This window comes from Vulpes vulpes, chromosome 1 (assembly GCF_048418805.1).
Source record: "Vulpes vulpes isolate BD-2025 chromosome 1, VulVul3, whole genome shotgun sequence".
Taxonomy (NCBI): Eukaryota; Metazoa; Chordata; class Mammalia; order Carnivora; family Canidae; genus Vulpes; species Vulpes vulpes.
The window spans coordinates 90,393,219-90,681,576 of NC_132780.1; the positions used below are offsets into that span (position 1 = coordinate 90,393,219).

The 288,358-nt window shown below is 38.7% G+C and overlaps 4 protein-coding genes, 1 long non-coding RNA gene and 1 pseudogene across 16 annotated transcripts; 2 read left to right on the forward strand and 4 right to left on the reverse strand.

The window, feature by feature from the left end:
* Nucleotides 1–13,368: 13,368 nt before the first annotated feature.
* On the reverse strand, nucleotides 13,369–26,334 carry ABRACL (ABRA C-terminal like). Of its 3 annotated transcripts, none has more exons than XM_072719806.1 (4): nucleotides 26,112–26,334; nucleotides 25,510–25,628; nucleotides 19,309–19,375; nucleotides 13,369–13,944 (listed from the first exon to the last, which is right to left on the reverse strand). In XM_072719806.1, the coding sequence occupies exons 3-4, from the start codon at nucleotides 19,367–19,369 to the stop codon at nucleotides 13,760–13,762; spliced, it is 246 nt and encodes an 81-aa protein (XP_072575907.1). In that variant the 5' UTR covers nucleotides 19,370–19,375; nucleotides 25,510–25,628; nucleotides 26,112–26,334; the 3' UTR covers nucleotides 13,369–13,759. The 3 variants fall into 3 exon arrangements, with proteins under 3 accessions (XP_072575907.1, XP_025853704.1, XP_072575911.1); XM_025997919.2 differs by having other exon boundaries at nucleotides 25,510–25,663; XM_072719810.1 differs by lacking the exons at nucleotides 25,510–25,628; nucleotides 26,112–26,334 and adding an exon at nucleotides 24,695–24,849.
* Nucleotides 26,335–57,103: 30,769 nt separating this feature from the next.
* REPS1 (RALBP1 associated Eps domain containing 1) lies at nucleotides 57,104–139,110 on the forward strand. Of its 9 annotated transcripts, none has more exons than XM_072719903.1 (20): nucleotides 57,104–57,412; nucleotides 99,426–99,549; nucleotides 101,175–101,371; nucleotides 101,516–101,669; nucleotides 102,174–102,298; nucleotides 102,810–102,972; nucleotides 103,255–103,318; nucleotides 104,259–104,413; nucleotides 115,533–115,654; nucleotides 119,033–119,113; nucleotides 125,162–125,249; nucleotides 126,453–126,554; nucleotides 128,373–128,445; nucleotides 129,771–129,889; nucleotides 131,096–131,160; nucleotides 132,807–132,992; nucleotides 133,846–133,941; nucleotides 135,764–135,912; nucleotides 136,702–136,807; nucleotides 138,842–139,110. In XM_072719903.1, the coding sequence occupies exons 1-20, from the start codon at nucleotides 57,260–57,262 to the stop codon at nucleotides 138,908–138,910; spliced, it is 2,391 nt and encodes a 796-aa protein (XP_072576004.1). In that variant the 5' UTR covers nucleotides 57,104–57,259; the 3' UTR covers nucleotides 138,911–139,110. The 9 variants fall into 9 exon arrangements, with proteins under 9 accessions (XP_072576004.1, XP_072576018.1, XP_072576012.1 ...); XM_072719917.1 differs by having other exon boundaries at nucleotides 128,376–128,445; XM_072719911.1 differs by having other exon boundaries at nucleotides 119,036–119,113.
* A 1,897-nt stretch (nucleotides 139,111–141,007) lies between these two features.
* On the reverse strand, nucleotides 141,008–205,966 carry ECT2L (epithelial cell transforming 2 like). The gene is given in 21 exon segments (XM_072748219.1): nucleotides 141,008–141,230; nucleotides 142,619–142,791; nucleotides 151,567–151,655; nucleotides 153,044–153,109; nucleotides 153,796–153,952; nucleotides 154,051–154,119; nucleotides 155,586–155,750; nucleotides 157,844–157,974; nucleotides 163,568–163,626; nucleotides 163,629–163,655; nucleotides 165,437–165,615; nucleotides 167,203–167,299; nucleotides 173,846–173,974; nucleotides 177,982–178,150; nucleotides 180,245–180,383; nucleotides 181,129–181,306; nucleotides 182,207–182,459; nucleotides 185,812–185,974; nucleotides 204,681–204,709; nucleotides 204,711–204,794; nucleotides 205,851–205,966. Coding segments are annotated over 21 exon segments (2,586 nt in total). The 5' UTR covers nucleotides 205,953–205,966; the 3' UTR covers nucleotides 141,008–141,102.
* An 11,447-nt stretch (nucleotides 205,967–217,413) lies between these two features.
* Nucleotides 217,414–231,263, reverse strand: CCDC28A (coiled-coil domain containing 28A). Of its 2 annotated transcripts, none has more exons than XM_025997906.2 (6): nucleotides 231,009–231,263; nucleotides 226,713–226,912; nucleotides 226,039–226,202; nucleotides 223,107–223,261; nucleotides 221,052–221,074; nucleotides 217,414–217,983 (listed from the first exon to the last, which is right to left on the reverse strand). In XM_025997906.2, exons 1-6 carry the CDS (start codon nucleotides 231,261–231,263, stop codon nucleotides 217,926–217,928), a joined length of 855 nt encoding a protein of 284 aa, XP_025853691.1. In that variant the 3' UTR covers nucleotides 217,414–217,925. The 2 variants fall into 2 exon arrangements, with proteins under 2 accessions (XP_025853691.1, XP_072576064.1); XM_072719963.1 differs by having other exon boundaries at nucleotides 217,414–220,195.
* Nucleotides 228,443–230,258, reverse strand: LOC112919371 (BAG family molecular chaperone regulator 2 pseudogene; annotated as a pseudogene).
* A 129-nt stretch (nucleotides 231,264–231,392) lies between the features above and the next one.
* On the forward strand, nucleotides 231,393–263,074 carry LOC140593883 (uncharacterized). The gene is made up of 2 exons (XR_011994243.1): nucleotides 231,393–231,551; nucleotides 262,857–263,074. It is a non-coding gene; the product is annotated as an uncharacterized lncRNA (long non-coding RNA).
* Nucleotides 263,075–288,358: the final 25,284 nt, after the last annotated feature.

Consider the following 288,358-nt stretch of genomic DNA (forward strand, 5'->3'; position numbering starts at 1 on the left):
TCCCAGCTCACTGTCTCTTGGTGTTCTTCAGTTTTTGTCCTCTTGTACGCTAGAAGAAACCCATAGTCTATCTCAAAATAGAGAGTCATTTTGGATTTTGGCAGATCCTAATAGAGAGTCTAGTGACTTGCTTTCGGAAGGGTTTTTTTTTTTTTTCCATTCTATTCTTTCTCTTTCTTTCTCTTCTACTACATGAGTCATTGAATAAAAAGCCACCGAAAGCACCTGAACTTGTTCAGAAAATTATCCTGAGCCTCAGACCTTCATTCTCAGCCTTCTAGAGCTCCCTCCCCATGTTGTCCATTTATTGTTGGGTTGAGTTGAGACTTGGAGATACTCCTAACACAGTAGGGAGTAGTCAGGCTTGGAATATAACTAATCCAGAGGCTTTCATGCTTTTGCCTAATTAAAGATTTAAGATTGTGGGCTAGAATTCAGGATTTGAGTAGCTCCCAGTGTCAGCATCTCTGAGTTATGGGGATTGATACCTTCAACCCAACTGGGTCAGCTCGGAGTTGCCCACATACCCAGATATCATGACCACTTCTTAGAAACCCAGTGCTGTAGTGGTGTTTGCTTCCTCAGCCCCAGGCTTACCAGCTCTTTGCTTGCTCCTCTTTCTGTCTGCCTGACTCCACTCTATCATGCTTTGCAATCAACTCTTGCTGAATCATGAAACCCATTACTTCCTAGTATTTGATAACAGAAGTGAAATTAAGACCCTTATCATAATGTTAATAATTTTCATGGGAATTTTAGCTTTTAGGATATTTTCCTTCATGTCATCAACATACAACAAGTAGCTGCCCTTTGTTAAAAGTTTTATCAAGCCATAGGGGCACCTGGGTGGTTCAGTCAGTTAAGTGTCTGCCTTTGGCTCAGGTCACAATCTCAGAGTCTCTGGGACCGAGCCCCATGTAGGGCTCCCTGCTCAGCGGGGAGTCTGCTTCTCCCTCTCCCTTTGACTAGCCCTCATCTGCTCATGTGCCCTTTCTCTCTCAAATAAATAAATAAAACCCTAAAAAAAAGTTTTATCAATGTTTAAACATTGTAGCTCAAACTTTTTGAACCATAGTATATTTAAATCAGGATAATGGGGATCCCTGGGTGGCGCAGTGGTTTGGCGCCTGCCTTTGGCCCAGGGCGTGATCCTGGAGACCCGAGATTGAATCCCACATCAGGCTCCCGGTGCATGGAGCCTGCTTCTCCCTCTGCCTGTGTCTCTGCCTCTCGCTCTCTCTCTCTGTGTGTGACTATCATAAATATAAATAAATAAATAAATAAATAAATAAATAAATAAATATAATGCCCCAAGCACTATCAAATAGTCTCATTTTCCAATAGGAGAAAAAATAAATGATAAAAATAAATTATTTTGCAAGCACATATTATAGGTTTTTTAAAAAAATATTTTATTTATTTATTCATGAGAGATCCAGAGAGAAAGAGGCAGAGACACAGGCAGAGGGAGAAGCAGGCTCCATGCAGGGAGCCCGACGTGGGACTCGGTCCCGGGACTCCAAGATCATGCCCTGGGCCAAAGGCAAGCGCTAAACCGCTGAGCCACCCAGGCTGCCCCATATTATAGGTTTTATGTACACATCTTCTCTAGCAATAGATTGTTCATATGTCAAAGCCCAGCTTTAGGGAAAATTGTCAGCCACAAATACCATTGCCTCAAATATGTGTCCCCATTTACAAACGTTCTAATTGTTAGAAGTTGATAAATAACAGAAGTAAAACAAATCACCGAAGTAGTAATTAGTAAAAGTTCACTGTGCATACACGAAAAAAGGTCGCAAACAGGGAGCATTCAAACCAAAACATGGAATGAGACTCAGGAATATATTGCTACAAGACTGCTAATATAAGAAAGCAATGGTTGTTTATTTTTCACAGTGATTGGTTATAATATCAGAATTAGATTAAAATAATATTAGGATTTTCTTTTTTCTTTTCTTTTTCTTTTTTTTTTTTTTAAGGGAGAGAACACATGTGCAAGCAGAGCAGAGGAGGGGCAGAGGGAGAAGGAGAGAGAATCTTTTTTTTTTAAGATTTTATTTATTTATTTGACAGAGAGAGAGAATGAGAGAGCAGCACAGCAGGGGAAGAGGCAGAGGGAGAAGCAGACTCCCCGCTGAGTAGGAAGCCTGATGCCGGGCAGGATCTCAGGACCCTGGGATCATGACTTGAGCAGAAAGCAGATACTTAACCAACTGAGCCACCCGTCCAGGTGCCCCAGGACTTTTTTAAATGATAGGGAACTGGCTAGTGGTTACCCCCAATCAATTTTGAAAAACAGTGTAAGTTGTGTTTGTGATTTCCAGAGGCAGAAGTTAAGGAACAACCCAGCTCAGGTTAGTCTTGCAAAATAAGCTAAATTAAGCTTTGTTTGTATGACTAAACTGGTTTTCATCTGCTCAATGAATATTCAAGACTAGTCTCAGTTTATTTTTTTATTTTAACATAATCCAAAAAAACCCCACCAAAAAACAAATCAAACAAAACATTTTAACATAAACAACAAACAAATTTATAATAATGAGGCTAAATTCGCAGTTTATCGTTAAGTAGCCAAAATGGAAGCATTTGGAAATAATAATCAATGCAATAAAACACTGCTGATACACCATTAAACAAAATACCCCTCCAAACCAGTGTGGGAATTCTGACCATGATTATGCATGTGCAATACGAGCTCAATAGCATGGGCACTACTGGGTGCCAACTAGACTTGTCAGTAGGCTCCTGAGTTAGATGCTTTGTCAACTCCAATGTGCATTACGCTTGGCTTACAAATAAGTAAGTTTAGCAACCCTTGGCTTTCTTAGTAGGTTACTATACCAGTCAGCATCTCTTAGCCCTATGTAAAATGAAAGTCACTCGCCCTGAAGCACCAAAAAAAGACCTGGCATTTTTAGATCTGTTTGAGGCTCTTAAAAGAAGACCCAGCAATGGGCCCCATTTTGAAAATTATGGTCCTAACCTAGAAGATGCAAACAACTGTTCCTTTAGGCCACATGCTGCTCATTGGCATTGGTTCTATTGGTACCTCTGCCCTACATCCCCTGCCAAAGCCCCCCTTTCTTATTCTACTGTCTACTCTGACCTTTGTCATTCTTTCTCTCTCTCCCCAGAGATTGAGATCCCTCCAAACGTCCAAAGTTATTATTATCCCAAAATCAAGGTTCTCCAAACTTCTATCTAAATCTACCACTCCCTACCCTTGTTCTTTGATCAGCTTGGGGATATTTTACTCAGCAACAGCCTCTTGAGCCAGGCCCGTTTATAGAGCCATAGCTCTCTGGGAAGATAGTGACCATCCTGTCTGCATCCTCCACCCCCACCCCTTAACATCACAAGCTCCTGTGTATTTAGGGCTCTAAATGTGCACAAACCTAAGACTAGATTGTTCTGGATTCATTCTGAAACTTTTCAATTTTGGCTTAGCCTTGCAAAGTCTCATTTTTATTTCTCCAATTATGAAACATATTCTAAAAATCCAGCAATGAAATGAAGGGTTTGTTATTTCATAAAATGCAGGAGCCATGTGTTACCTTTCTGTGGGAAAGTACTCATTTATCATCCAAACACTGTATAATAAAAGCTGCCAAAATGCTGATTTAAAAAAACTATAGCGCACTGCCAAATCAAAAAACTGTAACTGCCAGCCCATATTCTTTCTTATTATTTTAAGCTGTAAGTGACCATGATACATGAGCATTCTCCTGATGCTCCGAACAATAACCAAGTTCTTCTGCTAAATTCATTATCCAGCCAGCCTTTCACTCATCCATTCATTCAACAACTATTTATTAAGCACTATTATGAGCTAACACTGTTCTAAGTACTAGAGATTCATCAGTGAACAAAAAGACAAAGTCACAATAGGATGGACAAAAAGGTATGATATGTGATAGGAGGTGGAGATGTGTAGCCTTCAACCAAGAAGAAAATTATCATTTGTAAATTGGCCTCTGGATTTAGTCCTCTGACTTTCAGTAAGCCTTTGTCCCTCCCATTGAAGTCTGATGCAGTGAGACCTTGACCTTGACCACTTCCCCTGTTTGCATCCTTGATGTTCAGGTTACTTTAATTACAGCATGGAAAGAAATAATGATAATGATTACAACTCCAATAACAATGTTTCTGCCAAGAAAAATAATTGCAACATTTATTGAACAATTACTATATTTTAGACACTGAATTCTCACAATAATCCTAAGAGTTAGGTATTATTATTATCATTATTTCTCCAATTTTACAGATGAAAAGAGACGGAGGCTTGGATTTGCCCACCACTTCAAGCCAAGGATTGATTTGCTGAATGCCTCCTGGTTGCAATGGTAGAGTCCTGATCTCTGTCTCTGGAGTCTCTGTTGACTCCAGCTCCAAAAATACCTCACCTTTATCATGTGTTCTTGGCGCTAATACTCTTTGCCTTTCTGCAGCCAGCTGTCAGCAAGCTCCTTCTCTGCTGATTACAACATCAACAAACAATAAATATTGAATATATGTGTAGACTGCTTACTATTCTAATCAAATAGTGCATTCCACAAAGTTAATTTGGCACCTATTTAATGAGACACATAATTGTTATTGAATTGCTTGACAATTAGATAAAGTTGTTCCAACAAATTTTGTAATCAGTCCCTAAATAATTATCTTTAAAAAATTATCTTATGTTTTCTACTCCCATTTCTTAATTTCAAGATCCACCATTTCTTAATATGATGTGCTATTTCTTTGCCTTTTCTTCTTACACCTCCTCTTCTGTTTCTCAGAACACACTCACATGAAATAAAATAAGTGTAGATTGTATTCGCAGTGTCCTAAATCGCAGATTTTTCAGGGATGAGCTCTTTTTGAGCTTCTCCTGTTACTCCACACCTCCTTTCCTGATCATCTCTGCCTGGATGATCTGGAGGCTGAAGGATTCAGACACAGCAAAAACCAAGCAAAGCTTGCCTTGGGAAGGCTATAGATGTATTATACTCTGGAAATTTGGCATGGCAATGACCTCCAAAGCAGCTGATGAACTAAAAATGAACATTTTAGATCTGAGAGTCTTAGAGCAAAAAATATTAGAGAAAAAAGTTTAGGAGTAAGAAAAAGGGAGAGGTTTCCAGCTAAATATGGCAAATTGATCAGTTTTTAAATATTCTCTTATTTTTGAACCTGTTCTTAACTGCAACAAATAAGTGAAAAAAGCCACAAATTCACAAGGACAAAGAGAATGTGAGAAGATACAATAGCTGATAAGCAACATTAATGATCTTTGGAGGTTGGAGAGCAAATGGAAGAATGGAAAATAGATTTGAGAAAGCTGCCACCTAAGCACCTATGGATAGGGATACTAGCAGGAATTGAGCCAAGCCACCCCAACAGAGCCCCAGAGGGAGCTCTGAACAAGGGTTCCTGAGAACCCTTAAGGCAGAAATAAAATACGTAACTGAAATTAGGGAGAGTAATTGATCACCTATACATTAAGCTGGTAGGTCTTCTCCATGAAACAGACAATTATCCTTCACCCCCTCCCCCATATACAGAGACCAAGGCTTTTGGAAAATAAAGAGGAAGTAGCTGCATACCAGAGAACCTCAAGTTTGGTAGAGAGCAGAGTTGAAAACAGAAGAATAAATAAAGTTTGCTGATTAAAGAGTTGGGCCTTCAGCCTGTTCCCTTACTCTACTTCCAGAATGCTGGTGCCCATAAGATGCATCCAGGCAGAAAACAGCTGAATTCTTCTCAGGAGAAACCAAATGGCTTCAGGTCGGGGAAACCCTACAATGTTGATGTGTGGGGTTTTTACAACAAAAAGCTTGCTTACTATCTGATTACCATATAGCAAAGATCACTAGTATAAGTTGGCAAAGACGACCCATCATTCCAAAGCCTCCTATAATGTTTTTAGTGACTATTGCATATTAATTTGAGAGCCAAAGATTTCTAGGCTATTTGAGGAAATACCCCAGCAAAAACATACAAAATAGAGATACAAACAAATTGAAATAGGACTTCAGTTGAAAGAGAAGTAAGTAGAAAACATCAATGAAACCACAATTAATTGGGGATCCCTGGGTGGCTCAGCAGTTTAGTGCTTGCCTTCGGCCCAGGATGTGATCCTGGAGACCCGAGATTGAGTCTCACATCAGGCTCCCTGCATGGAGCCTGCTTCTCTCTCTCTGCCTCTCTCTGTGTATCTCTCATGAATAAATAGATAAAATCTTTAGAAAAGTTTTTTTTTTTAATTGGAAATTAAAATATCAAAATATAATTTTAACTTTCAATTTTAAACAAAAAAGTGAAGTAAAAAAAGAGAATGAAAAGTCATTTGAAGGAGATCATTAGAAAACTAAAAAATTAGTGTATCAATTCAGAAGTACCCAACATTTGCGGTATCTGGGTGGCTCAGTGGGTTAAGTGTCTGACTCTTGATTTTGGCTCAGTCATGATCTCAGGGTTGTGGGATCAAGTCCTACCTACATCAGGCTCCATGCTCAGTGGAGAGTCTGCTTGAGAGTGTCTTCCTCTGCACTTTCCCCACAGACTTGCTTGTTCACAGTCTCTCTCACAAATAAATAAATCTTAAAAGAAAAAGTGCCCAATATTCAACTGAAAAGAGTTCCAAAAAGAAATAAAACAGTAGAAATGAAGGGAAAGGAATTGTCAAAGAAATAACACAAGATAACTTCCTCAAGCCAAAAAAAACCTGTTTCCAGATAGAAAGTGTCCATGCATGCCCAAAATAAAAGGTAAAAAAAAAAATAATCCATACCAAGGTACAACCCAGCAAAACCTTACAATACTAGAAATAAAAAGAACATAAAAGCTTCCACAATAAGGAAAGTCAAATAAAAATGATGAGGAATTAGGATGCTACCTGACTTTACAACAACGACACTGGAAGCTATAATCTACTGATGCTACTTTTTGAGCTTGAAGCTCCATTCTCTTCCTTTATCTCTCTGTCTCTCTGTCTCTCTCTCTCTCTCTCTCACCAAAGGGCCATGTCACCTCAGGAATTGTTGGCACTTATTTTTTGACCAGGAAGAAAGACTTAGAATGAAATCAATGAAACTGATAGCACAGAAGTCAGAATGGAGAAACAGAAACAAAACACAATAGGATCTTGAGGACATCATTGATACACTTGATCAAGCCATCTCTGAAACCCTGCCTCCCTCTGAACATTGTGTCACATGTGCCAAGTAGTTGCTCTTTGGCCATCTATGACCTACCCTCAGAAATCATTAACATTACTTCCCCTGCATTCTACTTGTTGAAGTAGTTACAAGCCTACCCAGGTTCAAGGGGAGGAAATGTAGAACCACCACTGACTCTGAGAAAAGAAGTTAGTGAATAGTAAACCCTGAGGCTGAAATGTAGACTTTCCTGATTTGGGATATGTGCTTATCGTACCACAAAATCATTCCTAACCTGCAGGCAGAGAACCCATAAGAAGACACGGAGTTAGTTCAAGGAGTCCAAGAAATCATACTACCACCAAGCATTTTCTGTAGATAAATGATATTCCTTGTATACATAATAAATGTACTATTATCTTTAAAGTATAAGCACTACTCCCTGATTAATAACATACACAGTCTTAAAGCTTTCACTAAAGTCATAGTAGCATTTTGTATTTTGTATGTTTTGTATTATGTTTTCTTAAATCATGGACTCTAAAAGTACAACTAATGTATGGAGGAATTATTTTTATGCTTCAAAGGGGTGGCCATCTGCTCCAAATTGAAAAGTACTGTCTTCATATTCTACCATTTATCACAGAGGGGCACCCGGGTAGCTCAATGGTAGAGCGTCTGCCTTTGGCTCAGGTCGTGATCCGGAAGTCCCAGGATCAAGTCCTGCATTGGGCTCCTCACCAGGAGCCTGCTTCTCCCTCTGCCTGTGTCTCTGCCTCACTCTGTGTGTCTCTCATGAATAAATAAATCAAATCTTTTAAATCAACCAGTCAATCCATCCAGAGAATCTCTGAGTTAATTGTTAGAATGGGATCACAATGCCTGCCAGATCCACAGACACATCTCAGGAAGCTCAAAGCACAAACCTTGTTTTGAACAAGGCTGAACTTTCCGCCTGCCCACCCCTGCCCACCTATCCACCTAGTCCTAACTGATTGGACCAGGGAAGTGCAGCTGACCAAATCAACTTTGGAGCTGGCCAATGACCTGTGGGGTAGCCTGGCACAGAAAGTTCTGACAGCTAAGGGCAAACTGAGCTAGGCAAACTCAGCCTATTAAGCATTTCAATTTACACATGCAGACATGGAGCACATGGGACAGTCAGTGGCAAGAACGGACACTAACAAATCGAAGTCATGAGGGAGCAAAGTAAAACTTCAGTAGAAGCTATGAATTAGGGAAAAGACAGAGGATGAGGATGAGGAAGCTAATTGGAAGCAGGAGGAGAAGCAAATGGAAAGTGGCTCCATGAACACAGCTGAGTGGTATTAACAGAAGAGCTGGAATGCAGCCAGGAGGCCTTCTTCCTGAGAGCTGCCCATCAGTCTGGGAGAGGCTCCCTTGTGGAAATGGTTGGGCCTTTCCAGACCTACTGAATCAAAATCTCTGGAGCACAGAGATGTTCAAAAACTACAGAAGCTATTCTGTTGCTCTGTGGTTAGGAGCTCCTCATCCCCAGAAGCCCCCGCCATGGCACATTTCACTTTCTTGGATTTCAGTGAGTGACTTTATCTTTGTAATTGCCCTGTATGCATCCTGATAGTTAATCCCTGTTGACTAGCTAAATTTGTCTCCATTCCTTCCAACCAAAAAACTTCTCACTGAAGCACTCACTAAATTCTCCCTAATTCTCACGAAAAAAGGAGAACTATAGAAACAAATATTTTTATTTAAAGGAACCTTTTTCTTGAGGCTGTAGAGATAAACAAAAACCACAGGAAAGGGGTTGTCCTATGAAATAATCTTCCGGAAAAACATGGTCATTTTTGATATCTCATCATAAAAGTCTTCTGAGGAGCAAGTTTTCTTTGAAGAGTTATTTATATCTTTCGTTAAGAAAGAGGACACTTCAAGACTATTTGACTATTAATAAATGGAAGGTGCATGCCTGTCCCTTGACTTTTTCTAGATATATGAGGCTATAAATTAATGAGTCTAATACCACATACCACACAGAAAAGTAGGCTTGTTCCTTTACCATCACATATGTTTGTATTTTGTCTGTCAGTCCATAGGCTCTTCTCTTCTTATTGTCTGGAGCTATAGGAAGCAGCTCAGACACCAGGGAAATCTGGGATGTTGGTGTTCGATTATGACAAATTCCTCAAGTCAACAGTTCTGTGACTTATTTTTAAGCCATGTCTCCAGGACACAGGGGTGCTTGGATTTCTTATGATGGGAAATTAAGGAAATTTGAGTTTGCAAAAGTGGTCAGTTTCATCAATTTTTCAATTAACAGTCATTCTCTGTGAGGATGATAAACTATAATTATAGGTTGCCTTGTATAATCACAATATACAAAACAGCACTGTTAGGGAACTTAGAGATTAAAGTCACTTCATCATTAGTGGTACTTGTCATGTTATTTTATGTAAGTTGTTTTTATTTTATTTTTATTTTTTAAGAGAGAGTGCACAAGCAGAGGGAGGGGCAGAGAGAGAGGGAGAAGCAGACTCCCCCTGAGCAGGGAGTCTGACGTGGAGCTTGATCCCAGTTCCCCGTGATTATGACTCCAACCAAAGGCAGCCACCCAGGTGCCCCCCCCTTTTTTAAACAATTCTTTATAATTCATCATTTTTAAGACATAGAATTGTTTCTTCTATCTTAAGAGTTCAAAAATAATGCCTCAACCTTTTCATCTCAGCTCCTAACGTTCCTTTCCTTCCTTACCTTAAGCTACTTGTCTTTCTCTCCTTTTGTAACTGCTCTACTAGGAAAGCTCTTCTCAATCATTCTGATACTTTAAGACAAACTTCACTTCATCCCAGTTTCCCCCTGGAACAATTTATCATTAATGTACCTGTCTCTTCTATCATCTACCCAAAGCTTCTTCTATATTTAATATATATGGTACAAATCATTTGTTTCTCTTTGAAGACTGGAATCAAATTTTGTTTATCCTTTTTTTTAAAGATTTTATTTATATATTCATGAGAGACACAAAGAGAGGCAGGGACATAGGCAGAGAGAGAAGCAGGCTCCACGCAGGGAGCCTGATATGGGACTCCATCCCGGGACTCCAGGATCACACCCTGGGCCAAAGGCAGACACTCAACTCCTGAGTCACCCAGGGTCCCAAATTTTATTTATTCTTATTTTACTTTGCTTTATTAATCCCTAATGCCTAGCATAGTGACTTGGAAAAAGTAAATGCTATACATTTTTGTTGCATGAGGAAATATTCATGCACCACTGCTCATAATTTTGAATTCTCACCTACCTATAGCCAATGACACTCGTTACTGAAACGATTAACTGGGATTTAGTTTATGGTCAAGAAAGATGATTTTCACTGTGAAACTGGCCCCAAAGAAATCAAATTTATGATTTTGAATTTTTAAGGCCATGATTCAAGTACAAGAGAAGTATCCAAATATGAAGTCATTACAAAGAAGTGATCATCTCAAATCTAAAGGAAAATATGTAAAACTACAGCAGGGATGTCAGTAGTAGGTTAAGAATGCTATAGTATCGATTTTCTCAAAATGACAAAACAATCATTCAGAGATCTCTTTTCTGGGAGATTTATCAAATTCTAGATCATTATGGTTTGAAACTTCGAAACTTCCTTTGATACTCATGAGAAGACACTAAACAAAATGACAGAGTGACTATTCAACTTACTTCTGCAGATTTTTTAAAGGAAATCTTTGATGAGATGAAGTCAGCCTCCTCTCTCAAAATGCTCTGTCGGACAGGAATTTCCCAAATTGCTTTCCTCTAAAGCTTGCTTTCACTTTCTAGCCTAGGCTTTTACAAATTCTGTAGATTATAGGTCTTTTGTGTTTTCTAAGCACCTGATAATAAAAATGTCAACTTAACGATAATAATAAAGGCAGAATTACACTTATCTGTACATAGCAAAATTGAGATGAAATAAATCTTGAACCAGAAGTCTCAAGCCTGTCTCTGCCAAGTTCCAGAACCAAATCCTCACCTGCTTACTACACAAGTTCATCATGCCCAAATAAAATTCTAAGATCAGCCCTCCTGCTCCATCCAACTTTTTTTTAAAGATTTTATTTATTTGTTCATGAGAGACACACAGAGAGAGGCAGAGACATAGGCAGAGGGAGAAGCAGACTCCCTAGGGGAGGCCAATGCAGGACTTGATCCCGGGACCTCGGGATCACAATCTGAGCCAAAGGCAGACACTTAACCACTGAGCCACCCAAGTGCCCTGTTCCATCCAATCTGTCTCTGTTCACAAGTTATCCTCAGTTACTGATCCCACAGCTGGTGTGTCTTCTAACCAGACCTTCTCCTTTATCTTTTACTTTCTGCCATGCAGTTCTAAGGATTCATCCTTCAAAAGATCTCTTGTATGTATAGTGAACTTATGTTATTCCTATATGCTCAGTACCCTTTTTCCCCCCCAGGGAATTACCCCTGTTTATTGAGGTGAGGCTGTGAAGCACAGTACCTACCCCATCCTCAGTTGAAAACACACATGTGACCCAGGCCTGTCAATTCACCCTACTTTATTCCTATGGCAAATGCTATTATTGGTCAAAGGGGTAGGTTTTTGCTGCAAGTGCAGCCAGAGTTGCTCTGCTAGGATTCATAATTAGGTATAAGAAATTCTTTTTTTTTTTTTTAATTTTTATTTATTTATGATAGAGAGAGAGAGGCAGAGACACAGGCGGAGGGAGAAGCAGGCTCCATGCACCGGGAGCCTGATGTGGGATTCGATCCCGGGTCTCCAGGATCGCGCCCTGGGCCAAAGGCAGGCGCCAAACCGCTGCACCACCCAGGGATCCCAGAAATTCTCTTTCTTATACCAACTAGGGTTGCTCATCTAGGAGTATGTGAATTTGCAACCACGTGACTAAATGCACAAAGCCTATTTAAAGTTAGAAAAAGGGGCACCTGGGTGGCTCAGTTGGTTAAGTGTCTGCCTTAGGCTCAGGTCATGCTCTCAGGGCCCTGGGATCACCTGCATCAGGCTCCCTGCTCAGCAGAGAGCCTGCTTCTCCCTCTCCCTTTCTCAAATAAATAAATAAAATCTTTTAAAAAATTAAGCAGAATGAGATTGAACCGAAGAAGGCATCAGTACCAATATGGAAAGTCAGAGGGTTTTGACATTGTTTGAATCCCTAGAGCCAGCCATGCCTGCAGTCCATCCCATCCCAGTACTTGCCTGTTAGTTGATTCTGACTTGCCCATTTCTAGCTAAACTTGGACAAGCTATTTAACTTCTCTGTGCATCTCTTGCCTCATCTATAAAATGGGAGATGATATTAATATCTACCTCACAGGGTTATATGAGAATCAGCATAACAAATGCTCAATAAATGTTAGCAACGACTAGGAAGTGTCAGTGAATACTATTGTTGTTTAATCTACTTTGAATTGTCACACTGGAAAGGACATTGATGAGAGTTTTATCTTCTTTCAAAATGTGCTTGGAGTCCATTCTTCCTCTGCTTTTCCGTTATCATCGCCCCCATGTATTCTTGAGCAATGTTTTAGCTGGCGTCTGACTGCATCTTTGCTCTCTACAATCCGCCCTGGTTATCAGTGCCAGAGCTACCTTTATGGAGCATCATTATCATCATGTAACTTCTCTGCTCCAATTTCTGTTGTTTCCCTAGTTTCCCAGGTTCAACCTTATTTATACAATCTGAATCACCTTTCTCCCAACATTCCACTCAATCTGACATCCAAGCTTTCATAAGAGCAAGCCTTGCTTATCATGTGCCCCTGCCTTACCTTGTCCATCTCTTCTTTTTCCTTGCTGGATAATCCGTTCCAATCATGCAAATTCTAACTCTTCTATGATACTTTTTCCAACTATCATGGTTTTCATGGATCTTATCCTTCTTGAAATTCTGTATCATTTTCAATTCTGTACCATAGGCTGCAACATGCATTTATAGACATTTCTATATTATTTCAGGTGGACCTAACTAATCCAATTAGATAGTGAAATCTTAGGTTTCATTTCTTTTGGCATTGGCACATCCCCTAACTCAGTGGTAAGTACTAAAGCCAATGTTTTCTATAGGGCCCAATCATGACATATCCCTACTTTTAAAATTCTGTAGTTTTAAGGAAATTTTCTTCAGATTATGATAACTTTTATTGCAGTTAGTTAATCTTGATGCAAAGACTTCTGAGAGGCACATAAATCTTAAATGAAAAAAATAAGGCAATAAGACAATTGTGACATAGTTACATGTTTTTATTACATAAACATTATAATATTGCTTGTGGGAGCTGGTCTTCAGTTTGGCCTCTTTTATGGAATGTCAACTATCTGTAAAGATTGTCTAAGAATTATTTATGATCACTCTTGCACCCTCACCAAAAAAGCCTCCATGCCTACATTTTTCCAGTCAGATTCCTGAGAAAAATAATAGGTTTTGTTTATTTTACAGTGTAATTCATAAGTTCTCTTTCAAGGTATAAAAAGGGACAGACTTTTAAAATAAGAGTCTCCTTTTGTTTACAAAGTTCTATAAAAATACATTAAGTATGCTCATGTTTGTCCTATGACTTAATATTCCAGTTGACCAGAAACAAAAAATAATAATAAAGTTAGGTAAACCACATTAATCTTGCAGCAATATAATGTCCACATCATCATGAACACCTTGCAAAAGCAACTCTCCTGTGTACGTAACAATCTTCCTTCGTTTTGCAGCTTTGAGAGTTCCCACCAATGCTTCAAAGAGGTTGGCACACTTGTCATCTCGGAAGAGGACCCCAAATTTCACGCTTAACTTCCCATCAGCATCTAAGTTGAGAAAATACAATGTTAGTCAAATGCAAAGTCCGTTTCTTGCCCCATATTTAGAAGATTTATGTAATCTTTAAAAAAACATCTAACTATGGGTTAGCCAAGATGACAAACAGTTCACACTCATAAATTCAATGTCATCTCTTGCCAGACCCAAAGACTGACAAAATAAATACAATGTGTTTTATGCCTCCTAGCCTTAGGATCATCTGAGCAAAGACTAGAAGGGAACCAAAACCCATTTACAAAAAGTGAATGTGTTACAATGTTACTACTATGTCCCCTCTGTCTACATTTTGATTTTTTTCAAAGATTTATTTATTTATTTGGGGATCCCTGGGTGGCTCAGCAGTTTAGGGCCTGCCTTTGGCCCAGGGCGTGATCCTGGAGTCCCGGGATCGAGTCCCAAGTCAGGCTCCTGGCATGGAGCCTGCTTCTCCCTCCTCCGGTCTCTGCCCCTGTCTCTCTCTCTCTATGTCTATCGTAAATAAATAAATAAATCTCTAAAAAAAAAAAAGATTTTTTTTTTGAATAAGAGAGAAAGGGGATGCGTGCACATACAGTGCACATGTATGAGTGCAGGGAGAGGGAAAAGGAGAGAGAGAATCCTTGAGCACTCCCCAGTAGCAGGAAGCCTGAGACAGGGCACCATCCCAGGACCCTGACTGAGACCATGACCTGAGCTGAAACCAACAGTCAGACTCTTAAATCAACTGAACCACCCAGGCGCCCCTACATTTTGATTTTTTAATTGTCATGTTGTTGAATCAATAAAAAATAACAAATAGAAGAGAAAGTTTGGGTCAGGAGCAGTGTTTCTCTAAGTGTGTTCTAAACAGACTCAGAGCCCCAGGCAGGGACTGGTGACCTTAAAAATAAAGAAATCTGTATTTACCAGATCCCTAGATTATCGTTTGGAGACCAGTGTTTACTAGATGTTAAAAATTAAGGTAAACCCTAAAAAGAAATGAACCACGAAGCGACGAAAAGACATGGTGGAACCCTTAAATATATTTTACTTTACTAAGACAAAGAAGGCCATCTAAAAAGGGCCATATGATTCCAACTATAGGACATTATACCACCAACAGTGAACCATAGAGTAAAACTATGAATGGTGGCTGATGATGTGTCCATGTAGATGATCAATTGTAACTGTGCAATTCTGCTGGGGGGGGGGTAGTTAGTAATGAGGGAGGCTATGCATGTGTGGGGATAGCAAGTATACAGGAAATCTTTGTACTTTTCTCCAAATTTTACTGTATTCTAAAACTGTTCTAAAAAAATTATGTCTTTTTTTTTTTTTTTAATAAGGTAGTGAAAGGTGGACCTTTGATTAAAAATCAATCAACTGGAAACTTGGAGATAAGAGTAATATGAAACACCCGCCCCCCCCAATCGCTGGTTGATTCCTTTGATCTCCCTGGCTAAACTTCTGACTCCCTTCCTTCAGCACTGCCCCACTAGCCATGCCTGCTGTGAAGAACACGGTCATCAAAGTGAGGGAGATTAGTTCTTTGGCCAAGGGTTCTTGAGTTCCCGTGCTCCAGTGCTAGAATTTCTAACCTGACGCTTAGCACATTCCTACTGTAAATGCAGCATGGTGGTGGCCACTGGAGGCAAGAGAAGGAAATACACAATCATGTTCTAGCACTTTCTAGCTTTCAAAGAAACGGCTTCAGTTCCCACAAGGAAATGAGACATATACACATAATAAGTAAAGCAACAGTACAAAGCCAAGTATATCCTACACTTTGGAGAAGGGCAAGATGCCTCAAATGGGCTAGAATGGGAAAGGAAGACTTCCTGAAGGAGGCAACCCCAGTGCTGGCTTTTAGGGAGGGTGTAACATGGAGCTTTTTTTTTTTTTTTTTTTAAGACTTGTTTTTATTTGAGAGACAGAGAGTGAGGGGAGGGGCAGAGGGAACGACTCTCAAGAAGACTCCCCCGGAGTGCGAAGCCCGACTCTGGGCTGCATCCTACTACCCATGAGATCATGACCTGAGCTGAACCAGAGTCGGATGTCAAGTGACTGACTCACCCTGGTACCCCCAGGTTTTACTTTTTAAAGGTGCCAAAGGCAGAAATCTTGGAGTTCTGTCCACTGATTCCTCACTCTCACAAGTGATTCTACTTCCTTTGTATCTTCTGTTGCTCTCTCCTCTTCTCCATGCACAATCAATGTTTTGGTTCAGGCTGGAATTGATCCTCATGCAGATCACTGCATGACCCCTCACCAGCCTCCCTTTCAGCATTTTGTCCCTGGTATGTCCTCCATATTGGTGCAAAATAAAATCCGTGACAGAAACTTTAAAGATACAAATCTGATTGATAATCTTTTTATTTTTAAAAAATTTTATTTATTAATTCATGAGAGACACAGAGAAGCAGAGACACAGGCAGAGGCAGAAGCAGGCTCCATGCAGGAACCCAATGCGGGACTCGATCCCAGGACCACAGGATCATGCCCTGGGCCAAAGGCAGATGCTTAACCGCTGAGCCACCCAGGTGTTCTGATTATATATATATATATATATATATATATATATATATATATATATATATTTTAGGTAAACTCTACCCCCAAGGTGGGGTTTGAACCCATGACTCTGAGATCAAGAGTCACATGCTCCATGGACTAAGCCAGCCAGGCACCCCTGACTGATTGATTCTCTTCTACTTTAATCTTTCAGTGGCTCCCTACCACCTTCTAATAGGGATGCCCATGGCGTCAGAGATAAGACCCTTCATCCTCTGGCCTTTGCACTCCTCTCTCACCTAGTCTCCTGCCATATTGTTATATGTACCTTTTGATCCAGTCAATAATCATGACTTATTCTTACCTAAAGTTAAAATGAGAGATCCTGCCCTGGCAGTTTTGCCCATGTTTAGCCATTTGCCCAGCATCCCAGATCCCTTTTTCTAGCTAATTCTTTTTCTTCAAGAATGGGCTCAAATGGCACTTTTTCTGAGAAGTCCTCTGTGATTCCCTCAGTTGAGTTAATCACTTCTTATAAAATTAGGTATATATCAAAGTACTCACCATCAATTTAGTAATAATAGCTAATATTTGTTGAATATTTGCTATGCTCCTAGAAATGTTCAATGCATTTTGTAGTAATTAAAACTCCCTTAATCCCTATTTCATGGAAGGTAAGGCACAATTCATTGCAAGAACCACCATTATTTTATATTCCAATTAAACTGCCAATTTAACTATAGCATAACATGTATGGTAAGATGCATTCTTGGGGCACCTGGGTGGCTCAGTGGTTGAGCATCTGCCTTTGGCTCAGGTCGTGATCCTGGGGTCTGGGATTGAGTCTAACAAGAGGCTCCCTTCAGGGAGTCTGCTTCTCCCTCTGCCTATGTCTCTGTCTTTCTCTGTGTGTCTCATGAATAAATAAGTAAAATCTTAAAAAAAAAATGCATTCTTATTTTAGAGATTTTAAAGTTTAGGGAAAAATGTCTTTGAATCATTGAAATAGAATATTATTTCCAAATAAGGAAACCAAGGCATAAAAATGTTTAGTAATGTGTCCAGGGTCACACAGTAAGTTGTAGGGTAGCTGGGATTCACTCTTAAGAGAGTCTGACTCCAGAGCATATGCAAATAACCACTTCCAGATCCACACCTCCAATCCATTTGTCTGTCTTCCTGCTACCTAAAAAGGGCCACAGGGGCTGAGATAGAATTTTGTTTATTTTCACATGTCTAGCATTTGAGCACAAAGACGGCACTCAAGAAATATTTGTTGAATGAAAGAATTTAAATCTCCAAATAATCTTTATCCACTTAATTTTTTTTCCACCGGATGAAAAATGAGACTTTAAAGAATTTAATGTTAAAAGAAATAGATAAATATGTTAACTAACGAGACTTTAAGTAAAAATTTGAAGACAAAAATAAAAGAAGTAGATAAAACTAAATTCATCAATACAAACTTCACCTAAAACATCATATTTAGATTAGTCTAAAAAGGATCAGTCTAAATCATAATTTAGTCAAAATTATCCCCGACACAACTTACATAATTAACCATAACCTGTCCATAGATAACATATCTCCATAGACACTTTCCAACTCAGGAAGTAAACTATTTCCAGGAATAGGTAAGTGAAGGAGGCCTGGTGAAGCTGCAAAGTTCAAAATGTTTTATCCTTACAGAAATTATGATAATTACCTTATGGTCTTCTAGTTTGTAAAGCTGCTAATTTTGAAGTGCAGATTCAATTTCCCTTAGTAGAATAATAACTGTTCTAGGGTAAAGGTCAGAAATGTAAATGCAATTGAATCCAACCAATAAACACTAGGCTAACATGGAGACAGATCTAAGAGAGAAGAAAATCCCCAAGTTATTTAAAATACATCCTTAATATATCTTTAACAATCTAAATAGTACTACTCCCAAGAGCAACAGGACCTCACAGAACTCCAAAGAAATTGGAAAGGTAGAAATGAGGAACTCAGGTAGAGCAATCACTATTGAAAATAAGATTTATGGGGTGCCTGGGTGGCTCAGTTGCTTGGGCATCTGCCTTTGGCTTGGGTCATGATCCTGAGGTCCTGGGATTGAGCCCTGCCTCGGGCTCCCTGCTCAGTGGGGAGTCTACTTCTCCCTTTGCCTCCCCACCCCTGCTTGTGCTTGTGCTCTCTCTCTCAAATAAATAAATATTTTTTTTAAAAAAAGAAAAAAAGAAAAGAAAAGATTCAGAACAACAGTGGAGAACTAGTACAAGGGACATTTGATATACTAACGGCTCAATGGCATTTTCCAACTATGTCTTATTTCAAGTGATTTGTTATTTAAAAGCAGACAGAGCCCTGAGTCCAGGGCTGAGCTCAGCAGGGAATCTGCTTGAGATTCTCTCCCTTTCCTTCTCCCTCTGCCCCTCCTTCAGTTTTTCCATTCTCTCTCTAAAATAAGTCTTTTAAAAAACCCAACTGTGTAAAGGATATGGTTTCTTTTAGTTACATGTACATAAATACCTGACAAAATTCAAGAATTTGGAGAAAATAGAGACAATATGGTGTAATTTTAATTCGAGTCCCTAGTCATTTAGAAGTTTGTAAGATGGTGTTAAGATAAAACAAATTAATTTTAATAGTGTGACAAATAAAAATATGAATACGATTCAATCACCAGATTTCAATGCAGCCAGATTAAAGAAACACAGCAATTTTCTTTGCACTAAATTGCATCAAATTCACAATATCCCAAAGGCTTTGTCTCCAGAAACCACTTCATGGCTGAGGGCAGAGCTGCTATAACTATGTCCTGAAGTCCTAGGTTACCAAAAAAGTTGGTCCTACTTCTCTGAGATAAATTCAGAATACTATGACCTTATTATAATACTTACTTTTTGAACCTAGACGATGGATTTCCTCCACTAAAAGGTTAACTTCGTGATCTACATTCATTGCTGCCTGAGAGAGAAAAGAATGCCTATATTATTACCATTTCTATATCCTATTAAGCACATCTTGCCAAATCCAAGGGTCATCTTTTTTTTTTTTCCATGTTTCAATTGTCACTGTTAATTTACCAGGTTCCGCTTCCTAAAAATACTTGTGTAACCTGCATGACACCGGAGTACTTCCATTTCTCCTCTCTTCATCATTGCCCCTTTGTGCTGACCCCACTCTTATTCTACACAGGATGTTGGCAAGAATGCAGCACCCACTATAAAACTCTAACCCCATCCTCATGGTGCTCTGCACCAAAACCACAAAGGTGACGTAGGACCTGCCCTCAGGGAATTCATGGTCTAGAAGCAGAGAAAGACCTGCAATGAGTAATAGCAATGCGACAGTGGGTTTTTTTTTTTTCACTGTATTTTTTAATTGATCAGATGTTTTAGCTTAGTTTCATCATTTTTTTAATTTAATTCATTTGCCAACATACAGTATAACACCCAGTGTTCATCTTATCATGTGCCTTCTTCAATGCCCATCACCCAGTTACCCCATTCCACCCCCCCACCTCCCTTTGTGTAACCCATTGTTTACTTCCCAGAGTTAGGAGTCTCTCATGGTTTGTCTTCCTCTCTAATTTTTCCCCACTGGGTTTCCCCTCCTTCATGATCCTCTGCACTATTTCTTATATTCCACATGAGTGAAACCATATAATTGTCTTTCTCCAACTGACTTATTTCATTCAGCATAATACCCTCCAGTTCCATCCACATTGAAGTAAATGGGAGGTATTTACCCTTTCTGATGGCTGAGTAATATTCCAGTGTGTGTGTGTGTGTGTGTGTGTGTGTATACAAATCTTCTTTATCCATTCATTGACAAAGGTGGAAGCCACGGAAGACTTTGTGGAGGTCACTGAAGAGATGTGGGCCAGGTAGACAGTTGGCAAAGGGAGCCCTATGAGTGGGGAAGAGTGCATGCAAAAGCCCAGAAGCAAAGGAGGAAGCGCATAGCACATTTGAGGCAAGCCCTAAGATAGAAGCTGGAGTTCCCGAGATAAAGGAAGACACTTCCAACCCTTCCGGAGCCTGCGGTCTAGTGGGGAAAGCAGATCAATACAGGGCAGCTTTAATACTGTCAGGACAGGGTGATGATGCCTCTGGGTCACCTGCAGGGCGTCGTGGCCTTCCCGGGGCAGTGCCCAGTACACCCGACTGCAGTGGAGAGCTGGTGGTGAGCATCGTTGGTCTCAGATAAGGAGGAGTCCAGGACTAAGAGCAGCTGAGAGACCCGCCTCGGTTCACTAGGTGTTCTCCCGCCGGGGGCTTCACACCATCATAGCCTCCTCCACCCTAGCCCCCCGAACCCTGGGCTGCAGCTATATGGAGCTTCTTTCTATTCCTCAAATTGTCTGGCTCTATCACCTCCAACCTTCACACATACTGTGTCTCTACCCGGACTACTGCTATTCCTCTTTGTTGCAGCTAACTCCCACACATCCAGCCCCAGCTTAGAGAAGACTTCCTCCAGGAAGCCTTCCCTGAAGCCCTGGTGGAGGAGCGCTCCCCCACAGCATTGGGCACCCTCTCCATTCCACTTCCCTGGAATTATGTTTCTCCGCTTTTTTTTTTTTTTTTATTCATGAGAGACACACAGAGAGGCAGAGACACAGGCAGAGGGAGAAGCAGGCTTCATGCAGGGAGCCCGAAGTGGGACTCAACCCCAGATCTCCAGGATCACGGCCTGAGCCAAAGACAGACGCTCAACCGCGGAGCCACCCAGGCGTCCCTGGAAAAGGCTCTTGATGCAGGAATACGACCAATATCTATCCGGAGACAGAAAAGGGAGGTAAAGAGGCATAGCAAACACCTTCAAAAAGGGAGAAGAGAGCAAGAAATAGGGAAAGAGGAGGTGGATGTGGGGGAGAGAACTCCAACCATCAAGGGTCAAAGAAGTAAGGGCAGTAAAGAGTTTCCTGTTTTTATTATTTTTTTTAAGATTTTATTCACTTACTTGAGAGAGAAAGACAGAGATAGCGAGAGGGGGCACGAGCAGGGAGGAGAGGGAGAAGCAGACTCCCCGCTGAGCAGGGAGCCCATCATGGGGCTCCATCCCAGCCCCCACGCCCCCCCCCACCCCCCTGGGATCATGACCTGAGCCAGGCACCCCTGAAAAGTTTCCCTACAAAGGCAGTAACTCACCGAAAGCACAACATGAGAGTCAGAAAGTATGAGCAATTGGCAGAACATGCATCAATTCAGTCTATTTTCAAATATTTTTTTTCTTTATTTATTTATGATAGTCACACAGAGAGAGAGAGAGAGAGGCAGAGACACAGGCAGAGGGAGAAGCAGGCTCCATGCACCGGGAGCCCGATGTGGGACTCGATCCTGGGTCTCCAGGATTGCGCCCTGGGCCAAAGGCAGGCGCTAAACCGCTGCGCCACCCAGAGATCCCCAATTCAGTCTATTTTCAAATCAAATAAGGAACTAAAAAGTAGGGTTGTATGAGTGGTGTGCTTAGGAGTGATAATTTAGAAGAAACCGTTATATCTAGACACATTATGACTAATTCCTGGTAACTTTTAAAAACAAGGATGATTAAAGTGATAGTGATTGGTGCCTCCGGTTTCTATCAGCTCATAATGAAATGCACCACTACTATCTGCTACAATATTTGTGTGGATATTATAATTTAACAAGTGTTTATTGCAATAAAATGCAACATCTTGGGTTAATGTGTCTACATAAAACTCAATACCAAAAATTATAGTGTCCAAATATTGAGAACTTCCTGTTGGTGAAACTATAACATTGTATTCAGTTTGAGATCATTTGAGAGATGCTAAAAAGTTTATACAGAAGATACAACAGAAAGATACGTCATGAAAACAATGGTAGAAAAACCCTACAGATGTTAGTGAGGTGGACAGTTGTCACTTTATCTGCTCGGCACCCATTCTGCATTCTGCTCCAGCAGTGTAATTTTTGGTTGGGTCCAGTCTTTTCTTCCTTACTCTAAATCCAAGGATGTCAGTAGAGCCTCACTCGAAATTCCAGGAGTAGGGTTAGAGCCAGAGTAATTGATTTGGGACCCAAGGTCAGTGATCCCATCCTGAACAATTAGATTCAGTCCAGGAATTTTGCCAGAATGATCAGTAAAACACACTCTCCTACTAGGTTTGAAGATGTCACTTTAGGGCCCCTAATGGAAACTGTTACCACGTGAAAACAGCCCATCAGGAATAAAGTTAGCACTAAGAAAAGTCCAGCCACATTACAATGACTGAGCCTATATATGACTGCAGACTTTCCAGTTGCATGAAACAATCTTTCCTGGTTTTGCCTGTGCTGGTTTGATGAGCTTCTGTCACTTGTACTCTAAAGAATGTTGACCCATAAAGTCAATCTAGAGAAGACCTGCGACCATTTCTTAAAGTTAAAGCTTTTATGGGACGCCTGGGTGGCTCAGCGGTTGAGTGCCTGCCTTCAATTCAGCCCTGGGTGTGATTCTGGAGACCCGGGATGGAGTCCCACGTTGTGCTCCCTGCATGGAGCCTGCTTCTCCCTCTGCCTATGTCTCTGCCTGTCTCATGAATAAGTAAATAAAATCTTTAAAATAAAATAAAGCTCCTTTTATGTATTTATGTAATAGTGTTGTTTCGTGCTGCTCTATTGGGTAGGATGGGCAGATGTAATAGACTTGAGAGCCATATAAGAAAAAAATTTCCTTATAATCAAAACTGTTGTCTAACAATGAAGCTCGCAGCTGTTACTGGTAACACTGATGCAGCAGTATGGATGTGCCAGTTAGTGAGGAAATTAGCCTGAGGCAGAAGACAATATGCAAGGGGATTGCAGTCCTCTCCAATTCTCAGATTTCCTGACTTCTCCCACACATGTACCTCTTTAACATTGTCCCCCCCACACACACACACATACACAATCAGCAGCACACTTCAGACCTAGCTCTCCTTTAGTAACGAGACTTAAAGAGGAAATCCCACTATAAAGTAGTGTGAATACCTGTATCATATTAAGCAGATGTATGCAGATCCAATTTAAAGAAAGGCAACCGGCATTTCTTTATAATTAATTGCACACGAGACTCCTTATCTATGTGAATTCATGTAATCCTAAGAAACCTTGCAAGGAATGTATTACTTAAACCCATTTTACCTACTCCAGAACTGGCTGAGAGGGACTCCCTACAATTAAATGCTGTTGCTACACCATCATTCTGTTTTTTCTCTTCCGCTTCTTCATCTTCTTCCTGGTCATTATGCAAAGTGTGCTAAATACAATAGTGAGTGGTGTTTTATGGAATATTACATGCTGAGTATACACTAAGGCAGAACACTGACAAAGCCAGAAAAGCTCCCCGCCCAGACCCCTGCAAGTAGGAAAACAACACGTTTAGGAACTTTTGCTAGCACATACAATTTGGTAGGATTCATTTCTTTATTACTTAGCGGGGACACAGTGGGGGAGTACTCATTGTTGTTCCACAATCCTTGAGGCCCCCGACATTAGATAAGGACAGAAGGCTGGGCTGGAGTGAGCTGCAAGATCAAGAACAGTGGGGAGAGGCCGGCAGCAGAGCAAGCCCAGTGGAAGAAAGAGATCCTCAGTGGGAGCTCAAGGGAAGGCGGTGGCAGATGCTAGCCGGGACCTCTAACTGTGTCAGAATCTAATTAGGCTTTGTGCGTGGGAATCACAAAGAAAGGACTGGGCCGCAGGCCGGAAAGCTCCACCCTCGGCATACACTCGAGGATGTACTTAAGGACCTTCTCACAGTTTTTAAGTTTGGAAGCAATACAAGGAGGTTTTCTGAGGCTCGAGGAATACCGCCTGCTGGAGTGGGGCGCCCGGGAAGCCGCCGCCGCTGCACGTCCACCCGTGGGGCCGGCCACCACCCCTGGGGCCCGCCACCACCCCCCGCTGGGGCCCGGCCACCCCGCCCCCGGGCCCGCCACCCCCTCCCCGGGCCCGGCCACCCCCCCCCCGGGCCCGCCACCCCCCTCCGGGCCCCGCCACCACCCCCCCCCCCGGCCCGGCCACCCCCCCCCGGGGCCCGCCACCACCCCCCCCCCCGGGCCCGCCACCCCCTCCCCGGGGCCCGGCCAACCCCCCCCGGGCCCGGCCACCCCCCCCCCGGGCCCGGCCACCCCCCTCCGGGCCCGCCACCCCCCTCCGGGCCCCGCCACCACCCCCCCCGGGGCCCGCCACCACCTCCCCGGGGCCCGGCCAACCCCCCCCCGGGGCCCGGCCACCCCCCCCCCCCCCCGGGGCCCGCCGCCTTTTCCGGCCGAGCCTCGCACGCGCTGCCTACCGCCGGCGGCCCCCCGGGTCACGGAGGACCCGGCTCCTTCCTGCCCGCCCGCGGGCGCGCACACGCTCCATATTCGGTCATCCCCGCTCCAGGTTTGGGAGCGCCCGGAAGGGGTCCGCAGCCCCGTCCCCGCAGGCCGCCCCCGGCCACCCCCGCACCGGCGGGGGCGGGGGCGGGGGCGGCGGGCTCCGGGGCAGCCCCGGGAGGGCCGCGCGTCCCGGAAGCCTTTGTCTCCGCCGGCGCCGCCCGTCCGCGCCCGTGCGCCCCGCCCAAGCCAGCGCCCCTGCGGGGCCACCGAGACGCCCGGCCCGGGGCTCCCCGAAGCCCCCGGGGCGCTCATCACCCCCGCGACCCGCAGTCCCCGGCCCTCGCCCGCCCCGCGCTGCACACCGCCGCCCGCGCCCCCGCAAGTGCAAAGCGGACCGCCCGCACCGCGGAGGAAGCCTCGCCGCGCTGGAGGCTTCCCGGGCCCGGCCGGCGCGACGTCACGTGAGCCGAGGCGGGGGGCGCGGGGGAGCGGAGGAGCGGGGGAGCGGGGGGCGCGGGGGAGCGGAGGAGCGGGGCGCGGGGGAGCGGGGGGCGCGGGGGAGCGGAGGAGCGGGGGGCGCGGAGGAGCGGAGGAGCGGGGCGTGGGGCGCGGGGCGCGGGGGGCGTGGGGCGCGCCCTCGGGTCCCCGCGCGGGGTCTCAGCCCAGCGCCGGTCCGACCCCCTCGCGCCGCCGCACCTCCCGATGCCCGCTCCGCACCGCGGCGCCTGCACCGGCCGCCCCGTCCATCCCTGACACCCGCCCGTCACCTTCCCGGAGGCCCACTCACCTTTCCCCTCCTCTGACTTTCCGAGGAAGAGCTGGTGCAGCGTCGGCGCGGGCCGGGTCGTCTTCTTCAACACAGCGCGGAGGAGGAGGAGGAGGAGGAGGAGGAGGAGGAGGAGGAGGCTGAGGAAGGAAGTGACTGATGCAGAAGAGAAAGGCTGGTGTGGAGGAGGGGGTGGGAGGTAAGAGTTTAAGCGCTCGAGAAAGGGGCCGCCCACACTCCCAGGGACAAGCCTATGGGGAGGAAACTGCGGAGCAGACGCCTGGGAAGGGGCCGACTCCAGGCAGGTGGCAGGCGCCGAGGCCTCCAGGAATGCGGACTCCAGCTGCGGTGACCGGTGACCGCCACCCTCCCCTGCGCCGCTCGGGGCCGGTGATCCCCACCCCCCCCCCACCCCCATCCGATCCTGGGCATCGATTTCCTGCCAGTATCTCCCTCCTAACGTCAGAAATAAAGTGCCACCAATGTGATGACTGCTGGGATCTAGAAGGAACATGACTTTGGTTCTGGAGGCCAGCAGCAGGGGTCTCCAGGAAACTACAACAAGGCAGGAGGATAGTCCGATTGGGGGGGGGGGGGGGGGCGGTGCATTCTTAAAAACCAACCTGTTCTCTTGCAAAGAAAGTTTGCTCGGGCAACGCCAGTTCTTGATCCTGAGTAAATATAACTTTCGTCTCTTCTTCATTCAGTATTTCCTACATTTAACTACCTAGCTCAATCGGTCTATTTATACTTTTATTTTAGTCACCGTTGTTTTATTCACTGTTCTTTACTTGCACGCCAAAGAGAGAGAGAGAGACAGAGAGATGCTTGCTGTACCCAGAATCCCCTTAAAAAGGAAACTGAAATAACCCAAACTATTCCTAAGGCAAAGGTTGCACAAATAACCAAAAAAAACTACCCTCCCCATAGCTGATTGGAGTAAGGGTGATCATGTGACCCAAGAGCACACAATCCATAAACTGGCCATCGTCCTAGAAGGTGACTTGGAACAAACAATCCTTACCCAACAGGGACTCTAATAATTGAGTAAGCCAATCAGATTCTCCCTTGGAAATTGAAAGGGAAGAGCAAAGAATGAGCCGATCCATAGAAAGAGTAAAGCTGAAAGAGGGCTTGAGGCTGGAGCAGAAAAATGGGCCTCCAGAAAGCAAAACAGTGGAGTAAGCAGAAAACCCTTGGGATGAAGTAGAAGGTGTGTGTGGGCAGAAATGGTAGAAGCAAACCCTAAGAGAAGCTGAGACCCAGTGATAGAATAAAAGCAACAAACACCTGCTCCCCAGGGGGATATGAGTATCCAGGTCTCTAAGGCTTCACTGGATCCCTCCACTTTGCAAGCTGTATACTGGTTTCCCTTTTATAGTAAACACCTATCCTTTGGGCACAACTTTGAATGAGTCTCTGTTCACCACCAAAAGATTCTGATTCAGTGTAGGTTTCCCATGTCAGATGAAGTATAAAGTGACTCTGAGATCCTTGGAGGCCTATCTTTTTCTCACTAAAACAAAGCTGAGAAGTTACCTTTTATATCTTTCAAAGTCTACATAATGCAAAATCATAATTCAAGAAATTACCATGTTTAGCAATTCTCTAACCTGGGTAGTTGGCCTGTGGCTGTGATCACAGTCCTTGGATAATATCCAGTGAAATGATTAATCAACCCGTAGTGTGCTACGACTATTAAGTAATTAGTGTTTCACTGTACTCTACCAATGGGCAGAAAAAGAAACAGATTACCTAAACAAGGAAAAGTCCCTATTAATATAAAATATATATATAAATGGATTCAGTCTTTGAAAATACTTTGCTTATATACATATGCTACACTAAGCATAACAACTTCATGTGAATCTATAAAGAATTACAATTCAAGAAAGTTTTTTGATGAAAAATATTAAATTTTTTGCCATTTAATATTTTTCTTTCTTTTTAAAAAAAATTTTTTTTTTGGAGATATTTTTCATACCCAATTTCTACACTTTCAGTTTTTTTTTTTAAGATTTTATTTATTTATTCATGAGAGACACACAGAGGCAGAGACAAAGGCAGAGGGAGAAGCAGGCTCCTTGTGGGGAGCCTGATGCAGGACTCCGTCCCAGGACCCAGGGATCATGACCTAAGCTGAAGGCAGATGTTCAGCCACTGAGCCACCCAGACCCTCTTTCAGTTCCTATACAGACTTTTGCCATCTTTTCTTGTTCTCTTAGGAATATTATCATCATGTAGCTAAACAATGTGGAATTTTAACTTACAAGCAAAAAATAAAGTTTATTAAACAGTTAAGAAGTATTTATTAAATATTGAGGATGTGCCAGCAATGGTGTGCCAGGATTGGAGGGTACAAAGTAGCCTACAGTATGATCTCTGTCAAGAAGAATGTTCAGAAAGGTATATATGAAATATTAAGACAATCTTTATCCATTTACTTAATTGCAAAGTATAGACCAGCACTGTCCAATAAAAATATAATCATGAGCCACATTATGTAATTTAAAATTTTCTATTAGCCACATTAAAAAATGTGAAATTAATTTTAATAATATGTTCTAACCCAGTATATCCAAAATACTATCATTACCACCTATAAAACTTATCAATGAGATATTATTATACATTCTTTGTTTTGTACTAAGCCTTTGAAATCTATGGTATATTTTAAACTTATAGCACATTTCAGGTGCTCAATAGCCTTATGTGGCTAGTGGCTACTGCATTAGTCAGTGTAGCTACAGACAACTCCAGAATAAAGTATGACATACATGCTAATAATTTTACTTAAGAAATTACATGTTCCTGGAATGAGAAAAATTACAGCATTGTATTTAAAGGTTCATGACAAATTGAGGTATTCATTTTAAAAACATAATTGTCTCCCTTATAATGAATAGAAAGTAATATTTGTAAGAAACCTGAGGATAGTAATTCTATCCTGAGTATATACCCAAGAGAAAAGGCACATTCATCAAAAGACATGACAGAAATAGTCACATAGTCACAATAGCACTATTCATAATATTTCTAAACTAAAGCTACCCAAATGCCCAGTAATATTCGAATGGTTAAAAATTGTGGCATAGTCATAAGCCAGAAAGTTATCCACCAAGGAAAAGACACAACAAATAACTACATGCAACAATATAGATGAACCTCACAAACACAGTGCTGAGTGGAATGATCCTGATGACACTTTTTATATGAAGCCTTAAAAACAGGCAAAACCCATCAGAAGTGTTAAAAGTTAGGATAGTGGTTATCTTTGGTGGGTGGTGGGGTGACTAAAATGGGCATGACAGGGGCTCTATGCAGGTGGTGATTAGCTTCTGCCTCTTGATCTAGTCACTAAACAGATATTTTGATTTGAAAATTCACTAAACTGGACACTTAATTTTCTTTTCTTGTGGCTATATTCTTTTTTTTTTTTTAATTTTTTTTTATTTATTTATGATAGAGAGAAAGAGAGAGAGAGAGAGGCAGAGATACAGGCAGAGGGAGAAGCAGGCTCCATGCACCGGGAGCCCGATGTGGGATTCGATCCCAGGTCTCCAGGATCGCGCCCTGGGCCAAAGGCAGGCGCCAAACCACTGCGCCACCCAGGGATCCCTCTTGTGGCTATATTCTTAATAAAACATTAAAAAATATAAAGAATAGGGGATCCCTGGGTGGCGCAGTGGTTTGGCGCCTGCCTTTGGCCCAGGGCGCGATCCTGGAGACCCGGGATCGAATCCCACGTCAGGCTCCCGGTGCATGGAGCCTGCTTCTCCCTCTGCCTGTATCTCTGCCTCTCTCTCTCTCTCTCTGTGACTATCATAAATAAATAAAAATTAAAAAAAATATATAAAGAATAGAGAATCTTGACCAAACAAGGCCTATTCCAGGAATGTAAGGATTATTCAGCGACATTAGAAAATTTAAAAGTCCCCTGTGGCTAGGGGTCTTTAGGTTTTATCTTATTCTGTAAAGTGAGATTTCTCAGTTGGACCTGTCATTGTAGTTCAAACTATCATCCCCCTGTACTCATGTTAGTGTTAAAGATGATAGTACTATTATGATGATTGCATGTCTTGGCATTAATTTTGGATTCAATTGCAGTACTGTTTGAGTGCTTTGGGGGACACAAAGAAGTAAAAGTAAAATTTTTGCCCTCAAGAAATAATGGAAAAGGATTATATATCATAAGCAAGTAAAATTTATTCCAGGAATGCAAAATTGCTTCAACAAATGGAAAATAATCAGTGTAATGCAATATATTAATAAAATAAAGGGGAAATCCACATAATTATCTCAGTAGATGAAAAAAAGCATTTGATAAAACACTGTTCTTTTATAGTATTACAGTAAAAGCCTTCAATAAACTAGGGGAAAAAAGGGAATTTCCTCAACCTAATAATAACAAGGGCAACTACAAAACCCCATAGATAGCATCATACTTAATCATGAAAAACTGAAAGCATGTCCCCTAAGATCAGGAATGTGACAAGAAAGTCTGCTAAAGAATTCACAAAAATACTATTAGAGATAATGAGCCAGTTCAATATATAAAAATCAATTGTATTTCTTTTTTTTTAAAGACACTTTTCCTTTTTTTCAAAAAGATTTTATTTACTTATTTGAGATGGAGAGAGAGGACACAAGCCAGGAGGAGAGGAAGGAGGAGGGGCAGAGAGAGGAGAAGAGGGGAAAAGCAGATTCCCCACTGAGCAGGGCTCCATTAATGGGCTTGATCCCAGGACCCTGAGATCATGACCTGAGCCAAAGGCAGACACTAAACCAACTGAGGCACCCAGATGCCCCAATCAGTTGTATTTCTCATCTGAAAATGAAGCTAAGAAATAAATTCTGTTTATAATAACATGAAAATAATAAAATACTTAGGAATAAGTCTAAAGAAGTACAACACTTGTACAAAATATTGTTGAAAGAAACAAATTTTTAAATCCAAGTAAATGGAAAAACATCCTGTGTTCATAGAGTGGAAGGCTTAATATTGTGAAGATGATAATATTTCCCCAAATGATCTACAGATTGAAGGCAATCCCTATCAAAATTCTAACTTTTGGGACGCCTGGGTGGTCCCAGTGGTTGAGTGTCTGCCTGTGGCCCAGAGCATGATCCTGGAGTCCTGGGATGGAGTCCCAGATCAGGCTTCCTGCATGGAGCCTGCTTCTCCCTCTGCCTATGTCTCTGCCTCTCTCTGTGTCTCTCATGAATAAATAAATAAAAAATTTTTAAAGTTCTGTTTTTTGACAAGCTTATCCCAAAATTCATACAGAAATGAAAGGGATCCAGAAGAGCCAAAAGAATCTTGAAAACAAAGTTGGAAAAAAATAAAATAAAATAAAATAAAATAAAATAATAAAAATTAAAAAAAATAAAAAATAAAACAAAGTTGGAGAACTCATATACCTTGATTTTAAAGCTTATTAAAGCTATAGTAAGTAATGTAAAACTTACTACGAAGGTAGGGTAAGTGGTACCATAGACATATAGAAAATGGGATACAATTTACAGTCCAGTAATAAACTCATTCATTTATGATCAATTGATCTTTTTATAAGGGTGCCAAGACCATTCAATGGGGAAAGAATGGTATTTTCAACAAATGGTGCTGGGACACTGGATATCCTTAAGGAAAATAATAATTGAATCCCATTTCATATAAAATGCAAAAACTTAAAATGGATCAAAGATGTAAACATAGATGTGGAAACTATAAATCTCTTAGAAGATGAATAGGTGTAAATTGTCATGACCCTGGATTAAGCAACATTTTCTTAGATATGACACCAAAAGCACAAGCAATCAAAGGGGAAATAGATAACCTGAATTTCATAAAAAATTTAAAATGTCTATGCATCAAAGGCAGCACCAGAAATAAAATCTGGAACAATTCCAGCCCTAGTCAATTTAGGACAACTGGTCACCCTATCCATAGTTCTCCCTTCTCTTCCATAGATTTGTTTCATTTGGTTTTCAGTTCTTCCACTTTCTTTTTCCTAAGTCTTTGTTGCAATTTCAGTAAGGGAGAGGCTAAGGCTACATTATCCTTTATTGAGCTTGGGCCAAATGGTCTGTGTTGCCTGCTGAGAGTCAAATTTTCAAGATCATTGAACTTAGTCACAAGAGGTTATATGCTATGTGCAGAGAAGAGCCAGACTGGCATCTACAGTGAAGGTGGTAAGGTGGGCACTAAGAAATATAATTTCTAGGGATCCCTGGGTGGCGCAGCGGTTTGGCACCTGCCTTTGGCCCAGGGCACGATCCTGGAGACCCAGGATCAAATCCCACGTTAGGCTCTTTGCATGGAGCCTGCTTCTCCCTCTTTCTGTGTCTCTGCCTCTCTGTCTCTCTCTCTGTAACTATCATGAATAAATAAATAAAATCTTTAAAAAAAAAAAAAGAAATATAATTTCTAGACCAAATGTCCAGGCTGTTGTCTGAGGGTTACAAAGACCTGAAATGGAAGGGGTTAATGTCACAAAGCATGACAGTGGTATTTAATCTGGCTATACATTAGAATCACTTTCCAGTCTTTAAGAAGTAGTGCCCAGGACCTCCCTAAATTAATTATAATTATAATTATAAGATTATACTTTTAATCTTTGAGACATCTGTGTTTTAAGGTCCCAAAACAATTCTGGTGTGCAGTCAAGGTTGAGAACTACTGGTCTAGTCAAGCCCGTGAAGCCAGAGAAATCTTGTGGCAGCAGTTGCTCCAAGGTATTCCAAGGGTCTTCTGCTTTTTAGCTGTTGCAGTTCCTAATGTCTTTTTAGTCAATCTCACAGAATGTAAAGGGTCTGTTCTAGTTTCTGCCCAGGCCCCCTCATTCCTGTTGTCTCTGGTAGGGTAGGTGCACTTTCCTAGGATGAGCAGAGGAAAATCTGATACCAAGGCAAGGTAGGGATTCAGCAACAATATAAGATCTGAGGGATGCTCAGGAGGTCTCTTTTTCCCAAAGTGTCTCCTTTACCACCATAATTTATGCCTGGAATTCCAATCTGTATAGATTGCCATAAAACAGAAGTTGCAAATTCAAATGCCTCTAGAGACAGGCAAATGAACGCAGTCTTTCAGTATCTCAATTCCAGATTCTTGAAAAAGTACCTAACGGACCCAGTTTAGATCGATTATTATTATTATTACCCACAGTTAGATCCTGTATGTCCAGTCGTTATGACTGCTCATTACAAAAACTATAAATGAGATAGTTTCTCTACCAAGGAGACATTGGAGAGGAATCATACCAAAATATGTCTACCACAGACAACAGTAACTCTGTACATCTGCCTTGTACAATAACTAACCACTAGCCCCATGTGGATATTTTCATTTACATTTAAATTAATTGAAATGAAATAGCATTAAAAATTCAGATTTTTAGTCACAGTAGCCTCATTTCAAGTGTTCAATTGCCACAAATGGTTCATGGCTACTATATAGTATAGCACAGCATATTTCTATTTTCACAAAAAGTTCTATCAGAGGTGTTATAGATGGCAAAAAAAAAAAAAATCAACAAAATCTGGAAATTGCTAAGAACCTTAATGAGATAACCAATAGTTAGCTTTTGTAACTTCTCCCCCACTCCCAAACCACCAACCAAAAGAAAATGTGCAAATTACTTGTTCTAGGCCTCCTACTTTTCTGACAAAAAACCTAAATTCTTACCCTAAAATGATTAATCCTGTAGTTTACTCTCAATTCCTTCCCTCAATCCTTAATCCTGCTACTTGCTTAAGCTTTTGTTTACTTTTTATCTTAACAAACTTCTTCAAGGAACTGCTTTAAACTTGTCAATGCTATGCTGAGCCATCCACCATTTATTTTACTGCTTGTAATCTGGCTTCTGCCTTCAATTTTTTACTAAAGCTACTCTCTCTAGTCTAAGGTCAGTAATGACTCCCAGCTGGCAAACACAATAACCTATTCCCAGTTCTCACTGTCATGCAGCTCTCTGTAGCACTTGGCATTGTCACCCATCCCCTTGGTCATGATTATTACCCAATAAGGGAAAGTAAGTGGCTCACGTGCACCACCTGCTTGAAGTCTAGGCTTCTGAAGATCACCAAGAAGCGAGCAGAAGGCAGGGAATGCAGGAAACAGAGTCAACCAAGGTCTCTTGGGAAGGAAGAGATATTCTAAGGCTGAGTCCAAAGGAAGCACAACTAAAGTGGTTTGGAATTGGAGTTCTGGTCCAGAGGCTTCAACCAAGAGAGAAGAAGATACACAGTTGTGTGCCTAGCACAGAGAACACTAAATAAACATTTACAGAGTAGTTTATCCCCACCCCCTCACTATACACTGGACTAGATGCAGGAACAGAAGTAGATCTTGCCACCAGGTCCAGGACTGGTGATGGAGGGAAGGAATCAGAGAAGGAAAGTCAGGGCTGAGGAAAAGGAGATCATGGGTCAGAACCCCAATCTGCACATCCAAAATCTTTCAATGGGATGTCAGCAAATAGTGCCAAGCTGATGGGCACTCTCCCCCTCTGAGAGGACTCCAGGAGAGGCTGGAGTAGACAGCCTCAATTTCCTTTAATCAGCGATGGGAGAGAAGAAGCAAACACTTACATGCAGGTAAGCACAGAAAGGCTGGAGAAGGAAGAGCAGCTCACCAGCTCAGACACTTGCCATCCTCAAGACTTGGTCAAAGAGCCATCTCAATGCTCCTCTTGTCACCATTTCTTCCTTCTCTAACCCCTTCACCGGCCCCCTTTTACTGCCCTGGGGCTCTGAACTAAGAAGTCCTCACAGGCAAGTCTACACTTGTCTTCTCATTTCCCCCAACCCCAGCCTAGCACACACCACTCTGATATTTCTCTGTGTGGAGGTCTGAGATCCCCCAGCCCAACCAGCCTCTCTGTGTCAGAATCTCTAAGGGAGGGAGCTTGTTAAATATACAGAATCTCAGACTTACTGACATGGCATTATGTTCAAGTCTGGGATGCCCTGCTGTGGTCCACTCTTCGCCTTCCTGCCAGGTTAACTTTCTGAAAGTGCAGCTTTCCTCTGTTACTTAAATTCTTCTTAGTCTCCTGATGGTCTATTAAATCGAGTCTACACTTTTCATCACACCCTTTAAAACCTTCCACAATTTGGCCTCTACTACCTTCCAGATTTCTGACCACTCCAAACCATCTGTGAAAACCGTGAATCAGTCAATTGAATTCCATCCTTTTCCTGCACCTGGTCCAGAGTATAGTGTGGGGATGAGATGCAGATCAGTTTTGTTCTATAAATGTGTAGTTCGTACTTCTTGTGTGCTTGGCATACAACCTTGTGCCTCTTCTCTCTCCAGCCTGAAACCACCAAATCCCCTCTTTTTTCCCTTTGCTCACCTGGTGCCCTTTGCCTGATGAGTCTCTCCTCCTGGTCCCCCATGATATCTTTGCCTACTGAACTTCAAGATCGAACTTGAATACCTGCTCTTGAACAAAATTCTATGTTGTATAAGGCAGAGGTGACCCAGTCACCAGTTTAACTCCAGTCCCGACTATGTGCATCCTTGGGAATGGAACTATGTTCTATGTGCCTCAGTTTCCTAATCTAAAAATTAGTGAGACTAAAACCAACCGCTGGATTGTTGTAATGATTAAATAAAACTGTGTCTCTTCTAAGCATCCCTCTTCATTGCAAAAGGATTTGAGGGAAAATGAACTAATATAGGAAACAGGCCTAGCCCTGTTCTCTCCCTTCATTCTAATCCTCTCTGCCCCGAATGTGTCATATCCCCCTTTGAGAGTCCTCTAGCACCTTGTGCATCTTTTAGGACATCTTTTATCTCATCCCACCTCATGAAATGCCAATATCACCATCATCTCTGAAATTTAATGAAATCAACTCAGATTCACTACTCTAATCCAATGCTCTACCTTATATTTTTGCAAATTCTTAGAATGTACATTCTTCTTCTGCTTTCTGCTGGTTCTGAGTTCTCTAATCCCAATTACATCTCACATTTCATGGATGTTCAAAAAAGACATGGAAGGGATCCCTGGGTGGCGCAGCAGTTTGGCGCTTGCCTTTGGCCCAGGGCGCGATCCTGGAGACCCGGGATCGAGTCCCACGTCGGGCTTCCGGTGCATGGAGCCTGCTTCTCCCTCTGCCTGTGTCTCTGCCTCTCTCTCTCTCTCTCTCTCTCTCTGTGACTATCATAAATAAAAAAAATAAAAAAAAAAAAAAGACATGGAAGAGTTCCATTCCTTTAATTCACCCCAATTGCTTCCCAAATTCCTCAACCCACATTTGGCATTAGGTGAAGAATGTCAGGGCAGCCATAATTTACAACATCATGTGAATTTTTAAAAAGTACATACAGGGGTGCCTGGGTGGCTCAGTGGTTGAGCATCTGCCTTCCATTCAGGTCATGATCCCGGGGTCTTGGGATCAAGTCCCACATCAGGCTCCCTGTAGGGAGCCTGCTTCTCCCTCTGCCTATGTTTCTGCCTTTCTGTCTTTCATGAATAAATAAATAAAATCTTTTAAAAAATACAAAGTTTATTAAAAATAGATTGCAAATGAATGGTAGGAATGGAATGGTAGGAATGGAACACTACACCAGTTTTGATGTTTTGTCCATAGTAATACACAATTGTGAAAAGCACTTTTACCTGGTTGTCCAAGGATGGCCAAATACACTTATTTAAGGATTTTACAACTAGACATAAAAATATCCCTGCGTGTACATATTTGCATGTATTTGCATGCATTTATGTGTATTTATTATTTTCTGTATATTATTTTCTGTATATATATTTTGTATATTATTTTATGTATATTTACAGAATAGCAATTCATCTCCATCTTTTCCATTAAAGAAAATGTGGGTTGGGTCACCTGGCTAGCTCAGTCAGGAGAGCATGGGACTCTTGACCTCAAGGTCATGAGTTCAAGCCCCACACTGGGCATGGAGCCTACTTACAAAAAAAAAAAAAAAGAAGAAGAAGAAGAAGAAGTGTGAGTTTAGGCCCTATAAGGCTGCCAATATTCTCAAGATAAAGTTTAAGGATACAGGCAATGTATAATAAAGCAAAGCAGGCAATTTATAATGGAATATGAGGTATAGTGTTTAAAAGTTCCTTCACTGCTCTCTCTCTGGACTTGCTCACTGTCCCCTCTCCCTGCAGCTCCAGCCTTCTACCTGCTGCCAGGACTGTCCTCACATCTCCCTGTCTGTTTGCCAAGGTCTCGCTCACTTCTCAGGCTCCAGAACCTCCAGTTCCTTCATTCCTTCCTTTAGTATGCAGAGCAGTTTAGCTTTCTAGTCCAAACTCCAAAGTCTCCTTAATGTGCTCTGCTGAAAAAAGCTGCTCGACTCTTGAGCAGCTTGAAAGACCTGGCAAGGCTTTAGAATTTGTCTGTTTTTCTTTTTTCTTTCTTTCTTTTTTTTTTTTCTTTCTTTCTGTGGGGCGATCTTTCTCTACCATGAATCTCCATGCATGAAACTAAGCCCATAGCAATTTCTTTTCTGTGATGTGAATTATGACAAAGGCTTCCTAAGAAGACAAAAGATACTATAGTCTATTGTTTTAAAAATGACATTTATTGAAATTTGTATTGGAACTTGTACCATAGTCATTCCCCTTTGGTGGACTGACTATAAAGTTCTTGGGGGTGGACAGCGTCTTATTCACTTTGTATCCTTTGCAATGCTTGGCACCATGCCTGGCAAGGGGTGGGCACTCAACAATTGTTTAGTTGAACGGACTGGAGGGTTGACTAACCTCTTGACTCCTCTCAGGACTATTTAAAATGAAAGAGTAGATGTATAAACCAGTCATCTTAGCCATTGTAGTCTAGATCTTTCTCAATTTCTCCAAAATTTAAACAAACCTCTAGGGAAAAGGTAATAAAAAAAATAAATAAATAAGGAGCACCTGGGGCGGCTCAGTCAGTTAAGCATCTGCTTTCAGCTCAGGTCATGATCCCATGTCAGATTGAGTCCTGCATCATAGGGCTTCCTGCTCAGCAGGGAATTGGCTTCTTCTTCTACCCCTCCCCCCAGTTCATGCTCTTTCTCTCTCTCAAATAAATAAATAAAATCTTTTCTTAAAAATTGAGTATGTATTTTTTATTTTATTTATTTATTTTATTTTTTTTTTATGATAGTCACAGAGAGAGAGAGAGAGGCAGAGACACAGGCAGAGGGAGAAGCAGGCTCCATGCACCGGGAGCCCGACGTGGGATTCGATCCCGGGTCTCCAGGACCGCGCCCTGGGCCAAACACAGGCGCCAAACCGCTGCGCCACCCAGGGATCCCAAAAATTGAGTATGTATTGAGTGCATACAGTTATCAGCATATATATATATATAAATATATATATATATACACACATATATATACATATTTCTTTTTCTTTTTTCTTTTTTTTTAAGTAGGCTCCACATACAGCATGGGGCTTGAACTCACTACCTTGAGATCAAGAGTCAGATTCTCTACTGACCAGCCTGGAACCCCTCAGCCTTGACATTCTATTTCCACTGTCCTTTTATTATGAGATTAATGTCTAGTCTCTACCCTCAGGATCAATGCCTCTGGATCATGTGCAATTGAAATAATCTACGAAAACGTAAAAATTATTTTTTGAATACATTTTTAATGGGGTAAAAGGAAAGTTTCATTAACACTAGTTTACAGCATCATGTGAACCTTCCATGTTATCAATTACATGAAAAATTCTTTATATTTGCCTTTTTGCTGTCAGTTACTAGCAAGTATTTGTCATACACATTTATTAAATCTTCCTGAGAAAAATTTCAGAGAACTGTGATTTGATGTTTTGTCAGTATAAATTGAAAAGATCTATCTACGAGCAAACTTTAAAAGTCTCTTTGGCAGTTATTCTGTGTATTTAATTAAGGGATGAAACAATAAAAATGGGTGGGGATGGCACATATACCACATTTGCTCCTTTCTTCTCTCAGCAGTGTTGATAAAACTGATGTTCTAAACAAAAGAATTATTTGATAAACAGAGATATCTTTCCAGGATTAATTTCAATCTCTTCATTGATTTCTTAGGAACTCAGAACGTGGTTTTCATTGCCACAGATTTCCTTTAAAAAGCTAATTACTTCTTTGGGCTTATAAAGTCTGATGGAGTTTGACAGGTAATGTCACTCAAGCATTTAGATTTCAATTTAAAAATTCAAACATCCAGATGTTTCTAGATAGTGTTCTCTTCTAAGTAGTTAAGTGGCTTCGTGGTGCTCCTCAAGTTTGACACATGTCAGGAAGACTGGCTAATGTTAACCAAGTGCTGTATATAGAAGATTGTCTTTGAAATATCAATATTAGTATGTAATAGGCACTCTAACTGTAAGAAAGTAAGATTAGTTACCCACCTAGCGGCATCGATAATTTGCAAACAGATTCCCATATTTTCAACATCAGATTGTTTTTTGTAAACTGTTTTTTATAAGCACAGAAATAAAGATAAAACAAGATGGATTATCCTAGAGGCTACTAAATTCCTGGAACAGTGTTAGGAATTCAAAGCTTATAAGAGAAAAGAAAGAAAAGTATGTTACAGTAATGAAGACCTTAGTATTAATATTTTGTTAGTTCAATGGTATTTGCCATTGATAATTGTAACCATTAAGCAAATATTTATTCAGTACCTACGATGAGTTTGATAGATCACTCTTATCCCTTACAGGGATTTGGGGTCTGCTATGTAGGACTATTTCCTCTGGGAAAGAAATATCTACTACATAGCACTTAAGTTGAGATAATGTAAGTCTCTTAAACTCTCCCTTTTCGGTATTCTACAATGGTTTTCAGAAGCTTCTGTTTGTAGTTGTTAAATTATTATTCTGTTCCCCATGAGTAGGGAGTCTCTGATAGCTAGCTAAATCCAGGCTTATTTTCAAAGGAATTAAGAGCAGAGAGGCCTTCTGAACGTGCAAGGTAGCAGCCATCAGTGTGGCAAGATCTGAGATCAGAAAGAGCCACTACTAAGAAGACTGGTTGCCAACCCTTGTCCAATCATTTATTTTCAGTTCTACCAGCAAAGGGTGGAAAGGTGGCTGTATCAGGAAGGTCACTTTGTTATAAGCGAAACATTGACATTATTTTGTGATCATTCTTGTTTTCACTTAATGTTATTTGGCTTTTTAATGATCACAAATGTTAAGTAGACATATGATTAATTATAAGGACTTTTAATTAAGCATAGCATTATTAATTTAGTTGTATCATTATATATTTACATTGACTTAATTTTAGGCTCCATAATTTTCTAATAAGCTATTGCGAAATGACATATGCTTTTGAAAACCCCTCAAATTTACTGAATGGTAGCGTTTACTTAATTATATGCTCCCAATGCATCTCTCCTGTTCATGTTGGGTGGTATTAGGTGCAGACAGGGAGAATGGCTATTTGGTCCCTGAGCCTAGGCAAGAGGCTTCCCGGGGAAGTCAGGGGTTCTGAGACTTGTGACTATTGTGGCCTTAAACATTGTCCCTCTTGGTAGTCCTTTCTAAGCTTTGCTCACTTTGCTTTGCTTGACACCAAGCCTTCTAGGTTGCTTCTTTAGGATCAACTCCCAGGCTCCGAAGGAGCCCTCCGATGAGCTCCTCTCATTTGAAAATCCCTCCTCCCCTGCTGTTTCCCTCCAGAGCATTGTCTTCCTTCATGTCACAGACTTCTCCAGTGGCATTTTGACAATAGGCTTGATCATTAAGAAATTGATATGTTAATTAAAAAATGAAAATTTAGCTCTCCTGGAGAAGAGAAAGCTTAACTTCAAACCTTCCAAGGAGGTGAGCTGAAATATTTGCAATTCATTTTCCCAGGGCAGACAAGGAAGGGAAACAAGGCTCTCATAGTAAGCAGCCTAAAAGTTCACCAACTACTGCAAAATGTTCACATAAAAGGGGATCAAAGGCCATTAGAGGAGAAGCAGACACCCTCAAACTGGGAACACAGCCAACTCGAGCCTGAGAGGTAGAGTGTGGGGGTGGGAGTTATACAGTTCAACACAGGCACAGGAAAATTGTTAAGAAGTGTGTATTTGTGTCTTCCGCTAGACTATACATGTCTCAATGACAACATTCTGTTCTCAGTGTCTAGTACAATTATTAACACATAGTAGATGCTCAATAAATGTTGGCTTGAAGTGAACAGAACTTACCAAATGTTTTTATGACAGGCATTTATAGGTATGTGCAAAGCCCCCAGGTTGTTTTACACACCCCAGACAATTCTTGAATCTTTAGAGGGTTAGAGACATATTGAATCCTTAAATAAATGCATGTCAGAATAGAATGGGAAAGTATGGAAAGGCTCAGATAAAGGAGCTGAGTGAGATGCCTATGGAACGTGGTGCATAACAACTATAATTTGAAGAGTAACTGCAAAAAGAAAAATTGGCAAACTTAGATTACAAATGTATGAACACGGAACAAAGAGATCTTAGAGAACTGCTATTTCGTTAGCACCACACAGTTATAATAGTGAAACCTGTACTCAAAATATAAGCAGCTACAAATTGACTTCACTAATCTTAAAATTTGACCACAAGTATCATATATATGCAGATCTGATATGAAACCAGAACTTGAACTGCATAGTTAAAATTACTTATGCATAACATTGACGTGTGTGAATTAAATATGCTTCCACAGTGGAGTCTGAATGACTGCTGTCTCATCAATTTGTGATTGAAAGCTGCTTTTCTATTCATTTTGAGTCTTGTACATATAAATTTTTTCTTATGAACTACAAAATAAAACTATTTTATTTTTAGAGATCTTATCTATTCATTTGAGAAAGAGCATGAGTGAGAAAGCAGAAGAGCAGCAGAGGGAGCAGGAGAAGGAGACTCCCTGTGGAGCAGGGAGCCCGATGTGGGGCTCCATCCCAGGACCATGAGATCATGACCTGACCCGAAGGCAGACGCTTAACTGACTGAGCCACTCAGGTGCCCCATAAAATAAAACATTTAATTTACTTATTTTTAAGTAATCTCTATACCCAATGTGGGGTGTAAACTCACGACCCCAAGATCAAGAGTCACATGCTCTTCTGACGGAGCCAGCCAGCTGCCCCTTGAAATAAAACATTTTAAAACTGAGAAGGGGAAAAAAAAGGAATACATGTCAATGAAGGTCCTAGAAAAATGGTAAGAAAGACAAATATAAAGGATACAGGGAGAAAATACCTGGCTGTAAAAAATAGAGTAAGTGGTGACTGTTTTTAAGCTAGTCACAATCAAGCAATTCCTTTAATTTAACTCTAGTTGGTCTAAGTGGAGCAGTTGAAGAAACATCAGACACTAGTCTTATTTCCAAAAAACCCCAACTTATTCTTAAAATGATGAAGGCAATGGGGTAGGGATTATAAATGTCAAGAGATTCTGGAGACTGACTGGTATGAAGAATCAGGCATCACTCTCAGCTAAGCTCAGCCTGGTCAACACAAGGATCTATGGCAACACTGTTGTTTTTCAGTCACTGTGGTAAGGACACTTAACATGAGTTCTACTCACTTAAACTTTTAAGTGCACAATATAGTGTTGTTACCTGCACGTGTGTGTTGTACAATGGGTTGCTAGAACTAATTCATCCTGTGTAACTCTCTTCAACCCTTCTCCTTCTTTTTCTTACTATCTTTCACTTACCTTGCCTTCAACCTCATCTCCAGTTCCAGCTTCCATTGTCCCATCTCCAATGACCTAATTTGAAATGTCATCACTTTTTTTAAAAAAAGATTTATCCATTTATATTCCTGAGAGAGAGAGAGAGAGAGAGAAACACAGAATGGGAGGGGGGCAGAGGGAGAGGGAGAGAATCTCAAGCAGACTCCCCACCGAGTGCAGAGCTGGACTGAGGGCTCCAACCCACCACCCCCAATACCACAATGGTAGCTGAAACCAAGAGTCAGACACTTAACTGACTGAGCCACCCAGGTGCCCTGAAATGTCATCACCTTTATCTCACTGGTCCTATTCTATCTGTCACAGAACTGATAATTACCCCCAAATTCCTCCTAAAGGAGAGGCCCAGAGCATCTAAGACTAACTTGACCTTACTTTTCAGCACTCCAGGTCTGTATAGGGCCGTTGTTCTGTATAGCCTAAGAATACTCTATTTCTGTCTCCTGGACAGTGACTACATCGTATTAAGTGTTGACTTCTAGTGCATGTCTCCCTCACTAGCTTCTTACCTCTTTAAAGGAAAGAAACATTTCCTTCAAAGCCTCAAACTTAACATGCTGCCTGGCATAGAGTAAATATTTAATAATTGATGAATGACAGGGAAGGAGGAGGGAGAAAAAGAAAGCAAAGGGAAAAGTAAAGGAAGGAAGAAGAAAGGGGTTAGTTAATTAGTTGGGGAATTCTGTTCATAAAAGAGGAGAATGTAATATTGAATTTGTGGAAACCAATTATTCATAGGCACTGTGACAACAAAAAAAATTTTTTTAAAGATTTATTTATTCATGAGAGACAGAGAGAGAGAGAGAGGCAGAGACACAGGCAGAGGGAGAAGCAGGCTCCCTGCAGGGAGCCCCATGTGGGACTCCATCCCAGGGCCTTGAGATCACATCCTGAGCCAAAGGCAGATGCTAAACCACTGAGCCACCCAGGTGTCCCTGACAACAAAATTGTTAACAGCTCCTTGGCCGGGTCCTTCAAAATGAGCTGGCTCGTTAAGGTACACATCTTGAATGAGGTAGGAGAATCCAACTTTCACAGGAGCGAGGCATGTCCCAGGCTGCCAAGCAAGGAAGAAAACTAAAACAACTGTTTTTTTAAGGTTTCCAAATTTTACAAATATGATCACCAACAATAAACACTAGACCAGACTGAGCAAATGAACAACAAATTTCATTTTGGTGATCAGGCAATTTCAGGGAAACATTTGGTTTTGACTCCTTAGCTGAATTTCTCTGTTTGCTTATTTCTTTTTCTACATACAATGGTTATTTTAATGACTGCCTTCCTCATAAATAACCCTTTGAAAATTATTGTCTTTGAGTGAATGAACTGGTTTATTGAGTTACTTTGGTAAAATAGCTTTCTGTCTTTAAATCAAAGTATTGTTCTAGAAAACACACTAGAACAAAACATTGTTCTGAATCGTGGAACCCCAAGACTGAATCTTGGTGTACCTATTGACTTATTGTTGCATTGACCCTTGGTGGGTTTCTTTATCAAATGCTGCAGAAAGTAGCATACAGTTAATTTTATAGTTCTTAGTTTATTTCAACTTATTTTGGTAAAATCAGCTTCGCTACCAACCAAGTAGTACATTTCATGGTGAGAATTTTTTTAAGTTTTTTAAAGACACTGTAAATCTACTTTTAAAATACCAAGGAAACCAGTTAAACTTACCTTTTATCCTAAAGCTTAATTATGTTCTGTCTTTAAAATATTTTGTCACAAAAGACACATTAAAAAGATCAATATCAATTGTAAAATCTCAATGCAATGGATAAATTTCTGAGAAAAAAAATTTACTTAACAAGAAAAAGAAGATCTCAATAGGCTAGTAATCCACGAAGAAACTAATAAATTGGCAAAGAAACCACCACACAAAAATATCAAATGGTTTTATAGGTGATCTTTCCATGGTAAAGAGAAAGACTGTCCAGTTAATTTGGAGACAAATATAATCTTAACAGAAGTGACAATATGGTATAGTGCCAACAACAGGAAGAAGTAAGACTGAGTGAAAGAGAGGAATTCAATCTAAAGTAAATCCACTGGTTAGTTGTGTTCATTTTTTGTCAGTTACGGTATATATGGTTTTCAAAGACAAATATTTTACATGGCTCATTCATTACAATGAAAAACACTGGGCCCTTCCATCAACAGGTGGGATATATATAATTTTCATTAAATCTGGGCTGGCCTTCATGACTCACCTATGATCAACAGAATGCATTGAAACTATGCTGAATAATTTCTGCCATGATCTCTTGGAACACTTGCTCTTTAGACGCTCTCCTAAAACCCAGCCATCATGCTGTAAGAAGCCATGCAAATGGAGTGGCCATAAGATACTCCAAGAGATAGCCCTTGATGAGCTCCCAGGCAATAGGCAGCATTAACCACAACCCATAGGGGAGAGTCATCTTGGACATTTAGCCCAGTCAAGACTTCAGATGACGATATATATATCACAAACACTAACTGCTTAGTCAAGCCCTCCCTCAATCCCTGACCCACAAAATCATGTTTTGTGTCACTCAAATTGGGGGCAATATATTATGCAACAATAGATAATCAAGCCATTTGCCTAAGACCAAAGTCTCAGTTCTTTTTTTTTTTTTTTTAAGATTTTATTTATTCATGAAAGACACACAGAGAGAGGCAGAGACACAGGCAGAGGGAGAAGCAGGCTCCACGCAGGGAGCCCGACGTGGGACTCGATCCCAGGTCTCCAGGATCAGCCCTGGGCCAAAGGCAGGTGCTAAACCGCTGAGCCACCAGGGCTGCCCCAAAGTCTCAGTTTCTTTTTTTTTTTTAAATTAATTTATTTATTTATGATAGTCACAGAGAGAGAGAGAGAGAGAGGCAGAGACACAGGCAGAGGGAGAAGCAGGCTCCACGCAGGGAGCCTGACGTGGGATTCCATCCAGGTCTCCAGGATCGCGCCCTGGGCCAAAGGCAGGCGCTAAACCACTGCGCCACCCAGGGATCCCCAAAGTCTCAGTTCTAAGAAACAATCCATCTATCCCCCCCCCCCCCCCGCCCTGCCACACCCCCACCAAGTTTCTATATGGATAAGTGGAACTACCAGTGGGAGGACTGGTGAATGGCAGAGGCCACCAATAGAGACTTAACAATGAGAATTAAAGGCTACAAGTGATTTTGTGATCCCGATCTGATGCCCTAAAAGGCCAGACTGGATCAGCTAACTCTGAAGATACCTCAACATAGACTTGGGGACCAGGCCACACCAGCCACCTAGCTGGGGAACCAGAGGACAACACAGGGACTCAGGCTTGCTGATTCAGGCTCTTTCTCTCTCACGGTCAAAAAAAATCACATGAGTGATTTGCACCCCTACCCTCATATACCACTAATGACTTCTGGGAGAGGAGCAGAGAAAAGAGGAAGAAATATGAAGGGCTGAACATTTAAGTGAAATACTGAACTACTTAAATGATTATACAGTAACAGAAAGATCCAGAGATATGATAACTGGTGAAATTAAGTTAAACTCTGCTGCTATTGAGGAAGATGATAGTTCATTAGAAGAAATTTAAAAAGCCACTTGTAGTGTTTAAAATGTTTGATCCCACTATTCTTAGGTACCTCTATAGAAATAATTATATTTTTAAGAAAAGACAAGTAGATTTTAAGCACTAAATGCTTACTGATTATAACACTTATTGAATGTACTCAAATCACTAGATATGGGTCAGGTTCTCTTTATCTAGAGGGTTTACAGGATAGTAACAACTTAAAGACTAATAAGAAATGAATATGATAGCTGTGAATAATGTTTTAAATAATTATTTATGTCTATAAAAGAGATGCCCCCTGGTTGTTTGAATTATTTTAACAAAGAACAAAAACAAAATTTAAAACAATCCAGGTTTTGTTTTTTTAAAGATTGTATTCGTTTATTTGAGGGGGGGGGGGAGCAGGGGGCAGGGATACAGGGTAAATTAGACTTCCTGCTAAGTAGGGAGTCCAGGATCATGATCTGACCTCTAAGGCTGAGGTTTAACAGACAGAGCCACCCAGGCACCCCCAAAACAATCCAGATTTTAATTGATCATGTTTGATAATAGCTGCTAGTTGTGAAACACCAGTTGGATAACAACTTTTTATATTCTTTCTCTCTTATTCTTACACTGGCCAATTAAATCATCCCATTTTACAAAAGAAGACTGAGGCTCAGAGAAATTAAAACTGCGGAAGAGAATCAGGTTTCAAACCCATGTGTGTGTGACCTCAAATGAGGACCCTTGGGTTTCTTTTTTTTTTTTTTAATTTTTATTTATTTATGATAGTCACACAGAAAGAAAGAGAGAGAGGCAGAGACACAGGCAGAGGGAGAAGTAGGCTCCATGCATCGGGAGCCCAACATGGGACTCGATCCCGGGTCTCCAGGATCATGCCCTGAGCTGAAGGCTGCGCTAAACCGCTGAGCCACCTGGGCTACCCAACTTAATACCTTCGTACTGCTGCAACCATTAAGGTTTGTACTCATGGGGGATCCCTGGGTAGCTCAGCGGTTTAGCACCTGCCTTTGGCCCAGGGCATGATCCTGGAGTCCTGTGATCGAGTCCCATATCAGGCTCCCTGCAGGGAGCCTGCTTCTCCCTCTGCTTGTATCTCTGCCTCTCTCTGTCTCTCTCATGAATAAATAAATAAAACCTTAAAAAAAAAAAAAAAGATTTGTACTCACGGGACACCTGGGTGGCTCAATGATTGAGCATCTGCCTTTGGCTCAGGGCGTGATCCTAGAATCCAGGATCGAGTCCCACATCCGGCTCCCTGTGGGGAGCCTGCTTCTCCCTCTGTCTATCTCCTGCCTCTCTCTCTCTCTGTGTGTCTCTCATGAATAAATAAATAAAATTAAAAAAAATATTTATACTCATTTTACACATTCTAAGTTTTTAAGATTGCACAGAGATGACCTCTAAGCATCCTCAGAAAAATGAAATATTGACAACAGCAAAGCATGACATAAGGCTAAAATGGAAAAAGAAACACTATAGCTCTTAAGCACCATGAACAGTCATGGAATCCATAACACTGTAAAATATTTCCATGGCAGGGTGATGGAAATGAACAGAAACTAATACATGCTGTGGAAGTAAAATAAAAGGCATTTTTTAAACAATTTTAACAAAAAATTATTTTTTTACTTTTGTTAAATTAATAGTTTAAAAAGTTGATGTGTTTGAAGACAACTCTACCCACATGCAGAGTTTTTGCTTTAGAAAATGCTACTCATGGGAGCGCCTGGGTGGCTCAGTCCATTAAGATTGTGACTCTTGATTTCTGCTCTGGTCATGATCTCAGGGTCCTTGGATCCAGCCCCATGTCAGGCTCTGTGCTCAGCACAGAGTCTGCTTAAGATTCTCCCTTCCTTCCACTCAGCTGACTTAAATAAATAAACAAATCTTAAAAAAAAAAAAAAAGAAAAGAAAAGAAAAGAAAAGAAAAGAAAAGAAAAGAAAGAAAAGAAAAGAAAAGAAAAGAAAAAAGAAAATGCTACTAGTGGCAAACAACATGTGTTTAGTATTTTTCACAACTACCTCTACAGTCTTCAGTATTACAAAGAATAAGAAAAACCATTTTGATTTTTCCATATTAAAAATTCATAGTATTGAGAAAATACTAAATTGAGAATGTTTACAAAGGAAACTTAGAAGGAAAAACTGCCCTCCATAGAGTAAGTAATAAATATTCGTTTGGTTGATTTTTATTTGGATAAAAGTGCTTTTTCATTTTTTGGCTAATCTCTTCTGAGAATTCTATTTATATAAAGAATTGATTTATTTCTGCTGTGCCAACAATTTTGTATAGATTTCTATCCCTTTGCTCCTGATGAATGAACCTCATGCTAATATGAAATCTTAAATTTATTTGGCATTTTCTGTCTCATTATGGGAACACTGATTTACAGCTGCAACATCCAAAAAAATAATCATTTTGTGATTCCCTCCTAGTTAGGTAATGAAAATAGATCCCACTGGTAATAAAATACAAGATTGCCTTAAATGGTTTCTGGAGGATACAGTTGTGTTTTTCCAATTTGTTAATCTGATTATATCATTTATATTGCTGACTCCAAAAAAGGAAAAGAAATAAGATTCAAATTAAGTTAAGAGAAAAGGACAACTCTTTTTACAAATATAATCTTGAGTGAAAAACACTTGCTGCATATGTTGGCAAAGTGAATTTAAATTAAAAAAATGTTTTAATTAAAAAAAAAAGAAAAAGACTTGCTGCAAAGGAGTAGAAAGATATAGGCATACCACAGCAAATAAAGGGATGGATCATACATATAGACATATATAATATGTAGTAAAAATATGTAGTAATATATAATACATCTATTCAATTGTTATGTTTCAGAATATAAGGAGTAATGTATACATATGATGTACATCTATATATACATATAATCCATCCCTTTATTTGATATTGCATGCTTGTATGCCTATCATTTTGTGTGTATTTTATTTTATTTTTAAAAAGATTATTTATTTTAGATGGAAAGAGAATGAATGGGAGGGGCGGGCATAGGGGGAAGGAGAGAGAATCCCAAGCAGATTCCCCACCAAGTGCGGAGCCCAAAGCAGGGCCCAATCTCACAATCCTACAATCATGACCCTGCAATCATGACCTGAGCCGAAACCAAGGATGGCTTAACCAACTGCACCACCCAGGTGCCCCCATTTTGTGTCTATTTTAAACAAATAATGTCAGGAATATTTACCCAAATGTTAATAGAAGTTGCCTGCAGATGGCAGGATTCCAAGTAATTTCTTTTTCTTCATTCTTTTCTGAGTTATTTTGTTTTCACGCTAAGTGTGTATATTTTTACAAAAACAATACAAGATTTTTCAAAAACAAAAAAACCCAGAAATTCTGATTAGAGATAGGAAACTACCAACCATTCCAAACTCTAGATCAATCAATTAAACAAGAAGCACATACTGAATCTGCTGTGTGCCCAACACATAGTTACAGTAGTACCATCTTTGCTTTCAACTCCTGGTCTTTCTTCATGAGTTCTACAGCCAATTCAACAGTAGCATCTTAGCAACTTACTATCGTCAACTTTTCCCAAAACACTATTTTGGGTTTTTATAAAAACAAAATCGTCTTCCTGTTTTCATAATTAATTTGTTTATGTAACATTTAATCCAATTGTAACAATTAACAATAATAAGTATAACAGGTTGGTAAACACTAATTAACTCAATTTACTTAATAGGAGCAGAAGTGTGTGGGTGGCTTAAGTTGGTTTCCCCAGGAAACACATTGGAATGAAGATTTGGGTACAGGAAGTTCATTGATAATTATTGTCAAGAACAGCACACATACAGAAGTGAAGCGGAAAAAAGCCCATAATTGGACCAAGGGAGATGGGCAATGTGGTAACAACAGAGGCACCAGCCAATTCCTGGAGGAGCTCTGGAGCTGAGGTGGCTCTTCAAATGGTCTCAAAGTAACGTAAGGACCTTTAGGCTTCTATATCCTCTGACTAGTGTGCTGCCCCCAGGACACAAGTGTGACCTTAGGTGAGGAATCTTTTGTCTCCCAAGGGAAATTCCTGGCGTGGGATTCAGCTGTGAGCCCCTGACATTCCAACATCCCTAACAGTTGAAAGAACGGTGTCTCCATCCTGAGGGGTGGTAGCATACCACAGTCCATACTGACACCACTCAGGTCCATTTGCTTCATGAAATGTATTTACCCATATGGGAACAACTCCCCCAGGATTCTGACGGGTCGTTGTTTCCTGGAAATTTTTACGGAGAGGAAAGTTAGTGAAGCAAACTATATCTGCCACCATTGCAGCTCATTTCAAGGCCACATCTGATATTCATTGTTCCTCCCTACTTCTCATTCTAGATTCCTCTTGACCTCAGCTAACACCTCTGCAACTCCAGGTGCAGTGTAAAGTGATGCAGAGCTTCATCCCGAAGTGGCCTGAGTCCCTTGTCACCACACTCTTCTCAGATCGTGTTAGTTACACTTGCCCATTCACATTAAAACTGAACAGGGGAATACGAAGAGACACCTCAGTGGTCTTCTGGGTGTGAAACACATTCTTTCCTACTTCAGTCGTGTAAAATAAGCACCGTTTTCTTCTGATTAGTGGGTTCAATTAACTTCTCATATGTTGATTATTTTCTTTTCTACTAGTATATTAGCAGGAGGTGCCTTAAGTGACTGGACAGCATTTGTAGCTTAAAGTTTAGAGGGATTAATAATAAACCTCCTAGTAGAGGCATTCCCCTTTGAGAACCCGGACCTCCAGGTGCCCAAAACCCACAATTGAGAGGATGGGAAGTGCAAACTCCCCAAGTAGGTTGCTGAGGGCAAAGGCAAATGGGACCACTTTGACTTCTACCCCTTGGTTTCATGTCCCATATACTGTGGTACTATAGCAGGCCATTAATTTACTGTGCATACCATATCCTGGAGTATGGGGTTCCATATTTACAGAATATCATCTCCAAGCTGACATATCAATTGCACTTCAAAAGGCCATATCATATTCTCTGAAGTCAGCAGCTTCTGGATGATGTGGTACGTGAGAAGTCCAGTGGATTCTACATTAATGCACTTGTATTGCTGTAAAGTGAATCTCTCAGCCTGAAGTGATGTTACATAGATTCTATGTTGGTGATAAAAATGCTTAGACCCACAGATAGTATTGATGGCTGAGGCTCTGAAGACAGAAAAACAAATTTATGTCTAGAATACATTTGATTCCAGTAAAGATAAATCAACTTGTCACCAAGTATCTGATGGGTCTCGCCTGAAGTATGATGCTGCATCAGAAGCTCAACCTGGTATTAAGCTGACACCAAGCTGAGCTGAGCTGAACTCAACTCTTGCTGGTAGGTTAACATTTGACCTTGGTAGGTGGAAACCCATAATGTGGGGCCCATGTATGCCTTCCATTGCTCCCATAGTAGCTATTCAGTTCCCAAGGCAGTGCACCAACACTGGGGTGGCTGCTTGCAGAGGCTACCTGGCAATAGCTAGCCAGGCTGTTTAGTCTACTTGGTTGTCATGTGCCTCCTCCATAGCGGATGCTTTCCAGTGGGTGTCAGCACAAAATACAGAAATATTCACATTTCATGCCCCTGGTTCAGCCACCTGCTTTTCCCTTAGACCGTCTTCTCCCTGATCTTCCAAACTACTTTCTCTCACATCTCTGCCCAATCAGCCCAACCATTTGCCACTCTGCATGAGTTTAATGTATATTCTTATCCTGGGCAATCTCTCTTATACAAAGTTAATGACCAGGTGCACTAAAAAAACTCTCCTCGGTGGGTTTCCCCTCATTAATGTCTTTTATGATCTCCCCTGAGTCGGACTAACAATTCTATTCTGCAAAAAATAAAAAGGCAAGCCATGGGCTGTAGAAAATACTGGCAAATCATATATCTGACAAAAGCTTGTATCAAAAATGTACAAAGAATTTTCAAAACTCAACAATAAGAAAACAACCCAATAAAAAAAAAATGGGAAAAGTCTTGACACTTGACCAGAGAAAATACTCAGGTGGCAAATATGCACGTGAAAAGATGCTCAATATCATTTGTCCCTGGGGAAATGCAAATTCAAATCACAGTGAGAAACCACTACACACTCATTAGAATGATGTTAGAATAGTTTATGAGGATACAGAGAAATTAAAATTCTATACATTGCTGGTGGGAATGCAAAGTGGCACAGACATTTTGGAAAAGAGTCTGGCATTTTAATTTTTTAAATTTTTAAAAAATATTTTATTTATTTATTTGACAGAGAGATAGAGCCAGAGAAAGCAAGTTGGGGGGAATGGCAGAGGGAGAGGCAGAAGCAGACTCCTGGTGAGCAGGGAGCCCAACACAGGGCTGGCTCCTAGGACCCTGGGATCATGACCTGAGCTGAAGGTAGATGCTTAACTGATTGAGCCACTAGGCACCTCTAGAGTCTGGCATTTTTTAAAAGTTAAACATATGACCCAACGATTCCAATCCCAGATATTTACCTAAGCAAAAAAATGAAGACTTAAGTTTGCACAGAAAACTTACATATGGGGCAGCCCAGGTGGCTCAGTGGTTTAGCGCCGCCTTCAGCCCAGGGCCTGATCCTGGAGACTGGGGATCGAGTCTTCCTGTGTCTCTGCCTCTCTCTCTCTCTGTCTGTCTCTAATAAATAAAAAATCTTTAAAAACAAAACAGAAAAACCCCTTACATATGTGTTTATAGTATCTTTTTTTTTTTTAAGATTTTATTTATTCATGAGAGAGAGGCGGAGGGAGAAGCAGTCTCCATGCAGGGAGCCCAATGTGGGACTCGATCCTGGTTCTCCAGGATCACACCCTGGGCTGCAGGCAGACGCCCAACCACTTGAGCCACCCAGGTGCCTCTGTGTTTACAGTATCTTTATTAATAATCACCTAAAATGGGAAAGAACCCAAATGTCCTCCAATTAGTGAACAGATGAACAACCTATAATCATTCCTATCACATAATACTTAGCAATTTAAAAAAATGAGCTACTATAGAAGCGAGAACATGAAAGAATCTCAGATGCATTATGCTATATGAAAAAAATCCAGATTCAAAAGGCTACCCACCACATAATTCCATTTATAAGACATTCTGGAAGAGGCAAAAGTATAGAAGCAGAAAACAAATCAGTGGTTGCCAGGGGCTGAGGGTGGAGACAGAGGTGAGTAAAAAGCGATGGCACAAAGTTCTTTGGGACCACAGAATGGTTCTGCATCTTGACTTCAGTGGTGAGTACATAACTATATGCATTTGTCAAAACTCATACAACTGTATACCAGAAACAATGAATTTTACTGTATACAGTTTACTTTAAAAGCCTAGAGATTTCCAGTTAAATAACAGTTGATGCATTTGCTGGCAGTAACTATTTGATCTTTCCTTGAAAACCAGCGTGCTTACATTTGTAGCTATATAATCTAGACCATCTGTTTTAAAATAGCTTTCTCATGATGTCACCTTTTAAAATTGATAGGTCTAGAAATGTATACTAGGAAAAAAAAATCAAACTTGACCTCAAAGAGCATGTGTTAAATTGTATTTTTTTTTCCCTTTCATACCTGGAAATACACATTTAAGTGACAGATATAGATAAAAATCTCTTTCATTTGTGAAACTGTCAAACTCTACAGTACCAAGCCCACCCAGAATACCGCAGGGAGCTGAGAAGGCAGGCTCCCCCAGAGCAGGCCTCTCTGTCTTTGTAAGAGCCTGACTCTGGTGGCGTATATGCTTGTTTGGAGGGGGTCTCAAACCACCATGCTCCTTATAAGCGGAGTGATGTTCAGGACTCCTTCATGAGCCTGGGGAGTGGGTCTGGGGCTGAGGCAGTAGTTGCTGGTAGTAGGGCCCATTGAGTCACTTCTTAGTAAACCCTTACGGGCTGGGGTGTGACTTTGTTGTTTTGCTTTGAATCATGTGGTACAGGTGGCTTTTTGCCCTCCGCTTGGTCTTGCTCATCAGGAAAAAACCCACTATGTATCCTATTATAATTAGGAAGGCCTCATGGAGCAATGGGACCACAGAAAGAGTCCTCCTCAACATCCCATAACTCACATGTGGAGGCCAATTCAGTTTTAGCATTTGGCAAGGGGTAGGGGGGAAGGGCAATGTATGAAGGAATCCAGGGTGCCAGCTGGGTGTCTTTGGCATGACTGATTAGGAGGTCTCTAGACAGATGATTTCTGAGGATGAAGCCATGAAATTTGTTTTAAACTGGTATGAGATGCTCAAAGTACACTGTGAATGCATGATAGATGTGTTGGGATTGGAAGAGAAGAAACTGCAGGTTTAAGGACCAAGTTTTTTCAAGGAAAAGGAGGCAAGAGTAAATGGACAGAACATTATGGACGGAGAAGGAAATCTCAGAATCCCAGAACTTAGAAGGAAAACAATCCTATAAGTATTTTAGGTTGCTAAAGCGGAGTAGGGTTGGAGGTTGCTGGAGTTAAGGGAGCCAAATTAGGAGATTAGGATTCTGACTGGCTCCTCATGTCATTAGTTCATTTGTTCATTCATTCATACAACAAATGGTTCTTGATGAGCTTTATGTGCCAGGTATTAGGTGTTGGAGTCACAGCAATGAGCAAATATTTTCTGGTAAATACAGGGATGGTGTTTGGGGAGATTTAATATTATTACAAGAAAGTCTCTATAAAACAGCAATTTCAGAGTTAAGATTTCCTGGATTTTGAATCCTAGATCTAGGCATTTAATAACAATGTGATTTATAAGTAACTAACTCATTTGTGCCTCAGTTTCCTCATTTGTCCAATAAAAATACTAAGTGCCTTCTTCATAGCATTGTTGTGATTAATGCGGTAATTAGGGTCAAGTTTTAGAGCAGTGCCTGAAACATAGTAAGCACTCAATAACTATTATCTATTAAATATGTAAACAGATGTATACTTTAATGTCAGGTAGTGAAAAAAACTATAAAGAAAAATAATTCAGAGAGGGGATAGAGTGTGGTGGTAGGGTTCTTATGGATCAGGTGTAGAGAGGAAGTTCTCTCTGGGGAAATGACATATGAACAAGGACCTGAATGATGTGAAAGAACAAGTCATGCAAAGGTCTGTGGGAAGAGTATTTCAGGTAGCAGGAACAAAGGCCCAGGGGCAGAAAGACCTTAAAGGCCTAGGAAAGGTCGTGGAGAAAAAGATGCTGAAGGCAACTGTGATCCAATCCCTACCCCATTGTGCTCCTCTTATCTACACCTTTGGAAGACAAGCCATCTGTAGGGCTCTGGTTACCTACAGCAGGTCCCCTGTACAGGTGTGAGATGTCTATGTGGCAAATTGAAAGTTTTAGAGCTAGGGCAGGTCGAGCCTAATGGCATAATATATATATATATATATATATATATATATATATATATATATATACATACCTAAAATGCTACTGGTCAAGTTAGAAAGTATTTACAGTTCCATAGTCATATATGTGTGTGTACATTTATTTTTAAAAAAATTTTTATTTGCCTATTCATGAGAGACACACAGAGAAAGGCAGAGACACAGGCAGAGGGAGAAGCAGGCTCCATGCAGGGAGCCCGATGTGGGACTTGATCCTGGATCTCCAGGATCATGACCTGAGCCAAAAGTAGCCCTCATATACAGGCAGCCCTGTATATGTATATATACATATATATATATATATATATATTTTAAAGAAAGATAATAAAATGCTTGTAACTATGTATATATCAACATCCCATCAAGGCCTGGAGTAAAATAAGTAAAGATTGACACTAAGTGGCACAAATAAAACTATGAATAGCTTCATGTGAATTAAGTTTTTGCCTCCAAATGAAGACAGGGCATGTTTTGCTGCCAAAGTGCTGAAAAAACAAAACAAAAAACAAAACAACAAAAACAAAAAACCCCCAAACCAAAACAAACAAACAAACAAGCAAAAAAATCAAACCAAACCAAACAACAAAAACAATCCACAACAACTTTGTAGATTTTCCGTGCTTTTTGTTCTGGAATTATAGGGAAAGGACTGGGAACCTGTCCTGATTTCCTCCCATGGGCCATCTATAGGATCAGAATACTCTGGGGAGCAACGTAGAGAAGACAAAAATCAAAAAAAAAAAAAAAAAAAAAAAAAAAAGGAAGAATCTGTGTCACAAACAGCCTTAGCTGTTGTTTTTGAAATATTTCATATTTGCTAAGCATAAAGTCTTGGGGTATTCTACGAGCCATCTTAGGATCTCCTCCCCGGTAGGAGCCGATGAGCGCGGCGGCTATTAGGGGGCAAGGGGCCCTGGGGTCGGCCGAGGCCGCACCAGCGAGGTTGCCGGGCTGACGGGATGCGTGCCCGGTCACCAGGTGGGCCTCGTGCGTGGAACAGAACCTGCCAGCTTTCCCCTCTATTCCGCAAATTCTGTTTCTCAGGTAAGCACGGTCTGGAGCAAGCGCGGCAGCTGGAGCTCAGTGTTCTCGCCCATCCCAGGGACACGGACTCTTCCTCGCTCTTTGGAGCGCACAGGATACTGCGTTCAGCCTCAGTGACACCCGCCCTGTGGGACGCACAAACAGACACAATTACCCCCTGAGCACTGAGCGCTGAGCAGTGAGCACTGAGCGCTGAGCGCTGAGCACTGAGCGCTGAGCAGTGAGCGCTGAGCACTGAGCGCTGAGCAGTGAGCGCTGAGCAGTGAGCGCTGAGCACTGAGCGCTGAGCAGTGAGCGCTGAGCACTGAGCGCTGAGCACTGAGCGCTGTTCCTCTTTCCGTCAACGCTCTTTCGGCCTTCGGTGCCAGAGCTCCGAGGCTGGGCGCCCCTAGCGCTGCCGCCTGGGGCTGCGGTCGGCGCGGGCGTCCGCCGCGGGGCTCCGGCCGCCAGGGGGCGCTGCGGCCCCCTCTCCCGGGAGCGGCCGAGCCCGCCCGGTGGGTGTTTCTCTCCCTCTCGCGCTCTCTCCTCCCGGCCTCACATCCGGGTCTGGAGCGCGGCGGCCGCTGTCAGTGTCGGTGCGGGCGCGTCGGGGGCCGGGCCGGGGCGCAGTAAATGGCGGCGGAGGGAGGCGGAGCGGCGGCCACGCTCCGCTCGCAGCCCCCGAAACTTTAGCCGCGAGGCCCCACAACTTTCCGGGAAGCGCCGGCGCTCCGGGGGCGCGGACGGAAGGGGAAGCCGAGGCGGGAAGCCTGGGGGGAGGCGGCGCGGAGCCGGGGAGCCTCGAACCCGCGGCGGGGGCGGGGGCGGGGGCGGAGTCCGCCCGAGCCTCGCGCCGCCGCGGCCCCCGCGGCCCCCGCCTCCTCCTGCCCCGCGCGCTCCCCTCGGCCGCGGAGCCGGAGCCGCAGCCGCAGCCGCAGCCGCAGCCGCAGCCGCAGCCGCAGCCGCAGCCGAGCCCGGGGCCGCGCGGGGCCTCGCAGGCGGCCGCGCGCCGAGCGACCTCGGGGCCCTGTTGCTCGCGCGTCCCCCGCGCGCCGGAGGCCGGGGCTGCGCGCGGCTCCGCGGGGCGAGGAGGAAGCCGGGGCGCGCGCGGCCCCGGGTCTTGCATGCGGGGCGGGGCGGGGCGGCCGTGACCGGGGGCGACGATGGAAGGCTTGACGCTGAGCGACGCGGAGCAGAAGTACTACTCGGATCTCTTCTCCTACTGCGACATCGAGAGCACCAAGAAGGTGGCGGCCAACGGGCGGGTGCTGGAGCTGTTCCGGGCCGCGCAGCTGCCCAACGACGTGGTCCTCCAGGTACCGCGGCCGCCCGGGGCGGGGCGGGGCGGGGCGGGGGGGCGGGGGGGCCGCAGGTGCCGGGGCGGCCCGCGCTCGCGCCGCGGCCGAGGGGAGGGGTCGCTGTTGGAGGACAAAAGTCGCGCCGGGATCCGGAGCGGGCGGGGTGGGGGCGGGGGCCTGGGTGTTCTCTCCCAAGAGCCCAGTCCGGGGTCTCGCGGCTGCCCCTCGGACCCTGCTTTTCGACGCTGGAAGAGCGGCTTGAGATGAAGGATCTTGGATCGCTGCCGTGTCTTTGAGTCCCGGATCCTGCAGAGTAGTGAAGTTATCGGTGTAGATAAAAAAAAAAAAAATTTTTTTTTTTTTTTTTTTTTTTTGGATTCTTGAATGAGCCAGCAGATGGGACAAAGTGGGGTTTTGTAGGAATCGAAGAAGCAGCTTTCTTAAGGAAGCTGAATTCCCTCTTGGGGAGATCAGAAATTTGAATTTGTAGCTAGTAGTTTGCAAATAGATGTGGAAAGGACTTGCAGTTAACTATAGAACATGTGACTGATGTACACTGGACAGTTTTCCGATTGGCATTCGGTAACATTTGGTGGGACTTCTTGTGGGTTTGGGCTGGGAGATGAGTATTGAGCCAGCTGTTAAGTCAAACGTGCATATTTGTTTGCTTCCATCCGATGTGTAGCACTAGAAAAGCAGGCAGTAAATGTTAAGCTTTCTCTGTCATATCTGTTTTTAAAATAGGAGGTTTCCTAGAAGGGCTTATCTAATGTATGTGGTGAACATTATTGTTACTGTTTAATGATTCATAGCTGCTAGTCTGTCTAAACAGCATATCTGGAGCAGGTTTTAAGCTTTCATCTTTATCGTCATCCAAGCCACTTACCCACATCTCCAAAACTTAAAGCCATATGCATAGGTATGATGTAAATGTAGTATACTGCGGAGGGCACTGAATCAGGGTTTTTGAGGCCTGGGTCTTTGACCCCATTCTGTTGTTAACCAGCAGTGGGACTTTGGGCCAGGTACTTTCACTCTTTAAGCATAAATCTGCTCATCTAATGAATGAGAGGTTCCTTCTAACAAAAATTTTGTAAGTATGAAAATGCCCACGAAGGTCTCTGTTTTAGAAATTACCTGTGTGTTAACTATGACTAAGTTGAATGCGTTCTTTTTGCATAATCTTGTATGTCTTACATTGCTTTTTAAAAAGTTTTGGGAGGAAAAGTTGGATGTCTTAGATACCAACAGCTAGGAATCTAAAATTTGTGCTGCTGTAAAGGGACAAAAATAAAATATTTTAGGCTTTGCTGGCCACATACAGTCTCTCTCTCGAATATTCTTTGTTTTTGTTTTTGCAACCCGTTTTTTTTTGTTGTTTGTTTTTTTTTTTTTTTTAAGATTTTATTTATTCACAAGAGAGGCAGAGACATAGGCAGAGAGAGAAGCAGGCTCCACGCAGGGAGCCAGATGTGGGAATCCATCCAGGGACTCTGGAATCACACCCTGAGCCAAAGGCAGACACTCAACCACTGAGCCACCCAGGTGTCCCTGAGACCCTTTAAAAACGTAAAAAATATTCTTAGCTCAGGGGCATACAAAACAGGGTTGGGAGGGTCTACAGTCTGCTGATTCTGGCTAAAAAATGGTGGGAGCTTTGGGATACCATACTCTCACCTCTTTCTTATGCCCTTGGAGTTAGACTTTTAGAAAGACGTCTGGTCAGAACATGCTCCTTAATGCTATTGCCCTTCTTTGTAGCAATAGCAAAACACACTTTCAAGTCATTTAGGAACTAAACGAGAAACTTTCTGAGTTCTGTTTTGGTTTATGTTTTGGGGTGGAGGGAGCTAAAATAAACAGACTTTCATGTTTTTAATGGTGCCAGAAAACTTTAGGACTTTTAGTGTATTATTTAAGATAGACACATTAGTGTTAGTTAACCTTTGCTTGAAATCTGTTTAATCAAGTTATTTTCACGTTTTGCTCAGTTTTATTAACATTCAAAAGTATACTTCTGTTGCTTTTCAGTATAAAGAAAGGACTTACATAGCATAAATATTCAGGATTCAGTTACAAGCTGGAAGCTGTAGGAGCTCGCTGAAGCAGAACTCTTTTACTAATATATACTAAGTATTTTGGGTATATTTGAAAGCAGTTTACTTAAAGACCGGCCTAAGACATAAAATGTGAGACGAAAGGGGAATATGGATTTGGTTCTCTTGAGAATTTGGGATTGTCTGAAAAACAGCCTCCTGTTGCTAAGCGGGAGACATTTGAGTCAACTCAAATACATTAAGTTAGCTACTTAACTGGGGTAGGCATCACAGGGCATCGAAAGAGGAGTAAGAATCTCTCAAGGACCTTGTAAACTACAGGAATACACATATGTGACATAAAGTACCATGTGAATGCCATAGGAGAGGTGCAAAGGAGGTGTGATCAGGAAAGTCTCTTTAACTTAATTGGGATGGGCTTTAAATTAGTATGGAGGTAGGGCAGTGGGATGAAGGACTTGCAGGCAGAAGAAAACATGGTAAAAGGTGGAAAGTGTAGGAGCCTTTTCAAGGGGTAGCAGATAGTTAGGTTTTGCTGAAGCTGGAGTGTGCCTTGGGGACAAAGGAACATACAGTTGAAAGAGACCATATTAAGAAAGACTAAGGAATATGCAGAAGATTTCGTATTTCAATAGGCAATAGGAGACTCATTGCTGGTTATTGACCTCGAGTAAGAAGAGAGTCGAGTCGGGGGAAGGAGGCTCGTGCAGTGGTCTGGAATGTATGCTGGGTAATGGGCATCCAAACTAGGGTGACAGCTGTAGAATAGGAAACATCTGGACGAACAGGTCTGAGTTACTGAAGCGTTGCTGGGTAGACACTATGTGAGGTGCTTTGTTGGATAATGTTTAATTGAGGCCAGATTATCCAGGCTGGGTGGAGAGCTTTGAACTAATTGTAAAGGTAACAGGGAGGTGTAGTTTAAGAGAAATGATTCATAAAAGCCGAGCTTTACAAGACCTGTAGGAGATCAGTGCAACAGGAATTAGAGGGAAGAAGCTGGAGATGAATTTGGGGAACCATTCTCTGTTGCATGTATGAGGTGATGAGGAACTGGGCCATGGTGCTCAGATGCAGGAGTGGGGGACATCCTGGGGAGGATGATTTTGTCTCCCAAGGGGCATTTGATACTGTCTGGAGACATTTTTGCTTGTCCCTACTTGCAGGGAAGGAGCAGTTGTACCGGCATCTGGCAGATAGAGGCCAGTAATGCCGCTAAACATACTACAATGCTCAGGACAGTGCCCACAACAAAGATTGATAGGGGCCCAAATGTCAGTCAGTGGTGCTGAGATTGAGAAATCCTCACCTGGACTCTGGTGGTAACAGTGGAATGGAAAATGAGGCTCGAAATTATGAAGGTAGACTTGACGGGCCTGAGTTACCTGGTGATATTTAGATGAGGGAAGATTAGTGCGAGGATTATTCCCTGTTGGACACCACTCACCACGTGGGCAGGAAGAGAGCCTGGTTTTAAAAAAGATACTGGTGGGTTTGATTTCTGGCATTTTGAGAGGGCAGTGCAGTCTCTGGAGATAGTTGGAAACTCCTGGACATTTGTCCACACCAAGTGCTTGTTCTTACAGTGAAATTTAGATATTCAAGTCTCTTCCTCTGCCTTTCTCACCTAAGTATCTCAGGGGTAGGGGACGGACAGCTTCTTAAACTGTGAGCATGCATGTACACATCAGGACTTTGATTGATGTAGTAGTTTTCAGCATTTGTTAATAAAAGTCATGAGAAGGCTGAGTCATCTGGGGGAATGAATGTGGAGAACAAAGAACAGAGGGCCCAGAACTGAAGGAGGAAGGAGCTGGCATTTATTGAGTGCATGTTATGTTCCTTTTACTGGGCATGTCGTTTTCATGCAGGAACTCATTTGATCCTTACAACACCCTGTGAAGTGGGTGTTATTTTTATTTATTAACTAGGAACACGATAGGTAGAGAAGTTAACTTGTTAGTGAATAAAGCATCTCTCCTTTCCCATTATTCCTTGCTACCTTTCAGCTTTTTCTTACTTTCACTGTTCATGTGATTGATTTGCCCAGAGTTCTTTTCAAGAGTAGAGATTTAAGATTGATTTTGAGTTATGTATGGATTTCCTTCTTTGCATAGTGAATGGTTTTATGTATGATGCTGTCTTGAGACACGGCCACTTAAGAGAAATAAGATTCTTGTGGTTGTTATCTTGTACACACAGAGACACAATTTACATTATTACTACAATTGTCAGATATTTTAAAGGCAATTCAGTACACTAGTTTTGAAATAGAGTAAGACTTGTATCGAGTTTAATGGTTTGTTTTTGGAGACGTGTATTAGTAGATAAAATGAATGAGCTAAAAGCTTTGTAGAATTATGCTCCACAACAGAGAGGAACAGGACTGGGTGGAGAAAAATTTGGTTCATAGGATTTAATCAGGAGGAACTTTGCTTTTTGCTGAACAAAATAACAAACATTTATTGGCTTAAAAATCAGAAGTAATTTATTTTTTTAAAGATTAGGCAAAGTATGCTACTATACTGATGAGTATGTTTTCTTAGCTTTTATTGAAAGCTTCTGTTTTGGGAAATATATATATTTTTTAAGATTTTTATTTATTTGAGAGAGAGCGTGTGAGAGAGAGAGAGAGTGTTGAGCAGGGGGGCAGGGTAGAGGGAAAGGGAGAAACAGATTCCCCTTTGAGCAGGGAGTCTGATGTGGTACTCAATCCCAGCACCCTAGGATCATGATCTGGGATGAAGACAGACATTTGCCAGACTGAGCCACCCAAGCACCCCCCCCCCCCCCATTTTGGGGAATGTTTTAAAACTTCATAGAGACCTTGAGTGCATAAAAGCTTGATAAAAGGTTCTAGTACTAACAGTTCTTTCATTGAGGGTTATAACCAGTGTACCCCTATTCATGAAACTCAAGAAATCTTTTAAGTTATTTTTTTGAACAACATCTCAGTAGAATATTTGAATAACACATTAATTTAATGGATGAAAAATGAAATGAAATATGAACCATTTCGTTTTTCTCTTGAAATTTGTTGAATTACAAGATCTGCTCGTCAGTGATAATATTAAAATAGAGAAGTAGAGCTTCATTTGTTCATTGAAAGTTATAAATTTAATGTAAAGGACAGATTTGTTATTCTGGAGTAGTGATTTCTTTATCTGTAATTTCTGAATCACTAATTACAACAAATTACAAATATGATCTTGCCTTAATTAGACACTTCCTATACACAGTTGAAAAACATACTGTTTGTGAGAGAAGTCATACTTAATGACTTTCTGTAGTGTCATATTTACCTCTTAAATTTCTTTTTCCTGTATCATATCATGCTAGCTTTTTTTTTTTTTTTTAATTTATGATAGTCACACAGAGAGAGAGACAGAGAGAGAGAGAGGCAGGCAGAGACACAGGCAGAGGGAGAAGCAGGCTCCATGCACCGGGAGCCCAACGTGGGATTCGATCCCGGGTCCCCAGGATCGCGCCCTGGGCCAAAGACAGGAGCCAAACCGCTGCGCCACCCAGGGATCCCATATCATGCTAGCTTTAATCTTTTTTTTTTTCTTTATAGATTAATAGCCCAGAGTTAGAGTCGTAGTATTTGGGGAACTCATGCTAAGCATTTTGATGGAGCTATAAAAGAGAAGTTGTTAATAAGGAACACTAAACATGGGAGGCAAGTTCCAGTCCAGTCTTTAGCTAGCCTTGTGACCTTGAACAGATCACTTAGTATCTTGGATTCTTGTTTTCATAGCCTGAAGTGATTGGATTGGATTTTTCTTTTTCTTTTTTTTTTTTTTTTTTTGATAGTCACAGAGAGAGAGAGAGAGGCAGAGACACAGGCAGAGGGAGAAGCAGGCTCCATGCACCGGGAGCCTGATGTGGGATTCGATTCCGGGTCTCCAGGATCGCGCCCTGGGCCAAAGGCCGGCGCCAAACTGCTGCGCCACCCAGGGATCCCGGATTGGATTTTTCAAATAAAATTGTTACAGTGTCAAAATGGCCCCCTAGCCAGCCAGCCACACCCTTGAGAACATAGTGTACAGTCTTGAAATTAGTTGCTCCACAATTTTAACACATTGGTTTCTTTCACATTCTTTTGGAGATTTGAAGAGAATATCAGCCTGGAATGCTGAAGTGACTACATACATGAGCAGGAACTAATAATGAAAAGGTTGTAAGGTCTGTGGTTTCCTAATTCTTCAAGATATTTGGCCAGTGAAAATTTGGAAAGGATGATAAGACTTGGCATTTCGCATCTTTTCCTTCATAGATGTTTCATTTTCTGTAGCTTTTTCTGTGATAGATGCATTTTCATTCTTTTCCCTCCTTTACATCTATATAAAGAATTTATGTCTGCTGGATTGCACATATAGGCATGACATAAAAACCAGGACATGATAACCTTGTCTCAGAAATCTTTTTTTAAGTTCATACCATACACTAAATTCCATTGAGATTTAGTAAATTATAGGACTTAGGCCTTTAAAAAAATACTGCTTTTTAAAAAAGATTTTATTTATTTATTTCAGAGAGAAAGAGAGTAAGCTGGAGAGAGAGAGACACACACACATACAACAGGAGCGGGGGGCGGGGGGGGGGCGGGGGGGGGCGGGGAGAAGCAGACTCCCCACCGAGCAGCAAGCCTGATATGGGGTTCCCTCTCAGTTCTCTAGGATCATGACCTGAGCTGAAGGCAGACACAACCAACTGAGCCACCCAGGCACCCCCTAAAAAATACTGTATCTTCTTTTCATTTTATTTCATGAATTGATTTTATGTTCAATTTGAGTCTATCTTGTTAAATGATGAAGTTAGAATTTATTAGATTACATATATCTTCTAACTCTTGGATTACAGTTTCCTTTGAAATTCTGTTGCATGTACTAGACATCTATTTAGAAAACACAGTTTATAAAGTTGTGCATATAATTTGAGGTTGCTAGCCTTCCTCCAATTTAGCCAAGCTCATCCCATGGACCTCTACATAAAGTTTTGAAGAAGAGCAGACATACCTCTGAAGTGCTAAACATAATGTTTTAAGTTAGTTTTGTATATTTTCATGAATACTTTTTGATGGTATTATTTACATTAGGGGTATATATTTAGCAGTAGTAAAAAATCAGAAATCCTTACTGCCTTTATGGATTATGTTAATGTTAAGGAAAAGAACGTGTACAGTTAATAGAGAATGATTGCAGACTCCAGGGCCCTACTTAGTTGTAGGAGGATGGTTCCTCTGAGGACGTATGGACACAGGTAAGGGAGCAAGAATGAGATGTTTCACATAAGAGAAAGCACATGAAGGGCCTGAAGCTTAAAGAACTTAATGTGTTTGAGGAAATGAAAAGCTGGAGCACTATAGGGGAGGGGAGATGGACATGGCAGGGACCACATACTACAGGTCCTTTGTACACAGCAACAAGCAGTTTAGATTTGAAAATACGAAAAAGGTTTTTAGTAAGGGAGTACCATCTTAATTATGTTTTGAAAGCTTACCCTGCTGTATAGAGAAGAGAATATTGGGCAAACAGAAAGATTGGCCAGTGGATATGCAGTAGCTCAAATAGGAGATGATGACTTAGAATAGTGAGGTGTCAGTGGGATGGAGAGGAGTGGATATATTTGAGATATTTTGAGGCGGCAAAAATAGGACGACATGACAATGGATTGGATATGGAGCATAAGTTAGAACTCAGATGTTGCTGGAAGTCAACATTATTGGATGGCTGGGAGAGGATATTTTTGTTTGTGTTTGTTTTCTGTGGAGGAGTAATGGTAAATTCAGGAGGGTTTTTGTTTGTTTGTTTGTTTGTTTGTTTTTGGTCAATCATAAGTTCTTAGAATCATGTAGATTGTCAGGTCTCTACCAGAGAGGATCAAAGATATTTGGCTTGGAGATGTCAATTTGAAGATTATCAGTGTGTCACTAGTGATACTTAAAAGCCATGAAAATAGATGAAATCAGGGAAGAAAAGAAGGAAGAGACTATAGAGAGGAAAGACGGATTGGCTAGAAATGGAACCCTGAGGAATTCACATTTTTAAGTTGGGTAAACTGGGAGAAGGCCTTTAGGAAGGAGGCTAATAAGAAAGAGTGGTTGTAGGGAAATTGAAGAGTGTATATTGGATTATATCATAGATGCCAAGAAATATGAGTATTTCAAGAAAAGAATACTTAACTGTGTTGAGTTTGGCCAAGAGGTTTGGAAGATATGGGCAGAAATATGCCCATTGGATTTGGTGGTCTGGAGGTCATCAGTAACTTTGATGAGCCAGTTTCATGGAATGGTAGAGGTGGCAGCCAGATTTGAGTGACTTGAGGGATACTTGATGGCCCAGGAACTAGACATAAGGTATATAGATAGCTTTTTATAGAAGTTTGCTGATGAAATGAAATAGATATGAGGTAGAAACTGGAGGTATTCGAGGATATAAAGGAAGTCTTTTCTGATTTATTTTTTGAGTATAAAAGTGTACTGCAGCATGATTTTAGTTGTTACGCTTAACAAGGGAAGAAAGGAAGACAAGAAGAGAAAGGGTGTTGACAAAGCAATATTGTTCAGAATCCTGGCTGCATAGGATGGTCTTAACAGAAAAGGGATCTCTTCCTCAATTTTGAAAGGGGAAAACAATGAAGAACATGGATATGGAACCAAGTAGGTACATAGTGGAGGAAAATAAGGATATTCTAGCCTAATGGTTTCTACTTCTACTTTTTTTTTTTTTTTTACACAACTGAGGCAATATTAACAATTTAGTAGTAGGAACAATCTGAATATGAAAGCAACAAAAAAAAAATCTATGGTAGCATCAAAAAGAGTAAATATTTAGGAATATATTTAACAAAAGATGAGCTACCTAGCTGGCTCAGTTGGTAAAGCTGGCAACTCTCGATCTTAGTGTTGTAAGTTCGAGCCCTACAATTGATGCAGAGTGGACTTAAAAATAAAATCTTTAACGAAAAGCACCAAAATTTCTATACTGCAAAACATTACTAAGAGATATTAAAGATTTAGATAAATGGAAAGGGGTGCCTGGGTGGCACCCTTGGTTAAGGGTCCAACTTGTGGTTTTGGCATGATTCCTGATCTCAGGGTCATGAGATCATGCTCCGATCATGAGATCAAGCCCTGTGTCATGCTCTATGATGATCTCAGAATCTGCTTGAGATTCCCTCTCTGCACTCCTTCTCTTTCCCTCTCTCTTTAATATATAAATAAATCTATAAATAAATAGTCTGTATTCATAGATTGGAAGATTGATGTTAAAATGGCAGTTGTCCCCAAACTTCTCTCTAGATTCAAGCAAAATCCCTATCAAAATCCTACTAGGCATTTTTGTAGAAATTGTAAAACAGAGCCTAAAATTTATAAGGAAATGCGAAGGATCTAGAATAGCCAAAACAATTTTGAAAACAAAATAGAAGCTTTGCCCTAATTTTAAAATTTACTATAATCTACAGTAGTCAAGATGGTGTGATTTGCTAAGACTAAGCAAAAACATTAATAGAATAGAGATGAGAGTCTAGAAATGAACAGGTTATTGAAAAAGTGCCAGGACGACAATATTCAATGGGGGAAAGATAGTCTTTTCAACAAATGGTGCTGGGACAATTAGATATACGTATGTTTAAAAAAAAAAAATGGACTTGGATACCTTTGACTGTCCGGTTCCCGTAATCACAGTGCTGGCAAAAGAACATCTCATTCTCGGCGGGACAGCCGTCTCTCTCAGAGCTGCTTCGGGTCAGCTGCTGCATGGGGCCGGGTGGCCGAGGGGAGCCCTGGGGCCCCTCGGACCCCCTCATCATTGCAGCTGTGGGAGGAGCCTGCTTGATATATTTGGCAGTGACCTTTATCTCTGGGTGTCTTTTCTGGTAGTGGACAAGCACTCCCACAACTGACCGATTACTGTAGGAACAGTGTTTGCAGTAGTAAAGCTCAGTACTGAGGTCTGGTGGCTGGGTGGGGGACCCCATGTTGGACATTTTGGGAGACATTGGAGCACCCACCTCAAAAAAAAAACAAAACAAAACAACTTCACACCATACACAAAAATCTCAAAATAGATCATAGATTTAATTATAAAATCTAAAACTATAAAAATTTTAGGAGACATTAGAGAAAATCTTTATGACCTTATGTTAGGCAAAGTTCTTAAATGATACCAAAAGCATGAATTACAAAAGAAAAGACTGACAAATCAGACTTCATTCAAATGCTTAAAAAGTTTAGCACTTCAGAGAATACTTAAGGAAGTAAAAAGACAAGCCATAGATTGGCAGAAAATAGATATTACAAACACAGTAAAGGTTTTTAATCTAGAATATATAAGGAAATTTTACAACTCAGTTATAAAGAAAAAAAATAAAAAATGAACTAAAGATTTAAATAGATACTTCACCAAGGGAGATAGTATAAATGGCCAATACACATATGAAAAGATGTTCAACAGTATAAATGGCCAATAAACATATAAAAAGATGTTCAGTGTTGTTAGTCATTAAGAAATGCAGATTAAACAATGATGCTGTCACACACCCACCGGAATGATTATAATTAGAATGATATTACATGGTATTGTGGAGAAACAGGAACGTATACACTGCTCTTGGAAATGTAAATGGTACAGCCATTTTGGAAAACAGTTTGGCTGTTTCTTAAAAAGTTTTACACAGAAGCTTATATGAATAAGCAATTCCACTCGTAGGGACCTATCCAAAAGAAATGAAAATGTGCACATGAAGAATTGTAAATGTCTGTTAGCATCATTATTCACAGCAGTCAAGAATTGGAAAGCGGTCCAGCTGTCCATCAAATGGTGGAATGGATAAACAAAATATGGTATATCCATACAGTGAAACATAATTCTGTAACATAAAGGGACAAATTACAAAATACTACAACAAAGATGAATGTCAGAAACATGGTAAGTGGGGGGCCTGGGTGGCTTAATTGATTGTCTGCTTTTGGCTCAGGTCATGATTCTAGGGTCCTGGGATTGAGTACTGTGTGGGGCTCCCTGCTCTGTGGGGAGCCTGCGTCTCCCTTTCCCGCTCCCCATGCTTGTGCACAAGCGCGCTTGCTCTCTCTCTCCCCCTGTGAAATTAAAAAAAAATCTTAAAAAAAAAAAAAAAAGCATGGTAAGTAACAGAAGCCAGATACAAAAGTGCATATTGTGTACTCATAAGAAAGGCAAAGCTATACAGAAAGAACAGTGGTTACCTGAGACCAGGTTAGGATGGAAACACTGGAGGAAAACATTTGGGGTGATGGTAGAGTTCTAATATTGGAATGTGGTGATGATGCACAACTCCATAAATTTTCTTAAAATTTAATGAATCATATATTTACCATCGTTGGATTTTATGGTATATGAATTATACCTCAAAACAATACATTTTTTTTTTAAAACGGTTTTGCAGGGTGGGGGGAATGTATGAAACAGTCATCTTGGAGGATGTGAAGGTAAGTATGGTAGAGAATAAAGGATCCTCTACTATCTGTATAATGTATTTTTATTTACAAAACCTCAATATCAATATTACATAATTGACATTTGTTAAGCGTCTTATGTTCTGAATATCATATGAAAGGTGATACATTGATAATTATGTGTAGAGGAGATTGCCACTTGAAGATTCATTACAACCAGGTATATTTACATGGAGCACTAGTACTGGAATAATAATTCTGGCTTTAACATTTATTCATTGCTTTCTGTGTTACATGCCTTATATGTACTAGATTTTTTTTTTTTTAAGATTTTATTTATTTATTTATGAGAGACAGAGAGAGAGAGAGAGAGAGAGAGAGGGGCAGACACACAGGCAGGAGAAGCAGGCTCCATGGAGGGAGCTGATGTGGGACTTGATCCCCGGTCTCCAGGATCAGGCCCTGGGCTGAAGGCGGTGCTAAACCACTGAGCCACCCGGGCTACCCTGTACTAGATTTTTTTATGTGTACATTATTTAATAGCTTTAGAAGGGCTGAAAAAGTTGTGATTTAGAAAGAATTGACACCAGTTTCTGTTGACTTTGGGTCGTATACTGAATTTATATACACTTAATTCAGATATCTTAATTTTTTGGAAAATTATACATAGTGCCTCAAAAATAATCTGACTTTGAAATAATTATGCCTGATAAGTAGTAATTTAATAAAATAGTAGTTTTAATCTACAGGAAGGACTACTTCTGGTTATCTTCTATTAAAATAATCACTGTCGGGATTCTTGGTTTCCACTCAGGTCATGATCTCAGGATCCTGAGAATAGAGTCCTGCCTCAGGCTGATATTCAGCATGGAGTGTGCTTAAGATTATCTTTTCCTGTCCCTCTGCCCCTCACACACACCCTGCACATGTGAGCATGCTCTCTCTCTCACTCTCTCTCTCACAAATCTTTAAAAAAATAATCACCATCACCATCATGAATCTTTTTTTAGGCTAAAAGCTTCTAATGTTACTTTGAAGCATTGATTTGGTGGCTTTGTATTTCTGAATTGTTGTATCCAGTCCAAATTTGCATAAGTGATAGATCTGGGACCCAGTCCTCACAATCATGTAAATATGCTGCGTTGGATAAAGAGTAGCCAACAGCCTTGATCTAAGAGTGATTATTGTTTCTTGTCCATGGAATATGTCAGATGTATGTGGAAATAGAAATCTCTATCCTTGAAAAAAAATCATTGTCTAGAAACTATTAAGAATTATTGATTTTTCTTTGTGTCTCATTTAGGACTAGAAGGAACAGAGGTTTGTTTATTTTTTTAAATATTTATTTGTTTATTTTTTTAAGATTTATTTATTCATTCAGAGAGAGAGACAGGCAGAGACACAGGCAGAGGGAGAAGCGGGCTCCATGTAGGAAGTCCGATGCGGGACTCGATCCGGGGTCTCCAGGATCACGCCCTGGGCTGCAGGCGGCGCTAAACTGCTGCACCACCGGGGCTGCCCCAGAAGTTTGTTTAAACACAAGTGTTTAAGGTCATGATCTCAGGGTTGTGAGGTGGAACCCCTGATTCAGGCTCTGTGCTAGATGCCTGCTTAAGATTCTCTCTCCCTCTCCTGCCCACCCCCAGAAAAAGAATTCATATTTTTTAGAGCACTTAATAATGTTCCATAGAAAAATATTTAATTATAGCACCCTTATTCTGTGCCAGCAAGTATTGAGTATTTGAATGTGACAGTTAGATTTGAATCTCCACTTGGGTGCCAGGATGGTTCCATTGGTTAAGTGTCTGCCTTTGGCTCAGGTCCTGATCTCAGGTCGGAGCCCCATGTCAGGTTCTTGCTTAGTGGGGAATCTACTTGTTCCTCTGCCCCTCCCCTGTGCTCTCTCTCCCTCTCACATAAATAAATGAATCTCCACTTTGTATTTAATAACTCTTGCCCTGAACAAGTAACTTAACCTCTCTTGAAGACTCCCATTTCCTCATTTGTAGACTGAGGATAATATCAGATAATATCAGTAATACCAGAAGTTTTCATAATACCAAAGTGAAATAAAGTGTAAACATAGAGCAAAGTACCCAGTTCTAAGAGGGTGATCAAATAAGTGTCATTCAGTCAAGCTCTGCTTATTTGAGAAAACTTGTAATTTATAGCATCTTGGCTTTCATAGTAAAAATCTCTCTCCACACTTCTAAACCTAGATACATATACCTTTTATTTTATTTTTTGCTTGAAATTAACAATAACTGCCCCCCAATCCTTTGATCTTATCAGTAATGCTATTTGTTTCATCCTTTTACTATGGAATTAGAGGATTTGTCCTCTTGAAATGAAGTGTACCCACCAAAAGGCTATATAATGAAGGATGATTTTAAGGTTTTGATCTTATGTGGCTTACAGAGTGGTGATAACCATTAACAGAAAGAAGTGAGGAGGGTTGTATAGTTTTTTTGGGATACCTTGTGCTGAATTTTGGATGTGCTGAGTGAGATGTCATGTTCAGTTCATCTGTGTTAGCAAGATTCAGTGGGCATTTCAGGGCTTGAGAGTAGCAGCTGGGTGGCCTTAAAGCTTGTGCAGACTTGATGGTTGTTTCTGAAATAAGGCTGTTGACTAAAAAAATGAAGATTTCATACTTCATTATATTTGAAATATTCTTTCACAGTAAATGGCAAATTGCACTTTTGCTGTAGAGTTTTAGGTATTCTCACTTAAGATTTCAGAGGTTTTCTGAAATAGTCTTGAGACCCCTAGCAAGGCGAGGTGGATGTAGAAGTATAATATTTGCCTAAAATTAGTGTAGCCTCCAAAAAGTTGAACCTTGGATGTTAAACCCAGAAGTATTTGCATATTTTTTGACATTTGCATAGTTAATGTAAGAGCCTCTTAGCCATTTGCAAGCAATACCCAAGTCATTCACACATAGTATGATTGCATTTTGGCTGAGGAATGCGCCTTGGAGCTATAGAATAGTCTAGCCTACTCTTTTCCACTAGCATCTCATTGCAGCTTTGTGGTTCTTATTTAACACAAGGTCTCATTTAATCGTTATTCCCATTTTATTAATAAGAAAATGTATGCTTTTATGATACTCTAAAATTAGTGGATTCTTGAAGATTTGTGAACAAATTCCTTGAAGATCAGTTACCTTGTAGCTGTAGCATTGCTATACTATTTTATTTAGGAGATGGTTCTATTGAATTCTGTTCTCTGTATATTCAAAATATGTTTTTCCTATTTAATATTCTATAATAACATTATTCATTAAGTCAGCAATCACTATCAGACACCTTTTATGCACCAATGTATGCATCCAGGTACTGAATATATAGAGATGAGTAAAAGAGACATAGTTCCTGCTCTTCAGGTAAACGTAAATCTTTTCTCCTAAGCTCCAGCAATTTACCAGGGTAACTGTTACTATCAGGATCATGACCATATCCCAGACATTTTTTGGTGGTTAATATTTGTTGAATATTGAATGAGTGAGCACAAATTTATCTTTTTTTCCCAGAAGTATGTTTGCTGATCACTAACTTTAATGCTGTAATAATAATAAAATAATAATAGATGCTGTTGTGTAGTGCCTACTATATGCCAGCTACTGTTTTTGCCCCTTTACTAGTATTAATTCATTTAATTCTCAATGTGGGTACAGTTTATTTTACCTGTTTTTAAAATAAAGACATGGAGAGGATAAATATCTTAACAGTAGCTGGCATATAGTAGGCACTACACAACTGTTAAGATTCTAAAAGGACTCAGGCCACTAGAGGCAGACCGCAAGCAAGTAGGGGCCTCTCGACATAGTTTCAAAGAAGAAATTTGGGGATTTAGAGTATTTTAGATAGAGGACAAAGAGATGAGCATAGAAGTGGGATAATAAGTATTAATCATATAATACTTAGGAAGTAGAACACTGTGGTTACAAACAGGACTACTTAACTCCCAACTCTACCATTTACTAGCTGTGTAATCTTGACAGTTACAAGTCCTCTTTACCTCTGTCTTTCAGGCATGTGTCTTCGAACATTCTGTAAATAAAACTTAAAAATAGGTTCTTCTACATTTATTTAGATACACTGATTATTTTCAGTTTGCTAATAAGTATATTAATAACTTTATTAAAATAAAGGGATATGATCCAAAACTATTTTTATATAAAGACAAAGAACATTCTAATAGATTGTTAAACCAAACACTTTTATTTGCTAAAGCAAAGTTAGTCAAGATCTCCTCTAGGAAATCTAGGTAATATTCATTCATCTGACTTTTTTGAGAGCCTGCTTATTATAAGCTCAAGAGGACTGAAACTTGGGAGAAAGTTTACAGAAACATGGTTTGGATCTCCTGAACAGAGGTGACAGCATATGCCACAGAGATGAATAAGGTCAGGCAAGATGACTTTGTTAAGTAAAAGAAAGAGCATAAGAGAAAGCCTGAAGTAGCTGCTTGGGGCTTTGGAGGGAGATGAGCAGAGAAGCAAGGAAAGAAAGCATGTCTTGGAAAAGCATAGTCTGTTACATGCTGCAAAACTCAATATTGAGTTTCACAGAAGTATAAGAATGGAAATCAGGGGGAGCCCAGGTGCCTCAGCAGTTTAGCGCCGCCTTCAGCCTAGGGCCTGATCCTGGAGACTCAGGATCAAGTCCCACGTCAGACTCCCTGCATGGAGCCTGCTTCTCCTTCTGCCTGTGTTTCTGCCTCTCTCTGTCTCTCTGTCTCTCTGTGTGTCTCTCATGAATTTAAAAAAAAAAAAAAAAAAGAATGGAAAGATTGCTTGCTGCCAAGTTTGTATATTACTTTCAAAACATTTTTTAATTAAGACTTTCGGTTAACTCATTCTAGATTTTTCTCTTAAATTCTCCAAATTGTTACTGAGGTTTTACATATTCTTCGTTGGTATCTAGAACAAATCCTTCTCATGATGAGTTCATTTCTATATACTGAGGTATATGCAGACTAACTCATTTTTAAAAGTCCTTTGTTTCCTTTATAATTTTTATCCCAGACATAATATTTATCTAAATTATCTGAGTCATCAAGAATATCTCTGTAATATTATTTTGTTGCCCATGAAATAAGAAAACTATTTGAAATAATAATTCAAAATCTTTATATCATTCATGCTTTGTTTTGTTCTGCTTTAATTTGACATCCTTCTTACTTTTCCCTAATCATTTGAATGAGATATCCCTCCTTCTGTAATTTTCCCACACTGTTCTGTATGTTTGCACTTGTATACAACTTGGACTTTTAGCTTCCTGCTCACGTGTCTATGTTTTCCTTGATAGGTGGCAAGCAACTTGAAGGCAAGTATTTACTTATCATTATTTGTTTCCTTCATATCATTGTTCATGATAGGCACCCCAAACCTATTGGACTGGTTAATTAGCACATCAGGCCTTCATTCCTTATCAGTACATTGGTGGATCCTAACCTGACCTTTTCATTTTATCATACTACTTTAAAATTTCTGAATAACAGGGCAGCCCTGGTGGCGTAGCGGTTTAGCGCCGCCTGCAGCCCGGGGTCTGATCCTGGAGACCCAGGATCGAGTGCCACGTCGGGCTCCCTGCGTGGAGCCTGCTTCTCCCTCCGCCTCTCTCTCACTCGCTCTGTATCTCTCATGAGTAAATAAAATCTTTAAAAAAAAAAAATTCTGAATAACAGTGTATGAACCTCTTGGAACAATATGAAGCCTTTGAGACAAGATTGTATAGATCTTCAATTAGACTGAGTATGCTAGTTAATACTTCTGAAGTTGTTCAGGTGGCTCTAATCAGATATAGTGAGCATGCATACTAACAACTATTCTGTAAGGTACTGTGCCTAAAGGCTGTTCTCTTAATTTTTAAAGATAATTATGGTTCACTTTAGTCATAAACTCACGAGTTCCTCTGCCCTTTAGAAGTATAATTTCTAATTTTTGAACTTGACAATAAGCAGGAAGTGGTAGAGAATCTAAATAAGGGAAGAAAAAATCTAAATAAGGAAATAGGTCAGTAGTTTCTAATTTAATTTGATTGACACTTTGGGAGGAAAAGCATAGCATTCTCATGAAATGCCGGGCCCTGACACTAGAGCTATCAGATCTGAATAGTCCTGTCTACCAGCCTTAAAATTACCTACCACTCACCCCCACATCTCACAATCTTGTTTCTGATTATTGTCTTAACATGGACTGTGTGTTCCCACCCACCAAATCTGTTTTCTGTTTCTCACAGTTACTTGTTCTTTATCAGCTTCTTTTCATCATGCTACTTTGTTTATCTGCAGTAACCTCCCCCACCTACCATCCTCCCCTTTTTTCAGAACATGAGTTAGCTTTGGTATCTATGGAAATCCAATTTGAACAACCTCACTCTCACTCTGAGACTTTGTCTTCTACCCATAATTTTGTATGTGTTTTGTACTAGGTTGCTTTTTGTTCATTTATGTCATTGTTTAGCTGCTCTTCCAGTAGATTTACCTCTCAACAATATTTAAGCAAACTGAATAAAATTCAGGTTTCATTTCTTTCATGACCTTGTGATATCTAGAGCAGCAAAAGCACATAGTAGATGTTTAGAGAACATAGCCAGCTTTTAAGGGTAAGGAAGTTGCTTAGCTCTGCTTATTGCTGTGCACTCATAGACGTGTTTGGGATGATGAATTAAGACAAGTCTGGGCTCTTCACCCAGGGAAGTAAAAAGTGGGGGTGGTAAAGCTTGCAGCCTTGGATGTTCCTCTGCCAGCACTATGGGTACTCTCTCTGCCCACCCCAGTCAACGTTCTGGGCACGAGAAGAGAAGAGGAGGAGGTGGCAAGAACGGGAACAAATAGCACAGAATTCTCTGAGATCTGACTTTGGTGCTTTGCTGACTGATGTTGCCAGTTCCCCCTGCCTCCCTTTCAAAGCCTACCCCCCCACCCCCAATTTCTTTTTTTTTTTTTTATAGCAGAGTGACTGTAAGAAGTTTAATGAGAAACAAAACTAGGAATTTGTGGGCAGGTAAAGAAATAAATTCTGGTCGAGTCTGGATATCCTAGCACTATAGCATATACCTTCTTTAATAAAATGGAATAAAGCACAACTTCTGTCCAGTTCTATTGTACCTGGCTGGAAATGGAAGATCACAGACAGACCCACTTAAAGATGAGGGTGTGAGGCACACTTCACATGACATCACACACAGCCTATTCCCTAGCACAGGCCATTGAAACTTGTATCACAACAGAATGACAGGTTATAGCATTTGTCATGGTCTGTATGAATCTAACAGGAATAATAGAAATTGCTGATGTGAAACCTTTGAGACATAAGAGCCTACTGTATTCTCTGCCTCCCTGCAAAAAGCTAAGGATTTAATAGCCAGAGGAAGGGAGTTTGTGGTTGGCTTTTCTGTTACTGCCCACAGTTTTAAACCCCTAGAATTAGAAATCTTTTACTTTCTTCATCATATTTCTGCAAATTCCCCCTAAGACTAGATTCTAGAGTGAATCTAAACTTTGTGTTCCTCATTTGCATGTAACAAATGGCCAAAATAGCATTGTCATAGTTACTAATTGTACTGTATCATGGCTATTTTCTACATACTGCTCTTTTTTTGCTTCCTCTTTTCATTTGACCCTGCACACCCATGGAGCTGCCTTCCCTATTTTTCTTTTTCCTTTTACTGCCAAATAACATATGACCCAGATTTCTTCTTCACTGCCTGTATACTCTCCTCAACCACTAGTAATCTAACTTTTGTACTACTTCCACTCTCCTTTCCTTTTAAAAAGGGATATTCTTTTTTCTTTTTTTTTTTTTAAGAGGGGGAGCGGCAGGGGGGAAGGAGAGAGAACCTTAAGCAGGCTCTGTGCCTAGTGTGCATGGAGCTGACCTGGGGCTTGACTCGGGGCTTGATCTCAAGACCCTGAGATCATGACCTGAGCTGAAATCGAGTCAGCTGCCCAACTGACTGTGCCACCCAGGTACCCCTAAAAAAGGATATTCTTAAAGTTTGCTTTTATCCTAGTCACCAAATTCTTAGGGCTTACCCTGTTTTACCATTTCACTTACAAGTGACACTGAATTACTTCTTGGTAGATATTCTTTTTTTTTTTTTTTTTTTTTTGGCTTACCATTATCCTAAATTACTGTTACTTTATGTCTTTAGCTTCCTGTCTTCATACTGTGTCTCTTTCTCTTGTTCAGAATTATCTTTGACTCCTCCTTTCCTTATGTCCAACCTGTGAGATTCTTCAGATTTTCTCTCTTTAGATATCAGCTTATCATTCTTTTCTGTCTTTTCCATTATGCACTTGAGCTCTTATCAGCATGTTGCTCAACACTGCAGTAGCCTCTGAATTTTTTTGTTTTTGTTTTTGTTTTTGTTTTGTTTTGTTTTGTTTTTTAGCCTCTGAATTCTTAACTAGGTTTTCTGTAATTGTTGAAGAATAGATAATGAATTTCTAAAAAAGTATAGGACATTCTTCAAAAATGCTTGGTAAAAATTAGTCACATTCAGAGCCCTCACCATTGGGTTCTGTCCAGTTTGCTACCTAGCCACCACTACAATCTTGTTTTGATCTGTTGGTAGCACTCCCCTTACTCTGCCCAGCCCCCACAATTAGAATGCCCATCTTGTTTAGATTTAGCAAAACCTATCTATTCTTTAAGTTCCAGACCAGGCTTCCTTTTTTTTTTTTTTTTTTCTAATAATATTTTCAACCCATAGTAGTCCCTCTGTAATTCTTACCAGTATCAAGTCCTAATTATGTAGCATCTGTTATGAGCCAGGTGTTGAGCTCTTTGGCATATAACTAATTTTAAATTTAGAGAACAGGCATTATTTCTGTTTTATAGCTGAGAAACCTGGGGCTTTAGAGGTTATATGCTTAATAGGAGCTGGGATTCAAATCCAGCTCCCATTTGGTGACAAAACTTTGTATTCAAGATAACCATTCTGATGTGTAAAATTACAGCTTTATATCATGGCTTATCTTTTTCAATTATGTGTTGTGTTTACAACTAGGTCAGAAGTTCTTGAGAGCAGGGGATGTGTGTTAGAACATTGTGTGCTTCTAAGGGTCTACTATGTACTTTGAACACTGTATGGAGTACTTCAGAGGAGAACATTTTGATGAGGTGTTCCTATAGTGCTACTAATTACAATAACCAGTCTGCCTTCTTTTTTGTTAGAGCATTCTCTAAAATGTGAGTGTAAAGAAAGACTGGTGGCGTGGCTGCATACTTGGTTTAAGGGAGGCGGTAGAAAACTTTTTTTTCCTAAAGCGGGGGATATGTACCCAAGAAGATGTGAAAGCACAGTAAGAAAGCTGTTCCCTTTTCAGTGGTTTCCCGGGTCTGATTAAGGAGAAATTTCAGCTTGGAACTAGTAAGTTTTTATCACCTTCCTAACAGGCTACTCTTACAGGCAGGCCTAGATGGAGCCACAAGGATATTTTGCTTGGTATTTAGATGACAATGGTATTTAGATGAAATTAGATAGCAGTTTTGTTTTCCTGGAACTTATATTGTTTCTGTTATTTTCTGTTTATTTCAAGTGATACTTAAATTTTTATTTATGGTGTGATATTTTAAACTAGTGTATTAAGGGGCACCTGGGTGGCTCAGCTGTTGAGTGTGTCTGACTTCTGCTCAGGGTGTGATCCCAGAGTCCTGGGATCCAGTCCCACGTCGGGCTCCCTGCAGGGAGCCTGCTTCTCCCTCTGCCTGTGTCTCTGCCTCTCTCTCTCTCTCTCTCTCTCTCTCTCTCTCTGTCTCTCATAAATAAATAAATAAAATCTTTTAAAAAAATTAGTGTATTAAGGGGCACCTGCGTGGATTGGTTGGTTAGGTGTCCGATTCTTGGTTTGGGCTCAGGTAAATGATCTCAGGGCTCCATGTTTAGCATGGAGTCTGCTTAAGGATTCTCTCTCTTCTCACCCTTTGCCCCTCCCTCTGCTTACACTCCCTTTAAAATGAATAAATCTTTTGAAAAAAATGTATTAACGTTTTTTAAGTATCATGGTGTAAGAGATAAAAATTAAGAACTTAACAGCAGAAGAAGCTCATAGACATGGTAGAGTCTGTGAAAGTGGTGTACAGATGCCTCAAGTTTGGGAGACAGTGACTTAGTGGAGCAAGCCAGACTGCAGTTTCTCAAAGCTAGATTCGTATTTTGGTCCTGCTGATTTTTAGTCTGTGATCTTGGGCAAGAACTTTCTCTTTGGCTATTTCGATTTGTAAGATGAATATAACAATACCTACTTTTTTAGGGTTGTTTGAGGTTCTTTGATATCAATTTTGTTATTTTGTTTAGTATTTGTTTTCTCATTTAGTCAGCTAAAAATCTTTGATAGAATTTTAAAGACATAGTTTAAGACTTCTTACTTTGAAGCAAGTATTTTATTGTGGGCCTTGGTTTCTCTGGGCATTAGTTTTTTTCATCTGTATATTGGGAATAATATAGCACTTGCCTCATAGGATTGTTTTGAGGACTAAATTAATTCATAAAATACCCAGAGCAGAGCCTGGTACTTGGGAGTAGTGCTAGATAACTGTTGTCTACTACTGTTTTTATTTCCTTAGGAAGGATGTAGCGTCTTGGAAGATCCTGAAAACTTTCCTTTGTCCTTATCTGACTTGAGTATGGAAGGTATTTTTTGATATTTGTATATGTTTGTTAAACACCTGTTAAGTAGAAAGCATTGTCACACTGGGACCATGGTACATAGGAAAGGGAGAATAAGGTCTTCAGCAAAACCTCCCCGAGATACCTATACCCTAAAATTAGTGCAGCATGCAGTTAAACTCAACAAAAGACTTACTAAACCTCAAAGATCTGAGGGGACAAATGTTCAGTCATTGTGAATTTCTGTATGTTACAGCATTTTTCTAATTAAGTAAAATGTCACAGAGCATTTGATAATTTTATTTATAATTTATCACCATTTCTTTAGGGTAATGTCATGGGTTCATATTAGTTTCATGGTATATTTGCTACTGTTCTGCTTTTTTTATTTTTATCTATTTTATAAAATACACCTGGTTTTAAGACAAGCAGCATTTTTTTTTAATTCTGTGGGTTAGTTATGTTCCTAAGATGTTGGTTATAAAACAGATGTGGTAAGCCAAATCATTCCCCTATTTTTTTTTCTTTTTTTTTTCCCCTTTTTTTCTTGAGTAATTTGATTGACACATTTCTGATAGAGGGGAAAATTGACCCTACGACATAATACAAAATTAGAGTGCAGAAAGTTTTCATTATCAAATATTTAATCGAAAAATATAATAAAGCACTGATTTAAAAATTAAAATATTGATGCTTGAATTTCACACCAGGTGTCGTTCCTTTGGAGCTAGGTTTACAGAACAAGGTTTTGGCAAGTCACTTAATTATTTCTACTTAAATGCCCCATTCAAGCAGTGAATTTATTAACTCCTTATATTTTTGTTCATCATAACTCATATTTAAATATACGTTTGTGGCATTTTTTTAAAGGTGGCACATAACTAGTAATCTTTGGTACTTTGGCAGAAAATAGATTTTTAAAAATTAGATGTTTTCAGAGAGTAGTTTGTGTTTTAATTATAGACTTGATACGAAATTTGTATTCAGAGAAATGATGTTTGCACTAGAAGAGATCTTAGAGTAGAATCCACCCCATTCTTTGATCTTGGAGGAAGCTTGAGATATATTATGTAACTTAGCTCTTTTCACATAACAGGCAGGTATCAAAACTTGATTCTGTGGCCTACCTGCCAAAAAAACAGAAACTCTTGTTTCATGATGTAACATAGTAAAGCTCTGGTATAATTCACCTTATTATGTGACTTTACCACTGGGCAGACATTGTCCTTTATACAATAATGTAGTGGTTAAGAGCATGGGTTTCTTTCCATGTTCTGTCAGCTTGCTGTGTGTCCTTGAGCAAGCTTCCCCGGATGTCAGTTTTCTCATCTGTAAAACTGTACCTACTCATACTCCTAGAGTTAGGAGGATGATTATATTGGTTCATGTGTTACTGAGCTTGGATGGGTACCTGATATATACATATATACACTATTAATGTTAGCTTATCATAATCATCATTATTGTCATCATCCTTATCCGGTAACAACCTGCAATAGCCGGTAGCACAGGGTAGAGCATTATCCTGAGTGCAGTGAATGATTTCTGTTTATCAAAGTAACAGCAAGTTCGCAGGCCCATGTTTGCTGATGCCTGACCAGTGGCAAAGAAGAACATACACCAGAGTTATATCACAGAGGCTTAACTGTGTTCATAGACTGCAGACACTTCAGAGCTCCACTCTTATTCTGAAGAATAATGGGCCCCCAGTCTTCCCAGGAAGAGAGCAGTAGTAACAGAGTGCTGTAGGTAAGAGCATCCTGTGGAGTCCTCAGCTTCTCCACTTAGTTTAATCTTTCAGTGCTTTAGTTTTCTCATGTAAAATAGGGATAAAAGGCCCTGTCTTAAAGGAATAAACATTCCCTTTATGGAGACTGAATGAGCTAATTTGTAAAGTTCTTAGAATGATACCTGGCCCAGAGTGTTTAAATGTCTAACTTTTATTATTATTTGTTAAATTTGATAAATCAGGAGTTGCTGTAGCTCTAGAATCATCCATTAGGCCTCCGTGTAAGAAAACAGGGTTTTGATTACTAGTACCAATTCCTGAAAAATATTACTCCTTAATTAAAAATTAATATTTAGTATTAATAGTTATATATGAGTATATATATTTTATAATATGTATTATATATTAAGTATATTATGTACTTAATACTATAGTATCAAGGCATATAGTTAGGAAGTGTTGGCTTTTTCTGTCATTTTATGCATCTTACCAGTTAAATGAGATCATTTATTTTTAAAGGTATTTGAGAAGGGTAGTTACAAGTCTGGGTTTGCTTGAGACAATCTCATGCCTGTTGTCTAGGTATAATAGTACCCCTTTTACTCTTGCAAATGTCCTAGGTTGGGTGTACATTTTATGGTTACTCTAAGTATAGTTTACTGGCTGGATTTATTTTACAAGACAGTCTGCATACCTCAATAATATTTTCTAAAGGCTCACGCAACTATTTTAAGCTTAAGTTTTAGATGGTTTATATTTTAAAAACTCCTTTTGCATTTTTGTTGTTTTTCTTCTTTAGTCTGTATTGTGGTATTTTTTTTAAGTTTTTTTGTTGATGTAGAAAATACAAAATATTATTTTAATTGGGAATTTGGGACTTGAACTACCAGTGAACTTTATAGGCAGTCATACTGTTTTTCATATCAGAGCCCTTATGTTTAGAGGCTGTCAGAAGTGTTTTATTTGTTTAGATAACTAATGACTGTGATACTGATTATAACCTGTAAAATATTTATTGGTCTGTATGTACTACTCTTATCATAGTAGACTGTTAACAGTATAACATACAACAGTTGACTATTATGGCCCAAAGCAAGTGAAATTTATAGTTAAAGAATTAGGAGTCAGATATTGCCAAAAGGAATCTCTTTTATTACCTATACTATCCAGAAGTTTAAATTAAGAACTCCATAAAGTTTAAAAATCTCGGGTGCCTGGGTGGCTCAATCTGTTAAGTCCCCAACTCTTGATTTCAGCTTGGGTCATGGACTCAGGGTTGCGAGATTGAGCCCGGTGCATGGAGCCTGCGTAAGATTCTCTCCCTCTCCCTCTGCCCCTCTACCTCCCTGTCTCTTCCTCTCTTAAAAAAAAAAAAAAAAAAAATATATATATATATATATATATATTTTTTTTTTTTTTTTTAAATCTAGTTCAGTCCTCTTTTTGTGTTGACTACTTAACACATTCTTTACAATTCCTTGCTTTAGCAAGTAGAACAGTAACTGCCTTCCAAATATTAGTAAGCTTCTAGGTGCTATAGCAGTAGTCTGTTATAGTGTGTTCTTTGGATAGATTTCTGTGATAATATTAGTAGGTGAAAAAACATATATTTAAACTTTTTCTACAGTAAAGTTATAGGAGACATTTGGAGTGGGTTTTTTTTTTGTATTGAAAAGGACACCTTTTGCAAATGTAGAAAGGAGATTAATATTTATCCATTACTTATCTGATATTTCAGTGCCTAATTCTTTATAAGGGCTCAAGAAAAGGCTGATACACTTCCTATTTTTGAGATGATGTAAAATACATGCCATTGCCAGCACAGCAATATGTAGACAATTTTTTATTTTACCTAAGGACATACTGTTGGGAAAAGACTGGGCAAACTCATCCTTAAGACTGTGGCTGAAATATGAAATGGAAGTTATACAAGTGACAGAAAAGAATAAGAGAATGCCTATTTACTTACAGAATAAAGTAAAGTCATAGTACGAGAAAGCAAAGCAGCAGTGTGGTCTCGAACCTTACTTAGATTTGAAATCAAAGAGCATTTGAGTTGTATAGGCAGACCAATAGTACTGAGGATTTTGGAGAAGAAGGTAATATATTGAAAGGGAGATGAGGTATTTGCTCTAACATGACTGCTAAGTATCTCAAAAAGTTTGGTAAGATTGCATTTCACTTTAGTCCTAAATTTCCTAGGAAATTAACAGTGGAGCTGGCCACAAAGTGATAGCTAAAATCATTTAGGAATGCAAACATGCTTCATGAGTGTAGTAATAGATATGAGTTACTCACTTGTTAGTGGCACTGGCTACGTATTTAAATTGCCTTTATAACAAAGGAAAATACTAGAGATTAGTGTGTCCACATAATTTGTAAATAAACATATTCTGTGTGGACAGCAGTGCTTAAAAAGAAGTTAAGTCCTACTGGAATGACTGTACTTTGATGTATGCCCCTGTCTTCTTTGCCATTGGCTTTTTTACCTTTTCTGCTTGCCACAATATACTGTAGTGGTGAAGGGAATGTGCAGATGTGCCTGGATCATGTGTAATCCAAATTACCTTACACAAAGCAAACAGTGTTTACTATTAGAGAATATTTAAACTCTTAAAGAGTTTTTCTAATCAGAAAGATTTAATTCTCTTCCTCTCTCTCTCTCTCTCTTTCACACACACACACACACACACACACACACACACACAAAAGATTTAATTCAAATAAAGGCTAACAGAATGAATTTGGTAAATCAAGAGGGTGTGGGCACCATGAGGGAGCAGTTCCCTTCAACACTAAGTACAGAGTACAGTGCTAGATCTTGCTAGTATGACTAAGTCATAATATCTGCCCCCAAGGATCTTAGTAGAGGGAGTATCAGAAGTGTGTGGTTGACACACATAATGATGCAGATAACTCAAGTAATTCAGATGGTAGAAGCTGGAGTAGAAATACAAAGACAAAAGTCATTCACTTACAGATTAGTAGGAAGAATGGAGAATGTTACAGGAAGGAGGAGGCTCTTAAGGTGCTTGTGAAGGAAAGGGTATAATTTTAATAGGCAGACCTACATGATGTGGTGAGAGAAACCCAAAGCATGGAGAGAGGGTAGTCCAGTCTAGATTGGCCAAAGGAAGACTGGAAAATAATTTGGGGGGTATATTATGGAGAGTCTTAAAAGCTGGACTTAGAAGTTTGTTCTTTTAAATATAATGAACATTATTTGGAGCTGTGTTTTAGGATTGTTAATCCAGTAGCCTTGTGTATGGTAGTGGACAGAGACTACAGCAAAGTTGATTTAAAAAAAAAAAATTCTGGGATCCCTGGGTGGCGCAGCGGTTTGGCGCCTGCCTTTGGCCCAGGGCGCGATCCTGGAGACCCGGGATCGAATCCCACATCGGGCTCCTGGTGCATGGAGCCTGCTTCTCCCTCTGCCTGTGTCTCTGCCTCTCTCTCTCTCTCTGTGACTATCATAAAATTAAAAAAAAAATAAAAAATAAATAAAAAAAAATTCTTTCATTTATTCTCCCAGCCAACAAACATATTGATACTTGTACATCGGGAATTGTTCTAGGTGCTGGGAATATAAGAGGTTGCCTTCTTGGAGATGTTGACAATAAGTAAGTAAACAGTAGGGTGCTCTAGAAAGGTCTCTGAGATTAAGACACTTGAGCTGAGACCTGGCTGGCAGAAGAAGCCAGCCAAGAAAAAAATCTGTGGAGAAAACCTACAGAGGAAAAAAAAAAAAAAAAAAAAAAGAAAAAGAAAACCTACAGAGGGCACAGCAAGTGCAAAGTCCCTGAAGCAGGAGCAGTCTTGATTTACTGAAAGAAAGGAGGAAGAGGTATTTTAGAATTCATGTATTACTGATACTGTGGGAATATGTAAGAACTGTACCTGACAGACCAGTGAAGGATGGGATCACACATTTCCTTAGAATTAATTTCTCTTGGTTACTCTTCAATTGTCTCAGTACCTTGAGTCACTTTGCCAGATAACAAGATCTTATATAAAACCATTATATAATGATTCATTAATGGCCTGAGAATAATTTTTTTCTGTGCATTCAGAATCTTAGATAGCTTAAAGCACTCTAGGACCATTATATAAACAGGGCAAGTTGATATATAATAATGCCTGAATGGATGAGTATCTTTCATGAAATTTGGTCTCACTTTTTTTCTGCCCTGCTTGCTAGGGGACCCGAAGGGACATTATTGCAGGTTTGCTATTTATTTTATGCCATTTTTCTAGTATTAACTATAGAACACCCTTGGGGACAGAACATGTAAATACATGGTCCACATATTTTAGTTAGTCAGTATATGTTTTAAAAATTATTTTGAATCCATGTTAGCATCTGAAAATGAGAATGTATCCTAGAAAATTCCGGATTTCCATCTTTAGAAAAATCTGAAGATGGCATCATTTGGCAGATACTCTTTTGTAATAGCGGTTAGCTAGAGCGTCCTAGCAGTTTCCTTCACACCTGCTCTCCTTAGTTCACTACCTCCCCCCATCTGGCCAGCTTCACTAATTTATGGTACTGGCTTGCACCTGTAAGACAGTATGTTTTCAGTGGCTGTTCTAGGGCAAGGAGTAGAGAGCATCGGCATCAAAGCAAGAGGTCCTCCTGTCACTGTTGTCTTTTTTTTTTCCTCTGTAGCAGAAGAGGGTATATGCTCTGTAATGGCATTTCCCAAAGTTTGGTTTGCAGCCCCCTAGTGTGTGAGGTCAAAATTATTTGCAAACTAATAGCTGGCTTTTGCCCTTTTTTTCTGTGTTGACATTTGCATTGGTAGTTCAGAGTAGTGGCAGATAAAACTACTGGTCCTTGGTACAGATCAGTACATTTACCAAACTTTACTAGTATTATGTTCTTTACTGCTACAGTAGAGAAGCCGGTTTCACTTAATGTTCAGTGTATAGAAAAAAATTAATTCTATTAAATCTTAACCCTTGAGCATATGTCTTTTTAGTATTTTGTGTGAAGAAATGGTAAGTGTGCATAAAGCACTTCTGCATACTAAAATATGATGATTGTCTTGAGGGAAAGTAATTTTTTTAAAAAAGATTTTATTTATTTATTCATGAGAGAGAGAGAGAGAGAGAGAGAGAGAGAGAGAGAGAGAGAAAGGCAGAGACACAGGCTCCATGCAGGGAGCCCGACATGGGACTCGATCCTGGGTCTCCAGAATGAGGCCCTGGGCTGAAGGTGGCGCTAAACTACTGAGCCACCCAGGCTGCCACAAGGGAAAGTACTTTTATTTGAATTGTGAACCATATTTTTTTCATGAAACACCACTTCTTGAAGGAACAACTAGCTACCTTGGAGATTGGGCAGATATTTGGTTGCAAATGAAGACAGTGTGCCTGTCGTGTAAAAAACTGGTGCTTTTTATTACAGATGATGAAATTCAAGCTTTTTGGCAAAAATTAGGATTTCAACAAACTTTGTCTACAACTATGTGCTTGATTATTGCTTCCCAATATTTAATGGCTTTTCTGATGAAATCGGTGATGTTAGCTTTTGATTTAAAAAATATTGTATAAATGAGATGTGTCAACATTTGGAAGATCTACATAACCAGAACTAATAGTCTACAAATGACCAATGGAGGATGCAGTGCGCTTGGTACACCAGTGCATTTTAATGGTATGCAAAAATATGTGCTTTGGATTCCATATTGCAACTGTATTTTAAGCATTTACCATTTGTTGAGTTTCAGGTTAGTATCAAAACATAAAATCAGAATTATCTGACAAGGCTATATTAAATCGCCTTCTGTTTTCCAGTACATATCCCTGTGAAGTAAGAGTGTTCTCTTATATTTGAAACAAAGTGACATATTGCAATGAATCAAATATTAGAGGGGTAGGAGACTCTTAGCTTAAACTATACATTAAGGAAAATGTGCATGCATATAAAACAATGTACTCTTTTCGCTCATTTTGGTTTTGTTTTTAATGTAAGCTCTCTGCCCCAGGATCATGAGTCATATGCTCTAAGACTGAGCCAGCCAGGCACCCCTTTACGCAATTTTTAAAATTTTGGAGAATAGTTACTTTCATAAAATTTTACATCACATATAATAAGATTTTTATTTTTTAATTTTTAAATGAGATTATAGATACATATTCTTAATTTTTAAAGAATTAAATTCTAATATGGTAAATATAAACCACAAAAACAAAAGCTTTGGGGGAGTCCTCAGTACTTTATTTAAAAATATTTTTTTTTCTCAATAACTTTTTAAAGTATGTATAAGGGATCCTGAGACCAAAAAATGTGAAAATCACAGCTCTAGGTCCACAGCACTGATTCCCAAAGTTTCTTATACCAAGCATCTGCTCTACCACTACTTCTAAAGCATTTTAATAGTCTCTGAATCAGAAAGAGGTTTATTTCTAGGCTACAGGATTTTTTTTTTTTTTTTTTGGTACCTCTTATGGTCTAAAACTGCATTGTGTAGTCTCCACAGGAAATAGAATATCTCTTAATTTACTCAACCGCAGAGTCTTTAGCTTGACTTGTGTTCTTTGGAATACATTTTGAAACTACTGCTCCATAAGTATGCCAGTGTTAAGAGTTGTGTTTTGCTGTGCTTTGGAGACAGCTGGGAACAGAGAGCTTTGGACTTAGACTAATAAAGCTTTGAATCCTGGCTCTGCCACTTATTAGCCTCAGTGTCCTTTCCTATTAACTGGGGATAATGGTAGCCAACATTAGAGAATTGTTCTGATCATTAAGTATGATAACAAGTAAACAGCCTTCCTAATCATAGGTACTAAGTATAATTGTTCCCTACTTTCTTTTAATTTCTCTGGTAAATGTGAATCTTCATTATAAATACTCTCATGTCACTAAAGCTAATGAGTCAGAGAGGTGTAGGGACTAGTCTAACAAGTTAGTAAATCAAGAAAAATGACACTGATTGGTCTACATGTATACACTACAATGCTACCAAGGTGCCTGGGCTTTTAAGCCAGCAAATACATAGCTTTGCCACCGATTCATTCCCATTTAATCTTCCATTTTAAAAATGAAAGCAAAAAAATAAATAAATAAAATAAAAATAAAATAAAATAAATAAAAATGAAAGCAATGGTGGATTCACCTCATTTTTAACCTGATAATGACTATAAAGGGAGGGTTGTTTTTTTTTTTTTTCTTAAAGATGTTATTTATTTGAGAGAATACCAGCAGGGGTAGGGGTAGAGGGAGAAGCAGATTCCCTGCTGAACAGGGAGCCTAATGCGGGACTCGATCCCAGGACTCCCAGGATCATGACCTGAGTGGAAGGCAGACCTTAACTGACTGAGCTACCCAAGTGCCCTAAAGGGAGGATCTTATTTTCTATTGTATTTTGTTGTGCAATTGACCCTTGAACGGTATGGATTTGAATTTAGTGGGTTCACTTACATGCAGATTTTTTTCAATAAATATGGGCACAGTACTGTAAATTTATTTTTTCTTCCTCATGATTTTCTTAATAACATTTTCCTTTCTCTAGCTTACTTTATTGTAAAAATACAAAGTATAATACATTTAACATACAAAATATATGTTAATCGACTTTGTTATTGGTAAGGCTTCTGGTCAACAGATTTTTAATTAAGTTTTTGGGAAGTCACAAGTTTATGTATTTTTGACTGAATAGGGGTTTGTCTCCCCTAATTCCTGTGTTGCTCAGGAGTCAACTGTATTAAACATTTCATAAAATTTCATCTTGGGGAGAATATAGACAGCTTGCTACGATTCTTCTCCATATCATACAGTTTCAGTATAGTCCTCATTCCATTTTTCTGAATTCTTATATTGTAATTCAGCTCATGAATTCAAGCTCAAATGTGTAATTTGGCATCTAACCTTTTCTTATTTCAGATAAGAAACAACTGTACAGTGTTGCTAGCATCCTGTACCTCATGTCCTGAACCTAGGATTAAAGAACCTTGCTTACACATTTAAACTACTCTTTCATTGTCAGTGTATTCTAGGCACTCTGGGCTATAAGACATGCGTTAGAGGTTAGTGAGGGTACCTGCCCTGAGGAAGCCAACATTATCCTGGGAAAAGGACAATGTACAACATGTCTTGGTGGAAAATTAAAGGCATAGTTTTGAATTACAGCTCTCCCTTTTGGGCCCTCTGGCCTTAGTTACTTGGCCAGCCTGATTCTTCCTTCATAAAATGATAATACCAATTCTTCCACATTATTTTTAGGATTAGATGGGAACACTTTGAGTAATTGGGATTGTGCTTAGCATTATGTATTTTCAATAAATGTTAATCCCTCTCCCCTACCAACAAATGTACCACGACCATTTGTATATCTGGAAGAAAAAATAATAATAATTTGTTCTTTGGTGAGCTCTTTGAGTTACTATTAAAGAACTATTTATTCTTGTTTTTATACAGTTTTAAAAGGTTCTATTTCTAAACCATGGTGGGCAAGGCAGAAGGGGTCAGCAAGTAGAAAGACTGCTGATAGAGTAAAAGAGCTTGGCAACAACGGAAAAGTCACAAATCATTAAAAAAAAAAACAACAACTCTGTTAATAGTGTTAGTCTATTAGGCGAAGAAAAACATTTCACTTTTTCTTAGGGGCTTTCAATGTATAACTGCAATATAGTACAGTGTACTAGTTTGTTTGTAAAATCTGTGTTGTTGGGATGCCTGGGTGGCTCGGTTAAGCATTTGCCTTCAGCTCAGGTCATGATCTCAGGGTCCTGAGATGGAGCCCCACATCGGGCTCCCTGCTTAGTAGAGAGTAGTCTCCTTCACTCCCTCTGCCTCTCCCTCAGTTGTGCATGCGCGTGCCCCCTCTCTCTCTCTCTTCCTCTCTCTCTTAAGTAGATAAATAAAACCTTTGGAAAAAAATCTATATTGTTGAAACTAAGAGTGTGCTATTATTACATCTTTCAAAAATACATACTTTCGGTTTTCATCAAAATAATATCTGCAGGGCAGCCTGGGTAGCTCAGCGGTTTAGCGCGACGCCTTCAGCCCAGGGCGTGATCCTGGCGACCCGGGATCTAGTCCCATGTTGGGCTGCTTCTCCCTCTGCCTGTGTCTCTGCCTCTTTCTTTCTCTGTTTCTCTCATTAATAAATAAAGTCTTTAAAAAAAATAGTATCTGCATATGATTTAAAAAATCAGGGATTGTAAGGGTTTTCTAAACAGAGCAACAATTTCCTCTCCTTCCCCTGTCCTGTGCTTCATCTGGGTTTCAAGGAGGTTGATGTGGATGGGTTTTGCTTCCAGTAAGTTGTGATTCTCTGTATCTGCCTTCTGTTGGTCTCCAGTTCCGGGGGCAGCAGTTGCTCTGTGATCTGCCCAACTTTTCTTACAGATCTAAGAAGAGTTCTTGGTTTTTCAGTTTGTTCAGCTTTTTGCTATAAGAAAGAGTATTGGCTTCTACTTCTTAAGTACTAGACCAAAAACCAGAAGTCCATGACTTTTTCCCTTCAGCTTTCTTATCCTTCTTTGAACTTGTTAGTTACACTTTTACATATTTAATGTTGAGAACATTTGCACCTTGTTCTAAGACCATAATTCTTAATTAATATGTTCCGACTTCAGATGGAATCTAAAAGTTGAAAACCAAAGTGTGTTTACGTTATGAAGATATAAATATTTTTATATTTATATATATATATTTATATATATATATATATAAACTGCAGATCCAGTTCTATGATATAGTACTGTGATTATTCTCATGCAGCTTTCCCTCACTAAACTTTCTCAGTTGCCTTTTTTTTTTTTAAAAAACCCTAGGACCTTTGCCTTTGTATCCATTCCTTCCCCTTTATTTTTTCTGAAATCTTCCTGGAACTTTCTGTCATTTTGCTCTAATATGGACTAGCTGCTCCTCGGGTCAGTTACATAGTTGTCATCCTGCAGCCTTATTTCCCTTTTTCTTGGTGCATATCTGCTTTTTCTTGGATGTTCTGTCTCTAAATTTTGCTGAATAACATCCTTAAATATTTTCTCAAGGGAGATTTTATAGGAGGTAAACTTTTTATATTTCTGCATCCACTAAAAGTGTCTGTTCTTTCCATCATCTTGATGCTAGTTTGGATACAGAATGCTAGGTTGAAAATAATATTTTCTTAGAACCTTGATGGTATTGCTTTATTGTTTTCTGATTCAGTGTTACTGATGAGAAGTCTGATTCCAGTCCAGTTAATATTTCTTCTTAGTGATCAGTACCTCTCTCCCTTATCCACTTCCCTTACACATATTCTGGATGCTCTTAGGATCTTTGTTTTATCTTTGCTACTCTGAAATTCCACAGTAATGTGTTCAGGAATTCTTTAACCCATTGTATTGAGCCCTCAATAGACTCTCTCAATCTGAAAGATACCTTTACTTTAGATTTGGGGAAAATCTCTTACTCTATTTTCTCTGCCTTTTTTGTATAACTCATTTTAAGAAACATTTTGTCCTTCCAAATTAATTCTCTGTTTTTCTCTCATTTCCTAACCCACCTTGTCCCTTCCTACTTCTGGAGAAATTTTTGTCTATCTTCTAGTATTTCTTTTGAACTTTGTGTATTTTCAGACATCTTGTTCTTTGGTTGTTCCTTTTTCATAGTATCCTGTTCTTGTTTTATGGATGCATTACTGTCTTAAATTTGTCAGAGAATGCTCACTAGAGTTTGGGGGGTGTGTGTGTGTTGTTGTTGTTGTTGTTGTTGTTTTAAAGATTTTATGTGATTAATTTTTTTTAAAGATTTTATTTATTCATGAGAGACAACAGAGAGAGAGAGGCAGAGACACAGGCAGAGGGAGAAGCAGGCTCCATGCAGGGAGCCCGATGTGGGATTCGATCCCGGGTCTCCAGGATCGCGCCCTGGGCCACAGGCAGGCACCAAACCGCTGCGCTACCCAGGGATCCCCTTATGTGATTAATTTGGCAGAGAGGGAGCACAAGCAGGGGGAGCAACAGACAGAGGGAGAGGGAGAAGCAGGTTCCCCACCAAGCAGGGAGCTCAATACAAGGCTCTGTTCCAGGGTCCTGGCCTCCTGACCTGAGCTGAAGGCAGACCCTTAACCAACTGAACTACATAGGTGCTCCTCACTGGAGTATTTTTAAGTGCTCTCTCTTTCCTGAATTACATTTTTCCCTCAGAGTTATTTTCCTCTTTTTAAATTTCACAGTTTTCTTCCATTATGTAGGTTTTCCTCAGTTGTTTGTTGATGTTTGGTAACTTGTCTATATTTAAGGCAACAGTAGAATAACTGAGCTCTGTGTTCTTGCGTTAGCTCTTCAAAAGGCAGCCTTATTTTGGGAGGATTGGGTCAGATGCTGACTCGTAGTGGATTGCTAAATACTAGAAACAGGAGCTTTTCTCTAGGGCAACAACCTCTGTCCATATCAGCTGATCTAGTACTTCCCTACATTTCATTCTTTAGAGATAGAACTTCCAGCTTTTTGTTTGTTTATATTTGGAGGGTAAAGTCTGGTTGCTAATATTCTGTGAGCAGCTGTAGAGATACGGATCTTCATCTCTGTCCCAATTTCACTTAGTCATACCTGGCATTTCTGGGTGAGTCCCTGGATTTTGCAGGACAAATTAGTTCTCCTCCATAGGTATTCTTGGCACTGTTTCTTCCACCTACTTTATTAGGCATGAATCCATGTGCTTTCTGATTGCTAACATTTGTTGAGATTTCCTGCCTGCTCATTGTTTCCCCTTCTCTCCTATTTATTTTTGTGGATATATATTCCCTTACTGTCATTTTAATAAGATTCTTGAAAGGAGAGGAGGTAATTTCCTGTACTCAGTGTATTTTTTTAAGAACTTCAAAACACTTAAAAAGTCTTGAAAGCATCCTATATTTTAGAAGACTTTTCATAATGATAATAATAAAATCCACTTTGGCACTTAAAGAATTAACTCTTGGCTGTTGGGAGAATGTAGTTTTTAAGGATGACTTAGTCTCTGGAGTCTGAATAAAATACATTATGATCACAGGTAAAAGTAATAATTCTATCTTGAATGAGACACTTCTGCGTTTTACAATTAAATACAATTTCATTGACTCCTGATAACCATCATAAGAGGTAGTATATTATGTTCCCCAGTTTTCATAGAAGGAGACTAAGACAATAGTAAAGTGATATAACTTGCTCAAGTACTATGTAAATGATACAGAATGACTCCCTAACCATATTGATCTCTATAGGTATTAAAATGAACTATAATCTAGTTTATCTTTTCTTCCTGGAAGTTAGTGACCTTTTGATAAGTATTATGGAATAGTGCATTCAGGAAAAAAGTCAACACTGACTTATTTAGGATTGATATCCTCATGAAGCCAATAAAATTAATGAAAACTTTTGGCCTTTTTCTATCCTGTCTCCGATCATGTAGCCATGATTCTGTGCTGGTCTGTAAGTCATTCCATTTTTGGAGTGCTTGACTATATTATATTTTAAAGTGTATTCCATTTCTAGAAATTTGTTGTACAGTTCTACAAGTGCACAAAGATAATACACAGGAATGTCTATGGCATTATTTTTAATAGAAAGCTAGGAAAATCTAAGGGTCCATCAGTAGGGGACTGGTTAGTTTGTAATACGTATATCCATGCATGGAATGCTATGTAAAAAAATGAAAGAGACTTATGCTGATATAAAAAGATCTTCAAGTAATATGATGTGAAAAATTCATATACAGTATGACCCTGTATGTGTAAAAAATATGTGTGCTCATATGTTTGTATACACGTGGAAAAAATGGGAAGTACATATGAAAAGAATTGTTACCTCTGATGGGGATAGTAGGAACTTTGAATTCCATATCCTTAGGTACTTATTTTACTACAAACATGTAAGTTTTAATGGTTTTCAGTAGCTGTTGTTAGTATACCAGCAACACTAGCTGGCCCTGGGTGTCCTAGGTGAGTAATAGTCTAATGAAGAGGTCTGGGAATCTGGATCCTAACAAGGGCTTTTGTGATTTTCAATATTAGGCAACTGCACAAGCGTGCTCACAAATGTGTGTAATTTAGGCCAAGGGGAAGTTACCATAGAGAGGCAGTTGAAAGAGTGGGATTGCTTTGAATAATGCTGAACTAATAGTAAATTTCCAAATTTGAGATGAGAAATGATTTCCTAGGAAATTATCATTTTAGAGATCGACAACCTAGTTTATTCAAGAAACAGACACATCTGAGATCATACTCAGCACGTGTCATAGGTGAATTCTTCCAAATCTTTATGGAACAGATAGTTCCAAATCTATTTAAAGTATTTCAGAGCAGAGAGGAAGAAAAAGTAAAACTTGTTAGTTGTGTTTACAAAGCCAACATAGTGCTACTTCCAAACCTTTTACATACAAGGGTTTTGGGGTTTTGGGGTTTTTGTGTTTTGGGGGGCCTAATCATTTTATGATTCTGTTTAAAATGTTGTAAATCTTATTTGAAACAGTAATAGACACCATGACTAAATGGAATTCATTTTACAGATCAAAGGATGGTTTAATGTTAGGAACTCTGTTAATGGAATTCTTAATAGACCAAGGAGAAAAATTATGATCTTTTACTTTTCTGCCCAAAAGTGCACACAATAAAATTAACATCTATTTGTTGTTTTTGAAAACAGAAAATCCCAAAGAAAACTCTTAGACCAGTGGAACTAGTTTTTTCTTTCTCTTTAAAAATATCTATTCTTTCTTTCTTCCTTTTCCCTCCCCTTCCCTCCCCTCCCTCCTTCCTTCCTAGTGAGCCCATGAGGAAGGGAGAGGGAGAGAGAATCTTAAGCAACCCCCCTCCCCCAGCACAAAGCCGGATGTGAGGCTTCATGACCTGCAGTGAAATCAAGAGTTAGATATTTAACTGACTACTACCCAGGCACTCTGTAGCTGAATAGTTTCTTAACATAACGGTGGTGTTGCAGAGTGTTACTAGCCCAGATCATGCTTAACCACTAGAAGTGGTTTCATTAAAGTTAGGAAAAAGATTAAAAATAAATTGCCATTCCAATTAAAATCTCAATTTCTTTTGACAAATAATTGTAAAGATTATTTGGTGGAATAATAATATGAGAGTAGTCCAGAAAATTGTAAACAAGAAAAAAACATTGAAGTCTGGGCTAATAATCTGTCAGACATTCATTCATTCATTTAAAAAAAAGATCTTATTTATTTATTTACTTGAGAGAGAGTGCACTTGCTAGCGTGAGGTGGGGAGGGGCAGAGGGAGAGGGAGAAGCAGAGCCTGACAATGCAGGCCAACCCCAGGGCCAGGAAATCAAGATCTGAGAAGGCCTGCCTTAACCAACTGAGCCACCTGAGTGCTCCTCTATCACATATTTAAATATTATAAAGCTAAAGTAAGAAATAGCTATATGAAACTCTGTAACACAGGTGGTCAAAATGCTACGTGTAAGTGTATGGGTGACCTTTTTAGGTTACTGGAGAAAAGATGAAAAGGAAACACTCATATTGATAGTGGGAGAATAAATTTCAGTAACCTTTTTGAAAGGCATTTGGCAATAGCAAAAGCATTTTTAAGTTTGTATGTTACAGCTTCTTTCCCTGTCAGCTGCTTTCAAGGACTTGTAGCCTAATTGGAAAGATAGTCATCAGTGACACATATATGCCTAACTTGCACCACAAAGTGAGTTTTGTAGGTGATGCAGCCAGGATTATAGAGAAATAACAGCAAATATTTTGCTTTGAGTCCTTTTTATCTCCCCTTTGAAAACCTCATTCCTCTTTCCTTACAGGCAGCTTTTAATATATATGTATATATTTAAAAAATTTTTATGTCTGATACAGTAGAAATATAGTATACCTTCTTGCTTTTCTACCCTCCACCCCACCAAAGTGGCCCCTTGGAAAGAGCTTTGGGTTTTGAATCAAAGGACCTGGCTTCTTGAGCAGGTTCTTCCACTCACTAGCTCTGAGAATTAGGAGAAGCAAGATTACCCTTCTAAACATACTTTCTTTGAGAGCCAAGCATCCTAACCTGTCTGTCCACTTGCATTCCTCTTGTTTATTCCTTAATCCATTGTAAATGAGATTTTACCCTATCGCATCTCTACTAGTGCTCAAGCAGCAAAAACCTCCTAACTGCAAAATATAGAGTGTTTTCTTTTTTTTTAAATTTGGCCCCACTAATTCTCTTGTTTGGAAATTATTTATCAATTTTTGATTAAATAATATTAAATACTTTTGGGAGTAATATAGGCTCATGTAAAGAAAACATAGAAATATCCCTTAATCTCAGTCCCTAGAAGTAATCACTGGCATATTCACTATGATTTATGTGTACATATATCCCAATAAAATTAGAATTTTACTTATGTATACACTGTTTTGTATCTTGCTTTTTGTTTTCATAACATTAATACTGGTAAGCTGTGAGTTTAAATGTTAATGGTTTTCTTATATATAGTTATTTCATAATCAACTGTATCTGTTTTGTTCTTGTGTTTAAGTTTAGATTGCTTCTCATTGTGAACACCTTTGTACATGAATTTGTATGTGCAATAGTGATTTTCTTTAAGTCTTGCTCCCACCTTCTAGAACCTCTTTCCACCGTTGATTTCCTCCTTCTGCTGATACTTTTCCCACTGCTTCTTTCATAGGCTCCTTTTTACACCTGCCTTTAGGTTTTGGTGTTCTCTAAAGTTCCCTTCACTGCTCTGGGTTTGTAGGCAAGCACTCTCTTGCGCTCTGTCTCTCTCTCTTTCTCTTTTTTAATTGAAGTTCGATTTGTCAACATGTAGTATAAAACCCAGTGCCTGTCACCCAGTTACCCCATCCCCCTGCCCACCTCCTCTTCCACCACCCTTTGTTTGTTTCCCAGAGTTAGGAGTCTCTCATGGTTTGTCTCCCTCTCTAATTTTCCCACTCATTTCCTCTCTTTTCCCTTATAATCCCTTTCTTTATTTCTTATATTCCCCGTATGAGTGAAACCATATGATGATTGTCCTTCTCCTATTGACTTATTTCACTCAGCATGATACCCTCCAGTTCCATCCACGTCGAAGGAAATGATGGGTATTCGTCCTTTCTCATGGCTGAGTAATATTCCATTGTATAAATGTACCACATCTTCTTTATCCATTCATCTGTCGATGGACACCAAGGCTCCTTCCACAGTTTGGCTATTGTGGATATTGCTGCTAGAAACATCGGGGTGCAGGTGTCCTGCTGTTTCTCTGCATCTGTATCTTTGGGGTAAATCCCCAGTAGTGCATTTGCTGGGTCGTAGGGTAGCTCTATTTTTAATTCTTTGAGGAACCTCTACACAGTTTTCCAGAGTGGCTATACCAGTTCACATTCCACCAACAGAGCAAGAGGGGTTCCCCTTTCTCCACATCCTCTCCAACATTTGTTGTTTCCTGTCTTATTAATTTTTCCCATTCTCACTGGTGTGAGGTGGTATCTCATTGTGGTTTTGATTTGTATTTCCCTGATGGCAAGTGATGTGGAGCATTTTCTCATGTGCTTGTTGGCCATGTCTAGGTCTTCCTCTGTGAGATTTCTCTTCATGTCTTCTGCCCATTTCATGATTGGATTATTTGTTTCTTGGGTGTTGAGTTTAATAAGTTCTTTATAGATCCTCAATACTAGCCCTTTATCTGATAGGTCATTTGCAAATATCTTCTTCCATTCTCATTTCCTCCCTCTGCTTCAGTCATCACCTGTTGTCTGCTTCCCGGGTGTGGAACACATCTCCACAGTGTACTTCTTTCTTAACACCCCCTCTGCATTCCTTCCTGTTCCCTGGGCATCTCCTACTGACTGAACCGCATTTAACAAGGATAAATAAACCAACTACCTGTGATTTCCTCGTAGGTCTTCCCTTTATCTAGCGTAGATACAGGGCATATTTTGGATGTTTTAGATTTGTTTTATAAGCAAGAGTATCTAAGATGTGTAATGATCCTTAACAGGGTGCCGAGCAGGCAGACTTTTCTGGAAATCTTGGAAAAGGGCAGTAACCATACAAAATGCCTGCGTGTCTTTCAAGGCTGTGTGACCTTCTTAACTCTTGCCCTCCTTTTCGTCCTAAAGGTCCCTAATGTGAACCTTCCTTCCTCTTTATCCTCCTTGCCCTTTTAAATTTACACTGAAGTGATGCCCCTTAGTGGCAGAATCAGGAACTTTCTCCGTTGCTGATCAATCACAAAAAATGACTGCTGTCTTCTCATGTGTGTAAACAAATGGTTACTGTGATTGTGATACGTTGCTTAATGGTTGTTGGTGCTTTTTTTTTCAATTCTAGTAAGTACTTCTGACTTACTACCATAACATCTGGGTACCCTAATCTTTGAGTGTTTTGGGAAAAAGAAAATAGACAAATATTTTCCCTTTCTATAGAAATTGTTATCTTTTGAGGTGAGACAACGATACTTAGTGTTTATTTTAAGATTATCATCTCTGGACAGTAGATATTACTCCAGCTTTTGGAGTTGTAATTTAATCTTATAACTGAAAATTCTCTTTTCTAATCTGAGACTTATTTGTAGTAGCCAGTCTAGAAAATACATGTTGAATGACTACAGTGATCGATATAGATCCTTTTGTGCTTTAAAAACACAAAGCAAACAAAAATTGGGTGTTTTTTTTTTAAGAAAAGTAGTGTAACCACATTAAATACAATCTGAGAAATAAGAGGAAAAACCCTACTCTTAATCTCCCTTAACAAAATTGCTGTTAGAATTGTATATATTTGATTCTTTTAAAATTTTTGTTTATGTGGTTAAAATTATGTATCCTTTTTTCCACTTAATATATCATTTTATGACTATTTATTTATTTATTTTATGACTATTACTTTAAATGGCTGCATGATAATCTATTAGTTGCAGGAACTTTTGGCCCTGTTGTATGCATAGTGTTTATGAAGAATGGATGATGGTACATTGTTGCTGAAAAATATGACCCGTAAGAGAAAATAGTTTTTCTAATAAAATAAAATTGCTTTTATCACATGGATGCTTAGTTCTAAGTAGAAGACTATAACTTTATTATAAGGTCAGTGCCTTTTTATTTTCAAACTTGCAAATCTGAAACCTGAGGAAGTTGGCTGTCAGTTGAGTGTAATATACTGTGTCAGTTATGTTTTGGAGAAGTCATATAAACAAAAGTTAGATATCTGCTTATTTGGAAAATTATTGTCATAAATCTTAATGTTAACATTGTGGGTTTTTTTTATAGATTATGGAGCTTTGTGGTGCAACGAGGCTTGGTTACTTTGGAAGAAGTCAGTTCTATATTGCTTTGAAACTTGTAGCTGTTGCCCAGTCTGGTTTCCCTTTAAGAGTGGAAAGTATAAATACAGGTAAACATGGAGTACATTAGTAGTTGAAGTGAAAATAGTCTTCTGATCACAAATGAAATAAAGTCAGTAGAATTTTTTAGTTTTCCTGATATTATACTGGCATTTGCAACTTAAGTGTCATGGCTTTATTCTTACTATCATGCTTTTTTCATTTGTGAATATTAGAAAAGTATCTCTTCCTTAAATCTGTTACAGCATGTATGTACTTAATACGTATTTGATGATAATTGAAAATTGTTAAAAGTGGTGATTTAAAAAAAAAGTGGTGATTTTTCAGAAATAATTCACTAAAAATTGCTTAGAAAGTTTAGATAATTTTTATCAGAGTAAATGATAAGCTTAGTGACTGACCATCTTCTTATATGTCTTCCTTATATTCTTTTTTTTCTAGTAAGTATAAAACTACATTATACTTTGTGTTTTTTTCGTTTGAGAAGGCTGTGCATTTGAAATTAGAAGGTATTAGTTAACCAAAACTTTCTGATTGATAGAGACAATATTAAAATATTGGCAGGCTAAAGCCTAGTTATAGACATCTGTCTGCCTTACGAGTGTCACGTGGGATAATTAGTTTTTCTGCTTATTGATGTCGAAGTCAGTGGAAATTCTATAAAGCGAGGTACTTAACTGCAGAGAGTTCTGTGGTTGTTGTAGGGAAAGAGGAAACAAAACTTGAGGTTTTCTGTAATGTTAAAATTTTTATAAATAGTTTTAAGGACCAAGTTCAGTTTATTAGTCACTGTGAGGTTTTCATTGTTGACCTCTGGTTTGCTACACATCATTTGTCTAGAATTGAGAGTTTACATTCTTTTTAGGTAATTTTGGATTCCTTTACGTAAATACTGAATAAGCTTAGTATTTTTCCTCCTTTGTATGGGGATTCAAGAGAGATGCAGATAATTATAGTGGAGGGAAGCATACTTTCTTTTAAAAATTCTGCTCTTCTGTGTGTTGTCTAGTCTAAAAGTATGAGCTGTGATTGATGTGCAAAGTAGTTCTCAGTCTTCTTTCCTCTCTTTAAAATTGAATGTAGGGTATAAGCCAGACTAAGGTGGATAGATAAAATGCTTTGTTCTGTTGGTAGGTGGACAGTAAAATATTTTTCAGGAATTTGTGCCATGAAATGTCTAGATGAATCTAGTCCCAATCTAGTGACATAGTCTTTGTTTTACTTATGGCTCTAACATCTTAGTTAAGAGAATCAGTATGAGTAGAAAAGAAGTAGCCTAAGCTTTCAGGTCAGGCTGCCCTGAGTTCAGATTCTGTCAGTCACTATCATTAACCTTGGCATCTTGTTGCCTCAGTTGTAAGCAGAGAGCCAGACAGGACATTTTTATAGCTATTACCATTAGCTGTAATTAGCTATTCCTGCCTTTAGAAGGAAAGTTTAGTGTTACTGTTTCTTTCTAGGTTAGTCTCCCACAATCTAAGGGAGATGGTCTAAATGTCATGATAAATGTGTGTCTGCTTTTTCTGTATTTGTTTTTGCAAAAGTTTTTTTTAATATCTAATTCATATAGCAGTTCTAATGTGTGCCCTTGTTTTATTTTAAAGTAATAATTAAAAACAAAAAAAAACAAAAAAAATAAAAAAAATAAAGTAATAATTATTTCTGTGATTAACAGTAAAGGACCTTCCTCTGCCAAGATTTGTTGCTTCAAAGAATGAACAGGAATCTCGCCATGCAGCCTCATATTCTTCAGATTCTGAAAATCAAGGGTCTTACTCTGGTGTAATTCCACCACCACCTGGCAGGGGGCAAGTGAAAAAGGGATCTGTAAGCCATGATACTGTCCAGCCTCGTACATCTGCAGATCAGCAGGTAATCATGTGCCTGGAGATGTTATCTCTTGATGTCCTGTGTAGATGTTTACACTAAAACATTTATTGAGTGCTTTCTTAATGAAAATGGTACTTTAAAAAGATTTAAGTCTTAAAATAATAATACTAATAATACTGTTTTTAGGAACCTGCATCTCCAGTAGTTTCACCCCAGCAGTCCCCACCAACTTCTCCACACACATGGAGGAAGCACAGCCGTCACCCCAGTGGGGGAAATAGCGAGAGGCCTCTGGCAGGACCTGGACCATTTTGGTCTCCCTTTGGTGAAGCACAATCAGGTATTTTGAAATTCTTTAGAAGGGACGGTTATTTATGAAGGGTCATAAATTGAAGGAAACTAGATAATACTCCTTTAAGAGTTGCCTTCAAGACCATTTTTAATTATAATTTAAGTGCCTTAATTAGAAGCAGAAGCCAACTATGAAAGTTTGTAAGTAGATATATCACTTTGAACAGTGGTAATTGCGTTTACTTACACATGTAATGCTCAGACAGAAGTTTATAGATACCAGATTCTCTGAAGGTGAAATGAATAATGATTTCTCAGAATATGAGGGGTGTATTACATTAATTCCAGTATTGACAAGGAAAGTACAAGAACAATTTAAAAAGATTTAAATGAAGTTTTAAGTTGACAGAGGAGATTGATTTTGGAAATCGTTAACATTTCTTCAAAGTTAGAGTTCAAAAGAAAACATAATATATGTATGGTGAGTTATGGTAAAAAACCTGGTAACTTTTCTTCAAAAGTGAGCCAGCATGTGTACCCATTCTCCTCTTAGGTTCTTCTGCTGGTGATGCAGTGTGGTCAGGGCATTCTCCACCTCCACCACAAGAAACTTGGGTCAGTTTTGCAGATACTCCACCAACCAGTACTCTTTTAACCATGCATCCTGCTTCTGTCCAGGTGTGACATTTTATTGGTATTGCATTTTTATTTGCTTCATTCAGAGTATCGCTGCAGTCATTCATTTTATATTTTGCTGTTGCAAATTTTGTAAATGTAAGTTCACTCTTTTATACAACACGGAACTCTGCTCTGTGTCTTAAAGTCTGTTATCATTGGAATGTTTCACTAAAAGTTTTGGCTGATTTTCTTTCTAATTATTCAATGACATTTTGAAAGTTTTCTGCCCCTAGGAATATATTTTGCTTGGCTTTCTTAGCACATTTTTCATAACTTTCTGTTGCTTACATATTGCTATCATTCTACGCACTTATATAATCATTGTACAGAAACATTCAGTAACCTGATTATAACAAATAATGTGGTTTGCTGATAAGTTTGTGAAGACTTCTTATATTTTAAACATCCACAAAAAGTAAGTTTCACTTTCAAAGAATAATAACCTAGCAATCTTGGTCCGTATAATCATATAGATAGATACTGTACTGAGGAAAAAAATGTTTCCTTACAGGACCAGACAACAGTACGAACTGTAGCATCAGCTACAGCTGCCAATGAAATTCGTAGGCAATCCAGTAGTTATGATGATCCCTGGAAAATAACAGATGAACAAAGGCAGTATTATGTAAATCAATTTAAAACCATTCAGCCTGATCTAAACGGATTTATTCCAGGTGAGTTGTTAAAAACAGAAATTCTTCTAGATGGGACAAGACAAAGTCTCAGTTTCATAATTTCAAAGATATGGTTTTATTGGTCAGAGATTATAAAAGATAATTGATCCTCAAATTGTCTGAAAAGTTTATAATCACTGGAGACAAAAACATGACATAGACACATGTTAAGATTACCATTTTCCCAGTGAAAAAAGTCTTAAAAAGACTCTTAACCTCACATTTTATTCTTGAATCTGTAAGTTCAGAATAACATTAAACAACACTGTTTTAATATTTCAGGATCTGCAGCTAAAGAGTTTTTTACAAAATCAAAACTTCCTATTCTTGAACTTTCTCATATTTGGTAAGTGTGGTATATCGCATCAGTTGGGTAATGTGGGTTGTTTTCAAAGGAGTTTCCAGCAGGTGGATTTTCAAACCTTAAAAAATAAACGATGAGAGCACAAGCTCTTCAAGAGTGTTCTCAAAGAACACAGTATTGCCTTAAAATGGTCAACTTCTGTCTCACTCTCTGGAAAAGAAATAAGTGATGCCAGTACAGTAGTTCTTTAAAAAGTGCTAAAATTCTTTTAAATTCTATCTACTATTTCTTGTTGCTAGCATAATGCATGGAATAAAAGCTAATTGGTACTTACATGGTTGTGTGTAGCCCATTTGGTTTTAAAACAATTATCAGATAAACGTAAGTGTTATTTCTACTTTAAAGGGTTTTTAGTAGTGTAGAATGCTATAGTAAAAGGATGATAGATAATGCCTAAACTGAAAAATCTAGAACTAGTAATATATACATGCTCTTTATAGTGTGAGGCATTAAATACATAAGTGGTTGCTTCTGCATCCATTAAGTGAAAGGATAGAGGGGCTGCTGTTTTTTTTATATCAAGCCTTGTAATTCTATTGATTGCTTTAAAGTGGATACATGTAGGACTTTGATAACAATAAAAACAGTTTTTTATAAATTTAGTGATTTATTAAGTAGGCCTGACTTTAAACTAAATTCTGTTACTAAAAATACATGTTGATTAAAAGTCATTTTTTGGTGATCTTATTTATTGAAGCTGTTTTTTAGCATTTGATTATAAGAATTTCAAGCATTCAGAAAAGTTTAAGGAATTGTGCCTTAAATACCCAAAATGCCCACTGCCTAGGTTGTATAATCCATTTCTTTCCATTTATGGGATTATTGATTGCACTTTTTCTGGAAAAGGATTTCTTTTTCTTCTTTTTGAGACATTAAGGGATCTAAAGCAGATGATTATATTTATAGTAAGTTTGTCTTCTAGGGAACTTTCAGACTTTGATAAAGATGGAGCATTGACACTGGATGAGTTTTGTGCTGCTTTTCATCTGGTAGTTGCTAGGAAGAATGGCTATGACTTACCAGAAAAACTCCCTGAAAGCCTAATGCCCAAATTGATTGATTTGGAGGACTCAGCAGGTAAGATTGGGAACTGAAGGGACCTGGTTGCAGACCTTAATAAACATAGCACTTGATTCTTTTTTTTTTTTTTTTTTTAAGAATTTATTTATTTGCTTGAGAGAGAGAGAGAGAGAGAGAGAGAGGGAAAAAAAAAAAAAAACCCTCAGAGTCTGTGCTGAGCGCAGAGCATGTCCCACAACCCTGAGATCATGACCTGACCTGAAGTCAGGAGTTGGACGCTCAACTGACTGAGCCACCATGTGCCCCAACACAATTCTTAAAAGCAAAATCAAGATAGTTATTAAAACTTAAGAACATAGACATTTCATCAAGAGCAAGTAGATTTGCCATCAGAGTATGACATACAGGCTGAACTTGGATTAATGGTTTGTCTTATTTAGGCAGAGGGAGAAGCAGGCTCCATGCACCGGGAGCCTGATGTGGGATTCGATCCCGGGTCTCCAGGATTGCGCCCTGGGCCAAAGGCAGGCGCCAAACCGCTGCGCCACCCAGGGATCCCTAGTTATAAAGAGATAAATAATACATGCCACTACTTCACTTTACACTTTTGATTTGCTGAGATTTTAAGAGCATTTCACGGTATCTCTGGTTGTTTTGCCACCCCTTTAATTACGTTATGTATTATCTGGGGTGAGCAAGGTAGCCAGTCTGCATCATCACCATTTTTCCATTGAATACATCTTAATTTATTGAAGGATGATACCTGGTTTATCATTAGACCAATGCAATATGCAGGCATTTTTCTTTCAAAGGCCCAACTCTTTCCTTCAGACTATAAAGAAATCTGGTAATTTTGTGTTTGATTATTAGATAGGTGCCGTTTTGTTACCATGTTTACAAGAATGCTTTTGTAAATGCCCACATATACTGGTAGCTTTCTTAAAAAGGAAACAATATAAGGGTTAAAGAAATGAATAAAATTCAGAATGAATAAAAGGAAATCTTAACGTTAAATTCTTAATGAGCCTAATTAAAACTTATTGTTTTCAGTTTTCTTATCTAAAATTTCTTTTGGATGTTTTAATGGAAGGAATTTTATACTTTTGAAAGAAAAGTTAAAACAGAATTTGGCTCTCAAAAGGACATTTATCTATTAGGCAGTGTCTGTTTAACCCAGAAATGCACATGATCTGACCTTATTGCCTAAATTATACAGAAGGAATCATATGCATCTTATTAATCTCACAAAGAGAATAATCTCGATGGTGTTAAGAATCTGAGTCAGCTTCTAGTTTTACTAATTATTCCTGTGACCTTGGGCAAGTTCTGACCATTTATTCTATTTTTTCCTTCTGTTTCTCCGCCTGAAATGTGGATTTGATGCCATTCATGTTTCAGAACCTGAATTGTACCCTGACTTTTTATTAATGAATAAACTGTTGAAAAATTTTAGCATTGATTTTATGTTTTTTAGAAATATGATCCTATGAGACTCCTAGATTTTCCTGATCATTTCAGGTAGTTATAAGGTAACCTCTAACTTGAGCTGAAAGCTATTTTTGTTGGTAATTTTGCTTCAGAGTACTTTGATTTGCCTAATTGAGAAGTAAATAAAAAGAACTTTGTCTAGCTTATTTGATAGTAGCGAAAGGGAGAAGAAACTTTAGTAGCTATACCCTTGGTGTATCATTTTAAAAATTGGTCCTTGTATCTAGAAATTTTCTGTGACTTTAGTTCTTTGAAAAGTGATAGCATACTAATACAAGAAAATAAGTTGAGTGTTTTTCTGTTATGTTATTCTCTAGAGACTTGTCTGAACCTGTTATCTGTTGCATTCAGATTGGTAAATCTGGCTATTGCATGTAGTCAGTGGAATTTTTTGTTTTTTATTTTTAATTTAAATGAATTCTGGTTCTTCGTAAATTTGATCTATTGCCTGAATTTTAAATTAAAGCTCATGATTGAAGAATTTCTTTTTTGGGGCCTTTGTTTTTTTAGACCTATTAAATCTGTATGGCAAAGAGACACTGAGTTTTTTTACCTGCATTTATCTGTATACAATTGCTTTAATTATAATTTTAAAGATTTCAAAGAATCAGATAGTTTATTCCCATCCCAACATGATATTATATGGTTTTCTGACCAAATTTATTATAAACATTTGGCTACACAATATTAAATTCAGATCTTTGCCTGCTTATAAATGATAAATTTGGAATTCAGTTAATTTTGGGGTGAAACTGATTAATCTTTTTTTTACCTACTTCTCAGAAGCCCGAGATTCATAGTACACAAAGCCCTTTGAATATAGAAACTGTCATGTGACACTGTGGATCCATCAGTATCCACAAAAACAATTTAAAATAGCTGTGTCTTTAGAAGTTCACTTTAGAAGTTTTAGACACTAAAAGGGAAATACCCAAACACTTTTTTTTGACTGATCTGAGAATTTATCGTAGGTATTCCCTCTTTGGAGGTTTTCTGACTGCCAGGCAAAAGTAGTTTCTGTTTTCTCTGATCTCTCATAACATGTCCTACCTGCTGCTTATTATGGCACATGTATCATACTGAATCCTGTTCTTTCTTTCCTCTTTCTACTACCTCAGTGAGCTCCTTAAAAATACAGGAAATGCATTCTACTCTTGTAGTATTCTAAGGATAGCACTTTGCCAGGCATGTGCTAAGTTGGTCAGCAAATATTGAATAAATTAATGCTAAATGTGTGCCACTTTTAAAGAAGAATATTTTTAACACATTTCTATCTTTGAAATATAGCTGTTACTATATTTTGTGATATTGGGGAACATACTAAAATATTAGCTCTAAGGTATTCTGCATTGGCAATTTAAATAACTTATCAAAAAGTAAACGATGAGTAGTGGTGGCTTGAGTTAATAGCCACATGGAGTAACAAGCTATGCTTTTTGTAGGCATGCAGACATGGTTAGGGACATATGTAACTTTTCCAAAATCATTTGACCAGGTTTACAGTGTAAATAGCAGATAAAACAGAAAAACTGATGATCATAGGTAGAGGGTTTATGTGGGCTTGAATTAAAATACTTAATATTTAACATCAGCACTGAATTTGGCACCTAGAGGAAATACAAAGGAAAACTTGGTTTTTATTGTTTTAGCCAAAAAAAGCATACAAAAATTCATCTATGAAAACACCTTTCTGAAGGTATTACTCAAGGAAGAATGTTCATCTTCTTTTTTTTTTTTAAGATTTTATTTATTATTCATAGAGATGCAGAGAGAGAGAGAGGCAGAGACAAAGGCAGAGGGAGAGAGCCTGACGTGGGACTCCATCCAGGGTCTCCAGGATCACGCCTGGGCTGCAGGCAGCGCTAAACCGCTGCGCCACCGGGGCTGCCCAAATGTTCAGCTTCTAAGAATGATTATCTACTTAAAAATTTTGAGACTAAAGTGATCTGCTAGCCTACAATAACACTATATCTTAAGACTTTTTTTTTTTAATTTTTATTTATTTTTTATTTTATGATAGAGAGAGAGAGAGAGAGAGAGAGGCAGAGACATAGGCAGAGGGAGAAGCAGGCTCCATGCACCAGGAGCCCGACGTGGGATTCGATCCCGGGTCTCCAGGATCGCGCCCTGGGCCAAAGGCAGGCGCCAAACCGCTGCGCCACCCAGGGATCCCAACACTATATCTTAAAAGGACAAAACCAAATGTATTTTGATGCCATCTATACACCTTCAACTCAACCCACAGAAATTCCTCTTCAGAGCATAGTTGCAATGTGATTTACAGCTTTTGTGATTATTTGGTAAATATCTTTCTCTTAAATTAGCCTGGAGGTTACTACCTGCCTGGGATCCTATCAGTCTTGTTCATTATATATCAGCACCTAGCAGGATGCAAACTGAGTGTAAAGTAGGCATTCGCATTTTTGAAAAGACTAAATGGCTGAGCCTCTTGTTTTATTTTTTTATCTTTTAAAGATTTTATTTATTCATGAGAGACACAGAGAGGCAGAGACACAGGCAGAGGGAGAAACAGACTCCATGCAGGGAGCTTGATGTGGGGCTCCATCCCAGGACTCCAGGATCACGCCCTGGGCCAAAGGCAGGCGCCAAACCGCTGAGCCACCCAGGGATTCCCTGAGCCTCTTGTTTTTAAACTGTTTTCTGTCTTGATAGCACATTACTCATGAGCAATTCAGTAATACCTGGTTGAGATGCTCAGCGCAGGAGAGGAATGTTCCCTGTTCTGTCTCCTCCTGCATCGTCACTGCTTCACATAGTAAACTTGAGCATGTTTCATTATTGCTGATTTGGTACATAGCATGGATTCCCCAAACTCCTAGCAGTCCTAACAGGAATATTTTTAAAGCCATAGACTCTTATGAACAGTTTACCAAAAATCTGTACTCAAAACTAGCGTGATGCTAATTCACTGTTGAGTTTTCTCTTCATCCAGAAACTTTTGACGTAGAAAAGCCAACACAAATAACACATGTAGATAACTGTTTTTACCAAGTACAATCACAGTCAGTATAAACATCCTTGATTTTTATTTAGAGTGTTGAGCAACTGTGCACTTTGTCACATATAGGGCTGTCTCATTTTTAATCATACAATGTATCCCAAAAGATAGATAAGCCTTAATTTAACCAGTGCCTTGATGGATTTTTGGGTAGTTTTTTGACTTTACCTTTAAAACAGCGCTGCCCAAAAAAATACATATATTTTTATTTTATATAAAGAATCATAAATCTTTATTTTTGAAAATTCACTCTCCCAGGTGCCATTAGTTGCAGAGGAAAAATAATGAAAATATGCCCTACTAATATTCATCATCAACTTTACACTGAGGAATTGCTTCAAGCACACCGACATCCCCATATACATGGGGATGCTGCTTTTTTTTTTTTTTTTTTTAAGATTTCATTTATATAGTTATATGAGGGACAGAGAACAGAAGGAGAGGGAGAAGCAGCTCCCTGCTGAGTAGGGAGCCTGATGCAGGGATGAAGGGCTCAATCCCAGGACCCTGGGATCATGACCTGAGCTCAAGGCAGACACTTAACCAACCGAACCACCCAGGTACCCCAGATACATACATTCTTAACACTAGTGTCATTTCTTTCCAGATAGTTGCGTATTGTAGCTGACAAATCAGGACAATTAAAGATATTGGCAAAAACACATTTAATGAAATTGGCCAAAATAATTAAACCTCCCAAAATTTCTAGCAAAGACATTGACAGACAAGGCTAGATAATATTTGAAGAAGAAAATTTCTACAAGGATGACCCAATAGGAGCTTTAAAAGATTAGGGCTTACATATCAGGGGATTCATAATACTCCTTGGGAATAACTACGATACTTTTAATTATCTTTTTGTAAAAAAAGAACAAATTTTGTATTATAGAAATAATAATTACAATTTACAATTGTACTGCAAAAGTCAAAACTGAAGTAAAGGACGGCTGTCTTCCTCTGTTAGAGAACTCCATGTAAATAAATGGGAGCCTTGTCATCTTGCTCAATATTGTACATTTATTTAATGTATTTATGTATAGGCCCTCAGTAAATACTCACTGATTGAATTCTTTTATTAATTTTGCCACCAAATTATGCCCCAGAATTGTAACATCTTTTATTCTTTGGTCTTCATACTCATTTTCACAATGTTCTGTGTAAGTTTTGAAAACAGAGCCCTAATTATTTTTCATTATGAAATTTTAGTTATCTCAAGTAGATTAACATTAGGTAGACTTCTTCCATTTTTAGTTATACTTGGATAATGGGAACCTCGTATCTGCAGGTAATAATCTTTGAAGTATAGTAGCCAAATCAAATAATAGTTCCTATAAAATGCTGACCAGTAATACAAAAAAACAAAAAAATCAACAGGTTACAATTTAATTAGGATTTGAGTGAATGTTTTTTTCTTTCAAACCTTGTTGCACACATTTTTATCTTCACTTTAAAAAAAAAGAATCCTTGGTTTCAGTTTAAAACTGATAAACTTCTATGTAGACTGTATAAAGGTCTGCATTACTGAATAAGTTTCCATTTTAATTAAGAAAATTAAAATTAATTTTGCAAATATGTAATTTTTTGATGGATATGATACCGTTCAAAACAAAGTGTATATCTTAAATTCTTTAATTTCTCTTTTCATTTTCATTGCTTATCTGTATCTTTTTATTTTAAAGATTTTATTTATTTGAGAGGGAGCATGTGAGAGAGAGTGAGTATGAGGTGGGGGAAGGGCAGAGGGAGGAGAAGCAGGCTCCTCACTGAACAAGGGAGCTGGATGCTGGGCTCCATCCCAGGGTCCTGGGATCATGATCTGAGCCACCCAGGTACCCCTGCTTATCCCTGTCTTCTAAGTATGAATGAAAAAGGTACCATTAGTACTTTTCCTTGCAGACTTAAAAGTTTATCCAAATCTGTTAATTTTTAATTTTAAGGACTTTTTCAGGTAAGAATAGTATTCACATTTCAAGTAAAACTTGTAGTTGTTTTTGCTTTTGTAAAGCTACTAAATGAGTTTTAAACTATGAGACTTTAGGAAATGTATCTATTTCTATAAGATTAATAATAGCTGCAGTCATTTTTGAAACAATGCTTAGCATTTTGAGTATAATACTGAGAAAACAAACCTAGAATATAGCTGATGCTCTTTCACAAAGAGGTTGTTCAGCAGGTACCCTATATTGAGCTGAATCTGGGAACTTCTCAGAATCTTTGGAGGCTAGAAGGGTGAAAACTACTGATGGTGTTTTTATTTTATAGTGTGATCCTGAAAATGAAGTTTGCACTCTTTTAATACTACCATTTCTCACTTTAAATGTAGATTGACAGTATGTCAGTGTGATCACACTGGGTTGTATTTTCCAGACACACTTTTATACATGGAGATACTCTTTGCATAAAAGCCCTTTCGGGGTTTAGGTTAACAAATAATTTAGGCTCATGCTCTTCTTTTTCAGCCCTGATGCTCTGATGATGTCAGGGGCAGAGCAGAACCCTCAGGAGGGAGGCAGGGTTGACACAGTGTTCCAGCAGGAGGCTAGGTTGGAACACTGCATCAGGTAAGAGTAAAACTACACCCCTGCCTCCGAAAAGATACAGTCTCAAAGACTAACTTTTGTGTGTGGGCACGAAGCTCTTTGTTGGAGTTTATAGGGAGCCAAGTTGAAGGAGGTGCAGTTTATTTACAGACCTGATACTTCTCCTCGGACTCATGACTACTAGGATGTTACCTTTCTAGAACATAGGTAATTTGCTCTTTTTCTACTACTATTTATTGTTCTAAATATGAAACAGGAAAGAAGCAATGTGTAATTTTGCTAATTTATTCCAGAAATAATTTTTGGATTTTCTAGGACAGTAATATTTCAAACTTTTAGTCTTAGGACCCCTTTACATTCCTAAAAATTGTCATAGACTGCAAAGAGCCTCTGTTTATGTGAATTAGATCTATCAGTAGTTACCTTATTTTTAAAAAGTTACCCTATTAGAAATTAAGACTGATAAATTTTATGCTTTATTTTAAAATAACAATAGTAAACCTTTACATACTAACAGATATTTTTAGGAAAATAATTATATTCTTTAGAATATTTTTAAAAAAACATTATAAAAAGGGTGACATTGTTTAACATCTTTTCCAATCTCTTTAATATTTCGGTTAATAGAAGACGGCTGGATTCTCCTATTTGCTTCTGCATTTCCTCTTGGATGTTATTTTGTTTGAGGAAATTGGCAAACTAAGCGCTGAGGACCAGATTCAGTCCCCTATCTTTGTACAGCTCACAAGCAGAGTGGTGGTGGTGGTGGAGTTTTTAATCAGTGGGGGAAAAAGCAATATTTCATGATACATGAAAATTATATGAAATTCAAATTTTAGTGTCCACAAATAAAATTTTATTGGAACACAAACCAATCTCATTCCTTCCCGAATTATTTATGGCTGCTTTTGCGCTGCAACAATTGAATAGTTGAAGCAGAGACCATATAGGCAGCCTGCAAAGCCTAAAATATTTATTATCCAGCTCTTTGTAGAAAAAGGTTGCCTGTACATGAAGAAAATGTGTCCTCAGTGGTAAAAGGGAGAAGTGTTTTCAGATAATTACAGATGCTCTTTGGTACTAACCCCAAAACTCAACAGATGGCAATTTCTTAAAGGTTGATTGTAGTGTGAAAGCTGAAACCATATTAATGAATTGTTTATACTGTTACATTAAAATCCACATATCCCTCTTGCACTTTGAATGAATCTTTTACCCCACAGCATGATTTTGTAACATAGTGCATTGATCGTAGAATATCAGTTTATCAGTTCCAGTTCGTGGAGTTATACAAATCTTTCAGTTGTTGGGGCATTTTATTATAAAATATCAAAAAAACATTTTTGCTAATATAAGCTATCTTATCAAAGAAGTATTGGACAGCTCTTGAGAGTATGGACATGGATTTTTTTTTTCCAAAATTCATATTTTTGCTAAAAGCTCAAACTTTGAACTTTGTCACTTGTAACAAGTATTGAAGACACACACACACACAAATATTGAAGACAGTTGGTTTCCTTGAAATGATAGGCTCATTAAATTAATTTTTGAAAAAAATGCCTAATACCCAAGTCTGAATAATTATAGTTTATCAGCTATTCTTTCAAGAAAAATGGTGTTCCAGGAAATTAGCTTACAACTAATCACACAAGTACTTTTCCTTGAGACAACCATAATCCTAGGTGCAAAGCAGAATGCTTTATATATATTTCCCTTTTTTGCCATGCAAAGTATTAACGTGTTTTCAGGGTTGAGATTTAATTGAAATAATTTTTACTGTGATAATTATGAGCATTCTTCAGTGAAGTTGCCATGCATGTTTGTTTATTTTAACTAGAATGTATGGCAGTGAAGAATATAATGACTAACATACTTTAGTGCCACTGCCTTGATTCTTGCTGATAAACAGCAGTTTTACCCACCATTGCTTTTGCATCATCTTATAGGTGCCAACACAGGAAAAAAGCATTATTATCATTACAAAAACAATTTTGACTTTTCAGACTCCCTAAAAGAGTCTTGGGGATTCCCCCAGGAGTCCATGGACTACAGTTTGAGAACTGCTACTCAAGGAAAATAACTCTTAGCATAACAATGAAGTGTAATTATTTGGGAGAATAACATTTTACTTCTCAGCCTCAAAGAGGCTGGGCCCACTGCAACTTTGTACCAGTGAATCCAAGAGATTCGCACAATTTACCTGAAATTGTAACTGCCCTGAGGTGGGGGTAGGATGCAGTCTGATCTTAAATTTGTAAGTGGAAAACTAATAGAAAGAATGTCTGGAAAGCCAAACCAGGGCCCCAGGTTCCCCTATGGTGGCATTTAAAACTTAGCTGATACAATGTGACTTTAAATAAGTTCTTTGAAAATTATTCATCCTATCTAGTTAATACTATTTTAATTCTGTTTTTCTTCAATATTAATACCTGCTTTGGGACATCTCTTATAAGACATTTCTTCATTCACCACCTTCATTTCACTTTCAATCAACTTAGTCAAATTTATAGCTATTATCTTCCTTTTCTTAACTCCTTTCCCTTGGTTATCATTGAAAAAAAATCCATAATTTTCATTCTTACTGAAAACCACAGCTATCCCCATGAGGGATTTACCGTTATGATTTATCATAAATAATTTTTTTCATTAGTCTTTAAGAGCTTTGTCTTCATTGAATATTATTGGAAGCATTGGTTTTATACTACTTCAAGACATTTATTGAAAAAGGGATAAGATTAAGAAGAGCACCTATTCTTGATCTTAGAAAACAGGAATTTATCAAGATATGATGCTGACTATAAATTAGAACTTGCAGTGTGATGAGAATATAAAGAAATTACATTAGGATAAGTAAATGGGAGAAGTGTTTTAAGATAGACATAAAACAAATAGGGTGAAGAGAAATTTTGAGAACATAAAAAATATCAGTAAGTAATTTTTGTTTTAGGAAAATAACAATAAAGGAGAATGAATTTAAAATGAAGGAGAACCTGAAAACAACTCAAATAAATACTTGAGTGTATGGTATGTATTAGGTCCTAGTATGTTAGGCACTAACATGTAAAGGATTTATTTATGAATAGATAAAGGTAAAAACCTACACTGCTAAATTATTATATGGCTGTTTATTTAGGAATTTTAATTACAGTGCTAACTAACATTTAATGGCAAATGTCTTTCTTTCTGATGGAGAAACTCAGGAGCTATTTTATTCAACTTGCCCATGGTCAGTGAGATAGTGACAGATTTTAGAGTCATATTTTTGATACAGGTTCTCAACAGATTAGATATTCCCCATTATTTTGGCAATTTATGTGATTTTTCAGATTGGGATTGTATTCCAAACCACATACAGTTTGGAAAGCTTACATTGAGAATTTAGTTACCATTGAAATTCCTTCTGTTTTTACATTGTAATGTAATTTTACGTTGTAATGATATAAGTTGGTTCAGTGACTTTGCTCTTTGCCCACGCCTGGGACTCTTCCTTTTCTTCTGCTGTCTGCCTTGCCAATAGATGCAGCTTTTTGGTAACAGAGGAGATTTGTAGAGAAACTGAGAATGAATTAGTTATAAATCATTAGTTCCCAAATTATATTCCGAGGGAATATGGAGGGATTTTGTTTGATAAATGGTCTGTGTTTGGGAAAAAACTGATTTAAATAAGGTTTATTTGCTCTTAAACATTACAAGTCTTTGATATACAGATATGCATGGGGATGTCCAACAGGGAATTAGAGTATCCCCACATTTATTTGAACAAAAAGCCTAACTTTTTAAAGCATCTTAATGATTAAATATTCCAAGAAATACACTTTAGAAACTGTTATAAGATTATTAGAAAATGATTCAAAGCTTGTGCCCTATTGCATTATTGTTATGTGTAACACTCTTTTCTATTTATGCCTAACTAGATTTTATTTTCATGGAAAGCAATGGTTTTAAGTAGACAATAAGTAACAGGAACAAGTATTGCCTGATTGATTGTTAAAATGATTGGGGAACATAAGGAAAGTCAGACTATAAATCACTACTTGTAAAACTCTTCTGTTAGATTTTCTTTTATAAATAAATATTCCTAAACTAAACTCTGTTGTTTATGGATAATTTCTCTATTTTTAAATTGCAGATGTTGGAGATCAGCCAGGTGAGGTAGGTTATTCAGGCTCTCCTGCAGAAGCACCTCCAAGCAAGTCACCATCAATGCCATCACTAAACCAGACTTGGCCTGAGTTGAATCAGAGCAGTGAGGTTAGCAGAGCTTCCCTTTTCTTTTACTAACTTAAACTGTTTGAAGGTAAGAAGTTCCAGGCAGAGTAATTTCAGCACATATATAGCTCCTTTGGTATGCATGCATAGTTGAGAGAACATACCCATTAAGACTGTGATAAATGTTTATAATTATGTGACTGAGGTTTTCAAAGTACTTTTTCACAGTGAATACTATCATTTGGTTTCCAGCACTCATTCCTGCTAAAACCTTGTGAGTTAGATGAGGCAGACACATGAAATCAACCAAGGGGTGGTATCTTGGCCGAAATACCTCGTAGCCAGTGAGGGACTAGAGAGAGCTAAGCTTTAACCACAGGTCCTTTGAGATTCAGTCAGCTCCTCCACCCACCATATCACACTCCTTCCCCTTTCTGTAAGCAGGATATGTGAGTATATATTTGCAGTCTTAACATTGGAAGTGGTGTGTGAGAAGTCACTAATCCAGCTTTCCACAAGAAGAAAGCATTTTCTACAACTCAGGCTATTTATAATTTATTCTATGTAATACAAAATGGAATGATTTCACTGTTAAATGCAGTGGTTAAAGAAAACTGGTGTAAAATCAAGCACAGCGTGCAAAACAGAATGGAATTTGAGATGAATACACTGCTCCCCTATCACTTTGGAACTCCATTATAGAAAACAATAGAAGTAGGGCTGCTCTGATTAGAGAGATTGTCTGAGGCCCCCAGTCTCTTAAACCTTAGTGCTCTGTAGAACTCCTATTGAAAACTGTTCCAGGCTGCTTAGAGCAGTTTTGTGAACAAGTCACTTTTTTTCATTATAATTTTTAATATCACCTTTATAGTGCTACAAATCTCAAAGTTTGCTGACTTTTAGGAAAAAAATTCCAAGCTTTCTATGCTTTCCGTGTATTTTAAAGGCTGAAAACCACTGGGTTAAAGCAACACTAGTTAATTTTGGACAGTCGAAAAGCAGAGAAGTAACTGGCCAGTTTAAAGTACTACTTGCTTTTGGACATGATCACAGATACCTGTATTGGAGACATCATAGCACATTTCTCATAAAATAACTGTTTAGGTACTTTTTTTTTAGAGGGAAGAATTAAGCCTTAAAAGAATTTACTAATAGAGAGGCTTTATAAAGAGTAGGATCAGTTTTCTTGAAATGATTAATTTTTGCTGCATTTATTCATTTGTCATTTTTTTTAAAAGCACTATCAGATTAAGAGTGTTTATATTCCTTTGATATCAGTTCATAAATAAAAGCAACTCTAAGAAGCAACTGAATTCTAAAGCCCATCTTCATTCTAAATAAAAATTGCAGTGTGATCATTCAAGCCTCGTCATGGCATCCCTTCCAAATTCTGATTCTAGTAGTTGCATTTTCCCTTAAATATTCCTAGCAAGTTTCATTTGTAGTGTTGCTAAAAAGTTCATGAATGTCATAATTTTTTTTTTTTTTTACTGTATGTGGAAAATCAGAATGTTGGTAAAACATTGATTTTGATACATTTCAATAATATTTTCTAAAAATACCTGAGGATATAGAATTTAAATTATATTTTAACTTTCTACCATAAAACACTAATACTCTTTCAGCAAACACTTATTCAGCACCTGCAAATATGGATGAGGCACTGGATAACACTAATAATCATCCCTAACATTTATTGAGCACTCTTGATGTGCCAGCTCTGTTCACAAAGCTCTTTACATGTACTAACTCCTTACATCTTCACAACAGTCCTATGATACAGGTATTATTAATCTTGTGTTATAGATAGTAAAACTGACACACAGGTTAAATAACTTGCCTAAGGTTGTATAGCATAACTGGGATTCCAGCAGCCTGGATCCAGGCCTATGGTCTTAGCCACTATACTAAAGTTACAAAGATCAGGATGCTCTCTGCTTTCCAGGTAGCTTACGTACAGTCTTACTAAAACTTCATGCCGCCAAATAGGATAGGTAATACCTATTTTATGGTGAAAATCTTCTACATCTAAATTTTTCTCCACAATTAAATAATTGGGATTTTAAAAATTCCTTTGTTTACCCCTACAACAGTAATTATTGAGAAAACTAATTATACTAACATCACTGAAGTGATGCCCCTTGATAAAAGTGAATTATTGTGGATTTTCTTTATTCAACAATCACTTTGAATGCATCAGCATTAGTTTGTTGAAAGATTATATTATCTATTTTTATAGATAATTTTCATCAACATGTTTGCTAATACTTAATTTCTACATGTCTTCTCAAATAGAGTATCACTGTTTTAAATAGTAAATCGAACTTTGAAGCATAAAAATGTATACTTTTCCATACTGAATTATAGAAAGGATTTTGGTTAAAAGAGTAGGTGTGTCTGTGTGTAAACATTTGTATGTATATACTGTATATGTGTAGATGTTTTTCCTTCTTCAGAGGATAACCGATAATTCTTAATCAAATTTTAATGATTTTAATGCAGTTTTGATATAAAATCTTACACTATTTTATTACTCAGATCTTCAAAATAAATGGAATTTACTAAAATTAATGTTATCACTCCACCTATTCTAAGAGGTCTAATACTTGTGTACCTCTTTCAGAGGAGTAGTATTTCATAACAAAATCAGTCTTCTGTATATAACACGTACTCAGATGCTTGATTTGCTCTCATTGTGGCCGCAGTCTGATTTTTCTAGCATGGGGTAGGGGACGTTGCCTGAGGCAGTTGTCTTGTGGTCTGGCATGGCCCTGTGTGTAGTGCGGATTGCAGGGGTTGACTTGCTACAGATGGACAGAAGCTCAAACATATATTAATTCCAAAAATCTTTTCATTTTATCTCAATTACGCCTTATTAAATATCTATACATATGTATAAATTTTGTGCACGTCCATAAATAGAATCATCTTTCAGGGGTCGCACTGGCAAGTCACACTGACTTGCTTTGTTTTGACCAGAACTTTGGTACACAGGGTACATTAGCATCACCAAACCAATACGTTAATGTTAGAATTTTGAAAGAAGGATTTGAAGTAATTCTTTCTCTAGTCAAGACAAACCCCTTTACATTTTTACTTTGTTACCATTTGTACCACTTAGATTCTGTTCCTATATTATGTTTTGAGTTTTAATTCTGTGAGACTTTTAGTCTCTTACATTGAGATTGCAATAAATTGTTGTTATACGTTTGAATTTGAAGCTGCTCACCTTACATTATAAGATGATCCACCATAGATAAGTATAAAATGTTTATGGAAAGACAGAAATTATGGAATTTTGTCAGACCTTTGAAACACAACTTGCAGTGCAACCTCTGAATTACTTTGCTAAATCTTCTCCAATGATCTTTTACTCCATCTTTCTCATCATGCTGACTTGTCTCTCCTCTGTCTGTTCAGCAGTGGGAGACATTTAGTGAACGCTCTTCAAGCTCACAAACTCTGACCCAATTTGATTCTAACATTGCACCAGCTGATCCTGTAAGTCAATCACTTAGCTTGCTTGTTTGAAATTAATTTTATTAACCCAAATTTCCATTCATTATGGTTTTTAGCTGATATGCATGATTGAGTGGAGTGCTTAGGGGGGAAATGGTGGCAGGCTTTTCAATTTTTGTGTGCTTAATGGTGGAAAGAACTTTTTTTTTTTTAATCATTTGTATTTTCTAGTTATTTTGATGGGAGATAACTGTATGTTTTTAAATCTAGTACATGTGTCTAAGGAAGCATTTTGTGAAAATTGAGCTGACCTTGTTTTCATTTGCTAATTAAGTGTATGTTAAACATATACTGTGTATTTCATAGTAAACATATACTGTGTATTTCAGTGCGATGACATTTAGTAAATACTATTATTTGTATGCTTATACATCATGTAATATGTACTTTATATGTAGATATGCAATGTCATCTTTTATTTTAACAGTCCAGATGGTATGGCTTTGACTTAATTAGTATGTTGAGTTCTGTTAAAGAGAATCAATTTCAGCAAAAAAAAAAAAAAAAAAAAAAAAGTGTTGTTGGTCACAGATTGCCATTGTGCAAGGGACCCTCTGTCTTGTCTTCCTGTGGCTCACTGTGTTGCTTTGAAAATGCTACAAAGTTCACATCCTGATTTAAAAAGTAAATTCTGTCCCCACAGAATTAATTTCATATATGCCCTGGCTGTCCCTCAAATCATTAGAAAACTTCAAAAACCTTAGCTATTAATCATTCTCTTCACTGTTCACTCCTGCTTGTCCTTTTATTTTTTCTTTTAAAGAGAAGGACATGGTAATAAGCATCTTTCAAAAAGAAAAAAGGAAGTAAGTAGGAAGGGAAGAAGAGAGTAAAGGTAGGATTTTTTTTAAAAATGAGTGAAAAGATAAAGTGTCACAAGGCTTTTTTTTTTTTAGATGTTTCTGATCAAAGAACCATTAATTTTTAATCTAGTAATGTCCTTATTTAGTGTGGATTTGGGAGAAATGGCACATAAAGATAGCAGTACATCTTCAGTAGTTTAAATTATTGGATCTTTCATGTGCTTTATAATTTTAAAAAGTTGATACCTATTTGTGAAATAGGATGCTGTTACATTGAATTCAAACAGATAAAATATGGAAGTGTCAGTTTTCATAGTTTATTAATTATTTATGGACCAATTAATATGTAGATCATCTGTGCCCTTTGCTTCTTTTATTGCTACTTTGAAGGCATTAATCTTTGGTTTCAACCTGAAAATTGAGGAATGAAAAAGCAAAACATAATATCTGCTGCTTATTAGAAGTTTTAATTAAGGTCTCTTGGGAAGTGACAGGTGCTGTAACTTAAAGTTTACCTTTGCTCTAAGGTTTATTTCTCCATCTTACTCTTTTTTTTTTTTTTTTTCAAGATTTTATTTATTCATGAGAGACAGAGAGAGAGAGAGAGAGGCAGAGACACAGGCAGAGGGAGAAGCAGGCTCCATGCAGGGAGCCTGACGTGGGACTCGATCCTGGGTCTCCAGGATCACGCCCTGGACTGAAGGTGGCACTAAACCACTGAGCCACCCGGGCTGCCATCCATCTTACTCTTACCTACTATTTACATAGGCAGGTTATTTTTTTTAAATACTTAATTTTAAAATGTTTTATTGGGAAAGCGGGTTAGGTTTAGGAATACAGAATTGCTCTGTTTTATTCCCCAACCCATAAGAGATGGTGAAAATAATTATGCAGAATATTACGATTTTTTTTGTCAGGCCAGGAAAGAACATTATATATAAAAACATAGAACTCAGAGGCAAAATAAATTGACTCATGACTGGCAGGAAATGCCAGGAAATATTTGACTTTATCATAGTGATGTTCTTGTAACTTCTTGGAAAAAATACCCAAATTTGTGAGTTCTAGCTCTAGTGTTTAAAATATTATGGCTCAGTACTTTCTTTTATTATCTCTTGTGAGGCAGGAAGCTGTAAGAAATTAAAAGTTATAATTGCTATTTTAAATCTGAAATTAGATCTCTAAACTTGATAAAGTTGGCAGTCTTAAATATTTATAATGTTACCTAGAAATCTTTTTTATGATGATAAACTTAAATCTTAACTTTGTTCCCCCAACTTAGGGATCTCATTAATAAACCTGCCATTAGGAGAATGCCCTGCTCCCATTGAGGATCTAAGTTCTTATCCTTCATTTAATACTTACCTGGCAAACTGCCTTCTGTATAACACAGCTTATACCCATAATCCCAAATGATCCTTTGCAAGTCTTCTATAAATAATTGTAAGTGAGTAAATAAGGTCCATACAGATTAGAAAATAATTGCCTAAGAGAAAAATATCACTGCAGTTCTAATATGAATTTACAAACCTTACAGTCTTGGAAATATTTAATGGAATATTTTTAAAAAGCTAAAATTTGATAATTAGCCGTTTGCTCAGTAAAGTGAAAGTCTATGAGGAGCCCGACAGTTCTCTGTAGCACTTAGAGACTTCTGCATCACATAGTACAGTGACCTCACATGCAAACGAGATGGATAGTTATTAGGCTCCCAAAATTATAATGAAATTGAGCTTCTGATATATCACTTCCAGAAACTTGATTGCTTTTGTTGAACTGCTTATCATTAATAGCCTCTGGTAGAATCTGCTTCTGCTACTAAATTCTAGACTGATAAGAAGTGTAGTGCACTAGTCTTTGCCATGATTTATGCCTGATCTTAAGTGCTGTAAAACTTCTGAGTAATTCAGGATATAAAAAGAAGTTAATTTGATTACTGAAGATGCCCAGCCAACCCACCTGGTTTAGTGGAGCTCCCTTCTAGGTGCCTGTGACAGTCTCTAGGAGTATAAAAAATGTCAAAAACTTCACTCGTAGGTAGCCCACAGCTTAACCATGATAGGTGATGGTTGTAATATCACTGATTGTGATAATTATCATATATAGTTGTGAGCAAAATTTTAGGCAGAGAACTGTGGGCTAATTCAGCCTGGTGTATTTGGGAAAGTTTTCACAAGAGTGGTTATGCTTGTGTGCTGGGTTTTGAAAGAAACTATGAATTGGCAGAAATGGACAAGGGCATTCCAAGCAGAGAGAATATCACAGGCAGGATCTGGTGAGTGTGCTGAGAGTATAGGGTAGACATGGGGGTTGAGGGGGTCTAAGCAGTATGGTTGAAACCAGACTGGGAAGATCTTTTGTGCTAGACCAAAGATCTGAACTTCATCTCATAGACCTGAGGAGCCAGCCAGGAGTACCATGAAAAGATAGGAGTGAGAAAGAGGCAGTTGGAGAAGATCAGTCAGGCAGCAAACAATGTGAAGAATTGATGGGATCAGAGAGAGCAAGATGTTGAGTGACACAGAAAGGAAAAGCAGGGAGGGTGGACTCAGGCAGGATCATGAGATTTAAGGCAAGTAGAAAATACAGGTAGATGAGTCTAATATATTCAATAAAGTGTATAGTATAATATATATAATATATTCAAGTATATTATATTATATATTATAATACACTTGAGTATATAATATATTCAATAAAGTATAATAAATAAAGTGAAATGCCCAAATATATGACACAGATGTACCATAAGTGATTAAGAATGGGTTTCCTAAAGGTGACGAGGTGATTTGAATAGGTAGAAGAAGCTGGGCAGAGCCTGCTAGTCAGTCTTTATACTTTTTTCTCTATTTGTAAATTTGGGGTTGCTAATTTGGAGCATCTGATGGCTCAGGACTTAGAAGAGTATAGGCATTCATCGTTCTTCATTTGGATGTCGAAATAATGTCAAAGCTGTCTATCCTATTGCAAACCACAGTCACAAATAGAGCTTCTGATGTGTATACTAGCTGGAGGTTAGGCCTGCCATCGGTGTAAAGCTCTGTAAGGAATTTTGTTGTCCTGCTAGCAGCTGGACTTGCAAGCTCACAACAGCCAGTGGTTGCATGTCTGAAGTATGTGATAGAGAATTGATTTGCTGGCACAGAAACTTATGCAAATAATTTGGAGAATGAATAGAACATTCATGATTTTCTTTTCTTAGAGTCATTATCATGACTTCCACATACTGTACTGGAAATATATGAAAAGATTCCTTAATAGTTCCAACTGTCATAAGTTTTATATATCTGATTTTATACACACAATATATATTAGATGAATATTATGAATTAAAACGTCTAACAATTTTTTTGCTTGTTTTTTTCCTAGCTTGTTTTGGGTTTGGAATAAGATTTATTGTCTCATGAACTATCCTTTTTTTTTTTCCTTTAATCTTGCCTTATAAGGTTAAATTCTGATTCTTATAGCATTTATTTCTACCACTAAAGTTGTGAGTTAAGAAAGTAGTTATTCCTAAAGCCATGTTTTTATAACCATAAATGCAACAAAGAACATCTTAAGTGTATTGTTAAAAATTATTTTCCTGAAGAACACCGGGAGGCTCAGTGATTGTGTGTCTGCCTTCAGCTCAGGCCGTGATCCAGGGTCCTAGGATCGAGTCCCACATTGGGCTCCCCACAGAGAGCCTGCTTCTCCCTCTGCCTGTGTCTCTGCCTCTCTCTCTGTGTCTCTCATGAATAAATAAATGAAATCTTTAAGATTTTTTTTCCTTGAGAGTAACTCATTATTGTTTGAGAAATCTATAAACTTTTATCCAGCTATAATATTAATCTTTATAACTGTAATTTAGAGTTGTAGGGGAAATGTTAGAACTCTGTTCACAACCTTGCTGGTGTAGGGACAGAAAATTACTGTGAATGAATCTATCAGTATGATTGCAAAAAAGAATTCATTTGTTATAAATTGGTTGATTTGAGATTATGAGAATAAGCTAAGGGGGCCTGTCAAACAAGAGGCAGTATGCTAGAACCAAACTTCCTTTAGCAGAGGCTTGGTGTTACCTAGTACTGTCAACCAAAAAAGGTGTCTGACTTAAACTGAATCTAAGAGGTTTGTCTTCATCTTCTCTTCTTGCTTTGCTGTTTGCATTGTTTTCAAAAAGTCTGTACTACAGTTTCCTTACTCCTCTAGCTAGACTTGCCACTCATGAAATTTTAGGAATATCAGATATATTCCAGCCATGAAAAGGTTTAAGAAAAATAATGGAATGTTAAGAGTAGGAGTCTTACTTATTCCTTTTTAAAAATACATGGCTTTGTGGAATTTTGTGGGGTTCTTTGTTAGTTTTTGTTTTTATTTTATTTATTATAGAGACATGGGAATAGTGAAGGACATAGCAAGCGAGAGAGAGCATGGAGCAGGGAGGAGAGGGAAAAGCAGGCTCACCACTGAGCATGGAGCCTGATGCAGAGCTCGATCTGAGGACCCCGGGATCGTGACATGAGCCAAAGACAGGCACTCAACCAACAGCACTACCCAGGCGCCCCAGTTTTTTTTTTTTTTAATTATTTATTCATGAGAGACCGAGGCAGAGACACAGGCAGAGGGAGAAGCAGGTTCCATGTAGGGAGCCCGATAGAGGACTCGATCCTGGGACTCCAGGATCATGCCCTGGGCTGAAGGCAGGTGCTAAACCGCTGAGCCACCCAGGGATCCCCGGTGCCCCAGTTTTAAACAGTTTTATAGAAGTAATCTGTAGAAACAATATATTATGCTGTTAAAATATAGCGAGCATTATTACCTTGTTTTATATAGGAAAAAGTAAGTGTCAATTTTTTTTCAGCAATTAGAGAAAAATTTGAGTTCTCATGAAATAGTTCACTTTAACTTCAAAGGTTCATATTTGTATAATTTAATTAGAACATCTCATACTTTGCCTTTGATATAGTCCTCAAATATAGTTTTATAGATCTTTTTTCCACTCAAATCTTTAACCACTCAAAAGTTAAAATGTACTTTTTTATTAAAAAAAATCAGATTATTAGAGTACGCATAGTGAACTTGATTTGTACACGTAATTCTAAGATTTCTAATTAAGAAATTTATTTTCATGCTTGCCTTAGCATGAATAAGAAAGTCTATTTAAAGTATTGTTAGTTTGGATTATTCATGGTATCAGCTTGGCGTTTTTAATGCAAAGTCTGTATTTCCTCCCATTCGTCTCTAGGATACTGCTATTGTTCATCCAGTTCCCATTCGTATGACTCCAAGCAAAATCCACATGCAGGAAATGGAACTGAAAAGAACTGGCAGTGGTAAGGAAGCTGTTGCTGGGTTGTATTTTAGATTAGCATCTAACTAAAATACACAAATAATTATTTGAGGGCTCAGATTCCTTCATAATTGTTTATTTTTCAACATAGTACTTTCTACAAGTATAGATGTATTTTTGTGTATATTATTCAATTTATATTACAGTTTCAAAAGGAAACTGTTAAAGGGTGCCTAAGTGGCTCAACTGATTGGTCAGCTGACTATTGATTTTGACTCAGGTCACGATCCTAGGGTCCTGGGGTCCAACCCCATGTCATGTTGGGCTCCATGCTCAACAGGGAGTCTGCTTAAGGATTCTCTCTTTCACCCTCTGCCCTTCCCCCCGAGTGTATGCTCTTTCTTGCTCTCAAATATTTTTCAAAAATTTTTAAAAAGGGAAACTGTTGAATTTATATTATAAATAAAAATAAGGACAATTGGAAGATGTGACTTTTCTAATACCCAATGGGTTTTGTGGGGTTTTTAAAAGATTTTCTTTATTTATTTATTTTAGAGTGGATGTAAGCCGGGTATGGGGAAGGAGTTGGGAAAGGCAGAGGGAAAGGGAGAGAGGATCTTAAGCAGGCTCCATGCCAATGTGGAGCCTGATGTGGGGCTCAGTCTCAAGGCCCTGAGATCATGACCTGAGCTAAAACCCAGATTTGGTTGCTTAACCGACTGACCCATCCAGGCATCTCTACCTTATGGGTTTTATGATAACTGCTGTGAATATATATTTAAAGTATGTTCAGATTTTAACTGAAGAGGAGGTAGTATGTTAAAATAAATCTTGGCTTTGAAATTGTATGTTTTGCTTAAAGTCTTGAAGTTTCTCCTCATTTTAGATTAAATGTTTTAGTTAGACATCTATTTATTTTCTCAGAGGTATATCTATTTTCTGTATAAGTCAACATCATAAATTATTTTATAACCATTTGTGTGGGGTTTTTACTACCCTGAAGGGATAAATTAACAAAGTATGAACATGCAAATTGACATTTTTCATTAAAACCAATCTTCTGTTGTGGTAGAAAGCAAAATTCGCTATGAACAAGCTCATATTTTTATTAAAAATACTATTTTGTCTTATATCTCATGAGGTTTACCTTCTACTTCTTTGGAATATATAAATGAAGTCTTATACTCTGAAGTTTATGAATTTATTAATTCAGTTCTTATATTTTTACCTTTTACTTCTCTACTAGATCATACTAATCCCACTAGCCCATTACTGGTGAAAACATCTGACCTGTCGGAGGAAAGTAAAATAAATTCATCAGTGAAATTTGCTTCTGGAAATACTGTAGGTAAGTGAAAAATAGCATTACAGCTTCCATTTGAAGTTGGTTAAGTGTGGATTTAGAATCTGAATAATTCAAATGTATAGCTATTTCATCTTACCTTACTGAATAAAGTAGAGATAAGTCAACCTTTTTAAGTACCCTACCCTCTGTATGAGTAAATGGTTGCTTATTGCCACCTGGACCTGCTTCTAGGCAGGCCTTCTGTTTGCCATCCTTCTCCGTTAGCCACATTTAGTCCATGAACTCTTCACACTTACTCCTTCCTCTCACAAGAAATTATGTGTACATTCATTTATTTAGCCTATGTTAATGGAATAGTATGTGGCAGGCTCTGTTCTAGACACTGGGGATTCAGCAGTTAAACAAACAAAAAATCTTTGCCTTTATGGAGCTTACATTCTGTAGGGAATATAAGAAGAAAAAACCCAAAACAAAAATCTTAACTCCTCCTATCTTAAGAGATAATTAACACATTGGATAAGAATAAAGCTGGCAAAGAGAAGAAGAGGGAGTGGCAGTTTAAGGAAGGAGCTCAAAGAAGACCTTACCAAAAGATGACATTTGGGTTAAGACCTGAATGAGATGAGGGATTCGGCTGTGAATATCAGAAGGAAGAACATTTAAGGCACAGGAAACAGCACATGTGAAGCCCTTATTTAGAAATCTGCCTTCTGCTGGGAACAGCAGGTAAACACCTGGAAGAGAACCAGTTAGCAAATTTGGCAGCCAGAAGTAGCAAGTAGTAGAGGAGTAATCAGGGAGCAGTGAAAGAGTGACTTTTACTGCATGAGATGAAACGCCGTTAGAAGGTTTTGAATGGAGAAGTGATGTGCCCTGACCTTCCTTTTTTTATATACGAGGATCACTACAGCTGCTGTAAGAGTAATAGCCCCCAAGAAAGCAAGAGTCAAAACAGGAAAGATCGTTTAAAAAACAATTGGAGGAACATATGTAAGAGAGGAGGATGGCTTAGCCTAGGGTGGTAGCAGTGCTGGGAAGTGGTCAGATTCTGGCTATATTTTATAGAAAAAGAGTCAGAATTTGCTTACTTGTGTTATAAAGTGTGATGGTGGGAGGTCACAGGTGATTCAGGGAATTTAGCCTGAGCCACTGGGAATTGTGGAAGACTGTGATAACAGGTTTGTTGGGGAAAAACAGAAGTTGAGTTTTGGACATCTCAAAGTTTGAGATGCCTATTGGAACATCCAGATGGAAATATGTTAGTTTTTTTTTTTTTTTTTTGGAAATATGTTAGTTTTAACATCATTCATGGGCCAATTAATTAAACAGTTCAGTTATTTGATAAGAAAAAGGAAGGGATACATTTTGAAATGAAACCAAACCAAATAACCAGTCCCTTCAATTTATAACCCTTCAAAGTAAGCAGCAGTGTTCCTTCACATTGTCCCTGAGTTTCTGTTTTAAGATTTATCATTCATCACAACCATTAGTCTGTCTCTGGGACCCTCTGCTCTTCATAAGATTGTGAGGATTTGGAAATGATATTTTCTCAGGTGAAAAATGGGGAATGTCTGGCTAATCTCATAAATTTTATTACTGTCTAAGCATATTTTTTAATTCCTATATTAACTTCTCTAGACTAACCTATTCTGTGTGCATGGTATTTCATTGTGTAAATATGCCATGATTTGATTGATATTTAAATTTTTACATTTTATAACACTAGGATGAACTGTTAACCTATTAGCCAATCTTTAAATATCTGTGATTTGAAATAATAATTATTATATTTGTTTAGATTATATAGAGTAAAAAATGAATAAAAGATTATTATTAAATAGGATATATTCCATTTATCAGCAGATGGGTACAGTAGTTCAGATTCTTTTACTTCGGACCCAGAACAGATTGGAAACAACGTAACTCATCAAAGGTCAGTATTTCTTCAGTTAAAAAGCATATTAAAATATCTTGTTATGTTTTAATTGAGAATATTTTAGAACCAAGTATGAATTATTTTCCTCTATTCTTCAGCTCTCTAGAGGCTGTTAGGTTACCTGTTGACTTATGTAGAAGGGAAATAATTTTTTTGATTCTTTTCAACTTTAATAGGAAATAAAAGGAACCTTATTGTTCCCATGGTATTCTTTGGAAGGTCTAGAAAGAGCTATAGTAGCATTAGCAGTTTAATACAGTCCTTTTTGTAAGTAAACAGTTGAGAGTCTGTTTAAGTAATGTACAGATTTTCTTGGATAGCCTTATGGCAAGTACCAACAAAATTCTGTTTTAAGATACCATCTAGAAGCACACACCCTAGTATTGGGCTATCTACTTACCCTGAGGATCTGCATTACATATAACTTTTCAGGCACAAATAAAAAAGGTATGGGATAGGGTGAAGGTAGCAAGGGATTTGTCTGCAAGGGTTTAGCCATCCACTAAAAATTATGTGCAGGACAAGAGTATCTTTTCCCCCTCATCCTTTATATGTACTAAGTATCCTTTTCCACATTCCTGGAGGATATAGAGACTAGTAATATAGAATCTCAGAAGAATTTCCAGAGTCAAAGACTGCTTCTTTGTATAATTATTTCTCTTCAGATATCTTGGATTTTATTCTCCTTTTTATCCCTGTACATGAGGATCAGATTGCCAGGGTCCATGAGATTCTTTTCAGAATACAGAAGACTTTAGTGGCAAAAAAGTGAATCTCTAGGGTGGGTCAAGAATGAGTACAGCCAAAAAAAAAAAAAAAAAAAAGAATGAGTACAGCCACTGCTACAATGAGATTGCCTGTGGGGACACAGGAATGGGCACCTCAGTAGCTGAGCCAGATTCTCTTTCAGCTTACCAAACTTCAAACTTTAAATAAGGTGAAAGCTAACCATGTCTGAAAGTAAAGTTTCTCTTTTTTGAAAATGTTTTTTCAAACTAGTATTATCTTTAATTGAGTGGGAAAAAGTTGCTAGGTTTGTGTCTACCTTGAATTCCTGTCAATAACTTTCTTTTCAAAATTTTTGAAATTTTTAAAAATGTAATAATTATGCTTCATAAAAAAAGATTATTTGACACATTGACTAATTACTTGCTAATGCATATCATAAACAGTCTTGTCTTTATCATCATAGGACTTGTATACCTACTTGAGAAAATGTCACACCAATAAGATCTTCGCTGCTTAGCCAAATTTGAATGCTTAAAAAGGAAAAAGCTCCAATACCAGTAACATGACCAGTTATAACGGGGTGTATTTTGTAGGTCTCATTCAGGAACATCTCCTGATAACACTGCACCACCACCTCCTCCTCCAAGACCACAGCCTTCTCATTCTAGATCATCATCTTTAGATATGAATCGGACCTTTGCAGTCACCACAGGTAGGGATTAAGAGCCATATCTATTTTCATTTGTTTTTTTTCTTAAGATTTTATTTATTCATTTGACAGAGAGAAAGAGAGCACGCAGGTACAAGTAGGGGGAGAGGGAGAAGCAGGCTCCCCACTGAGCAGGGAGCCCAACGTGGGGCTCAGTCCCAGGACCCCAGGATCACGACCCAAGCCAAAGGCAGATGCTTAACTGACTGAGCCACCCAGGCACCCCGATTTTAAAGTTCATTAAAGAGCACAACATTTTTATTTAATCTTTTCTTACCATGCCTTATTTTTTATTTGAGGAAAAATTTTGAGTTTAGAAGATGTCAGATGAGAGGAAATTTTTTTTCTTTATGTATTTGAGGGAAAATGATAGAGATGGGAACCTGAGAGTTGCCACAAGAGATTTTAAAACAACCATGTGGAGAGATCAAGGAGGGAAAGCTGGATAGGTTTTCAGTTAACTAACAAAGGAGAGATAACACTCATAATTTACTTCAAGTTTTAATTTTTATATAACTGGTTTATTGTTAATAAATTTTGATCAAAACAGAAAAGTTAGAACCAAAGGGTGATGATGTTCTGTTTTAGACGTCATAGGTTTGGAATGATGAGGAAAACATGACATAATAGTAGGCCATTGGACTTGTGGACTAAGAAAAATTGTGTTGAGAATTATTTACTTAGAAATGATTGAGTGAAGTATTAAATGCAAAGAGAAAATTTGGAAGTCTGCATATTTTATAGCTGAAGAGCATTCAGAAATTTTAGAAAACCAAGAATGTATAGTATTATGGAAACAAGAATACCACGAGTGCCTTGTGCAATAGAACAAGAGAAATGAGATCTGAGATAGAGTGCCTGGGTGGCTTGGTCAGTTAAGTGTCTGACCCTTAATCTCAGCTCAGGTCTTGATCTCAGGGTCATGAGTCCAAGCCTCACATTGGGCTCCACACTGGGTGTGGAGCCTACTAAACAAAATAACTCCCTAACAACAACAAAAAAAAGATAGATAATGAGGTCTCAGAAAAGGCTATGAGGCTTGGTTACTAGGTCACATCTAGATAGTTTTACAGGATAATAAATGCCTTCCAATACTTATCAAGCATTCTTAGAAGTCTTTGTCATTTGATCCCATTCACTCTGCTTGTTCGTTCTACTAGCAAAGTATGTGTTTACTAAAGAAAAAAAATGACTTGTGTATTTACTCAGGACAACAACAGGCTGGAGTTGTTGCCCATCCTCCTGCAGTGCCTCCAAGACCACAGCCCTCACAGGTAATTCTTCAGTGTGTTCATTACTGAACAATTATATTTGTCTGTTAGGGGTTTGCTTCTACTCTGGAATTATTTTGAAGATCAAGAATTACCCAATTAATCATTCTTAATGAGCATTTCATTTAGGGAAGCTGGGTCTTATTTTGGAAGTCCAGAATAATGGTTGGAGTTACCTTTGAAAGAAACTTAAAAGTGGACCAAATGACAATGTCTTAATAATGGAAGGTTTAGTGGAGAGAACAGTGGGTTGGGAGATAGATGTCCATGTATGTCCTGGGTCTAGCAGAGGCTCTGTGCCCTCCCTGCATCTCCCTGCCAAGAATGTTACTCCATCAGGAAAGAAAGTGTAAGAAGACCTCTGCATCCCTGCCAGGTGGAAATTGTTTTCATCTAGTATGTTCTGAGACAGATTCTGGATGATAGCTATAGTTTTATGTGACTGGCTGGCTGCCTCTTACATGAATGAATTTGGTTGATTTTTTTTCTGAGTTAGATTCTTACCATGCGGTTGGTTACTTGAAGTTAGAAAGATGGTTTCTTAATCATAAAAGGTCCTGAAATTTGAATATTTCCATATCTAGTTTATCTAAAATGCCAGCAGAAATACTTGTGTTGGGTTAAACTGTGAAACCCAATGAGCTAGTCACTTGACTCAAGAACGAGTTCAGTGGGGGAAGACAGACCTGTAAACAGCAATTATAATGGAAGGGCTATGCTAGATACATTTATGAAATGCTTTGGCACAGCTTTACTAGCTAGTAAAGTCAAGGATCTCATTGAAAAGGCATAAGTAAAATGAAAGAAGTAAGACTTTAAGCAGAGACTTGAGAGATAAAGTAGTGTTTCTTGGGAAGAGGGGACTCCAATCAGAAGGAATGACATTGCCTGGCATATTCAGGGTAAAGGAGTCAGTTTAGTGCAAGTGGAATGATGGGAGATGAAACTGAAGAGGTGGTTGGAAAGGGGCAGAGTATTTCTGTGTCGTACTCAAGACCCAGAGAGAGTCATGAGACTTCTCACGCTGCATTTTACGTTCTTGTTTACTTGTCTCTTACCTTGCTCCGGTCTATCTGCTTCATGAGGGCGCAGACTTTATTTGTTCATTCACTATTATTTTCATAATGCTTGGCCACAAGTTAGATACTCGGTAAATTTATTTTTGAACTGAAGATTTTAGGATTGCTCCACCAAAGGAGTGGAGGACATACCAAAGGGAAGTACACTGAAGTGTTGGGAGGATCCTTAGAGCAGTGGTTTTCATACTTTAAAATAACCCTTTTAGAAACATAATGAAACAGTTTAAAAATAACTTGTTAAAAGTACACACTATTCTGCGGTACCTTAATTAAGAAAACAGTGGATGCAAGTGGAGAATCAGAGAGTAGGGCCATACCCTCCCTCTGCTTTCATGTACTTTCTTTGCAAAAAAGAATTTTGTAAAAGTATCTTTTTTATTGAAGGTTTGTCATCTTAATTTTTTTAGTGTCTCAGCATTCCACTTACGGATTTTAGAGCCAGATGCTACCATCCCTTATCACCCTGAATTTACGGATAACAAAGTATATCTACAATATATGTTCAGAGAAGGTTGCAGACAGTGATTCACTAATAAAATATGTGTTCCTCTATCCTGATCCATCATGTAGGCTCCTGGTCCCGTTGTGCATCGCCCAGTGGATGCTGATGGCCTGATAACTCACACTAGTACCTCACCTCAGCAGATACCAGAACAACCAAATTTTGCAGATTTCAGCCAATTTGAAGTATTTGCTGCATCAAATGTAAATGAAGAACAAGATGATGAAGCTGAGAAACATCCAGAGGTCTTGCCGGTCAGTTTTTAGGGCTTATGTAATTTTCTGCTGAGAAACTCTTCCCACATTATATTCATAAACAGGTCTATAAACAGAGGAACCTCTAAAAGAGCAGATATTAAGAGTGAATATAAGTGAGTAAAATTGCTGCTGCTGCTGCTGCAGAGGATTTATATTTCCTACATCTGTGCATCTTACTTATTTGACCTCAGGTACCTGCTGGTTATGATATATGCTCAATAAGAATCAGAATCTGGGTGGGAGTTAGCTGTGGTGTGAAAAGACACAAACACAACCATCTGAGCATGGCTAAAACACTGCTGAGGGGTTTGCATCTGATGTGTGATTTGGTGAAGATTTCCATGTAACAAGTGGTTATGGTTACCATAGCTACACTCCATTCGTATGATAGTAAGTCACCTTAGTTAGACCTACAGACTACAGGATGCTAAATTCAGTCTTTGCAGTGTTCTAGGATGTGCTGTTGAGTTCTAGTGGCAGGAACTTCTACTAGCCACTTCTTCAAAATTGAAACTTTCTGCCTAGCCCTGGGCCCATTAGGGGTATGGGCTATGCCTCCAGAAGGCAAGGGAGGGCCCGAGGGGAAGTACAGGTGTGCACAGGGTACTGGTCCTCATGCCTTGTAGTGGAGGCATCCCCTCCCCTGCTCCCTCAGAGATGCATTCCCTTCCCTTTTCTCTGCCCTTCTGCACAAGAGAATGGTCATTTTATGGGGTTTTCTCAAATTCTTTATTATCAGAATGAACATTTTCTTATAACATTTTGCTCTCTGACTTGTTAACATATATTTATGCATAATTATTGTATACTGCTTATGTGTAATTAGAAACGATAACGTATTCACCTCCAGGTTGAAAAAGCTTCAGATCCTGCAAGTTCTCTTCGAGTTGCCAAAACAGATAGTAAAATTGAAGAAAAGACAGCTGCTAGTGTTCCCGCCAATGTGGTATGGAAAAAGTCTTCTATAATATTGATTATTTTGTACATATAAAAAATTATATGACACCATTTTTACTTTGTAAGATTTTAAAGATGATGAAAATCTTAGAAATGAAGTTAACAACAGAGTTTCTAAGCCATTCCACTGCCTTCAACTGTAATATATTTGGTCTGTCTCAGAACAAGGTCTATCTATTTAAAAAATCTGGGAATGGATAGTCTGTCATCTAGTATTTGCCATAGGTTCTCAGAATTTATCTGCTGATGACATTCTTCCACATATATTGTCAAATTGTTTGTTTTATTGCAATCTTAAGTGTCCTAGGGAAAAATTACCAATCCTCTAAGGGTGTTATACTCTGCTCTTTTTCTTTACTGTTTTGGGGATAATTTTTCCCCCAACATTTTATTATGAAAATGTTTAAACATACAGTAAAGTTGAGAAAAGTTTACGTTGTATATACATCAATAAACCTACACTTTGTACTATTAATATTTTACTGTACTTGCATTATCCTATATCTCTCCATCCGTCTATCTACATCAGTCTTTATCTTTTTTTTTGTATTTCAAAGTAAATTTAAGATATTTGTATATTTTTCCATTGAAAGAAAAGTTTTGGTAATTTTTTTTCTACTATCATCTGGACATCTCCCGTAGTTATTATAGCGTGTGTTTGAGAGTACTTAAATTCTACTTTCTGGACACTTTATTTTTTACTATATTTCTGTGATTTTTTTTTTAATAGTGAAATAGATTTTTGTCAGCTTACAGCAACAAATTAAAAATAGCACTTAACCAAAGATATGACAGTTTATTGTCATTTTTATTTATTAGCAGATCAAACCAAGTTATGGTAAATACCAAAATACTGTATTTGAATCTGTTGAGGTCAAATTCACAGTTTCTAAAACAATGTCCATTCAGGGCAGCCCGGTTGGCTCAGCGGTTTAGCACCGCCTTCAGCCCAGGGCCTGATCCTGGAGCCTCGGGATCGAGTCCCATGTCGGGCTTCCTGCATGGAGCCCTCTGCCTGTGTCTCTGCTTCTCTCTCTCTCTCTCTCTCTCTCTCTTTCTCTGTATGTTTCTCATAAATAAAGAAATAAAATCTTTTTTAAAAAAAAGTCTATTCATATTCAAGAGTTAAAATAATTGTGCATCTTAGTTGTGAGTTTTTAAAGAATTGCCTTTCTACTTTATAAATTGCTTTATATAAGATATATGTTTTATGTATTAAGACATAGTTTAGTATTTTTGAGTAGGAAATCCTATGATGATGATAGATACATACTTCTGACTCCCCCACTTTTTTTAAAGATTTTATATATTTGAGAGAGAGAGCACGAATGGCAGGAGAGGGAGAAGCAGGCTCCCTGCTGAACAGAGAGCCCAGTGGGGCACCCAGGTCCCAAGACACCAGGATCATGACCTGAGCTGAAGGCAGACGCTTAACTAACTGGGCCACGTAGGCACCCCTGAAGATACCCTTTTATATTATTAAACAGTACATATATATTGAGCATGTTTCCTGTTAATATTTAAACAGTGGATTACAGTTTTGAGTCAGATTTAGGCCTCAAGGAGCTTATGTTACCCTTTTTTTTAAAAAAGTAGTTACATTTCACAATTGTGTCAACCAGGAACAAACCCTTTCACATTGAAATTTAACTTAACTGTGTTACAGATACATAAATTAAAGTAGGACAGGTGACTTTTAATTTTTGGAGAATAAGCAGTTTAAAGAAAGCAAAGTGCTTTATGGTAAAGTGCTGAGTAACCGTGAATGTCTTGGAGACATGCTCATTGTTAATGGACTTCTTCTCTTGTAGAGCAAAGGCACAACACCTCTCGCTCCACCACCTAAACCTGTTCGAAGAAGATTAAAATCAGAAGATGAATTAAGGCCAGAAGTTGATGAACATACGCAAAAGACAGGTGTCTTAGCTGCTGTGCTTGCATCACAGCCTTCTATTCCTAGGTAATCAGAGTTGTTCCTAAACACCTATAATTACAGGGAGCAAAAAGCACAGCAATTAAATTTCTATCAAAATGAAAGAAATTACAGTCAGACTAGCTCTCTAATTGAGCAGAGGTTCTCAGCTGTTCCCTCTCTAAGAGTTTTCTTTTTTATGAATAGGTGTAATATTCTTCCCCACTTTCCCCCCTTTCTATTATCAGGTTCAATTCCAATTTCATTTTGATAAACTAACACAAACCCTAGAACAAATTTTTAAAAATTAATAGTGTAGATAACACTTAAGATTTTAACTATGGTTGTCCTGGACCGAGAATTGGCCAACAAGGGCTCATGGGCCAAATTCACCTTATGGCCTGTTTTCTGTAAGGCCCAGAGCTAAAAATGGCTTTTATATTTGTGTAAAAAAAGAAGAAGGAGAAGAGAGAAAGAAGAGAAAAAGAAAGAAAAGAAACAAAAACCAAGAATATGCTGTAGAAACCATTTGGCCCACAAATTAAAATATTTACTATGTGGTCATTGATAGAAAATGGTTGCCGATGCCTGCTCTGGACTAATAAATGCAGGTGATTCTACAGATAAGAAGAATTAAAACAATAACCATAATACTTAAGCTCCTGAAGCTTAGATACTTTTGGTTGACCATTGAAACGGAGCAAGTTAGGTTGAGCGATGCTGCTAAGGCAAAAAATGTTCCCTCTAGTTTCTGGATTTAGAGATAGGTTGGAAGAATGGAGAGAATTTAAGATAAGAAATGACAATCTGTTTTTCTTGCTCTTTTTATCTTCTTAGGTCTGTTGGGAAAGATAAGAAAGCAATTCAGGCATCAATTAGACGCAATAAGGAAACCAACACAGTTTTGGCCAGATTGAACAGTGAATTACAGCAACAATTAAAGGTATTCTGAATCTTTATTTGGGAAGTCCCATGGACTCAGAACATCTCAGTTAACTAGAACTTAAAAATGATCCAGCAATTCTTAAGCTAGTATAAAACTTCCCAGGCACCAAGAGAAACGTGTATCTAAAATGTTCTTTATGCCTTTGAATCTTTGGGTGTTAAAAGAAGTTTTGTATGCTTGATTCTGGTCTGATTGTCTTTATATATTTTTATATATATATATATCTTTATATGTGTATATAAAATAAGTCTATGTATGGCATCACTGTTTGTATAATGTTCCTAAACTTTCATAATAAAACCCAAGATAAGAAATGTTGTGACCTCAGGTACCTCCAAGATCATATACATGATTTTCTATACTCTTATTTAATTTTAAGATGATTTGAGTATTGTTAGTTTATCCCTTTATCAAAGACAACTCAGATTCTATTAAAGGGAGTTAAACGGGTCTAAAGAAGGAGGATGAGGACAATTGAGGTCATTTTGAATGTGGAAAAGAAAAGAAAAGCCTTAAGTAGAAATGGGACTTACGGCCAGTGTATATTCCCATCATTTATACTTGAGAGGAATGGGTTTTTCTTTCTTACTACTATGATTTTTTTGAATCCCTGCAAGTAAAAAATTAGCCAGAATCATTCATGGTTTACCAACATTATTAAGCATTCATGTCTTGTAAACCAGTGGCTCTCACATCTTGATGTGTATACAGTTAATCAGAGATCGTGTTAAAATGCAAATTCTGATTCATACTAGGTATGGAGTGGGATCTGAGAATTCTGCATTTCTTTGTAAGCTTCCGGATGATGAGAATGACTATTGGTCCCACTTGGAGTAGGAAGGTTGCAAACCACTAAAATGAGGAAAAAAGAGTCTGTGGAAGTGTAAAATGAATGCTTGTTCCCATAGCATTCTGTTTTTATCCCTCAACCAGCATTCATCACACTATCTGGAATTATTATGGCACATTTGTCTCTTTGTCCTACTAAAATGAACTCACTGAGAGTAAATCATAATTTTTTTCTGTGCAGGTTGACCATATATAGGTTGTCCAAATAAAAATACTTTGGAGAGAAAGAGAGAGAGGGATGTGTTAATGTTTAGGCAGGAAATCAGAAATAACCTGGGACTCTCCTCGATAAACTCATAACCATCTTGTCTCTACCCCAAACCTAGCACATGTTAGGCACTTGATAAATATCTGTGAATGAATGATATTTTTGTATAGCTCTTTGACCAAAGTAGGTATTTGTAGTCATTCTATGATTATGAATTTGGTCTATTATAAAGGAAGAATGTAAAACTAAGGATAAGCTTGCTGTTATCATACTTTGATAATGAAAATTTTGTTGATGGATCTTCTTCTGAAGAACTAAAGACGCCTATGGAAACATGTATATAGGAGCTATTTTAAAAATAACTTTTCTCGTTATTTTTGAGAACAGAAAACAGGAAGTATGATATGAAGTAGGAAGAGGTAGTTCTGATTAAGACACAATACTATCAGCATGATTGAGAAAAATAAAAATAAGTAGGTAAGTTAGGATTTGCTGGCTATCTGAAAAGACTGCTTGCTCAAAACCAACAGTGATTAGAAATTCTGATTGCAAAATAAATTTATTCATTGTGAAACCCAAACTCAAATCAGGTTCAGGAGTTGTTATGACCAGATATTATAATCACCAGGGGAAAGAGTCTGTATTAATGGTCATCTACTGTTACCGTAGGGTGTAGGCTTAATGCAAAATGCATGAATTAATAGCATCATTTGCAAATATTGGCTTTTCTAATAATTAAAAAAACACTTTATTACCCTGATTTATTTAGTAAGAAAAAGATTTTAATTAAGATCATATTTTAATATTACATACATATAAACTTTCCTAAGTGATGAAGTATCCTTTTAAAATACGAATGACTCTCCCTTCATCTTCTTAACAAATTTAGATTGTTTTCTTGATGCTGAGTTATTGTTAGATGTGCCTTACTTTTATATACTTCGAAACATAACTTAGTTTTGCATCTTTTTCAGGATGTTCTTGAGGAGAGAATTTCTCTGGAAGTTCAACTGGAACAGCTTCGACCATTCTCTCACCTATAAGCCAATTGCCGTTAACTGTGAACATACCCATTTTTAAGCAGTTTTGGGTTCAAGCCAATTTGGAGACCCAAATATTCAGCTCACTGCTTAATTCAACGTTAAATTTTATGATTCTGTTTTGCCCTATATGTTCACCTGTATTTAAGTATCTTTTATTTTTTAATTTCAACAATAAAAGGGTCAGGATGACTTTTCCTGGAGGATATTTGTGTTTGTTGGTATAGCCCACCCTTCTTACTCCATAGTATCAGGAATACATGACATTGGTTCAGCATATTTACCTGGCCAGCACCTCACACTGATTTGGTTTACCGAATGGCCTTCCCATCTATATCTCAAGCACAATCCTTGTAAAAGGAGAGAAAATTAAATAAATTGTCAATTTGTTTTTTAGGTTTAATATTTTATATAAAGCATCTATATTTTGAAAATGAGTTTCTTACTTAATTTTTGATTTGAAAGAACTGTATTGGTTGAGGCATCCTTTAACCATAATCAGTGTTCTTTGGCGGTCCTGTGGTACTTCCAGGTTCTTCTATGTCAACTTGAGGGGCAGATATTCTCATTTTCCCAGTGAAAATTGGAGCAGTTTTGCCAATAACCTAGAATTGTGTGTGTGATTTTACCTCAGCAGTCATGTAAACTTATGAAGATGCTATGAAGACAGATCTTTCTTGTCTCCTAGAAGCGAAGGGAACGTGTTGTGACCACAAACAACATAAGTACCACCCAATGCAGACATCATCATTTTTTGCATGATTTATGCATTTAACTCTCAATTAGAAGCTTATGCTTATCAGTTGCTACAGAGATTATTTTCAAATAATAATGTTTTAAAACGTCTGAGGGCATTGATTATTCATGAGATAAATGGAAATTTCTGGAGATTTCTAATTTACTTTCAGCTATCTTGTCATTCAATCTTCAGCCATATAGATTGGTTTTTCCTATTAACAGAGCTTCTGTAGTGTGCCCTATTCAGGATGATATAATGTCGTATGATTTGTTTCATATTATATGATATAGATACATTTTGATCACATATGTAAATTTGCATTCACTGCTGACCAACATCAGATGTAGTGGTTTATTCCGTCTGTAGGATCACAGAATCAAAGTGTGATTTTATACTAATAACACAGCACAATATTTTAACTTCTCTACATTTTTAACAGGAATTTAAATTTTTAAGAATTAGAAAGAATTTTGTATGTTATTGGAAAAAAGAAACTTTAAAATAGCCCAGTTCACAGTCCGAGGGTATACTTGTAGATTTTTATTATCTGAAAAGAGAATATGAAAGAGAAAGGAAACTGACAACTTAAAGCTCCCAAGATTAATACCGACTTTACGTAAAAAATAGTACTGCAGTATACATCAGCAGAAGTTCCAAGTGGCTAATAGATTTATAGCTTCAGTTTGTTAAATAATTAAATGATTTTAAAAGTACAGAAAACTACTGAACACCTGTTTTGCTGTTTCTTCAAACACAATTGTCTTAATTATATTTGTTTCCTAAAAGTTTTTTTTTTTTTTCCCCAACAGCCTTCTAATTTAACAATGTCTAATTTAACTTTTTGAAACTTCTTACTTGGAAGGTCTGAAAATTTTAATTTTGCAACCAAAAGACACTTAAAAATCACGGTACTTTTTAGTACTTCGTAGTGGTTTATTTTTAATGCTCTCTGGAGGAGTATGTTCACATTAAGGATGTATGTAACAGGTTTTTGAGTAAATGGCCCTTTAAAATTCTTATACACATTTTTAAATCAATAATTATATCATGAAAATTTATAAAGATGGGATTGGTAAATCAAAATATTTCTCTAGACTGATCATTAAGAAATACTTGTTTATACTGACTTTTTCATTAGATCATAAAACAAAAGTTTAAATACACAATTATCCTTGTTCTGTCTTAGGTTTCATCAGTCAAATTAAATAATACTGTCTGTGAAAAATTACTACAAAAAGAAGTGCTTCAGAATTTTGGGCTCAAATTGTTATTACTATACATTTCTTTGCATAGTTGAACATAGGTGATAAAGTTTAAAAGTTAGGAAGGACTTTATGGGTCCTCCTAGTTCATTCTCCCATCATCATGACAAATCATCATTCCACTTCCTACTGTATCTTCTGGAACACAAAATACACCATCTTTGCCAGGGAGAATTAGCGTCCATAATGTTTTCTCACTTCTCCATACTACTTTTGATTGCACTTTGGAGCACTGACAACCATAGGAATTTATCATCCTCAGCCTCTGTAGCACAAATCCATTCACGTTTTGGACCATGAAGAATAAATGCATTCTTGACATCTGTAAAAAATATTTCAAGCCCACTAATTAATCCTGGCAGGTCACAATCAAAAGAAAAGAAAATGTTTTTAAATTCAATAATTGATCAAGTCATCTTTAGTAGTGTATTGACAACTGAAAAGGAATTCCAACAAACACAAATCCATTTTAGAATATAACTTACTAAAAATACTGAATAATTGTAATATAATCTAAAATAATCTCGTCTTTGTGATTAATTAGCAGTTATTTTTAAAGACTAAGTAGTAGATGATGTCATGTTCTTTAATTCCTTGTCTCAGCCACTCCAGAAGAAACTAGCACCAGTAACAGTCTGCCTTGAGTTGGTGCAGGTAAAGATGCTGAGAGCTAAGCCTGACCCACCTTGGTATGAAGGCCTTTGTTAGAATTAAGCCACCTATGTAGCTGACAGCAATTTGACAACAGGGCAGTGCTGACTTAAGGGGAGATGAAAAGTAGATATCTTACTCTCCTTAACCATTCCTAGTGATTATAGATATGTCACCTGAGTTTGTCTTCTAGGTGGAAATACTTATTTTCACCTTTGGTATTCATTTTTTCTCGGGTTCAGATTTAAAATGATGCTAAAGCTAAAGGGAAGCAATCCTTTTTACAGGGTGAGTTCCCTAAGACCTTTGTTCCAGCTTTAACCTTCAGCCTGCCTTCACGTGGTGAAAAGGATTGGAACGAGAGGTACTCCATTCAGATTGGCCTAACAGGAAAGAGAAGGATCCTTTTAAGCTTAAGAAGTAGAGTGTAGGGCAATAACTAAAAATAGGCATGGTAGTTTTAAGTAGGGTTTCTTTTTGTAACAGATGACAGTTCTATTGAGATTAATGAGTGAAATGTTTGTTATTAAACATCCTTTGCAAATCTGTTAATTAGAGAAGAACTGTCAACTTGAATATGATCTTAAAAGGTACACAGATCTGTAGTAATCACTTTGTTCTAGTGGAATGGAAACAGCATATAAAAATAAAAAAAAATAGTAACATTGATAGGCAGTATAGAGTCCTAGTAAAATGGAAAAATAATAGGTAAAAGTGTAAAGTTGTAACATTTACAAGCAGTAGTAAGTAGTGGCTCTCCTGGCTGATTGCTTCAAAGAACTTAGGATAATGTGGGTTCATGCTTCCCTTTGTGATTTTCAAAAGTTATTTTCCTAATAATGTAGTGCATGTCTGACAATGCCAGCATTCCTTTCTTTTGCTATTTCAGATAGATGCAAATTTACATTAATGAAATCCTAAAAACATTGGGAGAACTATTTGCAAACTTGGAAATGAAAATTCCATTCCTTTTTCTATTTTATATTTCAATAGTTAATGAGCATTATATAATACAGCTTTCTAAAGGTCTTTAACTCTTGGAAGAAAAAGAATACATACATCTGGACTCTGGACTATCCTCTACAAGTAACCTATGAAGGGCCACTGATGCAATGAACTGGTAGGTGGATTTTGAAGTTCTTTCAAATGGAGTATGCAGTGTGCCCCGACTAGAAACCAGCAGTGCATCATTGAAGAGGAAAAGACTGAGGTCACGGGTTTGTTCGTAGAGCCTGTGTTAAAGTGGAAAAGGGTTAGGGCTTTGTTACACAGTACACCATTTTTGCATTGATAAGCCAACAGTCAAGGCTTTGCCCACTACAGACCTTTTGGATGGCTCGTTGGAGTTCTCATATTTTCCTCCTGGTGTGAATAGTCCCTTCTGTCTCAGACCAATGCTGTGGGCCTCAAGGTTCTTGGTGGAATGAATTGACTTACCCACTAGGCAAGGATTCAATCAATATGAGGGAAAGGGACATGGAACTTCTCCTTTCTGACATGAATCATGCTAGAGCTGTGTCATTAAACTTCTGTCAAGTGTGGAATTTTGTGTCTGATGTACCCTAGTATGGGTTTACTTGTGTGTGTACTCACCAGGGAGTCAAGCAACATGTTGTGGAGGAGCTAGCACCCCACACACAACCATACACCAGGAGAGACCACGTGAGGCTAGCTCAGTGTTTTGATAGGAGGATAACCAAAAAACGTTTTTCTCTTAGAAGCATCAAGCAACCCTCAGTTACTCTAAGGAAGGAAGGGAGTCTGGCTTGATGTTCAGAGGAAGTCTCATTTTTTATCTTTACCATCTTTGTTTGATTTTTAAATTGTCAGTTTAAATCCTTATAAAGTTGTACATAAATGCTTAAGTGGCATCAATCCATACCATTGGCTTTTTTTTAAGTGTCCTTTTTTGTTTCACTTTTTCTTTTTGCTTGGTTCCCCTCCTCCCTGCACTCAGGCCACCCACTCTCTATCTTTGTTTTCATCCTTGCTCAGGTAATCCCACCCACACATACGTATGTATGTATACATCTATTTATAGGTAGGTTGCCATAATTTTACAAAAATGGTTATATTATCCACAGTTTTTTCCTGCTTTTCTCAGTTAGGAATGGGAATCACTTCAAGTTAACTATTTTTATTTTGCTTTATTTTATTTATGCTTTTTTTTTTTTTAAGATTTATTTGAAAGAACTCAAGTGGGGGGAGGGACAGAGTGAGAGAATCTCCAGCAGACCCTACACTGATCCCAGGACCTGATATGACCTGAGCCGAAATCAAGAGTCCGATGCTTAACCAATGGAGCCACCCAGGTGCCCCTTTATTATTTTTAATGGCCAAATAATACTTTAGGGTGTGGGTAGATCATCATTTATTCAACTCTTCCCCTTTTGATGCTCAGTGATTTTGTTCTTTGTTTTTGTTTAAAGATTTTATTTATTCATGAGAGACAGGGAGAGGCAGAGATACAGAGGGAGAACAGGCTCCTCGAAGGGAGCCCTGGATTCAATCCCAGGACCCAGGATCACACCCTGATCTGAAGGTGGACACTCAACACTGAGCCACCCAGGTGTCCCGATGCTCAGTGATTTTGTTTACAGACTTGGGTCTCTTTTCTCCCTTCCCTCTCTCCTTTCACTAGTTCTTTATTGCCATTATGTGCAATGTTCGAATAAACTGATCTTCACATAAAATCAAATCCCTTACACGGTTACTTCTATCAAATAGGCCTCTGGAGGGTAGGATTGATTGGTCAAAGGTTTTATGTATTTTTATCAAAAACTTTGATGGGCAGCCTGGGTGGCTCAGCGGTTTAGCACTGCCTTCAGTCCAGGGCGTGATCCTGGAGAGCTGGGATCAAGTCCTGCATCCGGCCCCCTGCATGGAGCCTGCTTCTCTCTCTGCCTGTGTCTGTCTCTTTCTATGTCTCTCATGAATAAATAAATAAAATCTTAAAAAAAAAAAAAAACTCAGATTGCTGTCCATAAAAGCTGCTAAAATTACCATTTAGAATTCATTGTATATGACAATGGCTCTGACTTGTACACAGTACAAACTTTATGTCCCTCTACATTACCTGGAGATTTTTGTTAAAATGCAAATTTTGATGCAGTAGAGCTACAGTTCTGAGATTTTCTGCATCTATAATAGCTCCCTTATAATGCTGATGTGCAGACCACACTTTGAGTGGTGAGGCATTTAAACCATCTATTAGTTACAACTGTGTCATACTAGGCAAAGGATTGGATCCAGAGTCCTGGTGAGGATTATTATATTTCAGGTTCAGCTATTTGGAGAGTGTTAGGAGGTACTGGCTATGTTAAGTGTATGGCTAAGGAGAAATGCAGTGGTCCCCCAACCACCAGAGCCAGCTTTGCCTTTCTCACACATTTCCTCTCCATGTCTATGTGGTTATGACTTAGGCTGGAAGGAGTGTGGTGCTTCACATATACTGATGTCTTACAGGAAATCATATTCTAGATCAAGTTGATAGGTTATCCTGGCAATAATGGTGCATATAGAACTAGTGACGAGGAAGAGAGGAAGCAAGAAAGGGAGGACATATTTAAATACGTGTGTAATGGTCTATATGTGGTGAATGGCCACTTTAAGTAGATAAGAGAACCCCACCCATATTGTCCTTTTCTGGCAATTTTACCATATTACTAATAAGAACAATTACTTCTCCTCTCATACCAGTTTAGAAAAAATGTTCAAAGCTATAATAAAACCCTGCTGTTTTGGGATCCCTGGGAGGCGCAGCAGATTGGCGCCTGCCTTTGGCCCAGGGCGCGATCCTAGAGACCAGGGATCGAATCCCACATCGGGCTCCCGGTGCATGGAGCCTGCTTCTCCCTCTGCCTGTGTCTCTGCCTCTCTCTCTCTCTCTCTCTCTCTCTCTCTCTGTGACTACCATAAATAAATTTTTAAAAAAACAAAAACAAACTCTGCTGTTTTACCTGAATTATCAGAATGTGTTCTAAAGGAGTAGCTTTGAAAGGGGTGGTTGCTTTGGTAAGTAATCACTTTTTTCCTTTGGAAAGGGTCACACTGGGGGTGGAAGTAAAGGAGAGAATCCCAATTTTGTGACCCACAGGGAGCAAGCCAGTGGTTGGCCCAAGGAAGGGCAGGAGCAGGCACATTATCTCGGAATTGAGGCCACTTGTAAACAGAGGACGTGAACAGGGAAGGAGGCTTGAAGACACAAAGAGGTTTTCATTATTTCAATCTGATTATGCGAGTGCTATTTAAAATCTGTTCTATCTAGAAAAAAAGGTTTTCAGGGGGATCCCTGGGTGGCTCAACGGTTTAGTGCCTGCCTTCGGCCCAGGGTGTGATCCTGGAGTCCCGGGATGGGGTCCTGCATTGGGCTCCCTGCATGGAGCCTGCTAATCCTTCTGCCTGTGTCTGCTTCTCTCTCTGTGTGTGTCTCTCATGAATGAATAAATAAAATCTTTAAAAAAAAAAAAAGTTTTCCATAAGCCATTTACTAAGTTAAGACCCTCAAGGAGCACCTGGGCAGCTCAGTAGGTTAAGCGTCGTACTCTTGATTTGGGTTCAGGTCATGATCTCAGGGTGGTGGGATCAAGTCCTGTGTCAGGCTCAGCATGGAGTCTGCTTGTCCCTCTCCATCTGCTCCTCCCACCATTCATACTGTCTCTCCCTCTCCCTCCTTAAAATGAGTGGATAAAATCTTTAAAAGAAAGAAGGAAAGGGAGGGCATAGGGAAGGAAGGGAGCGAGGGAGGGAGGCCCTCAAGATCTCCAACAATTTTCATGCAAAGATGAGAAACACCAGAACCTTTTTAAAAAACTTAACAATAGTTCTACATATGTCAAAGTAAATAATTTCACCTTTCATATTGACATAATAAAGCAATAGAAGTGGAAACTATGGATCCTAATAGGGTTTCAGAAAGCCACTTCTGCAGATTCAAAAGAACCAACTCCAACTCCAAGAACCAATTCCAAGGGTACAATTTCTTTTCCCCTGAACTTGTGTAGGGTTTCTTTTCTTGTTCAGAAATAGTTCAAATGACTCAGCAGAATATAACAGGTCTATTACAGTTTAAATTACTAATACCATTCTAGAAATGTTTTATTGTTGTTTATTTGTATTAGACTGCCAACAGGGTGAAGTACCCAACTTCTATAAATACATAAAACCTTGAAAGGAATCTTACAACCTCGGGCATGAACAGACAACAGCGAGCCATAGGTTCTCTGAGCCGACCTGAACCACAACTGTAGCTCCTATACATCCACACACTGACTTGATGCTAGCGGCTTTCTGAGTTTCCAGGATAAGAATCGATTCAGAGCCAGAGGCCAGTATCCCTGGGAAGTCCCCAATACGTAGTTGCCTTGGTAAGTGACTTCCGGTCTCTTTGTGTAAGGCTAAGAAGAATGTTTACACTATGCATTTTGGGCAGTGTAATAGGGGTTTTCCCCAAGAGGACTTGGTCTGAGAAGTAGATGTCTCCCTTGGGTGAGTCAAGGACATGCCACTATTTTACCAGTCCTAGAGGGCTTCATCTTTTGTCACCTTTGCATCAAGTGAGGGAAGAGATAACAACAAGAACATAAAAAGCCTGTTTAAAAACCAGCAGGCTTGGGGATCCCTGGGTGGCGCAGCGGTTTGGCGCCTGCCTTTGGCCCAGGGCGCGATCCTGGAGACCCGGGATCGAGTCCCACATCAGGCTCCCGGTGCATGGAGCCTGCTTCTCCCTCTGCCTGTGTCTCTGCCTCTCTCTCTCTCTCTCTCTCTCTCTCTATCATAAAAAAAAAAAAAAAAAAACAAAAAAAACAGCAGGCTTAAGTCACATCAATGCAAATTGGTGTTTCTGGAAAAATGATATAAAAGTTCCAAATTACATATTATAAAAGCTTAACATATCCCCAAACTGTGGGCTGTATCCATAGACAAATAGCTCCAAATCACCTCACTCTAAAACGACCCTATGACTTCATCTCTAGCCCAGAGGAAATGTTTTCATTTATGGTGTAAATATTTACTTGTTTTTTTCTGTCACAGCTCTTGTCTATTAGTAATTTGGCTAGTCCGCGCTACTCAGCTGGTGAGTTTATTTAGTGGAAGGTTCAGTTCATTCATTTTGTCACCTGCTGGCCTAATCAGTAGATAGAGCAGTGAGACTTGGTTTTGAATTTCAGACCAGCACCTTTTCTGTGGCCTCAGAAAACTTACTTAAATCCAGATTCTCTTTATTGTAGAGATTACAATAAAAAATAAAAGCGTTGACTTAAAAATATGGTAAATTATAAAGCCTTAAAAAAATTATAAAGCCTTATACTCATGTGAGTCAGTATTATAAATATAAGCAGAGTTTCCTCTGAATAGAAATCCCTAGTGGAAGTTATGGGAATGGGATTTCTTAAGTTTTATGGGACATTCCAAAATGATAGAAAACAAAGTTGCAGGCTAAATATTCTATAATACTTTTTGGAATATGAACCTATCTTGTATTTACTTAATTTTAAATGTTAATGTAAAGTTACATTTACATTTATTTGCTTGGCAAATCACTGAGATAGTGCCTATTTTAATATAAATGTACCTCATAATTAGAGGGTAAATAATTTAGTATTCTCCCATTGTCCTCAAATTCTTAAATGTACTCTCTGTTGTCCCAATACTGAAGACAAGCCTAAATTCTAATAATTGAGAATCTGGTTTCTGGTTGGACAGGCAAAGAGCTTGGAAGTCCTAACTTCCAACCTCACAACAAAAAAGAAGCTGAAAACCTCAGCATCAACAACTCTTCTCTGATGTATCAGTGAATTAAGGTCACAAGGGAAACCAGCACCCCAAAAGCTGGAGAGACACTGACAGAAGCACATCTTACTGGAAGCAGAAACTCCTTGCTGGAGGAGCATCAAAAACGAGTATTTAAAGGAGAACTGGCTAATTGTTAAGAGTCAGTGTGAACTACTTTAAGAGAGTAGCAACTCCTGGAAACCTAGCCTTAGGGGAACATTCTCTCCCCATTTGCATGAATTTAAAACTTTCAGGAGTTTTACTTCCAGGAGCACCACTAGGTTCTCACTGTGAAGATCAAAGAAAAATATTTTCATTATTCCTGATAGGGAGGGGAATGGTAACTTTTTAGAAATGGTGCCTGAAGAGTTCTCTTCTCTTTACCAAAGGAAAAGATGGGGTAAACCTTACAGTTTACCTCAAGGGAAACTATTTTACCAGAATCTAACCATATGGGGGAAGGGAAACACCTACCTCCAGGCCCCTCTAGCCTTCCTGTCTCTTAGAGGTGTACAACAACAAAACAAAAAGGACTGAAAGACACTTGTGAGAGTCCTAACCCAGGGGCACAGCTCACTAAAAAATTAAGACCTAATCATGAGATTATAGAACTCTTCTTCCCTTCCCATTTGACACCACATCAAAAGGATTCCTTATAATGACAAGGGATTACAGCTAATAAGAACTAGAAGGCTCAGACCCTATTTAAGGGATCTCTAGGGAAACTTAGTGACAACAGGGGAGACAAAAACAAGAATACCAAAATAAACTGTAGCCTCTGATACCACAGCTACAACAAGCAGTAAAAATAGGCTAACATCTAGCCACATAAACAAAACCTCACACTGAAGAACTGTTTACATCAGTTCTTTTTTTTTAAAGATTTTATTTTATTTATTTTTAAAGATTTTATTTATTTATTCATGGGAGACACACAGAGAGAGAGAGAGAGAGAGAGAGAGAGAGAGGCAGAGACACAGGCTCCATGTAGGGAGCCCCGGTCTCCAGGATCAGGCCCTGGGCTGAAGTGAAGGCAGTGCTAAACTGCTGAGCCACCAGGGATGCCATACATCAGTTCTTTTCACCAAACATGTCATATCTAGCTTTCAACAAAAATTACAATTCATATGAAGAGAAAAGAGAACAGTTTGATAAATCAAGCATCAGAATCAGACTTATATGGCAGGGATGTTGTTGGAATTATTAGATCAGGAATTTAAAATATTTATAATGAATAAGCCAAGTACTCTAATGAAAAAGGAGGACAACATGCAACAAAAGAACAGATGAGTAATAGAAACAAAGAAATGGAAACTAAGAATTAAAAGATTGTAGATTTAAAAACACTGAAATGGAAATGAGTAATGCCTTTGATGGGCTCATTAGCAGACTGGACATAGCTGAGGAAAGAATCAATGAGCTTGAAGATAAAATCAATAGAAATTTACCAAACTGAAAAAGCAAAGATAAAAAAAAGACTGAAAAAGAAAGGAACAAACTACCCAAGAAACGTGGGACAATTACAAAAGGTGTACATATGTATAATGGGACTATCATCACATGGAGAAAAAAGACAAAGGAAAAACAGAAGAAATACCTGAAGTGATGATGGCTGAGAATTTGAGAGTCCAAAATCAGGAAACTTAGAGAATACCAAGCAGGGTGAATACCAAAATTTCTACACCTAGGCATATTACATTCAAAATCCAGAAAATCAAAGATAAAATCTTGGGGAAAAAAAAATAACAAAACAAAAAAACACTTTACCAAAGAAGAACAAGAATAAGAATTACACTAGATGTCTCTTCAGAAACCAGGCAAACAAGAAGAGAGTAAAATGTTGAAAGAAAAGAACGCAGCAATCCACAATTCTGTAGCCAGCAAAATTATCCTTCAAAAGTGAAAGAGAAATAAAGACTCTCAAGAATTGAGGAAATTCATTGCAGTAGACCTGCCTAGAAAGAAATATTAAAAGAAGTTCTTTAGAGAGAAGGTAAATTATGTAGGCCAGAAATAAATTCTAATATTAAAAACAAATATAAAATAAATTCTAATTATAAAAAACTGGAATAATCCCTAGCATGTCTCCTACTACCCCAGTGTGCTTAGAATTGCTGGTTTGATAGCTAGTTTCCTTCCATCCCTACAGCTCATTTCTATTGCTACTGAACAAAAACAAAACAAAGAAAACAAAAACACTATGATAATGAGAAAAGTGACACAATTGTGTGATTTGATTTTCATTTAATTTTCATTTCTCTAGTCAAGGAAAAGGGGAAAGCCCTGGATTTCTTCGAACCCCCACCCCGCCCCCTCCCCCCGCCAACCGACATACATCTTTGGGAAACATTCACTGAAATATTAATTGAAATAACAGGCAAATCCATTTTTATTTCTTTTATTGGAGCTGGACAAATCAAAGGAGTTGATTTCTCTTCATTTGGTTACTATTTGCTGAGTTGTCGTCTTTGCCATTAATATTGAGAACATAGTTTTGCAAACAATTTTCTAAAGCAGGTATCAGCAAATTATGGCCCCATCACTTGTTTTATAAATAAAATTTTACTGCAACACAGCCATGCTCTTTCATTTATGTATTGTACTGTTTATGAAGACTGCATTATTTATGTATCATTATGTTGCTACTTTTGTGCTACAATGAAGTTAATAGTTGCCACAAAAATCATCTGGCCAACAAGACCTAGGATGTTTACTATCTGACCCTTTACAAAGAAAGTTTGCCGGTCCCTGTTATAGAGGAGGAAAGGGATTGCCAGCTTACAGAAATTGGCACCCCTCCCATCTTTTGTTCTTACACTACTGTGAGCACTGTGCAAAACAGATATGGTGAGACCTCAATATAAGATGGTCTCTTGGTGAGATCTTTTTAATACTAACCTCAGTAACTCTTTGAGGATAATTAACTAGTCTTCTCTTCCTTATAGCTGAGCAAATCACTGGTGTGATACCCACAACACTTGGATGTTCTTTCAGTAGGAAAATGACCATCCTCAGAATTCCTGCCTCTATGCAGTTTGTGATTCTGGCAGAGATAATGTATTTTCTCACATTCTATCAAGTTTCTGCCTGGAATGTGAGTAAGGTCATAAAGCACCTTACAATGATTCAGAGGAATGTGTGTGTTACATTTTCAGTCCAATACATAGATTACTGAATCCCATGTACAAAATGAGCAAGACGTAGTCACAGCCATAGGATAGTTGAATGTTTACCTTAAAGGGAAACTTACTGCCTCATCACAGCAGTGAAGTTGGGCTACATCTTGTACCCTAATCAAATATCTATTTTCTTCTGATAGAGGCTGTGAAATCAAAAACAAAATTAGAAACATTCATAAATTTGTAGAAAATAAAAAGTTCCACTCCTGCAGAACTGTTCTATATCCCAGAAACTGTGTTGAGTAGAACTCTGTTGAATTATTAAAAAGCGAATATTTTTATTATTGACAAAATGGGTTTTCTTTACAAAGTCCACAGAACTCAGAATGAAAACTATATTTGAAGGTGTTGTCCAATTCTTAAAAGTACCAGAAATTATGGTTTTATTTACAAATGCTTTAAATGCTTTCCTAGTATTAAAAAAAGAGGGGGGGTGGTAGGGAGCATGTAAGAAGGGATCAAGGAAAGGAAAAGAATGGATTGTTAAAAATTCAGAAGCTGGGCCCTTGTACTGATTTAACCATGAGAGAATCACTTGGTGTGAACAGTGATTCAGAAGTAAGATCGGACTCTGTGAGTTCCAAGATTTTGGACTTTTTGTAATCCAGTCAACTCCACTCTCCCTACCAAAATTTGCAGATCTAAATTCAAACAAAATAGCTCCATCTTGTTTCCCCAATTTGACCAAATAAAAATATTTCCAATAAATTGGTACCTTAATTCAACATATTTCATATATCGAGTTCCTACTATATGCCAAACATTAGAGGATATAAATCATAGCTCATACCTGACGGAGCTTCAGCCTCATGAACTAAGGAGTGGTTAAAAAAAAAAAAAAAAAAAGTACGACAGAGATCTTCAGGATGCTGTAGGATACCAAGAAGGGGAGAACTCACAGCTGGAGATGTTGGCAAACTTTACAGGGAAGGTAATGATTGAACTGGATTTTTAAAGGACAAATAGTTTATCCAATAGCATGAGAAAGGAAGGCAATTTCAGAGAAGGAAAAGCATGGGCAAAGCACAAGTGTGTGGAGAAAGGCTAATGCAATTGGAGAACTATGAGACGATTTGTGTGATTTGATCATGAAGTGGGAGGCAAGGCAGTAAGAAAGAAGGAAGAGTGGAACCAGATGATATCCTATAGTTAATAACTAACAGAGGACTCCTGAGATTTTTTTCAGATGTCCTCAATGTACAGAATCCTACACCAGGCACAATATACAGGAAAGTATAAAATAATAGGAGTCATGGCCCCTTTCCCCAAAGGAGGTCATGTTCACAGAAGTACCAATCAAGGAGCTGAGGCTGTAGAAAAGTTATGGGGGAGGGTCAAGTCCACTTGCACTTCTTCTCATATGCATCCTTACAGCTATCAAGGATGTGAAATGTGAAAGCTTGCTGGCACACGGCATGAAGCAGGCATTCAATAGATGTTAGCTGAATCGAAATCTGCATGTCTCCTTTTGCCAATGATGTGAGGTTAAAGTCACGAGCGTGAGATGTAATGAGTAGGTCAGAATACGCACCGGGCATCCCCACATGATTCTCTGTATGTCTGGCAGCTGATCTTTCATCCTGATGTTTTGCTTCATCTAGTAAACAAAGTGATTTTAAGCAAACTAAAATTGGGAAGTTTTTATACATTAAAAACAGGTTTAAAATATTTTATGGCACTTGAGACAGGGCTCAGTATTTTCATAAACTTAATAAGAATCTCAATTTTGTGTCCCCAGTGTTTTAAAACAAAGAGGCAAGTGACAAGACTGTATTTACAAAGTATCTTCAGGGCATATATATTATCAGTTTACATTCAGCCCAGATGCCCATGTGATATGCACATCACAACCATATTTTCTGAACGATAGTTCTGTCTTCCAAGATGCCAAATTCTTTCAGAGGATAATTATGATTGCTATAGTTACTGAGGCAGACAAGTTCATTAATAAGAAGTACCTTCAGAAACAAAGGATTTTACTTTTTTTCTTTTAGTTAGCTAGAAAAATCAATCCAAATATTCAGTTCTTCAAACTTCCATATAAATAAAAGTTTTATTGCACTTATACAGATACCTGAAAACATTGTCTCCTGTTGTGTGGCTTAGAAAAGCTGCCTTCGTGCTCAAAAATCACTGAACCCAGTGGTTTCACATGAAAAGGAGGAAAGACTTTGAAGTAAAGAACACCACGAAAGGATAAGGCATTTCAGGATCTTTGAGTCAGTACCACAAAGCATTGTAACATTTTTAAAGGACATGAACAAACCCTCATCAGCAACCAACCTGATCTATATAACTTTTATATTTTTTGATTTGGTCAATTGCAGTGGTCAAGTCCCCACGGTCAACGTGTTCTGCAGGAGTGTGAAGCCTCAGAGCATAGAGAAGATTAATGTATTCTTCAAATCTTTGGGATGGGTACAAAAGCAGCTCTGGGAGGCTGCATAAGGCATAGAAAAGGGAAACCTGGTCGCTCCCTGAAGATCAAAGTGTGCCCTGTCTTGGGCCACCCCCACTGTGTGCTCCCTCAGAACTTACCTCAGCATTTTGGTAGCAATGGTCTTATCATGCCTCTTCAGGAAAGCACGGAATGCTGGTATCATTTCTCTGCACTAAAGGTGAGCATTATGTCAAAAATTTGCTCTGTGATATGGCTGAAAAGCCCTCTGTTCCACCAGGCAAGCATGATCTATGAAGCACTCAAAGCAGAAGGGCAGCAAGTACATCTAACCAAAGTATTATTAGTACTATTGGTGCTTCCTAATATACTAAGTGCAGTGTATTAATTTTATCCGAAATTACCCTATTCGGTGAACTTAGTACAGACAAAATGAACTCTGCAATCAGGTAGGTCTGGATTAAAATAAAAAATCTAATTTAATTCTATTTAATTCTACATGACCCTGTCAAGTTAACTTCTCTGAGCCTTGGTTTTACATGGATATCCTAGCTAACTCTTGTGGTGATGAGGGGGAAAATCCTATCCACAGAGTACTTGTCAGGCAGTAAATGCTGTCTCCACAGTAAAAAGCTATTAATAGTATTCACTGTCATACTGCTGTTAACTATGTTTTCCATAGTAACATCATAAAGAGGCTCCACTGTGCTAAATGTCTGCCTTAAATAGTTTTCATTCATCACCATTAGAGCACTCAGGAAATCACCTCATTTTTCTCAGTACATATGTGCCAAAAGATGCCCGTAATGCTAATTTCTAGAAGTCAAATATACACTGGTTGTAATATTAATAGCTAACATTTACTGAGTACTTACTTCTCTGCATACCCCACGCTGCTAAAAGAGACACCATTATTATCCCTGACTATACAATTTTGGCATCAATTTGTTTACAATATTATGTGACACTTTGCCCCCATTCTTGTCCTAAAGGTTGGGTCTATGAAATTGCCTTATTCGTAAAACTTTCACATAATTCTGTTGTCCAGCAGTATTTAAACTCCCTAATAGAGCAAGAAGAATACTGCAAAGAAGATGTCTGAGGTCAGGACTTGTTCAAAGGCCCCCCAGTCGCCAGGCCTTCCCCCCAGGGCCTCAGAGTGGCTGGGTGAACACAGCCAAAGTGCACGCACGTAGTAGACCCTGGCAGCAGCGGAAGGTACCCTCACCTGCTGCACTTTTGATACAAACTGGGGAGGGAAGAAAGGGGGACGTCACTGCCATCAGAAGAGATCCCACCGAGAGCAGCGCAGGACACAGAAGGGAGCCGCATATGCCCGCTCAGACTTAAGTCACGACAGGAAGACTTGTCTAAGGGGTGGAAGACAAAGAAGTTCCTTGCTTCAGAGCGAAATTTCACAAACCGGGCCTCTTTATTCTGAGAAACATGGAGTATTAATTCCTCTTCTCCATCAGGGAGCTGAGCGTGTCAAGGCCGCAGAGGGCTGCGCAGGCAGAGTAGATCCGGGCTCGGTCTGGTTCCTACCCAAGTGGTAGGTGTTTCCCTGTCACTGAACCAAGGGTACCCGGGGGCCTGGCGATCTGTATGATCCGTTCAGCCAGCAGCCAGCTCCTGGGTCCCTCAGGGACACGAGATAGGGAAGTCCAGGGTCTACCTGTTGAGACTTGGAGTCTGCAGAAGGTCGGAGAACAGGCCCCGGGCGTGGGGCAGCGCGGCCTGCAGGGCCTTGCGTGGAGGCTCCCCCGCTGCCAGCGTCTCCAGGTGCGTCCTCTGGCTCCAGCCGAGCTCCCGGCCGCTCTCCAGCTGGGAGCCCGGTCTCCTGCAGAAAGGCAGGAAGAGCCCCCAGGGAAAGCAGGCTGCCTCCCGGGACGGTCTCAGGAGGCGGAGAACTGCGGGGCCGCCCTTGGGGTTTGCAGTGCGCACCCTGGAAGGGGCCCTGACGGGGCACCACCGTGGACCTGGGGCCACTGCCTGCCGCGGTCACAGCCAGCCCCGCATCAGGCCAGCGAGCGCCCGCGCGGAGATGGGACCTAGCCTCGGCCCGTTTATCCACCTACACCCCCCCCCCCCCCCCCCGCGCCCCAGTATCCACCTGTCAGTGACGGGGGCTCGGTGCTGACTACACGTGGTGCGAGCACAGTCCTGCCTTGGGGCAGTGACAGTCCAGCGAGGAAGCCTTGGGGCTGTGCCCTCTCTGGACTGCTTTCCTATTTCTTTTCCCCCATGTTTTATTGATTGACTTACACCGTGTTATTGACTATTCTGCAGACGGCAGCACTGAAATGAGCCAGCCCTCTCATTAACAACTAACCTGCTCCTCAGAGGCATTTATGAAACACAAAACTCATGCACTTCTTTCAGTATTTAGGAAAAAGCACCCTAAAATGGAACTGAATGCATCTGGCTAGGTTGCCAAATGTTATCTACGTTTGAAAGCCCTGTTTTATCCTTTAAGGAAGAGGGAAAAATCATTCACTGGCGTAAAGAAATTCCACACACATTATTATGTACGCCATTTACACATATGGGGCAGCTAATGTTCAGTACTGGGAATAGGTTCATTCTTTTTCTTTTATCTGTACTTTTCGAAAACTGAAAAATGAATATCTTTACAATAGAAAACAATTATAATATTTAAATTTTAGAATTGTAATGGCCTTATATTTGAACTTAGAACACAATTTTTCCCCTACAACCCCAGTATGCCCCAAACTGCCCCAAGTGAAATATGACAATACTAAGTGTAATAATGTGAACTTCACCCAAAACAAATCAACCATAAATTCATGAACCAAAATTAAAATGTAAAAGTAATTTAAGAGAAAATTCCAAAAACTCACTCTATGGAATACTATAAACACACTGTTTTCAGCTACGTGTTACCTAATGAATTAAAAAATAAATAAATAAAACATTTGTATCCCACCTGGCAGCTGGCTTGGAACCCATATTACTTTTTTTTGCATACATTTAAAAACATGTTTAGAGTCTTCCAATATTTGTAATCATTTTGAATTAAGGCTTCAGTTGCCAAACCCTTCCTTGTTGTCTTAAAACCAACGTCAGGTGTTATGACCAGTAGCGGGATGAGACAATGTTCTTCATGGCACCGTGTGAATGTGAACCCCCTGTCTGTAGTGATTCCTGGGGGTGGATCTGAGGGTGCACCAGTGCCCATGCCACAAGGTCTACGCCTTCACCACCTGTAGCAGGTGGATTCACCCAGCGTACAGCAGCGCTGGGGTAGGAGCCCCAGGGCTGAGCTCCAGACCACAGAATTCAAGTTTCTTTCTCCCCTGTCCCCTGGCTGTCTGACCTTAGGGAAGCGATTTAAGTGTTCTTACTGGAGTTCCTCGTCTACAAAACATGGTTGCTAATGTCTACCTTAAAGGATTCTGAGAACGAAAATATGATGATGAATTTGTGAGTGTGTGACGAAGAAAGGCAAAAGGGTGTGCACGTACTGCATGTCAGGGCAGGACAGAACCAAGCTTTGGCCTGTCTGCAGCCTCCTCTACATACTACCTTTCATAAACGGAAGGACTGGGCCCTCAAAGTTATATTGATTATCCTCAGACTTGAACTCAGACCCCCAGCTAGGAGGTGTTAGAAATTGTGACCCTTTATGTCCATGTGCCATTTCTTTAAATTCTGTCCTCGTGTTATATTAGAAAGCAGAGTAGCACAGAGATAGCTCTTACCCCCAAGACGTTACATCGCCATCCTCTTAGTTTGATTTCTCAGACTAAGACTTTCTCAAAAGAAAAATCTACCCAGTGGATTCCCTGAATTATATTTAGGTTTTTAAAATTCCCCGTAAGGGAAACTTTCAAGAAAAAAAGAACTAATCAGAATAAAGACCGAAGGGTTTTGTTTGTTTGTTTGTTTGTTCCCTTGTCTTTTTCTTTTGGTCAGGAGCAAAGCAAATGGAAAATTCTGTGTAGTGATCGGCTTACCAGTTTAACCAGCATCTCCAAGTTTGGATCATTTTTGCTGAGACTTGATTTTGTGTCCTGAGGGCTGTCTTCTATAGCATTTCTTTCCTGAGAATTAAATGCAGACTTGATTATGTGGGGGCAGGCCTTGGGATGTCTGAATGCCCAGGGGGTGCTGTGCCCACAGGAGGCCTCCAGCAGCTAGCTGCCTGCCTTCAACGCCACTGTACCCCAGACAAAATGAATTAAGCACTTGACAAATTTGATGCCTCTCTTAAATTAAAGCTTATGTTTAAAAAAAAAATAACCTTTAGCTTCCTAAAAATGACATTGCACTTGAGAAATGAAATTCAGGAAAACCCCCTTCTCCCCTGGGGGGCAGGAGAGTGACACGGCTTCTCAGCAGCTCCTCCGAGGCTCCCGAAATCCCACACGCTCCAGGCTTCTGCCTCATTCTGCTCTGTCACTCGTCAGTTGAGGGCACATGGCTTATCTTATGTTTAAAATTGCCAGAAGAGAAAGCGCACAGCACTTTGTAAAATCCACTTCTTTTTTTAATCTAATAAAAATGTGTCAGAAACAGTTCACATGCTCTCTCTGGACCTGTTCCCACATTTAAATATAGCTTAATTATTTTTTTACTTTCTTTGTTAGTTGTTCTTGTAGCTTCCATATAAATTAGCACATTAAAAAAAAAAAACCAAACAAACCAGTCCTGGGTGCGTGGGTGGCTCAGTCTTGGTTAAGCCACTGGCTCCTGGTTTCCACTCAGATCATGATCTCAGGGTCATGAGATGGAGATTGCGTCAGGCTCTGCACTGTGCATGGAGCCCGCTTAAGATTCTCTCTCTCTCTCTCCCTTTCCCCCCACCCCTTGGCTCTATCTCTCTCGAAAAATAAAAATAATAAAATAAAATATAAAATAAAATAAAGTAAAATAAAAAATAGTCCCACCTGCTGCCTGCAGGGTCCACTCTAACAGGGGAACAATAGCCCTGCGTTGGTGGTGAGAGCTAATGGGTGATCCTGGTCACACCGCTGCCCTTCCTGGTGAAAGATAGAAGTACTCATGGTAACCCCTTGAGATCTAGGGGTGAGACTTGAAGACAAACATCAATTTACTGCCGAGACTTGTTTTATTCCCTTACTCTCCTCAGGCAAAATGGAGTTTTTAGTATCTGTAGCTGTTCTTTACGGCGGCCTGAAGCCTTTGTGTCAGAGCCCCAGGGCCCAAGCCGCAGGCAGCCAGCTCCTGCCTGGGGGGCAGGAGGCCCCCCCTGAGCCTGAGCAATGCGCAGCTGCCCCAGAGTCTCCCCCACCCTTTCTCTTCCCTGCTCTGCGGCTGTCCCGTCAGCCTGCCGTTCACTGACACAGATGCTGGGCGCTGGGGACCTACTTTGAATTTTGATAAAATCATTCGGTTTCTGCGAAAGAAACACATTCTCTTCTTTCAGAATAAATCTTGGTGCTGGTGACTTCTAGAGAGACATGATAACTTCAAGCAGCCCGTGGTGACACTGGCTGTTGTATGGGTAGAAGTGGCTGCAGACATGAAATGAAAATTAAACTCAAAGTGGCCCAAGAGCAAGAGGACCTAAATAGTACAGAATCGAATGTGGATCTCACAGGTCAGGGACATAGCCGGGTCGAGGACGCCACCCTATTGTACGGGCTCACAGGAGTGCTGAGCCCCTCAGCTCAGGTGCTGGCCCGGCCCCTTAGACCGCCCCGGTTGGATGGAACTTGCTCACTCCCACTGGGGCTTCATTTCACCTCTGGCTCAGCAGCAGCCATTTTTATTAAATATAAAGTTTTCTTTGTGGATAGGAAATTAATTTGGGGGGAAAAAAGGAAATTAATTAGGCATAGTAATTTTGTTTGAATCTAAAAATAGCAAGTTTTTTCATTGTATACGATCCATCTAGTTTTTTAAAATTTTAGCCTTTTTTTTTTTGGAAAGAGAAGGGGGAAGGGCAAAGAGAGAGAATCTCAGGCAGGCTCCACACCCGGCACAGAGCTCCATCTCACCACCTGATCATGACCCGAGCCAAAATCAAGAGTCGGACACTTAACTGGCTGAGACGCCCAGGAGCCCCTAAGACTATTTCTAAAAAGATTTCATCCCTTATTTTATTTTCAGGTGTGAATTCAGAGGAAGTAACAGGAACAACAAACTTGGCACATTTATAAAGGAACCATTATTTTGGGCTGGTGAGTCTTTGCCTTGGCTCTCTCCGTGACATATAAGGCAGACCTCTACTTACATGGTAAGAGTTTTCCTAGCTTGCTTGCCTTGTCCAGATACATCCTAGTTACTGCTAATACTTCTCCCAGAAGTCATTCAGCTGCCTGAATTAGGGGCCTGAAATAGTTGTGAAAATGACAGATACAGCTCAGGAACAGCTCTGATTCTGGCTGTAGCCTGTCGCCGTGGTTATACAGTATCAGTGTAAACACTATAGCTACACAAAACCAGGAGTGACAACTGATGAGGCAGTAGTGGATAGGTAGGATCTGATGGGCAGATAGTAGATAGGTAGGTAGGTAGACAGACAGACAGACACACATACACATATACATCTATCTGGGCAGAGTCTGGGCCTTCTGGGTGGAAGGTATGCCCTGTCTGGTCTTGCCTTCAGACATAGCTCCATGTGTGTGTGTCTGGTCCTGGATTTGGCAGGCACATCCAAATCCCTCTTACAGAATTCCCTATGGAAGGGTCTTTAAAACAATTCTCTCAGAAGCAATTACTTTTCATTTCTGTGCCTGTGAAGAAATGCTCCAAGTGACCATTCTTGTAGGTGTTAGAGTTTCCAGAGATGGTTCTCATCTATTGTCACATCTTTTAAATGTAAAATAAACACTTCAGGGGGTGCCTGGGTGGCCCAGTGGAGTAAGTATCTGCCTTAGGCTCAAGTCATGATCCCAGAATCCCAGATTGAGCCCCAAATCGGGCTCCCTGCTCAACGGGAAGCCTGCTTCTCCCTCTTCCTCTGCCCTTGCCCCGCTTCATGCTCTTTGTCATAAATAAATAAATAAATAAATAAATAAATAAATAAATAAATCTTTAAAAAAGAAACACTTTAGAGGAGGAAGCACTGGTCATTTTGTCCCCATCGCTTCCTTCAAGTTTTCTTGCTTCAAAGATGAACATTTCTGGAGTCTGTATGTCTGGCCTTGGGGGTGACAGCTTTGTTCTCCGGAAGAACGGTGGGTGGAAGAACTCCAGTGATGTTTCCACAGGTCGGGGATGATGCAGATGTTGTAAGGGCCTTGGAAGAATTTGGAACCCACGTGATGTGGTTGCATGTTGAGCATCCTCTTTAGTGAAGCAAGGGAAAGTGAGTGGTACTAGAATCCTGAGAGCTGTTGTTCAAAGGCTTTCCAAAGGCTGAAGAATGAATGGAGATAACATCCACCTTTTGGGGAGACTAAAACCCAAGAATCTCAGAGGATAATAGCTGCTATAATAAGGCAAAAGGCCTCTGAAAAGCAGAAGAGAAATCTGGATACTCATTTTGGTGTTCCCGCCCCCTCCTGCACATCCTGCTAATAGGCACCAGTCATGCCACATCTTCTGCTTCTGTCCAGACTTTATCTACCTCAAAGCAATGACTGTGGGCAGCCCCGCTGTGTCCTAGTTTCACCAAAAAAGTGTCCTGGGCTGCAAATGAAAACAGTTTCTCTTTAGTCTGTCCCAGGACTCCACTGGGTGAGCTGCATGATGCAAACTGCTGACTCTTCTCCTGTGCCTGGACGGTGCCACTCCGGTCAATGTGCGTGCCTTCCGCTTTCAAGGGGCTTAAATGTCACTCTTGTTATAAAACTACAAAACACCCTTTTTAATAATAATCCATGAAAGGGAGGTTCTTAGGGGAAATGACAAGTTGAAAGCTTTCCAAGTAGAATTACCCTTATTGTTTATGGATTTCTTAACCACATGTGTCTAATGTACAGGGAAATAATGGCTTAAAATTGCAGCAATAACTTTACCTTTGGGAGTAAACTGAACGCTGCCTTTGGGTCACATTTTGTTGGAATAACATTTTCTTTAAGATCCTGGCTCCCTTTACCACATTTCTTCAGCAGAAAATCTGACAAAAATTCCAGAGGTTTGTCCTAAAAAAATCCAACCCCCCAACACCAAAAGAAAAAAAGAGATAATTTCTGATTAAAACATTCATCTGGAATACGGACCAATACAAGTGCAGCAGGAAAGAGAACATATTTTTGGTAGTGTCGTCTTCTTTCTATCTAATTAAGAGGCTAGAAAGCAAAGTATTATTCGATTAAAGTCTAAAAATGGGTTGTAGTTATTCCCGATTCTCTTATTGTCACAATCCAGTTAGGATGTCAAGGTCTTGCAGGAGGGTCTCAAGATCTTTGGAACCACGTGGCCCAAGGTGGCCCAGGTCAGCACCAAGGCCACTCGGGGAACGGGGGCCCTGCTGTCTCTGGGGGGATGAGGGATGTAGCAGCAGGATGACCAGGCACAACAGACTAGGACACCTCCACATCCTGTTCCCTCTCAGGCTACCAGTGTGAGCACCCATGAAATTACATCATACAAGATGATTTTAAAATAATTTGTTTGGCAGTAAGTACACTGAAATTAGAGTAAACATGTTTAGTAATTCTTTAGTCTTTCAGGAGACAGGGCAAGATCTTCTAAGACCTCAGGGTCATCCCTGTGAACATCCCTAATCAATGTATCAGCAAAGCCCCCCTGCCACCCAGGGGGTGGGGGAGGCTGTACTTGGTGGGCTGCCAATGGGTAGCTAGCTGGTGAGAAGCTGGGTCTTCAGAGAAGACAAATCATGGCTAACTGCAGCTTCTCAGACTCCGCACTCTGCACGGCTGACTCTGGAGATGCCTGCTGCTGACCCAGGCAGCCAACTTGAAACCAGGGCAAACCCACGTACAAAGGCGATGTTAAGTTTACCCACAGAGTAGAATTGCTATAGAAGAAAAGGATTGAGAATCTTTCGTGGAGAGCTAAAGACCTTGTATATATAGCATCAGTATGTTAATACCCCCCCATTCCTGTCCTGCTCTCAATTTCCCCAGCCCACAGCTGCATAGCTCATGGTCCTGGAGCCATTGTCTCGAGGCAGACAGGGGTCCTGTAAACTCTCCTATTTCCTGATGTGTGGACTGACTTTTCTGGGAGAGTAGCCAAGATTGGTTTCTGATAAAAATGCTTCTTCACACTTTCCCCATGCCTGCCCCCAACCAAACTATTGATTTATTTATTCCTTTTCTTTCGCGTTCTCTTTCTCTTCCCCTCTCAGCCAGCCTTCTTTGCCTTTCATCTTTTTCCATCTGATTTCATGCTTTCTTGGTTTTCCTATCATACTATTAATTGTTTAAACCGTTGAGTAATGTTTATGTGAAACATAAAGCCACTAACATGTTGTTTAACGAAGTCACTTCTGACTGAAATTAATCATGAGACAGAAAACAATGCTCCGTGTAATGAAGTTTTAAATAACCTAGAAGATGTTCCCACTTGTCTATTTCCTATATCTAATACTTCTTGGGCCCAGAATTTCTCAGTGGCTGACCGGATGTAATTTCTCAGGGAAATTGTGCCTCCAAAGGAGTACCCCCCCACATACACACACACAAATAAGAGCAAACTAAAAATGTATTTAAGTGTTGGGTTTTTAAAGTTTATGTTCTTCAAAAAACCACTTACAGAATTATCTTTTGAAAGTTTCATCAATCCATCAGCCAGAGCTTGTGAAATTTCTTGGCCATATTCATGTTGTCAAAAGTAAATTGCCCTGTAAACATATAAAGCCATATGCCTTGTAATTAATTTATGTAGGAGATGTGATCAAGAAGAAAACAACTCAGTCCTCACAGTTGCTTTTTAGTAGATAAAAAATGTGAAGAATAAAAATTAAAATTCTATTATGCCATGGGAATTATCCACCATGATAAAATATAAATTGAGCAAGAGTAACTAAATGTAAAACATATTCAAAAGTACCTACACTGATAAGGCTGATATTAAATAGAATCTACAAATTGGACAATAAGGAGAGAAGATGTGAACATAAACCTTTTAAGTTTAAATTTTAGATTCTCAATCCCACCAAAACTTCCTCCTCCCTCCCCTGTATGTTTGTGCTCAAGTACATAAATACTTTAAATCTACAGCAAATAATATACATCTGTAGTTACACAGACATCTTTTATAGTTTTTTAATATTTTGAACAATGTGAATTTATATGCAAATAATTTTATTCCATTTAAATTCTCATAGCTTACAAATAAATATCATCAAAAAAATACTTCTATCGGGCAGCCTGGGTGGCTCAGCAGTTTAGCACTGCCTTCGGCCCAGGGCCTGATCCTGGAGGCCTGGGATCGAGTCCCACGTTGGGGTCCCTGCATGGAGCCTGCTTCTCCCTCTGCCTGTGTCTCTGCCTCTCTCTCTCTCTCCTCTCTGTGTTTCTCCTGAATAAATAAATAAAATCTTAAAAAAATAAAAATAGAAAAGGAAAAAAGAATTCCTTAAAAAAAATACTTCTATCTTGAAAAAGCTAATTTTCCCTGCTTTTCTCTTTGGTCCTTGGTATCGATGGAAAAAAAAAAAAAACAGGAGAAATAATGTCTCCCGATTTATAGTCTTATGACCATTTTTAAATATTGGTTGAACATCTGCTAAATGTGGTCAAGTGGATAGTATATCAAACCAAGAAGACAACTCCCTGTTTTGGAGGCATTTATGTAAAGCAATGCAGAACATAAATTGACATAAAATATATCCATGCATACTTGTGTGCTATAGCTCTTGTGTAGACAGAAATTGTGGCAATAGGACCTTAATAATTAGTAGGGCAGGGAGGGAAGAAGGAAGCGAGGCATAACTATTAATGACTTGATTTTGAGGGCATTTTAGTCAGATGGGAAGAGTTAAGGATAAATTGAATAGGTAATAAAAATGGGGGGTCCTTTGCGCAGATGATAAATAAACAAAACAAAAAAAAAACATTATAATGAATGGACTGATTTAGGGGAAGATCTGGTTGACACAGAATATGGTTTCCAAGACTCTAGTGTGATAAATCAGTCATGAGTAGGGAGTGCAAATGGGATGATAAATTCAGTGATGTCCAATAGGCTCAACAGAGATCCATAGAGCCCATCACCAAATCGAGTATTTTATATGGAAAATACACAAAACACCATTGTAGAACAATTTAAGTAATGGGCGCTGTGTCTAGGAATACCTGAACTTTTAGAGCAAATTGTGGTGGGAAAAGGGGCAGAGCCCTCTGGGTTAGCAAACCCTCAGAGTTTGGTCCAGGTTAACAACTGACTGGCATGGCATTAAGACGGTCCTATTTAAAATGAACTAGCTTCCCCATTTTGAAGATGAATATTTTTGCTCTCAGTGGATATTCACTACATTTGAAAGGAGATATGAAAAACAAAGGAAATAAAGTTTTACTAAACAGGTATAAAAGACTTTTGCTTCCTAACCTTGTATTATCCACTCTAGATCTGGAACCACCTTCGTGATGAACCTGCAACAGAAGCAGCACGAGTTCTTACCTATTATCCTGGCACTGATATTCTTCTGCAACTCCTTGAAGAGAGGACTCAACTGCTTCCTTACTGATTTCAAGGTGTCTTCCAGAAAGTCTGTGACACGGGACCATGTGTACAGCTTTGCTTCGCTGAAGTAGATGGAACATGGAGCCATTCTGGTTGTCCCAGCCAATCACTGAGAACTGACATTATTTTCTCCTTTTATTATTGTGGGCTGGAGCTCAGATGAAAGAATTCTTCATGTTTATGGTACAACAAAAACTTAGTTGTATTTATAGTAGGCATGTTATCCTTTCTCATTAGAAGACTAAGATAAATACCCATTGTCTGCTTTCCAAGGTAAAATTTGAAGCTCAGGAAGGACACAGTGAATAATTTCAAATGCCTATCTTTTCTTTGATAGATAGGGTTGACATATTATATTTGAAATAAAAATTAAGTAGCTTCTGGATTTGTGTATCAGGAAGCAGAGTAGGCAAGAAGGTGCTGCTTTTTCTTTACATCCCAAAATGAACATACAAGACAACCCCACTCTGCCCAGTTTCCCCACCATGTTGTCCAAAGTCATCTTGGGCTAGCTGGCCCTGTGGCTTTCTTACTTCACATCCAGCTGCTCTCTCTCTCTCTGAACATCTCTACAGGACTGTAGTGGGTGCTTAAGGAAGCTCTCTCGTTGGAACATCAATTACTAAATGATGCTGTGGCATGTTAAATCTGATTTTCTGTCCTCACTGGATAGACAGTCTCATTTGATTCACCTTCCCCCATTTTTGTTGATAAACATGTACAACTCTTTCTAATGTGTTTTTCCTGAAGAAAACTATGAAGAAGAGAGGGAAAAGGAAGATGAACAGAAGGAAGAGAAGAGAGAGGGGTAAAGGAAGAAGGCTGCTCCATCCAGAACAGTGTTTGCACTGAGCTCCACCCCGCAAGGCTGCCATCCTCTCTGCACGAGGCCCATTGAGCTATCACTTAGTAATGTGACTATATAACTACAATAAACAAGTGACTTCTGCTATCAGGTCAATGCTCTTTTCGTAGATACATGGACTCTTTTCCCTTACAGGTTTCCAATCATGCCAGTTCCCCCAGGCTTGAAACTCCCTTGACATTTGGGATTAGAGACATCATGCTTTATATGGTTTCTATGTGGCCCCAAACTCCCAGGGAGTTTTAAAGGGAGAATTGTCCCTGCCACTTTAGCAGAGCAATGTGGATCTGTTGTTGGTCAGCCAATGTTACATCTGCATTTAATATTTGCAGCTTCAATTTCTAAATGAAACTTTGCTGTCAGCTGTATATTTTATTTTTTTATATTTATATTTTTAATATATTTCCTCTCAGATAATGCAATTGAATTGGAACCTGAGCAAGCCCCTTCACCATCTCTTTGTAGCTGTGATTCTCATTTCCAAATGAAACCATATTGATCATATCTCCCTAAGAAAAATTATTCTTTGTACTTACTATTCCTCTAGACCAGCAACTATACATCTTTAACTATTAAAAATGATGTTTTCAACAGAGTTTGTGTACATCATGGTTTGAAGCAAATATTTGCAATAAATAATCCCTTTCTAAGCAAATGAAATGACAGTGGGCAGTGGGAAATGACACAGTTTGGGTAGTGACAGCATTCCTTTAGAGAAGGAATGGAGGCAGTAAGTGACATGGGCCAGAAGGCTTATTATTATTAGCTGTGCTTTGTCTTTTGGTGACCTAGGAGCTGGCGGATGTCACTGGGCACCGTGCTCAGTCCCCATATACACTTATTGTGTTGGTAAGAGCCTGTTGCAATTCCCGTTGGGGCAGTAAAGAACGTGCTAGTTAGCTGAGACAGCTGGGAAAGAACTTCTATTCCTGCCTCTGCAGAGTCAAAAATACTTTCATTAGCTTACTCATAGGTTTTGCCTTGGAACAGTTAAGTATTACTTAGGAGTGCTAAGCTGGCTAGGAATGGCTGCTAGGATTTCTCATCTTCAATTCAAATCCCTCATGAAACACTTTATAGCTTGCCCCTCAATGCCTAAGTCCAAAGAACTGATGAGGACTGAACTGCTGGAGAGACAGGGCATGAAGGTGGACCTGGTGCTTATTTTTCAAGGTGGAATACTCAGGCCAAAGGACTGAAGAGTTTACATATCTTTTCTTTTCTTCTTAAGGATTTTATTTATTTATTCATGAGAGACACAAAGAGAGAGGCAGAGACATAGGCAGAGGGAGAAGCAAGCTCCATGCAGGGGACTGTTGCGGCACTCCATCCCAGGACCCTGGGATCACACCCTAAGCCAAAGGCAGACACTCAACCACTGAGCTATCCAGGCATCCCTACTTATATTTTCTAAAATAGTCTGACTCAAAGGAGAAATCTTATTATAAGAGGAGAGATTTAAAACGGTTGAAACTATTAAACATGAGGTCAAAATTTAGTGTGGCATTAATTTCATCCCTTCTTCAGGGACACAGCATAAAGATTGAATTCAGGATATAGAATTCAGGATTGAATTCAGGATATAGAATGAATTACTTTGAGTGAAACTAAGATATTGGGTTATGTATTTTAATTCTTTGTGGCCTAAGAATAAACAATTACTCCAAATTGTGTGGAACAAGGTGGCAGTAGATGAAAAAAAGGTGGGGATGTCTCTCATTTACCAGGGTCTAATCTTTTAACTGGCAAATGGATCAATGAAATTGAATGATGTCCATAAGTATACCTACATATATGTAGTCGATTGATTTCAACAAAGATGCAAATGGAATGCCCTGAGAAAAGGACAGTCTTTATAAGGAATGGTGTTGGAAAAGTTAGATATCCATACATAAGAAATCCCACAAAACTGCAACTCATACTTCTAATGCTATATAAAACAAGCATATAAATCAATGCATCAGAAATCTAAAAGTCAAACTATAAATAACTTAGAAATTATTTATTTCTAAGGGATGCCTGGGTGGCTCAGAGATTGAGTGTCTGCCTTCAGCTCAGGGTGCAATCCTAGGGTCTGGGATCAAGTCCTACATCGGGCTCCCTGCATGGAGTCTGCTTCTCCCTCTGCCTATATTTCTACCTCTCTCTTTCTCTGTTCCTCATGAATAAATAAATAAAATCTTTAAAAAGAAAAGGAATTATTTATTTCTCAAATAAAGAAATCTTGTGAACTTTAGTTAGGTAGAGAGTTTTCAGATATGACACTGAAAGCATAATCCATAGAAGAAAAAAATAGATATATTTGACTTCACAAAAATTAAGAACTTCATCTCTTCAAAACGGACTATTTAGAGGAAACACAAGTCACAGAGTAGGATAAAATATTTGTAAGTTATTTTTCTAGAATATATAAAGTTTTCAATAAGAAAATAAATGGGCTAATTTTTAAAATGAGCAAAAGACTTGAATAGACATTGCACCAAGGAAGACCAATGAATGGCAAATAAGCACAAGAAAAGATGTTCAGCATCATCAGTCATTAGGAAAATGCAAATTAAAGCCACAATGAGATATTACTGCATATCCACTCAAAGGGCTAAAATTAAGAAGACTGTACCCAGTGTGGGGGTACTATGCAACTAGAGTTCTCATACATTGCTAGTGGAAATGTAAAATTGTACAACCACTTTGGAAAATAGTTTAGCCATTGTTTAAAAAGTTAACACCTGTCATCTGACCCAACCATTTTACTCCTAGGTATTTATCCAAGAGAAGTAAGAGCATATGTTCACACATATGTTCATAGCAAATTTATGCATAAGACCCAGGAACTGGAAATAACTCAAATATCTATCAACAAGTGACTGAATAAACAAATTGTGGTATATACATAGAATGTAATAATTCCCAGCAATAAAAAAAAAACCCAACGAGCCGTTGATACAGGCATCAAACAGATGAATCTAAAATAATTCTTCTGAGTGAAAGAAGCTTGACAAAGAATGCACAGTGTATGATTCCATTTATAGAAAATTCCATAAAATACAAACTAATACATTGTGAAAGAAAGTAGATCAGTGTTTGATTCAGGATGTGGGTGGGGAGAAGCAGGAGGGAAAAACTACAGTGGCATGAGGAAAATTTGGGAGGTAGTGAATATGTTCATTATCTTGATTATTTTATGGTTTCACAGGATATGTAGACCTATGTTAAAACTTATCCAAGTGTGGGCAGCCCAGGTGGCTCAGTGGTTTGGTGCCACCTTCAGCCCAGGGCATGATCCTGGAGACCTGGGATGGAGTCCCATATCGGGCTCTCTGCATGGAGCCTGCTTCTCTCTCTGCCTCTCTCTTTCCCTCTTTCTATGTGTGTCTCATGAATAAATGAATAAAAATCTAAAAAAAAAATCTTATCCAAGTGCATGCTTTAAACATCTATAGTTTATTGTATGTCATTTATACCTTTGTAAAGCTGCTTGAAAAAAATTTTTAAGACTTTACTTATTTTATTACTTATTTTAGAGAGTGAGCAGGTGGAGGGAGGGGCAGAGAGAGAGAGAGAGAGAGAGGGAGAGACAGTCTCAAGCAGACTCCCTGCTGAGCATGTAGCCTGGCAGTGTGGAATCAGTCTCACAACCTTGGGATCATGACCTGAGCCAAAACCAAGAATTGGGTGCTTAACCATCTGAGCCACCCTGGCAGCCCTTTAAAATTTTCAAATAATGTCCCCAAAAAACAAATTTTAGGTTTTTGGCTTATGAAGTAACTGGGTGAATGATATCTTAATTGAGGAATCCTAGGGAAGGGGTTGGTTTGGTGCTAGGGTGGCAAATAAGAGTTTTAGATGCATTAACTCTGAGATGCCTCCTAGATGCACAAACCCAACATTCTTAAGTAGATGTCAGGTAGGAGCTAGCTATGAGTCTCAGCTCAGAGATCTCAGAGCCAGAAGCATACATTTGGGAGTCTTGAGTTCATAGATCAGATTCAGAGCGGGACTGGATGAGGTTGCCTATGCAAAGAGTGTGGTTGTGGAAAGGTTGAAGAATTTTCAGAGAAGGAAGAGCCAGCAAAGGAGATGGAGAAGAGCCCACTGGCCTAAGAGGCAATTCTGGGAGAGGGTGGTGTTAGGGAAATCCAGAGAAGAAGATGAGCTTCCAGGAGCAGTGTCTATCTGCATGAAATGCTGCTGAGGTCAGAGCAAGGTGAGCATGGAAGAAGGACCATTGGATTTGGGCATGTGGAAGTGCTTAGAGTCTCCACAGGCAACTATAGTAGAGAGAAAGAGACCATTTGGAAGAGCTTGAGGAGTGAGTGAGGGGTGAAGAAGGTAAAGTTGTCAGCATAAACCAGTGGTTCCCCAAGCATGCCTTGGAGCAGCAGCACCTGGGAACTTGTTAGAAATGCAAATTCTCAGGCCCTATGCCACAACTACTGAGTAAGAAATGCTAGGATGAGACCCAGCAGTGTGTACTTTAATAAACTTTCTAGGTGATTAAAATACATATTAACATTTGAGAATCATTAGTTTAGTCAGCATATAGGTGTATATAGGTAAGTATATAGAAATGAGGGAAAGAAAGTTCATGGTCTCTTTCTCTCTCTTTTTTTAAGCACAGGAGCTGCTACTACAGGTAGCATCCTGATTTGATAGGGATGACTCAGTAAAGAAGGAGGAATTGAGGCCGTTGGAGAGGATTGTGAGAATGTGGCCGTGAGGAGGTGAAAGGAAGTGGTATACAGAGTTCAAGTCAGTGCTTGATCTCCGATTTGAATGGAGGTGTTTCTTCCATTGTGACAGAAGGGAAGACAGAGAATGAAGGTAAGAGGTGGAGTAGGTGGTGGATTTGGTGGTGGGAGGGAAATGTGGGAGTTTTCTCAGGGCAGTAAAAGGTGAGGTCAACAGCTGAGAGAGGTTCGTGAAAGATCGACAAGGAGAAGGGATGATACACAGTCATCTCAAAGAGTGGGGAAAGGAATTTACCAACAGAAGGTGGTAGGACCGCTTCTCAGTGCTGCAATCCCATTGATATTTTTGCCATCAGAGTCAAGGTAGATTACTAAGAATAGCTGTAGTACTGCTTTCAACAGGCTTTAACGGCTTTAGGGCAGGCAGGCATAGATTATACAGATGATGGCGTTTAAGGAGCACAGAAATTTAGCCCAAGAAAGAGAAACAAAGAAGTTCAGATTCTTTGCAAGAGAGTAATGACAATGATGAACCTTTAAATCCAAATTTCACAAGGATGGAACCGAGGATGAAGGCATGGTAACAGGGTGAAAAAGTGGGAGCGTGTGCGTTGGTGGTCTTAAGGTAAAGAGCTGATAGAGTAGAAATGTTTGGAACATGGATGTTTGGATTATTTAGTACCTAATTTGGAAGTGGTACTCAGAGAGAAAAATGCTGGAGATCAAGCATTCAGAGGCTACAGAGCTACTGGGGGTGACAAGCTCCGGAGTGATGTGTGAGGTGGCACAAAAGAGACTTTTGGACTGAGAAGCCAAGGTCTTTTCACTGAATCAGGGTCTTGATGTCTCGTCCAGGTGGAAATTACACTTGACAAGGAGTTCAGGGATGATTTGGGGGCCATGATGGTGGTGAGAGATTTACCGTTGGGTTACCATTAAGTTTCACTGGAGACAATTTTTTGTCGCCAAATTTATTGTTCTTTCCTCCTTTTGCCCTTATTCTCAATCTCTTTCAAGGTCACCTTTCAATGACTTACTTTCTCAAATCCGCTCTTTTACTCCAGTTTAAAAATTTGCTTTGCAGGGCACCTGGCTGGCTCAGTTGGTGAAGCATGCAACTCTTAATCTTTGAGTTGTAAGTTGGATCCCCGTGTTGGGTGTAAAGATAACTTAAAATCTTTTTTTAAAATGCTCTTATTATAAAAGTAATACTAGTTCATTACAGAAAATAGGGACAGATAAGAGATTTTTAATAAAAGGAAAGGAAAGTCACGTATCCATCTAACTATTGTTAACACCTTGGTATACATCCTTCCAAACCCTTTTCTATACACTGCTACCCTTCCTCACACACACACACACACAGGTTTTATTTTTTATTTTTTTATTTTTTTTTTTAAATTTTTAATTTATTTATGATAGTCACACAGAGAGAGAGAGAGGCAGAGACATAAGCAGAGGGAGAAGCAGGCTCCATGCACTGGGAGCCTGATGTGGGATCCGATCCCGGGTCTCCAGGATCACGCCCTGGGTCAAAGGCAGGCGCTAAACCTCTGCGCCACCCAGGGATCCCCACACACAGGTTTTAAACAAGGAATCACACCATCCGTATTCTGATTTCAAAAGCAGAAAATCTGCAAAACCCATCTGGAGATAAATGCTGTTAATAATTTTGTTATACTTCCTCCTAGATTTTTCTAGGTGTAGTTTCTACAGTTAAGATTACACAATTATCATAACTATGTAAAAAAGTTACAGTATTTTGTAATTCGTTTTCTTTTAAACCCCTTTCCATACTTTTGTTTTTCCCTTTACCCCAGTTGAAGCCTGTCAGGAGCATGCTTGGCATGTATGAATAGTTCAGTGAAATCTGAGGATTAGAAGGAACTTTAAAAGTCAGAGTTCCCTAAGGAATGGGTAATAAGAAACTGTTTAAGAAAATTTAATTATATACTCCCTCTGCCTTGCTCTGCTTGGCATTAAAAAAAAAAAAAAAAAAAGGCCCATGAGTGTAGAGCTTTTATTTAATAGCTGTCTAAAAAGTGAATTTGTTCTAATGTTTCTAAAGTTTCTCTTCATGTTAAAATCAACTCTGAATTATAATGACTGATATGAGACAGATGGGCACCTAAAATTCTATCAGCAACCTCCAGGATCAGCAATCAGTCTCATTTTTAGCAAGCACTTCATTTGGTTTTAATATTCAAATATTATTTAAACATTTCTATTATTTATTTTTATTGTAAGTATTTTTATAAATACAGTTATTGTAACTATTTACATTATTTTTATATTCACAAGACCTGTCAGGTAAAGTACTATTATCCTTATGAGGAAACAGAGGTTTATAAACTTGCCCAAGGCCACATGGCTAAAGTGGTGTGAGTGGGATTCAAGTCCACGGTCCTTGTTCACAAGTTCATGCTCACTCCTTCCAGGTTCAGAACATAGCAGGGAGACTTTTCTCAGACCAACTGATTATGGTTTCAGCATTTCCCCCTCTATAGAGGAGGCTGATTTTACTGTATTTTCCAGAAGAGATACCGGTTCTATTCCTGGTTGGCTCTTGCCACTAGTGACTTCATTCTGCAGGGACAGGTTACTCTGACCATTAACCTCAGCTCTTTGCCCCCTAAATACCTGAGTATGTGAGGTGTGAGAGAGAAAGGAGTAAAATGTGACTGAATCATTTGAATTGAAGGCATTTCAAATATTCACAACATATTACTAAGGAAGGCCATGACCACTGCCATTTATTTATTTATTTATTGACCACTGCCTTTTAAAACTGACCTGATGCTCCAAGTGGTACAAAGAGGTCCACATGACCCCCTTCTTCTTCAGGGGCCACATAGCTTCCTAACTTCTCCCAGAAGTCTCTCACTTCAGGCCTCAGTAAATTTTTAATACCAATTTTATAACCTGAGGAAGAACTCAAAATGTCATATTAGTTTATAACATTATCATGAACAGAAACTCTTAGCACTCTGTGAAAATGCAATCACAATTCAAAAAGCCAGTGACTGCTGGTAAGACTCAGATCTGGAGGGAGCCTCTGCTTCAGTGGTGCACCATATCAGGGCCACAGGAGGACTCCGACGTGACCATAATCTCCTTCACATTTTGGGTTTATTGGACACGGCGCATTTAGATTTAGGACATTGTGTCTCTGCCATCACTGTGCAGCAGGGTGCATTGCCAGGCTCACAGCAGGGTTTAGGGTAAATGGCCAGTCAAGTCCTGGGATTTTTGCAACCAAGGTCCAAAGTAAGGTGTCAATCAAAAAATAAGTCATTCAGAATGGAAGGCTCTCAGAGATGGTAAACATCCCTGACACTCTCACTTGCTGGGAATTCTGAATGATGATTCAATGAATCTGCATGTGTCTCAACCCATTTCTAAAGGAGTCCTGGAGATTCTGAATACTTAAATCCCGGTAAGGGAATGAAAACAAAGTCAGGGAAGAATCCCAACATTTCACTTCTTTCCATCAGGAAATCTAGATACAGAATGGAAGGACCTCTTCAATTGAATGGAGTAAGAGATCTCATTTTGTTCTTAATTTTAAGGCAAAAGCTCTTGGGGAAACACCCCAATTATATAGAGAGAAACTTTAGTTTTCAGATATTTTGTTATGTTAGTATTGGTTTTAAAAAAGAAAACAAGGTGGGGGCACCTGGGTGGCTCAGTCAGTTAAGCATCCAACTCCTGATTTCTGTTCAGGTCATGATCTCAGGGTCATGATTCTCTCTCTCTCTCTCTCTCTCTTTCTCTCTCTTTTTTCTCTCCCTCTCCCACATTCTCCCCGCTCCCCCTCTGCCTCTGCCCCTCCTCTCTATCTCTTTCTCTCCTTCCTCCCTCTCAAATAAGTAAATAAATAAGAAAAAGTGGAAAAGGCAGAGTTTGAAAATCCTTCTCATCTGCACAACATAAAGTCTGAGATGCTAGAAAACTTTAATAGGCTCTTTTACTCTGTAAGAGGTAAACCTACTAAACCACAGTATAAATTTCAATTGACACCTCTCCATCATTTAGAGAAAAGCTACCATGTAATTACTCATAAATGTAAACCCTAAGTAGTAGCTGTGCTGAACTTCCAGGGGGGGATATAAAATTAGATGTGGAACACAACTTATTCCATACATAGGTCAACTAAACAAGGAAAGACAAAAATTTGGTAAAGATAAACCAGAAGTAGTTTATTTTTGTTAATAAAATTTATCAAACCTATTCCAAGCATGCCAAGTTCTAGCTGTTAGCAAGCCCAACTATAGAGCCCAACAGTTAAAACCAGAAATAGAAAAAAAACAAAACAAAACAAACAAAACAAAACAAAACAAAAAAACCCCCAGAAATAGATAAGACTGATTAATTAATGTTTCAAATAAAAACCCCCATCATACCTATTTCTTACTGCACCTCCTTGAGGCATTGAAAAGACATTTTTGCAATGATTGGAACATTCCAATCAAACCAGAAAAGCCCTGATAGCAATGAAATGCCTAGAAGACCACACCCCACGTGTCTCCTTCCTTGACTGTGATTGTAGGCTGAACACATACTGGCCCCCTCTCATGATCATGTGCTCCCTGCCTGCTCCCTTGCATGTACCCCCCAACCTATTTCCTTCTTCTTTCTTCTTTCTTTTTCTTCCTTCCTTCCTTCCTTCCTTCCTTCCTTCCTTCCTTTCTTTCTTTCTTTTTCTTTCTTTCCTCTTTCTTTCTTTCTTTCTTTCTTTCTTTCTTTCTTTCTTTCTTTCTTTCTTTCTCATGAGAAACACACACACACACAGAGACAGAGAGAGAGAGAGAGAGAGAGAGAGAGAGGCAGAGACACAGGCAGAGAGAGAAGCAGGCTCCATGCAGGGAGCCTGATGCGGGACTCAATCCCGAAACTCCAGGATCACGCCCTGAGCTGAAGGCAGATGCTTAACCGCTGAGCCACCTAGGCATCTCTGAACCTGTTTCTATAAAACTCCAGTGTCCATCTCACAGGTGGAGAGGTCAGTTGTTAAGGCATAAGCCTGTCACCTCCCCTGGTTACTGGCACCCAAAATAAATTTCTTCCTTTCTTTTTTCCAAACCCTATCTCTTGAGTGATTGGCTTTTCTTGCCACTGAATTTATCCAAGTTTATTCAGCCACAGTGTTGACAAACCCAGCCAGGAGCTCTGCTATCCATTTTATAGCCCTCTTGAAATTCCCCCAGATGGAGCAGTTGGCCTCCGCAGAGCACCAGGGCTTCCCTGCTCATTTCCTGAGTTAGCAGCTGGGATAGATCACTGGGTAACATAGCCATAGAGGCAGTAGTTTGATGGGTGATTCAGGTACCCACTTTGCCATTTTATGAGTTCCCTGCCAGGTGGATCCTTGACCATCTCATTCTCTTTCTTCCCTCATCTCACAAAGATGGAAGATTTCACACTAGTAAATCTTAAAACCATTCTATTTTAGGTTAACAAGGAAAGATGTAAGTTATAGTATAAGGAAGAAATTGAAACTTTAATTCTAAAACATTCATCATCTCCTTCTCTCAGAGAAGGATAACCATTGACATTTTAAAAAGATGATCCATACAAGTTAATGATATCAGTCAATCCTTTCCTTTGTGGTATATGCCATTTGGAAGTACAATGACTGCTGTTCATGCATACCAATTTATAGATCTTGGGTTTTGCTGCTATTATAATTGCTACACTTTCACCAAACTTAAAAACTTTTGTGAAGAACATAATTAGAGTAAAAGACAGCATAGAGAATGAGAGAAAATATTTGCAAATAGTGTATCTGATAAAAGATTAATATCTAGACTATATAAAGAATGTCTATACCTCAATAAAGAATGTCAAATAAACCCATCAGAAAATGGGCAAAGGACTTCATTAGATATATGTAAAGAAGATACACAAATAGCTGATAAGCATATGAAAAAATGCTCAGTATCACTAATTAGTAGACAAATGCAAATCAAAGCCATAATGAATATCACCTTAAACCCATTAAGGTAGTTACTATCAACTAAAAACAAACAAAAACAGAGAAAATAACAAGTTTTGACAAGGATGTGAAGAAATTGGAGCCCCTGTGCACCATTGGTGGGAGCACAAAATGGTGCAGCCACTATGGAAAATATTGTGGACATTCCTCAAAAAATTAAGAATAAATTACCACGTGATTCTGCAACCCCACTTGTGGATATATATCCAAAGGAATTTAAAGTAGAATCTCAAAGGGATATCCACACTCGTGTTCATAACAGTGCTATTCACAATAGTCAAGAAGTGGAAGCAACCTAAATGTCCATCAGCAAATGAAAGGATAAAATGTGGTCTATAGAAATGATGGAATATTATTCAGCTTTAAAAAGTAAAGGAAATCCTGTCATAAGCTACAACATGGATTAAACTTAAGGACATTATGTTAAGTAAAATAAGCCAGTCACAAAGTTAAATACTGCATTATTTCACTTATATGAGGTATGTAAAGTAGTCAATTTCACAGGAAGAGAAAGTACAATGGTAGTTCCTAGGGGCTGGAATAAGAGGGAAGAGGGAAGTTCTTATTTAATGGTGTGATGATTGATTTTACATGTCAACTTGACTGGGTTAGGGGTGCCCAGATATTTGGTCAAATATAATTTTGGATGTGTCTGTGAGAGTGTTTGGGAATTAATGTTTGAATAGGCAGACTGAGTAAAGCAGATTGTTCTTCCCAGTGTGGGTGGGCCTCCTCCAATCAGTTGAAGGTCTGAACAGAACAAAAAGACTGATCCTCCCTTGAATAAGAGGGAACACCTCCTGTATGACTGCTTTGAACTAGGATATCAACTCTATTAGCAAACTGAAATTTAAATAGTGCTCTGAAGTTCATACACGTGGACAAATGTGGCATTGGTGTAAAGTTGGTTGTCGTTTCCAATCTCGAAGCTTACCTTGGAGTAAATTGATTTCTCTGCTGTCTCCATCACAAAATATCCCCATACTTCGTACCTTCTGCCCATCCAGAGCTTTTTCTATGAGATAAAGCAGGCTGTCCAAGGTTAAGCCGCTATGTTCATACACCACAGAAATGATACCTGTCTTAATGCTGGCCACCACTATCTAGAAAATGAAACCAAAGCTGATTATTTTAGAATATTTATTAATAAAATAAATGCAATGGGTATGTAATTTGCTGTGATTTTTAAACACCTTTTTCCAGAAATAATTGAAAGAGGAAAATAAGCTGTCTCATTCATTGCTTTCTTTTAAATGATTTTATTTCTTTTCTAATTATAAGAGGAGAAAATTAAGTACCCTTGTAACTCCAGCACTCAGAGATAAATACGATTAACAAGTTAGATTATTTTCTTCCAGCCTTTTTATCTTCGTATATACCCATGAAGAGACGTATATGCAACTTTTAAAAAACAAATTGAGATCATATGATTTTGCAATGGACTTTTAAAATAGATTTAAAGTTTTCCTCTTAATTACAAATTTTTTAGTTAGCAACATTGATTGGTTAAATATTTGTTATTTAAATAAATATAAAGACCACTGTGCTTTGAATTCAACAACCAGCAGACAGGCTAGAAAGTCATTCAAGTCAATGATTTTTTCCCCCAAAACCTCATGCCACTTTCTGAAGGTCACAGTGCAAACTAAACACAGGACTACCACATCGTTATATACTACTTTTTGCCTAAATACCCATCACATTCATAATAAAATGAGTAATTATGGCATTGATAGAGAAGACAAATAGGAGAATGGACTTACTTTAAACTAGATTTTTCACTCATACTGTACTACCAGTTATCCTTATCAGATGCCCAGCTTGATGCCCATTATTAAACATTAGGGAAACTATTTGGGGCCCACAGGAAGATCAAAGCTCTGATCTTGCTTTCCTGTGAATTCATGAAACTGGCAGGTTGTAAATGATCAGAGTCAATTTCTAGGTGCCCAGAAAGATTATCGATTTCATATTTTGAAAGCAACCATTTTGTTAGAAATAGGAATTTTTAAAAATCTTTCTAAGTAGGCCAATTAATGTAATCTACTGAATGTAATCCCTTACATATGTCCCTCTTTGTGTATCAGTGCATATATAGATACATGCAATCATATATCTATAAAATCAGACACATATCAATGCATATATTTGCACGCACTCACATATCTATAAAAATACATGCTTCCTATGTCGTCATTGTGCTTCCTTCGTTTTTCTTATTAGTCATATTAAAATTAAAATACATAACTTCATTATAGAAAGAACGTATTTGGGTAGCCCATGCGGCTCAGCGGTTGAGCGCCACCTTCAGCCCAGGGTGTGATCCTGGAGACCTGGCATCAAGTCCCACGTCGGGCTCCCTGAATGGAGCCTGCTTCTCCCTCTCTGCCTGTCTCTCTCTCTCTGTGTCTCTCATGAATAAATAGATAAAATCTTTAAAAAAAAAAAGAAAGAAGAAAGAAAGAAAGAAAGAAAGAAAGAAAGAAAGAAAGAAAGAAAGAAAGAAAGAAAGAAAGAAAGAAAGAAAGAAAGAAAGAAAGAAAGAAAGAAAGAAAGAAAGAAAGAAAACATATTCTGGGGCACCTGAGCTGCTGGGACTCAGTGGTGGAGCACCTGCCTTTGGCTTACGGTGTGATCCCAGGTCAGGGGATGGAGTCCCACATCAGGCTCCCTGACTCCCTGAAAGGAGTCTGCTTCTCCCTCTGCCTATGTCTCTGCCTCTCTGTGTGTGTCTCTCATGAATAAATTAATAAAATCTTTTTTTTTTAATTAATGGCACCCTCCTTGAATAGCTCACCAAATGGATTTCTGACATTCTGCTTTTGAGAAATGATGGTAATATGATAATATTTAATTCCTTGGGTATTTCAAAGAGGTTTTAAAATAATCCTTAATCACCTTGCTCTTTTCTGGAATAAGCATAACAAATTCAGTTCAATAAGAATTCACCGGACATTTAATTAAATGCAAGGTAGTTTGGACCTTTAATGCTTTTTTTTTTTTTTTAAGTAATTTTGACCTATGGTTATCTTTATTGCTTCTGATTTTTAGAAGTGTTCTGGGGTCTGTAAATTTCCCCTTAGGCCATTTTCCTTTTAGAAGAGGAATAATTTTCATACACATGGTGACCAAAAGACTGCCATACACCCCCCCGGTATAGATTCAGAAAAGGGCAGACCTCCTAACATACTCTGTACCTCATATGCAGGAATCCGAGATGATATTAATAAGAAGTGGGGCTGGGAAGCATGTGAAGAGCTGTCATCATTTTTATGAACTCCATGCCAAGTTTTCTTTGATAATAAAGGGTAGGAATGGCTTCCAGAAACATTGCTTCTATAGGGAAAAGAAGGGTATATGTGAAATTTAAATTTTCTATTAATTGCATTTTGATAACTGAGCACCAACAGGTTGTCTGGGCATCAGTTATACTGAGCAAGGTGCGTGGCCTCAGAACTTCAGTGTCTCCCTCCCTCCCATGGGCACAGCAGCAAATGGGGCTCCTGGGTGGGTTAGGGCCAGAGTTGGCCTCTGGGTCTCTCCTACTCCATTCATGGGATCCTGGAAAGGCGTCCTGGAACTTATTTAGCTTTTGTTGGGCACTTAAAATGAATGTAGTGACATACTTAGTAGTTCAAATGACATTTTAAAAAAGAACAGCTGAGAGATTTAAAATTTCCTAGATCATCTGGTCCTCACAGTTTTCTAAATAATGTCTCCATTCTCTTACCCTTATCCCCACATTCCCATTTGGATACACTTACTCCATAAAAAAAAAAAATTTCTGAAAAAAATGTTACTTTTGCTCAATAACTTTGCACAGAAAATGTACTACATTGCAGCCTCTCTGCAGGGTCAAGAATATTTGAAATATAAAATTTGAATGTTACACATTTCCCTCTTTAGAAAACATGTCATAGACCACCGCTCTTGAAGATGAAGGAGTTATCTCTATTGCTATCTCGTAGGATATGAGCCAGATAGTTTTACAAGCTCCCTGTGTGTTAGCTAAATAATTCTTAAATGAATTCTTGGTATCATGGGATGGTCTTGAGCCTTCAGGAGATGGAGGTTTGCTTACCGCTTGGGCAAAGCTTCTAAGGATGCCAAAACAAGCTGTTTCTCCAAAGCTTCATGTTATCCCCCTCGATCCCTCAGATCCTTCAGAGCCTGGGAGAGACGTGGCTGGCATTTGGATTTTAACAATCTAGAGCAGCATGTTCTGCTCACCCAAGGGGGTCGAACTTTGAATAACTCCTCTGAAAAACAAACAGCAGCAGGCTCGGTTGTTTACTTCATGCTTCTCTCAGCCAAATCTACATAGATAAAGGCATCAAAAATAAAGCTGTACCAGAGTACTACTCCAAATGGCCAATACTTATAGCCCTTTTTACAGACTCTGTTTGGATTTCTTATCCTTTCCGTGCTGTGGCTGCAAATACAATGGTTGGGTAAGATACCATTTTAAGATGCTACTTACTACTTACCAGTCATGTCAGGTCAAGAAACCAAACTCAGAGAACAAGCACCTCTTTTCTTGTGGAAACCACTTAATCGATTTATAGCCTTCACATCCATGTCTACCCTTCTTGGCTTCAAGTAATCCCCTATTTGTTCCCATCTCACAGAGGGTGAGTCAGTGAAAAAAATGTCAGGACTCAAATCACTTTCACTGTTCAAGCAGTGCACTGTGCAAATCAGAAGGCTTTGCTGAGCAGCTCTTATCCTTCCTCCCTTCCCACTTTTCTTTTAGTGCCATTCTTCCTGCTTCCATTCTCAGTTTCACTTCTCCCCCTCTGTCTCCAATCCCAACTTTTCTGTCCTGGACCTATGTCTTTGGCTTTTGCATGTGTTCATACTCCCCTCTCCTCCTTGTCTTTTTTTCTGTCTCATAAACCTGAGAGGAACCAGCACAATAATGGAGGCACTGATATTTGACTTTCTGTGTTTCATCTGAACTCTTTTTTTTTCTTATCCATTAACTTGAAGTATATGGTGGAGGTGGGGAGGGGGAAGAGCTTGTCCGGAGTATACTTTAGAGAATACCCTCCACATGCTATTCCAGAAAGACATAGCTATCCTCCTCTGTGGGAATCTATACATGAATCCATTTTTTTCTACAATGGTTGGGTAAGATACCATTTTAAGATGCTACTTACTCTTACGTAGTGCACTTTTCTCCCGAATTAATTTTCTTAAGCACTTTTCTCTTTGTTTCTCCTGCAACTCCTCATATTTTGTTTTGGGTTCATTCAGGGTCCCATAGATAGCGGCGGCTTCCCTAGGTGTTAGCCAATCTAAGTTGGACACACAAGCAATGTAATGATGCTTCCAAGCACCATACTCATTATCTGCTGGAGTATAGGGCAGAAACCACCCAAACCTAATGCATTTGGGCATCCATAAGCAGTCCTACAGAAAAAGAAATGAGAAAGATGAGTTGCAAGAAATTTTTACCGATCGTTTCTTAGTAATAATGTTTCTGGGTACACGGATATTTTTTCTTTACATTGAGATTTCTGTGGCAGCTGACTTGTCATCTGAATTTGACACTAACAAATAAGCATGCCTTATTCCATACAAAAATAGTCTTTGATGACAATATATGTTATATATGAATATATGTATTAGTCATCTCTGTATACCTGCTCCCATAGCATTTGGTTAGCCCTAGATTCTGAGAATTCTGCTACTAGCAATAGCATTTTCATTTGTTTCGGACCAAACCTCCCACTGGGAACACCTCTGGTTGAACCATATGATATTGCCAGTATGCAACCAGCTTTGCTATATGGAAACAGCAAATTTCATGTGGTTTAACTGAAGCACCTAGACCAACTATTATAAAACAAGTATTTGAAGGCATATAGAGCTACCAATGCAATAAGGGCTCATGCAACCATGACCCCAGAGAGAAGGGAAACCTAAAGAGGTAAGCCCAATATTTGGCACTACTTTTCACTTCAAGGCATTTGACAGTTCCAAAGCAAAGCTCCAGCTGAGAAGCAGAGCAGAAAGTTATGGCTGAATGACATGGAAGCTAAGAAAGAATTTTAGGCATTCTCACAAGGAAGAGAGGAAACAATTGTAAACTCAGGGCTCACCAGGGGAAAAAGTCCTGATAATCACAGCAGACTTTCAGCTGAGATCCTTATCAGTGAGGGTAAGGAATTAGACAAACTCTCACAAAGACTGAAACCATTTTAAAATCTCTCCTTCTCTGACTGGATTTAAGTGATGCATTCCTACCCTAACCAAATGCCAGAAGCAAAAGCAAATTCTCTCTGGAGGAAGATTACATCATCCAGAGGCTCAAATTATTGCATCAATATTTTATATCCAATATCTGGTACTCAATCAAAAGCACCAGGCACACAAAAGGATCATAGTTGTTTGTTTCTTCTCTATCTTTTATTATCTTTTATTAAGTAGACAGAGACTCTCAGGAGAGCCATATGTTGTAATTGTTAAGTATGAACTTAAAAAATAACCCTATAATTAATATGTCTAAAGAAGTTAAGCAGCGAGGTGTGAAATTTTGGTGAAATAATCAAAACCGATATTCTAGAATTGAAAAATATAATAACTGAAGTTTAAAACTCAATGGACCAGTTTAAAAGCAAATTAGAATCTAGCTAAAGAGGTAATTAGTAAACTAAAAAGCTAGAAGCAAAATCCAAGTAGAAACACTGAAGGCCAAAAGGAATAGGAATAGACGCATGAGAGAACATGAAACCGTGGGAGGTGGTGAATCAGTCTAATGTGTAAATATTGCAATCTCATCAGAAAAAGTAGGAAAATGGGGCAGAAGGAATACATGAGGAGATAGTCTGTGAGAAGTTTTCAAAATTGATAAAGATATTAAATATCAGATTAAAAAATCACTGCAAAACACAAAACAGGAGAAATATATACACACACACACTTCTGGGTACATCATAATAAAATTGTAGAAAAGAGAAGACAAGACAGAAAAATATAATCCTAAAAGCCGTTAGAGTAAACAAAAATATTACCATTAAAGGAACAACAATAAAGCTTTCTACTTCTCAAAGAAAAAAAGAGATTATGGAAACCAAAGAACAACAGAAAAGTTTCAAAGTTTTATAAAATTAACTGCCAGCATGGAGTTCATATTCCCAGTGAAAATATCCTTCAAATATGAAGGTGAAAATCAAGATAGTTTCAAACAGAAATAAGAGAATTTGTCAGCAGCAAGTTGCAATAGAATAAATGTTAAAGAGAATTCAAAAGGAAAGGGATCCCAAATGGAAACTCAGAGATGAAGAAAGGTATGAAGAGCAACAGAAAAAGTATATGGTTACTTATAAGTAAATATTGACTATATCAAATAATAGTCTTGTGAGGTGTATATACATATATAATTTATAATAATATAATATATATAATTTATATATATAAATTGTGTTTGTGTATTTTGTGTGTGTGTGTATAAAATTAAAATATTTGACATGAAGGGCTCCTGGGTGGCTCAGTCAGTTAAGCCTCCGCCTTGGGCTCACGTCATTATCCCAGGGTCCTGGGATTGAGCTGTGTTGGGCTCTCTGCTATGTAGGGAGTCTGCTTATCCTTCTCCCTCTGCTGCTGTCTTGTGCTCTCTCTCTCTCAAATAAATAAAATCTTAAAAAACAAATTTGACAACAGAGTTGAAGGTAGGTAGAAGCAGAGCTATTAGAGTTAAAGGGGTCCTAAGCTCCTTGCATTATCTCAGAAGTGGTTAAAAAAAAAAAAAAGCCCTAAGATGAGTGCTGTAATCTCTAGTACAGCCATGAGAGAACTGCTAAATAATTCATAATTAACAATATAAAAAACATTTAAGAACTCCAAAAGACAAAAATGGAAACAAAATAAAACACATGGAACAAACAAAAAATACAAAGTAAAATGGTGGATTTAAGCTTAAATATGTAGTATATACACAAATGTAAATAGAAAAATTACTCCAGCTGAAAGCCAAAGATTGTCAAATGTTAAAAAAACAACCACCAACAACCATATTCTGTTTACAAGACATATTCCTTAAATATAAGGGCATAAGTTGAAAGTAAAAAGTCAGAAAACAATACATGTGCAAACACTTGGCCTGGGTTCTTAAATGCTGTCAATCCAAGGCTCACGGTTGGTTTTGCATGTGGCCTCTCCATAGAGAGCTACGTATTCTCTGAGATCAGACACTCCATGCAAGCCCACCCTGGGAAGTTTATTCACGGTAAAGAAGTAAATTCATTATTGACTTGTACTCAAAGTATGTCTGCCATTACACTTTATTAAATCTTTAAAAAGAAAATGAGACGACTAGGCTGGAGGCAAAATTAATGGCAGAGGAGGAAAATCTCTTTAACAGATGTTAGTCAAAGAGGGATCAGATGAGGCTGTGGTTGTATAACAGTTTTCAAGGTGAGTTATCATGGGTAAAATAATATCATATAATAACCAAAGCTTAACTAATTTCTCTTGGAAAAAAGTGGACTTCTTTAGCCAAGATAAAACATTTTCTAAATAATTAAATTGAGTAATTTAAAGATTCTTAAAATTACATGAATTATTGGAATAGTGTATATTTCCTTACTTACAAAGTAAATTACTGTATTTAACTTATCCCCATTTTTTTCTCTGAAGAGTACGTTAATTACGGTTCAAATAACCTCAGTCGTTATCTTCAGGAAGGAAGCTACCCCTATTGCTTCATTACAGAATACAGTTGTATTTGTGCCCTATTACTAGAAAGTGACAAGTAGTAAACCTGTTCAGTTAAAAACTTCCAGGGCCAGCTGACTTGTGCAGCTGCACACAGATCTTTTGGATTCAGGAAGGAAAAGATATATAGAGAAATGAAGCGTGGTAACACTGTAGAGAAATCCAGTTTGGCCACTTGCATCCTTTCTGAAAACCAATCTTGGACACACCTAAAAAGAAAGACATGGAAATTTCAATCAGAACACTAGTATCTAAAACTGACCAAAAATCCAATATAAATATTGGTCATTGTTCTTTCTATGATGTTCTGACTTTAAAAAAAAGTTAAGTCTGAAATAACATAGGGGAAAAAATCTGAAATAAACATAGTTATTTAAGCTGTAAATCTGGATTTTCTCTCTTTTTCCTTTACCCCAAATTCAATAAATCAGCAGGTCTTATCAGCTTTACACCTATGTATCTCCAAATCCAACTACCTCTCTCCATATCCACTGCTATCACTCTGGTGCAAAGCACCTCCACCTGGCTCCTGCACAACTCCAGCAGTCCCTCCTGACAGTCTCCCTGCTTCTGCTCTTCTTCCTGGGGCCCATTCTCTACACAGCAGCCCAAGTGGTTTTTTAACGATATAAATTAGATAACATCACCCATGCAAGTAAAACCCTACAACGACTTCCTGGTGCAATTAAAATAAAAACCTGTAAGCTACATCACACTTAGTGATGAAATATTAATTCCTTACTCCTAACATCAGGAATAAAGCAAGAATGTTCACTCTCACCACTTCAATTTAACACATACTGGAAGTCCTAGCCATTTCAACATAGCCAGAAAAAAAGTAAAAAAGAATATATATTGGAAAGGAAGCAGCTCATGAACTCTCAATTCATGTATGTAGAATGTACAAAACAATGTTTAAAAAACAACTCAGGAATCTACAAAACAACCATTTAAAAAATTGAACATATTAGCCTAAAATTGTGATGATTTTCTTTTATCTTTTTCATGTTTATGGGATCAAAAGCAATATTCCCATTTTCATTCCTGATATTGGCATTTTGTGTTTTCTTTTTTTTTTTTTTTTGGCTTGGTTATTCTTGTTAGGAGTTTATCAGTTCTATTGCTATTTAAAAATAAAAACAAAAATCCAGCTTTTGTTTTCACAGAAGTTTTCTATTCATTTTCTATTTTATTGATTTCTACTCTTTTTCACTTATTTCTTTCTACTTAGTTTGTATGTAATTTGCTATTTGTTTCTAGCTATTTAAGGTGGAAATTTAGATAATTAATTTTAAATCCTTTTTCTCTTTTCTAATATAAGAAATTAAATGATATATTTTCCTCTCAGCTGTGCTTTAGTTGGATCCTACCCACTTAGATGTGTTGTATTCTCACTGTCATTTAATTTGAAGTATTCTAATTTCCCTTGTGATTTCTTCTTTGGCCACAGGTAATTTGTGAGTTATTTTCCAAATATTTTGGGATTTTCTAGATATTTTATATTTTTTAACCTCAAATTTGTTGCATTGTTGTTTAAAAATATTCATAATTAGATTTTAACAGTTTTGAAATGTACTGAGTCTTATTTTTTGGACTAGGAAATTGTGTATCTTGGTGAAAGTTGCTTTGCTCATAAAAAACATATATATTTAGAAGTTGTTGGGTTTAGTTTTCTATAAATATTAGGTCAAGGTGATTGAGAAGTTTTCTCAGTTCTATATTCTTACTTTTTTGTTGTTTAATTGTTCTATTCACTCAGCTTTGTTTTATGTAACTTGAAACTCTATTATTTGGTACATATATAATTGTTCTGACTTCTTCATGAATTGATCCTTTTCTCTTTACAAAACATTCCTCTCTTTCTGGTAATATTCCTTGTCTTGAAGTCCATTTTGTCTGATATTAATATTGCCATCCTACTTTTATCCGCTTAGCATTTGTATGGTATATCTTCTATCCTTTTACTTTTAACCAATCAGTGTGTTTATATTTACAATGTATCCTTTGTGGTCAGTATACAGTTAGATCTTGTTTTGTTTTTCTTAAAGCTCATTTGACCATCACTGCCTTTTATTAGAGGGTTTAGTCCACTTATATTTAATATACTTATTGATATGGTTGAATCCAGGTCTTGATTTTTTGTTTTTCTCTTTTGTTTTATGAAAATTTATTTTTTTATTATTTTTTTAAAAGATTTTATTTATTTTTTCATGAGAGACACAGAGAGAGAGAGAGAGGCAGAGACACAGGCAGAGGGATAAGAAGGCTCCATGCAGGGAGCCCAACGTGGGACTCGATCCTGGATCTCCAGGATCACACTCTGAGCCAAAGGTGGTGCTAAACCACTGAGCCACCCGGACTTCCCTGTTTCATGAAAATTTATTCCTCCTCTCCTGCCTTGGTTTGAGATATGAATTTTTTTGTATTCCATTTCAGTTCCTTTATTGGCTTTTAGGCATACCTCTTGCATTATGCAATTAAGTTGTTGCTAGGAAGTGTACTATGCATCTTTAACATTTCAGTCTATTTAGAGTGAATATTCATTTAAAATTAAGGAACAGTTGAATGGTATAGTTCTTGCCATCCTTTATGCTTTTGTCACAATACTGCACCTACTTATGTTAAAGGCCCATAATACACTGGGTTTGCTTTAAACAGTCATGTATCTTTAAAATGACTTTAAAATTTTATATTTTTCCACACATTGCCATTTCCTGCTTGTAAATCCAAGTATCCATCTGGTATCAATTTCCTTAGCCTGAAGAATTTCTTTTAGCATTTCTTTACTGCATGTCTTCTGACAACAAACTTTATCAGTTTCATCTGAAAATATCTTTATTTCACTTTAATATTTGTAGTATTATGACCTGCATTAACCAATTTTAATAATTATCATCTTGTAGCCGGTCTGGTTTCTGCTATATCATCTTTTCCTCCTTCTCCTCCTCCTTTTTCTTCCTCTTTCACTCCCTTTTTATTTGAAAGCAAATTTAAGACATTATATCACTGCATTCGTCCCACCCACTTTGATGTATTGTATTTTCAATGTTATTCAATTTGAAATATTCTAATTTCCTTTATGATTTCTTCTTTGATATTTCAATGTGCCTCAGTAAATAAGAGCATTTTTAAAAAACATATACTATAATATCATCATGCCTAAAGAAATTCAATAATAATTTCTTAATGTGATATTTATTTTAAATTTTTAAAGGTGTATTTATTTTGAGAGAATCCGCATACATGTGCATGTGTGTATGTGTGTGTGTAGGGGGAGGGGCAGAGGGACTCCCCACTGAACAGGGAGCTGGATGTGGTACACCATCTCACCAACCAGAGATCATGACCTGAGCTGAAACCAAGAGTTAGTCACTCAACCAACTGAGCTACTTAGGACCCCCGTGATATCTATTTTAAAAACATTTTAAACTTATGGCATTCATTGAGAAAACTTCTTACATTGCTCTGCACATGGCCACTTAAGCACAAATGGATCTTGAATGAATAAAAAATCCAAGGTTTCACCAAAGTGGAGGCTTGGAGGCTATGTAGCCCTTGGACCAAAGAGACATTTTATGGCCCAAGAAAGATCCACTGCTGGTCCTGTAGCCACTAACTACAAAAAAACAGATACCTAATACCTAATTGCCCTCTTTAGATATTGGCAATAAACATCTGTTATAATCCCAAACCAGCAAATAAGTCATAATATTTGCATAAGAATCACTAGAACAAGAAAGTTTGGAAGCAATCCAGGTATTGGTAAGTCAAACTCTTACCTGGAACCCCTAATCGCCTCCATATTTGGTAAAATTACAGATGTTTGTGGCCAATCTCACAGCTAATTGGAAACTTTGGCAATAAGTATTTGCACCAGGGCAGCTTGGGTGGCTCAGCGGTTTAGCGCTGCCTTCAGCCCAGGGTGTGATCCTGGGGACCCAGGATCGAGTCCCACGTTGGGCTCCCTGCATGGAGCCTGCTCCTCCCTCTGCCTGTCTATATCTCTCTCTATCATGAAGAAATAAATAAAATCTTTAAAAAAAATAAGTATTTACCAGAACTCATTTATCTCAAGCCATTTGGACTATAGAACTAGTTCTCACTGCTAAGTGGCCACAGCTGCCCTGTTACTAGATCCTAATGGACACAGATTAACTCAGTGAAAGAAAAGTCCTGTCTCTGAGTAGATCTCATTCTGCAATGTGTCTTCTTTCTCTGACCTCTAAATGTGTAACTGCATAAGCTAAATTCCAACAAGGTGAGTCAAGCCCCAGAAAGTTCCAATGTGAAATGAAAATGACACCTCCAATTAGGGACCAGAAAAAGCTTAGTTACCTACATAAACAAACTGAACACTCATGAGACCCAGAGAAGGTCTTCAACAGTAATTTACTCAAACTGCTGGTTTAACTGGAGCCTCATCTATAAATCTTGGGAGAAGGAAAAATTCTATCTTGTAACAGAACATCAGTTAATAATACATGTAGAAGCAATTAAGAAGTCAGAAAATGAGCACTTAGCAGTTATCACAGTAATAATTATGTCAGATGAGAATCATCAATGGAGACTCAAACTAGTGGGTGAAAATATGATGAGGAACAGGGCATTTGCATAGATTCAAATACTTTTAAATTAATTTAAAATTAATCACTCAAAGACTTCCTAATTATTAATTAATAAGTATAAAATACTTAATAATTAATCATCTTAACCAAGTGATAAGTCAACATCACGAGCAATGGGACAAATCAACATGGTATGCCCCAGTGTGATCTGCTGGGAAGAACACAGCATCACTTCTGTGTTATTCCTGCCAAGAATGTTTAACTTGAATATAATCTTAAGGAAGTATCAGCCAACCACACACTGAAGGTCATTCAACAGAGTAGGTCTGTATTCTTCAAAAGTGTTAAGCAATAAAAGACAAGGAAAAACTAAAGAACTACTCCACATCGAAAGTGGATATAGAGACGTGAAAACTAAATACAATAGGTGATCCTGGATTGGATTCTGGACTGAGAAGGAAAGGATGATTACAAAAGACGTTGTTGGAACAATCAGGACTATTCAAATGGAGTCGGTGGATTAGACCATAGTACTGTATCAATACTGATTTCTTGATATTAAAGGATGTACTTTGATTTTTCAGCAGAATGTCCTTGATTTTTTAGGAAACACATACTGAGATGCTTAAGGTTAATGGAGCATCATGTTTGCAACATATTCTTTTTTTTATTTTAAAGATTATATTTATTGATTCATGAGAGACAGAGAGAGAGAGAGGCAGAGAAATAGGCAGAGGGAGAAGCAGGCTCCCCACAAGGAGCCCGATGTGGGACTTGATCCCAGACCCCAGGATCATGCCCTGATCCGAAGGCAGACACTCAACCGCTGAGCCACCCATGCGTCCCATGCAGCCAACATATTCTCATATGATTCAGAATAATAATGTAAAAATGGTAAATGTTAATAGTTGAAGAATCCAGGTAAAAAGCATAAAGGAATTATTTTCATTATTTTTGCATTTTTTCTATTAAGTTGAAATTTAGGGCAAAATAAAAAAGTTTTTTGTTTTTTAAAGGTTAACTGCTTCATTTGGAAGGTTTAGTGACTGCCTATTATTTTGTGTGTTTCTACTTCCCTATTTTAGGGCACTGCTCTTTCTTTCTTTCTTTTTTTCTTTAAGATTATTTATTTATTTATTCATGAGAGACACACACAGAGAGAGGCAGACACAGGCAGAGAAAGAAGCAGGCTCCATGTAGGGAGCCCAATGTGGACTCAATCCCGGGACTCCAGGGTCACACCCTGGGACAAAGGCAGACGCTCAACCGCTGAGCCACCCAGGGGTCCCAGGGTACTGCTTTCTTTCTTTTTTTTTTTTAATTAATTAATTAATTAATTAATTAATTTATTTATTTATTATAGGAACACCATGAGAGAGAGAGGCAGAGACACAGGCAGAGGGAGAAGCAGGCTCCATGCACCGGGAGCCCGATGTGGGATTCGATCCCGCATCTCCAGGATCGCGCCCTGGGCCAAAGGCAGGCGCCAAACCACTGCGCCAGCTTTCTTGATCCCTATCCGTGCAGCTTTATCACCACGTGAGATAAAACAGAGTGATTTAAAATGATCTTACTAGGTCTCACTCATATGTGGAATTTAAGAAAGAAAGCAGGGGCACCTGGGTGGCACAGTTGGTTAAGTGTCTGACTCTTGGTTATGGCTCAGGTCATGATCTCAGGGTCATGGGATCCAGCCCTACATCGGGCTCTACACTCAGCACAGAGTCTGCTTGGGTTTCTCTCTCCCTCTACCCCCCCCCCTCCAACACTCTCTCTAAAATAAAATTTAAGGGATCCCTGGGTGGCGCAGTGGTTTGGCGCCTGCCTTTGGCCCAGGGCACGATCCTGGAGACCTGGGATCGAATCCCATGTCGGGCTCCCGGTGCATGGAGCCTGCTTCTCCCTCTGCCTGTGTCTCTGCCTCTCTCTCTCTCTCTGTGTGACTATCATAAATAAATAAGAAAATTAAAAATAAAAAAATAAAATAAATTTTAAAAAGGAAACAAAAGAACATATGGGAATGGGGAAAAGAAAAAAAGGAGGGAGGGAAACAAGCCATAAGTGACTCTTAAGAATAAAGAACCACCTCAGGGTTGCTGGAGGGAGGTGGGTGGAGAATGGGCTAAATGGGGGTTGGGTATCACATAGAGCACTTGTGATGAGCACTAGGTATTGTGTGTAAGAGATCAATCACTGAATTCTACTCCAGAAACTAACGTTGTACTATATGTTAACTAGTAAAATTTAAATAAAAATAAATAAATAAAATGAACCTGTTTGTATGCAGTAGGGGGAAAGTGTGTGTGAGTGTGTATATATACAGTATATAGTATATAGTATACAGTATATAGTAACTACAGACAAAAGTATCACAAGGGGAATCCTCTCATTGTTAGTAGATTAACATTGAGGCTGAATGAGCCTGTGATAACACCAAGAACAGTTAATCCCAGTGGATCCCTGACCTAACTCCTCAGTGTCCCAGGCAGGCTTCAGCATCCTTTCATTAGCCCTTGGGGGACAATATGCTCTCATTTAGAATTCCAAAACAGAACAATAAAATGAGGTATAAAACAAAAATGTTTTTCACCTCCTTTTCAAAGATGGGTCTCAGGATCTTGAGTTTTCATTCCCATCCACAGCATCTACTATTCCATCCCAGTCAAGCAAGGGAGAACTAAATCTGCATTACTATTTATTTATTTAATTAATTTTTAAAAGATTTTATTTTTAAACCATCTGTACACCCAGCGTCGGGCTGGAACTCAACAACCTCGAGATCAAGAGTCACATACTCTACCAACTGAGCCAGCCAGACACTCTGAGAATACTTTCTAAAGTGGACCTCGATTATGCAAGTTGTATGTTTGTTCCTAGTCAGCACTGCTACAAGGACACATTCAAGTATAATGAATCTTAAGCAAGAAAGAAGGAAAATGTTTCAGTCACATTAAAAAAAAAATCAGTATCCAAGCAGCACAACTAGGGTAGTTTGCAGTAATGACATTGTGGCTCATTGCATTTTAATTAATGTTACAAAGTAAGAAACCCATGAAGAGAAATAAAAACATGTAAGGAGACAATGAACAAAATGTGCTTTGCTCCTTTATTGTGACAAGGATAACTTCATTTAAATAATTCATGACACTACTTTGCAGTGTGTTCCTGAATGTACAATGTGTACTTTGCAAAAAATAACAAGGCTTAGGAATACAAAACTTGAATCTAATTCTTGGCTCTTAAATTTCTGATAAGAAGTAGAAAGAAGCTACTCAAATTGTGATGAAAATGGGTGGCTTATCAGTTGAGCGCCTGCCTTCAGTTCAGGGCATGATCCTAGGGTCCAGAGAGTGTCCCACATTGGGCTTCCTGCGAGGAGCCTGATTCTCCCTCTATCTGCCTCTCTCTCTCTCTCTCTCTCTCTCTCTCTCTGTCTGTGTGTGTGTGTGTGTCTCTCATGAATAAATAAAATCCTTAAAAAAAATTATTGGAAGAAGAGCTTGCAGAGGTGTCTGCTTTCTTGCCACCTGGGCAGTTCCCTGTAGTCTTGCCTAGTGGCTTTACAAACGCTTTCTGGCATGGCAAGGGCCTATCTTAGGTGGATTTCCATATGGAAGCCAGCGTCACACAGGATAAACACTAGCTTTGGGTTATAAAGGTAGTGGAGACCCATGTGCTGAAGTCTCCAGTGAGTAAGACAGCAAAGCCAGGTGTGGGGGAAGCAAAAAGGGAGGGTGATTGAAAAGTGTCTTAAAAAGATGATAAAAAATAAGTTAAATTAAATAAAAAGATGATAAAATAGGGATGCCTGGATGGCTCAGTGGTGAGCATCTACCTTCAGCTCAGGGCGTGATCCTGGAGTCCCGGGATTGACTCCCATATCAGGCTCCTCGCAGGGCAACCTGCTTCTCCCTCTGCCTGTGTCTCTGCATCTCTCATGAATAAGTAAATAAGTAAAATATTTTTTAAAATCTTAAAATAATTCATATGTTCTGATTCATGTAAGCATAAAAAATATAAGGTTCTATCTGGAGGGTGGGATTATGGGTAATTGGTATTTCCCTCTTTTTGCCGACTCACATTTTCCAATGCTTCTAACAAAAGCCTGGTGTTAACTACTGAATAGACAGAGAAGGCCCTAAGCTTCTACCCATGTCGTCCTGGCCAGATGGCTCACTCATCCTCCAAGTCTTTGCTTGTCTGACTTCCTAGGCATCCTTCAGACTCCAATCTCAATGTCAGAGCCTCAGGGAAAGTGGCCCCAATCCCTGGGACTGGGTGAGGTCACCTTACTTTTCCTTCGTCACTTTTCACAGTCATAGCTATATTTATCTGATATCTATCGGGTTGACAAAGCCTGCCTTGGATTCTGAAAAATAAAGGATAATGCCTGTACATAGACCTGTCATGTTATAAAAGTGCAGTATGACTTCCCATGTATATTACATATTGTATAACTTATGGCCAGTGAAGCAATATGGTGCCTGGAAAGGAGTGAGAGATTTTAGCTGGAACCAGTGTGGTAGATCTAAATTACATGGCTCATGGAAAGCTATTTTTACAACAATATAAGCGACCATACAAGGTAACAATAGTGAAATTTTAGGGTGATATTCCTGGTGCACTCACAGAATCCCCCCACTCCCCCAACAGGCTGACCATTCCTGCTGCCCAAATACTAGCCTGTATGAGGAGGCTACTGCCACTCACTGAGCTCTCTTTTCTTAATGCCATCTCCCGTGCCTTGCTGAAACTGTGTCCTATACACTCACTATGCTCTATAATATAATCTAAGCATGATTTTTGTATTTCCATTCTTGCTGACCCTCCAACTCAATCCATTTTGGGGCTCACTCATTATTTAAAGTCTTTCTCTTCCACTGGACAACAAGCTGCATGAAAGAAGTTGTGCTGGTTGTCTCATTTGCTGCTTTGTCCCCAGCACCCAGTACAGTGCTTCTAACTTGACAGGAACTAAATAAATATGTGTAAGTTACAATAAAGAAAGAATAAAAATAAATAATAGAAATTCACTGTTTATATTAATTCCTATTCATTCTGACAAATACCACTGACATAGTGGCCTAAAGCAGTAGAAATTTATTTTCCAGAGTTCTGGAGATCAGAAGTCTCATCAGTTACACTGGGCTAGGTGTTGGCAATGCTGGCTCCTTCTAGAAGCTTGGAGGGGAGAATCTGTCTCTTTGTCCCCTTCAGGTTCTAGAAGTTGGTTGCCTTCCTTGGCTCATGGCCCTTTCTTCCATCTTCAAAGCCAGTAGCACATGGCTTCACATGTCTCCATCTCTCTGACTGCTCCAGACATCACATAGTCTTCCGCATGCCTCTTGCATCCCTTATAAGGACCACTGTGATTATGATCTGAGCCCCAATAACACAAGATAATGTCCCCATCTCAAAATCCTTAATCACATCAGCAAACCACCTTTGCCCCATAAGGTAACATCTGCAGGTTCCAGGAATGACAGCATGGACATATCTGGAGGCCACTATTTAGTCTACTGCACTGCTCTCACTTCCAATAACATGGAAAACACTCCAAAATATTTAGTGGTACTACGTTGTGCTGTCAAATATCCAGTGAGAGGCATGGATGTTCCCTTGTCCTAGGACAAGGTTTATTCTACTAAAATATGAACTTCAGATGGTAGGAATCTTTTACTCTTTTTAGTGTTGAGTCCTTGCACCCAGAAATGTGCTTGGCACGTGGTTGGCACTCAGTAAACATTTGTTGAGTGCTGGATGAACAGCACTCTTTTGACACCCATCATTTACTTCCTTTTCTTTCTTTCTTTCTTTCTTTTTTTTTTTTTTTTACTTCCCTTTCTTTAGGTAAAATAACTTCGTTGTCTATATGTTGTTCCAGGTGGTTCTACAGAAACTGACTCCATCCCTGGTTCCAAAAAGCATATGATCAAGGCTAATTCAATTCATGTGGGTCACTCTTATGGCCACAGCAATTGGCAAAAATTGGGGCATGGATCTACTAGTCTCACCATAGTGAAGCTCAAACAGAGAAATTCTTTTTATTTCTGTACACAACTGAAAAAACATAATATGAAGGCACAACTGCCAAAGGCAGAGCAGAAGAACAGAAAGAATCAAGTTATTGGTTTTATTACCGAACCTCTGAATTGAGCTTCAACCGCAGCCAAACTTACTCTGGATTTTTCAATTAGTTAAGAGGGAAATTTTTCCTTTATTATTTGTGTTAGGGTTACTTACAATGATACATTTGAAAACCACTAAGCATTAGTGCCACAGAAAGATGAAGAAGGCCTCTAGAGAACAGGTAATTCTGTTTCATTAATAATTGAAGGGGTTGGGCACTCAGGTAGTCTGTGCTCCTGCCTCTGAGGAAGAGTAGAATCAAGGGGTGGAAGAAGCCTTGGGGCCTTCAGGTCACCCAGGCCTTGCGTCTTACACTTGGCTGTGTTCCACATCACTCTGAGTGAGAATGGACTAAAACCACTTTTTCAGCTCCATCCTGATGAGTTGAGCCACAATCTCTACGGGTGAGGCTCAGAGTCTATGTTTTTACAAATTCCAGGTAATACTAATGGGCCTAGCCCTTTTCAGCATCGGTGAAATTGACTTCACGGGGCAGCAGATCTTGATGCTCAGGTCAAGTCAAGTACAAAGCACTGTATTATGTATGGTGGTTTTAGGATAAGAGTAGGATAGCTCCTTTTTAAGGCCCTGAGCCAATTAAATACTGAGACACTGCACAACAGGCTCTCTCCTATGTGTAAAGAGCATCAGTTGACTGCTAAATGCGTTTTGTTTTTCTAAATGTAGCTGATTCACAGCTCAATTCTGGAGAATTGTTATGATTAGAGAAGGTACAGCTAGATAAATGGACTCTTACAGACCATTTTAAAACTATTTCTCTTCCTTACATTTAAGCAATAAGGAAGGTCAGGGCAGTTCCGGGGTTAGTGAATTCAAGGACTCAGAGATGTCATCAAGCTACAAAGATCGTCCATATTTTCACTTTGCCTGCTCAGTAGTTTTTTCTGGTCCTTAGACATGTCCCTAGAGGTGATTTCCAAATGGCTACTGTGAGGAGTGATCCTCACAGGATGCAAAAGGGCATGTTCCTTTCTCAAACCCCTATTTAAGTCCCTTTCAGAGTGAAGACAACTCTCCCAGAAGCTCTCTAGTGGCCAATCTCTATGTCCCCTTGGGAAGAATTTGTAGCTACATGCCCTGTTTGTAATCCAGACACTAGCAAGGGGGTGGACTCATCATGATCCTGTCCAAGCCTGACTCACCCTTAGTGGGGCAGAGTGACAAGCCACCTCTGAAACACACACTGCCTGCAGACAAAAGGCTTCTGTCAGGATTATGGAGAAGAAACAGAGAATGATGTGGGCAGGTGAGTAATCGACAGTGCCCAGCCCACTAAACACGAACTGAAGGAAAGGAATGGAAGATCTATCTAGCTGCCTCAGCTGTCCAATCTGCACGACCTTCACAGATGCCTCCTCCTTTACTTCAGACCTCTTATTTATCTCCATTCTTGTTCCCTTTTACCCTCAAGACACTACTTGCAGGTATTTCTTACATGGTTAAATGTGGTTTTAATATCTGGTAGTGTAACTCTTATTCTTTTTTTCTTTATGTGTATGCTTTTCTTAACTGTGGCTATACATTTTCTTTTCTGGATTAGCTTTGGAGTCAGTTTCCCAAGGTCCATAAAAATATCCTATTGGGGAATCTGTATCAGGATTGACTTGAACTTGAAGATTAATTTAGAGAGAATTGGCATTTTTAAACATGGCACATCTATCTATTCAGGCTTGGTTGGTTTTGTTTTTCTTAGCTATCCTTTAACACAAACTCATAATTTTCTTTGTAAGGGTCTTGCACTTCTCTTTTTACTTTTATACAACAGACATAGGGAAGCAGAGCTGAGAGAAGGGGGGGTGGGGAGGGGGGCACAGGCTGGCCCACCAGCCCAGGGAACATTATTTGAATCGAAGGATCTAGCCCAGCCTAAAGCCAGACAAATCTTAAGTCAATATGTTCCTATTTCTTCTTAAGCTGGTTTGAATTCCATTTCTGTTATTTGCTCTTGAAAGCATTCTGACCATGACATCAAAAAAACACAGAGAGAGAGCAGGAGGAAAGATGACAAGCACACTGTGCACTGGAGGCATTCTACTTCTGCTTTTAAGACTTGCTGGCCTGCTGTGGTCTCATGGGCTGTCACTTCTCCACTTCTGCCGTAACCCTCCTGGCCATTTCCTAAAGAGATTGTTAAATACAGAAGAGAGACAAATGTTCTCTTAAAACTTTTCTCCATTCTCCAGTGATTTACCTGTGAATCGGACTCCTACGCGGAGAAGTTTTGGTAGCTAAGAGGATTCTTGGTAGCTGTGGAAGCTACAGGTACTTTATAAATAGCTAGTAGTATTCATTATCAGGGCTGCTGCATTTGGGAAGTTGTGCAATGAAGAACTTCAGGAGATGCCATTATCACAGATGATAGTGTGAAACAGGAGTTGTGTGACACACTACCCTTGGGTAGTATTATTGTGCATAATTCCTTTTGCAATTTTCTTGAGTTGATTAACAAAAAGTCTTGAATGAAGCAAAGTATCAGTAATCTCCCATATTTGGGAATTGTAATATCTTGAAAACTTTCTTCCTCCAAATGAAACCTTTGTTCTGATTAATTTTTTGTTATCCTTGTCTTTAGGAATATTTTGAACATCATTCATCCAACAAGCATTTACTGAGTGGCTGCTATTTATCTACTATTGCTCTAAGTGTTAGGGACACAAAGACTCACCAGAAAAAGTTCTTGCCCTCATGGAGCAGGAGTCCAGTGGAGCATGCAGACAATAAATAAATGAGCACTGTATATAACATAATGTGGGGGGTGCTAAGTGCTATAAAGACAAGTTAGACATTATAAACCATTGTAGAGAATGGTATCCCTTATAAACTGGAAATGAGGATCTCTTGCACACAAGCTTTGCCAAGCATAAGCCAATGACCTTCCCACCACCCACCCCCCTTGTCCTCATCCCCACCCAATAAAAAAGCTCTGGGTTTTTGGTTTCTCCTTTTAAACTCAAGGATTTTTCTTCTTCACTTCATCCACCTCTAAAAACTGCCCCAATGACAAATTATGTTTGTCCATGACCATCTGATTTATGTGAAAGGACAGGAACATGTCCAAAATATGGGACTGAGGGAGGGAAGAGTGAGGATGACCCATATTTCCAGACTTGTCTTGGATATTTAGAAACCCAGTGTGCTTTTGACTACACCCCTCTGCTGTCTACGGCCTCTACATAGAAATATTCCCCTTTCAAATGGGTGCTCAGGAACTCAGAGTGATGTGGCTCTGTATCCAAAATTAACCCAAATGCATGTTGTCTCTGAAAAATGTATATAGCAGATTTCCTCATTGTTCACAAATGAGATAGACCAGCTCAACTGAGCTCTCGCAGGGGCTGCATGGAAAGAGCGGCTAAATGCAGTGAAGTGGGAGTGAGGGGTGTTCTTGCTCACCTGTACATTGATCAGTACATTTTTCTGACCCACCTCATTTCCTGTTGGCTCTGATGATGAGAACTAATCCTTCACTGTTTGTGATCTCCCTCTCATCTGACACACAGGTGTGCACACAGGAGCAGAAAATCCATCTGTGTGGGGCGCCTGGGTGGCTCACTGGTTGAGCATCACCCCAGGCATGATCCCGGGGTCCTGGGATCAAGTCCCTCACTGGGCTCCCTGCATGGAGCCTGCCTCTCCCTCTGCCTATGTTTCTACCTCTCTTTGTGTGTCTCTCATGAATAAATAAATAAAATCTTAAAAAAAAAAGTAATCCATCTGTGTTTTGGGATTGCAGTTGCATGAATGTTGCCCCAGGGACCCACCAGGGAAAGCTACAGGTTTGAACAGCTCCAGCCCTGGAATGAGAGGCCTTTGTGTGGGGCGTTGCCTGCTGCTGAGTGGAGGCCATTTGAAACCCGTCCCACCAGTTGGCTAGGAGACAGACACAGACTTCTCATGGGTTTCTCTGAGTGACAGACACAAACAGCTCCGTTTCCTTTAGGGAGTCAGGAAAAGTCAGCCTGGTCAAGTGGCCAAGGGAAGACACTAGTGGAAGCATTTAGACATGTGGCCATATAAGCCCAATGTAGTGGGGGGAAATGCCATGATAGATGTTTGTAGAAATCACTGGAGGTGAAAGATGCGCAGGGAAAGCTTCCCAGGAGAGGGACCACTGAAGCTGGGTAAGGAAGAGCTTGCCAGAGCCACAGTTTAAGAAGCTGAACCTCTGGAAAATGTCTTAAATATCATAAAACTCCATTTAAGAAATATTTAATTAAAAAAAAAGAAATCTTTAATTTTTTAAAAAAAGATTTTATTTATTTATTCCTGAGAGACACAGAGGGAGAGGTAGGCTCCCTACAGGGAACCTGATGTGGGACTCAATCCAGGACCACAGAATCACACCCTGAGCCAAAGGCAGATGCTCAACCACTGAGCCACCCAGGTGCCCCTAGAAATTTCAAATCTTAACACTAGGAAATACAAGGACAGAAAAGACAAATCTTAGGTACTGGAATATATCTTACTGACACTAAGAAGAAACTTTTTTTTAAAGATTTTTTTAATTCATTCATAAGAGACACACACACAGAGAGAGAGAGAGAGAGAGAGAGAGAGGCAGAGACACAGGCAGAGGGAGAAGCAGGCTCCATGCAAGGAGCCTGACATGGGACTCGATCCCGGGTCTCCAGGATCACACCCTGGGCTGAAGGCAGATGCTAAACTGCTGAGCCACCCAGAGATCCCCAAGAAGAAACTTTAAAACAAAACACAGTCTCAACTAATACCACGATATCTCATATAAGCTTTGTAATTATAACTGCCTGAATTAAAATAAAATTATTCAGAAATTATAAAGCAAAAACAATTAAACAGTGGTTTCTCTGCCTTGAAAACAGGGACTGCACAAATGCAGCCTCACTTACATAGAAAGATATTAGGCATTTAAATAATACTATATTCTCTCATGTATTCACCTGCTTATTCAGTGATGGGGGAGTAGGGACTATAGGAATAAATAGGGTTCAAAAGAAATGTTTAATAATTAAAAGTTGATTGCACTGTCACTATTTGGCCCAGCAATTCCATTCCTGGGCATGGACCTAAAAGAAATAAAGACATCTCTACAGAAAAACCTATAGACAAGATGTTCATAGCAGCAGTAGTCACAGAAGCCAAAATATGGAAACAACCCAAATGCCCATCAATTTAGGAATGCATAAATAAAATATGGTATATCCATACCATGGAATATTATTTAACAATAAAAAGGAAAGAAGTATTGATACATGCTACAGATGGGTGAAGGTTGTGAACATTGTTTAAAAAAAGAAAACCACAGGCTCCAAATGGTGTCACTTAGACTGAGTTGCCAAACTGGGGCTTAATACTTAATCTAATTGCAGTTTCAGCCCCTCAGAAATAGGTCTTTAACTGGTTGGTCAGGAACATTTTTCTTTCTATCTGCACCAACAAGTCTGTCCCCTGGGCCCTCTCTATCCCCCAAAGAAACACGACACATGATAAGACACATTGCTTTTCCCCCCAGCAAACAGCTTTGTTTGAAACAATCTTTCAAAAAAAAATAAAGAAACAATCTTTCTCTTTTGCTAACAACATTCTTGGCCTCACCCTCCATCCATAAAAACTTTCCTACCATTTTGTTTTGTATAACTCCTCAGAGTGCCACTCTATTTACTGCACGGGGTGCTGCCGGATTCAGGAAAAATTTAATAAAGCCAATTGGATCTTCACATTTACTTGGTTGCCTTTTGTTGACGAGATTATAATACATGAAAGTAGCCAGTCACAAAGGACCACATATTGTAAGATTGTATTTATTTGAAAGGTCCAGCAAAGGCAAATTTATAGAAACAGAAAGTAGATTAGTGGTTGCCCAGTGCTGGGGATGGAGATGCAGAGTTATGTCTAGTGGGTAGCAGGTTTCTTTTTGGGTAATGAAAATATTCTAAACTTAGATTGTGGCAATGGTTGCACAGTTCTGTGAATATACTAAAACCACTAACTTCATACCTTTTAAATGATGAATTTTATTACATGTAAATTATATCTCAATAAAGATGTTTAGAAGAAATTTGATTGCACTAACTTTAAAAAATAAAATGAATTGGGTTTTTAGATTTAATCAAAATCCAGCACAACTCAAATCAGATTAGACTATCAGCAAATGGTTTTTGTAGATGTTGGCAGGAGAGAAGCCATGGCTGACTCAAAGAGATGGAAAGGAGTAGAAGAAAGACTCAATTATGACTTGGAGGAATGAACTAACTGATGTTCAACAACAAAAACCTACCACTACAAATTAGAGATGGGTTCAGGATGCCAAATCTAGAGACCAGAAATTGGCATACAACTTCTCCTAAAAGCCACAGTCCAGAATATGTAATAATAGCTTCATGCAACTACAGTATACGACTCTCTGCAGAGATACAGCTGCTACAGAACAAAGCAAAGTAATCCCACTGAATGGATTAGTCCTATATCATTGTGTCATAGTAATTCAGGTACCAAAGGGTGCAATTTCCAGTGACAAAATGTCAGGCCGAATGTTAATGAGCTTCAAAATATACCACAAGATCTCTAATGACCTCCAGTGGTTAAAGTTAAAAATGCATGGTTTGTGATACAGGAGACTAGAACATGATGTACCACAAGCAGTTATGGGTTTGGGGTTTGGTCTGTTATTTTATCTTGAAAGCTGTAAAATTGGAGTAAAAGGAAACCTAGCCAATAACTACTATAAAAAGTTCCCTTCTCTGATTTCTAAGCCTGGACTAAAGAGGCTTTCTTTCTTCAGCCTCTTTCAACACAGCCAGGCTGTCTGTCTCACTCCAGTGACTTGGTGACTCCATCAGGGGCAGTCTCTTAACAATCCACAGTGCACCCATGGATGCAGAAGAAAGCAGGCAAGGGAGAGGGTGAGGAGGCAGGCAGGCAGGGGGGATGAAATGGCTGCTGAAGGAGACAGTGGGAGGAAGTGGGATAGAGTGGAAGACAGGTATCACAAACTAAAATAAACCAATTTGGTTTTGCACAACTCTGATGCTTTCTGGAAGCTACAAGAAATTTAAAGGTTAGCCTCTCCCAACAACCTCACCACCAGGTTATAGTGAAAACAACTAGTGCCAAATGATGTCATACCTAGAGTTTCCCTAAACAAACCTAGTAAACAAGCCCCAACCACTTTATACAGTCTCCTCTGTGGGCTTGATGGAGTCCCGGCTCTCTGTTCTTTGGGCGAAAAGTTTACTCAACTAAGAAAGTACAGTATTCCAGAAATGAGATCTTACTGTTACCCTTTTTGGCAGCCTCAGGCTATCAGAAACCCCCAGACTGATAAGGCCATTTATTTGGGGAAAGCCTCACAACCATCTGCTGCAGGGCTGGCTGGATTCTTCAACCAGGTCCAGGCATGTTGGAGGGCTCTCTAGAATATTTTCAGTCCCACATCTGAATACCTATAATTTCACCAAAAAGAGTCCATTTCTACCCTTCATCTGATAGATGAACAAGCCACTGGTTGCTCTGATAATAACTAATGTCTGATATTTGCTATGCTAATTAGAAAAGTATTTTGTAATAACTTCGACACTGCGACCTTTCAATACAATGCGAGCTTACCACCCTTAGAGTAGTCATTCTTGATCAAAAAACTAGCTGTTTCTGCATGTAATTTCAACTAGCACTTTCAAATATTACACCATCTCGGCTGGAATAATTGAAAGCAAGTAACAGACATAGGAGGTCAAGGTAGGAATAAGAACAAGGACCCACTGGCAATCAGTGGCACTGTTGTATGAGTCTTGTGCATGTTCCTAAATGTTGCTACCATGGTCACTCCTCAGATATTCTGAAGATCAGATCCATCATTCGTGTAACAATTACTTATGGACTGCCTGCATACCAGATATCTACTTGAAATATATGGTCCGTCAGTCTGATAGTTCTAAGGGTAATTAATATACTAAGAGAATGTTAAAAATTCACTGGCTGAAGCTTCTGATGTTTGCAAACACTAAACACCCCACTGTGGTAGGAAGATGTTAAAGCCCTCAAGGTTCCGTTTCATCCTCAAGGAGGAAGCAGCTCTAGAAGTTTCTGTTTATAAACCTTAAAAAACCTTTATTTGTTCTTTTGGGGAGGGGGGCAAGGAAGAAACCCTAAAAGGTTACATAAACCTTTTACTATATTTTATTTCCTTTAAGAACCAATAATAATCACATCCTTAGGCTACATTTACCTTAATTGTGATTTGGAGCATCATAAAAAAAATCGTGAATAAGAATTCTTGACGTTGCTTGTTAGTCCAGAGGTCAAACCAATGACTTATAAGAGCAACTCTTTCCTGAAAGAGCTGTAAGGGGAAGAAGATATCATTTTCCTGTATGGTTCAGTCTATTTTTAGTTGCTAAACAATCCTTAGGCAATCTCACAACCTCATGGGTAATATTTGCTCAGCACATTATAGTTCACAAAGCACTTTTACTCTGTAGTAGGGGTCTCTCCCTTCAGCTTAAACTGGTTTTATCTGGGGATTGAGACAAGCCCAGCCTTGTTGGGTGGGTTGGTGGGAAAGGTTGACCAGGGGATATAATTACAGTGGGGCCTTACAGGGCCTCTTTAGAAAACAAAGAGGTAATGAATCTTGGCTCTTGTTTCTACCTAAACGAATGTGGCCTGGGGAAAGATTCCAAACATTTCATCTAGAAAACACATACAGGCTACACTTGAATTGTGAAAATAGGACCATTTGAAGGAGGTATGATTTTACTAATCCACAGTCCTATATTTTCATAGGTCCCACCAAAACAAAAGTTATTAAATATTGCTAAGTAGCCATTGTTAGATGTGTCTGTAAGGAAGAGATACACCAAGGACCAGGGTCACCCCCAAACCTGGGTTTCAGACCAGCTTTGCTCACATGACATATACAAACTCACTGGTTTTATTACTAGATCAGGCTTTGGCCCAGCCCGGCCAGTCTGCTTCCCTTGGGAAAAGGCCTGACCCACGCATGCAGTCAGCCTACTCCATTAATGGCTGGCAGAGCTACCTAAGCCTTTTGGTGACTACTTACTGGCTACCTTTCAAAGGAGTGGGAATCCCCAGGCCATCTAACTGAACTGTTGGCATGAGACAGAGAGAGGATTAAAGAAATATGCAAAGAATTAATTACACATTAATACTCTCCACACCAAACACCACCCAAAGCACCTCCTCTTTTCTCCTCCCCCAGCACACTGTGTGTGCTGGAGGCTTTTATCTTGTTTGGAGTGACTCCAAAACTAAATTCTTTAGACATTACATTGTTGTTGTTGTTGTTTGTAATATGGCAACATGAAACTCAATATATCACAGCAAAATTGACCTTACAAATTAAACTTGTTTTGTTCAAGAGTATGTAGCTAACCTGTCTATTTAATGACTTATTGCTGAAAGGTGTCCAGGCACTGAATCTTGTGTGGAAGCACTCCATTTCCAGGGTTTTTCTAGAAGAATCCCCAGCTGACATCTCAGCAAATTATTTTCTTCCAGTCCTAAGAAATATAGGTTCATTTCAGTAGATGCTTAATGAAGATCACCTAGAAACATCCAGTATATTAATGTTGTTCTTATAGGAATTATATAATTGTAGCCACTCATTTACATCTCTATATTTATATGGATAGTTATAGCAAATCATATAAATCATATAGCAAATCACAGCTTAAGATTCTCTCTCTCTCTCTCTGCCTCTCCCCACCCCCACTCATTCTCCTTCTCTCTCTCTCTCTCTCTCTCTCAAAAGAAAAATAAAAGATACCACTTATAAAATACCAAATGCTATTAACTGGGGAGGATAGTGGAGTGCCTAATCAGTCTGCTAGGGCTGCCACAACATAATGTCACAAACTGAGTGCCTTGAACAGCAAAAATTTATTGTCTCACAATTCTGAAAGCTGGGAGTCCAAGATCAAGGTCTGGTTTCTGAAGAGACCTCTCCTCCTGGCCACCTTCTCTCTGTGTTCATACAAGGCCTTTCTTCTATGTGCAAACCAGGTGGGATGAGTGGGAGGTAGACAGAGAGAGAGACCTTCTGGTGTATCTTCCTCTCTTTATAAAAATATTAGTCCTATTGGATTAAGGTCCCACCCTTATAATTTCATTTAACTTTCATTACCTCTTTATAGACTCTGTCTCCAAATATAGTTACATTGGAAGTTAGAGCTTCAACATGAAATTTGGGGGGGCGCCAATTAAGGCCATAACAGGTACTTCTGCTTCGGGGTTTCTCATCAGGCTGCAGTCAAGGCGTTGACTAGGACTCCAGGCTCATTTGAAGGATTTGACACTCTGCTATGTGGTTGTTAGCAGGATTCAGTTGCTCATTGTTTTAACCAAAGGATATAGATAAAGTGAAGACGTGCGACTTATGGGCGTAGGCCTTAGGATGATTTGCAGTTTGTCTTTTTGTTCTCTTAGGATCTAGCAGCCATGTAAATAAGCTTGGGCTAGATTACAGAATAACGAGAGACCAGATGGAGAGACAGAGGTTGAGCCAGCCCAAAGCTGCTTTAGCCACCCCAGTCAAATCACCAGATGTGGGAATGAAGCCATCATGGGTATTCTGTTCCAACTGAGCTCCCAAATGAATACAGCCATATGAATGACCCCAGACTATAATAGGGAGCAGAACTGCCGGGTGCCCATAGAACCACGAAAAATAATGATTTCTATTTCAAGCTACCTAGAATTTGTTATCCAGCACAGACTGACAGAGCCATGTACGGTGAGTATCCAGAACAGTCACGTACAGCTGGTGATTGTGCGAATTGGTGTAAGTATTTCCAAGTACCTTGGAAAATGGCTTGGCATCATTTCCTAAAGTTGAACATGTGCATGCAATTGACTCAACAGAAAAACATGAACATGTGGGCCAAATATATCCACAGCCACATTCACAGTACATTGGATAGCTCTAAACTGGAAACAGTGCCATCATTCACCAGCAGTCGAATGGATAAATATATTGTCATATATCCATGTGTTAGACTGCTGTAGATCAATGAACAATCTGCCACTACACACAACAATATGTGTGAAACACACACATAAGACATTAAATAAGGAAGCTGGGAATAACGGACTACATTTTATATGGCTTAATTTATACAAAGTTCTCCACTACAGTGTTGGAAGTTAAGATGGTAGTTACCTTTGGAGAAGGAAAGAGAGGTTATGACTGAAAGGGACATGAGACATGATTCTGGGGTACAGGGCCTCATCTGGCAGTAAGGACCCAAGGGGGTTCACTTTACAATTCACTGAGTTCTACACTTATGATTTCCATATTTTTCTACATCTTCTATTTCAATCAAGAAGTTTTTAAAAAGACATCCTTTTGGGGTGCACCTGGATGGCTCAGTCATTTGAGCATCCAATTCTTGATCTTGGCTCAGGTCATGATCTCAGGGTTGTGAGATTGAGCCCTGTATGGGTTCTCTACTAGGCATGGAGTTTCCTTAAGATTCTCTCTGCGTCTGCTCCTCTCCCCTCACTTGTTCTCCCTCTCTCTTTCTCAAAAGAAAAAAAAATCATATCACTTATAAAACACCAAATGCTATTAAGTATGCAGAAAAAATAAAAGTACAAACTTTATGAAGAAAATTATAAAATTTGGAGATGCTTGGGTGGCTCAGTCAGTTAAGTACAACTCTTGATCTCAGCTCAGGTCTTGATCTCAAGGTCGTGAGTTCAAGCCCCAGTTGGGCGCCATGCTGGGTGTGGAGCCTACTTTAAAAAAAAAAAAAACACGTTGAAAAAGAAAATTATAGGGGAGGCTGGGTGGTTCAGTGGATGAGCATCTGCCTTCGGTTCAGGGTGTGATCCCAGGCTCCTGGGATTGAGTCCCTCTTTGGGATCCCCGCGGGGAGCCTGGTTCTCCCTCTGCCTATGTCTCTGCCTCTTTTTCTGTGTCTCTCATGAATAAATAAAATCTTTTTTAAAAAAAAGAAAATTATAAAAATTGTATTGAATAATGTTTTTAAAGAACCTAAATAAAAGGAGAGATATGTTTTACTCATGAATTAGAGAATTCAGAAGAATGAAGAAGATTAATTTCCTCAAGTAGATCCACTAATTCAAGGCAAACTCAATAAAAAAAAGAAAAATCCTAGGAGATATTGTGGTATGTGTGTATAACTTGAAAAGCTGATTCTAAGATATTTATGGAAGTTTAACAGTCCAAAAATAGTCTTGTCAGTCTGGAAGAACCAGAGAGGGAGATGTATTTGTAGATATAAAAACTCACTATAAAGCTGGGGCAATAACATGACATGGCATCAGTGTGGAGACAAATATTCAAGCCAGGGGAACAGATGAGAAAGTCTGAAATAGACTCCTGTATACATGGGTACTTGTTAGATGGTAAATCAAAGAAGAGATGGATTTTTTCCATTAATAGAAAACAGAGCATCTGTTTAAAAAAAAAAAAAGAAGAAGAAATTGGAGCCCTTTCCCACACTGTACACACACACACACACACATCAACTATCTGAAGGCTTTTCATATATAAAATCAATTACACATGGCTTGTGAATCCCCAGAAGACAAAATTAAGAACAATGTATGATGTCAGAGAGACGGATTTTGGATCAGTCTAAGTGGGAAAACAGTCACTTCAGCAGCTTTAGCTGTCTCAGGAGGTTATGTCCATTCCTGGAGATATGAAGACACAAATTGGATGACCACTTGTTGGTGAAATTCTAGCTGGGATTCCAGCATCATAAATGTCTAAGTTTCTAAGCAACCCTCTGTTGCTATCAATTCCAAGAAGAGAGAGAACAATGAGGCTCAGAGTAGCTGAAGAAACTTTCCAGGAGAGCCAGAAGACTTTGAGAATAAAGCGAACATTTGCAGATTCTCTCCTCTTACTACACTTGGGAAAGATGGAAGTGTGCTTTAAAAATGAATATATTAAAAAAAAAATGAATATATTGGAAAGGCATATACCAGATTAGGAACAATTTTATTTTAAGATTTTATTTATTTTAGAGAGAGAGAGAGCAGGAAGATGGACAGAGGGAGAGGGAGAGAAGATCTCACACAGATTCCCTACTAAGGGCAAAGCCTGACTTGGGGCTCAATCCCACAACCCTGAGATCATGACCTGAGCCAAAATCAAGAGTCAGATGTTTAACCAGCTGAGCCAGCTCACCACCTCGGAACAATTTTGGAAATATTACAGAGCGTAGCATGACAATGCTGAATTTGGATCCTTGCTCTGACTCTTCTTTTCCCCAAGTGAAGCTTTTCAAGTAATCTAACCTCTGAGCCTCAGTTTACTCATGTGTAAAGCAAAGCAACGCAATGCTGTGCCTTGGCAAACTACAGTATAATAATGTGTTGTTCAGATAAAAACCTCATGGCAGTGTGGGCAATTAAATACCTCCTTCTGAATCAACATTAAATCAAAACAAATCCTTAGTTTCCCTAAGATGCCCAGCTGTTGTTATATGAAATCCCTCCAAGAGCCAACATAAGGAGTTTTGATTTAGCAAGTTCTTAAAATTGTTATTATCCTCTGTGTTAGGGGATTACTGAGTTACATAATGAGCAGAACATTACAGAAAGAATAGTCACTATCTCTGCTGGTGAGCTTAAATATGTGAGGACAGTACATCATAGAGATATAAATATACAGATAGAGATACAAATACAGAGATAGAGATAGGGATATAAATTCCCATAGGATTATTTACATTCTTCTAAGATGTCAATTTTGCTGGTAAGTTATTCAACCCAGGAAGAAATGGCATGTTGGCAATAACTACTTCTTTAAATTGAATGATTTCTTTTCATATTCCAGCATTTTATATCTCTCCAAATAGTGACACCTTAAGATATTACTAGGCATTTCTCAGAAAAACAAGATCCATGGTTAAATATGCTTGGGAAATGACTGATTGAACACAATTAAACAAGTTTCTTTTTTATAAGATGTTTTGGAAACCTTATGTTGATAGGTGCTGTCAATCTCCAAGAAATGATAGGCAGCATTTCCCTTCTTCATCCTTATAGGAGGCTACATAATGTAAGTACTGGCTATGTGACATGCTTATCATGATGGTAAACTGATGCTGTGTAACAAAGAGTCCCAAAACTTAGTGGCTTAAAATAACAAACATTTATTATTTCACAGTTTCTATGTCAGAAATCAAGGCATGGCTTAACTGGGTCCTTTGGCTCACAGTCTCTGACAACCAAGTTTCAGTTGGTTATAGTTATCCAAATGCTGGGCCAGGGAAAGATTCCACTTCAAAGCTCATGTAAGTGGTTGTTGGCAAGATTCAGTTCCCACAGACTACTAGAACAGGGTCTGAGTTCCTTGCAGGCTGTTGGCTGGAGGGTTCCCTCCCATAAGCTTCATAGCCTATTAGCTTACAAAATGGCAGCTGGTTTCCACCCTGGTGAACAATCGAAAGGGCAAGACAGGACAGGCAAGATGGAAGTTGGAGTCTTTGTGTAATATAATCTCAGAAGCGAGACACAATCGCTTTTTGATTAGTCAGAACAGAGGTCAGCAAATGTGGTTGGTAGCCCATATTCAGCCTGCCAACCACTTTTCTGGTTTTATTGGGATACAGCTAATCACATTTATTTACATATTGTCTGTGGTTGCTTTTATACAATAACAGGAAAAACTGAGTAATTGGGAGAGACCATATGGCCCACAAAGCCAAAAATATTTACTACCTGTTCCCTTACAGAAAAAGTTTGGCAACCCCTGCATTAGAAATAAGTCTAGCCCACACTCAAGGGGAGGGAATTCACAAGGGCATAGATATCAGGAAGTTGGGGTTTTGGGGAACCATTTTAGAATCTCCCTACTACATAATACTTGCACTGAGCCAGCACTTGGCAACTATTTGTTGGATGAGTAAATGAAAAATTGTTCACATGTACTAATTTTCCAAATTCAAGGGCTGAAAAGCAAGTTACGAGCTAAGAAAAAGCCAAATTCCTTCACTGATTATTAGGATTTGGCCCCTGTGTCACAAATGTGACAATTTTTTTTTTTTTAAGATTTTACTTTATTCACAAGAGACACACAGAGAGAGGCAGAGACATAGGTAGAGGGAGAAGCAGGCAGATGCTCAACCACTGAGTCACCTAGGCGCCCCACAACTGTGACAATTTATTAACTTGTGTAGATCGTATTAGTAATCTCCATCATGATGTTAAATGAAGTAGATGGTAAAATATGCTTAGAATTGAATTAATACGTACATCTGATAGATGATTCTTTCACAACGTCAGCAAATTGGAAGGGGAGTATTTTAGGGTGCTCATTTGGATTGCGAACTCTGGGGCAAGAATACTCCTTAGGAATTAGGTCTATAATATGGCCATCCCCAATGTCTTCAATTACCAAGAGGGGCTCAAAACCTGTGTACAAAACCAAATTCCCATCCGTTCTTCATCTTTTCTTTGTGCCCTACTTCCAAGAGTGAAATACTGTATCATAATGTTCTTCCTTGATCATTTAGGATTTCTATTGTTCTTACACAAAGAAGTGTGTCCTGCCTGGAAAATTAAAGGTCCAACTGCTGCCTTGTTTATGGCCCAAGTGTCCACTGAGTTGAGGCCCCAGTGTGGGTGATGCCAACTGAATACCTTTTTTTTTTTTTTTTAAGATTTTATTCATTTATCTGAGAGAGAAAGAACACACACAAGCAGAGGGAACAGCAGAGGGAGAGGGAGAAGCAGGCTCCCCGCTGAGCAGGGAACCTGATGCGGGACTCCATCCCAGGACCCCTAGAGCATGACCTAAGCCCAAGGCAGGTCTGAGTCACCCAGACTTAGTCAGACTTAACTGAGTCACCCAGGCCCCCCCCACCCCGATATCTCTTTCTTACATGACCCTGAAAAACAAGGGCTCTAAATGTTTCTGAAGTGGGTTGCAAGAAGGAAATGAAATAGGAAACTCCAATCTGTGGTTCTTCTCATTTAGAACTAGATCTAACAGGGACACCTGGGTGGCTCAGCGGTTTGGCGCATGCCTTTGGCCCCGGGGCATGAGCCTAGGGACACGGGATCGATCCCGTGTCTCTGCCTCTCTCTCTGTCTCTCGTGAATAAATAAATAAAGTATTTTAAAAAAAGAACTAGATCTAACATACATACTGTTACAAAATCAAAGTGGGAAGGGAACCATGTAATAAATGCCATACTTATCTTAATTTTTGTTTAAGAGGCTACTCTGACAGGCACTGTGCTAGTAAATCTCTTCCCTATACACGAGCCCCTTCACTTCTCACATTTACCCTGGCAGTTAGACTACAGAGGAGAAAAGCAGGGTAAAGAAAATTATCTGAGGTCATACAGGGAATAATTGGGCATCACATTTAAAAATTATACTGGATTTTCCCTAAAGTGTGAGTATAACTTAAATTGGATATTTTACTTCTCTGAGTTAATTTGGAAATAGAACTTCTTTTTCCTGGCTGACTATACTTTACAACTTGCTATTGATGAGGAAATCAGCAAATGACACTAGCACTTCTTTGCTTAGCAAAAAAAGGGGAACGAGATGGGGAGGAGCCTGTTGTGTGACATTCAAAGCCAGATTAAGGTCTGAAAGGCTGGGCAATTGCCACTCCACATAGAGAGCTAAACTGTCACTGGGATAAAGCAGAATCGTGTTGCCATTAACAGTTTCCCCAGGTGATTTCTTACACAGTTGGAGACATGTAAATTCAACCAGTCCTGCCCCACTCTAGTAGACAAAATGACTTGAAGGAAAATTAGGAACAAACCATTGTTTTTACCCTGCCACAGAGGTACCTACATTTGAGTTTTTTTATGATCCACCCATGCAAATTGTACCATGACTCATCTATTATCTAAAATTTAATCCCTTAAGCATGTTCTAGATTTTCAATATTTCAGAGGCTATGCAAAGTCATCTGAATTTTTAAAATATGTACCTGACAGGAGATCCTTGAGAAACTTTTAGATTCTATGCATTAAAAAAAAAAAAAAAATCTAGGGGATCCCTGGGTGGCTCAGCAGTTGAGTGTCTGCCTTTGGCTCAGGGCGTGATCCTGGAGTCCCGGGATTGAGACCCACATCGGGCTCCCTGCATGGAGCCTGCTTCTCCCTCTGCCTGTGTCTCTGCCTCTCTCTCTCTCTCTCTGTGTCTCTCATGAATAAATAAATAAAATCTTTTTTTTTTAATCTTTAAAAAAAAATCTATAAAAAGTCGTCTTCTTGCAGCATGAAAAAGGAATAAACTACTAGGAGTGAGGAAGAAACCCCAATTTAATCCCTCAAATATGCCTCTCAGGAGGTGTCTAGGGGCGCCTCTGGCTCAGTCCATTAAGTGACTGACTCTTGAATTAGCTGATGCCTGCGACCAGCTCCTGTCTGCTTGAGATTCCTCTTCAGGAGGAGGAATCTTCAGTCTCCTGCTTGAGACTCCCTCTTCCTGCCCATTTAACAACTCAAGCACATACCACTCTCTCTCTAAAATAAACAGATAAAATCTTAAAAAAAAAAAAAAGTTATCTGGTTCTAAAGATTGCAAAAAAGGACCAGAGTATAAGAAAAATGTGATTAGTGAAAAAGAGAAATAGAAAACTATTCCAGTTAAGTTAAAGTCTGTATTGATGGCATGTAAAAAACACGATTTACTTTGAACATAAACAGGTATATTATTTTTATTAAATGAACAAATAAGTAATGGATAATGAAATGATGGCTTAAAAAAAAAAGATTTTATTGATTTACTTGAAAGATAGAGCACGGAGGGAGAGGGAGAAGCAGAAACCCACTGAGCAGGGAGCCTGATGGGGCTCCATCCCAGGACCCGGAGGTCATGACTCCAGCCTAAGACAGACTCAAACTACTGAGCCACCCAGGCGCCCCAGGCATAGTTTCGAGGAAATCTGCACTCTTGATAGCACAGGAGGTGATAAGAAAGGCCGTGCTTGTGAGCCCAAAGTGGGCATAATTCAAATGCTGGTTTGGCTCACTGATAAAATTAAAACTATAAAATTAAAGCTGCAACAAGAAGCAACTGTACTACTGAAACTCATTCAGGAAAAATAACCAGTTATGGCTATTCTGAAACTTTCAAGTCCCTGATCCCTATTTTCTTCTCCTGAAATAAATTTTAGAGCATGACTTTTGAGATTCCCAAAGCGCGCCAATGTCAAGATCGGCCCGAAAACAGCGGCCTGGGTCGTGCCAGACTTTGACACAGATGATGTCTGGATATTCTGTAATAAGCGCGAAAGCGGAAACCCCATGCCGTTCATTATTTGTTCGCGTATTAACCCCCAGGGCGCCACAGCGCTGGAGGCCGCACGGGCCGCAGGCTCGGACCCCCCGGGCCGCCCCGCCCCCCCCCCCCCCCCCCCCCCCCGCGGCCCGGCCTCCGAGGTCGCAGGGGCCGAGAGCCGCCGAGAGGGAGGGAGCTGGCGCGAGCCGGTGCCGGTCGGGCGCGAATCCGTGTCAGACTGCACGTCTGCGGCGGCCGAACGCTCCGAGGAGGGTAAGGGGTTCCCTGCACCGCCCACTCAAGCCTACGCAAAGATTGCCTCGGTTTCCCCCCGGAGCCGCCGCAGTGTTCTCGGGGAAGGGCGGGGCTGCTGAGGCCTCAAGGTCGCGGGGGGCTGGGGGGCGCTGGCCGTGCCTCCGCGGCCATGGGGGAGCTAAAGCGGCGCGGCCGCAGCGCCCCGGGGGTCCCCGCGGCCCAGGGCTCCCCCTCGCGGAGGGGCCGCCGCCTCTTCGGCCCGCCGAGCGCCGAGCAGCCGCAGGAGCGCGAGGCCGCAGCGGGGCGCCGTCGCCATGGGGACCCGCACGCCGCGCCCCGCCGGCACCTGCGCGGGGGTGGGGGGGGCGGGGATGGCGGCCCGCGCCGCAGGGCGCAGAGGCGGGGCTCCGGGCGCCGTCGCCATGGAGACCCGCACGCCGCGCCCCGCCGGCACCTGCGCGGGGGGGAGGGGGCGGGGACGGCAGCCCGCGCCGCGGGGCGCAGAGGCGGGGCTCCGGGCAGGCGGCGGTGCCCCCTCCGTGGCGGCCCCGCGGAGCCTCGGTGGGACCGCCGAAGGCTGGGAGCGGAGGGCCAGAGGCCGGGCTGCGGCACCCCAACCCGGAGGCGGCGTGAAGAGCGAGCTGAAGGCCGGCGCCCCCCGTGGTGGGAAGGTGGGGTTCCCTAGCGTCAGCAACTCCTCTGGCTATTTTAATAATCGTCAATTTTAGCGCTATACAAAAGGTACCAACACCGGAGTAAACGACTTTAAGGGATCTGAAGGTAACCAAAGTAGGATAAGTGGTTTGTTCTGGTAGTGTTTTTAAAAAATCGTCGGTGATTAAAATTTGTCTACAAGGACTATACAGCACCTATATAATCAATACATTTTATTCTACTACAGTTTTAGACTAATCCAGGCACCTCATTTTTTTTTTCTGCTGCCTTTAATATGTTTAAATTGTGTGAAAGGGTGCAAATTAGATAAGCTAAAATTTTATTACCTGAGGCCCACATGGGTCCCCTTCACACAAAGGACAAATGAACCGAGTGAACAAACAAGGTCAATCTGATACTCTGTCACTAATCCACAGGAAACAGCTTTTGCTTTACTGTCTCAGGACCCATCCAAGAAAAACATGTCACATGGCAAAATTTCCTTTTGCTCTGTCAGACCCTAGAATGCTATTTCCCCACCCTGGAATCCCTTGTTCTCTCCACCCAATTGAAAAGTTTACAAGATTGTATTTAATGTTCTGCTAACTTTCTCATTTTTAAAAGGGGTTATCAAAAAGACTGATTAGATAAATTGATCAAAATTCTTTGAACTCAGAATGCCAAAAATTGCTCAAATTACTAAAATTTGTATCATTCAATGGGTTTCCCTCTCCCACCCCAAATTAGGTGATTTCTCTGTCTTGGAAATGAGGAAGCAGCATGGGCCTCTTCCAAAATGTGAAGGCAACTGAGCTATGAGTGAATAAACAAAATGTGGCATACCACACAATGAGATAAGTACTGATCCATGCTACAACATAGATGAACCCTGAAACCTTGAAAATATTGTAAGTAAAATAAGTGAGTCATAAAAAATCATGTAGGATTCCATTTATACAAAATGTTGAGACTGGGCAAATCCATAGACAGGAAATAGATTACTGGTTGCCAGTGGCTGGGAGGTTTGGGAAATGGGGAATGATTGCCAATGGGTTTTTTTTTTTTTGGAAAGATGGAAGTGATGAAAATGTTCTACAATTAGGTTATGGTGATGGGTGCACAACTCTGAATCCACTAAAAACCACTGAGCTGTACACTTTAAAAGGTATATTTTAGGGGGATCCCTGGGTGGCTCAGCGGTTTAGCTCTGCCTTCGGCCCAGGGCATGATCCTGGAGTTTCCGGATCGAGTCCCACATCAGGCTCCCTGTGTGGAGCTTGCTTCTCCTTCTGCCTGTGTTTGTGCCTCTCTCTCTCTGTCTGTCTGTCTGTCTCTCGTGAATAAATAAATAAAAAATCTTAAAAAAAAATAGGTATATTTTATGGTGTTTATTTCAAAAAAGCTGTTGTAAAATGGGTAATTATTAACTTTTGCTGTACATTACTGGTGTTAGCTGTTGTGATATGCATCTTATACATGCTTTTTTACTTTCTCCTAATAACTACTACAAGTTGGTTATTAATCTCATTTTCTAGAGGAAAAATAAAAAAACCCAAAGAAGCTAAGTAAATGGGCATGAATACAAAGCTAAGGAGGCAGAATGGGGATTCAAGACAAGGTCCAATTTTAAAGTCCATGATCTTTTCATAACTAACACCAATACTGAAATGTGCAAAAGGTGCAAAATCTGGAAGAAAATTATGTAACCTAAAATTTTATAAACACAGCTTACTTTTGAGGACTGAACTCTTGTATTCCCAGACTGAGGACTACAGGTTTCTTCAAAATAAAACAATAAAGACTAATTTAAAATGATCACTTTATTAAAAATAGCAAATCTCACAAATACTCATTTAACATTTTGTTGGCACTGGCCACTGGAAAACACACCAGTGTGTGTACTGATTGTCTAACGTAAACTGAAGCAGGGCTGCCACAAAAAGCCTGTGCATCATCAACTTATAATCAACACGGACTAAGTTTGGTGAGCTCAGGAAGGATAAACCTTCAGCCCTATTAATAACATTTTGCGCACTGCATTTCAAGTATAACCCCCATAAGGCAACAATAGAAAGCATAGCAGCACAGCCTCTGTATCATATTTCCTGATTAAACCTTCAACAAGGCCGAGGCTCCGGTTATGGCGAATAACAGCAAGTCAAATTTACTAAAAGCAGTAGTGAAAACAATCATTGCACTGGCACTTTAATGACTTTATTCCTTGTTGTGGAAGATGATTCTGCTACTGGATTCAGCTGGAAAAGTAAAAAATGCTGTTTTTCTTCAAACCACAAGAAAGCAACCACATGTCATTTTAGCTGGTAGAAGAAGTATTTGGGACATCTTGTGCATCTGCCAAATGTAGTTTTTGTCTGGATTCATCAGTTAAGAAGATTTTCATTCTATAATGAGGGCTTCTTTTAAATTATGGGAAATCATGCTCAGGAGCTATGAGAGGTATTAAAAAGAAATATGTTTAAAGGGAAAGTGCCCATAAAGCTCCTGAGAAACTTGGATGTGATAAGACAATTTTTAAACGTAGTGAAGTAATTATATCCAGAATTTGAAGACTTAAAAGTCACTAAATCAAGATTATGTTACAGGTTCTAACAGAGCACAGATTTATATCAATGTGGCAAGAATAATTTTCATGGTAAGTAACTGATGAGAGGCAAATATGAAAACTTACCAGATTAAAAAAATAATAATTTAAGAGGACAACACCACTTTATCATCTTTGGGAAAACGATTTCTTTGTAAAAGTCAAAAAATAAAATAAAATCATAGCTCTAAAACTTTTTCTATAATCCTCTGAATTATTCTTTAAGAAGACTAGAAACAGAATGGAATTCCTGTAGGTATTATTCCCTTTCCTTATCATTAATGTCTTTCATTTTCCTCTTTCATCTCTCTCTATAGATCCACCTGCTACCTACTTTTTCAAGCCCCAATTCAAACAATGCTATAGATACACTGAGAACAACTAAAAGCTAGCAATACACATATGGCAAAGGTTACTAAAGTATATAGACAGGAGTATTGCCAAAGACATTCTCGTCCAGTTGGAAAGCGGAAATTTAACACATACAAAAATCAACAGATAATGAAATAAGACAGAATGCTAGTTTAAGGTACAAATAAAATGCTATATGGAAATAGTCAGCTTTGGTGTTATTTGGTAAGGGAAAGGGGGAGCAGAGCAACTCTAGGAAGTACAACCTGAACAAAGGCATTAAGGTAAGCATGTACATGGTGTGTTCTCAGAAATCCAGAGAATCAGCTTAGTGGGAATGAAAGATAATGAAAAATATAACAGTAAGTAGGCTGTGATCATACTATGGAGAGCCTTGAAAATCTGACATGGTAAAAAAAAAAAAACGAAAAACAAAAAACTTGGTCTGAAATAGGAATGGCAAGAGGACAGTGATGTTTTTAGGAAGAATAATTTACTGGTATTGTCTAAAGTCTACAGCAGTACTGTGCAAAAGAAATATAATGCAAGCCACAGATATAATTTTAAAAATATATTTAATTTACACTAATATATCAAAAAACTATCAGCATAATCATTATAAAAAATATTGAGATATTTTACATTTTTTCATGCTAAATCTTTGAAATCAGTGTACAAATTATAGTTCTAGCACATTTCAGTTTATATTAGCCACATTTCACATGCTTAGTAGCTACATGGCTAGTGGCTACCATATTGGACAGTATGGCAGCTCCAGGGTTAGAACAGAAGAAATTGGAAAGGTTATGGAATAAAGTGATGAGGGTAGGGAATGAAGGAAGAATAAAAGGCAGAATTGATGATGCCTGACAACTAACTGTAATTAAGAAATGGCAAATAATTTCCTGCCCACATCCAGGCTCAATGGCAGATAGTGCCATGGTTAAGTAGCAATGTCTGATATAGTCATAGGAGGAATTTAAATAATCTTGGAGACTGAAATAATAGAAGCAACTGATGACAGAAAGGGAAATTAGGAGGGAAAGTCTGAATACAGAGAGAACAATTATTACAAATGAGGAAACTAGGGTTGCCAAACTTTGTTCAAGGTTACACACCTGCTTACCAAGATTTGAAACCAAGCAATCCAAAGCCCATGCTCTTGTATTCTATCATGTTTCCTTGTTCAACTGTTGTGGTCGAATCAAGTCAAGTGGTAAGATAAATAAACCTAATGTTTAACAGAAACTCAGTTCCTAAACTGATGTGTCATCTGCACAGAAAGAAAAGCATAGAATATAAAGCTCAGAATGAAAATAAGGAAAGAAAAAAGAACTACTACGAAGAGAAAACTCATAGTTAGCTCATATCTAATCCTCAAATGTAAGTCCTTCTTGGCAATGATGTTTCACATTAATGTGCCCACAGTTTATGTGGCTTCTCAAAATCTTATTTTCTTCATCTGTAAAATGGTAAGTATACCACCACCTACTTACAAGAATAGGACCAGATGAGAAAATGCATGTAAAGCCCGTCATAAAATATTTGGCAAGTAATAAGTACTCAAATAAGATGAACTATTTAATTGTTATTACTGGATTTGTATTTACTTCTCTATTTCTTCATTGTTACTGCAATTTTTAACAATAACAGTATGTGTTAAGAGTAATAATAATTTGTATATATATATATATACATATATACACACACACATATTCTACATTTTGAAAAATTTCATATACACATCATTACATGTAGCAATTACAGTATAGTACAGAGGACGCTTTGAGATGTTAAACTATTTATCCAAGGTTAGTTATCAAAATTATCAAAACCAAATTTCAAAAATCAAATCTCTGGACTCTACAACCAGCATCCTTTTCAGTATCTCATTATTTAGTCCAAAAGGACTAAACTCTAAAATTATTTTATAGACAGGATAAAATTTCTTATTGTTCTTATATATCTCACATTGTGCCTAGGACTATATCCAAAAATACATTTTGAAAAATTCCTGCAATAATTGCTCCAAATTGAAAAGTTAAAACCTAAATATTTTACATGTGTTTTGGTGATTTCCTTTAAGCTACTTCTATAATACACTTTTATTTACATCTAAAGTATTCTATGTAATGATAGTAAATTAAGTTTGGCATATTATGTCTATATATCCAACTGCTATTTAACTTAAGAATCCAAGATTCAAAATAATTTCCATGGCAACTAGCCTAATCCTCAAATCTCTTAATTTTTTTAAGATTTGTTTTAAAATTCCAAAAACAATACAAAGCAAAGCAGAACAAACCAGAAACAAAATGGCAGCATACAAAAAACAACTGAAAATGTCATTTGGAAACCAAAAGGGAAGAGAAATGGCCTCAGTAAATAACAGCAGGGCTCTTCAGAAGTTATAATTTATAACCAGAAGTTATAACCAGATGTTATAATTTGTAAACTTTTCACTGTTGATATTAGGCAAAAGGATACATGGAAGAATTCAGTTCTTCTAACTGTAACAGAAACAAATTTAACTTTTATAAGAAAAATATCTTAAATAGATAATTGTTTACACATTTTAAAATAAACTATTTTTTCATTTAAGCTTTCTTTAAATGAAAAAGTAAATACTGAAAAAACTTTCCAAAAATTTCCGGGTTGGGAAATTCACTTATACAAAGTAATTATAAAGTATCGTTAACATTTATTAAACACAAATATGAGGAGAGAAACCAGGTAATAAAAACTAGAGTTTTATAAAGATTCTTAGAACCATGAATAATTATAATAATCTCTATTATTAGTTTTTAAAAGTTGCCATTTTAATGATCAAAATCTTTAAAAACTTTTGTGGATTATTAAAAGATTTCACATATCATTCAATTTTCAGGATGAGGTAGAACTAATCACACCTATTTTACAGAGGAGAAAATCAAAGTTACAGAAATGTTAACTAAATTGACAATATTCAGATATAACTGAAATGCAAATCCCAGACTAAACAAAGGCTTTCTGGTTTCAAATTCAGTGTTCTCTCTATATCACAGTCACTTTCCTAAATGTACTGCAAATTAAACTTGTATTTATTAAGAGGAACAAGTAAAAGGAAATACGTGTAAGACTGAACATAGTAGATATGAAATAAAACATGTAGGCTTGAAACTCTGAAAGTCTGGGCCTACCATTTCCCTTACATTTACTTATTCAAAGGATAAAGAAAACCAACAGAAATGAAACCTTTTTGTCATTAGTGAATACAGAAACTATTCTGAAATTAAAGTACATTGAATTCAGTTTATTTTTATATCAAGAAAAGGTTTTTCTTGGTTGTTTTTTTTTAAAGATTTTATTTATTTATTCATGAGAATCAGAGAGAGAGAGAGAGAGAGAGAGAGAGGCAGAGACACAGGCAGAGGGAGAAGCAGGCTCCAGACAGGGAGCCCGACGTGGGACTCGATCCCTGGTCTCCAGGATCATGCCCTGAGCTGAAGGCGGCGCCAAACCGCTGAGCCACTGGGCTGCTCTCAAGAAAAGGTTTAAAGAGGCAAATTTCATTAATACTTTTCAGTATAAAAATCAAACGTAGTGTTACAGACAGGGCTATGTCCTCCCCAAACTCATACATTTTAGGCCTAATCCCCAATACCTCAGAATGTATCTGGAGATAGGGTGTTACAAAGATGTAGTAAGTTAAAATGAGGTCATTAGGGTGGGCCCTAATCCAGATGACTGGTTGTCTTTACCAGAGGAGGACATTTGGACATAGGCAACCCATTCATAAAAAGGTGAATGCCATGTAAAGATGAAGATGGCCACCCACAAGCCAAGGGAAGAGGCCTCAGAAGAAACCAGCTCTGCCGACGACACCTTGACCTCCATCTTTGGGCTTCCAGAACTGTGTGGAATGAATTTCAGATGTACCGAGTCTATGGCACTTTGTTGTGGCAGCTTTAGCATGCTAATACACATGGCAGTGTACTAAATTACCGTAAACACCAAATACGGTTCTGTATTTAGAAATAAGTAACCATCATCTGAGTGAATAATAGAAAATATATTAATCATGTCAGGATCGTTTATATGTTAAGATCTTATCATATATGTACAGAAGTAAATCTTTCACTTTTAGATTTGCCAGCATTCTCAGAATGTATGTATAGATGTATATATGACAATTTATTTGAAATATATTTCTTTTTTTAAAAAAAGAGTAGAATACAATGTGTATGAGACCTGAAAATACTACACTAAGTGAAAGAACCTTGTCATAAGAAGCCACATACTGTGTGATTCTCTTTATATGAAATATCCAGAATAGGCTGGATTAATGGTTGCTAAGGGGATGAAGAGAAGGGAGGATTGAGAGGGACAGGGTTTCTTTTGGGAGTGATGAACATATTCTAGAATCGGACAGAGGTGATGCCTGCAAAACACTGTGAATGTACCAAAAACCACTAAATGGTATACTTTAAAATGATTAAAACGATGAACTTTCAATAAAAAATGTTTATGAAAGAAAGAATAAAGAAAAAGAATTATACTCACATCAGACAGAAGCCTGTCTAGATTGGAGTCACTGGCTGTTTTTCTTTTATCCTCAGGAAGTTCCTCTAACTCCCCATAGAGCTCCAAATTCAAACGAGCTAATTTCTCCTGCATTCCCCGAACATGCTCCATCTGTTCGATGGAACATTCATTTCCTGGGGGAACATCCCAGAACATTAATAAAGATTAGGATAGTTCAAACTAACTGCCTGGAGGAAAAACTTTTAAACTCAAGGTGTTCACAAGAAATTAGCTTTCTTTCTTTTGTAAGTTACATTGTTAATAACTGCATATTTTCTGTGTATAATCACAAATCAAATCTCTGGCCACGAAAACAATGATAATCTAAGAAATGTCTGTGGGCACTAAGAAAATAAGATAGGAAAGATTTTCTGTAAAAAACAAAATCATCAGGGCACCTGGCTGGCTCAATTGGTGCAGGCAGCAACTCTTGTTTTCAGGGTTTTGAGTATAAGACCCATGTTGGGGGTGGGCATCACTTGAAAATAAAATATTTTAAAAATTAAAACAAAACAAAACAAAACCCAAAAATCATCCTTTAGGTAAAGGAAATTCTTTTTTCAATAGTAATATCATTTCTAGAAGCAATAGCGTCATCTAATCATGTTCAATTTGACAACTGCCATTTTAACCGAATGACCTCACATTTTATAATAATGACGGAACTTGAGAATCCTATAAGAGCTTCAACCATGACTCATTTTTGTCACCAATTATGTATGCCTCCTTTAAGAAATATAAATGAAAATATTTATGAAGCATGAGAAATACAATGTAATATTTTCAGTTGTATACCCATTAGTGCAAGATAGCTTAAATGCTAAAGGACAGGTCTTACACTATTTATTGACTAGAATTGTCTGAGGTGGTATTATCTGCTCAGGGCAGCTAATATATATACAGTATATATTACATATTTTTATATAGTTAAGTATAGCCTCAACAACCTTTTATTTTGCTAGAGAATTTTATTTTTTAAGTAACCTCTACACCCAATGTGGGGCTTGAATCCACAACCCCAAGATCAAGAGTCACATGTTTCACTGACTGAGCCAGCCAGGTGCTCCTAGCCCTTACAGCTTCTTGAAAGTAAAATTTTTTTTTCAAAAAAACTCTCGTTTTCTCAGAGGTATACTATAGCTCAGAAGTTGAAGTACATATATCTTAAATCAACAAGAATTTATGTAAATTACACTATTAATTTCCTCCAGCTAGCTTTATATCATCTTCAACACCTACAATATTAAATTAACTACTGATAATTTTGAAGCTAGTTACAGCTCTTTAAAAATAATTCTTTTCTCACAGAAAATATCTCATATTTCCTTTACTTTAATGATGTTTTTCAATAATTAACCATAACCTGGAAGGTCAAGTGGAAGAAATACCCTAAAAGAGAGGTGTGTGTGTGTGTGTGTACACATATGTATATATTGGCAGACATATAAATGTATCTCTATGTAACATATATATATATAGAGAGAGAGAGAGAGAGAAAAGGTGGGGAAGAATATAAAGTAAAAATATAAAGAAGCAGAAATCATAAGAGATCCATGTGATCTAACATGAGAACAACAGAAACTCCAAAAGAATAAAAAGGAACAGATGGAGGAGAAATCAACTAGCAATAGAAAAAATATTCCTTCTGATGAAAATGAGTTGGTAGATATGATGGGCTCACTGATTCCCAGGCAGGATTGATGAGAAAAGTTAAAGAAAGAAAACTTTCAAACATAATCCTAGTATCATCAGCAATTTATAAAAGAACTCTTTTCTCTGAATTCCACCAGCAATAGGTATTACAAGTCTTTTAATTTTGCCAGTCTGGTGGTATGAGGTGATATCTCTTTGATTGCTATTGCGTCTGTGTTTGTTAAGCAGTTGAATTGCTCTTTTCAGGGCCTTTACCCAATTTTCTATTTGGTTATTTATCTTTTTGTTGGTAGTGGTGGCCTCAAAAAACCAGCATATATGTTAACACTTTTGCATTTGTGTGAGATTCTGTATGTGTGCATTCAATAATTTTCAAATCGCTTTATAAAAAATACAGGGACATAATTCTATCAAAAAAGGCTTATAAGGTGAGTTGCAAGCTGAATACAAAAGCTCTAACTATATGCTTTGTGAACTCATACAAAAATATCTACTCAGAATTTTTAATGAAACAATCAGTTAACTGTTCTTCATGAAAGAACAAGAAAATCAGGTTCTTTTAAATTCAAAAATGAGGAATGGTGGGCAAGAAATAAGTTTAGGCTTAAAAGGATAAAGAAAAATGATCTTGGGACTTTCCCAAACTAAAACATTAAGTCTTAAATATTTAACTGACAAAGAATATTCCTTTTGTTTGTTACTTTCAGGATAGTTATTTCATAATAGCAATCCTACTTTAACATTTCAACTAACCTTCCCTTTATTTCCTCATGAGAGACAGAGAGAGAGAGAGAGAGGCAGAGACATAGGCAGAGAGAGAAGCAGGACTTGATCCCAGGACCCCGGGATCATGCCCTGAGCCAAAGGCAGATGCTCAACCACTGAGCCACCCAGGTATCCCTATCCCTAACCCTCCCTTCTTTTTTTTTTTTTTTAAACCCTTCTTTCTTTAAAGAAAAAAATCTTTTCCTGGAGCCTGGGTGGCTCAGTTGGTTAAACGTCTGACTCTTGATTTTGGCTCAGGTCCTGATCTCAGGGTTGTGAGATTGAGCTCTGTGTAGGGTTCCATGCTGGACAAAATTATAGTCCACGACCATGACAAATGAAATATAGGATGATTGCATGTTATGCCTCTGGACTCTTTTTTTTTTTTTTAATAAAAGAAAATGATACTTTTAAAAGGAATGGCAAAACAAATGCAAAAAATAGGATGCAAACATCTTGAAAAGAAAAACAAAGGGAAATATCTATGGCTTGCCGAATGCTTGAAGTTTTCCAGAGTGGAAATCATTCAAAAGGCTGAGAAGCCCTCTCTCCATTTCTTGAACATCTGAGACATCGGTGAGAAAAGAGTGCTGAATGGGAGCAGGCTGTGCACCTTTTCCTTCTCCACCCTGAGGTCTGGTCTTTTCTTTCATCACTCTGCAAAGATGATGCAATAAAAACATTAACTGCATATGATTATCTTTAAAAAGAGAAAATATACATATATATAATATACTTAAGATATATTATCTTGCTTTCCAAATATCTAATACTACAAAATACTCACACACATTCAGCAATATCCTATATCACATTTAAACCTGTTGCTCCTAAATTAGTTAAAAAAACAAAACAAAACAACAACAACAAAAACCCTGTATATTTTTTATTCCTTTTCTGGCTAGTGCATCAACTTTGTCTACAAATTTTCTCATTCTATTTTAATAGGAGACAAAGTAAGGGTGTTCAAACCAATCATTCATTCTGCATGTTCTAATCCCTACACATTGTAACCTTCATTATTTTTCTCTAAAATCACACATGATAATACATGCTTCAACTGTTTAAAAAGTCAAGCCAAGAGAAAAAAAGGGTTATAGGAATTATTGGATTCAGTATTTACTCTGATAGCATTTTGCTGTGATAATATAAAAGAAAATAATTCACCTTTTTAACTTTGGTCGTTGTGAAGTTGACTGTGATGCAGGATTTGAAAACCCCGTGCTTTTACTAACTGGAATGGCATTTTTTTTGGCACTAGCAATCTGAGTAGAGTGGGCACTAAAAGACTTAGGACTCCTCCTCTTCACTTTCCGCTCCTCCATTGTTCTAAGTTCCTTATTGCACCAAGGCCAGCTTCTTATGACCTAAGGAAATACAGCAAAATTATACATATATGCTAGAATATGCAAAAATGAAAGGGGTTTTTAAAGACCCACTTCATAGGAGGAAAGATGATCAAGAATTTCAGTGGCCATTAGATAAAGTTAGAATAAGGATCCTTTTTTAAAAAAGATTTATTTATTTGAGAGAGAGAGTGATCATGAGTGGGGGGGGGGGGGCAGCGGTAGAAGAAGCAGACTTCCCACTGAGCAGGGAACCTCGATGTGGGGCTCGATACCAGGACCCTGAGATCATGACTTGAGCTGAAGGCAGACACTCAACCGACTGAGTCACCAAGGTGCCTCAGAATAAAGATCTAGCTGCTGTGCTATATATACAGAAGCCACAGAAGCCCTAAGCAAAATCTGTAAGAAATTTTTTTCACCATTTTCTTTATTCACTCACCCCACAAATATTTACACTATTCCACATGCCAGGTGCTATTCTGGATATTGGGAAGATAGTAGTGAAAAAGACAAAGTCTCTGTCCTCAAAAAGCCTCATTATAGAAGGGAAACAATACATGAAAAATAAACAAAATAGCCATGTGATATTCTCAGCCCACTCAAGATTTAGGTGGTCTTTAGATCTCCCTGCTAAAATTTATTCTTAGAAGAACCAACTAGATTCAAACAGATACAGATACAACTGAAGAAGTATCTGCATTTTTTTTTCTAATGACACAGCTACTCTTTAATTACTGAAGACAGTATAAATTGATGTAACGCTTGAAAATGTATATATACCTTTGACTCAGTAAGTCCCACTACTGGGAATTTATATAAAGAAAATAAAAAACAAAGAAGGAAAAAAGTCTCTGTATATAAATATGTTGCAGGAATAAGCAACAAATTAGAACAACCTAAAAGTCTAGTAAGGGGAATAGGTAAGTAAATTATACAACCATACAGAATAGAGGTTTTAAAGTTGACAATTAGACTTTATAGCAGCATTTTTTTTAAAGGCAATGTACAACACTGTATTTTTGTAATGATTAAAAATTTAGAGAAATTATACACTTGGAAAAAGATGAGGTGGACATATAGTTGTTCACAGTGATAACATTAGAGTTGAATTCTCTCACACTTTATGCCAAGCCTTTATATATTTCAAGACTTATATTCATATTATCAGATGCTTAAATCTTAAATATACAAATGTCCAAAAAAAAAAACGCTTTCTGAAAAAGATTATGTAGGGAAAGTTTCTTACTTTGTGATATCTTTTGTCCTTTTAAGCACACCATGTAGTTAACAGTAAATGTGTGGTGGTAAGTTTGTGTGCTGCCTAATGTCAAGAATTTCTAGTCAACCTAATGCCCCATGTGCCCGAGTATCTCCATGCCAGACAAAGCCCAGGACAGAACAATAATGCTTTGTGCCCAGGCTGAGCAGTTACTCTCTCCTATATACTAAGCATTCATCCACAGAATAGTAAAAAAAAAAAAAAAAAAAAAAAAAAAAAATATATATATATATATATATATATATATATATATATTAGGTGCTAGAGCCTAATGCAAGACAAGAATTCAATCTAAAAACTTCTATAAAGATAATTAAAATATTTCTAGTTTTAATTGTATCATTCACAAAACGACACTGGAGTATTTTCCTCATCTCAAACAACAATCAATATCAAAGGTTATGCTTAACACAAAGAACTAGTGTTTAATCATTTTTATGCCATTATTTTTAAATGCTCTTATGTTTCAAAACTAATTAAATTTGCCTTCAGTATTTTGTTGCAGAGTTTTAGAACGAGCTCCTTTAGAATGCTCTAACAGCTTGATGGCCTTGTCAGAGTTTTCAATATTTCTAAGCAGGGTCTCTAATCTTCTCTTAATTTCCTTCTGGTCTTCAAGAACACAGCCAATTCCTATGGACTGAAACTTCTGGTCAACAGGCCCCGGTGGTACCTCAGATGAATATGCACTGTACAGGGACATCAAGTGACTCCTGGCATTTCTCAAACCATCCAAAAACTTACTGACCACCTCATCAATAATCCTGGTGGCATGCTTTAGGGATTCTTGCTGCTGGGGGTTTCTGATTGTTTCTACTGAAACTTCAACGGTGAGGGTTCATCCCATCAAACAGTTTGCCATCAGATTTAATTCTTCTCTTTCTCCGTCGCTGATCTGCCTCATATCCTGGCTATTCTGGATGCTGTGGATCATTTCCAGAAGGATTTCTTTCTCTTGCTCAACAGCAGTTGCGGCTTCTCTCAAAGCTTCCACCCTGAGCTCCAGCTGGTCCAGGCTCTCCAGCAGGCGGCTGGAGTGGTCCGCCATGGAGGAGGAGCAGCAGAAATTGGCTGCTTTTGTGTTGATCTTGGCCTAACCCATATGAGGTATCTGCATTTTAATTAACAACTAGAAACCATATTTCAACTACCAAGCAGAAACTCAGTTTCACCTTAGGGATAATACTGGTTCTAGTTCCTTGATCAACTGAAGTTCTGTAAAATTAAACTTGTTCCACGACTGTTTTGAATATAACTTTCTTTACTTATTTCCAAGGATACAGGAAACTGTATTATATATGTTTAGGTTTGCTAGTATCAAAAGTTACACTGTGAAGCTCCAGGCCGCCCTTCCATAGAGAACACAGACCCAATTATTTTCCCCTTATTTCATGTATTAATCAGTTTTATTTTCCTAACAGTCATCCACCTAAAAATATCCTACATTTTTAAACTAGGCATTCTATTAAATTTTTTTTTAGATTTATTTATTCATGAGAGACACAGAGAAAGAGGCAGAGACACAGGCAGAGGGAGAAGCAGGCTCCCCCCCAGGGAGCCTGATGTGGGACTTGATCCCAGGACCCCAGGATCACACCCTGAGCCAAAGGTAGATGCTCAACCACATAGCCACCCAGGCTTCTCACATACTATTAAATTCTTAATTATATTGTTTCATATATCATGAGAAATTTACATGGCTATTTACCTCATCAGACTATAAAGTGCCTTAGCAGTATTAGCCCTTTTTGTGTACACTGTGATGAATGTAACCATGCTATGACTGTTCCAAAAGATTCAAATTCACTGATTAGACTCCTAACATAATTCTTTGAGAACTTTAGTGAGAACAGATTTTTTCCACTGGATTTTAACCAGCACTGGACTTTAAACCATTTCAGATTAGTGGGCTCAAGGTGGATCTAAACAATCATAACAGGCACTATGATACCTCAAAAAGCAGCAAAGGGTTTAAAGGAAAGGCTCTAATGACCAGTCTTTAATCCCAGATACCAAGGGCAAATTCATCCAAATCGTGGCTAACAATTTTTCTTTAAGATACATTTTTAGTAACAGAACAGACATTCTGGCGTTGTTTCAGCATACAACACAAGGTAAAAGGAATTTTAATAAGCAACTGAATAGAGACAAGGATCTGTATAAATTTGTGATACACATAAACACACTCAACCTCGAGTTTAATGATGCTAATACACATTTGGTGAAACAAGAAAAAGAAAAAAACCCCAAAACCTGAGGGAGTAAAGCTATGCAAATAAACCAATAGTGGTTTATTTTAAATTTTTAAAAAGATTTTATTTATTTATTCATGAGAGACCCAGAGAGAGAGAGAGGCAGAGACACAGGCAGACGGAGAAGCAGGCTCCACGCAGGGAGCCCGACGTGGGACTCGACCCACGGGTCTCCAGGCTCAGGCCCTGGGCTGAAGGCGGCGCTAAATCGCTGAGCCACCCAGGCTGTCCCCAATAGCGGTTTAAACTACGATGTACTGAAGGGCCAGGACTAGAAATTTACCCATTTTTGGAAGGCAAATCTCTGCCACAGAGAACCGAAATCTTTCCCGTATACACATAGCCAGGAACCTTTTAGAGAAGGCCTTCCCAGACTGCTCAGTTACTCACACACTGGTTCTGAGTGCCAGGGACGCACAGCCTCCAAGCAGGACCACTAGGAGTCCCTCTTGACTTCACCTCATTCCCCTTCCTCAGTCTGCCCACACGGTGACCCTTGACTTTCCCGGAGTGAGCAGTGACCAGAGCGGCGGCAGGGGCCTAAAAGGGACACTGCGGGAGCGACTTTGCTTCCACCTCATACCTGAGGAAGGAGAGGATGGGGGTTCTCTTCCTCAACCTGCAAAGACCCCGGAGTCTCCGAAATCAGTGCCGCAGCTGCAGCCGCCGACGCTACTGCTGCAGCTAGAGCCGGGGTCACATCCCGGACCCAGCGCCGCCACAACTCCTTTTGTTTACGGAAGTGACGCAAGGGGGCGGAGCCTCCGTGCCCCTGGCGGGAGCCTGGCCTCTTCCTGCCCCACCAGTACGGCTCCCGTCTCCGCCCTTGGCACCGCATTGCTTCCGCTGTCTTGTCCTCAACTGTACTTTAGGCGGACGTGGAAGGGGAGACTCATAGTTGGGCTTTTATTTTGGGTTCTGTGGCCCAGAAGCCCGGGGGGTGAAGGAGTGGCGATGGAGGCAGGACGGGAAACCCCCGAGCCCTTTCCGGAAGCTGCCCCGCCCCCTGGGTGAGTGTCAGTTCCCACGCACTACAATTCCCAGCATGCTATTCGAGCAAGTCCGGAGGCGGAACCAAAGTGTCGCCATAGCAACTGAGTCCAGTCCCTCTCCCGGATGTGTCCAGGTAAACCAACTTTTTTAGCATGGAAGGCGGCATGAAAAGTGTTTCTGCTTAACGACCCCGGGCCGAGCCCGTAAATGCGATTTTATTACAATTAAAAGCTACTGTATTCAGGCCATAGACATATGTTAATCTCTCACCTTCACTACAATTCTACGAGGTAGGGGTTTTAATCCCCGTTTTAGAGATGAGGACTCTGACACTCAGAAAGACTAATAAATCCACGTCTCTCTGTCACCAAGACAGTTCTTCCGCTCTACATATTTCTTCCTGAGAAGGAATTGTGAATTGTGAGAGACGAACTATCCTAAATGAGGGGACAGATCCGTATTTCATTCCCTAGTCTGGTGGGTATCGTTTCCCGTGTGGTGTTAGGGTGGGGGAGGTTTTAGGTTTGTACATCTTTAGAGACTCTGGATAGTTTTAGGTTTTTAGATCTTATAGACTCCGAATAGTACCACATATTTCTACTGAATTTGTTAATGAGGAAACCGTATCTAGAGATTGATACCAATATATCAATTCTAGAAAGGCAGAGCAAAGTAGAAGTCAAGTATTCTAGTTTGGGACGTTTTGCCACCACTACTCCTTCCATTTTTAAAGATTCAGAAATGTTTTAAAAAGAAAGACTAAGTGAACATCCACGTATCCACCATCCAGAATGGTATGATGTTAAATTTTTTCATTTTATATTTTTTAATGAAAGAAATAGAACATTACAGATTAAGTGCGTGCCCCTATTCCCAGTACCACTCTACTTCACTTGTGAGAGGCATGGTCTTAAAGTTGATAAGCAGCTTGCTAATCTAGGTTTGAATGCTTTCACTATTACTATATATTTATAAGCAATATATAGTATGACTGGGCTTTTGAAGATTCACATGAATGTTATTATATTTTGTGTATTGATCGACAACTTGGCTTTTTCATCTAACTCTGTTTTTGATAGCTATCCACATTGATACATCTGTCTAGACTTCATCTGGTTAGCTGTATAGTATTGTGTCAAAGAAGTTTCTCACACATTATTTGGAAATTCCTACAGTGATGGATATATTTAGGTTGTTTCCCATTTTTCACCATTACAAACAGTGTTGTAGGGTACAGTATTCTCAATATCTTTTCTCAATGTCTCTTAACTAATCTCTGAGTTATTTTATTTGTATGAGCAGAGCTTGCAAACTGTTGATTCACATGCTATTCTAATTTTTCAAATTGGTTGCTAACAGTTAAAATGGAACTAATAAAAAAAAATGGATGTCATCCCATTCATTTGGCATTCTAATAATAATGGGAAGATCTGACCACACTAGATCTACACTGTAGCCTGGCAGCAGTAAGTCAAGCAGACGAGCACTCTTTCCTGTGCTCTCTAGTTTTTCCCTAAGTCCTTCTGCTTTTAGTACTCGTCTGAGCCCTGTCGTATTTGCATTTGCAACCCCTAATATAATGTAGGGACGCAAGAAGGTATCCTTACATGTGTACATATTTCAGGTCTTCAAAGTTCTGTATCGAGTCCCTATTTTGGCCAGACACTATTGTAGGAGGTCAGAGGACATCTATAACAAAGTCTTGGACAAGAGCCCTATAGTGAGAGATCTTACAGTCTTGATAAAGGAGATGGTCAATAAATTAGTAAACAAGAAAGTTTCAGTTAATGAAAAGTGCTCTGAAATAAAAGCTTAAGTTCACAGGGTGTTACTGCAAGGTGTGGGGTACTGAAGAGGGAGTGTCAGGGAGGGCCCTTCTGAAAAAGCAACTTTAGGAGTTGAGATATGAATGAAGTAGAGGAGCCAGCCATGGAATGATCTAGAGGAAGAACATCCTTCAGCAAAATATATGGTTAAACCACAGGTCTTTAGGCACAAACAAGATTGACAAATTTGAGGAAGCAAGCAGTCTGTGTGGCAAATTGTACTGATTTAGAGACAGAGTGCATGAGATAGAGCCACAGTGGTACAGTTTAGAGTGCGATTTCTTTTTTTTAATTTGAATTTTATTTTTTAAGTTTAATTTTTTATTTAAATTCAGTTAATTAACATATAGTATATTATTAGTTTCAGAGGTAGAGTTCAGTGATTCATCAGTTGTATGTAACACCCAGTGCTTATTACATCACGTGCTCTCCTTAATGCCCATCATCCAGTTACCCTGTCCCCTCTCCTCCAGTGACCCTCAGTTTGTTTCCTATGAGTAAGAAAGAGTCTCTTAGAGTTTGTCTCCCTCTTTGTTTTTGTCTTGTTTTATTTCATCGTCCCTTCCCCTATGCTCCTCTGTTTTATTTCTTAAATTCTACATAGGAGTGAGATCATATGATGATTGTCTTTCTCTGACTGACTTATTTTGCTTAGCATAATACCCTCTAATTCCATCTACATTGTTGTAGGTGGTAATATTTCATTTTTAATGGCTGAGTAATATTCCATCATGTGTGTGTATGTGTGTGTGTGTGTGTATCACATCTTCTTTATCCATTCATCTATTGATGGACATCTGGCCCCTTTCCAGAGTTTGGCTATTGTGGACATTGCTGTTGTAAACATTGGGGTGCCTGTGCTCCATCAAAACACTATTTTTGTATCCTTTGGTTAAATACATGGTAGTGCAATTGTTAGGTCGTAGGGTAGCTCTATTTTTAACTTTTTAAGGAATCTCCATACTGTTTTCCAGAGTGGCTGTACCAGTTTGGCGTGTGATTCTTTTACTTGAAATCTAGAGTTCTTTGAAAGAAATTTTGTTCTTTGAGATTTATTAGAATTTTCTTTAAACTGCAAAAATCCCTCCTTTGGATTAATTGTTAAATAGACACCTTGTGTAAATTACTCTAAACAGATGCTTTCTTCCTAAGGACAATATGCAAAGCATAAGAGCTTTGATCATCAACAATCTCTAGCCCCACCACTAATATACTCTATAGCATAGATAGGCAGGAGGATGCTGTTGGTGAATCTCCTGGTAGTGATGGTTATACAAGTGTTCAGGTTCACAGATTCTAGACTTACAAGTCAGAAACTCTTGGGAACTCAGGAATCACTCTTTTTAAAAAAATTTTTCTTACAGAAAATTTCAAACAGGTTTCAAAGAAGATAGAATAGTACCTGTTATCTACTTATTGACTCATGACCAATCTTATTTTTTCCTCCCAAATTTTTTCCTCTTCTCTATTATATTGAAGCAAATCCCAGACATCATTTAATCTATAATATTTCAGTATAGATTTCTATAAGAGAAAAAAACTTAACCAGAATATCACTGTTATTCCTGAAATAGTAATAATTACTTAATATTATTAAATATCCAGTCAGTCTTCAAATTTCCAATAGCATCATAAATGTCATTCATCACTTTTTTCCACATTTCATTTGAATCAGGAATATTTTTTTAAGTCCTCAGGTGATGAATGGATTTGGAAGCCAGTGTTTTTTACATCCTCGTTTCTTGAAACACAAACATGTGTTGTCCTTCCCCTTGAGAAGGTCACATTCTAAAGGAAAAGGCAGATATCTCAACCCAAAGAAAATTTCTACTCTACCTCAGTGCCTGGAAAAAGAGTCATCCCTTTGTTGTGCCTGTACTTCTTAGATGGAAGAGGTTTTTTATTTTGTTTTGTTTTAGTTTGGAAGCCTGTTCATCATTTGCTAAGTGTTTCTCCCCCTACTTTTCCTGCCATATCAGAATGCCTAGGCTGGGATAGGTCAGACTCAATGCTTCTTTGCATGCTTTGCTCAGGAAACATCTAATAACAAAGTCCTAAAACATAAATGAGCTCACCATATTCATGATACTGAAAGAATGCCAAGGTACTAGTCTACCCTAAAATGTTCGTGTTAAGTAAGCATTAGTGAAAGGCTCAAAAGTAAACATAGAGATGCTTATAATTGTATTTTACTGGTAGCTGCTTTGGAAAAACAAAGGGTAAATAACAGACCTGACCAATTACAAAGACTTAAACATTTACAGAATTCTTACATATATGGTCTTTTTTTTTTTTTTAAGATTTTATTTGTTTATTCATGAGAGACAGAGAGAGAGAGAGAGAGGCAGAGACACAGGCAGAGGGAGAAGCAGGCTCCATGCAGGAAGCCTGACATGGGACTCGATGCTGGGTATCCAGGATCAGGCCCTGGGCTGAAGGTGGCGCTAAACTGCTGAGCCACCCAGTCTGCCCCATATATGGTCTTTAATTTATTTGTTTTCTTCATTAGATCATAAGTTCCTTGAGAGCAGATCTGTTTTGATTTTGTATCTTAAGCACATTGCGTAGAATGTGACATAAGGTAGATAATAAATGTATGTGTTGTGAATTGATAAAGTTCTCTAATTTTATTTTTGAAAGTAAAGTGATTTCCACAATCCCTATTTAAACTCCATAATCCAAAGATCAAGGCCTAGTCACAGTGCCAATCAGATAACATCCCTAATGCCCAGGCAAATCATCTCTTTTAGCTGGGCAATTTGTGTTTTGGTACACCAGCCTTCATAACGAGATCTGATGACGAAACTAATCCAAAAGTTTAGGGAAATTGTTAATTGAGTAATTCTTTTTCAACTTAATATTTGGGATGGTTTTAGTTTATGATTTTACAAAATGTTTTAATGCAATTTCATATTCACACTTCCTTTTTAAGGCCAAGAGTAGTTAACAGGATTAGGGAATGATTATCAGCAAGATATTAGCAAGAGCACAATTCATCTTTCTAACATCTTTTCTCCAAGTTCTTATCGTAGGAACACTTCAGCTTTAGAAGAAGGCTTGTGTTATAGGCTTAACCAGAAAACAAAGTATACCATGGACCAGGAAGTTAGCTGTACTGCATAACAACACTTCCATCAGTTTTCTGTCTTTTGTTGAACTTTAAGTTTAGTAGTATTACCAAAGGATACCACAAGGCTAGTAAGAAATGCTTGTAGGGATAGCTTACGGTATAGAAGAGAAAGTAGAAGGTGGGGAGGGAGGGAAGGAGGCAGGGAGGAAGGGAAGGGTAGAAGGGGCCCTCATAACACCTTATTTATATCTCTATCTAACAAGGAAATTTTAAAATGTTATTTAAAACCTAAATTGCTACCACTCTGTCTTTTAAGAGTTGTCATAGTTCCTGTCAAGGAGAAATAAATCTTATATAGGGGAGAAAGGAGATGAAACTCTAGGCAGATGGCCCATTGTGTATCATAATATAGCAATGAGAGTTGGATATGCACAAGTGGGCAGGAGGTTGAGTTTGAGGACATGAAACTGAGAAAGTTGAATTGTTCTATGTAATAAAGTGAGAAGAATTGTTCACTGTGGTAGAGGGTAGAGGTCGGGAAATATTGAGAGACAGGACAGCAAAGAAAGCAGCAAAGTGAGAAAGGAGAATCAAAGTGGTAAGAGGGAGAGGACTTTAAAAAGGTCAGTGAAGTCTATTGTCCAATTTGTAATTGTAGTGTTGCTGTAATTACACAGACACATACACGTCTTCCATGCTTCCAACTTCAAGATAAATCCCCTTCAAGCTCAAAGCTTTGTATGAATTAATCATTATGAAAATCAAGAAAAACACATTGTATTCTGCATCTTTGGAGATTCATGGAGAACAAGAGCAGTATGTGTGTAACAGTAGAGTGATCTATAAACTCCATTATTTCAGGTGAGGCAGATTAGAGTTGGAGGTGATTGGGAAAATTACAAACCATGGTCTATGCTATATATAATCTTAGAAAAAGGAAAAGAGATGAGTTTGTCACTACATAAAGACAAGTATTATATTCAATTTTGCTTCACTATTTTTTTTTAAGATTTTATTTATTAATTTATTTGAGAGAGAGAGAGAGTGGGCTCATGGGCACAAGTAGGGGAGTGGGGGAGGGGGCAGAGGGAGAAGGAGAGACTATGAAGCAGACTCCATGCTGAGCCCCATGCCTGTCTCAGGGCTCAATATCACAACCCTGAGATCATGACCTGAACCAAAACCAGGAGTCGGTTGCCCAACTGACTGAGCCACCAGGTACCCTTCAATTTCAGTTTAAAGGGTAGGAGTACATGAGATGACACCTAATAATATGCTGGGCTCTCCTACTACTCTGTTAGCTACTCAAGGAAGGAACTAAGTTTTATACATCTTTATATTCCCAAAGCCTAGCCTAGTGTCTGGCATACAATGGAAGATTAGAAAATATTCACTAAATGAATGAATAAATGAGGAAAAAATCGGACCCATATGATGGCAAGTGGCAGATGGCATTATTATTAAATTAAGTGTCACCGTAACTCAGATTACTTTCAAGAATTAGAATTTAGATTGATTCTTAGTCATACTTGCCTCTGATCTCCAGGTGGCAGTATTATCTCATGTTAAATTGTTTTGATACCCGATTCCATTTAACTTTCGAGAACCTAAATGAATTAAAAATCCAATTCTTGGTTTATTTCTATAATTGCACAGAGCCAAAGAAGAAATAAAATATAATTACATAAGATTATGGACTTTCCCCCCAATTTCAACATAAATAAAAATTACTGGTAGTTCCCTAATTTAAGCAGTTTCCAAAATATTGACAATAAGTACAAATTTGGGTACTTTGTTTATGAAACACATATATTCCTTCAAAGTATGAAAATGTGGGGGGGGGTATGGGAGGAGGAACAGGCCATGGAGAGAGAAAGTGAGTGAATAGTAATATGTCTAGAAAGAAATCATTGCCCAACAAATAGGGTGACCAGATTAAATGCAAGATGATCAGTTAAATGTGAATTTCAGATATACAAAGAATACTTTATTTGTATAAGTTGCATGCAATATTTGGGACATCCTCATACTAAATATTCCTCATCTGAAAATCATCTTCAACTGGTCATTGTGCATTTTTCTTTCCTGCATTTTTCTTTGCTAAATCTGGCAGTCTTACCAACAAATATACTGTTGTTTTTAATTCCAAAATAAGCATAACTTTACCAGGTCTGCCAGACACCGTGGTGTTTCCTTATTTGGAGAGATGGAAAGGAAGTAGCTGGTAGGATCAGCTTCCTTGTTGTAAGTCCAACCTTCTGCTCATTGTACGCTGCCGGCTACCCATGAAGAGCAGAGTTCTTTAGCTGAGTAACTTATTTTCAGGAAACTGACCCCTCAGGCAAGTGCAGATGGTATAGTCTAAAGAGACTATTTTATACAAACACAGTGTTTTTTTTAGCATTTGTGAATCTGATTGTAAAAACCAAGCTCTGTGAATAAGCAAGGAGATCCTAGATCCCTTCACCTCTGATTTATGTTTTTCAGAGATACTCATACATACCAGCTATGTCAATAGAAAAAAATGAATTATTTATGAAATAAGCCCTATTTCAAAAAAGTAAAGAATTTTCTGGTAAATTAAATCATATGTCATAGTTTTATGCACATTTGCATTTTTTAAGAAAGATTTTATTTATTTGAGAGAGAGCACACTCGCACACGATCAAGGGGAGTGACAGAGGGGAGAAAGAGTGAGAGAATCTCAAGCAGATTCCCCACTGAGTGTGGAGGCCAGTGTGGGGCTCAATCAGATCAAGACTTGAGCCTTTACCTACTGAGCCACCTAGGTGCCCCACACATTTGCATTTTTAATGTATGCATTCCTTCTCTTCCAGATAAAGTGCTCTTCAAAAGTTCATTTGCAGATATTTCTGAATTCAAAACAAGCTTTCCATAGGATCATTATTGTGTTAGTCAGATCTTCAGGTTACCTAGTAAAAATGTATTTAATTGGTTATATGACTGAAACACTATTTGTAGTTTAATTCTCTTTAAAGGTTGATGTAATAAAAGTATTTTAAAGAGCAAGAATTAGGAAAAGTTTTTAAAGTTTTGAATATTCATATTTGAGAAAATATCAATGACTCATATTTATTTTGCTCTCACTCTGTGCAAGAAGCCATTCTAAAGGCTTTAAATGAATGAACTCATTTAATCCTCATAATAAGCATAATAACCATAGGAGGCAGATTCCATATGATCCCACTTCACAGATGAGGAAACTGGAACAAAGGATAGATAGCTGCCCAGAGTCACACAGCTACTAGATAGTAGGCCTGGGATTTGAGGCAGCCAGTAGCCACTTTAACCACTGTCCCTCACAGTTACATTAATTTAGAATAAAGAGGTAAAGGAATTGTCTGAGAAGGTTTTGAAGGTGACACCTCTCTGATCACTGTCTGGGGTAGTACACAGTATGGTTCACTAAGCCTAGAAAAGTTCAAAGTAAATGGCAGGTCTCTTCTTAATTTCAGTGCAGTATGAATACCACTTTGGTGGTTACCAACTATCGTGGAGTTATTTGGGAGGTTATAAATGGAATTAAAGATGTCAGAAAGAGGAAGAAAGGTTTACCAGAGGTAACTGGATAAGAGTCAATGAGAAGTAGAAGTGGATTAGACAGTACATGTATGTGGGGTATGAGGAAGAGATTTATGGGGTGAAGACCAGTTATTGAGCTGAGACTCAACAAGAAGACTAACAAGGAGAAGAATTTGACTTTGCATGATTATCTACATGAATAGGGAAGGAGAGGTGGGAGGGATATTGCCCCACATCAGTGTTAATTCTATTTAACTTGTTTAGATTTGTGATGTCCTGACATAGTTCTTGTGTCCCCCAGTTGTGGCCAGAGTGGACTTGCTAAAGACCCCTGCTCAGGGTGGTGGTCTTTCATGTGCTGAAGGCAGAATCAAACAATTCCTGATTGGCTGCCTTTAGACACTTTAGACACTCTGACTACCCTTTACCTTTCCCCAAAGAGATAAGAGATAGTGAGGGTGGAGGGGAAGAGCCCCAAACTCACTGTCTAGGGAACAGGGTTCTGACTCTTCTACTGAACTAGCTCTTTAACCTTTGGTCCCTGTTTCCTAAGCTGTGAAAAATGGTCATGATATTACCCACTTCATGTTGTAAGCACCTGGCAAATATTAGCTCTGGTCCCATTTAATCTTCATGACCATATGAGGTGTCATTCCTATTTTTCAATAAGGGAAAAGGAGGCTCAGAGAGGTGAAAGTCCTTTGAAAGCATAAAAGGGTGGCCACCAGAGTGGTGGAGATAGGCACCCCTGTTGTTTAGTGCTGATGCTGTTGGTCTTGCCTTTGCTGTGCTGTCTGCAGTAGAAAAGGAAATCACTGGAATGAAATCGTTTGCAGCATTAATCCAGAGTGAAAATTTTAAAAGCCTTTTGCTACTATAGTCCTAATAAATAGTAAAAAAAAAAATAATAATGAGTAAAACCTAGAAATGTATTTTCCTAGGATAACAAAAATCGTGAGGTTTTTTAACAGAAAATATAAAGTTTATACACATTCAAAAAGCTTTCAAATTATGATTAAGTACACACTTGTAGCATTCATTCATTATAGTGATTTTTATTTAAAATTTATTCTTTACTGAGTGAGTAGTGCAAACTTATTCATTCAACATGTATTATTGAGCATCTACTTACTCTATGCCATGTATTTTCTAGGCTAAGTGAACAATACAGACAAAAATCCCTGTTCTCATGGACCTTATATTCAAATGTGACCATGGCCGATTATGTATGAATTAACCAAATCATTGTTATAGAATAGAAAGGGATGAGTGTTAGGGGAAAAATCGAGCTGGGAAAGGGAATAGGGATGTGGGTAGGTGGTTGCAGTTTTAGACAAGACATTCCAGGAAGGCCTAATTGGGCAGGTGAGTTTTGAGCAAAGACGTGAAGGAAGGGATGAAACCGATCTTGATAATATCCATGGTCAGAGCAGAGGAAGGACCAGCACCATGGCATGAGATGGAAGCATGCCCTGTGTGTGAAAACTAGTAAGGAGGCCAGACTGGCTGGAAGGGGATGAGCAAGGAAAAGAGTGAGAAGTGGTGAGGTGAGAGAGCAAGGCAATGTGCGTGGGAGAGTGGGAAGAACTGGGCCAATTACATGGGGCCTTGTAGGCCATTTTAAGGGTTTGGGCTTTTTCTCTTTGAGAAGTAGAAGCCCCTGGAGAGTTTTGAGCAGAGGAGTGACATGATCAGGTCTATATTTTGATAGATCACTACATCATGCTGCTGTTGGGGATAGACTGTAGAGGGTAATGGGGAGACGCAAGGAGGCCAGTTTGGAGAGTATTGAGGTGATCCATGTGAGAGATGTTGGTGCCTGGACCAGGGTGGCAGTTGTGAAGGAGGTGAGAAGTGGTCAAAACCCAGATTCATTTTGAAGATAAAACTAGCAAGATTTACTGAGAGATTGGGTGGGGGCTGTGAGAAATACATCAGGAATGACTCCCACATCTTTAGCCTGAGCAACTGCAAGGATTTTCCATAGACTAAGATGGGAAGACTTGTGTGTTGGAAGTGTGTGGGAGGGGGCAGGAAGTCAACTTTTGGTTGTGTTATGTTTGAGATGATGTTTAGATGTCCCAAGTAGAGATATTGAATAAACATTGTATATAATATTAAAGTCTGAAGCCCAGATCTTGCCTGCAAATATAAATTTGTCCGGCATATTATTGATATTTAAAACCATGAGGTTCCATGAGATCACCAAAAAAATGCAGGCAGAGAAAATTACTAAGGACTGAGCTCTGGGAAAGAGGAGGAACCAGCAAAATTAAAAAATGGAAACAGAAAAAGACTAGAAATGGAGAAAATAAATATCTATAGTATGTGTACCACTCACATTTTGGCATGTATCATTCCAGACCTTTGTTCCTTGTATGTATATGCCTTCCTTTTCTAAAAATTAGTCTTAGGGGTGCCTGGGTGGCTCAATCTGTTGGGCATCTACCTTTGGGTTGTGATCCTGGGGTCCTGGGATTGAGCCCCGCGTGGCACCTTGCTCAGTGGGGAGTCTCCCTCTCCCTCTGCTCCTCATACCACTTGTGTGCTTGATCTCTCTCTCTCTCTCAAATAAATAAATCCTTTTTAAAAAGTTAGTCTTAGAAATCTATTCTAAAATATCACTTTACAGAGCTCTTTAAAAATAAATTTTGAGTAGATTAATGTATGTATGTGGTATCAAGGCCAAAAGTAGTGAAAGTTGTATAATGAAAAGGAGCTCTCCTTTCCAGAGATAGCCTGTGTTATGGATTCCACCTCATGCAGATATAAGTATATGAATATTAGTATGTGCAACCAGATGTATTTTCCCTCCACACATAGAATATGCACATTGCTCTGCAACTTTCTTTTTTCACTTAATGTATCTTAGACTGTGTTCCATGTTGACATATACAGAGCTGCCACTTTCTAAATATAGTAGTATATTAACAGCTGATTAATGTGATAGCTGCCTAGATTATTTTAGTCAAAACTGTCAAGTGAATGTGCCCTGAGGACCCCCACCCCAACTCCGGGGTCAGGCAGAGCTTTCATCCTGTCTCTCCTTTTACAATGTTTTTCCTTCAGATCATTCAGTTCTCGGTTTCTTCTTTTTCTCCTTATGGAAACATATCTACTACAAATTGCATCCTCCCACAGTTTTTCTTGTTTTTGTTTTTCCTGAGAAACCATAGCTGTTCATTCACTAAATATTTAAGGGTTTTCTACGTCTTTGGAAAATAATGTGAGCTAGAGGACAGAGTCTACAGGAGCTCATGCCTAAGGGAGATGCAGGCCTGTAAACGAGTCATTACAATGCCACATTATACATGCAGTAACATAGATAGGAATGGAATGCTTTGGAAACATGGGGAGGGAAAACGGGGGGACTAACTTGGCATAAAAGGTGATGCCACTGTAAGACAGATAACCAGAAGTACAAGATATATGGCCAAACAAAATGGTTTCTGCCCTCAGGCCTAAGATAAGCAACACATTCTCTGGCCTGGGTGAGCAGGCCCTTTATGACCTGGCTCTAGAAGGTTGGCTTCCTTCCCTCAGCCCCTACATGCCCCTCTGTCCTTGGGACTGTTTCCTTGGCCTAGAATGGCCTTCCATATCTTCCACCTCTCAGGAGCTCAGTATTCATGGTGATAGCATCATCATGAGAATGAGAAGAGCCAAATAACCAATAAAAATCATTTTAGTAGCTAAAACCTATTAAGGCACACATTTACAGTCTCATCTAATCCTTTTAACAACTGTATGAGACAGGTACTGTGTTAACTCTATTTTAAAATGAGGATATTAAGGGTAAAAGATATTAAATAGACTACCGAAGTCACACAGCTAGTACGTAGTGCAGCAAGGATTTTTACCTAGCTCTCGCTAATCCTAGAGCCACCTCTTAACTTCTGTTGCTGCTCAGGATTAACTCTTTAGTAAAATAATTCTGCAACTTAAATATCTTAAACAAAAATGTCCTCATCTGTACTCCAGTAGCTTTATCCCCTTACTTATTAATATAATACCTATTACAATTACTTTGTACTTTTATTTTTCTAGGTAGCAAAAGTTAGGTCTACTATAGAAAATTTAAAAATGCAAATAAGCAAGATAAAAAAAAAACTAAGGAAGTTATTACCCATAGTCCCACATTCTGGGGGGAAAAACAATTTTAATCAACAGAGTTCATCCTGTATGATTCCATGTATATGAATTCTAGAAAAGGCAAAGGGAAAAATGACAGTGGTTGCCAGAGGGATTGGCTACAAAGGGTATTAGGGCTGACAGAAATGTCCTGTATCTTGATTAAAGTGGTAGTTACATGACTATGTATATTAAAATGATCAGAATTACACACTAAAAAAGGTGCATTTTACTGCAATAAATTATACCTCGATATATCTGGGTGAAAAAAATTAACACCTTGAGGTATATCTTTCCTCACTTTTTCCTATGCATATATGATAAATATCTATCCTTAAAACTGATTTATTTTTTACTAATATATGTTATTTTTGAGAACATTTTAGATTTACAGAAAAATTGCAAAGTTCTCAAATCGTCCCTCAGGTTATTAACATGTTACATTAATATGACACATTTGTTGTAATTAGTGAGCTACTATTAATACCTTTATTTTAACTAAAGTTCACAGATTATTCAGATATCCTTAGTTTTTACCAAGTGTGTCCTTTCTCTGTTGCAGGATCCTATCCAGGATATCGTATTACATTTATTTGTCATGTCACCTGAGGCCCCTCTTGGTTCTGACAGTTTCTCAGACTTCCTTGCTTTGATGGCCTTGACAGTTTTGAAGTACTGATCAGACATACTGTAAGATGTCTCACTGTTGGAGTTTGATTTTTTCTCATGATTAGGCTGGGGTCACAGGTTTGGCAGGGGAAGATCACAGAGGCTAAGTGCCATTTTTATCACATTGGTATGATGCTTTTTTCACCTACTTTTCACTCAAAAATATATCAAAAGCATATTTTTTATTCACTGAATAAATCTGTAGCTTATACTGTTGAATGGATGTAGCAAAATTCATGTAACCAATCTCCTATTATTGGACACTAGAGTATTTTACAATTACAACAAGTGCTTCACTGTATATATTTGTGCAAACATCTTTGCAAACTTGCTGGTGATTTCCTTAGAATAAATCCTGAGCTCTGAGGATCTGCTGAGGTGAACTGTATTCACTTGTTGTTTAAGATTTTTGGCACAGAATGCCACAGTGTCCTCCAGAAGACTTGTTACCAATTCCAGCTTCTGGCAAAGGTGTTTCAGTGCTCTGTGTCTTTACGTTCTAGCTACTGCTGGATATTATTCTTTTCAACCTGTGTCTGGTGTAGTCAAAATGTATCATGTTGCATTGTGTTTGTTTTCCTGTTGGTGTCTTCTGCCAGACAAGGAGCTCCTAAAGGAAAAAGACTATATCCTATTCATTTTCCGATACCCACAGTCTAAGTTACAGCCTGAAAGAAACAGGCATGCTGCAGAAGGAGGGCAGAGAGCAGGCTGGAATCCACCCGCGACGACTGTGTGATCTGACAAGAGAATCCACGCTGAGGAGAGTGTTTTCACCATCACTGGGTGCAACTGTATATCCTGGACCCATGCCCTATATGCATTATGTAACCTAAAGGCGTGGCTCTAATAGTGCGAGCTTCAGAGCAGGTAAGAGAGAAACCAACACCAGCTCGAAAGAAGGTAAACAGGATCTTGCTGTTTTCCTCAAATAACAAGCGTGATGGCTGGGGATTTATTTTACCAACTCTGAAAAGGAGGATCACTTGATAGTTCTTTTAAGTTGTAATGCCACTAATACATTCCCGTATCACAGCTTTTTGAAAATATTGAATATATTTGTGAGTTCCAGATCTTTTTCTTTTAGTCAATACCATCTTATATTTGGTGCCTTGTGTATCAGTTTTAACTGCCAAAAATTTAATTTCTTTTTCTGTACACTTCTCTAATATTTTATTTGCATCCTTTCTTGTAAAACCTTGAATTTCTCAAAAAAAAAAAAACCTTGAATTTCTCCACTTTCTCATACTTTGCCCTTCTCAAATCTCGGTGTCACTTTTTTTTTTAATAAATTTATTTTTTATTGGTGTTCAATTTGCCAACATATAGAATAACACCCAGTGCTCATCCCATCAAGTACCCCCCTCAGTGCCCGTCACCCAGTCACCCCACCCCCCGTCGGTGTCACTTTTAAATGTATTGTATAACCATACTGATAAAAACTGTTGTTTCAATTTGTCCCTAGAAGAGGACACTATAGAAAAGGAAAAAGAAACATTTTTTTCATGTTAAATATTTTTATTTTTGTTTTCTAGTTTTGTGAGGTTGACTCACTGTTTATTAGAGTCCGAAAAAAGAAAAATGTTTTTGAGCCCTGTTTGTAACTCAGCAGACTTTTAAAGTTAAATTTTTCAATTTTCAGTGGGAGATTTTCTCAAGGTGATGCTATTTGGAGTATACCTCACATCTAAGAATTTCCATATGTTGTTAGCAGAGACTACCCCACCCCCCGCCCCCATCCAGTTATCAGTTAAACTCTGTCCAGGGTGTAGGAGTACTGTACTATTCTTCCAATCTGTGCTACAAAGAGTGGAGCCAAATTGTAAAATGGGATGAGAGAGAGAGAGAGAGAGAGAGAGAGATTAGATTAGGACACAATGAAGGGAAATTCAAAGCTCCAGACAAGTTCCTGGAATAAGAAGTACTACAGTATTAAAATTAACTTCACACTTTGGATCTTTTTGTGATCTATAATCTCTTAGTAGCTAAATTTATCAGCGGAGGAAAATAACTGATGCTGTTTTTTTCTAAGTAATCTCTACATCTACCGTGGGGCTTGAATTTAGGATGCCAGATCAAGAGTTGTATGCTCTCCCTACTGAGCCAGCCAAGTGCCCCTAATTGATGCTATTTTATTACATAAAAGAGAAAGGTTAACAAGATGGTGACAAAATACCTAAAACAAGTACTCTATAGTGAAACAAACCTAAGCATTACTCCTGTCTGTTCATTAGTTAATCATAAAATTATTTTTCCTTTGTATGCATGTGGAGCTATAGGCATTTAGGTTGAATGCTTTAAAAATATGCCTTTAGGGGCACCTGGGTGGTACCTGGTTGAGCATCTGCTTTCAGCTCAGGTCGTGATCCCAGGTCCTGGGGTTGAGTCTTGCATCGGGCTCCCCAGAAGGAGCCTGCTTCTCCCTCTGCCTGTGTCTCTGCCTCTCTCATGAATCAATAAATAAAATCCTTTTTTTTTAAATAAATAAAATCCTATAAAAAGTATGCCTTTAGTTTTATCTCCTCTCCTTTGTAATTGTCATATTAAGTGTCTTGGTTGGAAGACTTAGAAATTATTCAATAATCCCTTTCATGAAAACATTATCATTAATTATGATACCATAATTAAGAGGTCATAGCTTCTAAGTTATATTAGTGATATTTTAATAGCGTATTTTTTGTTATTACAAATAAGTTATATTTATTTTTCAACTAACAATGCTTAAACAACTTTACTCGTAACTCCTTTAAATCTAGAATTTAGAATTGAGTTAAGATGAACAGAAGTCAAAAGAATAGAAGATGGGAAACACTGAGGAAATTAAATGTCATTTAAATTGTCAACGTTTGTTTACCTGAGACTGTAACTGAGGGAGAAGGAAGAGGGTCAGAATTGAGTTACAAGAAGTAGCTTCATACCATTTATATCTTTAAAGGATCAAACTTGATAAGGACTCTAGAATGTTTCCTTGACCATCTGAGGAAGAGGAATTTGGCCTCTAAGTCTCCTCTGTCACACTAGAGTTTAGGCACTTAATGATCAGCTGGTAATCATCAGGTATTGGGGAAACTAAAATGAACGTGCCTGACTAAATCTTATGACTTTAATTCCAGAATGTTAAATCTTTTAAAATAGACAGAATATTACAGCTACATTAAGCCTTTCCTATATGAAGTCAGGCATAGAGATTTCCCATATGAAGTCAGGCATAGATTTCCCAATAAAGTATTTTAGAAGTTTCCCAGATACTATTAAGGCCCTTGACAGAGTAACATGCAGAATGATGTCAGCCTTGTCAAATGTTTTGATAAAACAGGACCTTCGGATGCAATGATAAATTTGGCCATTGTATAAATCCGTCAAGAGTTTTTGAAAAACTGTGTAAACTGAAGATGGCAGAGCATACTCGGCCTCATTAACAAAAGAAAACAGTAAGCAGTGTTCTCTGTTGCCATCATGTTACTACCCTGCTCAAAAGCCTCCTGTCTGTCCCTATTTCTTAGAGAAGCATCTCCCCAAATCTGTGCGTGGAACACTGGTATTCTGTAAGACGGTAATAGATCTTACTGAAAAATAGATGCCTGTGGAAAAACGTTTTTCTAAAATGTATTTTAAAATCAGTCTGTGTAAGGAAACTTCTAAACATTTTAAGGAAATTATTAACATGGGATAATCTTTGTTTAAGAAATGGAGTGCCAACTTCTGTGCATACAACGTGACTTTTAAAAAGTTAAAAACAACAGAGACTGGAGAGGTTACATGCCACACATATAACAGACAAGATTGGATCCAGAATATATAAAAAAATGTGGACAAAAAATATGAACAGGTAATTCACAAAAGAGAAAATAGAAATGATCAACAAACACATGATATTCAAATCACCAATAGTCAAATGAATGAAAATGAAAATAAATACCATTGAGCTCTCAAGATTGGCAAGAACTAAAAAGCCTGAAAATATCGAGTGCTGTCAAGAATGTGAAACAGGAGTCTCACACTGCATAGGGATTATAATAAGTACCACTTTGGAAAGTTGATTGGCAATATATCTGCTAAATTAATGATGTGCATAACTCATAGTCCAGTAGTTCTACTTCTAGGTACACTCACATCCATGTTACTTCTAGGTATAGTCACATACAGTGTTCACTGCAATGTTGTAACAATAATGATTAGAAGCAATATACAAGTATAAAAGTGTGCCTGAATTGGAGAATGGATATACTAGGAAATATTCATTCATTAATTCAAGGAGAATTCATTGAGCATCTATGGTATGCCAGTGCTGTTCTGGGCATCAAGGGTACCACATTATACAAAACAAAAATATATATGCCCCAACAGAACTTACAATTCATAGAGAGGGAGGATGTGGGATAGGGGGGAAGAGATAGGAAAAATATGATGTATAAGAAATAGACGTGTTAAAAAAAAAAAAAAAAAAAAAAAAAAAGAAATAGACGTGTTATGGAGAAAAATAAAGCAGAGAAGGGGGGTGGGAGAAGTTCTTGGGTCATTAGGAAGATCCCACAGTGCTGGTGTCATCTGAGTAAGCCCTGAACAGGTGAGGGAGTGAGCAGTGCAGACATTTTGGGAGGAACATTAGAGGCACAAGAGGGTACAAAGGTGAACACCTTGATGCAAGCAGTTTCCTGGGGAATTTGAGCAAAGTATTGGTGGAGATGGGGGTGAGGGAGGAGGTGGCCAGTGCCTGGAGCTAGGTAGGCCTGAGATCACTTTGAAGATTTTATTTATTTATTTATTTATTTATTTATTTATTTATTTATTTACTTACTTACTAACTTACTTAGGGGGAGAGTAGAGTACAAGCAAGAGGAGGGAGAGTACAATGTGGGGCTCAATCTCATGAGCCTGAGATCGTGACCTGAGCCAAACCACCCAGGTGTCCCAGGCCTGAGATCACTTTGAAGACCAGTGCTCTCATCACTGGGGCACACATTTTGAGCAGTCACAGTAGGCCCAGCACCATTCTAAGCTATTTACACTTTTTACACTTATATTTTGTTACTTAACACTCACACTTGTCTTAAGTCTGCTTTAGACATCCAGCTCCATTTCATAGATGAGGAAATGGAGTCATGAAAAGGATAACTTGATTTGGATCAGTTAGACTAGCAAACACTCTCTCAGCTAGGTGGTCTGCCTCTTTCCTTTCTAATGTCTAATGCCATATGTCTTTCCCACCATCCATCCCCAGTGATGCTTCAGGTCACCCACTGGCCTTGTTCACTGTCATTACCTTGAATTTTAGTCTCTGGTCCTCTGGAATCTGGGAAGAAAGGAAAGCTCTTCTTTTCCCTGGTCTCCCCATCCTTTCCATCTCCCCAGAACTAGCATCACAGGCTGTACCAGTCTGTAAGAACTTCCTAAGGAAGGGCTGGGGCAATTTCACAAAGTTTCACCAGTTGGGCTTTCTCTTGATTCTCCAAAGGGGGGGCAAAATAAGACTTAGGGCCTTACAAGTAGGTCCTCCCTTTGCACTTATCTCTATTCTAACCTGGTCCCTCTCAATTCCTTTTAGGCACCTCCCATGTAGAATCTTGGACATTCTCTACTATCTGGGCAAGAGCTTCAAACTTCATTACCTCCTAATCTCTAGTTTTCCTTTGATTTGTTAGTGGCAGAAGTGGCGGTTTCCTCTTCCATCTGCCCCATGTATTTATAATGCTATTCTATTTCCATTACAAAGTAAACTTTTCTAACTACACCTGAGTTTCTCACACTTTCTGAATCCAAAAGCAAATCTCTGAATACTTCAAAGTGAAGCCTACCGGTGGCACCAGCAGTTTTTAAAAAGCTGGGAATTGAATGACAAAAGCAAGGTCAGGGAAATGTTTTTGGAATATGCTACCATTTTGAGTATGAAGATACTGTCTCCAAGGACAATTGAGACACTGACAGCAGTGCTTGTCGGGAGTGAACTAGGACATCATGGCTCAAGGGTAGGAAGTATGGACCAGGCTTTTCACTCTAGACCTTTTGTACAGTTAGAAAATTTGTTGTTGTTGTTTTTACCAGTATACGTGGTACATTTTTTAGAAAGTATTAAAAAGTTAAAATTAACAGTATGGAAGTGAACTACTGAAAATACAGAGTGATTTTTCTAACAGCCTATTTTGAAAGCAGTTGGATATCACAACATATGAAATATTCCCTTTGCTTTGATGCACCTTGTGAAGTGTAGCTTTGTTTTGTGAAGACAAAATGAAGCAGTAGAATTGATGCAGCTACCTGATACGAGGACCCTGACCTGCAGCGTGACTCTCAACATCAAGTGGCCACATGATGGCCAAATAATATTTGTGTGTGTTGTTTTGCACAATAAAAATATGAGAGATAAAAAATATGAGAGATGTTTAATAGTAAATATCATTTGTTCTTAATAAAAGGTTTTGATTTTCCCATGGTTGAGCCTTAAAAATGGGGGAATATCCAAAGTTGATCATTTTTTTTTAAATACTTTTTTTTTTTTAATTTTTATTTATTTATGATAGTCACACACAGAGAGAGAGAGAGAGAAGCGGAGACACAGGCAGAGGGAGAAGCAGGCTCCATGCACTGGGAGCCCAACGTGGGATTCGATCCCGGGTCTCCAGGATCGCGCCCTGGGCGAAAGGCACGCGCCAAACCGCTGCGCCACCCAGGGATCCCCAAAGTTGATCATTTCTTGTGTTTGTTGTTGCTGATTTTACCTTATTTGTGAGGAGACAGTTTTTGGCTGCCTACTTTAATTTTCTAATGGTGTTTCATCAAGCTGTTATACCTTAAAAAGGCATTTTTTTTAAAGGGCATTTAACTTTTGATGGTCATCCATGAATACATTATAATTATAAGAAAAGCACTCTGGGGTCAGTTAGCATTGGGAAAGAATGAAGATGAAACTCTTCAGCCCCTCTCTCATTCTGGTCCCATTCATTCTCTCCATTTGTGAACCTTTGTTATTAGCCAAAATACTCTACCCCTTGTCACCTGGTTCCACTTCATTTCTTATGTTTTCCAGACCTTGTTCTTATTCCTTCTCTCATCTGGATCCCCTCTCCTCCACTTTTTTTTTTGTTATTATCTTTAAGATTTTATTTATTTGGGCGTGTGTGCATGTGATAGAGCACAAGCGGAGGAAGGAAGGGACAAGCAGACTGCGCTGAGCGTGAAGCCAGATACAAGACTTGATGTGGTGCTTGATGTGGGACTCGGTCTCTTGACCCTGAGATCATAACCAGAGCCAAAATCTTAAGTAGGACCCTTTACTGACTAAGCCACTCTCATGCCCCCTGCCTCTGCTTTTAAACTTATGCTTTTAGGACCATCTATTCCGTTAAGATTTCCCTGACCATTCCCAGCTGCAATGACGTTAAACTTCACCAAACTTCTCTAATTTGTGAACATTTGGATTAGAAATTAAATATGACATTTGCCTTCCTAAGGAACATGTTTTTATTCTGTTTACATTGGATTCTCCTTCATATAACATATATTTAAGTATAAACAGCAAATATATCTGGTAGGTGAAATTTTAGGTGATTTCTATGTTCTTTGACCTTTGTTTTCCAAATCCTTTTAATGAATGTGAAACTTTTATGATCCAAAATACTATATAAGTGTTAAGTCACAAAATTACTCATACTACACAAATTTTGTTTTCCACTTTACTGTATTTTAAACACATTCTCATCCTACTGATACCACGTGAGTGACATCATCATATTCTATATTATGAGCATATTACACTTCACTTTGCCAAGGTCTAGTCACCTTTTCTCATTTCAGTTGTGAGAAACAATGCTACAGTAAATACTTTGTAACTAAATTTCATACACTTTCATTATTTACTATATTTAAGATATATTTCTAAATGTGAAAATGCTGTGCCAAAGACTTACAGGCTTTTAGAGCAGATTTTCATGGCATTTTAAATATAGGCCAAATTTCCTTCCAGAACATTTGTACCATTTTTCCCTCCATCTCTAGGAGTGCTTGAGACATTAGATTTGCCCCTTCCTTGACAACACTGGACATTTTAGCTTGTATTATTTGTGAGCTTAAACATTTCTTTGTTGTATGTGTGTCTTCTTTTATTAATTGACAATATTTTGTCTATTTAAAAAATCTGCTTATTTTCCCTACTGATTGATAAAAGCTACTTGTCTACTAAGGAAATTAACTCTTTGCCTTACTTTTTACATAATTATTTTCCCTAGCTTTTCATTTTGTTCATGGTAGGGTCTTTTGGTTTATTTGTTTGAACTTGAATCAGCAGGGTGAACTATGCATACGTCTCAGTTCATGGCTCACCTTTCTTACTGCTTCAGTTAAGGCCCCTCTCATGTGGTAGCTAATTTTTTCAATTTTTTGCTCCCCTAGCCCTGTTGACCTATACCTACCCATGGCCCTGGGCTCCAACTCTAGAGTATGACAACTCTGTAATATAGGTTCTTGAATGCATGTATGTTCTTTCAATATATAGATATGGAAATATATATAGTGTTTTATGTGTGCAACTATTTTTAATTTTTTCTTAATTTAAATTTTTCTGAATTACACTGTGCTGTGTAGACCACATAGATTTTGCTGTGTCCCTTTTCTGTTTCACTCAGTGCTATGATTTTGAGACAAATTCATGTTTTAGTATGTATATCTGTAGTATTCCATAGTATAAAACTCCAGCATTTAACTCACCCATTCCAATGATGGATACATAGCTCCCTGTGTGATAGACAGTTCTAGCATGACTATCCCTATGTATGCCCATAGACACTGCTAGGTGACTTTTTTCTGGACCTGGTTCTCAATTACTTTTGTGCTGTTACTTCTGTAGCAGTGTGGTGAAGCCAGTGGACTCCTCAAAATAGTATTTTTAAATGCATAAGATAAAATACGTGGGATTATAAAAGAAATTATTTGTATTAATATACAGTAAATGTGTGCTTCTTTATGGCTGAATTAAATGTGTAACAACTAATAACTGACAATTTCAAAGTAGTGATAGCCATAAATAATATCACATGAAGATATCTATTATTTTTATTTATTGCAATGACTCAGATACTGTCAGTCTTCATGTGGTTTGTTATCTACATACATAGTCAAAGAAAACGCTAGATTTCATTGGCACATATAGGTCTGTCTCTGGGAGGACTTTACCTTTACTTGTTTGTGTGGAGTTGTATGTAATGTATCTGCAGTGCATTTTTGGCTCTCACTCAGCATCGTGACGGGACCTGTCTGACAACCAAGCCTGAGTTTTATCTTCCCCCATCAGTTGGTCAGAGGTACAAAGTGAGGCATCAGTGCAATAAAAGTAGGAGATAGGGGAGCTTGGGCCACCTGTTTATGTCACTTACCTGAACCCTAGGGATATGCTGGACCCTATCCTGTGTATGCCATTTACCTTTTATGACAGATTACTGCTTACACCTATCTGAACTTACTGTTTGATGGGCCTTATGATCTTGAATTCATGTTGGCTTGTACTCCTTACATAGTAACTTGATGCCTCATGTCAGCAGCTTAGTTTATGCTGGGGCCTACTAGCACACCAGGATCCACTTTTCAAATGACAGGTTCTCTGCCACCAAAGTATCACTTTGCACCATAATCCTAGGGTCTGAGTTGCAACTCTTCTATTAAGGTTTGCCAGTGATTCTTAATATCTCTAAATCCTTACATATCAAGGATACTTCTAAAATCACTGGTTCTTCATCAGCATATGATTTTAGTGACCTAAAATTGCTAATACACTTTCTCTTCCTCTAGGCCCCACTTGAAGCTGGCAGCCCTCTGAATTGCTTCATAAATAGGTTGGAGCAGTATTCCTAAATTCAGCAAATGCTGCCTCTAAAATCTAAAGAGGCCTACCGAGCCCTGTGCCTCCTATTGGTAGTGGTGCAAGTGACAATGATTTGTCCTATTCCTTAGGTGGCCTGTCTGTGACATCTTGGACTATTGAAACTCTAAAAGTTTCACAGAAGTAGCAGGCCTTTGAATCTTTGTAATGTTTATATCCCACCCTCTGGCATGCAGGGGTCTTACTAGGGCATCCAGAGTACTTGTCATTTTCTATTTCCAAGTCTACTTATGATGTCATAGTGGACCAGCCTGATTTTCTGGAGAATTGTCACGATGATCAGGGATTTTGCAGACAATATTATGAAGAAAGCAGAAGACATTATATATAGCCCATAGCAAAGACCGTAAAATGTACTGCTGTCCTTGTCATGTAAAGGCAAACTTTTTTGACCCTCTTTACTATTGGATATTGAAAAGAACATGTTTGTAAGATCAAGAGCTGTATATACACCATATACCAGAGCTTATATTGATCTTTTATTTTAAGGATATTATGTCCCGCCCATCAGCTGTAGTTGGAGCTACCAAGTGGTTAAGTTTAATATATCTCCATTAACCAGCATTATCTGTCTGGTTTTTGCAAAGGTCATATAGATAAACAGGGATGTGATGGAAACCAACACCTCGGCATCCTTTAAATATTTGCAAGTTGTGTGAATTCCTGAAATTCTTCTTGGGATAAGTTCAATTTACTATCTTGGCAGTTTGACTATAATGGGGATGGAAGGGGTTATTTTCAAGGATTTCTTCTTAGCCCTTCTTGCCGTAATGACTTTCACACAGTTGGTCAGGGAGTGTGAAAATTCTACCAAGCGATAAGTATGTCCATTCAAATTTCACACTGAGGAACTGGGAAAATAACCACAAAATATGTTATTTTGTATCTTTAAGATTCTATTCTGCAGAATTTTTGGGTTCACAGTAACATGGACTTCTGCCTTTATCACTTGACACCTGTAAGTCTTTTTTTTTTTTTTTTGAAGATTTCATGTATTTATTCATGAGAGACACAGAGAGAGAGGCAGAGACACAGGCAGAGGGGAGAAGCAGGCTCCGTACAGGGAGCCCGATGCAGGACTTGATCCCCGGACTCCAGGATCACGCCCTGAGTGAAAGGCAGGCCCCAAACCACTGAGCCACCCAGGGATCTCCAGACACCCATAAGTCTTTACCCAGTGGTCTATGACGGCATTTTGCCATTCCAGCCTTGCCATCTATTGTAGTAGTTATGTTCGTATCAGCTGTTGGTAGGTGCCATTCCCTGGCCTCTGCCATTCTAGAATTCTATCATCTCTTTTGAAGGCTGGTTTCAAGGCTGCATTTCCTCAACATATAGAAGAACTGCGTCATTGAGTTTCTCAAATGACCCAATGCAAACTTCTTGGTGCATTTCTCATTCCCTTACTAAAGTCAGTGTTCTCTAGGGCTTCCTGGGGAATATAGTCAGATAGTGGGTTCTCTGATCATACATAATAAGTGTAATAAATCTATTTTAACATTTTTTATCCCCCTGAGCCTTAAGACCCCTTCCTCACTATTCTGATAAAGAAGTTTTGGCATCGCAGCCTCAATTACAGTAAGAAATCTGCCTGGCCAACCTTCAGGAGCCTATCTTAGCAGCAAAAAAGATGACTCGAGATTTCCTTTCCAGGAGGCATAACCCCAAGTCACAGGAGAGTGCTTCAATGTCAACAAGTTCCCCACTATGCAGATTTATCTTTTTTCCCCTTACCACCACCCTGATTGAACATTCTCGAAATACACTCCCACACGTGTTCTTCCAGTTCTTGCCAGTACTTATTATTCTGGTCCTGTAATTGTTTTGATTGTATAAGCTATTTCCTCTCAGAGTAGGAAATGTATTTTCCCAGTAGACACTTGTTATTCCTGAGGCAATTGAGGATGTGGTGGCAAATCTTAGCCTAGAAAAAAAAAAAAGCATTGTCTTGCAAGATGCCTGATTCAGGTGAGGTTTGTGCAAAGCTTCCAGCCATTGTGAAATTTTTCTCTCTAGTGAGGGGGAAAGGACTGCTTCTCCTGGCAAAAGATTGATGAGAATCTGGGAGTTCAAGATATTTTAGTTAATCCACCCAAATGTCACCATCCCAGATGTCAGGATCCAACTCTTCCTACTAGGGCCTTGACTTAGGCACAGAAGACAGAGGCCATACATTCACTCCCCTTAGCAACTTTGCCACCCTTACGATGAAATCTCAGGCCTGATTTTTTTTCAGTATATATTGCCCACAGCCACAGAAAATGAAGGATGTTTTACTTTTTATTTTTCTTTTTTTAAACTTTTAATCAAGGTATAATTGACCATTCAGCAAAGTATATACATATTAAGCATAGTACTTAATATATGTTTACCTTTGTGCGCACCCTTATGACTATTACCCAATCAAAATATAGACTATTTCCAGTACTCCAGAAGGCTTGCTTCTTCTTGACCCCCTCCCAGTCAACATTTTCCCCTCAAAGATATCCCTGTTTGACCTTATTCATCATAAATGTATTTTTCATGTTCTTTAAGTTCACATAATATAATTTGTGGTTTGTACTCTTGTTCATCATTGTATCTGTGAGATGCATTCATGTGTTGTCTGAAGCAGTAGTTTGTGTTCATTGCTGTTCAGAATTCCACAGCATACCACAACTCATTTATCCACTCTTCTGTTGATGGACATTTGGGTGAATTCCAGTTTGTGTTGTTATGATAAAGCTGTGATGCACATTCTTACATATGACTTTTGGTGTACATTAACACTCATTTCTTTTGGGAGTAGAATTTTCCAGGGGTAGTAGAGTAGCCTAGTTATCGGCCATAGGTACATAAAACTTTAATACTGTCAATTAGTTTTTCAAAGTAGTTGTACCGATTTAAATACCCCCACCAGCAACATATAAGATTCCAGTTGCTCCATATCCTCACCAGTTGCTTACTTCTCATTAACCTTTTCATTTAAGTCTTTCTTGTGATACTGTAATAGTATCAAATTGTAGTTTTAATTTCCTATATGAATAATGACATTTGGGGCACCTGGGTGGCTCAGTCGGTTAAGCATTTGCCTGCAGCTTGGGTCATGAGCCCTGAGTCAGGCTCTCTACTCAGTGGGGAGTCTAGTTCTCCCTCTCCCTCTGTACTCTCTCTCTCCCCCTCTCAAATAAATAAATAAAAATCTTTTAAAAAGAATAATGACATTAATCATCTTTTCATATGCATTTTGCCTTTTTTTAAATCCTTTGTGTGAAAGAGTTTTGGAAGCAGTTTTAAAAATCCAACCATACAGATTTCCTTTTTTCTTATTGATACATAAGAATTCTTTTTTTTTTTTTAAAGGTTTGGTTTTTTTTTTAAGATTTTATTTATTCATGATAGTCACACAGAGAGACAGAGAGGCAGAGACACAGGCAGAGGGAGAAGCAGGCTCCATGCAGGGAGCCTGACGTGGGAGTCGATCCCGGGTCTCCAGGATGGGGCCCCGGGCAAAAGGCAGGCACCAAACCGCTGCGCCACCCAGGGATCCCGATACGTAAGAATTCTTTATATATTCTGGATCTAAGTACTTTGTTGAATACATGCTCTGAGTCCTTGACTTGCCTTTTAACTCTCTTTCTTTTTTTTAAGTAATCTCTATACCCAACATGGGGCTCGAACTCATGAAATTCAAATCAAGAGTTGCATGCTCTACTGACTGAGCCAGCCAGGCTCCTTGCCTTTTTTTTTTTTTTTTTTAAGATTTTATTTATTTATTCATGAGAGACACACAGACAGGCAGAGACATAGGCAGAGGAAGAAGCCAGCTTCCTGCAAGGAGCCTGATGTGGCACTCAATCCTGGGTCCTGGGATCATGCCCTGAGCCAAAGGCAGATGCTCAAATGCTGAGCCACCCAGGCGTCCCAGGCTCCTTGCCTTTTAACTCTCATAATGCTGTCATTTAAGAACCAGAGATTCTTTTTTTTTAAAGATTTTTTTAAATTTATTATTCATCAGAGATACACAGAGAGAGAGAGAGAGAGAGAGAGGCAGAGACACAGGCAGAGGGAGAAGCAGGCTCCATGCACCAGGAGCCCGATGTGGGATTCAATCCCGGGTCTCCAGGATCGCGCCCTGGGCCAAAGGCAGGCACCAAACTGCTGCGCCACCCAGGGATTCCAAGAACCAGAGATTCTTAATTTTAATGAAGTCCATTTATCAATCTTTTCTTACTGGTAGTGCTCTTTAAGTTCTCTTTAACTTCAAGGTGATGAATATGTTCTCCTGTGAAAGAAGCTTTATTGTTTTACTATTTACATTTAGATCCATGATCCATCTAGAATTAATTTTAGGGTATGGTATGAAATAGAGGTCAAAATTCATTTTTTCTGTATGGATATCTAGTGGATCCAGCACCAGTTATCAAAATGCTGCCACGGAGGACTTTTTTTTAAGATTTTATTTATTTGAGAGAGAGATAGGAGAGAGAGCAAGAGCAAGGAGAGGGACAGAGGAAGAAGGAAAAGCAGGATCCCTGCTGAGTTGGGAGCCTGACCTGGGGCTTGATCCGAGGACCCTGAGATCATGCCCTGAGCTGAAAGCAGAGAGCCACCCAGGCACCCAACTTTTTATTTTTACAGTAGGCTTTGAGTTGGTAGTTAGATGATATGACTGTTGTTTTCTTTTATCAAGACTTGAAAAACAGCTAACAAATGCCAAACCATTGTATAATTCTTATAATTACTATTGCCTTCTATACTACTGCCAAATTACCACATAACCCATGCTTTGCCTTCTACTTTCATCATCTTCCAGTCCAACACAGATGATTGCAATTCGTGAAACCATTGTTATCAGAGATTATAACCATCTTACATACTACCAACAATGGGAATCTTTTTGCTGCGTGACCAGTGGGCTATCTAGGTTTAGAATCCTGTCTTGAGGGTTTTCTTTCCATGGTCACTTCTGATATCAACTTGCTTATTCTGGGTTTCCCCAAAAGCAGGATCTGGTCCAGGGTTGCATGGTGGTAGTTTATTTGGGATGTGATTCCAGGAAGTAGAAATGAGAAACCAAGGAAAGTGAACTAGAGAAGGAGGGAAATGTAACACAAGACTGCATTATTAAGAGATTAGTGCTTATTCCTACTGAGGATTTCTGCAGACCTCTGTAAAAGGAACAAAATGAGAAGCATTCCCCCCACTGCTGATATGCACTTATGCATGCCATGTGTCAGTACTGGTGGGCTCCGGGGTTGCCCTACACCATAATGCCAGAGAAGCACTGGGTGGGAAACAAGAATGTGAGACCCACTCTTGAAGTGAGATGCTGAGAGAGAAAAAGGGTCAAAGCCTGTGTGGAATCATTTGTATCACAATCAGGTGTAAGAAAGGGAGATGTACACAAAAGGTTTCTAACAGATAATTTTTAATTGAAGTATAGTTGATCCACAATGTTACATTAGTTTCAGGTGTACAACATAGTGATTCAACAAGTCTATACATTATACTGTGCTTATCACAAGTGTAGCTACCATCTGTCACCATACAATTATAATACCATTGACTATATTCCCTATGCTGTACCTATTTATATATTTATAATTTATAATATATATTATAGAATACTTCAAAACTAATATGTATGCTATGAAACAAGTACTCTCATTGGTCTTAAGTTCCTTTAGAAAAGCAACTGAATTATTTATAACTTTGTATTGACTCGCATGGGTTCTATGCATGCTAGATAATGGTGATAATTAAAGTTTATTTGTAAGAATATAAATGATTAAATATAAAAATACATATTAATCTAGTTTTCAATATGCTTTCATAAAGTGCTGTATGTTATCCAGAAAAGAGCATATTGATATGTTAATACATTACCCGATTTGGTTCAGTTTACATGGTAAGCTAGTAGATTTTGTTATTGTCCTAATAATTTCTTTCTTGCAAGAGGACTGTATATCCCTGCCTATTATTACTTGCAGTACCTCCTGTGAAAGCACACATCCTTGCTCTTTTGCTGTTGGTCTTGGTCATGTGGCTTGTTTTGGCCAATGGCATGTGAGTAGATATGACTAACATTATGTTTAAATAGAAATGTTGATTATCACTGTGTGTTTTTCCCACCCTTTTCTCTCTGTTCTCTCTTCTCTGAGAATAGCATGTCTCTGATACTGAATAAGATACATGTTACAGAAGAATTGTGATCAATTCATGACTGATAAGCAACATGAATGAGAAATAATCCTTTATTTTGTTAAGTCACTGTGATATGGGGCTTATTAATATAAGCTCACTAATACACAGGCCATGCTGACTGTTGACAATCATATTTTGAATAATTATTGGTTGAGCAGATCTGGTTCAGATAGATATCTTTTATAATAACTTGAAGAAGTTTTTTAACTAAAAAGTTTTTGTTGAGGCTCCTGGCTGGCTAGGTTGGTAGACCATGCAACTCTTTATCTCGGGTTCATGAATTCAAGCCCCATTGGCGTGGAGCCTACTTAAAAAAAAAAAAAAAAAGGAGTTCTTGTAAATATAGTAAAAAGATGAATCAGGATAACTGAGAGCTCATTATGGACATGTACCACCTAAGTTTTGCTCAGCAATTACCTTAAATACAGTCAGATACTACGCTATTTAGGTTATAAGTAAAAGAGACATTAAAAACAAGGCCTAATAATAGTGATAATTATAAAAATGTCTTTGGAAAAAAGAGAGACTGAAACTCAAAGAAACTCATGAACAATAGATGTCTTCAAAATCTAGAACATGTCCTGGGCAGTAGAGGGACAGTTATGTGTGATCACTTGAATGCTCTGGTATTAACATGACTTTGATATTCTTTTTTTTTATAAATTTATTTTTTATTGGTGTTCAATTTGTCAACATATAGAATAACACCCAGTGCTCATCCTGTCAAGTGCCTCCCTCAGTGCCTGTAACCTAGTCACCCCCCCGCCCACCTCCCCTTCCACCACCCCTAGTTCGTTTCCCAGAGTTAGGAGTCTTTCATGTTCTGTCTCCCTTTCTGATATTTCCCACTTATTTGACTTTGATATTCTTGATCTCTGTTTCTCTTAGTGTCTTTTTGCTCCTCTCTCTGCTGCCACTTGGCTTCCTTACAGTCTATCCTATATCTTTTCTCTTCCTCAAAGCTTCTTGATCTATAATTTCTGGGTTTTAATGCCTTCAGCTTGCTTATAAGTTTAGCTTGCTCCTGGGTCCATCTAGGATATCTTTGAAACATCAGCTTCCAATATTAGTTACCTCATCTATACTCTTCCATCTCAAATTCCTGAGAGGATGATTTTGTTTGACCCAGCTCTTGTGGGTAAAATAGTAGCTGCCCTCCCCCAAATCATATTCACCCAAAACCTCAGAATGTGACCTTATTTGGAATAAGGGTTTTTGCAGAGATGGTTAAAGTAGGGCTAATGAGATGAGATCATCATAGAGGATGATGACCCCTAGATCCAATGATGAGTGTGTCATTATAAAACACACATTATAAAAGGAGAAGACCTAGAGATGCAGAAGGAAAAAGGCCCTGGGAAGATGGAGACAGAGAATAAAGAGCAGCCACAAGCCAAGAATGCCAGGGATTGTCAGCCCCCAGAAGCTGGGAGAGAAGCTTGGAATGGCTTCTCCCTCAGAGCCTCAAGAGGGAAACAAGTCTACCAGCATCTTGATTTCAGACTCATGGCTCCCAGGACACAGAGTACATTTCTGTTATTTTAAATTATTCAGTTGGGGGCAGCCCTGGTGGCTCAGTGGTGTAGCACTGCTTTCAGTCCAGGGCCTGATCCTGGAGATCCAGGTTCGAGTCCCGCGTTGGGCTCCCTGCATGGAGCCTGCTTCTCCCTCTGCCTGTGTCTCTGCCTCTCTCTCTCTCTCTCTCTCTCTCTCTCTGTGACTATCCTAAATAAATAAAAATTAAAAAAAAAATAAAAATAAAAATAAAATTTTGTGGAGGGGGACACTGAAATTTGAATATCAGGAGCTATTATTCTTTTTAAAATCTCCCCCCAACTATTTAAAAATGGGAAAACCATTCTTTGCTAGTGGCTGTATAAACACAGGCATTAGGACATCTGTAGTTCATGGGCTGTAGTTTGCTGACTTCTGTTATAGAAGATGCATGATCTTCTTTATCCACCCAAAGTCACCCCTTCTTTTATAAATGAGATCCTAATTTCATTTTGGGAAACTTTCCCCACCCTCACCTTTCGCTGAAAATCCTCAGGTTGTATGACAGGAGCATGTGGCCTTGGCTGCAGTGATTGCTTCCATCCGAGTGAATACTGCAGTGCATGGGGTCTACTTTCTTTCTTTCCGCAGGAACTCGTAGCAACAGAGAAGATGTGAGCCTGGAGATGCCAGAGGCTGCTGCATGAATCTTAAGAATGAAGCTGACACAGCAGAATGCTGAGCCAAGAAACTAAGATAAATTGAATTTTTATTACATTTTTGGAGCTCCTGGATCAAACCACTCATGACACTAAACAACCCCAAGGCTTTTCCACTACATGAATAAATAAATTTTCTTTTCTGTTTAAGTGAGTTTGAGTTTGGATTCTCTGTTACAATAACAAGATATGAACTGAGGCAAACTTCTTACCTCCAACATTTATTGTAACTCTAAAACAAAAACAAAAATTAGGTGCCAACATAACTACCAAACCAGAAAAGTTCAAATCAACAATGTTATTTTTTGTTTTCAGAAGCTAAACTTCTCCTCAAACGCCAAAGACCATGGCATTGACGAATATGTTGTGGATTGTTTTGAGTTCTGCATACCTTTGTGTCCCACACATAAGGTAAGGTGTGTGCTGTGTAACGAATCATCTCTTCATTGCTTTTCTCTTTTTAAACTATTGCAAAACCTTCATTCACAGAGTTTGCTATGACAACATTCATAGCAAATGAATGTTTGATACAAATGTATGATGTACATAATAAGGCTTTCTTAACTTTCCTTAGTTGCTAAAACAAAGAATATCATTGTGCTTGCTCTTCAAATTATATTGATCTGAAATTAAAGTCTCATTTTATTAAATTACTTAAGGCAAAGTCTTTGATCTATGAAAATGTGTTTCAACTATGAATTGAGAAGAGAAGCTTTGTGTTTTTAACAGGAGACAAATTCAACTCTGGTTGACTGTGTCAGTTTGCTATTGGGACATACCAACTCTCAGTAACTGGACAAGCCTATGATGTCTAGACCTGCTTAATTCATTTTGGGCTCTGTTTCTGCACCTTCCTCTGACTCCCACCTATGTCCCATGTTTCCATTCACTAGTGTGGTCTATTACTTTATTAAGGATTTTAAACTAATCGCACAATTTGTCAGTCTTTTTATCTCCAATTGGATATAAAGCACTCACACTAGTTTTTAATTGGATTACTAGAATCTGTGCATGTACTGCCATTTTTACCTAGGAATGGTGAATTAGTTCACTTATTTTCTACAAAAATCCAGCAAAGATCTCACAACCACTTTGGCTTACAACAGGAAGCCTATATATAGACTGCAGTATACCTTGGCTCTTAGGTGGAGGACTGCCTGTGTATCTCACTTTGGGCCCTAGACTGAAGGGACACAGCTAATGGGCATAGTCAGTTTTCATGACAATCACAGGAATGTGAGACACTGAGCCAAATGATACAAGGACATTTAAGTTTTTGTGCATGTCATGTTTACTGCCATTCTATTGACTAGAACAAGTTATATGGCACTGTATCAGTAAAGTAGGGGAAACACCTATCCACTCTAATGTGCTATAGGTTTCCATGGCTCAGGAATTGAGGGAAGAAAAAAATTGTGAACAATAATCCAATTGGTACATATGGCTTCGTTTTGTATGAACTTTGTCTCTGCTCCTTCAACCCTCTGATCTCAATTTCTATTACTAATATGCCCTCTGGGAGTGAAAGGGCTTTCTGTAGCTAGTTTGAATTTTAAAAGAAGAGAATAGTTTCCAGGTAGCTTAATGACCATAAATCCAGTAGCTGTTATAGCTGAGTTTCCATTTTGGCTCAACATTTGGGTTTGTTGTGTTTTTTTTTTTTTTCTTTTTAAAGATTTTATTTAAAAAAAAAAAAGATTTTATTTATTTATCTGAGAGCTGAGCAGGGAGCCGGATGCAATGCAGGGCTGGATCTCAGAACCCTGGGATCATGACCAGACCCCAAGGTGGATGCCTAACTCACTAAGTCACCTAGGCTCCCCATTTATTGATTTATTATGATAAAATTAGTATTTTAAAATATATGAAGCTTTAATTTTTATGTTTTCATTCAGTAAAAAATAAAAACCTGCATCATTCTATCATTTGTAACCAGTAAGAGATAAGGGGTTTCTTTTTTTTTTTTTTAAGGGGTTTCATTCACAGTCAAATTTGTAGGACCTAGCATAATTCTGAGTATATAATATATGCTTAATAAATATTTGTTGATTGAAGTACATTGTTTTCTCTTTTAAAAAGATTTTATTTATTTATTCATGAGAGACACAGAGAAATGCAGAGATATAGGCAGAGGGAGAAGCAGCCTTCCCACGGGAACCCATGCAGAACTCAACCCCAGGAACCCAGGATCATGCCCTGAGCCGAAGGCAGACACTCAACCACTGAGCCACCCAGGCATCCCAAACTGCATTGTTTTCTTATTTACTAATTATTATCATTGATCAGCAGATAGGAACTTGTACCTGAATAGATATTTTCTTTTTTAATACAGTAATGTATATATAATCAATATTCCCCAACCTCATTAGTGCCTGTGAACCACTCCAGAAACATATTTACAATGTGATACATTGAAAAGTGATGTTTGTGTTTGCTCTTCTCTTTTCAGGACCAACACAAATTATTGGTTCCTGTTTCCTTGTTTTAAAAATATCTAGTTACATAACCTTTTGAAATACTAAGAGCCCATAGGAGAATATCTACATGGATAGTTAGAAATATGTACAATATAGGCAAAATCTACTAATTTTCAAGTTTATAAATATCAAACAGTGAAAGTACCATTTAAAACCTTTAAAAAGCATTTAAAATTAAAATGATGTGTAAAGTAGGTATAAAAAGATTTTCATGCATGAGAAAGGTGGTAAAGGATACATGGTGCTTGAAGGGTTATTTCCTTCTTAGAAAGAAGTAAATTAATTCCCCTAATTGATTTTATGAAAAATAGTTCATAAAACAAAAATAATTAAAAGACAGTTTGCTTTTCATAATATGTCATCTACTTTGGGGAAGAGCAAGACCAAAATAACAATGCTTTCTTGGGCTTTCTTCAATGATTCTGAGAGTTCAAGCTATTTCCTTTGCTTTCTTACAGGAAACATTTATTAGAGCTTAAATATGCATTAATGTCCCGAGTTATAATCATCTTGCCAGATATGCTTATGGCATAAAGAGAGGAAGGAAACTAATATTCATGAAGTGTCTACTATATGCCTGATAAAGTACTAGAAGCAAAGACTTGTTAAGATGAGAAATATTGTCATTTCAGAAGAAAGGAAACTGGGCTCTGAACATTTTAGTGATGGAGTTTTTTACTCCAAAATCATATTCTTTGGCATGAGCCAAAATCCAAGAAAATGGTCTATTTGATAGTATAGTAAACTGACATGAACTCCACTTGCAAGTTCAATAATTATAGTGTAGTAAAACCAAGTTTTATTTAAAGATAAACAAACAACATCTATGTACATATGTTTTGCAATAGACAAATCACAGTGGTCCAAAGTCCTACAGTGGGTATTCCCCAATGCCACATAAGAGGCCCTAAGGAATGGTTCAAATGTGGATCTATCCACTAGATGTTCCCCAGTCTTGGGCATAAGTTGACATGTTACTCCTCCTGGCTGGAACTTCTCCTTGTGGTTGTCTCTGCAGTGGCTGCAGTGCTGACCTTACCCCTGGCCTCAAAATCCGCTTCCTCTTCTGGTGGTATCTTGTTTTTCTCATGCTTCTAGACCCATTTTCAGATCTGGTGAAGCCTCTAGACATCGTTCTTTGATAATTCTTGATTTATAGGACTTTCCAAATTCCTTCTAATGCAGACAGGAGTTCTCTTTCATTGAATACTTTTCCTAAGCAAAAGGGTCCTCCTCTTGATTATCAAGTATAAATATTTAGCAAGTGTTTGTTGTCTTTATGATCTGTTTCTAATGTGTCCATTCTGTTTTCAAAGAATTTATCATCTACCTAAAAGCTATCACAGAAAAATAAAAGCTGCCAAGTGAGAGCTACAAACAAGAATGGTAAGTGCTATGAGACTTTATAGGAGGAAAGAATGAACGTGGACTAACGTGGTTCTAAGGGAATTGTGGCTAGAGCTGGCCTTGAAAGCATGAGGTGACCACAGGTCCTCCACTCCTGGGTCTAGCATCATGCTCTGGCTGGCATTAAAGGACACATCAAAGACCTGAGGAACACAATGGGACTGCCATTCTGGAGGAACAAAGGCATCAGCATACTCTTTCTCCTATGCTGAGTCATCTCCAATTTCCCCTTGCAGAACTTGAATAGGGTTTGCTTTCTTCTTGGTCCATGACTTTACTCTCAGAGCCTGCGCTTATGAGAAAACACACGCTGGCCCTGCTCTGGGGTCAAGGGGGATTCAGACTTGTGGCTTCTATGTTGTCTAGCCCAACTCACAGAGTAGGAGATAAATATCAGACAGATACCCTGGGCATAGGAATAACAAAGGTGATCTCCCTCAGAAAAGCTCATGTCATAGCTCTCTAGAGACCCTTATGGATAGAACGAGGCAGTATAGCAATAAAATGGCTAATGACGCCTGAGTGGCTCAGTCGGTTAAGCATCCGACTCTTGGTTTCTGCTCAGGTCATGATCTCAGGATCCGGAGATTGAGCCCCTCCCCAGTCTCTGTGCTCAGAGGGGAGTCTGCTTGAAGTTTCTCTCCCTCTGCCCCTCACCCATGTGCTCATATATGTGCATGTTCTCTCTCTCTAAAATAAATTTTTTTTTTATGGCTAATGGTTCAGATTTGGGGATAAAAATACTGTCCCTAAAATAGTTGTTCTAAGTATTATAACAATAAGAATTGAGATAGGTCCAGAAGGATACTGGATCAGATATTTGATCTTCTGTGCTTCTAGGTCCTTCATACATGTTCATGGCAGCACCTACCTGGTAGCTCTATTACAATGGCCTAGAGAAGTTACCTCGCTTGCATTTATAAAACTAGTAAGTGACTGATTAAATATTTGTTGGGATGTGAATGTGAGTTCATGGATTACATTAATTTTTATTTAATGCAATTGAAGAATTAACCACTTGAGAGTCAAATGAATAGTTCCACACTGCTCCACTACTCTAATTTGCTAACTTAGCTAATTTTTAATGTGTATGAGAATGGTGATAAACTAATATTACCTCTTCTAAGTAACATATTTTCATTTAAAACTGGCACTAGGATAGGGTGTTTGCCTGGCTCAGTCAGTTGGGCATGAAACTCTTGATCTTGGGGTTGTAGGTTTGAGCCCTCATTGGGTGAAGAGATTCCTTAAAAATTCACATCATCTCATGGGTAGGGGTTTAGAGAAGGGAGTGGTTGAGCCCACTTATCTGTGTTTGGTTCTGAGAATTGCCCATATTGATTTACTTCATCTACCGCACCGTAACCCCAGAATGAAAAGTATTATGTAATTGTTATGTTGTGATAGTTTATCTTAGTAGTAGTGAGGAATGTTTTTAACTTCTTTGGGAAAAAAAGGACTGAAAAGACTGACTCTACTATATATCCATATGTCAGAATTTCATTGATATTGTCCTTTTGAAAAACGATTTTTTTTTTGTTTGAGAGCAAGAGAGAGAGAGAGGAGGAGAGTGCACGTGTGCATGGGGGCGAGAGGCAGAGGGAGAGGGAGAAGCAGGTCCCTCCTGAGCAGGGAGCCCAATGTGGGGCTCAATCCCAGGACCCTGAGATCATGACCTGAGCTGAAGGCAGACGCTCAACCAACTGAGCCACCCAGGTGTCCTGATATTGTTTTTAAATTATAAATTCACTCTCCATTAAAGTGAAAAAAATTTAAATGTTAACTCTACTTAACTATTTCTGTCAGTAAGCTGATTCTGGTAATAAGCTCAGGGAAGCAAAATTCACTTTGGCCATCACATAAAGGAGGTTTGTTAGGCATCCCTAGTGCAATTTGATAAAAACATTTTTTTCTTAGGTCCTTTACAGTCTTTGGGAAAAGAAACTACTAATGCAGAGAGCAATCTATTTTCCCTGATGTGTTACTTCTATCTGTTATAAATATGTTTGTCTGCAAGTGACTGAAAACCCAAGAAGTTAACAAGGGAAGGATATATTTGCTTCTATCGAGAAGGTATCTGGGGGTAAGCTTCCAGAGTGGGGATGATGACTTAGCAAGGTCTTCATGTGGCCCTCACTTTCAACGTTGAAAGATACCTTCATTTCAGGCATCATGTGAGTGACAAGTGGGAGAAGGAGAAAGAAAAAAGGGCAAAGTGCAAAGGAAACTGCTACCCCAGTCTTTAAAAAAACTTTTCTAGAAGCTGTAAGCAGAGACTTCTGTTTATACTGTATTGGCTGGAACTGAATCACATGGCCTCCCTACTTCTATTCAGCCAACTAGGAAAGCAACTATCTCTCTTTCCAACCATCATACTTGGAGAAGAGGCTGGTTGGAGAGATGGCGAGCCAGGAGAGAAGGAAGCCAGCTTACATGATCTGCTACCACTGATTGGGGATTCTTCTCCTATAAATACCTTGTCATGGGGAATTATTTTAAACTAAAAGTTTTCAGTTCAAAAGTTCCAGTTGAAGAATGCAGTGTTCTTACCACTTATTTCCTCTTTTAAATGATAGATTTGGGCTGTCTTGTCTCTAAATAGCTACTTACTGTAGCTTGTGTTTTGAAAGCAGCATATCTAGGATCAGATGACAAAATGAAGGGAAACATCTTGTGACCTTTTTGGTTTTAGTCATTTGGGATGTATTTCTTCCCAGGACAGACAGTTCAGTATTTTTAAATATTCTAGTGTTTATTTGTTCAAGACCAAGACAGAACTATCATGAATAATGAATATATGAAAAAAGAGTCAAACGATGAGATACACACTTTTGAAATTCACTTGAGTCTATTGAGCTAAAACAGTTCCAATTAAAGAACTGTATTATGTTTGTCTAGGAGGCAAAAATTTTGTTAATATCCATGGGTAAAATTTCATATTGTAGTTCTTAAGCTCTGTTAAAGATATCCAAACAGGGGCACCTGGGTGGTTCAGTTGATTAAGCATCTGCCTTTAGCTCAGGCCATGGTCTTGGGATCCTGGGATTGAGCCTGGCATCTGGCTCCCTGCTCAGCAGGGAGTCTGCTACTCCTTCTCCCTCTGTGCGTGCTCTTTCTCTCAAATAAATAAATAAAGTCTTAAAAAAATAAAACATTTTTAAAAAAGACATCTAAACAATGATGATTGACCATAAAAATATCTAATTTTTAGTGGCAGATCCTATATAATGCTATTTATCAGATTATTGCAACTGAGAGCTTAAAAATATGTATTTTTACAATTAGAAGGAAACATTATCATTAGGGTAGCTCTGTAAAAGGCGAGAAAATTCTTCCATACATCCACTATTATGAATACTTAACATTTTGGTATATCTGTTCATGAAGAGGAAATAATAATAACCAGTATCAATGGAATACAAACTCTATACTAGTAATTTTATATGTGATTATATAACTTAATCCTCTCAAAAACTCTAGAAGCCAGTATAGTTTTATCCCATGTTTATAGATGAAGGGAGTTCTGGTTAAATAATTTGCTCAAAGTCACGTGATTAGTAAGTAACATTGCTGGAATGTGAGCTCAGAAAGTCTTCAAAAACCTCTAAATTCTCAGGACATGAATGGCCAGTGTCAGTAACCAGGAGATTGAAAGCCACTCCAGGACTTGCCAATGCTTTTCTGTCCTTGTATCAAGAGATTCAAGATTCCTGTTTCTAAGAAGGACTGATGTCTGTCAGTGGCCTAGATCAAAGAACCATTTAGTTCCTGTTTTTCCTGAGGGCTAAAGTTGCATGTCTTCTTACATGCAACTAAGTCTCACAGGAGCTTCTTCATAGTGTTCAATAAATTTTTGCCTTCATTTCCAGAGCATTTCTGATGCTTCTTACCAAGGAACACGGATTCAACAGGTTTCATGAAAACCTAAACATTCTCCCCATTGAGAATCCACTGTTTCCAACAAGAAATCTATAGATAAACTTAAAAACAATTCATTAGAAAATATGATATTCTATTCATAAATATGGCACATTATTATATTCCTTATATCCTATCCTAAGCAATCCTTTAAAAAGTTCTCTTTCTTAGTACTATCTGCTCATTTTATTAGTGGAAATTATGTGCATAGGCCCCTAAAACGTTGACCCTTAGATCGTGTACATTTAGTCATTTCCATTTGGCAAGGACCTTACCTATTTTACATAATAGTAATAATACACTGTTTATGCTCAGTAAGAATTATTCTTACTCTTTCATTTGCTTTTTTTTTAAATTATTTTTTTATTTTTTATTTATCTACGATAGTCACACAGAGAGAGAGAGGCAGAGACACAGGCAGAGGGAGAAGCAGGCTCCATGCACCCGGAGCCCGGAGCCGGACATGGGACTCAATCCTGGGTCTCCAGGATCGCGCCCTGGGCCAAAGGCAGGCGCCAAACCACTGCGCCACCCAGGGATCCCCTCATTTGCTTTAGTTAAACAAGTTCTGTTGGGTTTATTCATGTGTAAAATCTTCAAGCAAAACAGGCAAACCAAAAACTTTCTTTTAACTCCTCCCAATCCTCATCTTCTCCCTGGAGGTGAATTCAATTATTTATTGGAGGTGGAACCTTCTTGCAGCCTTCCCTACATGCATATCTACAGATAGAAATATAGAGATTTGTTTCTGCATGTTTTATTTTTAAAAACTTAAATATGCTAAAGAATGCAATTTGCATTCTTTCATAACAACATGGCCTGGAAGTTCTTTGGCATGTCAGTGCCAATGGCTCCGTCTTATTCTTTGAAACTCCTGCCAGGTATTCCATGATGTGGTTCTAAAATGGATTACTTAACATTTTGTTAAGTTTTTGGATGGACAATTTAGTTGTTTGTGATTGTTTATTATTACAGGAAGCTGTGGTGAATATCCTTTATATGCGTCTCCTGTGAATGTGTGCCAGTATTTCTCTAGGAGGACATCTAGCAGTTGATTTCTTGAGTTGAAATATGTGTGCTTTAAAATTTTTAATAGATGGTAGAAAATGAACTCAGAGCCAACTACCACAATCATGACTATATATCACTAGTTCCTTGTGATCACACCAAATTTAATATTTCTCAACAGTTCCTCTTACAATCATGCTTATATTCCTTCTTTGATTCCTCTCTCTCATGCTTCCATTCCTCTAAATGACTCATATTGAAGACACATATTTGGTTGCAAGTAATAGAAAACTTACACTAGCTCAGACAGAAAGGGTAACTTATTAGTTCATGTAACCAAAGTGTGGGTAAGGCCCCGTTTAGCTATCTCTCAGAGCAACCAGCATTTGTGGCCAGAACACTGCCAGGACTCATTTTGCTTCTCAGTTTCACTTTTTTACTGCAAGGTAAAATAAAATAAAAAATAAAAAATAAAATAAAAAATAAAATAAAATAAAAAAAATAAAATAAGGAGTTCTTTATATTCTGAGATGAGTCCTTTAACAGAGAGATATATATCCATGGCTTGTCTTATAATTCTCTTAACAATATCTTCCAAAGGTATAATTTTCAGATTTTTACCAAGTCCAGTTTATTAATATTTTTTTCTGAATTGTGATTTTCGTGTTGTATGTGAGAAATTGCTGCCTAACCCAAGGTCACAAAGATTTTGCCCTATGTTATCTTCTAGGTTTGTAGTTTTAGGTTTTATATTTAGATCAACGATCAGGGATCCCTGGGTGGCGCAGCGGTTTGGCGCCTGCCTTTGGCCCAGGGCGCGATCCTGGAGACCCGGGATCGAATCCCACATCAGGCTCCCGGTGCATGGAGCCTGCTTCTCCCTCCGCCTGTGTTTCTGCCTCTCTCTCTCTCTCTCTGTGACTATCATAAATAAAAAAAAAAAAAAAAAAAAAAAAAAAAATTTAGATCAACGATCAATTTTGAGTTAATTTTTGTATATAGTGCAAGGTATGGGTGGAAGTTTATTTTTTTGTAATGGATATCTGATTATTATAGCGCTGTTTGTTGAAAAGACTATCCTTTCTCCACTGAATTGCCTTTGCATCTTTGCTAAATATCACTTGTCCATGTAAGTGCAGGTCTCTTTCTATACTCTATATTCTGTTGTGTTGATTTGTCTGCTGTCTTCACCATTGTGTCTTTATAGTAAGTGTTGAAGTAGAGTAGCCTTAGCCCTACCTTTGTTCTGCTTTTTCAAAGTTGTTTTGACTTTGTCAAAACATTTCCTTTTTTTGTATTTTTTTTATTGGAGTTCGATTTGCCAACATACAGTATAACACCCAGTGCTCATCCCGTCAAGTGCCCTCCTTGGTGCCTGTCACCCAGTCACGCCAGCCCCCCGCCCACCTCCCTTCCACTACTTCATTTCCCAGAGTTAGGAGTCTCTCATGTTCTATCTACCTCTCTGATATTTCCCACTCATTTTCTCTCCTTTCCCCTTTAATCCCCTCCACTATTTTTTATATTCCCCAAACGAATGAGACCATGTAATGTTTGTCCTTCTCCGAGTGACTTACTTCACTCAGCATAATACCCTCCAGTTCCATCCATGTTGAAGCAAATGGTGGGTATTTGTCGTTTCTAATGGCTGAGTAATATTCCATTGTATGCATAGACCACATCTTCTTTATCCATTCATCTGTTGATGGACACCAAGGCTCCTTCCACAGTGTGGCTATTGTGGACATTGCTGCTATAAACATTGGGGCGCAGTTGTCCTCCCATTTCACTGCATCTGTATCTTTGGGGTAAATCCCCAGCAGTGCAATTGCTGGGTCATAGGATAGCTCTATTTTTAACTCTCTGAGGAACCTCCACACAGTTTTCCAGAGTGGCTGCACCAGCTTGCATTCCCCCAACAGTGCAAGAGGGTTCCCCTTTCTCCACATCCTTTCCAATATTTGTTGTTTCCTGTCTTGTTAATTTTCACTATTCTCACTGGTGTGAGGTGATATCTCATTGTGGTTTTGATTTGTTGGTCCTTTACATTTCCATGTGAATTCTAGGATCAACTTGTAAATTGCTCCAAAAATGTCTCCTAGGATTTTTTTAGGTAGATTTTAAAAAATTGAGATAAAATTCATATCACATAAAATTCACCATTTTAGCCTTCCTAAGGGTATAATTTAGTAGTTTTTGGTATATTCACAAGGTTGAGCAATCATCACCACTCTTTAATTCCAGAACATTTCCATCACCCCCAGAAGAAACCTTGTATCCATTAGCAATCACTCTCCATTACCCTCCCACCAGTTCTTAGTAACTACTAACCTATTTCCTGTTCTTTGTGATTTGCCTTTTGTGGACATTCCATATAAATGAAAGTATATAACATTTGCCCTTTTATGTGTATCTTCTTTCACTTAGCATAATGTGTTCGTGGTTCGTATTGTAGCATGTATCACCTTCTGGGGTTTTGATTGGAATTGCATTGGATTCATAGATGGGTTTGGGGAGAACTGGCTTCTTAACAGTCTTAAGTGTTCTGACAATGACAAGGTGTAACTCTCCACTTTATTTAAGTCTTTAATTTCTCTCAGTAGTGTTTTGTAGTTTTTAGTTTGGAGTCTTAGACGTATTTTATCAAATTTGTCCCAAAGTATTTTATGGGTTTCTAATACTATTGTAAATCATTTCTTTTTCAAATTTGAATGTCCAGTTGCTCATTACCAATTATATAGAAACACAATTGAATTTTGTGTATTAATTTCACTATTTTCTCTATAGTTTTAATGTTTTCTATTTCTTTTATTTCCTCACTAATCTGAACTATTTCCTTTCTTCTGCTTTACTCTGGCTTTGATTTGCCTTGCTTTTCTAGTTCCTTAAGGTGGAAGCTGGATTGTGATCTGATACCTTTTCTTTTTTCTAATATAGATGGTTAGTACTATAAATTTTCCCACTAAATTGTTTTAATTTTCATTCAGTTAAAAAAAAACTTTTCCAATTTCGCTTTTGATTTTTTCTTTGACCCATGGATTGTTAAAAACTGTATTATTTTGTTTCTAAATATTTGCAGATTTGCCAGAGAGCTTTCTGTTATTGATTTCTAATTTAATTCTATTGTGGTCAGAGAACATATTTTGTGTGACTTGAATCCTTTTAAATTTATTGACACTTGTTTTGTGGCCAAAAATATGGTCTGTTTTAGTAAATATTCCATGTGCAATTGAAAAAGTTATGTTTTCTGTTGCTGTTGGATAAAGTATTCTATAAATGTTAGTGCAAACTGATAGGGCCATTAAACTATTGTTTTCTTGATTTTCTGTCTACTTGCATTATCAATTTTTGAGAAAGGGATATGGATATCTCCGACTATAATTGTAGATTTGTCGGTTTGTCCATGCTGGTCTGTCAGTTTTTGCTACATGTATTTTGAAACTGTTATTAAGAGCATAAACATTTAGGATTGCATGGGGCACCTGCTGGCTCAGTTGGTAGAGTCTGTGACTCTTGATCTCAGCATTGTGAGTCGAAGCCCCGTGTTGGGTATAGAGACTACTTAAAAATAAAATCTTAAAAAAAAAAAAAAACACTTATAATGGCATGTCCTCTAGATGAATCGATTCCTTTATCATTATAAAATGACCCATTATCCTAGTAATTTAAAGTATTTTCTTGGGCAGCATAGAGTTTGTTCTTGTTTTGTCTTCTTAAAATCCAAACTGACAATTTCTGCTTATTTTGGGGACATTTGGATTATTTACATTTAATGTGATTATTGACAAATTTGACTTAAGTCTATCATTTTGCTAATTATTTTCCATTTGTTTCATCCATTCTTTGTTTTCCAATCTCTCTCTCTCTCATTTTAAAGTTTGAGTATTATTTCTGTGGTTCTATTTTATCCCCTTTAGTGGCCTATTAACTATAACTCTGTTATTTTTGTGGTTGCTTTTGGGTTTATAGTATACATTTTTAACTTATCGCAGTCTACTTTCAATGGATATTATATCACTTCACAATTTTAAGGTAACTTATAGCAGCATACTTCCATTTCTCTCCTCCTAGCCTTTCTGCTATTGTATTGTATTATATATAAAGTCTATATAATACACTTTAATTTTCCATGTTATTAACTCTATAATACATGGTCATCATATTTGTTTAAAGATTCAAATATCATTTAAAGAGATTTAAGTGAGAGAAAAAAAATCACGTAATTTACCCATGTAGTTGCAATTTCCAGTGTTCTTTATTCCTTTGTTTAAATCTGTATTTCCATCTGGTATCATTTTTCTTCTGCCTACAGGTCTTTCTTTAATATGTCTTAAAAGTGTGGGTCTGCTGGTGATGAATTCTTTCAGCATTTGTATGTCTCAATAAAATATGAAGTTTGTGGTTAAGATGATTTAGTCTTTGTTCTTAGAATTAGTTGACAATTTATTATAGGTTTGAATGTGGAATGTATATTAATCCATGTTTATATTTATAATTTTTAGCATAATAATGTCTTTTTTTTTTTTTTTGCACTGGAATTTCTTTTTAGTTTTAGTGTCTACAGTGGGCCAGACTTTGTTCCTGGGTGGAAGGGCTGTCCCAGATACAGGGAACAGCAGTTTTTTGCCCTCATGTAATCTGTAATTCAGCCATGGGTTCTCACAATCAATGCATCTAGTTCCCAATCACTATTTTATTATAATGGTGCCTAGATTGCCCCAAGACATCATTTTCCTTTTAAATCCTGGGAGATCTTTATGAAATTATCGTCAGCTTTTCTCCATTCCCTTCTTCAAATTTGGAATTATTCAATAGCTATTTTAGTATTCATTTAAACTTCTTTGGAATTCCTAAGATTAGGAGTTCTTGTAGAAAGAACATTAGAAAACCAGAGAAAGGTATAGTTTCGAAACTTTCTGGTAGCAACGGTGTAACACATTTTGTTCTCATCTGAGCCATCAGCTGACAGCTTCTAATTCTCCCAGGAACTTTGTTTAGCAGAGCAGCTGTTGGTTTGTTAATCCCAACCTTGTGCCAGAAATTCAGTCGAGAGATTTAATATACTTCACTTAGTGGCTATCATTATTTTTTAATGCCAATTACTCAGTATCAAATTAGTAAGTAAAATTAATTTGAAAATATACACTGAACATTTTTTTATCTGGTTTGCCTATGGTATCAGAAGTAAATATATAGCTTTGTTTTACATTTGCTCAGCTAACAAATGTAATTGGTAAACATTCTATGAAAATACAAAAGCATCAAGACTAAACATATTATAAACCTCTTTAAAAATGTTCCATTAAAAATTGATATATTTTTTAAAGTTCATGTGGCTGATGAAGAATGGGTGCCTGTGGGATAGGGCACAGGCTGAAAGCCTTGACCTCAGGTCTGAAGTCTAGACTGCAAGTACAGGATGGGATAGAATGAGGCCTGGACAAGAGCAAATAGAGTGAAAGATATAGAACTTCGTATTCAAGCCGTTCAAAGTGGAAAAACGGAATGGGCTTTTCCACGAAGTGGTTTCACAAATGTGTTCGGCAGAACTTGGGCAATATGGAATGTCATAGGATATACTTCTATTAAGGAAGTGTGATTTCTGAAATCCCTCCCCATTTTAAGATTTTTAAAATTTTAGTATTGCTTCATGTATATCAAAAGTTTAGATATAACACAAATATTCAACATCAGGGAAAAGACTGCACAAACTATGACTTACATCCCTTTTAGAATATATAGTTACAAGTTTACAGACTCCGTCATTAATGACAAATTCTATATAAGTATTTAAAAAACAACAACAACCAAAATTACAGTTTATATTTATTATAGGAGTAAAATATGCTTTTTAAGCATTATTTAAAGAGATATATAATACTTAAAAATAGTAAAAATACTTGAAATAATAAAGATTAATGACTAAGGAGATTCTTTAATTTAAAATCTTAGACATCTTGTTTTAAAAGAGAATCTATGTATTTTATTTAACAAAATAAGTATTCAGAGATAAACTAAGGATTAATTGATTAATCTTTACAACAATGCTAAGAGATTTTTTTAAGTAAAAAAAAAGGCAAGGTACAAAACAGTGTACAGAATGCTACTGCTATAAAATTATGGATACTGACCTAACCTTGCATGTGCATCTAGAAGAATAATTCTGTCTGTCTGTCTGTCTCTCTGTCTCTGTGTCTCCCTCTCTCTCACAACCTTCTGCCTCTGGAGAAGGGAATTGGGGTTCAAAATAAGTTCAATGTGTCTTTGTACAATGCAGTTGAAAAAGTTTACATGTAGTAAGAATACTATTTAAAAATAATCAGGGTGCCTGGGTGATTTGTCCTGGCTTCAATTTAGGTCATGATTTCATGATTTCAGGGTCCTGGAATTGAGCCCTACATCAGGCTCCACAGTCAGCCTGCTTCTCCTTCTCCTTCTCCCTCTGCTCACCCCCTCATAACTCTCTCTCTTTCTCAAATAAAGAAATAAAATCTTTAATAATCTGTGAGCCTATACTATAGAAAAAAAGGTGGGTTTTTTTTTCTGACTTTGAAGTCCATAAAAAAGGTCCAGTTGCATGACCAAAAGTCAATGTTTGAGATGGGTTGAACATGCCATAGGGATCATATGAGCAATGCCATTAGAATCATATACCCATTGATGATCCAGATGGGAATGAAACCAGTCACTAGATCATGAAACAGAGATTAGAACAAAATAAGAAGTTTAAGCTAAATAAGCTAAATGAGAAATCATAAATCAAGAAGGAGAACAATTTCTAGACCAATGCCATAATGAAGGGTTATAACTTTTTATTGTGTGGTCAGACCTAAAGATGGTTAAGAAATTCACAACCACCAAAAGAGCAGAGGGTCAGAAGGCCTGGGAGTTGGTGTATGTGCAGCGTTTCATTTAGAAACATCAAATCTTCAGTCCAAAGACTGCTTTCTAATGGTGACCCAGGCACCTCCCATATACCAATAACATGTCAGCAGGCATAAACTAACATTTGAAAATTTGGGAGAAGAGAGCTATTCTTTCTAAATCTTTTTTTAAGCTTTTTAAATTTTTTTAAGGACTTTATTTTTTTTAAGTTTTGTTTACTTATTTGAGAGAGAGAGAGAGAGAGAGAGAGAGCACAGGTGGGATGTGGGACAGAGGGAGAAGCAGAGTCTTCCCTGAGTTGGAAGCCTGATGTGGACTTGATCTCCGACTCAGGATCATGACCTGAGTCAAAGGCAGATGCTTAACTGACTGAGCCACCCAGGCATTCCTAAAGATTTTATTTTTAAGTAATCTCTACACCCAAAATGGGGCTCAAATCATGAGTTACACCCTGAGATCAAGAGTTGTAAGCTCTTCTGACTGAGCCAGCTAGGCACCCCCTCTCTAAATCATTTAATCAGCAGACTGTTCCTAGGGTTTCTGCACAGGTGTTCGAATTTGGTCCTGACTGGCTTACTCTGCCAATGGAGGCCTTGTCAACAACATAGACTAACTAGTGTATTCATTTTCTGTTACTGATGTAATGAAGTATCACAAACTAAGTGTCTTACAATACAGATTTACTCTCTTATACAGTTCTGGAGGTCCAAAGACCAAAACAGTTTCACTGGATTAAAGTCAGTGAAACAACACAGATTTACTCTCTTAATACAGTTCTGGAGGTCCAAAGACCAAAACAGTTTCACTGGGTTAAAGTCAAGGTGTCCTGAGGTCTGCATCCCTTCAAAGGGCTTTAAGGGAAAATCCATTCTCTGCCTTTTTCTATCCACGTTCCTTGGCTTGTGATTATATCCCTCCTGTCCTCCTCTGACTCTCTTGCCTTCCTTTTTTTCCCTTAGAAGGACCCTTATGATTACATTGGGCCCAGCCAGATAATCCAAAATAATCTCCCTACATAAATCTAGTGATTATGGACTTTAGTCACCTCTACAAATACCTTGACAGCACCACCTAGATTAGTGTTTGATTGGATAACTAGAGATTATAGCCTTGCCATAAAGCAGATCATTATATTTACCTAATATTTTTCTTTAATATGACCAGTATTTAAATATGTTCACTGAAAAAGAAAAGTTATTTTTACTACATAATGAAAAACCTGTATCACACTCCATAAACATAAAATATATGAAAATACTTGTTCAATTCCAGCTAGATACCACTACCTGCCAAAGGCTGATCCTGTGGGCTTGGTCTCACTGTTTATAAAATGAGAGCATGAAGGGTTAGAGAGATGTTGACAACCTAGCAGTAAATTGAACCTTTTTCCTTGATAGGAAAAGAGAGATTGAAAGACTTTCAAAAGAACATGATTTTTTCAATATTTAAGGAAACATCTGTGTCCCAAATAAAGTTCTATCACAGATTGCCAGAGATTCTGTTTAAAACTTTGGGAAACATAGGCATAATGTTTTCAAATTCAAGCTTCTAAGTGAGACAGGCTGAATTTAAATCCAGAATTTTGGGGGTGCCTGGCTGGCTCAGTTGGAAGAATATGCAGCTTTTGATTTCAGGGTTGTGTGTGGGTCAGCCTCACATTGGGTGTAGAGATTACTTAAAATAAATAAATAAAATTTTAAAAATAAATCCAGAATTTCTCCTTCACTTACTAGCTAGTCACTGTTAGACCACGCCTATGAATTAATTTTCTTACCTATAAAATGGCAGTGATAATAAAACCTTCACAGGCCTGGTAGTTATTTAAATGAGTTAATGCATATATAGCTCATGCATGTATACATAAAGGCATAATGCCTAGCACATGATATATGCCTCAAAAATGTCGATCACTTTTAAAGCAGAAAGGCACTGGTATCAAGATATTTTATGTCAGCTTTCTTCCTCCCTACCATGAAATTAAGAAACTTGGCCTTGACCTAATCTCTTCACTCTTGAGGTATAGAAATATATTTTTGAATCTTTAACTATGGGATCAGTACCACAATTCAAATCTAAGTGACTTTTTGGAAGGGGCACAAACGAGGATCCAAGTGGGAATTGTGGGCAAGGTCATCTGAGCAATAGATACTCAGTCCTGGCTTGCCATAATTGGCATGGTGTATCATCAACAGATATTTAGGGGTGAGCACCTGCTGTGGGTGATAGCCTTGAGAATTCTATGTGAGTTAGTCTTTGTCAATGTTAGAATGGGTATCTGCAACTCGTTCTGGGAGGCCATCTGGAAACTAGGAGGCCTGGGATCATGTGAAATTGAACTACATTATGGCTAAAAGGCACAAGCTACAAAGAATAAAATTATAACTTGCTCAGAATTGTACTCCACATTCCCCCTTGACTGCCTGTTTGTTTCTCAGTATAATTTGAGGCATTGACAATGGTCCACAAAAATCTAGGTGTTTTTGGATACCAGGCTATTATGAACTACCTTTTCCTTTACTTCCTTTTGGCCAAGATCAGCAACTACAGAAAGAGTGAGGGTGTCTAGGTGGCTCAATTGGTTAAACATCCAACTCTTCATCTCAGCTCAGGTCTTGACCTCAGGATCATGAGTTGAAGCCCCACACTGGGCTCCATGCCCAACATGGAGCCAACTTTTTTTTTTTTTTTAAAGATTTTATTTATTTATTCACAAGAGACACACAGAGAGAGAGAGGCAGAGACACAGGCAGAGGGAGAAGTAGGCTCCATGCGGGGAGCCTGACGTGGGACTCGATCCCGGGTCTCCAGGATCACGCCCTGGGCTGAAGTCAGCGCTAAACTACTGAACCCCCCGGGCTGCCCTGGAGCCTACTTTAAAAACAACAACAACACTGCAGAAAGAGTGCTCTTTGATGAAAGATGTTCATATGTTTAAATGTTCTGATTTGAGAAAACTTTAGCTCCTTCCCTACAGATTATAATGGACATGTAATTTTTAACAGTTGGTTTTTTCCTTAATATATTTGTTTAGGGGCAGCCCCAGTGGCGCAAGGGTTTAGCGCTGCCTGCAGCCCAGGATGTGATCCTGGAGACCGGGGATCGAGTCCCACATCAGGCTCCTTGCATGGAACCTGCTTCTCCCTCTGCCTTTGTCTCTGCCTGTGTCTCTCTCTGTGTGTCTCTCTTGAATAAATAAATAAAATATTTAAAATATATATACATATATATTTGTTTAGATGGGGAGATGTGAGGAAGACATTATTTCAACTCTATAGGCATTTATAGGCATGTATAGGCATTTATAACATTTTTTTTAAAAGTTGGTCATCTCTATAAAATCTTAATTGTATGTTGAATTATTGCCAAATTCTCTTAGTTCATTGGGAAACATGAGTTATGGCTAAATTATTAATAGAAATTAAAACTTAATCTTGAAATTGCAATTGAACTTACTTGAATAGAAAGAAGGCCCTGTTTTCCAAATTGCCTTTCCATACTACTTTTATTTATTCTATTTTTATTTTCTGTAAAGATTTGTTTATTTATTTTAAAGAGAGAAAGAGACAGCACAAGCATGTGAGAGGCAGCAGGAGAAGGAGAATCTCAAGCTGACTGCACTGAGGGTGGAGCACCATGCAAAGCTTGATCTCAGGACCCAAAGATCATGACCTGAGCTGAAATCAAAGAGTCCGACGCTTTACCAGCTGCATCATCCAGGTGCTCCCATATTACTTTAAAAATATCTTAATAGGGATCCCTGGGTGGTGCAGCAGTTTGGCGCCTGCCCTTGGCCCAGGGCGCGATCCTGGAGACCCTGGATCGAATCCCACGTCGGGCTCCCGGTGCATGGAGCCTGCTTCTCCCTCTGCCTGTGTCTCTGCCTCTCTCTCTCTCTCTCTGTGTGTGTGTGTGTGACTATCATAAATAAATAAAAAAATTAAAAAATATATCTTAATATAGGGCAGCCTGGATGGCTTAGCGGTTTAGCGCCACCTTCAGCTCAGCACAGAATCCTGGAGACCAGGGGTCAAGTCCCACTTTGGGCTCCCTGCTTGGAGCCTGCTTCTCCCTCTACCTGTGTCTCTGCCTCTCTCTCTCTCTCTCTGTCTCCCATGAATAGATAAATAAAATCTTAAAAAAAAAAAAAACTTAATATAAATGACCCAATAAGCACACATTCTTTCTCAGGCTTATGCAATTAAAACAGTATTTTACAGAAGAGAGCTGGTTTGCTATGGTTACAATCTTACTTTGGAGAAAAATAAACTGCTGAATTGCTGTTCGTTGAGATGAGGCATAGATCTAGATTTTATCTAGAAAAAGCTTATGCAATTTTGGGGTCCTTCTCTGAGGAAAACAAACAAAACAAAAAACTATTGACTTTGCAAACCTTACAAAGTTATGTGATTCTATGGACACATTGGAAAGGTCCCCTCACAGGGCTTAGGAAACATCATGTGAGGGGACCATGAGGCTTCAGTTCCATTACCTCCATAGTAAAGTTACCTGTAACTAAGATATATAATTGTGGAAATTTCTAAGAATGTTCCAGTTTCCCAAATTAATTGAAAATCTCTTTGGATTCAATCCTTGGAATGGGCCATAATACAAATAATCAATGACCTGCAAAAGATGATGAACTATTCTGCTTTTGGCAGTGTTCCCTTATCATGTTTATTTAGTGAGGCATGATAAAACAATGAAAAATTCTAACATTTTGCATTTTCCAATGGAGGTAGCCAGAATTACAAGTAGCCCTTTCACTAGATGTGAAGAAAAATGAGTGCAAAGGATTATACATAGTTGAGAGCATTTTTTCCCTCAGTGTTAGATTTTTCTCCTGGAGACTTACTAAATAAGAGAATTATATCTTACTTATATTGACATAATTACGTTTTCAAAGAATGTTACATGCTTAGGTTTCACTAGTGGTTGAAAATAAAAAGAAAAAAGAGTAAATCAAGGAGACTAAACTTAAAATAACTTCTACATAACTGAGAAAGATCAATTTTCCTGACCATGCCTTGCTTAGTTCTCCATGATCAAAAAGAAGTAGACAATTTAGATATTTACTGCATGTGGGAAATGCAAGCAAACTCTATAGATAATTCTAGAAGAAATTTTGTTTCAGAGAGTCCTGAAATAAGAAAAGAAAGTCCTGGGGATCCTGGGTGGTACAGTGGTTTAGTGCATGCCTTTGGCCCAGAGCGCGATCCTGGAGACCCGGGATCGAGTCCCACGTTGGGCTCCCAGTGCGTGGAGCCTCTGCCTGCGTCTCTGCCTCTTTCTCTCATAAATTAAAAAAAAAAAAAAAGAAAAGAAAGAAAAAAAAAGAAAAGAAAGTCCTTAATTTCCCATTGTTACCAGAGGGACTTGGTCTCCGACTTCTTGTCTCAGGTACACAGTTTTAACAGCCTACTGTTTTATCCGTTTCTTTTTTCTTTTTGTTTTTTTGAAGATGAAGAATGAAATCACAAAATGGCCAGAAGAGGGAGGAAGGAAAGAGGCTGAGAGTTAGGATCCTCAGTTAGAAATTACAGAAGGAAAATATTGAGTTTATGGAATAGTAAATTCATCTGAGTCTTCTCATCATCTCACAAAACCATATTTAGAGCATGGGTACTGGATAAGAGAGAGGTCTACTGTTTGGATAAGATGACGTGGCACACCCAGATGGGGCAGGACGTGCTGAGTCTGATCAGTCTGGCAGTGGGTGGCCACTGCAGTCGCCAGGTGGGTGCATTTAGTTCAGGTGCCTCCCTTTGATAATGCACAAACAATATTTGTGCCTTTAGAACATTAAAAATAAGAAGAGGAGTTAACTGGGAATGATGGCACCCATATTAAATAATTGGTTTAGAATGAATTTAAATCTAATGCCCACCTTGCCTTTTCAACCAAGGATTTGAGGCAGCTCACTAAATACATGTAAGAAAGTAAATAAATACCATGTTTTAAAAACTATGGCCATGGGAAATAGAGTAGAAAGTTAATAATTGCAGTGTGATATTGGGTGCCAATAGGAGACTTATATCCTGGCCAGGAGGCCACGGACACTGCCATAGAACAGTAAATTTGTCTCGAAGTTTCATAGAGACCAAAGTGAAAAGGGAACGATAGTCTGTTAAAAATTTTTAACTAACCATGAGATGAAAAACATTTCTTCCGGGAAGCAAAACTTTCATAACATAAGTTTAGAAAGGAATTTCTCAAGTGAAGCTGTTGTAAACAATATTCATAGCAAACAAAATAATCGGTTTAAAAGCTGTTTCTTTTATTGTCTGTTGACAAAGGCCAGCTGAGTTTTCAAAAAGCTGCTGAGTTAAAACAGCTCTGGAGGGAGTAATCCATAGTATGGAAAGGACCCAATATGGATTACTAAGTGGTTAAAAACATGCTAAATATACAAATATGAAAGCTATGTGCTAAAAATAGTGTATATTAGTATAATACTGGTACTTCCAATTCCTTCTCAATAAGCTGTTGGAGAAATTGGCTAAGAAATGATTTAGGTTTTCTTTCTTTCTTTCTTTCTTTCTATCTTTCTTTCTTTCTTTCTTTCTTTCTTTCTTTCTTTCTTTCTTTCAAGATTTTGTTTATTTATTCGTGAGAGGCACAGATTGAGGCAGAGACACAGGCAGAGGGAGAAGCAGGCTCCCTGCAGGAAGCCTGATGTGGGACTCGATCCCAGGACCCCAGAATCACAACCTGAGCCAGAGGCAGATGCTCAACTACTGAGCCACTCAAGTGCCCTTAGGTTTTCTTTTTATCTTTGCCCTTGTTCTTTGTAAAGCTCATATATTGAATAACATACAGGATTTATATCTAACTGCTCTGATTGTGATTAGGGGTTGTTTATTTGCTATATTTAATTTTCTACAGCTATCTTCTCTCTCTGAATCACAGGTCTTTCATTAGTTCTTGCAGTGGTTGCTTATAGAACAGAAGAATGGCAACATGATTTCAGTAAGGCATTTGATAGACTTCTAAGATATCCTCATAGACAAGATGGCGGAATATAGCTGGGGAGACAGATTTGTAGCAACTGACCAACTCTATCTCAGAAATGTTGATAGATAAATGGCTGCCGTTCTGGAGAGAGGACTCTGGTGTGCCATAAATATTAGTCCAGGCATTAGAAATGCTGAAGGAAGTGCACATTTGGGTGGTGGTGGAGATGACCTCAGTTTGGGACATCTATGTGAGACTTTAAGATTGAAATATTTTTTCAATTAAATTTTAAATATTTTATTTATTTATTTATTTATTTATTTATTTATTTATTTATTTATTTATGAGAGACACACACAAAGAGGCAGAGACACAGGCAGAGGGAGAAGCAGGCTCCCTGCAGGGAGCCTGATGCGGGACTAGATCCCAGGACTCCGGAACACAACCTGAGCTGAAGGCAGATGCTCAACTGCTGAGCCACCCAGGGATCCCAGGTTGAAATATTTTTCTTTATCAATTGAATAAACTGACTTGGAGGAGGAAGGGAAGAAGGGAGGTAGAGAGATCTAGTGTATAACAGCCATTTATTAATTACTAATTATGGTACTAAGCAATGTCTAAAGAATTTTGCTTGTATCTTATGTGGATCTCCCAACAACCACATCAGGATTATTTTACTATGATCTCTGTTGTACAGATGAGGAACTGTGATATGACATGTGAACTACATGGCTGGCAAGTGTAAGAGCTGAGATGTAAACCCTGGTGAAAGATGCATAGAGTTGGGCATTAGGCAATAGCTGAAGTCATAGGCATGGTTGAGTTGCTCAGGAAGCTTGTATGAACTGAGGTACATCAGCTCCTTGAGGATCTGTTTGTTTGCTTTCGTGGTTCAGAAAAATAAAAGCTGCATTTTCTGTGTACGTGCATTTTCTGAAGAGTATGGTCGTATCTTTTCACCCCCTAGATTGGGAAAATATGATATAGAATAAGTAAGAAAGAGCATGACAGAAGCCTGGAAACCATTTCAGGCAGGTGGGAATGGTCAATAATGTGAGAGGCAGCATAGAGTCAAAGTCAAAGCAAGCAGGAAGTGACATTAGCAGAGCCATTTCAAAGGAAGGAGAGGTGAGAAAGCAGATGGCTGTGACTTGGTTTGTGGACCTGGAGACTATGAATGCAGTCTGTTTTAGAAGCCTGACTGTGAAAGGAAAGAGGGAGTGAGGGAGGGGTGGCTAATTATATAGGGAATCAGCATGAAGGGAAGGGTTTTAATCTTTTGATGCAGAGACTTGAGTGTGTTTTAAGTGCTGAAGTGGCAAATGGAGAAAGAGATCAAAGATACAAAAAAGGGAGTAATTGTAGGAACAAGGTATTGGAGGAAGCAGGAAGGGATGGGATCTTAAGCACAGGCAGGTAGAACATTCGCCCAGACATGAGGTAATGGATAGTATAAATATAGGTAAGCTTGTAGGTAAAGGAGAAGCCTCTGTACTCTTTGTCATGAGGTAATAAGGACCAGATAAGCTAAGCGGTTGGTATAGGGTCTCACACCCAATTTGGAGCACTTCTGGAGTTAGAATTCATTGTGCTGTCCATGACATCATAGGCTCTTCCAGTGAAAAACTCCCTTTCCTTGACTTCTAAGATGCTAGGTTATTATCTCAGGCTTGAGGCATCCTTTTCTATTTCTTTTTCTGGAACTTTTTTTTTCTTCTCTCACCATTTCCGTGTGTTCTGAGCCCCCTGTAGTGTGATACAGTTGAGCAGTTACGGATCTTGGTGTCTTATCTGGTTTCAGACTCTGACTCTATTCTTCCTGGCTTTGTGATCTTGGGCAAGGTGCTTCACTCTACTGAGCCTCTCAGGTTCCTCATGCATGAAGTGGGGACAATAACACTGACCTTCAGATTGCATGAAGATTAAGTGAGATAATGTGAACGAAACGCTTAGCACAATCTCTCCTATTAAGAGGTGTTCAGAAATAGAACTCCCTGTCTAGTCTCTCTTCCTTGGTGAGCTCCCTAGAAACTCAGACTCCTTGCCTGTATGCAGTTTGGAGAAAGTTGCTTCATCTTGCTGATTTTGTTGTCTCATGTCAAAAATGGAGAAAGTTCTTCTCACTATACAACATTGTTGTGAAGATGAGCATGACTGGAAATCTTCAGGAGGATGGTCAATAATTGTTGAATCTTTTTTTTTTTTTTTTTTAGATTTTCTTTATTTGAGAGAGAGAGAGAGAGTGCTCACACAAGTGTGGACTGGGGAAAGGGCAGAGGGAGAGGGAGAAGCAGGCTTCCTGATGATCAGGGAGCCCCATGCAGTTTGATCCCAGGATCCTGGGATTATGACTGAGGCTGAAAGCAGAAACTTAATCAACTGAGCCACCCAGGTGTCCCATCTTTTTTATTTATTTATTTATTTATTTATTTATTTATTCATTCATTCATTCATTTATTCATTTATTTGTTTATGATAGTCACACACACACACAGAGAGAGAGAGAGAGAGACAGAGACAGAGACATAGGCAGAGGGAGAAGCAGGCTCCATGCACCGGGAGTCCAACGTGGGACTTGATTCCGGGTCTCCAGGATCGCACCCTGGGCCAAAGGCAGGCGCCAAACTGCTGCGCCACCCAGGGATCCCTGTCCCATCTTTTTTGAATCTAATCTCATCTACTTCCTGAGCTTCACTTAACGACTCCTAGAAACACCTCTCCCAAGCATATTTTCCAGCCTGTTCTTCTCACTTGAACATTAGGCTCTATTTCTAACTACTTGTTGGAG

Excerpts from the sequence above, each read along its gene's own strand:
- REPS1 (XM_072719903.1), top strand. The coding sequence starts at position 57,260 with ATGGAAGGCTTGACGCTGAGCGACGCGGAGCAGAAGTACTACTCGGAT. Across the intron at positions 57,413-99,425 it reads CCAACGACGTGGTCCTCCAG|ATTATGGAGCTTTGTGGTGC; the intron begins GTACCGCGGCCG and ends TTTTTTTTATAG. Across the intron at positions 136,808-138,841 it reads AATTACAGCAACAATTAAAG|GATGTTCTTGAGGAGAGAAT; the intron begins GTATTCTGAATC and ends CATCTTTTTCAG.
- CCDC28A (XM_025997906.2), bottom strand. The coding sequence starts at position 231,263 with ATGCGGTGCCAAGGGCGGAGACGGGAGCCGTACTGGTGGGGCAGGAAG. Across the intron at positions 226,913-231,008 it reads CCCATCCTCTCCTTCCTCAG|GTCATAAGAAGCTGGCCTTG; the intron begins GTATGAGGTGGA and ends GTATTTCCTTAG. Across the intron at positions 217,984-221,051 it reads GAAGAACTGAATTCTTCCAT|ACAAAAACTACATTTGGCAG; the intron begins GTATCCTTTTGC and ends TGATGAATCCAG.
- ABRACL (XM_072719806.1), bottom strand. The coding sequence starts at position 19,369 with ATGAATGTAGATCACGAAGTTAACCTTTTAGTGGAGGAAATCCATCGT. Across the intron at positions 13,945-19,308 it reads CCATCGTCTAGGTTCAAAAA|ATGCTGATGGGAAGTTAAGC; the intron begins GTAAGTATTATA and ends TTCTCAACTTAG.